Source organism: Manacus candei, unplaced genomic scaffold, assembly GCF_025592945.1.
Source record: "Manacus candei isolate 608988 ecotype Guabito, Panama unplaced genomic scaffold, ASM2559294v1 h1tg000050l, whole genome shotgun sequence".
NCBI classification, from domain to species: domain Eukaryota; kingdom Metazoa; phylum Chordata; class Aves; order Passeriformes; family Pipridae; genus Manacus; species Manacus candei.
Genome location: NW_026138098.1, coordinates 16,643,343 through 16,876,220, shown reverse-complemented (window position 1 = coordinate 16,876,220; position 232,878 = coordinate 16,643,343). Strand labels below are relative to the sequence as shown.

General features: G+C 40.2%; 4 protein-coding genes and 2 long non-coding RNA genes across 16 annotated transcripts; 1 reads left to right on the top strand and 5 right to left on the bottom strand.

Annotated features, from left to right (window-relative positions):
- Nucleotides 1-63,735: 63,735 nt before the first annotated feature.
- On the bottom strand, nt 63,736-68,078 carry LOC127476970 (cytochrome P450 26A1). Of its 3 annotated transcripts, none has more exons than XM_051800585.1 (7): nt 68,017-68,078; nt 66,197-66,421; nt 65,818-66,105; nt 65,548-65,697; nt 65,093-65,227; nt 64,729-64,881; nt 63,736-64,536 (listed from the first exon to the last, which is right to left on the bottom strand). In XM_051800585.1, the coding sequence occupies exons 2-7, from the start codon at nt 66,401-66,403 to the stop codon at nt 64,195-64,197; spliced, it is 1,275 nt and encodes a 424-aa protein (XP_051656545.1). In that variant the 5' UTR covers nt 66,404-66,421; nt 68,017-68,078; the 3' UTR covers nt 63,736-64,194. The 3 variants fall into 3 exon arrangements, with proteins under 3 accessions (XP_051656545.1, XP_051656543.1, XP_051656544.1); XM_051800583.1 differs by lacking the exon at nt 68,017-68,078 and adding an exon at nt 66,610-66,812; XM_051800584.1 differs by lacking the exon at nt 68,017-68,078 and adding an exon at nt 66,610-66,812 and having other exon boundaries at nt 65,093-65,224.
- Nucleotides 68,079-70,591: 2,513 nt separating this feature from the next.
- Nucleotides 70,592-77,463, bottom strand: LOC127476983 (cytochrome P450 26C1). The gene is made up of 6 exons (XM_051800604.1): nt 77,120-77,463; nt 76,819-77,043; nt 76,415-76,690; nt 74,636-74,791; nt 71,192-71,698; nt 70,592-70,940 (listed from the first exon to the last, which is right to left on the bottom strand). Exons 1-6 carry the CDS (start codon nt 77,309-77,311, stop codon nt 70,602-70,604), a joined length of 1,695 nt encoding a protein of 564 aa, XP_051656564.1. The 5' UTR covers nt 77,312-77,463; the 3' UTR covers nt 70,592-70,601.
- A 529-nt stretch (nt 77,464-77,992) lies between these two features.
- EXOC6 (exocyst complex component 6) lies at nt 77,993-165,246 on the bottom strand. Of its 9 annotated transcripts, none has more exons than XM_051800550.1 (24): nt 165,006-165,246; nt 144,746-144,917; nt 143,419-143,466; nt 143,215-143,305; nt 142,272-142,317; nt 135,503-135,707; nt 134,265-134,420; nt 133,529-133,597; nt 132,474-132,557; nt 132,334-132,380; nt 131,826-131,946; nt 129,888-129,959; nt 129,199-129,296; nt 127,984-128,089; nt 124,436-124,545; nt 123,327-123,438; nt 123,089-123,223; nt 119,143-119,322; nt 116,052-116,081; nt 110,261-110,402; nt 102,399-102,472; nt 79,995-80,107; nt 79,567-79,578; nt 77,993-79,097 (listed from the first exon to the last, which is right to left on the bottom strand). In XM_051800550.1, the coding sequence occupies exons 1-24, from the start codon at nt 165,125-165,127 to the stop codon at nt 78,965-78,967; spliced, it is 2,478 nt and encodes an 825-aa protein (XP_051656510.1). In that variant the 5' UTR covers nt 165,128-165,246; the 3' UTR covers nt 77,993-78,964. The 9 variants fall into 9 exon arrangements, with proteins under 9 accessions (XP_051656510.1, XP_051656512.1, XP_051656514.1 ...); XM_051800552.1 differs by having other exon boundaries at nt 124,436-124,542; XM_051800554.1 differs by lacking the exon at nt 165,006-165,246 and adding an exon at nt 162,758-162,966.
- On the top strand, nt 163,229-208,197 carry LOC127476986 (uncharacterized). Its single transcript, XR_007906800.1, has 3 exons — nt 163,229-163,373; nt 178,019-178,096; nt 207,779-208,197. It is a non-coding gene; the product is annotated as an uncharacterized LOC127476986 (long non-coding RNA).
- LOC127476988 (uncharacterized) lies at nt 198,705-201,690 on the bottom strand. Its single transcript, XR_007906802.1, has 3 exons — nt 201,474-201,690; nt 200,911-201,094; nt 198,705-198,769 (listed from the first exon to the last, which is right to left on the bottom strand). It is a non-coding gene; the product is annotated as an uncharacterized LOC127476988 (long non-coding RNA).
- A 5,761-nt stretch (nt 208,198-213,958) lies between the features above and the next one.
- HHEX (hematopoietically expressed homeobox) lies at nt 213,959-219,454 on the bottom strand. Its single transcript, XM_051800592.1, has 4 exons — nt 218,908-219,454; nt 217,112-217,290; nt 216,807-216,857; nt 213,959-215,195 (listed from the first exon to the last, which is right to left on the bottom strand). The coding sequence occupies exons 1-4, from the start codon at nt 219,284-219,286 to the stop codon at nt 214,962-214,964; spliced, it is 843 nt and encodes a 280-aa protein (XP_051656552.1). The 5' UTR covers nt 219,287-219,454; the 3' UTR covers nt 213,959-214,961.
- Between the last annotated feature and the right edge of the window lie 13,424 nt (nt 219,455-232,878).

Below are 232,878 nucleotides of genomic sequence, written 5' to 3'. Positions count from 1 at the left end.
GAAATAACCAGCAATTTGCATGAGCTAATGTTTGATCATCCACTATTAAAATCAGTCTCAATCAATGCCATAAATCTGACAAATGGTCAAAATCACAGCAATCTTATTTTCATGTAAGACAAGAAAGTGTGTTGCTTGTAAGGGTTGTAATTACAAAGCATTTAACTTCAAAGAGCATGGAGCAGAGATCCCTGTTCACAGAGCATTTGAAAGGTGGTAGGTACTGCCCTCCTGAGTTGAGTTCACCCTCTTCCAGATGCCTTTTTGTCCAAGCAAGCATAGGCTTGATCGTTTCACTACAATTAGGTAGTGCTATTAAAAACATAACTGAAAAGTCTGAGAAGCCATTCTGTCTGCCAGCCTGCTCCAGTAACAAACAAAAGACTACACGTGTTCACAAGGAAGAAAACATGATCATTCATATTTACATACAGTGCTAGTCAAATCTGTAATTCCTGGTGCAGCTGCTGTGCATGACTCCAACATGCAAGAGGTTTGGCCTAGTTGGAACAGTTAGCCCCATGTAGGCAACTGCTCTTGCTGTGCACTGACAAACTGGGATGTTCCCTTTGGCCAGGCCAGCACTGAACCACTCCAGTTACCAGCAACTGAGACAAATGGTCTGTAAGGCCACAGAAAAGAGGGCAGAATGTGGATGTGCCTGGTATCACTCTTCCTTATTACAGGAAATTACTTAACCCCAGGAATTCCTCCTCCTATGAATTTGTTTTGCTAGCCAGCTGTAACAGCCAGGGAAAGGCTAAAGCTAAACTTAAAGTGCTTTTAATGAAAAAAAAAACGGGTGACTAGCAGCAATATGTCAGAGTCCTCCTGCTTCTGCCATCACATAGGTTTGAACCCCAGTGCACTCTTTGGTGCATTCAGGTATCCAAGCAGCATGTGACTTCCTATCAGTTGCTTGCTGTAGTCACCCCAAACCCTGACTACAGTCACTGGGGTGACTGTCAATCAAGAAGAAAAATTTGCACCTATACCAGCTCCGTGTAAAGTGAAGAGCTAGTAAACTCAGCCATGCTTACGAGCTGTTCTTGCATTTCTTTGAACAACCACAAGATGACATCCCAAGTCTCATGTGTTCTCAAAGGCCTTGCAGTACTTCTGTTTTATTCCTATCCTAAACACATCTCACATAACAAGATGAACAACAAGATACATTTAATAATTAAGGGAAAAAAGTCCATGAAATCCATTACTTCTAACTGTATTAGAAAAACACAGCTGTAAGCACCTTTGGAACCCACCTATTGTATACAAAGAAAGCGACTCCAAGCCTGGTCCCTACTGACTTTAATGATGTTGTATCCACTCCCTGCCCCTATATGCCTAAGTATCTATGCAGTAACTTGAAAGCAGTACCAAAGAGTGAAATGGCATTATTTGGTGCTGAATCTTATCTCAATGCTACTCAGCTATAAAATACTACACAGCTTTGTACAGAGTACTTGCCATTGCTCAGAGCTCTGCGTGTCGCATATACAGACAGGCTGTACATGTACAGACAGGGACCTGAATTAGAAAGACAATTCTCTAACAGAAAACTATCAGGTTCTTAAAAAATTCATATGAAAAAACAAATGGAAATACGCATTATGTCTGTTGAATCTGACCATGCTCTGATCACAAAGCTATACTTGGAAAAATTTGTCTCCCTTGTAACCCTTACTGTGGCTAAGAGAATAAATCCATTCACAAGTGCAAGATGCAGAACACCACAGAGAAAAAAATAATTCCCTGAAGCCTGTAAAAAACTCTGCATGCATTATAAGTGCTTATGAAAGACTCCAAGGCCACTCTGTTCCTTTCCCAGACCTACAACACCAAGGACTTGCAGCAAAAAGCACTGGGGCATTTTGAACACAGCAGGAGGTACACCCTAAACAGAGCCGGTGTGACTGCCAGCCACCTCAGAGGGATCCTGGAGTGTCAGCACAGAAGAGAGAGGTGCTAGCTGAATTCCTTCAGGGGAGCTACCTAGAGATGGTCAGTGATAGACAATGAGCCTACAACATGTCTTACATGCATGCCTTACACCTCACAGCTCAGGGTTGCAGCAGGGTGCCAGCGTCCACCAGGGACCTGCAACCAAATCACTTCCCTTCCATTCCCTTCTGCAACAGCAACAGTGCTGCCACCAAAACAGCAGTGCAAGAAAGTGAGCCCAGCACAGTGCACCAGTAACAGCCTGGCACGCTCAGCCAGACAGCAGATTTTGGTTTAAACCTTTCAGGTAGAGAAGTGAACTGAACCTGCACTTCCAGTCTACTGTGTAATTCCTGTCATTGATAAGAAAATATGGTAAAACGAATGGAGACACAAGTACTGCACAACCTATCAACCAAGGCCTTTGGAGATATTGAAGCTTTTGGTCATGATGCAGATTCAGTGCCAAACTGCTCAGCTGTAAGAAGGCACACACACTTCCAGAAAGGAAAAGATGCAAAACTAGGAGTGACTGGAGAGTTTTTATAAAACTTAAGTGGTGTTAGACAGTAATGGAACAGTTACAGGTTTGCACCTAAGCACCTGAACTCCCAGCAGTACCCTCCAGCTGTGTGTCTGTTGGGTCTGTCACTGACAGCAGCTCAATATGAAACAGCAATTAGGAAAACGAGTAGAGCTTTCATCACACAGGAAACGGTGAATAAACCCAGAATATGTTACAGTGCTCCATCTTATTTTCAAACTTCTTATTTGATTTTGATGCAGGTCTCAAGGCACATTATAAATTAATAAAAATCATGAGGACAATAAAAGTAGTCAAGAGCAAGCAGGTAGGATGAGGCTTCCTGTACAAGAAAAGCTTGAGATATCAGCACTAGCCTGGAAAGTGATAGAGGAACAAGAAAATAACAGGTATCTATATAACAGGACAAATATAATAGGGAAAATAAAAATAAATAAAAATAAAATATAAAATTTAAGTAACAAAAAAGTACTTAGCCAGCAGTTCACATATGTACCAAGAATGAGGATGGACACTACAAAGAGGACAACTTAGCAGTTGAGACAAAGAATCCTTAAGATGCTCAAGAGTTTCTCTAAATGTAAAAGACACATATTAACACATCCTAAAACAGTGACAGCTCCAGTTAGCAACAAAGCGTTAGACATCACTGTCTTGGAGAAAAGCGTCAGGCTTCTACAGGAAACTTCCAGATTTCTTAACACCCCTGTTTTCAAGGAGAGAAATGTGCAGAAGTATTTTGTATATGGATCTGCTCTGCTTTCACTCCCGGATACATGAAGCCTCTGTTTTAACTGTCATAGTTAACAAATGTTTTGTTCAGATCACTCTCTGGCTGAGAACTGACGGCACAATTAATTAGCACCTTCTCTTCAGCCTGTGCCTTTACTTCTCCTGTGTAGAAAACACACATCGGCCTCCAAAGGTGACTCGCCTTCGGCACCTCTGGGACTCCAGTGTTGAGCTCCTGCTCAGGATCCCTGATGCTCCCTGGCCTCGTAAAGGAGACCGAGTTTAGTGGGCTTTTTTAAAAGCTAAAGAGTTCCAGTTTTGGAGTAGGAGGCAGTAAATTAATTTTTTAAAACCAATCCTGCCCACGTCAGAGCAGCCTAGCCCAAAATATACATGTTCTTCCACATAATCCACCTGCTCTCATACAAAAACCTGCATTTTATATTCACTATATACTTATAACTGTTACTGTTAGAACATTAAGAAAGTAAAAAAATAACACAATTCAGAGACAAGTATTTATGCAAGAAACACAGGAACCAGAACACCCAGTGAGATCTTTTTCTGGTGTTGCTGTACAGGGGCTCTGTTACCAGGGACCTATTCCAGTTTTGAGGTGTTTCTTGCCTTAAAATATCCTGAAAGAAAATGGGATGGTCCCACTGTGTTGTGAGCTTAAACATGCACACACACACACACACACACAGAATGTAGACAGGTAGAAGCAATCAGATCCAAGAAAGGATTTACTTTTACTTCAATTGCACGAGTATATTTGGGTGTGTTTTTAAATAGTAATGAGATGTCTCCACTCATCTTGCCCTGATCCATGCTGTGCCAACTTAAACCCTGCCAATGCATCTGAATAGTCAAACAAACGTCTGTCCCTCCCCAAACATCCACCATTCACATTAAATAAAACACATAACAATGGAGGGAAAATAGATCTGAAAAGAGCTTATTTCCAAATGTAAAGGTCTAACCTGAGGATAGCTATTTTCATGCAAATCTGAATTCTTCTTGCTCATATACATGAACCAAGAATTATCTGTTTAGTTAACATTCTAAGCCTTCCTTATGCGATTAGCAGGGAGGATCAAATTAAAGGAAAATGGAATGGAAATCCCCCAAAGCAGTGAAAGACAACCGTACCTCCCCTGCTCCAAACTAGCATAAGACTGAAAACAAACTTGTGCACTCAGGGCAATAAGGAGGGAAGAAAATGAGTTGAAACCACAAATCCAGTTTGCACAGCAAAAGCCACACCAGCATGCCATGCCATGAGAGAGTTTCTGTTGTTAGCATCAGTTTTGTGACTGATCTGCTCTTTGTCCCTTTTGGAGCACGTGGGAAAACATCTTCAGCTCATCCAGCCTCCAAATCAGTCTCACCTTTGCAAAGCTCAGGCAGTACAGATGCTGTTGCACCACCGAAACACCTTCCCACAGCAATTGTTCAGCACGTGGCCACCTGCTCCACAAAATTTCAGCTCTATTGTACATATCCACTGCAGCATGTCACTATTGGCTCAAAAGCTGAGTTTCCACTTTGGAAACTAGAAATACCAAATTTCACTTATGATTTTTTTTTTGTCTGAATGCAATGAAAATAATAATACAAGTACCTGTGAAATTTTTGTGTGAAAGCAATTAGAAAGGGGTAAAGAGAAAAATCCGTTGCCCATGTGTGAAAACACACACTTATTGGTCCTGCCATGAACAGCAGTTCCAACGAAAAGCTGCAGAAAGCTACCAGAATTGCTTGTGGTGGTAGCAGCAGCGACATCTAATCTGGGCAAAGGAACCTACAAGCTCAGTGTAATGTCGGAGCTGTGACAAGCTCTCAGTAATACAGGCAAGGCTATAACAGACTCTTATCCCTGTATCTGCAAAAAAATGAACAACATCTAACTGAAATGCTAAGCTCAATGAACTTATGTCATCTTTTTTATGCAGAATGGAGTGATTAAATTTTAGCCCACTTATCTGAATCAGAAATTATTTCTCTACTGATGGCTCCCATCAAATAAGCTCCTCCAAGCCTGTCACAGGGTAGAAGCTGTTTCTATTATTGCACAGAGACAAGACCAGGTGAATTAGGTAATTAGGTACTAGTTTAAGTCCTAGTCCATTATTATTATTATTAATATTATTATTATTACTACTACTACTACATTTTTCTTCATTGTTCATGAGTATATGAGTATGTCCTGGATTAATTTATTTTATATACAAAGTTATTTATATACATTTTTCTGTGGTATGTATATAAAAGATCTGACCCACACTAACACTCACAAGGATTAAACAAGATAATATAATTTTAATCAGAAAATCATCTAGACCTTACAAGAATGAGATGAAACCTAGTCAGAATATCATGAACTGGTCTACTCCAACACATCCTTTACTACTTCAGTCATAAGACAATAGTGAAAAACCATATGGATAGAACTGGCAGATGCAACGCTATAGCATAAACCCTGATATGAAAGCCAAGTGCTAACATGAAGGCAACAGCCAGAGTCCTCAGTGAACTATAGTTTTACTGGGTCAGCATTTTTCACATGAGCTATTTGTAAATGTCTTTTGCCTGTGTCTGCATTCAATAAGCAGGAGAATGAGTAACAGGGAAGAAATCAAAGAAAGAGGAGGCACAGATTAACAGTATATTCAATGTCATATGAGCCAGTGCCTTGTACTAATGTGGTTTCACAGAATTTTCATGGTTTGTGATGCCAGCAAGAAGAAATATAAGGAAAAACACTAATGATTTTTGTTGGTGGAGAAAAAAAAAGTTAAAAAAACCCTAACCACTGTAAAGCAGTGACCTGATGATAACAGTATTCAGTGAACATGGCTTCTGTGGACTGCTATCATGGAATCATAGAACAGTTTGGGGAAGAGACCTGTAAAGGTCATCTAGTCCAACCTCCTGCAAGGAGCAGGCATATCTTCAACTTGATTAGGTTGCTCAGAGACTTGTCCAGCCTGGCCTTGAATGTTTTCAGGGATGGGGCACCTACCACCTCTCTGGGCAACCTGTTCCGGGGCCTCAGCAAACTCAGGGTAAGAAATTTCTTCCTAATATCCAATCTAAATCTACACTCTTTCAGTTCAAAGCCATTACTCTTTGTACTATCACTACATGCCCTTGTCCCTCTCCAGCTTTCTTGCAGGCCCCCTTTACATATTGGAAGGTGCTATAAGGTCCAGAAGCCTTCTCCAGGCTGAGCAACTCCAACTCTCTCATCCTTTCCTCATAGGAGAGGTGTTCTGATCATTTTTGTGGCCCTCCTCTGGATTTACTCCAAAAGGTCCATAGAAGGACTCTTTCTCAAAAATCTTCTTTTCCAGAAATCTACATTACTTATCCATGACTGTTAATCAAGAAAGATCACAGCACACCAGGTTTCTCACCAGTGCAACACTACTTTGACAGAGTTACACCAAGAAATAAATGCACTATCTCCCTCTTTATGTACAATGCATTTCTTATTGCAAAGCAGACCTGTCCACAGAGATGTCAGTGTATCTTCTTAGTTACCACTTTTTATTTTGGTATTGGATAATTTGCTATTAGCAGTACGCATATCAAACAGTCCTATGCTTTCATTGTGTAAACCTTCTATGGAAAGCACTGTCACAGCAGGTAAGGAATTTCTTAAACATTAAGTTATTAGTAGATATTACCTTTACTACCTCACATTTCCCACATATAACAAGCAAGGTTACTTCAAACTGTATCTGCTTCAGTTCACTTACCTTCAGAAATTCTTCCTTCACATCTCTGCCCTCTGACATGAAGACTGGAAGGGTCACACTGGCAATAAAGGCAGCATAAGCTAAGTCCACATTCCTACGTAATATCTTTCAAAAGTTACAAACACATTAATTATGAACTTAAATTATTCAGAAAATTATTTAACACAACCGAAAGCCAGTGAAATTTTAGGAGACCTACTTTTACTTTGTCTTACCTCTTGAAAAATGTTTGCAGCAGAAGAACTAAACTATGTTCATTAGTTCTCCTAGCTAGACATCTGTTGAGTTTGGAAAGGGACTTTTTATCAACTCGGAATTCTGCCTGTGAGAAGGCCTGAAGGGACTCTCAGGATCCTTTGGTTTTTGTCCTGAACTTAAACACACAGGAAGACTGTCCCAATACCAAATTGATAATTGAATATTTTAGCTTTTTGTCTCCAGGGCTCCATCTAGGAATCCAGTCAGGTGTTCTCCTATCGCCCAGTTACCTCAAGATAAAAGCCTTGTTGTTTAAAATATAATCAGCATCCTTGTTTGAGCCCAGCCCGCATGCAGTAAAGAGGGTCTAATTTCTAATTAGCACCAAAAGCAGTTTTATACTTACAAGTACTTATGGCACATAATCAAGTACTCATCTCTGAAGACAGAACATTCAGATGGGATTCATCACCTCCTACCTCCCTTCACTAAAATTTGTCTGCAGCCTCGCCCCTGAGCATGTCACGCAGAGCCCATGTTGCTTCACTAAGCAAAGGCTCGTCTGCTAATTTTATTCCTGCAACACAAACATTATCTGTGATTTCTGTTCTGCAGTATCCACCCTGCACTCTCTGGATTTTAGAAAGCTAACAGTCATTCCATCTTGCCATGGAAGGAAAGCACTATTAGACTGTGCTAAGTGCTTTGCTAACAGATAACTGCAGGCTTGATCTTGCTATCAGTGGAAATGGGTAAGACCCTCCTAGACAGCATCAGTAAATGGTTTGATATGTGTATTTTAAAACAGTATTTCCAGACTATAAAAGCACTGTTTGTCAAATGAAATACATTACACTTTAAAATTCCATTATACCTATTTCAAGGGAAGGAAATTTCACTGCAGCAAACATACTTCTAAAATGTTTCTGAGGTAAAAATATCTCATCCCTGGTTCTCTCAGAAACTGCAAACAAGTAATTAGCCGTTCTGAACTCCAGAGTCTGTAGCCTGTAGTTAATGTGATCTTACTAATGCATTTATAAACATCAGGCTCCAAAGCCAACACAGAGATATTCCATCATAATTTAGATCTCTCATTAACTTCACCACCCTGACCAACATGCTGTCACTGGCAAAGTGTTTGACAGTTTACATTACCTGCAGACATGAGTTCATGTCAATTCAATTAAGAAAGATTAATTCCAGAACTGACAATGCATAAATATTTTTAAATTACACCTGGCCTTGTTGGCAGTACTTACTCCAAGACTGACTTTAGAAGAGAGAACATGTTTTTAGCCTCCTGGGCAGAAAGGAAAATTTGAAGGAAGGTGAAAGAAAGAATTTATTATGAATTCAGTATTCCATCATAGTGTCCAATCTATCTTTTGTAATTCCCCCTCCCCTGTTTCCCCCCCAATAGTTACACAAACTTATCTCTCACTGTCTGTTACCAAATGAAAGGAAACAGGAAAGATTCGATCCAAACAAGCACTGCCAGAAAATTGTCAGCGACATCTTTATGGTGATCATTTGCTGACTGGTTTAGGTCTAACATGTGTACATTATTGCTTTGGAAGGCATTCAGATACCATGGTGATAGACACTATATGAGAATGTAGATAGATAACATTTGACATTTATCTTCATGAACAAAGATCTGGGTAACTCCCCACTGATTGCACTTCTGATGAGTGAAGATAAATGTCACATCAGACTAAGCCATCTTGCATTCTAGTGAAACACTCTTACTCTTGGCTCTGATGTGTAAAAATATCTAGCTTCAGTGCATGTGAACAGGCTTAATTAGGTAAGCATCAAGCACACGGTGATAAAATGTTTTGCTCACTATTATCAAACAGCTCAGGGGCCAGGGTAGCTGGATTTATTAAATTCTGCTCTCTACTGCTATAGTCAAAGCCATGCCCATATAAATAAACCATTGTGTGTAGTCCGTCACAAGTATCACACCTCTCCTGCTTAAGGGACCAGAGCCTTCTCTTTGTACTAAACTATGCTGAACTCTGCAGATCCACCAGCTTCAGTGATATTAACATTGGCTGATGCTAAACAAGACAGACATCCTTAGTGCAATAGGAGTGGGAATCTTTCCTAAAACACAAACTGGGAGCACAGCAGGGAACGTTCAGACAGCAATGGGAAACACAGGGAGAAGTAATACACTCAGCTCATCCTAGGGACTATTTCTTCTGTTCTACTGAGCGAGTTTGGTATTAGGGTTAAATGGTACAGAAGTAGTCGTGAAATTCAGCATTCAAGATTTTGATGCTTTGACATGACTTTTCTAATTTTTCTGCGCCCACTGGTTGAAAAGCTGTATTGAGTGCCTTGCAAGGTACCTTAAAATTATCAAATTTGAGTACTTCTGTACTAGCCAACACAAGGCATCATAAAAACCAGACAAATACAGCAGGAAAAAACAAATCCAGAAAGTAATAATGTTTCCAAATCCCTTCTAGGGATTCCAAATCCCTTCTAGGGTACAGGTTTGAGCAGATATTACAAGACTGAACAAATTCAAGGGTTTAGCTTGGTTTCCTAAGAAACAAGGGTTTATTTTACTGTACTGTTCATCCATCCCTCTCTCATCAGTCCTTTTCTAATAAGGCTTGAAGGTGCTGTCCAGACTCCATCTCACACACACCAGGTTTCTAGATGACCAGCAGCATATACAAAAATTCAGGATGGATCCAACAAAAGGTTTAAGTGCTTTCATGTTGAACAGCAGTCAGACTTATTATTAGGTGCCTCTATTCCCTTTGAAGTGTACAGAGTGAAGTAGATGACACAAAATCAAAGCCAACATAGTCAGCACTTGGAGCAGGCCACACCTGACCAAAAGAGAAGCACTCAGGGCAGGTGTGTCTGAAACTCTCTACATTGCTTAGCTTTCTTCATAGACCTGAAGCCTCCTTTGTAGGTAGAGAATGACATCAAGAGTGATGTTTAATCCACTCAACATGGAATTTTAGCCCTCAAGGACTGCTGTTTGTTTTAACCAATGATTACCTTGTGTAAAGGTGGTGCTCGGGGGTTTTTTTGTTTGGGTTTTTTTGGTGTTGGTTGTTTGTTGTTGCATTTTGGTTTGGGGGTTTTTTAAAATATTTTGTTTTATTTTCAAATCCTGGATTGTATTTGTGAGAGCATTAATTATTCACCACTACTGTTATCATAAGGCAGAAACCCAGCATATTTCCAGATTATGTCATCATTTTACGGGGGAAGTCTAAGTTCTAGTTGAAATTTTGGTTTTTTTTAAAGGCTGATGATTTTTAGAATGTGTCAGGAGAAACAAAATGTTTCAGGCTCTAAACCTTTTTCAAATCACTTCAGCATTAAAAGTCCAAAGCGAAATACCAAAAACTAAACAAGTAAAAAAATCCCCAAGTATTTTCATATATTCAACATCACCCCCACCCCTTCAAAACCTAACATTATTTGGGGAGGCAAGGAGGGGGTGTCAAAGACTAGTCCATATAAGGGGCCTCTGTATAAATCAGAGATGCTTAAGGTGTCTGGAAAAAACATATATACTCACATGTTACAGTTCTCACTTATCCAATCAAGTTTTACTATGACATACTGTGTCTGACCTGGTCATTGCACACATCAAAGCTATTTCCACCAGACTCTGTTATCCTGTCTGACAAAGGCACCCACCTGTGTGTTTCCTTCTTCTGATGAACATAGACTTGGCCTTTTGAGCACTAAAATTCATTAATCTTAGCAAAGCAGAGAGAACTACAGCTGAATACAATTTCTTAGGAGGTCCTTCATTCAAGCAAGATTTAATTCATTTATTTTCTTAATTCCAGAAGTGCACTGAAGAAACCTGGACTTGCTGAAATTTACAAAAATAAATCTGAAAACAAAACCATCTATGACAATAGATAGTGCCAAGTCATTAGAAATACTTAGCTATATTAGGGGAGAAAAACAGAATTAAAAACACCATTGTGAACTTAGGAACTGCTACCATTCCATGGAAATAACATTTCTATGTGGAGAAGGAAAACACAGTCATAAACTGCACTGAAGCCGTAAAGGGCAATGCTTCAGCTGCATGGAAGTTATTAACCCAGGAGGCAAACTACAGGAAAACAGGTGACATTTGCTTTGAGAATTTTTAGTTTAGGCACCTATTAAATAATTTTGTATTCTTTCATCTAATCCCCTGATTTAACAGAACAATTACTTCCCAAACAGCACTCAATGAAGTTGAATTTCAAATCTCTCTGAATAATCAATTTGCAAACTAACTGTTGTGATTTTCTCCCATACCAGCATTGAAGATGTGTTTCAGAGTGAATAAAGTTTTGATGATACACTGATTAAAACTTTTGGCTTAATTTTTGTCTGGTGTTTGTTTTTTTTATTTAAACTAGATTTTATTTTTCTTACTATTTTTTAAAGCGAGCTTTTTTTAAAACCAACCACCTCCTGTGGGTAGGCAATAAGCTTGGGATCCAATGTACAAACTGTTGAGGCCATTTTCAGAGGAAGTCAGAATAAATTAAAAGAAATCCATATTAAAATAACAAATTTCACTTTTATTTGAGAAGACATTCTCTATTCTCACCCTTTCTTTCTGTCTAACAGCCATTTTCAGACAGCTGACTGGCTCAGCTATGCTATCTTTCCCTGGAATATTGCCTTAGCTGGAGGAGAGCCAATATCATCACTTGGTGTCTCAGAAAGTGATGGGGGCCTACACTTGAATTCTGTCAAGGATCAACAACAAGGCAAAACTTGCACCTTTATGTAGTTGAAAACCTGCTGTTCTGAGCTTTGGGCCAGAAGTCTTGACTCACACCAATTTTTTTCTGTTGCTGGTAAAATAGAACAGCTGATATATCTCTGCCTTAAAATCTTAGAAAGCTGGGGTTTTTTAAGGACTTCTGTGTTCCAAGCATGTAATTTCCACTCACTCTGCTCCCTCCACTGCATAGTCTGTTTTTTCATACAGAAAAAAATTGATTAAAATAAATGTTTAAAAAACCCCAAACCAAACTAAACCAAAAGGTGGTATGGATGAAGTAAGAAATCTATGTCAAAGCCTTTGGATTTAAGCCAGGTCACAGATCTTGAACTGAGAGCTGAAACGCAATTTTCCCAGCCTAGCCCTGTGGCTCATTTAGTAATTGTCATGTTCATTTCATTAATACTTCGATTATTTTCAGAATAGTGTGATTTTTATGAATTTGGGACTATGAAAAAAAGCTCCCTTTTTGACAGTCCATTCGGTGAGAAGTTTCTACCACGAGTAGAAATTGAAGAACACCACAATGACTATTAGTTTTAGACCCAAAAATCAGTACTTCTTGATATAGGATGCTATTTTTTAAAATTATATTCACTATACAGAAAAATTGCAGCTAAAATAACTTCTTTAGCTTCTCTATAATCACAGAAGAGCTAGAAGTCCACTGTACCATCCTTCTCAGGGACAACAGCATCCTCATATTGGCAGCAACTGGCCCTGTTTGGGGACAAACGTGTTCCCAACAGTAACACACTGTTACTCTTCCTGCAACAAAGTGAAAGATGTTCCAGGAATGCAATATCCTGGGGCTAGCAAGCATGGAGTAGACCAGGAGGAACAAGGACAGTGAAGTTTTCGTTCTTGCTTTAGGCATATCTTTCATGATCACAAAGGAGTTACCCAGTGGCTCAGGCATAGTAAGATCACTAGCAGACTAATCAGCATTTTTAGCAGGAGATAAGCACTAGAAAGAGATTCTCCAAAGGCCTGTGACAACCAATTTGAAACAGAATACAAACTAATTATGTTTTACAGCTGAAAGAAACACGTATACAAGTGTAAAAACAGAAGAAAGCTAGAAGGAAATGGAAAAACTCATAAAAGTTGCATGATTGCTCCAAAAAGAGTTACATAAGGGACAGCAAGGCATGTGCATGCAATAAAAGAAAATACCTAGTAGTTGCAGGAAGCAACCAGAAAATCAGGATAGCTACAGAGAGCAGAAGAATGGGCACAACAAAATAATTAAAAATAAGGCAAAATGTGCTCCCTTCAACTGTTTAACTTGTGAGATCTTTAGGCACAGTGCTACCTTCTTAGGTGTTTTTAACACCCACAACATAAACTTTCAGACACTACAGAAATAAATACTTCTCAAGAATCACAATGTAGTATATGGCAGACGGTGTGGTGTCGGAACAAAGAAGGCACTGAAAGGCTAATACACTTAAGGAGTTTTATATTTTGGTTTTGGTCATGGAGGAGTGGTTTTGTTCTGACTCTCTTTGAAAAGAATACAACCTACATTACTACAAGAGCAGCCTCTGCATCAGGCAACGGAAGACCTCCCTCTGAGGTGTTTAGACCCCTCTATGTTTTCCTGAGTTAATCCAATATGACCACAGGGAAATCCAAGTTCCCTAAAAAGGGGTCATGAATGATATCAAGCAGTATACTTCACTACTAGTTTTGAAAGCAGCTATTTAAATTCTATATAGGCTTTATCCTAATATTTTGGTTTGGTACAAATCTTTTTTTATTTTTTACTTTTAACAAATGACTGGTTTTGTATACCAGTTTTTAAAGCCTCAAAATATGAAGAAGCTCCTTAAATACTGTCTCTCCCATTTTAAACCGTTTCTCATCTGCATGAGCCATATCTAAACAGCATCTTCCAAATGAAGACTACCTTTGTAATCTTTTTAAGAAGTCCATTCTAGGCTATGTTAAGACAACCAGGTTTTGTTGTTTTTTTTTTAAAATGAGAAAAATATTTTGTTCCTTGTACTTTTCAGTTTTGAACAATTTGCTTTCTAAACTGCAGACATTTTGCATGTTTCTAAAACATGCCAGAGTCACATGTAAATAGGTGCATTAAAATATCACACTGATTAAATAATGCCAAAACACTCAGATTAAACAATGCCAAAAGACCTGGTCTAAAATTAAATAGGTAGGAAATTAAAACTTACATCTGACATTTCATCTTTAACTCAAACCACTGAAAGAAGACTTACATGAGAAATATTCTTTTATCTATGGAATTAATCTGAGACACTGCAGAGTGAGACAGAAGGTAGTAAACTGTCTACAAGTTGTACCATTGCACGGTCACCTAAATAGTTTACCATCACCCTGGACAGGCAAGTGAATGCACAGGACAATCCAGGATGCTGTAAGCAATGGAAATGGGTTCAGCAGGTGATGCTACACCCCCAAAGTGCTCCCTTTGGCTTTGGAGCATTCTGAACCCTACACTCAGCTACAACAGGCACAGCAATTTCCTGATCACTTAGGTCATTGAATGTTTCAAGGCATTTATAGGGGTAAATATACCAATTCCACAACTCTATTCATTCTTCTATTCTACTTACAGCTTCACAGAGCTCCATCCTTTATTCTCTTCTTGGACATGGCTTGGTTCTGTTTTAAGTGTAGATGAGGTGATTTTAAATGAATTTATAAATCTCTTCTAATTGAAATCCATTGTCCTAATCAATCTCCAGTAATTTCTCAGTCTGATGTAATTCGACGTTGTTGAATGATAGCTCCAAAATCTACCTAATTTCAACTGCTCTTAGAGGACCAAAAAAATAAATAAAAATTACAAGATGATTGACAGACCTGAGACCTGCTCTATCTAGAACAATCCAAGGGAGATTCTGAAATTAGCTAGAGCTCTCTGAAACACCATCAAGTCATCCTTGGATTCAGTGAATTAGAGGTTTGGAAAGCACTTATTCAGCGGACTGCTTTACCCTGCAGATAGCTGAGAGGAAGTGAAATTGTGCTGACATGCTTGTACACAGAATGTGAGGGATAGTAGATCATGAAAAACAACTTCCATGTGAAGGCATAAAACTGGTCTGTCTCAGGAGCACACCTGCACTGTAAATGTACTTGCAGAGTGTCACTTTGAAAAGAACACAGTTGGATCCAAATATCAGACATGATAATAGAGGATCCTGTGCTATGTTGGCATACTTATCTAATGACCACAATGCCCATTATTAATAGTTAAAAATATGACATCTAAAATATTATCACTCTTACAGAAAATACACAATGAGTAATTAGTAGCACTGTGACCAGACAGGAAACTAAAGCAGAAAGTCTGTTTTGAAGGTAGAGAAGTCAGAAGTTCAAAAGCAGAGAAGAACAAAGGCTTGTAAGAGTGAAGACCTATAATACAAGCAAGAAAAGAGGGCACAACTTAAGGAGTGAGAGGCCAGCAGCTAAATGAAAACAGGCTGAGTAAAGACCAACTGAAAACAGGATACATGAAACATGTGAAACAGATTCATCCCTGAGAGTCCAGACAGAGAGAAGAGCAGTCTTATTTTGCAAGAGACAGCTATGGTCTGTCTTAAGCATGACTCCATGTCATACAGTACAGTCAGAAGAGTCACAGCTAAGCAGCTGCCCAGTCTCTCGCCCTCCTTTCCTCTTTCTTCTCTACTTAGACTGAATTTGCACAAGTAGGGGAATAGCTCAAGAAGAGAAAGATTAAAAAAAAAAAAATTAAAATTATTCTGGTTTAGTGGGATTCTGACCTGTTTCACATAAGGCTCCTTGATCCTCTGACAAGCAAGCATGAGTAATCTCATAGAGGCACAGGGTGATGGGATCAAACCAAACAGTGGAATTAGTAGAACTGTGATTTGAAAGTTAGGTGGTCTTCTCCGGGCTTCTTCACAGGAAGGGCAGAGGATACACCTGGACAAAGATGGCATGGAATTCTGTGGGATAGGGAAGAAGACACTGCATGCAATGCATATGTTATGAACAAAGAAAATAATTCCCAGAAATGTAAAATTTTAGCTTTTTAATCACCTTCCCTCAAAATGACACTTCAACAGGAGTACTTTTTGCTTTCCTAACATTCAAAGATTAGACAGTTTAAGCAAACCTAACCTTTTAAAAACATCTCAAAATCTGTGGGTAAAGGAAATCACCAAATTTTATGGAGATCGAGAGTCAAACACTACAAGTGCTTCAATGGGTGAATATGGCATAAGGAAAGCTATTTATTAATGGAAGATAGTATTGCTTTATCTCAAAACAATATTACACATCTCCAAACCAGCAGATTTCTAAGAGTAGAACACAGTTTTGCTTTTCTTTTTCCCCCCAGCCGTTTCTAAGACACTTCCCTAATGCATTTTAAAAGCCCAGAGATACATTCCCATTCCTGAGTTTTTAACAACCCCACAAGAAATTTAGGTCAGAATGGAAAAAAATTTTATGAACATAGGTAAAATATGAGGAAAATTTCTGGTTTACTGAACAAGTGTCATTAACGTTGCTACTACTTGATGCATACTGTATTTCACTCTGACTCAGAAGTTTTTTGCTCCAAATCTCTGTAACTAAATGTATCATGGCAAACACACATACATTCATAATCTCCTGTTTGTACGTGATCATGAAATCTTAGGGACTCCACATAGCCCTCCAATAAATAGTAAAATATCTTATCTATAAATATTGTTATATGGGTCATGAATAATATTAGAAAGGATTACTGTGTCTCAGAATTGGACAACAACAAACAAGGGAGCTACAGAAGAGGAATAACAAACACAATAGACCAAAAGAGAGAAACATACATTCAAGGCACTATGTCACTGCCCTACTTCACTTATAAAAGAGTTGGCTAGTAATGAGCATTAATTTAGTTTACATTTTTTAATGGTATGACATTATTCTAGACATACATCTCCAGTCAAAACAGAGTAGTGGCACATTAGCTACTTTTGTTACATTTACATCCAATCTAATTCCGATATTAGCTAAAAAGCAAAACCATTTAAGAAAGATGTGAAACTCAAATAAGACACACACAAGGAAAATCTGTTTTAATCACATGATTTACCCAAAAAGAAGTGGAAAATCAACATAAACAGGTCTATTTTCATCTTGACTCTGTAAATGTTTAATGTGAAAAAATGTGGTAATTAACGTTTCTATACTCTTATGCTTAAAGAGTCATTACAATCAGCCTTTGTTTGCTACAGAGTTGGCAGCGCAGACCTGCTGCATTTGAGAAGGGAATGTTTTAGGGTCATTTAACATTATATCACTCTTGGTGATACAAGAGCTGCTATAATTCTGCCAAACAGTATAGAGGGTTTCCCAGTCAAGTTTCATCCTGATTTTGATTATTGTTTATCTCTAGTCCACGTCTGAATAGTTGTAGTAAAATAGAGGAAGTTTTACTCCTGAATTTGAGGTCAGCTTGTAATGAACCATGGTTTCAATCGCATGAACAGCTGCTTCTTTTATAAGCAAAAAGGGTTCACTTACAGTTCAGGGTAACACAGTAATAATTTAAGGAACAAGGAAGCTTCTATTCATTTCTTTATTTTTTATATGTTTTTGAAACATTTTGACATCTGAGTGCCTATAGTGGAGTTGTCTGAATAGAATGTAATATTGACACTATTCTGCTTTACAAAAAAATGAACAAAGTGAATTTTAAAACCAGAAATACAGTAGACCTATCAATCATCATATAAAAGCCTTTTTCATTGAGAACTTCATTTTTCATAGCAAGAAAAACTATCATTGAACTTCTAAAACTGTGTAAGTCACGTTAAAAGGGACATAGTAAATCAGGTATTCTCTCTGAAAACAGGACCAAAAATATTTGGAAATTACAAGAAACCAAAAGGGGAGAACATCCAAAAAACAAGACACTATTAAAGTCAGTGGGACATAAAATTTCTTACAATTAACCAAGAGCTCAACAGAAATAAGAAGAATTGATGGGGGGCTTTCCCCTATTTAATTAGCAAATGTTCTTCTGGATGAGCAGCAATAATTTTTATGAATTATAGAACTAACTAAATAGAAGAAGACTAACAATGAATTTTACATTTTTTTCTCTATTGCTCACCTCTCCAACTAAGAAAACACACTGTTTTCTTACAGACATGGCAGACATGGGATTAAGCCATTGTCCCAACTCACAGTTGTCCTGAAGAAAACGTTAGGAGTTCTTCTTCCTAACTTTTACAAAAGACTTAACTCTCTCTGCTCCTGCCACTGTCACTTCAGTTCAGCTTGGACTTCTCCAAGTATTCCATGCAATTCTGCTCAGTGGGCTTGTTCCTTATCTACAGCAATCAAAAAGGTGAAGGAAACCTGGTGCTTTTGCTTTACCTGACTCATCTCATTACTCAGCCATACACATCCATTTTTCTAGTGTTATTTTACTGATGCAGCCAGTGCCTTGATTTCCACTCTGTTCTACTCTCTCTTTAGCAAGTAGTCATCATCAAGTTAGGAATATGATTTCACAAATTACTAAAAGTTTACTAAAATTTAGTGGCGTTGGGGTTGGTTTCTTGCATTTTATCATGGTGATAGCAGGCAAATCCAAATCCAAGAGTTGTTTTACCTAGGAGACAAAGCTGTGCCAACTTTCAACTCCCCTGAAGCATGACTGTCACAAGGAATTCTAAAACCTGAACCCAATTCTAGATGGGCCAGTGTCTTGAATTTAGAGGAAAATGGTTTTTTACCATTTAGGAAATACTCAGCTCTTTACTCATGAAGAGAGAATCTCAGGAGGAAAGGAATGAGAACTTTAAATATACAAAAGGGTACCTGACTCTCACAGTGTGCCTTTAATCCTCTCTCACAGGTGAGTTGTTACTTGTTTGATAACTCAAACAGGGTCTTGGCTCCTTTCTGAAATGGATGAGGTAGGGATGAGTTAATTCAGCATTTGAAGTGACCTAATTTAGAAAACATGTTGTTATTTCACTTCAGCATACGCTGTTCTGCAAGTATTTCTATTCATGGCTATGTATCTCTAAGGCTTTGGAGCACTTGGAAACTTATATTTCTGAAACCTGCTGCTCTCCACGTCCTCCTTCCTCACTAACACTTGCTGTAATTCACCTTTTTACCAGATGAAAAAGTAACTGATTGGCCAGGGTACACTAACCTCAGATTCCTTGTTGGATTGGCCATTTCTAAAATGTCACAGCAGAATGGCAGGACACACTTCCTACCTTACATTCAATGCCACTACATCCCACAAAGAATAAACAGCATGATGAAAGCAATCTCTCCAGGTCTGTTATCTGAGCAACAATTCTTGCCAGTTCTTTGAGCACACACTTGTGGCCACTGGATTTATGCAAGTTCCATATCTGAAATATTATTTATTCCCTAATTTTCAGTGGAGAAAAAACCTTATGGAATCTTGATATTTCTAACTCACACCACTGCTTCTTTTCATGCCCAGTTAGATTTGTTTCCATTATTGTTTTCGTAGATTCTCATTTTCCTATTTTTGACACTTCCTAAAGTAAGGATGACTTCCTGAAGCAGAAGCATGACCAGCAAAACAATGCTGCTCATCATGCCCTTTCACCAGTTTGTCCTACGAATTACAATTTTTTTCCTTTCTCACTATACCAAACTAAGATTTCTTGGTAAGGTAGACACTCCACCCCACAGGTCTCTATACACCCTTTTATTTAAAACTTAGCTTTGGGATTCTTGTTTTGAACTTAAGCAATATTTTCTTGCATAGATTTGCCCTGCTCAAATTACAAGGGATACGAATAATAATTTATGTAAGAGAAGTTTTTAACCTATTAATTATTAATCTCTGTTGGTAGTTAAAGTAGAGATATCTTACTTTGTCATCCTTGAACACACAAAACCTAAACCTAAACCTAGGGTCATCCTCTAAAAAAGTAATTCATAAGCAATTATAAACCAAACAAGGAGGGAAGAAAGCAGTAGCTAATGTTATTATTGGAACAGTTCTACTTCACAGTGTGAAACAAAATAGCCTCCATTTTTAAGGTTTCTAAACAACATAAGAGAAAATTGTACCTCTGGCAAAGGCACTTTTGGTGCCAGACTCCTTAAGAGGCTTGGTAAGATTTAAGCACACATATTTCTTAAGCCCTTCAAAGTCTCCCTCAGAACTTGGTTGAAAAACCACTCTCCCAAATTTCCAGCAGTAATACAAACCTTTCTACTTCTGTTTTCCCATCAAGAAATAAATTCAAGACAAAAGGTGAAGCTAGTGGGTGTACAACACTCCAATCCTCTATGTTTCTGGAAAAAAATTACTCACATTTTATGTTTTACTGCTTCCTTATAAGCATGTTACCTGTATTTCAGGAGATCATTGCTTTTGGACAGCAAGACCACACCCTCTAAGATGTTCAGTTCACATATATCAGTCAACTTCTAATATTCTGAGAAGGAGAAATACAGGACACACATTTTAGATGAGATCTATCTGTTAAGTACATATAATATTTTAAATCATAGAACTATTAATTTCTCAAATATAAACAGCATACTTCAAGGAGGCAAAAGAAATCTTGTGATCAAAAGCACAGTTTAGTGACATGTTTTTATTTCCACCTTGAATTATTCTGCATTTTTGTGCTAGGTTAAATCTTCATGAGCTTGTAATGATTCCTACTAACACAGCTCATCTGACAAAGGAAAACACCTTTGCAAGTAGTTCCCTACTTAACAGAACTAATTTTAGAGTTATAAAAACCAGTGAATTTACCATTTTACTGGGTAACTTGTTTCACTGAGATATTTGTAATGGCAAGTCATTAGCTAAAACCATTACATTCACATTAGCATAAAACACAAAACAGTATTAAGACTCACCACTCATACTTCTTTCCTTCTTTTAGCTATGAAGCTTGCTACTGTCTTTAGTTCTTCTACTTTCATTACCATTTACTTTTCATATTAATAGTACTTGGGTTAGCATTCCTCTGAATGTCTGGTTTTGCTAAGGTAGCCCTGAGGTAGATATCTGTTATTTTGAGGATGCAATTTACAGTCAGGATAAGGAATAATGCAAGGGAACGAAGCAAATAAGCCCAAACAGAATGCAAGCTGATCAAAAAATGGAATACTGTTGCTGGGTTAATAATATAAAGCAAAGTGACAAATAACTAGAATAAAACACACAGGAAATTTGGGTTCCAAAACGGTGTGAAGGGACACGACTGTGAACTCTGCTGCTGGACTTCAGACAGCTTCACTGTATTCTGCTCTCAAAGAACAAAGCACATGATAAGGTATCAAGCGGAAGGTACACCTACCTGACACATCAGGGATTGTTTTCTTTAACTAATCATAGCATGTCAAACAATATTTAGACACAGAATACAATCACAAAAGAAAGACAGTAATGCTAAAATGTAAGGGTGAAAAGGAAACTTTAATAACGTTCTATGTGCATAAGAGTGTCAAACACTCACTTCCACATCATGCTAAATATGAATTCCACAGGATTTTTGAGAAATGCACAGCAAACATACACCCACATAAAAACATGAGAATGTTTTAATCACTTCCAAAGGTGTATACTTAAAAAAAAGAGGTCCTGAAGCCTCAAACTCATTGCAGTGAGAAAGTAACTACTGTTCACAGGTTTGCTTTACAACATCAGAAGTTTCAATCCTGGTTACAACTACCATTTGTGTTAAACCAAGGAAACAGCAGCTCACTGAATTTCCAAGTTTCAAGCCATAGAAGAGTTAACAGGAGTTACAGCAGCCTAGATTCTGGTACCTTCAGTCACACTGACTAGTACTAAAAAAACAACTTTAAAACAAACAAACAAACAAACAGGAAACAAAACTTCCAAGTATTACAGAAATTAGCTTTCTTACTGGACCAATGTGAATATGCAGACCACTCTTGGCCCAGTATAAACATTTTTTCAGTCAGATGATGTGTCATTTGTACACTTCCACTAAAGAGGAGTTTCCTTTATGCAGATAAGCCTGCAGCATGCACACGTATGTATGAGTGCATATTCACAATGGAATGTGTCTCAGCCATGGAAATGCCATCAAACTGTAGAGGTTTATGAACGACATCCAAAGGCCCTACAGAATGCCATCAATGATGAGCTATTTTATAAACTGGGAAATAACAACAAGACTTTAAAAAAACTGTAATCTGTAGCCACTAATGGAAAACAGACTGCTTCTTGAATTGTATACTTGATAGAACCCTTCTGAAACTTCCTCTTGAGAGATCCATTCTCCACAAACTATGCTCAAGGTATAGCAGCAATTGCCAGTATGCCATTATGCAGCTATTACAATAAAAAAAAAGGGAAAAAACCCACAGAGAAACAAAAACAAATTAAAAAAAAAAAAAAAAAAAAAAAAAAAAAAAAAAACCAGCCCACAGTGCTACACCAGAAGAACTGCTATTGCCCTCCCAATCTGCTTAATCCCATAAAACTGTAAACTATGTGCAAAAGATGACAGTTTAACTTCTGTGGATGCATTCAGATTATTCAGACCCATTTTTCTGCCAATGTATTTGAGTCAGTATTGTGTAAATTCAAGTATTGTCCCACCACTCTGATCTGTTTTTGAAATACAAAATTACTAAACCAGGACTCGGCTACAACTTTCTTTAGGGTTGTAAAGTTACATAAGGAGGAAGAGAGATACTTGATGTAACTTAATACTAGCTGAAATAAATGGCAAGCTGCTTTGTTTAAACAGGTCAAATCACATGGTCAGCATTCAAAGAAAATCGGAGTGAAGTTAATGGGGTTCCTCCCTAGACAATTGTAGCAAATTGGCCCCGTGATAATGAAAATAAATTAATTCTGTAATTTCAAAGATTTGAAGCAGATTAGGACAACCAGGATATGTTTTTATATTTCCATCCTAATATACATCTTGCTGCTTTATTTAGAGGATAACTGTTCAGGGCCCTTTCTCAAAGTTACTGCAAAACATTACAACATTCACGCCTGTTTCAGTCACTAGTCAAGCTACTTTATTTTACATTATTTACTGAATCACAATGATCATATCCTTCTTTTGACCTCAAACCTTGAAAAATAGCACAGACTGCTAAAATACTTACAGTAAAAGCATCCATCTAATCTTTCTACTCGAGCAAAACAGTATGCTCTATCAGGAATGAAAAACTGGTTTCACTGAGGCTCACTTGACATAGGAATGAACCCACTGAGTATGTAAGGTAAAGACAAAGGGTGTTAAAATAGGAGTGAAATGTTGCAAGGAGCGTTTCCCCTTAATGAATTACTGGGAGATTTGTAGCAGGCCAGCCAGGGTAAGTCTTTCAGCATGTGTATCCAGAAGTGTCATGGACTTGCTGCACTATATCGTTGCTGCCCTTTCCATGAACTGGGCAGTTTCCTTTCACCAGTTTATTTTCACTTCTATTCTGGCAGCTGTCTACAGCAGTAGGCATTTATCTTAAATAATTTGCTACTTGTTGAAGAATTCATGGAGGGTGGGGGGAGTGTGAAATAGCCATTCTTGTTGCGCCATGTCATAACTGATTAAAAAAAAAACCGAAGCAATAAAGATAAAACAGAATTCCCACAGATTTTCCCCCTCACTTCAGAGGAAATCTTATACATATAGGTACTTTCCCCCAAAAAAAACATTACTAGAACTTGCTAGTAATTTAATTTTCCAATTATTCAAAGTAGCAAAATTTATGGAAGCTGTGTGCTTTCACTTAAATCATCCAAAGGATTTTCCTTAAAAAAAAAAACAAAAACAAAAGCTCAGTGATGACTACACCAAAATTAAACTTAGTAATAAAAAAGTGAGATTAGGAATTTTCCTTTCTTTTCCACACTACTAACCTTTTTCAATAACAAGGCAGAGCCTGTGATGCAAACTACCTGTTCCTATGGTTAGCAACTATCCTCAAGAGCAGAGTTTCTGGAACAAAAAAATAGAGTGGAAATTCAAAAGGTAAGAGCAGCATTTAATGGGTATTTTTGCTCAAATGTACTTCACGTTACCTTAATTTCTGTGTCATGAGTAAAATTATTATTTGTCCAGTTAGTAGAGTACTGTGGAAGAAAGAAGAAACATCATTGTTGAGTGCTGTTGGTTATATAAAGAGCTGTTCTGAGCAGGAAAAAATATGATGATAAAGAGAAAAACAAACATTTCTGTTCTCCTTACTGGATACAATTATGGGAGGCTGGCAAAGGACATTGCCAAGGACACCTTACAAAGGATTTGGTAATTTTGTTTTAAATGAGTTTAAAAAGTTATGTGTGCACATGATTCTGTGAAGTCTGTTAGAGAGGAGCTATAATCAGAACCTCAACAGTAATGCCCTGCTTCATCTTAACATTTCAGAAAAAAATTAGTTTCAGCTATGCAAGTCAATCTCCTTGAAGCTGTCCAATACTGAACCAATGGCTTTGACTCCAGTCAAATTATATTCTTGTCTTGCATATATGAAACCCAAGGGAGCAACTGGTATTCCAAGCGCTGGTTGCTACCAATGATTTGATGAAAGACTGGTAGCTGTAAAACTTTAATGCTTTTCTAAGCTTTATACAATTTCTGTGAAGTCAGAAGTTCACTGCAGCAGGTGAAAAACCAGGCAAGTCTCCCTAGTCCTCATTTTCTCTCATTTGAATGCAACAGTTTACACTGCAAGTTTGCATACTGTAGCCCCACAATAAAGTAAGCAGAACTGTAATTTACTGTTTAGAGTAACTCATCTTTTCAGACTGAGCTAGCACTATAACTATTTTGCAGTTGCAGAGACAAAAAAAGAAATTAATTTACATAACACATTCATTATATTTATATTTCCATTTTACTATCCCAGAAAAGTTTCAAAAGCAGGAAGAAAAGCAGACAATACTGAAAATCAAAATATTTTTTCACAATAAAGTCTGAGTAATAACTAATTGACATTCTTCAAATGGAGATTAACAGTGTTGAACCAGATGTTCTCCATTTCACAAGTGTCTATGCCTCAAAAGTACCCAAGACAGATATCCTTTGGAAAATCCTACATCCAGAGCTCAAATTCAAGCTTAAACAAAACAAAATGAAGTGGAACCAACACCCTCTCCCCTCCCCTCAACCTCCACAGCATGTGACACTTCCTCACTCTGCATATATCAGTAGAAACTGATAAAATGAGTGTAAAAAGTTATGTGTGCACATGATTCTATGAAGTCTATTAAAGAGGAGTTATAATCAGAACCTCAACATTAATGCCCTGCTTCATCTCAATATTTTAAAAAAAAATTAACCTCAGCTATGCAAGTCAGTCTCCTTGAAGTTGTCCAATACCGAACCAACAGTTAAAATCAAAACCAGACAGATTTTCTTCAGTTCTGGTCTGTTAGGAGTCGGTTGAAATTTTCAGGCGAATATGAATTTCCATAAGGATTGAATTTCAAAGCACAGACATCTTATAAGAATTGCTAACCTTGAAATATTTCCCTTGGAATCTTACAGCATGTGGATGCCCTTTCATCTGTGCCCATTTTTATAAAGTAACCTTGAATTATACTAGAGCTAGACCTCTTTACTCAGTATTTTTAGGGAAGCATCAATGAAAGTGCCATTTACATTTCCCTGTCTAGAGGCTTACAAAACTATTCAAATTTTTAATTCAAATTTAAATTAAAACCTAGCAACTTGGTTAATTTACCTGTGTGGAGGAAGGATCTCAGACCTGCTACAGTGATGTTTACCTAGAAGAGATAATCTAAAAGCAAATGAATATCAGTACTGTGTTATAAATTGTGAAGATCATCAAAAACATTTGACATAGGAACAAGTCATCTCCAGAATCCGCTTAGTTGACCAAAGATATAGAATCGTTTTGTAATATAAAAGTCTTTTTTCAACTGCCTATAATTTTGCAACTCTCCAGCTCGTCAATCTGAACATTCACATTCCTCTTACCCGCGGTGGAACAGTCTTCTGGAGAACTGCAGTGCAACTCTACCACTGTTCCTGAAAGGAGAATAGCCTTGCCCTGTCAATACATTTGGATGATAATACCTGGCACTATAATGCTTAAGAACAAGGGCTTAAGACTTGGCTAGGGAGACCTTTATTTCACACTTGTATTAAATCAGCTTGGAGTCTAGAATGAAGAGCAGTGGACCAAGAAAGAAAAAGAAAAAAGGTTTTATCAGACCTCAGCAAAAGATTTCATGTCTGCAAACTAATTTCTTGTTCACTGAGTTAGATAACAAGCTGTAGGTACTTGTCAGTCCAAAACCTGTGGGATCAACTCTATGAAACAGCAACTTGTGGAAAAACATTGATGTTGTTCACAAGCAAGTGACTTTTGTATTCAGTTTTCTGAATAGCCTTGAAATCATAAGCAACATAATTTCCCTGATAAATAAGGTCTAAACACCTCAGACTGAAGTCACAAACTTAGCAGAAACTCTTGCACCAACTTCCCTGTACTTTTGTCACACTCTGTAAGATGGGGGAGTACCCCCTTCATCCTGTGGAGCTGCTCTGAAAATAAAGTGTCTTAACTAAGATCTCTGAAGCCTAACCATTCCAGAAGGTACCCTTGAGAAAACCCAGTATATATCACAAATAAAGAGGAGGGTTTGAACCTCACATTATAAACAGCATATGCTCAAATTAAATGGAAGAGGCACTCAACTGCAAGCACCTACAAAAAGAGTCAGTCTGTCCAGAATATTTGTTAAATCATGGCCACAGTTTGGCCAAACATTTCTAGATTTCTTCCACTTCGTGTTTTGCTTCCTGTGTTAGTTGCTAATAAAAAACATTTTGCCACTACTGAGAGGGGCAGAGAAAGAGACAAAGCCAAAACCCAAAAAAGTTGTTACATGGTTTATCTACTTAAAAAAACATGTTTTCATTGTAATCTGAACAAGGTTCAATAACTACATTCTGGGAATTAAAGATTCAAACTCAGTGTTCTTAATTTGTACTTTTCCATAGAGCCAAGCCTTTCAGAGATGCTGCATAGTCTAGTGATGGTCAGAGGAGAAGACTGGGAGCCTTTAGGATACTAGGTCCTAATCCAAATTCACAGCACTGACTCATAGTCGCTTGACCTTCTATGCCTTAAACAGTCCAGCTGGAAAATACAGAAAGAAAAGCAGCAACTCTGAATGAGAAACAGTTATTATGACTAAGATCAGCTTCTGGATAAATCCAACATCAAATAAAATGTGTTTTCCATATGGAAGCTGCTCTCCTAAAGTGGAATAAAATGTAAATGCCTGTCAATTACAATGATCTGAGAGGTAAGCGGTAGAAAAGCAGCTATGTGACAGACCAACAGGAAAGACTCAGCTAGGAATGAAGGACACTTTTTTTTGAGGTGCAGAGACATGGGAGATGGAAGGCAGTCAGGCATCTGGCAGCAGCAAAGGTGAAACCATGGTTTGAGGAGGTCAGAGACAACAATGTGTCTGAGTCAGAAAAGGTCACTTATTCAATATTCCAGCTGTAAGATGAAAGCATGCAAGTGGAGATTTTTCAGAGCAGAGATCACAGATGCAAGAACATCTAAAAGATGCACTGTTTGAAAGTGCCACTAGCAGATATGATGAATCCATCTTCTTAGGCCAAACAATTTCTCAGCTCCAGATTTTACCTCTTCCTCCTCTTCTCTTGTGCTTCTCTAGCAGTCATCCCCATTTCCCTGAGCTTCCACTCTGCCCAGGAATCCAGACTTCTCACTAAATTTCAAAAAGCCAATCCTAACTTTATAATACTGCACTGCTCTAAATATTGGACCTTCTGATCTTCTAGGATTCTGCTGAAACACTCACATTACAGAAATACCAGTACAAGGAGACAAGATATTCCCTAGAAACAGTGCAGACAGGTCTTAGATTTCAATGTTTTCCACTAGATCCAAATCCTGTCCATCCAAAAAAGATTATGGATCTCTTTCTGCTACTCTTGCCATAAAAACATTGTTATGGAAGCCTAAGGTAGAAAGTTCTATGAATTCTTTCCATATGGAAGATCAGTCTTTAAGGTCAGGTACTTCACCTATCCTGAACCACACATTAGCCCACCAGTGTTCAAGCAAGACTGCTCCAAGCATGTCTGTGTGAGAAGCTAGCCAGTTCCCAAACTAAAGGTAAAAAAAAAAAAAAGACATTACTTCTGTTCTTCTCCTGATCTGTGCTTTCTGTGCATTTTTGTGGCAGCCATTCCACCAAATTACCGTGTTTTTGAAAAAACGTATTTTCTACACTAACAGAACAGTTGAGGTAGCAGTGTCATTCCTTATTGGTATTTACCTGAGGTTCATGTGAAGATGAATGGAACAGACTGCTAGTAAAACAGATGAGTTTTAAGGAATGAATACCTTCTAGAAGCACACAGAATCCAAACTGCAAAAGAAGCAAGTACAGCATCGTTTAACCTTGGAATAAATACTGATCTCCAGCATGTCCACAAACCTTCAGATTCACCAGCTGAGACCTCATGATCTGAGAGAAAATAAAAACTGCAAAAAGGTCAGATGTCCTTGAAGTAAAACATAGGCTTAACAATCAGTCAGTGATGGTGGGGAATTGTGAACCGTGGGAAAGAGATAGTGTGAGAGGCAGTCACCTACAGATTGCACTTAAAGAAAGAAATTTATTTCTTTGGACTGACTTTACAAAGCCAAAACAAATTATGGAAGTGTTATATGAACAGGAATGTCTAGTTCAAGTAGGAAACATGCCATCAGGAAGTCCACTACTTCCACAGCTCCTGTTGAAATTCATAAAACTTGTTCAAAGCATTACAAAGCAAACACATGAAGAACTTGAGTTTAAAGAACTAGCCATATCAGAAACCTGTAGCAGTGGAAGCCCTGGCAATGCACCAGAATTGTCATTACAATGAATTAGTTAATCCTCTGGAGTTTTTACTGGAGTGGGATAACCTCCTTAGGCACAGGGCAAGCCAGGGGCAGTTCTGGCATACCAAGGTGGAGACACACAAATCAGCAAGGAGTGTCACTGTACAGTGTGGCCTTGGGCAGGTCCACAGGGTACAAAAATGCACCCTGGAAGCTTCCTACAATAGTACAACTTCCAAAATATTGTGGTGAAAACTACCAATAGCACAGTCTTTTATGGGCTGTGAAGTCGGTACTGACAGTTTCTCACTTTCATCTAGCCAGCAGAAAATTGAGGTTAAAAAAAGTGCTTTTAGCAGTTATAGTAAAAGCAATTTAGTAGTTAAAATAAAAGTAATTTGAAGAAGAATAAAGAAAGGGGAACAGCTAAGGGTAAGGAAAGGATAGCAGCTGAGCAACTGTCCAAAGTCTAAAAGAGGCAGTCCTGAAGGCTTAGGCAATCCATAGTCTGTCAGTCAGCAAACAACACAAAGAATTTGACTTGCTAACCACAACTTCACCAGGTACCTGATTTGATGAGGACAAAGATATGAAACATGGAATGATGTTAATTTATGGTTAGCCTGCTGTCAGTGACTCTTCTGCGAGAGGAAAATGGGAAGTAAGTTCAAAGTAAAGCTCTCTCTTGACAGTATCCTTAGCAGGATATCAAAGAAAACACTTGAAAATCCCAATGCAGACAAAAACCAAGACAAAATTCTTTTTGGAATTCTTACAACTAACATTCTCATTTATTCTCCTTCTGTTGTTTTCATAATCTATTTCTTTGCCATTCAGAAGTATTTTATTTATTTATCATTATTTATTTAAACACTGCTGTTATGGAAGTTAAAGACACAAACACTTCGGCAAGTCATAGAAGTAATATCTCGCTGCTCCTGTGGACCAATGACAAAACTGACACTATTGCAGCTCCTGTTTCTTTGCTCAAACTAGTGCAAGACTCAACCACACTGACTTAAGAGTTGGCACTGCAGTTTACCATTTTCCTGTTCCCTTCTGGGAAAACTCTTTACTACTAAATTATTTTCAGACCTCTGAGCAGTTGTAGCATCAGGTTCTTGCACCTTTGATGTGATTTCTGTTAACACAGTAAACACACTAGTGCAAAAGCTCTGTCTCTGTGTTCTCAGTGCCAGTCTCAGCTTTTTTGTTGTTGAAGTGACTTCACTTTCAACTCCATGTCAGCCCCCAGAAGACCAGTGAATCTAGCAACTAACCAAAGTAATGACACATTTCTGAAGTAAAAATGTAACACCAATATTTACTCTTAAGGGATACTATTTGAAAAAGAAGTTCAAAGACTGTATGGATAAGATCAGGAACCACTGAATTAGTAATGGTTCAACCACTTTGGGAAAAAATGTACAAATTTTCCACCATGTTCATCCAAAAATATTTTAAATGTTTTTATGTCAAGTCTAAACAGAATGTTTCTGAAATCACCCTAATGATTTTTCAATATTACTTGACTTGCAAGCAGAGTCAAAAGGCTAAAATACCACTGAAAATTCTCTTCCCCAAATACAAAAGAACCAGTAAGCGGTTAGTATCAGAAATCAACATTTTGTTTCAGGTTTTCAAGTCAACATTAGAAGTCTCGAGAAGCTTGAGAAAAACTGTCACTATTTCAGGTGCTTAAATCAACAAAACCCAGAATTTCAGCATTCTCGAAACAGGTAAAGTGCTTTCTTTCTGTCCTGACATATGTACATCGACATAAGCAACCTAAATAAAGTTATTGATACAATTATAGTAAATAACAAATGCAGTAAATTTTTCATATCTGTTAAGACAAGCAACAAATTATAATAAATTATTAGAAAAGCCTAGTAATTCAAGCTTTCACAAGGAATACAATACTTGTGCCCATCTTTCTCCCTTTTCTCCCATCCTAGAGTTACTTCCATTCACTAAATAGTCTGATCACTCCAATTAAGAGCAGTCTGAATGGGAAAACAGATTGCATTTATCAGCACTATTATTGTACTTCAGTCAAAACAATATGAGATGAATACAGTCTAATTTATGAATTACCACTGGATAAGTTTGACCTTTCCACATAACTTAAGTAATTAATCTCAGTGACTATTATTTTTTTGCTATTTGTACCTCCACAGAACTGAGATTACCTACAGGAAGAAACATCTAATGGAAGAGTGACTAAAATAGTCACTATTTTAACTAAAATACATTAAATGCAACGTATAGCAATTACCATACCATTAGGAGAACTGATGATAAAAACAGAAGACCTAGTCAGTTTTCACCTGTTAGAACCTGCCACAATGAATTAAATCCTAAACATCTATTTGTGCAAGAGGTATCAATAAGTAGGTAAATATTGCTCTCCTATTGTCTCGCAAACATTGAATAAGAGAGACAATACAATGAAAAGTACAGTATTGCATTAACATTATTAGTGTTGCAGCCTGGTTTCAGCAGAATATTTTTCAGTAATACTCATGTTCCCAAATAGAAGATGAAAATTATGTTCAAAATTACTGGCCATGTTCAGAATAGGAGAAAAACCACTGTTACACCAGCCTCAACAACCAGAAGCAATGAAGGACCACCTCATCATTAGTTAACTCTATCTTTAGTTAGAAGCTTACACAAGACTCTGGTCTAAACTGTACCTTGAAAAAATGAACCAACCAAATAACAACCACCCTGAAATTCTCTTCAGCTCACAGGTTATACAGCACTTTTGGAAGGTTGTCTGTATGTTGTACCTCTACACAGAGCTCTCAGAGAAGTGACAGAACGCTCATTTATTTTAAAGCCATCTCCATGCCCTCTCTGAAGACACAATGTATCCCAGTGTCTAAGGTCACTTGCTGACGACTTCATGGAAGGCTGCCCAGACGCAATGAAGTCTATGAGTTTCATCTCCAGTGACTCTCCTACCATCAACCCACCTCCAGAAACGCTGGAAAAGCTGGAAGGAGAGGTCTCAGAAGACAGCCTTCCTCACCTAGACCTAGAATTCTGAAAGCTTGTTGTACTGCTCTGTGATTTTTACCCAGCATAAATGGACTAAGGAAATACTCACATGCACATGTGTAAGTTAGGTCATAAGCAAACCTTCACAGTAGGTCAACAGCTCATGCTGAAAATCACTAATGCATTACATAAAACTTCCTGCCAGCACTAGTAAGAAGCTATTGCCACTGAAGTGAATGGCTTGTATACTGGAAATTCTACTTTTACTTCTCCAGCTTTTTCCCACAACAGGCTGGAAGCAGGAAAAAAACTGACGCTTGCTTCAGCAGAGCTAGTCTGTGGATTAAGTACCAACCAGCATCAGAACAGGTGCACTTGATTAAGATGCTGCAGCAGAACCGCCCAAGACAATCAACATTTGCAACTATCAGACACAACATGCAATGCACTCTTTCTTACAACTTGTATTTTTTCCATTTAGCAGACACAAGGCTACAGAAAGAGGAGGGAGATAGGGTAGTGATCCTAGTAACAATCACAACTTGCATCACAAGATCAGTCACAATCTCAACTACAAATATGAGCTTGGCAGCACAGGTTTTGAACTATTGCAGATGTCCACCAAATGTGACATTTCCTCGTTACTCTTCACAGAGAATATGATTGCTAATTTCTTCTCTATGTTTATATCTGTTCTTTGCTGAGTAATGCAAGAATACCAATGAATTATTTCCAACAATAATTTACTCCTTCTGCCAAGAGCATGTGCCTCATACAGAGACCAAATAAAGCAATTTTAACAAAAATCTGTAATTATTTTACATTTTCCTTAAATGAGAAGTTCATACAGTGTTGTAATCAAATGATAAGCCCCCAAAACAAGATCTGAGCTCTTACACAGCATCAAGAAAAGAGCAAAAATTCAAACTTTTTGTAATGTAAAAATCAGAAAATATATGTGATATTAAAAAATATATTTTAGATAATCATGTTGGGTTTGGGGGTTCTTTTGTGTATTTTTAACAGATGTAGCAATTCTGGAGAGCCTTGAACAGTCAGAGAAAACAGCCTTAAATTAATTGTTCCTTCTGATTCCAAATGTAAGTCTGAAAAAGAATTGTTGCTTCTTCCTGGTAAATTGAGTCTCCAGACCTACTATAAGAAAAGGAGAGTGTGCATAAGGAATTCCTTTTCATGGAAAAGAGGCTGAATTTATTACAGGCTCTTCAGTTTCTGGTAAGTTTCCATATATAAAAAATATTTTTGTACAAACTGGTTTTGCCACATATTTTTATTTTCTAATAAGCAGGTGAAAATTGCATTAACTGACTTTTCATTTCTACCAGCCTTATACTTCACATATGCTTGTAAAACCCTCTCAACTCAAGACTATATCATGAGATGACATAGATTAAAACTTTAAACAAATACATAAAGCCATGACCCATTTGTTTTGATATTCTGCAATGTTCCAGACGGGGAGAAAAGCCATCACTGAAACCATGAGACATACAAGACTTCACAATTTATTAAGAAGATTAGCTGGGTTTAGTTTGTGCAGTAATGATTAGTCACTGAATATGTGTTGGTTTGAAAGACTAAAAGGTCAGGGATCAAGGAATTATTTGGCTTAATTGTGTTTAGGGGTTTTTTGTCTTTTAAATAGTTAAAAGGTTTTTTTAAGTCAAGCAGAACTTTGCAAATGCAGAACCCCAAGTATATTCCACACAGAAAAACAAACACACCTTAAATATAGCATGTTTTTTCACTTTCGGATTATATTTGTAGAACTGCCTGCTGTGAAATGACAAAGTTCATGGTTCATCTGAACTTTTGAACTCAAGTGAGTATTTGACACAGCAAAACAATCTAAATGAACCTAACACAAAGTTTTCATAGTTTAAACCTAGCTTTCAGGCCTTTGTCTGGGGCAATTGGGTAGGAAAGTTCTTTATTGATGTTGTAAAAACTACCAGTTTAATAACAGGCAGAGAGAGTGGGGCGATCAGTGGAAAGAGCACCTTAGCATTTCTGAAATAGTGCTGGTTTGGTAGTTCATTGAACTTTACCTGACCCCATTACGAAGGCTTCCCCAGGACAAGTTGTAGCTGCATTTGTGACAAGACTGAAGCTTCCTATCTTATTTCAAATAGGCTCCAGGGCTGGGAGTTCACAGATAAAGTTAGTTTTTTAAAAAAAAAATACTCTGCACACATGAATTCACTTGGCTCCCTGCACTGTTCTTTCATTTTAATGTTCCAACTGGATTCTCTTTACTATGGAGAACTAGAAATTATTTTTTCCAAAAGGAAAAAGTTTGTCACCTGCATTCCTGATTTATACCAGAAAAAGTCCTTGAAAAAATGGGAAAACACAGTGCATTTAAGATTCCTATGCTGATGCTCCTCACAGAGCCTAAATCTTGGCCTGCCTGCGACTACTATGATCCCTTCTTAATGTTACTAAAAATTCTACAGCAGTCTCAATTCATGCTTTATCAATTATAGACCAACTTATCAATCAAACAACAAAACCTGAAAAATATTATGAGGCTTTTAAAGTTACTTTTAAGGCTGTACAATATTTCCTGTACTTTGAGTTCACAAGCAGTTTCATAACTCACTAGCATATATGAACGACAAAGATTTTCACATTAGAAATGCTGACTCCAAACTACAGTAGCAATCACTAACAATATTACACTCAAGGTCTCCTCTCTGATGCAGCTCACTAACAAATTTGTATGTTTTTATTCAGCTGAACTATGACAGGAAGGCAGATTCGAGAATTAGAAAATTTCTAAAGCAACTTGATGACAGTCATTATTATTAACGTTCTTTTCTAAGTCTTCCAACTCTACCATTTAACTCCAAAGCCTACTAATACAGCTCTATTTCTAACCCTTTCACTTCATTTGCTGCCAAGTTTTATGTCCAAGATATCTGCTCTTTTTTTTTCCTATTCACCAAAGAGGTGAGCTTTCTGTAGGAATGAGAAAAGGAAATACCTATCTCGCTGCCTTAAAAAAAAAAAAAAAAAAAAAAAAAGGAAAAAGAAAAAAAGAAAGAAAGAAAAGAGAAAAAGGTTTGTGGGGGGTCTGGGCTGGCTCTCCCGGAGCGGGCAGGCGCGGTAGGTCCCGCCGGGATGGCAGGGAAGGCACAGCCCCAGCCGCTCCCGGCTCCGGCGTGTACCACCCTCCGGGGGCTTCGCTCTCCAACCCTCCGGGCTCCCGCTCCGCTCCTGACCACGCAATTAGCAGGTTACACAGATGCACATGACCATAAGGAAGCGCTTTAGCTCCCACCCAAAGCCGACTGCGGACCCGCTGCCTTCCAAACAGCCAAACGAAGGGATGCCCTGCACCTGCAAGTCACAGCCCCGGTATCTTCTCAAGGCACTTGCAAAAGGCACTAAACACGCGTGGCTTTGGCAAGGGACGGCAACAGCCCCAGGCCCGCCAGGCACCGGCTGGGCAGCAGTGGGGGGAAGGCAGGGTGGAAACAAGCCCATCGGCGGGGACGGGACGGGACGGGACGGGACGGGACGGGACAGAAAGACCGCGGTGCCAAGCGGAGCCGCGACCCCGGGACCCACTCCAGCCGCCCCTCAGCCCGAGACAGGGAGGGCTCAGCAACATCAGCTGAAAAGGATTGTCCCACCTGCACCTTGTAACCAGGGTGATGGCTGAGGGGTTTGCGTTTTCTTTTTTTTTTTTTTTTTTTAATGTACTTATTTTCTTTTTCAGGACCCACCTGTGCTCTACAATGTCGTAAAATATGTGAAGTAGCTGACAGTGAGTCACTAGCTCACCATCTGAAGGGCAACACCGAGGTGAAATTCCATACAGTGACATGACCCAAAACAATAACATTTTGTACACTCCGATAATTGTATTGTTACCAGAAACCTGAAAAATAAATGCCTGAATCATTGCTTGATTAATTCTATATATTCTTCATGAAGCATCTAAATTCACACTCCAGATGCTCTATGAATTAACCTTCTGAACACTTCAAGGGATAAAGTTTAGTTTCTCCATTGTCCTTCCTGTTCTTGAAGACCCTAAATACTCCCTGTCAAAAATCACAAACCCTATCAAGCCCGGACCCAAGGTTCAGTACACACTCTGCAACTGTGCCACCACAAATTTACCCCACAGTTTCTGACCTGCTGCTGGTGGCTCTTCTAATGAGCCTTGCTGGGCATGGCTTTCCAGTCAGGTCTTTTGCCACACAGCAAGGAGAATTTCTTTTCGCCTCAAATATATAGGAGCGATTTTGCTGCTTCCTGCCACTCTCTGCAAAGACTGGGCTGGGATTTGTCTGAACTTGAGGAGTGGGTTGGCATCCATTTCGTGATCCAGGGAGAAAGTTACCTCTGGCATCTGGAATGATAACAACTAGGAAAGATTTTGTTGCCAGTCCTCCTGAGGCTGCAGTTACCTTCACAATGACAGGTGTGGATGACCAGTATGTGTTTAATACTGCAGATCCCCATGTCTTTCTTCTGGGAAGTTCAGAACAGTATGTCAAACCCATTCTCCGACCAAAACACCGAATCCTCTGGGAGACATAGGAAGTTGACCCTTGCTCTGTAGACCCTGTGTGTGCCCCTGCTCTCCCATTTCTTTCTAATTTGTTGTAGGACTTGTAATGGCAACCTATTACAGAAGCATCAATCAAATCAGCTCCTAAAATGGTTTGTCAGACTGCTGTGTACATTTATGCTTTTTTAAGAGAGTTGGAGGGAGAAAGTCAGAAACAAGCGGTGCCACTAAAATTGGCTGGGCCAGTTTTATTAATTCTGGAGTAAGCAGAAGCAAAGTAGCAAACGTGTGCAGAGTATGGTGTTTGGAATTATGCAAAAAATGCCACAAGCTTTTTAAAAGTCTGTGTTTAGATATGACACCTTTAATCGAACAATCAGCCCGCTTGATGCTGAAGAAAGGTTGAGTCTGCAAGGCAATTCAAGGTAGCCAGTGGATCACACAAAAGTTAAATCTTCTATTTCTGGGCTGTTGTATGTAGCTATTTCATAAGCTACAGGGTAGCATCAAGTAACTCTGGCCTCTGGAAACATAATTTTGTACAAGTGTTATTAGTTATTCTTCTCTTGGCATCTCCGCAGGTCCTAGCAATGCTACATAAATGCAGAGCAGAAAAAGTCCCTAAGTCCATGCCCCAAAGAGCCCTACTATTAAATAAAAGAGGACAAATTACAACAGAGCTTTACAACAGAACACCAGAACAACGCTCATCAGCTTGAGGAACAGGCATTTCAGGAACCCAGCAGTCTGTTGGTAATTTTTTGTAGGCATTGTATCTAAGGGCAGTGAAGATAAATAGGTTGCATTTCTTTGTGAGTTCTGAATGGAGTTTCTGCCAAATATATGGATGAAAGCACTCTGGTGCTCTTTTGAAAATGTAACAAGTGGAAAATAGACACTGGCATCATTAACAGGTTAAAAATAGTAGTCAACCTTTAGATGCTGAATGAGATGATCACAAAGCTATGAAAATCTTTAAAAGACAGATCACTTCTACTGATTTAGACTGTGGAGAGAATGATTGTGAGACAGAGGTGAGTGAAATAACAGCCTAGGAAAATTAATTTTTAGCCATTTTTCTGAGCAGGAATTCAAGGGGAAGAACTGAATTTGTGAAAACCAGACAAAAAGATGTGTTAGAAACTGAGATATGAGTGGGTGAGAGTTTCATAAAAAGGTTTTAGCTGTGTAGGCATCTGGAGGTCACAGATCGGGAAAAATGTATAAGATAAATATAGCACCATGGTCAACACTGGTACCAACTCAAGCACATGGTGTTGTGCAGACAAATGAGTGAGGGTTTATTACATGGGACTCAGCTGGTGCACATGGTCTGTAGACCAGTTCCTTGGACCAGACTCCAGCTGTGACCATCCTCCCTTTGGCAGCTAATTGCAATGATTTGTTCTTTTTGCATGTTGCCCTGGGAATTTGTTTTTTTCTCTATCAGTTTTGAACTGTTTCAGGCAGCAGTAGAAGTTAAAATTATACAGACTTGACACTCAAATAATTCAAGACTATAAACTCCAGGACAAAGACTATTATGTTTTATAACCATAATGATGTTTTTTTATGGCTAGGATTTGAAAGAATGTGTGTTAGGTCTGTACTCAGATTTGTCTGAAAAATAAAACTCTGAAAAACATTGTATGGAAGCCAATTATTTGGTTCCTCCCATTGATCTCATTGCACTCCTCTAATCACAAATTATATCTTTTATTCAGTTAGGTTTGATGTAACTGAATCAAGTTTAAATCAATTATTCTAAAGCATGGGAGTCGTACATTAAGAGAAATGTAAAGAAATGCACTAAAACCATCCACAGTTATCACTGTAACTACAAAGATGTATTTTTCATACATTTAAACCGAAGGACATTTTTATCTACTCTTTCTGGTATTTCCTGTGCTGCTTTTATATAATCAGTACCAGCTGTATTGTTAATACAACTCACAGCAATGTAGATTTCCAGCTCAAATAATTGACAGCTTTCTCCACTGACCTCATCCTCTATTGAGGCATCATCTCTAAAACACTTTCCACAGACATACTCTTACTGTTTGCATACTCTTAACTCCTTTGGTTACTGTACTGTCAGGTTACATTTGGATCTCTGTCCATCCACTCTTCTGTTCTGAAGTTTCTGGAAATAAACTCATGGTCATGTTACTAAAGTATTATGAAATGTTTTCTCGGTCATTCTAATGTCTGTTGTAAGACCACGATTTTTGCAGAGCATCCTTTTTATTTTGTTCATGCTTTTTTTGTCACTAACTGTGCTTCCTCTGTCAGTACCTAATACTGCTCCTTCATTACAACCTTAACAAAAACTCAGGGATCCTTACAGGTCACTAGGTTTCTGGTGAGATGCCCATTGACTTTAGCCAATTTGTGGTCTCCTCTAATGATTTTGTTCTGTTTCCACTCTCTTAATTCTCTCAGGACTATGGTTACTCACTTAAGGATATACTCTGCTGCCTAAGGCCTGCCCTCCAAATGAGATTTCAATGCAAAAGGTACCACTGCAGTCCCTTCAAACCCTCTAGTTGTGGGTGGTGTCAGCACTGCCCTCGCTGTGACCATACTGCCCTGACATGCTCTCAGATAAAACTGTTCAGAATAGATAAGGTACCACAAATAGTCCTTCTGCCTGATCATTCAGCAAAGATTTCCCACAAGATGATCTTGCATCTTTTATCTGTACTGGTACAACTGCCTCCCCTAACTTATTTCTGGCAATAGCTTTTCCTTAAGGCCTTTGGCTTATACATTTTTTCTATTTCACATTTCTCCATCTGATCATGTTTGTGTTCAAATCTGTGTGCAGTCTTTAGAGGTTGTGTGTCATTAAAACCAGCTAGTACCAAACTGTTAACTGCTGCCTCCTTTTGCAATGAGGCATGCTGTGCTGCCTCTGGATCTATTGCCCCAATAAACATCACATCTGTGACCTCAGCTCATTCTCTTCTATGGACCTCTATGTTTCTTTCTTGGGAAACACATTTTTTGCAGGGGGCTTTTCTTTTCCCTTTGAACACAGTTTATCATAGTCTACCACGTGCTGGCAGTTTTGCTTTTAAGTGGATGATTGGTGCTCCATTGCTTGCACCCCTTCCCATTTCTCTTCCCTCTTGAGTCAATGTGCAGTTTGTAGTCAACCAAACCTCATGCTTCCTTCTCTAAAGCAGCATCTCCTCTGATCAAATTAATTTAGGGGCTGCTGTTTAGTGTAAGGATCCACCTGGTCTTTCTATCAGGTATCATTCAAACCCCACTTCAATTGATGAAAACACCATATCTGACCTAAGTGAACTCTAGATTGGTCCTCTTAGTATTTAGCATTTAACTCGATCAAGTTAGATAATCCCTTGCAGAGTAGTTGATGACACAGAGTTTTCAATGTTTTTTTTTTTTTAGTGGAAAAAATAAGTTTATTTCAAGAGGTCTATTTCATAACACAGTCACAAAATCAAACTTTATCCTACGTCTCTCAAAAAGAAAAAAAAGAAAAATAAAAAGAAAAACAACAACAAAACCCCCAAATAAACAAAAAACCAACTAACCAAAAAACCCACCAAAAAACCAAAAAAAACCCACAAACAAACAAAAACCACCACCAACAACAACAAAAACAAACCAGAAAAACCTCCAAATCCTTCTGAATTGACCCGTGAAAGCTATACCATGCATAGGTATCATTGCTTTTCATGTAACAGAATGGCACTTTGGCACTTTGATCCATAGGTTCTAAGCTGTCTTGGTACAACTGAAGCAGGACTTTGTTGTGAAATTTGTGCCTGCAATACAGATTATGCAGTACGATTAACATCTTGCCTTACAACCTATGCAGTGTTGCTTCAAGATAGCAGGAGTGCATTATGGCATTATCTAGGGACTACTACTTTCACTTTTACAAACTTCCACTGAAGTAAGTTGGTTTACTCACTCGAGTAACACAGGCAGAATTCATTACCAAATTAATATTTTCAGCAGATCTGTATGTAGACTTCACAAAAGACTGACTATTATAACATTTTTACAGAAAACATCCATCAAAAACTTTACATATTTTGCTGCTGGATTTTCTGCTTAACTCTTAAAAGTTTCTGTTTAGTATTTTAACATTTTTAAACTAAAGTAAACAAAGGAAGAGGTGAAGGTGTTTCACAGACACAATCGCTTCAGGCAACTGTCAGATGTAAAACTCAGTGGAAAGCTTCAGCATGTCTCTAGTTTAACTCAGTTGAGGAATGCTGCAAAAACAGGTGTTGTCTGACACAAGCAATAATTATCTTTCACCTTGATGGATGTTAGTTTAATCTGTTTTTTACATGGTAGCTAGGTCTCAGCTGGGTTAATGCCAGAAAGCAGATGAGATGTTTTGCGTACTTTGTGTATGACAGTACCCCAGACAATTTTTACTCCCCTTTTTTATTTATTATACAGAACAGTTTTAATAGTCTCAGTGGTTTATCCATGAAATTTTAACTCTAGATTCATTTTATTTTACATTATAAATGTGTTTTAAATGACTTTATAATTAAACAGTTGGCTATTGAGTACTTTACTGGAAGAAAAGAGACTAATGAACAGAGTATGCTTCTAAAATATGGATAGTTACCTATGTAATATTCACAAAGCAAAATGGCTTAAAGTACAAGATTAGAGGAACAAACTTCAGAAAAACCAAAAAACAAATCCAACTTGTTGTCATTCCTTTGCATATATTTAAACTAGAAAATAAAACACTGGAAGTTCTATCTTTAATCTAAAATGCTTTGTTACTTTCTAGTATCTGGTGGTTGTGTTACATCTTTCATCATATTAAGCCATTCCAAACTAGACTACACCCTTCCTATGCCCTTGGGCAGACTTTCTAGCCCTGTGGGCATGAGAATAGTCTATAAATGATGTAACATTGAACTTGGCATAATGTCAGGGATTCTTTTTGTATAAAACAGTTTATTCAAGGTGCTGGACAATAAATACAGCACGTTAAACAAAAGGCATGCAGAGCCTCATGGTTTAGCAAAGTTTTCTACAAAGCTTAAATTTATAGATACGCGGTACACCACCTCTGATGTCAGATTCTTGCTTGTGCACACACATGATGTTGAATGTTGGAATGATTTCAAACTAGCACTCATATTAGTCACAGTTGGCTGGTGACTTCCATCAAAATGTATACAAGTACATTTCCACCAGATTATGTTGTCCAATCAAGTGTCCTCTGTTTCTAAGGAGCTCCTGACAGATAAATTTTCTGAACACCTTTGTGAATCACCTACCTCCAGGAACAAGAAGAGGTCAATATTCAGTGGCTGCCCTGCTTCTCTAATTTACAGTCCACCTCTTAAAAGCTCTTGTATGACACAAAACTTCAGCATGAAATTTCAGTATTTTTATGCACTGAAAATGGTAGGTTAATATTAACAGCAGTGGTGGCCTCTGAACACAGACCCTACTTCTCCCACTGTACAGAACAGCCAATGGTTTAAGTGCACTCTTTAGCATACATATGCTTCTCTCCATACTCTGCATGCCCTAAGATTCTCATTTATTTCATCTTAAGACAACTACCATTACTCTTATGTTATGGTATTAGGCTTAAACAATAGGAAAAAAAGTTCCAAATGACAGCACATAGCAGGATTAGAAGACATGGCTACCTGAAAACCTGTGTTGAAAGCAGACCGTGGTCTGCAGAGCTGACAGAGACACAGGGGAAAATTGTCTCAAAGTCATATATTCAAAAGAGGCTACTAAAAAGGATTTCTTACTGCCCATGAAAGCAAAGCACTTAAGGAACAAGGAAAACTCTCTATAAAGAGTTATCAGTAAATTCGAATGCTCTAGGGTGGTGGTAAATTTTGTAATTGTGCAGTTTGCCTCAGGGAAAACATAAGTCAGGTAACACAGATTAAAAGATGACAAAATGTAAAGAACATTACAAGAAAGACCTATGTAATAAGGCAGAAGTCTATCCATTCTTCACAGAACAGGAAATCAGAAAAATAACAAAACAACCTTCAAAGTTGAGGAATTTGATTTCATTTAGGTACCTTTATGCATAAAATGTGGAAGTATCATTGAGTTATTTAAAAATCCTACCCCATGTATGTTTTCATTCTTTACTATTAAAATGTGTGTAATATTACTCTCTGACATACTCATGCTTCTCCAGCAGGAAATTATTCTATTATGATGTTTTCATTTCTAGAGAGCAGCATAAAACAAAATAAATGAGAATTGCCTGCATTTTATATATTGGATATACAAACATAGTTTCACAGTTATACATCCATTTTTTCATCTTTCTGGTTCCCCATTTCAATATGACCCTCAAACCACAAACTTTGCACAGAGTACAGCGTTTGGCAGATGATTTTACACCTTATGGAAAAGAAACAAAACATAAAAAGAGATGACCATGTGTGCTTAGGTATTTAATAAAAATACTTATGGATATCTTTTAATTAAAAGTGAAAAGTAAGTCTTATAACAGGTGCCCAGGAATTTCTGTGAAAGACATTCATGTGAAAGATTGGCCAGCTTTCAATATGGAATCTGGTTCTATTTTGTCAATGTTTTTAAGATGGCATTATGATTTATTTAGCAGCAGCTGGAGATATCATTACTAACATGTGTGCCCCTCCCAGGGTAAGTGTCGGAAACGCTCAGCAGGCACCTCAGATACAACATTAATGTTTTTGAATGTTGCTACAATAGACAAAGTCCATACATGTAAAGGAAGAGAAGAAAAAATCCTGTGTCTGTGTAGACAGAAAATATGACAAAGCAGAACTCAAGCTTGTAAACGAATTTGTGCAACAGTCTATAAACATTTTTCATCCAAAACCCCATGAATTTCAGACTATATAGAACCCTATTTTGCTAAGGGGTTTTCCTTTAAAAGGTTGAGTTAGAAGCCACACATAAAGCACAGTAACCATACTAAAATTCCAGTAGTTAGGACACGAGGAGTTGAAAATCTGTGTTGAAGTATGTAGACAATCATAAACTGAACCATTCTGAGCCATATGTGAATCAGGGGTAACAACACTTTCCTCATTAAGAAAAATGTACAGAAAATGCATTGGGTCTGCAGTACTCAGATATTACATTCTTAGTGGCTCTATGCAGGACAGATCTATCTCAATATACATCTCAGATGGTGCTGTTCAGGAAGCTTCTTAGTTTGAGAGTGAAAATTGCAAAAGAATGGTTGAGCTCTGTATAGTCATGGCCCAGAAGCACAACCATGCCCACTGAATCAATACATCTCCAGGTAGAGATGGCAAAAGTGAAGGAGCTGCAAACCTCTCAAGAGCCTATAAAATATTTAGCTTTAAAAAGTTATCCAAACACTGAATGAAAGAGTGGGCACAGTCAGTGAACTTGGGGTAAAATCTTTTAAAAATAAGAAATAATTCAAGGGGACAAATACAAGGAAATGCGGCACCATTTCTTAAATGTTTTTAAATAAAAGTTAAAGATCCAAGGAAGAAAGAAACCCAAATACTGCTCAGAGATTGGCACCACTCAGGGAGCTCACAGAATTCATGGTGGAAATATACAATCATTAAAATTAATGAGAGCAATTAAAAAAGACCAACATGAGACAGATAATCTTTAATATATATATATATATATAAATATATATATATATATATAACCAAAGAACTAGAGCATATTGTCAAGTTGGTCCTTCCTTCACGCTGTTTAAAGGAATACACAATAAATCCTTTATTCAAAATCAGTAAAATCAGAATGGGGGGGAAAAAGGGCAGAGTAAACATTATTTCTAACATTATTGTAAATAACATGAGGACTGTAAAAATTAAACAATAACTCATATTTGTGAAAAGAAGCCAAAAGTTGAATTGCAAAAAGAAATTCTCTCTTTCCCTCCTCCTCAATAAGGCCAAAAAAATTGGAGACATGGAGACTGTCAGGAAATAAGGATGAGATGCACCTTCCCAGTGCAGGGGTGGTAGAAACAACGTAGCCAATCCTGATTGCTACTGCATGTTTGGATGCACGTGTCTTGGGAAAAGTTGACTACTATTCCTGATTGTATCTTAACATAACTTGACTGTGGAATAGCAGCTGCTGAGTGAGTAGGCTCAAAACTTTAAAGGCATCTACTGCTAAATTTTGAGAAATTCCAGAGGAGGAGTAGGCTTCCTCCAGGCACACTTAGACTGGCATGAATGCAATGCTTAAGAGTACTTCAGGCTTATATGGGATAATGAGGCTCTAAAGAAATTATATGAGACGGATCAACTCGAACTTTTCGGGGGCAGAAGAAAATGATCATGAGATGTTTTATTCGCTTTCTCTTGGACTTACTGATAAGCAGCAATTTTTCCCCTTTTCACCTGTGAATGAACTGTTTGTTGTCGGAAATGGATAAGAAGCAGCCTTTGCTGTGCTGCTGAGAAGATCACATTTGACACAACACTGCCTTCTTGTAGTCTTTGATAAGCACCATGTCACTAACATGGCTAAAATGAAGAGAGCATAGAACAATTAAAGTCGAACCATAATCTCCTTATATTTGACAAGCTTCAAAGTATATGGAATACTTTTTTTTTTCCTTATTTTCCCCTCCCAAAGCCATGTACTGAAATACATAAACAATTAATTGGAAGAAATTTCGACAGCAGGTAGATGTTATCTTCAGTTTTGTGAAGCAATTGGATCTACAAGCTTGGAATAATATCCGGTTTAGGAAGACACTCTCTCCCTTCCTGTGTAGTCAGCCTATGGTTCACATTTGAATTACATTTTTGATGTGATATAGCTGATGAGGGCTACAACTTTCTTTCGTTTCTCACAATTTAAAGAGATATTATTTTTTAGTTTCTGATTTTGACTACAAAATATCAACACACAATTAATGATATACTATTTTACTAAAGATGCTACCAAAAGAAGTATACTTGTTTTTTCCCATGTTTTGCCCATAGCCTCACTGTTGCTGGCAGCTCCACTAATTTTGAATCCCCTCCATTGAGCTTACCCCATTATGGAACAAGTTTATACAAGTTCACTTATTGTGTGATTGCCGAACATGGTATGTGTATATAAGAGTTTAAATTATTTTAAGTTTATACCTGTGATTTAATTTCATATATCTATCACAGATCCAGTTGCTTTACATTTTTGAATGACTTATAGGAAAAAATAGCTTGTAAGATTTGAAGTGATAAGAGGACAGTAGCTGAGACTGAACTTCCAGAAATCATTGTAAAACTGTTTCCCTAACAAATTTTGATATTAAATGCTTGCATTCCAAAAGAGGGTAATGACTGGGTTTGGATTATGATTTATGAGTCACATTCAGCTACATGTAACAGAAAAAGATCCATTTTCCTTTATCAAATGCCAAAGGAGAAAGCTGAGGCTTTGGTCACTCTGGAAATTGATTATGTAGTTAATCCATTGAAGAGTTATGGAAAAAGAGAATTATTCCTGCACCACGTACAGGTATTAAAGATTAGTAGTAAACAAGGTGCCACCTGAGTAAGTCAGGTGTTTAACAGTGCTAATACAGCACTGGCATAGTATATGATTTCTTCTCCCTTCTCTTTAGAGAAAACATCCAGATTAAACAAAACATCCCCAAAAGCCCTCAGCTGCATTTTTTAATTATTTGCATTCAGATTGACTATACTATTAAATGTACTGCCTTCTGGAGCAAGTGAAGCTGGGTAAGGCAGGCATAAAACCTAGTGATTGCTGTTTCATACGCTTGGTTTCAAATGCCTCTGAGGTTTAGAAGTAGGACATTTTAAAGAGAAACACTCATTCAACTCCATACTGAAGGCGTAAGACTAATATTTTGAAAACCTCTAATTCAAAGACCTGTTATCTTTGCTTGACCTTATTTCCTGTCATTGGCAAGAACTGAGTTGCTTCTATTCACTCTAATAGCCATATAGTATAACCCTTGCTGTGAACAACTGCTATTTATGCATCCCTTTGTAGAGTGCTCCAGTCTTGGGAAGTCATACCCTGCCTCAGAAGGGTCATTTACAAACAGCCTCTTGTTTGACCTAAGGGATACATCACATTGCCTTGCCCTGTACTTTTTACCTTGTGTACTGTACTTCCTTCCTCTCATGTTTAACACTGCACAGGTGGTTCTGTGGTTCAAAACCAGGTGTCTGAGTCTAAAGTCATCTGCCGAAATGTTTACCTTCTTATAATTTTTAGCTGGATTTCAGAAGTTATAAATATGCAGTTATTTTTCTTTGAGGAGGAAAAACCAATTTATCATGGCTTCTTTCCATTTTGTAAAGAAGAGATTTGAGATATTTTTGTCATCTGACCAAACCACCTATTTATTCCCTTTTCCAAAAAATTATCAGTGATAAGATATTGGCTAAAAGTATATAGGAACAAACAAGAAATAGGAGTCTGTATCTGAAGAATTATAAACTATTTTCCACTATTAAAAGAATGGCTAATATAGAAATTACAGAAGGTATTTTACAACAGAGTCCAAGCACGAAAACTTTTTGAAGCCTCTCTGCTTCCCATTTCTATTTTTTCAATAGTATGCAGACAGCTTTGTATAGGTAACTGTATCTGAGGTTGTCCATACCAGGAAAAGAGAAAACTCCTCTTTTTCCTTCTCAAATCCATTGTACCTCACAAAGACCAAGATCTCAAAAAAATGTAAAGTCATAAAATGGTACAGAATCGAAGGCATTAGTATAAACATGAAGGCATTAGTACATACATCATCTCTATGTAATTAGGAGAATATTAATATTTCTTGAAGCATGTTTTTTATTAGGACAGATCAACTATGCCAGGTCCCTATAACGAGGATATTTTGCAGAACTATAGTCACAAAATTTCTTTCATCAGCTCTGAAAGAATTTCATCATTTTGATTCTGAGTGAAGAAACCAACAGACAAAAAATGCAAGTCAGACAAGCACTTAAAAAGCATTATCCTGCTTCTGCATTCTATCCCCTCTCTTATGGGAAGAACTATTGCACTGATGTACCACAAAGTTGCATCTGTTAACAATACCATTATCCGTATTTGAAATGCATACATTTTGCATTTTTCCTGACAAGTTAAGGATTGTTTCATAAAAAACTGTACAGAACTAACATATGAAACTCAGCTCTACCAGTGAGAATTCATAGTAAATATATCAAACTGAATGAGACAATTCATGATGGTTTGTTTTGAAAAAATAAGATAATTTCTTGCCACAGAAAAAGCCTGTAGTGAGCACTCAGTGCTCTGCTGCTTAAGTGGTTTAAGTTAAGGTAGAGGAGGTAGGAATTGTGATTTGTGAGGTGGCTGATAATTTTGCTAGGGGGAGGTGCTGAAAGGAGTAATATTTGGTCAGAGGTGCTTAGATGGGAAATTACTACTGTAATTTCTCAGTGATCAGTTTTTTGACCATCTCATTTCATAAGACAACAAAGAGTCAGGGGGTTTGTAGTGTCCAAAAGAGAATGGCACTTAAGAGTGGGCCAGTAGTAAAAGTGGGATGAAAAGTATTATATAAAGTACATGTTTAACAACTAATAGCAAGAGTTTAAAATGGACTAAGATGAGACTAATAATTCTCCTTGGTTGGAAACAACTGAAGGAAAAGAAAAGATCAGGAGGTATTACCTGATCATGGAACGACTGAGTCGCCAACGTGATATGGCTGTGAAAAGCCAAAAGTGATCCTGGAATATATGAGGCAAGGCATTTCCAGTGGAAATAGGCAAATATTCATAACACTGGAGAAGGTGTTGGTCCAGCCTCATCTGGAATACTGTTCACATTAGCCCATATTTTAAATTCATCTTTGTTCAAAACTGAATGACTGAAGAGAAACTTGCTGCACTGACAGGACCCTGGAGAAGAGAATGAAAAGGCTCATGTGGTGCAATAGAACGAAGTCTGCTAGAATGGTCCTCTATACTCAAATTGGGAAAAATCTTAATTAATTTTACAATCAAATTAGTGCAAGAATAAATAGATATAACCTAGCTACAAGCAATTTTTTTTCTGGATTTTGAAGAAGGTTTTAACTATTAGAAAAGGGACACCGAAGAAGAATTTTCCAATAAGAATAGTGGAAGCAAGTAACATACCTGTTTTTAAGACCAAACTTGATACAGTTTGAGAATGGGTTTTGTCACTAGATAGTAATTACCTGCAACAGCAGTGTCAGGTGATCTTTTCTAGTCCAGTGCCATGATAACATATATTGCATATGATAAAAACTACCAGCTCTGATATAGAATTTACCACATTGTTGCCAAATTAAAGTTATCTGTAAAATAACACTTGCAAGGTATTGACATGTTAATATAGTTTCTCTCAAAATTTAAATTTAGAAACAAACTCTTTCTCCCACCTCTTCCTCCCACCACTTAACATCAGCAGATACTAAAGTTTGCAAGAACCACTTCACCAGCAGTAGTAATGGTAGGAATATATTATACATTACTTCCAAAAGAAAACGTACCATAGGATGTGGTTAAGTGTAGAAAGATCTTTTTACTGTCAGTGTGAATATTTTAGTTTCTAGTTTTTGTGGCACATAATGTTATTATGCTAAGAAGTTATTATTCTGTAGTGTATGACTTACTGCCCCATCCTGCTGTTTTAACTCAGATCTATCATGACTCCTTTTCAGACAAGGTGATTCTTTTACTTTAATTGTGCATTTGAGTAAGGAATGCAAAACTGAATCCCCGTTTACTACATTGAAATAACATGAATAAACCAAATAGGGTATGAGAACAAGGAATTTGTATTTTGCATTTATTCCATCCATATGACAGATGTTTTCCAGATTTAACCCTCATTTTCAGAATTCTCCTACTACTTGATAAATCACTTAGAAAGGTTCAGGTCTATGACTATCTTTTATTCAATTCCTCTTTCCAGACAGAGATAATAAAGTGGACAATATTCACATTCAGGCACAGAAAAGGTGATAGCCCACTAGGAAATCAGAGTATTTCTGCAGTAAGTCAACGTTGCGGTTTCTTGCCTCAGTCTTGTCAGTTTTAACTACTGCTGCCAGGACCACAGTGGGCAGATACATTCCCCAGTGCACTGGTCTCTACTGTCCTCATAGGAAATAACTGAACTAAATCATGGAGGTAAAAACTTGAGCCTTTGGAACTAGAGTCCCTGGGAGCTTCACTTTCATCCTTTGCAGTATTCTTCTCTCAAAAATCAAGTGCACTTTTCACTAGAGAGCTTGGGTGTTTGTTATGCAGTACTGAGATTGCAGGTTGCAATCTCAAAAGCAGTTGGAGTTGCCATCTCACCACCAGGGTAGCCAAATTGACATCAAATTCATCCTCAGCCTAATCAAGCTGTCTTTGAAAGATGTACAACTTTGTAAAAGGTATAGCAAAGCCCCTCACTTTCACACAAGCACTCCAACTCCTGTGATAGCATCCTGCTTCCTGGCCAGACTAGCAAATACTTGTAATCTTAGTCTGGCACAACTCCAGGTAAAGCTGAGCACTCTGCCATGCTGCTGGAGGCTCTGTGGTTAGGAATGCTTCCCCAGCAAGGGGGAGAAGCACGTCACCCAGCCAGGGTATGACTTAAGTTTTCTAGGTTTTGGATGCCAACCTCCATTAGCAGGCAATTAGATGAAAGGAAGACATCATTGCTATTTTCTCTCTTTCAGGTGACATCCTAAGCATATCTACTAAAAAAGTCATGCATCTAGGACCCTTGAGACTCATAGATTATTGAGTACAAAGACATGGTAGAAAATGCTCTTTTAGACTCATAGTCTGTGCTTCAGATTCACAGATGCTATGAAAAAATTTTAAATAGTAACAAGATAAATAAGGATAGTCTCTTTATAGGGTTGCTAGGGAAGTCCTGCAAGACATTTGGGCAAGATACAGCCTGGCTTTTCAAATTCAAGTGGAGTTTTGCTATCAACTCAAATGAGGTTGTCTTTAAAATTATGCCTTGCTTTTGTAACACTGTATGGTCCCTGTGTTAGACAATGCCATCTTGACATCATATCATTATCAATGAACTTGATTTGAGTATTCTAGCAATTTAGAATAAAATATGTAACAGAGGTAGTTTTGTTTTGTTGCTTTGAAAGAGTTAAGTAGCATTCAGCAAGGTAGGTAAAAATAACACAGCAGCCTACAAATACTGACAAGAGACCAGTTAGGATTCACTTCTGAATGTCCACCAAAAATTGTAGCCTCTCAGAAATCAACATTTTCTTCAATAGTCTTCTATTTTCTCACATATATCTTTTAGATAATTCAGCCAGTACCTGAATATATCAAAGTCTACAGTTCTTAACATTTCTGTTTTCCCAACTTTTTCATATAGACAGTTGGGTCGGGTCCCATGACTTTCTGTTGTAGCATCATAGATACTGTGAACACAGTAGTTGTTACTGCCTTCACCTGAATGTTACCTATTCCTGAAGGATTCAGAAATGAAACAACTGGTTTCTCGGTAGAACTAGGCAAGCTTTTGATCTCATTATTATCTTCAGATGCTGCTCCTGAAAGCCCTCTAGAAATTAATTTTCTTGCTTTTGAAGGGACATAGTTACCTCTTTAGCTTCAATTTGGTCTGCAAAGGCCTTCTGCATGATGTAGACACTGGGCAAGGACAGGCTAACACAAAGAAGCTGGTCAGGAGAAGGATGCAATACCATCTGTGTTCCTCAGTCTACAATGTGTTTAGATGAATGACCTTGGCTTCTTGTAGAAAATGTCAGCCCAGGGAATAGAAGATACACACTTTGCAGTACTGGAAAATAACCACCCTCTCCGTGATCAAAAATGTTCCTAAGAGTTTAACATTGTTAAGTTATCAGGATGCTGAGCGGATACCATAGTCATACAGAACATACCTAATATACCTAAAGTGTTCTAAATTAACCAACCTTTCCCATACCTGCAGGTGCAGGTAGAACACACCATTTGTGTAATAACAACATGAAATTCTTCTGTGGGGTGCTCAGTCACCCATAATTCTGAACATATCAGTCTACATCACAACTGGTCAAAACAAGACAGAATTTCCATCTCGAAAAAATACATGCCACAAATTACCCATAACATGCTCACTCTTTTCCTTACTGTGCATTTTGAATTGAAAACAATTAGCCAGATAACCTATTATTAATAATCTTGCCCAAATACCGTGTATACCACTGGTTGCACAGAAGCTGAGAAACCATTCAGCCTTTTGTCTAGAAAATCTGAACCGCTGATCACTTACTGCTACCATAACATGCTTCTGATCTGGAACTGCCAGCCAAAGTCAGACCCTGTGCCTTCACAGTCAGCAGGCAGAGCAAAACCTCCCTTGACAGGGTGTAAAGAAGGGATATATAATACCTTTTACACAGCTCCACTTATAACAGGCTTATAGTTTGTGTAAGCCTAGGCACATTCCCTTCAATGAATCCCATATATTACTCTTCCCACAATTTAATGGACAGCTGATACTGCTACCATAATTTTATATTCAAAAGGATATTATGTGTAAACACTTTTTTGTGTGTGTGTGAAGATGTATGTAAAAGACGAACAGAAACAAATGTTTCATCATCCCCAAAACAATTCAATGGCTCCATTTCTTTGCCTAGTGAGATGAAAAATTCCATGAATCCAAGATGGGTGCTAATGTCATTGCTCAATTCATTTTTGGAAGGTTCTCATAGTGATGAGCACAGCAAGGGAACCCTACCTAGAGCAAAACATGGTAATGTAGCACAGAAAATAAACAGAGCTCTGGACTCAAGCAGGTAACATTGACAGAGTTGTCGGTGCAGGTTTGCTGACAACAGCATTTTGGACACTGGCTTGGTCTGTATACACCAGCACAACAGGCAATCTCTTCTTCCTAGTGCCAGGACATTCTGATTACAACATTGAAAAGAGAAGGGTTAACGGTCAGAGACATTTGAACAATGTTTAAGACATGTTTTAGTCATATTACTGCAATTTACACCAGTGATAGTAATGCCCACCATCCTGTTACCTATCTTCATAGCCCTTACCCTTTCAAAGGAGAAAAAGTCTTTTGGCAAGGGCAGAGAGAGGTGAAGAGCCATACTGAAGGTGACAAATAAGGAATTGGCAGTCTCGGGAGGGGAACTCAAGCCCCAGCTGAGCAGTCTGGGAGTTACTTAGAATATGTGGAAACCTCTTTTTTTCTGCGGTAAAGAATGGTGAAAAGGGTGCACACATTTGTCAATAGATAGTGCTGCACTCCTGTCAAAGTGGTGCTATAATTGGCATCCAGCAGCCTCCGCAGAAGGCCACATGGTTAGAAGAAATTGCTAAATTATTTGACTTGTAAACTGGGTTTGAAATGCTAACTGCAGAGTATTTGTCTGAGTGATAAACTCTTTAAGGAGAAACCTTTGATCTCCAGTCAAGTAAAGACCTTTAAAAGTCCTGAAGTCTGGAGTAGTCAGCCCTAAAGACCTTTGTTTGCAGCCATCACTGGAAGAGGGGGAGGGGAAAAGCATTTTGCACAGTGATTGCCCAGAAGTTTGGCTTCGCTTGTAAAGCTGGAAGGTGAAAGGCCGTGCAGCTCCCTTCCCTTCCCCCCAGAAAAAAAAAAAAAAGGTTGTCCAGCTTTATGGTATAAGGTAGTCTTTAACTTTAAACCAATGAATTTGGCTTAACGAAGAAGGTTGTATTAATCTGAAAAAAAGGTTATACACAGTGAATTTTCTTGTTCATGAAAATACTCTTTCAAGATCAAATTTGAAATGGCCTGTGGTAGCCCTTAAATACAGCATGTTGCAAGACAGCACTGAAATGGGAAAGAGTTCAGTCTGAATGCAAGTTCTGGTAGAGACACTCCGTTTATCACCCAGTTCAGCCCAACAGGGCCAAAGCCTGCACGTGTTCTGCCCACCATTCTTCAGCATCACTCAGACTAAAAGCAGCAGGGTGTTGGACTGCCACTGCAGTTCCAGGACAGTTGAACCAGATGTGAACTCTCTCCTGCCACTGCACAGGCAACCTCTAGGGGAGGCAGGCAGTGTTACTAACCTTTCCTTCCTCACGAGTTATTCATGGATAATATACTTAATTGCCATCATTCCTTCTGATGGAAGCAAGTAGAGTTAAAAAAAGTCTGGTAAGAAATTGGTAAGGCCCAAGTGTCACTCCTCCTACTTCCTCCTGTGTCCTTTCACCACCACCACCCCCTGGACAAAAGTTCACAGCTCACTAGCAGTGTCTGTAAATGGGTAGATCTTTTACTGCTGGCTTTAGCTGCTGCTGAGCTCCCAAATGGGATGGTGTTGCTTGATGGAGTCATCTGTTTACTTAAAACAGGACTGGGATCAAAAGTTCATTTTCATAGACCATTAAAGGACAATGATATGTTAACCACATCAGCCACTGCTGAGTTGGGCTGGATGTGACTGGTAGGTGAATGACACCATATGCCAGCCACCCTGTTTCTTACAAGATTTATTCCAAATGCCTTCCCTACACCAATCAGGGAATATGGAAACAGCCATCTGCCAGACCAGTCTAGAAGGTGTATCTGTAGGCAATCTCTGACACATTATCTTCCCCTTAGAGGTCACTAGTGATTCATTACAGCATATTTACAGACATACCACCAACCACTTGGATTTGTTTCAATGAATCAGTAACACTCAATTTCTGACCAGAAAAATCTTACTCATCTTCCACTTTTTTCGGTCACAAGGAAAACTCTGAGAGACTTACTGCCTGTGGAGCATTAAATATTAAGGTCAGCACTTGTGATCCAAAGAGATGGTGAGGGAGAAAGAGAAAAAAATAATGGCAAAGGGTGAAAATTTAAGTAATTTCCAAGTCTTTAGACAGCAGAATTGAAAAAGTGAGCAACAATTCATGCTGCCTCCAACAGGCAGCCCTCTGAAAAGTGGAAAAAGTATGGCAGTGAATGATTTTTGGTATAAAAACCTGAGTTATTTAGGCTCTCCAAAGCCCTCTCCATACTCAAAGCCTCGGGTCTTTAATGACACCCGTCATGAGGCCTTTTCTCAGCTCGAGGATGTTTCTCCCTCTGTAGTACGGTGTGTTTCGACTACCTCATCAAATCCACTAGAAAACGCCAAGGAATGGTGTAGACCAATACCAGACCCTTCTTCAACTGGAGGAAAATTTGAAAAATGAGAACGGAGAAGTGGAAAACCCTTGTGCTCTGGGCAGCACCAGGGACTTCTGCTACAGTGTTTAGAACACACAAGTGTCTGGTGGCACCCATTAACTGCTTTCAGCATAACAATGGCTCTTTCTCATGTCTGCCCATCCTCCCTGTCCCAGTTAAATGAGCTGTTTCCCAGACAAATAAAGACTGGAAAGACTGCTTCACTAGGGGTAGGAGACTGGGAAAGGGAATTCAAATGGGAATGATGGAAGCCCCCGGCAGAGGTGGGGAGCCAGGGTCATCCTGGGCACTGCTAAGGGATATGAGGAGAAAGGTAGGAAAGCCTGGTACAGGGGAGAGAGGTGCAGGGAGCATGAGGGGACATGAACCACATATACACTCTGTCACAGGGATCTGCAGGAGGGAAGGGAAGCCACAGTGCAGCAGCAGATATTAGGGATCAAAGACATGCAGGAGGTCAAAGGAGGATGGGAAAGGAGGAAGCTGACAGGGAGGTGGTCCTGGTGCAGGCACCAGCTCAGCCTACAGGAGCTGCAAAGTACACAAGTGTTCAGTAAAACCAGCAGCAAAGGGCTAGGCTTCTGCTCTCATCACTTAGTTTTCTTAGCATACCTCTGAAGAAGTTGAGCAGGCGGGAGGACAACTACACCGACCTTGTCTCAAGCTGGTGGCCTGATGCACCTTTTCAGCTGGGGCTGCAAGGACAGAGTGTCTGATCAAGAAGCTGCTTCTGAAATTCTTCTTCCTCCAGCCTTCAAGAAAAGCAAGCAAACAAGGAGCAGGTGGGACACACATTGTGCTTTAAAGGTGATAACAGGTCAAGGTTCAAATCCACAGATGCAGCTGTGTTTCTTTACCTAATGTTGGTAATGTGAAGATAAAAAACATTTTTCATATTTCCATCTGACTTTATATAGCTAGATGTATAACTATATACATTTGCCCACATACAGCATGAACAAATATTTCTGTGTCTAACCCAACTGCAGACTTCATGCTGCCAGATAAAACAGTTTTAAGGAATTCAAGAATACAAGATTGGTTTATAACATCTCAATTGTAATTTTGCTGCTTCTGTTGAAAGCAACTGTTCCAAAACCCCAGCCAGCCACAGTGATACAGCAGAGCCCAGAAGAAGGGGTTTGAGAGCATGAAGTTCAGTATATAAAGAAAAAAATAGCAAGACACAGACTTAATTTTTTAAAAGACGTTGGGCCAAATCTTCCTCTACAGCAATGTTAATTATAAGAAGCAATTATCAAAATAATTCAAAGAAAACCACTTTGAGTCTGCAGCACTGTCCCAGTTCAGAGAGAGCAGAGAGCCTTGTGCAAGGCTGCGAAAGCATATTTGGGAACATTTTATTGTAGACCTCCTCAAACATAATTCTCTGCTGAAAGGATGAAGCCAATCAGCACTGAAATCAGAATGTTACTGACAAGTGCTGACTCAGCCTTGCCCAGATATCTCCTTCCCGATGTAGCCACTCCTTACCTCCCTATTACACGTTCTGATGCCTCTGTATACAGGACAAGCTTGCTGGTACATGCAGCTCTGCTCACCCTTTCCACAGGCTGAAGAAGCAAGGAAGTCAGCTGAGGGCATACTCCGAGGAGGAACGCTCGCAGGGGCGTTTGCAGCACAGTCTCCCCCTCTTCCAAGTGTACTTTCTTCAATATACCCCTTGTTAATGTTGTTGTGACTTTTTTTTCCCCCTCATGTAGTAATAGTGGTGCTGAATTTTGATGAGACAAAACCACATGTAGTCCATGACATTTATTTATTTATTTAGAAGCAAATGCAATATTTTGGTAAATATTTTGGAGTTACAAAGAGGAATGCTAGGTCAGCTGCTTCTCTCAATTCATAGTGAGTTCTTATATTTTTACGTGGTCAATTAAAGGAAATACTTGCCTTGAATCCACAACTGTATTTTTCCTTTTAGGTATTCCAGACACTTTTGATCTTACATTAAAGTTAGTGTTAGCTCTTTATATAATTCATACAGTAGCCACAGGCACCAAAAAAAAGTTAATTTCTTAACTGTAGCTTTCCTCTTTTTATGTTTGCAATTTCAATTAACTGTTCTAAATAACTGACAACATGGAATATAAAACATTCCTGCAACAATGTAGGTCTAACAGCAATTACGTTGATTTACTCTGGACCATGTTAAGTTCAGGGAGTAGGATAAAGAGACAAGAGTTTAAAACTTCTTTCACACTGATGTAATAAATTCAGTACATTGCTTTAAAGTTAGGGCAAAATAGCTGGTAACTGAAAGTCAAAAAAACCCCTTGTTTTGTTTTCCACTGTGATAGAAAACAATAGATTATGGGAAAGTTCTTCAGAAGGTGATCAGAGGAAAAGTTCACCAGCATCTATCATGGACTGTGTCTCTGTGGCCTGCTGGGATAGGAGGGAGGGACATAAAGGTGTCAGCAGTTGAACTGATACGGTAAATCACAGTAGGGCTAGTAAAGCGCAATGGCAGCCTAGTGTAAATGCCTTCAGACTTCTATTTCTTCTCCGAGGTTGTACTCGGGACACGTCCCCTCTTTGTGACCTTATCTCTGGGGCAGTGGGTTGTGCACTGGTCTCCTCTCTTTAGTTTACGAGGACTAATCCATTTGCAGGTTAATGAAAGGTGAAAAGGACAATCACCAAGAAGCCACCAAAATAAACAAGTAGTACCTTTGACTGCTTAAGAATTCTTGGTTTTCTGCAGTAGCATGCTCCTCCCATCTCCTTTCTCTCCTCCTAAATACTTTGATAATAAGTACATCTGCAAACCGTTGATTAAAAAAAAGTACTGACTATGCAAAGATGAGAACAATAAGACAATTCCATAAAAAGTGAATGATTCCACTTTGCAGGCATGTAACTCATCTCTGGAAAATGTACTTTTCTGTGCACATCCCTGTGGTTGAAATTTTCAACTTTTTTCTAGAAATGCTGACTGACAATTACTGCATTTCAGTGACCAACATGCTCTTAGTCCCAGTTAGAGGAAAGGTCCCCTCAGAAATGTCACAAATCTGAGATATTTCATTTATTTCATATAATGAACAAAAAGGTCATGACATGCCATTACTTCAAGCAAGATTAATGAACTTTTCTCTTTAACCACAAGATTTATAATGCACCTACTATCTTGCTGCAGTGCTGTAGGCAGCATCATTAACATCAATAATATATATGTAATATAATGATACCAAGAGCTAGAGAGTGTGGGACAAGAAGGATGACACCAGGGTGAAAATCACCTGTGTGTTAGGCAGCCAGGGCTGTAGTGTGGTGCTGGAGCGGTGGGGGTGTTTGTCTCTCTGCTGGTTCCCCTTTGTTCCCACCCTATCTCCTTCCATTCTTGTCAAAGTTAAGGACAATCCACAAAAGAGGAGGCTATTGCCAGGTCAGGGAGCAGTTTCCGATTACTTCGTGGTCCTGAGGCTTGCAAGGGAAGCTTTGAAGAGAAGCAGGGTGTTTGATGAGTAGGTGTATGACGAAGACTTTGAAGTAAGAGGGAAAAAACCCCACTGTATTCGTGAAGGCTGGCACTACTATAGCTAGCAGGGTAATATCCAGTCCCTTCCTTGCTTTCCCATAGGATACAACCAGGCAGTTAATTCAAAAGGGCTCAGATATAAAATGAAGGCTGTTGGGTAAAGCACACCATAGGCCCTTGCTTCTTTTAGTCAATTAAGGCAGCAAGTCAAGAAAACCAAGACCTACCATCATTCCACTGAAAATTCAGATTCGATCCTGAAAAAATGTTTGTTCTGCTGACATTTCACACAGAAAAGCAGTGTATTTCTGAGATACAGGTACATTAAATTAATGCTGATCAAATACATCCACAGTAGAAAAATATCCCCAAACTAAGTTGTTGCTCTTCCCTCAAAACAGTGATTCCTTGAGGAACCTCGTTCATTTAAAGCAGCATTAACAAAGATGACTTAACACAGGTAGGTGTGTGCCTGTGTGCAGCTCCTCCTTAAACTGAGCTGTACCTAGACCACTGCTCAGGACCCACATCTCCATATTGATGCCAATCTTATCAGCTTCCAACCACCTCAGAAAGTTACTGACCTGCCTCCTACTCGAAAGAGTGCTAATGGGACTGACTGCATTTTGGTTACTTTTATCTCTAGAGAGATCCTGTAAGGGGCCCTCATCTCTGGAATTTATTTCCCCCCTTTGCTTGAAAACAGCCTTCAACAATCTTTGACCTTCTGTGTAAGCTCTGAGGCCCAAATCCAAGGATTTGCTGTGGGAGAAGCATGAGAAAGGTTGGCATTTGTTGGTGTGGTAGGAAAGTGCGTTTTCTATAGCTGATTTAGTCCTGGGTTTATAATTTTCTCATGTTGTGGCATTTCTTTTGTAGAGTAGTGTAAACTTAACCTGTGGAGTCTTAGGCTTTCCTAAATGTTCATAAATTGGGGAAAAGAAATGCATCAAAATCTACCAGCATATGAATGATTGTGTATTTGTGAACAAAATGACCTGGCAAACAAGTACATCATAAGTCACATTTACTAAAATGATCCTTCCAGCCTTGCAAATCACTCAGGTTCTGCATGTGTCTCTGGGGCACTAACAGCATGCACAAGTGAAACTGCACTGTTGGAACTGCTGATAAAGAGACAAATATCACTTCAGTTGACTGAGAATACTTAATATGTTGCCCTGCCTGTGTTGCAACTGAGAGGCAAGCTGTAAATACCTATTAAAACAGCACTATTATGTCCTACTGTCAAAGTTCTCCTGTCTGTTACCTTTTAAATATTTAAATCTCAGATTCTTTAAAAGCTGTTTCCGCTGCTTTTACTCTTTGGATGTAAACAGATTTGTTAAATATTTTATTTTTAACCCACCCATGAAGATACATTAATTTACATAACTTAATGAAGGTTGCATTATTCATTGAACTTCTCATATAACATTTTTCGTAAGACATTATTAAACAAGTGAAGCAAGCCAGTCTAGTAATGAGTTTTCTCTAAACTTGCTGCCAGTTACATTTCCTTTCTCCTAATCTATCACTCTAATGGTTGCGACTAATAAACTTTTTGAATTTTCACTGCTAATCTGTATATGTTTTGCATTGCATGCTGGATGTATAAGTTGACAGAGAATTTACAATACAAACCACCTGGCAAACAAAACTATCTGGATTAACAAATGCTATTCAAACCCACCCCATTCTTTTTTGTTATAATAGAGAGGACAGCTACATGTAACATAATACCTTTAAGCCATAAATAAATTCACTAATTTGAGGCTGGAACATATGAGCAGTATGTCCCAAACACAAGATTTGTGTCTGCCTTCTACAATTTCTAAAACTTTGCCAAAAGTCAATAGATTGAAGTTTGGTTTATGCAGATGTTCAGCATGGCCTTGTAAAAGATCCTATAGTCTTGCATAGGATCCTGTTAGACTGTTCTAGGAAGGACAGTATGTAACAATTTTAAGGTAAAGAAATTCAGCAATGAGTTGCTTACATTTGGGCTACCTAATCTTTGGGACTATGTCAAAAGTAGTTGGATTTTCAGGGAGCCTAAGCAGTGCAGCTCCCTTTGAGACAGCAAATTTACAGAATTTATACCTCATAAAAATCAATTCCAATGCTTAAAAAACAGAGACATAGATCCAGGGTTCTAATTTTATGCATATTGGTTTTTAAAAGGCTGGGGCATACTCTTTTATCAGCACCCAGCCTGAAAACCTCTGCAGATGTGTAGAGTTAACAAAACACAGAAGTGTTCTGTTCTCAAAGATGACTAGATGCAGATTTGTAAAAAATTGTTAAAAACTTCCTATAGCACTTAGGAAAGTACCACTTGAAAGTCAAGGATGAAGTATTTTACATATTATTAAGTGTTTTTCTTGGTACCTCTCCAAAGGTTATTCTAAATCACTGAACAGAATAAAATGTGAGAACATATGATAGATTGAAATGGGGTAGAAAAAAGGAAAACTTCCCTCTCAGCCTCTCATCTTGCAAGGTCCAGGAAAAAACTCTTCTAATAAAGGCTAAAAAATAAAATAAAGTGTCAGAAAAATAAATTTTAAAAACCCTAGGCATATAAGATTTCAAATTATTTTTTCCCTTGAATAAATTCTTCTATGAACCAAAAATTAAAAAAAAAAAAAATCTTTCCCAGCTCAACTACTGAAAGCAGCACACAAGTAACATGTCCTCGTTTTAAGTGGACAAAACAAATAAATATGACCAAATTATTTTTAATAATTTCCAATGAATCTTCAGCTTTTTTTTCCCCTTACTCATATAACCCTTACCAAAATTCACTGTTACCTGTTCTGATATTATCTGGAAATACTGTCGTCTCTTTCAATAAGGTATTGATTTATCAAGTAACATTCCTCAGTGTCAATTTACACCCGTGTCATTCTTTAATGTCCTTTTTGTTCGAAAATAGATATAACTGTTTGTTGTTAAGAACCACACATTTAGCATAGAATAGATATCAGAAACTCTAATCACTAGAGATGCTGCTGGCTGGCAGCAGCTGTTATTCAGGTGGGTTTAGAAGTGTGGATTCTAGTAACTCATCTTACCCTAGGGAAGAAGCAGCATGCTACATAGAAATGATGACCTTTTACTCCAAGACCAAAGCATAGTACTTTCTAAACTGCGTGTGATTTTTCAAAGAGAGACCTAGTCAAATACTTTTCTTTTAAATGGCAGGTTAACCAAGAGAAGGAATATGATACACTCCAAAAAGGCTTGAGCTACAAGAAGGGAGAGAGTGCTCCTCACCAAATCTGTCCCTTTTGTTTGTATCACCTTGTGAGCCCTGGAGCATCAGTCACTAACAGTAACACCTCGTAACACCTGTGAAACGAAAGCGAGAGCGTGGCTGTAGGAGCTACCTGTCAGCAGCAGGGCAGGCTGAAGTGGCTGCTTCCTCTTCCTGCCTCCTCTGTGTTGGTGCAGCAGCCCAGCACAAACAATGCTCATGCGGGGAGCTGGAATGAGGAGCTGGTCTGCCTGAAAAACAGTTAGTTTTTTTGGTAGATAATTTTTCAACAAGATCAGTTCCTGGACCCAGCATATCAAGAGGGGTACGGGCTGGGAGTGCAGCAGCCCCTGAACAGTAGCCACAGTCTCGGCATGTGCCCACCCCAGCCTCTGCTGAGCAGGCAAAGCTACGCTGTCATACCACAGCTCACCTGAAACTGGTCTGCAGCCAGCATCTAAGCTGTCAAAATACAGCTGCAAGAGGAGATTAGCAGGGATTGTAAAACCTGCTCAAGAAGTTGGGCAAACATTTTAGCAATTAACCCACACAGAGCTCCATTTTACTGTAACTACACTACTACCATTTCTTGAGATAGCTGTTTAAAACTAGCTCCAGGATGCCTAAATTGCTCAGCAGTGACAGACCGTTTAACTACAGAATAAATTATTACAGGGGCAGTACCTAACATGGGCTATGTTGTCATGATTTACAGCAGCTTAGGATGTGCTCCCAGATGTCCAGACAAAATCAAATGAAGTATATGATTTTTTTCTTGTTTGAACATAAAAGCCACACAAACTTGACTCAAAACCAAAAATGAGATTTGCACATATGACCTTGGACTTACACCGTGAAAGTGTTTGTATTCTCCAGACAGCACTTAGATTCCTATTCATTATAAAAATAAAATATAAATTAAAATAGTAGGAAGACCATGTAAAAAGTTCCCACTTATAAAAGACTTCCATTAAAACCAAACATAACATTTAAAGAATATCAGCATCTATCTGGATTTGCAGAACGTTGTAATGTTATGGAAGAAAATGTTAGGAAAGGATACCAAGACAAGAGTCTTGCTGTTCTCCAGACTTCAGATCACCTCCAAATCAGGACCAAGGTTTGCAATTTTCTGCTACTATATATGTTACAAAAGTGTCTTAAACTGAGGTCATTCATCAAGTCCCTAAGAACATAATGGTACAAGAGGTTTGCATGGGAAAAATATTTAAGATTTTAAACATTGCCAAGAAGACAAAGGCATAATCTAAATAGAATATATTTTGTATTTTAAAACTACAAAAAAATGGATATGAAAAATTCTTGATAGTTAAACTCATATGTAGCTTGTATCTAAGGTCATAAGTTAGAGGCTTATGTATTTAAAATGGTAGCTGGAAACACATCAAATGGGTAATAGAAACACTCCTTAAAAAGAAATCCCAAATCTCATAGATGCTATTAAGCACCTGCAGCTATTTTGAGCAACTTAACTAAATACTTAATTTTGATCTTGGGAGAACGTAATGAAAAAGTGACTGTTTTCCAGAAGCAAACAGAAAATTAAATTAGTCTATGTGGTGCTATAAGTGTTCATGACACTGAATTACATTGGTTTACTTTGTAGATGTTTATAAAGCCAGCCTATGTTGTTTGACTTTTGAGGGAAGACTAATAGGTGTAGTAAGCGGGGGTGGGCACAAACCCCCTTATGGTTAAGCCAAAATAGGGGTCATGCCTAGGGCATTTTATCTGCCCTGCTTACACACCCCTGGGGAATTGCATCTCAACAGTTGATTCTCTGTTAATCAATTCACATTAGTGCCTGCCTTTTAGTTTTCACTTTGCTGAATTCCAGGAAAGAAGTTCTTAAATCAAATGCATGCTCTCTCTCTGACCTAGCCAGAGCTGTTGCATTTCAAGAAGAAATCAGCAGATTTTGTTTGCTCTACCAGCTGATAAGAGACACCTTCGTAAGTAAAGATTCATAGCCAGCAGACTCAACACAGAACAAGATCCAGTGGTCTGTTTGCACAGGTCAGCAGTAATATGGGAAGAGAGGACATTTATGGAATTTTTTTTCCTCAGCCTATTTTCTCTAGCTACAAAGGCTCATGTAATACATTATTCTTCTGCTTTCCTTTACTCTCTTATTTATTGTGACTCAAAATGACGTGCTTGATAAGGAGACCTGTAGCTCTTGTCATCACTCCTTTTCAATAAGCATGTGTTTTTGCATTGCTCTTGCACTTACAGGCTAAAACTTAGAATAATTCACAAGCGAGAACCACAGGTGAAGAGGGGAGGCAGGGAAGAGTTATGAGCACAGAAATAGCAAGTACGTCATTCACAAAAGCAGATCTGACTTTACATCCAAACTCTTGATCCCCATTCATTAAGCTACTCTCTAGCAGACACACAGATCTTCATACAGAGGATCATCAAAAATAAACTTTATTATCAAACTTAAAATTCACACATTAAACATAAGATCTAGACACAAATAATACTGAAAACATTCTCAAACAATAACCATTTCAGGTAACTTGCATGAGTAGTTAGTTACCATTTTTTTGAATGCTTTTAGAATATTTCTTATTACATATGCCATCCTGAAATGTCTTAAAATGCTTAGCTGGCCAGCTTTCAATGAGATTTTTAAATAGGGGAAAACTTATTTCTATAGAAATAACATTATCTAATTATGAATCAGAGACCCATAATTGTAGTGCTTGGGGAAAAAAAAAATATCATAGCCTTTCAAAATATTTAGAAGACATAAATAACTATTGTACATTTACAAGTTTAAATATTTAAAGGTCTTTGTTACTATAAAAAGTTACTATGTACATATTAGATGCTATATAGAAATCCAGTCAGAGGCAAATGTTGAGCTCTCAGATTTGGCCACTGAAACCTATGAATTTGGTAGGCAGATTGTCCACAGGGTACACTATGGGGCCCGTTTTCATTGTAGGAGGTCCATTCAGCAGCTGCCAGTCACAGCTCCGAGCCAACTCCACTGTAAATATTTTTAGAAGGACTTTTGCAAACTCTTTGCCCACGCAGCTCCTCAAGCCCCCACCAAAAGGAATGAAACTGAACCGAGAGGAATCCTCTGGAGATGGAGACATGAAGCGATCCGGGTTAAATTCTTCCTTGTTGGTAAAGAGATCTGCCACATCGTGGGTATCACAGATACTGTAAATAACATTCCAACCTTTAGGGATCTGGTAACCCTATGAAAAGAAGAGAAAGAAGTCGTGAAGCACCTTGCTGTGTTAATATATGTGAAGTGACAGCATAGGACACACAGGTTCACCCCACCTCCCCCTCCTGGCTTCCTGCAGGCCACTCTAAGGCAGACAGGCTATGTGAAAGCACTAGTACTTTGCAGCTGCTCTGAGGAGTTGTGCCCAAGCCTTGCTTACATTTAGCTCAAGGGTCTTGAGTGCAATTCGAAATCCTCCAGGAACAGGCGGGCTCAGCCTGAGGGTCTCTTTGATGACACAGCCCGTGTACTTCAGCTGCTCCAAGACCTCCATGTCCAGCTGCTTCTCTTGGTTGGAACTGCACAGTAACCCCTAGAAAGGAAGATGCTGCCATGACATTCACGGAGCGGGCGGCCAGGACTCCTGGACTGCAAAGGAGCTGCCCCCCTCAGTGAGTTGTATTATCCTGCCACCCCTAAGAGTAGGGTACCACCTGGGTTAAAGGGAGCCCTGTCTGGGACACCTGTCCTGGAGGTACGTCCCGCTGCCCCCTCCTTGAAATGGCTCTGGGGAAGATACACACCTTCACCTGCAATTCTTTCCTCACTTTCTGCAGGACTTCGTGGTGGAGCCCTAGGAAGGCAATCAGTGATGTGGCAGCACTAGCAGTGGTTTCATGGCCCCCAAACAGCAGCTCTGTGGCAGACTCCTTCAGCTCCTTACACAAAGGAAAGAAGAGGGATAAACCAGACACTAAACACAGTATCTCTACCAAGCCCATTCTTCCACTGCAATGCTGAGCATTTCTTCCCAGAATGGAGCAGACACCCAAGGGCCAGGATGGAGGTGATCAGAGGTGCTTATGCTCCCCATCCAACAGCCTGCTTGCAACCTCTGCACCCCAGTGCTCAACACAAGCTGGTTTATTTTATGGGGAAAGGGAGCACCTCCTGCTCCTTCCTTTTTATCCAAAAGATAAGTGTGATGCTGACAAGGGGGCTGGGGGAAAGGGATGGATCTGGCCCTGGGGAACCTTACCTGCATGTTTAGCTGCTCCCCATTGCCCTGTGTGTATTCCATCAGCAGCTGCAGCGCATCCTTATAGCCGCCCTCGGGCTCCTTACGGGCCATCTTGGCACGGATGTTCTCCTCGATCTTGGCGTGGATGATGTTGCGTGCCCGCAAGCCCTGACCAAGCAGCAGGGAGAGCAATGTGGAACTTGGGCTGTACTGCCATCCCTCCCACCCGTTCCCCACTGCCCCGGCTGCAGGGGTACCTCTCTCCTCCTGGCCCACCTCGAGCCTTACCCGGTAGAGCCCACTGAACGGCACATCGATGGGGAGGGAGAACAGATTGCGGATCATCTCCTCGAAGGCCTCCACAAGCTGCTGCTCGCCGTCGGGGCTGGCCTGGCGGGGCTGGAAGCCCAGCAGGATCCTCATGGCAATACGAAACATGAGGCGCTTCACCTCGGGGTACACCAGCAGGCAGGGCCCGGCGGCGCCCAGCCATCGCGCCAGGCAGGCGCTCACCTCCTCCTGGATGACGGGCACGTAGTGCTGCAGGGCGTCCCGGGAGAAGGCTCGCATGATCACCTGCCCGAGAGGACGAGGAGGAACGGGACAGAGGCTCAGCCGCCGCGTCCGGGGCGACCGCGCCCGCTCCCCGCCCGCTGTCGGGCCGTACCTTTTTGCGGTGCTTGTGCTGCCCGTTGTGGAGGTTGGAGAGGCAGCCCGAGCCCAGGATGGTGCGCACCGAGGCGGGCCACTGCACAGAGACGAGCCGGTGCTCGCCCAGCAGGATGTGCCGCACGTTCTCGGCGCCCATCACCCGCACCGTGGGCCGCCCGAAGAGGTGAGTCTTGTAGATGAACCCGTATTTCCTGCGCTTCATCTGTAGGAATTTCCGCCTCTGGACAGGGGAGGAGAGGGGAGAATGATAAAATAAATTTTAAAAGGGAGGAGAGGAAGAGGCAGGGAGAGCAGCTCTTTCCCACCTGGGCACGGGAGCTTGGCAAAGTTGTTGCTCATCTCCCTCCCCTGCAGCCAGAGCAGCAGCCGGGGAGCCTCTCCGCTCCCCGCGGCATCGCCTCGCCTTACCTGCAGCACCAGCTGCAGCGTCTCCCCGAAGAAGGGGAGCCCCATGGTGCCCGGGGGCAGTGGGAGCGGGCAGCTGGGGTCGCGGCTGCTCACGCAGTACAAGTCCCAGAGCTTGACGGCGGCTAGAAACAGTAGCAGGGGCAGCAGGAAGGTGCACAGGGCGCTGGCGACCAGGACAGAGAAGCCCATGACTGGGGAGCGAGTCCCGCCTGGCCCCCTGGGAGCTCCGAGTGCGCGGGTCGGGCTCGCCGCGGGCCGCCTTTTATACCCTTCCCAGGTTGCTGCCCACCCTACCTTGGTCCGATAAATTAGTTCACCCAAAGTTCATCTTTAATTGCGGATTGCGGCCTGGCTCCTCCCCCCGAAATCTTTAACTATTTGCTTTGCGTAGTGCATCCTGCCCGCCGCAGATCGCTGCCAGGGAAGGAAAGGTACCGCCGGGAGCGGCGGCAGAGCCTTCGGGCTCGCTGCCCCTGCACCGCGCTCGGCGAGTAGGCTGCGGGACGCCGCTGATAACTGGCGGCGGCCACCTCCTCCTCCTGCTCCTCGGATTTATCGCCGATGCTCGTCACAGACCAGCAGCTGCGCCGAGAAATGCCCCGCGCCAGCACCCGGCGGCTCGGCTGCCCGCAGACACCTACCCAAGGCGCGCTGCCCGGCCGGCGCCGGTGCGCTCTGCGAGCTGCGGAGCTCCTTCGCTCGCTCGCCGCTGTCGCCGGCCGGGAACGGCGAGGTAGCGGCCGGAGCCGGACGGAGGGGTCCCCGGTGCTAGGGCAGCTGGGCGGCACCCCGGGCAGAGCCGCAGCAGTGCCGCCGCATCGGCGGAGGAGCCTCCGCTGTCCCCTGGTTCACCTCGAAAGGCCCGGCTTGTATTTCTGCCGGCCGCGGAGGAAGGAGCCGCCGGCAACAGTCCGTCTCTCGATGCAGGTTCAAGCGCGGGTCACCGAGGGAAAGGGAGGTGAGGGCGGAAAGGAAACACCAAACCCGCCGTGCCCAGCTTCTCTCCCCGGGATCCACTGCTCACCCTCGCCTGAGGCTGCCTGGCATCCCGTCGGGGCTGACGCGGTCGGAAAGAGGCGCTCAGCACCGGCGGGCACTCCGCCTGCAGGCGCGCCGCAGAGGGGCTCGCTCCCGGTGCCCGCAGGCAGGCACCGGGGGCTGCGCTCCGGGCGGCAGCGGCGGCCCCGAGCGGGAGGAGCGCGGCGGTACCGGGGCGCCCGGCGGGGCTGGGCAGGCTGTGCTGGCTGGGGCCGGGGCGGCCGCCGTGTCCCGGCGCAGAAGCCGCTGGGGAAGGGGCGCCCGTCGCGGAGCGCGGCTGCGGGGCCGCGGAGCTCTCCGCCGGGCACGGCTGCTGCCAATACACTACCGCGCTCGCTTTTTTTTTTTTTTTTTTTTTACAGTTTTTACCCCTTCCCTCTCTGTTACTTTTGCTTTATTGCTCCCAGACAAGCCCAATAAACGCTGGAAGTTTTGTGTGTGTGTCTGTGTATGGGAGAGGGAGATGTCACTTTTAATTATTATTTTTCTAGCAATGAACGCATCACACGGGATCCTCCCTCCTCCTACGATGCCTTGCGGGAGCGAGGCTGCCCGCCTCCGCACCCTGTTACCCAAGAGGGACACCCCCGGAGGGTAGTCCCCCGGCCCCGGAGGCAGCAGCCCCTCGGGGTACGCCGCGGTCCCGGGCGGCTCCGCGGAGCCCGTCCGAGAGCGGCGGCCGCGCCCTGACCCGGCGCTCTCTCCTTGCCGGGCGCTGACCTGCTTGTGACCTACAACACGGACCGTGACATCTGCGTGAACCCGGCCGGCAAGCGCGCCAAGTTCACTGTCTATCAAAATAACGAGATACGGTGGCCTGAGCACCGATAATTGCCACAGGAAGGCTTTATTATCTCCCCAGCTGTGTATTCCCCAGCCACCGGCTTGAAAAGAATCAAATGGTAAAGAGTGAAAGGGATAATTAAAAACATCTTGGAAGGGGGTCAAGAAATTAACAGCCTAATATGAACAAACTTTGATTACAAGTAACAATTATTACACTTCATTTGTAAATGCTCGTGTTTATCTGCAAACAAAATCAGTTTCAAGTCTTTTTTTTTTTTTAACTAGATTCATGTTACATTTTTCAGCGGGTGGCTACAGGGCTCGTTAGCGCTCGGGGTAATTTTTAAGTGCGCTGCTGGAGAAGCCCCGACCCTTCTGCACCAGGCTCAGCCCTGCCCGCAGCCCTGCCTGCGGTGGGACCCCGAATCGCCCGCGGTCTCAGTCAGCCAGCAGCTCCTGCTAATTAAAGTTAGTCATTGCCACTTGCACCCACCATCTACTGATTTCACCTCTGATAAGCAAAAGATTCACCTTTCAGGACAAGGTCAGGAGGGGCAGAGGCTCTGGTTCGCTACAGGGCCGGCCTGCCAACAGCACTTAACTCAGTCCTGCAGTTCAACCTCCAGATTTGACCTGTTACATTTGGGAGCCACATTTCTGCCCCAGGTAGCGGAGTGGTCGCTGCACAGCCCTCAGACAGCCAACGGCGGCACGCACCCTGCTGCAGTGCCCCAGCACAGTCAAGGGGGATTGGCCAGGGTGAGGTCATTTGTAGCCTGGCACTGAAGCAGGATGATGACAGTTTCAGGAGACTGAAAAGCTCTCAGGGCCTTTCCAAAGGGACACTGTGCCACATTTTGGCCCTCACAGGTCAAGCTGGTGCTTCACACAGAGCACACCACACCACCAGACACAGGATGCTCTGGAGGAACAAGGCAGATTATTTTCCCCACTGCATCCACACAGGATGCATGACAGTGGGGAGCAAAGGGGAAGCTGAAAGAAGCTTATAAACTTATTGTTGTGGATCAAGGACCTGGCTCTAGTTCTGTTATCAGTACACAAGCAACAGGACTCACTTCATTTTACATGGGAGAGAAACACTCTGTGGAGGTACTCAAAAACCATCTAGAATGGTGCTCTCAGAACCCATGCTTAGCCCCAGCTTCCACCCTGTGGATGTACCATGGAGCTGCTGTCCTGGCACTTTTGCTGGCAGAGCTAGGCTGACAGAGCTGGTAAGGTCAGTCTGGCTGGCCAGCCACCACAGAGCCTGTGTCACCTTGCAAATGTCCCCTCTGCAATGTGAACAGCATCACCAGGAACAAGGGACTTTCTACCACAAATCAGACATACTCAGAAATGTCCATTTTCTAAATGTTTGCTCCCCAAAGCCCCCTCCCATGCTTCAGTTCGATCCTGCGGTTAGGATTGGACTTGTAGCTGGGGAGCACATCCTGTGGGGACAGCAGAGTGGGGCTTCATGGCAGACCCCAAGCAGCAGCACAGTGCTCAACACAACATACACAGCTACTACTACTGGGTGACTGAGAGATATCCTCTTTGTGCCAGCTCTAATGGGAAGTGCAGGAATGAGATTAAATATTTACAATAAAAACCACTTTACACCCTATTATTCTAGCTAACGCTGATGCCATGAATTGAGCAGCTCTGGCTTGTGTTTTCCTGCAGAGCCCCCCATCTTTCTTCTTTTTACATCTAAAAAGCTACAGTGTTCAGGATGTTCATCCTGCCTCTCCTATAACACAGGAGAGGCAGGAGACAACCCAGGGATAGAAATGCTCTGGGAGCCTTAGCTGTAGGCCTGAGTTTTGCTCCACATCCCTGGTAGCTGGAGACCTTTATGGAGTGGAGGCTGGCTGAGGCCCCATGACATATGCTCCCTGCCAGCAACTTCGGTGGATTTTGCCCCCAGGCTGTGGCTGAGGTTCACCCTAGCGCTCAGGAGTGTGACTCTGCAGGACTCTCCCTACCAGCCTGTACACTAGGAGGGGAAAAACAGACCTTTAGGTTTTGCTCTGCAGTGATCCAGTGCCATACCCAGCCTGAGGCAGAGGAGACCTGCCCCAGTAGCTGTGGAGGGGCATCAGCTCCAGGGCTGAGGGGAGCAGCGTACCCCTAGCTCAGGCCCCACAGCCATGGCCAGGCTACAAGGGGTGGAAGTAGAGCTGCAGCCCATCATCAACGGGGTGCACGATGGGCACGGTCTGCATGGCGGGGTAGCCAGGGGTGGCCAGCTCCCAGCGGGCTGTGCTGACCAGCTCAATGGCCAGCAGCTTGAGGATGGCCTGTGCCAGCTCCTTCCCGATGCAGCTCCGTGCCCCACCACCGAAGGGGATGTAGTGGAACCGGCCTGCAGCCTCCATCCGGGTGGCACCAAAGCGGTCTGGGTCGAAGCTGCTGGGGGGGCTCTGGTAGACAGCAGCTGTCTCATGTGTGTCACGGATGCTGTACATGACACTCCAGCCTTTGGGGATCTGGTAGCCCTGGGAGGGGAGAGAAAAGGGGAGGAGAGGAGTGTTACATACCCATGCTAGTAGAGGGTGAGCAGAGGGTGCCTGAGGACAGCCCCAACATACTGCCCACCTGCTCTGTAGCTCCTTTTCTCCCCAGCCGAGCTGGGACCCACAGAGGTTGCTGGGTGCCACCTCCCCCTGAGCTACACTGCCAAGCACCACCACTGTGCTGTGCTTGCATGAAGTGCAAGCAGTTCCCTAACAGACTGCAAGGCACTTACATCGAGCTCAAAAGTCTGCAGTGCCGTCCTGTAGCCTCCGGAGACTGGGGGCAGCACCCGCAGCACCTCCTTAATCACACAGTCCAGGTAGCGCAGGCGGCTCAGCTTCTCCAGGCTGATGTCCGAGGAGCAGTGACAGCTCTGCCCTGATGGTGCCTGGAGCTGGGAGCCAGGGCAGAAGTTGCTCCGGGAGACGGTGGGCTCCAGCAGGGTACCGGGCTGGAGGGAACCTTCCTCCACTGAGGCCGGGGGCTGGCTCTGATCCTTCTGAACATCTTTGGCCGTGGAGGGGAAACGTGGTTTCTCTCTGTCCCTGCTCTGCATAGTCAGGGTGTCCGGGCAGGGTCCTGCAGGGTGGCATTCACACTGCTGATACAGTTCATGGGACATCAGCTCCTGCCTTATTTTTTCAATCACTGAGGGGTGCTTCAGTAGCAGGAGGATCAGAGAAGTGCTGGCACTAGCCGTGGTGAAAAAAGCAGCAAATATGAGCTCAATTGCTGACTCCTGGGAGAGGAATGAAGGTGACAAATTTGAATGTCATTTTAAACTGATTGTGATTTAGACTGTTCTCACCTTTTTCAGATTTTGTCCCTGTGCAAAGGGCCCTGGCCCCCACTCTGTTTTCCACAAAGCTGCACCCATCCTGGGTTGGCAGGAAGCAAACCATTTATGAACTGGACATCCACTTGCCCAGTGAAACACAGCTGAGTACACATCACCACCAGTACAGCTCTTCTGAGCTTTCCTCCTAAGATTTACTAATTTTAAAGCAGCATTTTAACATGCATTATAGCACACTGAGTGAAGTCCATTTCAAGCATTATGCCTTTTCTCTTCATCTGCCAATTCCCCTTTGCACCCACCTTTTACTCTTCTGCCCAGGCAGTGGATATGAGTGTGTTTATGCACAAATCCTAGATGTGCTGGCAGCTAAAATGGGTTGCGTTTGATGCATCTCTGGTTATAATTGACCACTTGCTTATCTGGGAGGGGACTGAAGCCAAGAGTTGAGAGCAGAAAGACCTCTCTGCTACAGCAGGTCAGCCTGGGAAGTACTATAGCTTGCAGGGAGCACACACCAGGCAAAGGACTTGCTCACCTTTCAAGCTTTACAGCCTGAAGCACAGCAGTATTTCTGATAGCTCCGCAGCAGATGTATCCATTACAAGTTAGGAAGTTAACCAGCTCAGATAGATGGACCACAGAACAGTCTAATCTGTAATAGGTGCCTTGTTCCAGTTCACGGATCCCCACGCAGCCTCCCAGTCTTTGCAGGACTGTCTGCAGGGTCTATATTGGCACAGCACATACCAGGATGCTGTGGGCTGTTTGCAGCACCCTCTGATGAACTTTTGGAAATGGTTTTCCAAAAGTTAAGGGCTGCCCAGAGCTGGGTCATGGCATATCATGTCTCTGACAGCAAACATAATGCTCAAACCTACAACACCATCTGAAGGTGCCAGTAGGAGCACAGGACTGGGAGCACCAAGGCCAGAGGCCAGAGACAAAAGCGAAGGGAGGAATACCAGGAGCTACCACCCTGGGAAGACTGGGACCTGGCTGGCACTACAGAGCACTAATTGCTTCAGTCCAGGGGCAAAGCAGAGCAAAATCCCCCAAGGATACAGAGCAGTTTCCTTTCACATGACTGTATGTCTGGACTTTAAATTGTTCAGACACAACAATTGTTCTGGAGAGGTGAAGCCACAAACACAGAGAAGGACACCTGAAGCCTGAACGTACTTGGACCCAAGTCTGATAAGGTCAAGGATCATGTCACAAGGATGACTCTTTGCTACCATCCCCAGTGCCATATATTGGCTGGACTAGATGCTTTTGTCAAAGTGCAGCTCTCAAGGGCATCTTTCAGCTGAAATAAAACCTCTGGAATAACAGATCCCTGTCGACCCCTATCACACCTCCTGCAGGCATGAGTAGGGATTTTTACATTCACAAGGTAGCAGATCCAGATGAAAAGAAAGCTCTCAGTTCCACCACTCGCAATTAAACCCCAAGACATTTCAATAGCATGCAAGGAATTTAGGGCAAGCTCTGCAACTTGAAATAACAGCCCTTATGACTCTCTGCATCAACCTCTGACAGTGCTGCTGCAGAAGCTGTGACACTGAGCCGCTGACTTTCCCTTCCTGCTTCTACAAGGCCAACATAACCAGTGCCTGGAAGGCAGCACCTTCCCAAGTTTCACCAGTATTGTCCCTGTGCTACAGCCCAACTCCCTGTCCTGGAGGGCAGGACAGGCAGCATTACAGTTCCACCCATCCAGCCAGTGACAGCACTATTATGTAGGATGGGGTCTTTTTAATCTTTTCAGGGTTTTAAGTACTTTAAAACAGTACTTTTGGCAAAGCAATATTTTTTTAATGACCTTTACATTTCAAGGGTCCTGGTAAGTTCATGCCAGCAGCGTATTTAGGAAAACTTCTGGAAAGACTGTCCTTCCAAATAATTTGAACACAAAGCAAATTAGTAACTAGTGTGTGCCAGTGTTTGGAGGCTCTCTCAAAGACAGATAAATCCACGTCTCTGAGACAGCTTTGGACTTTTTATCCGATTACACCATTTAATGGAATGAAAGCTCTCCTACTGTTATATTAGAGTGAATATTGCCATAATCACAAGCATAGGCAGTTTGGTTTGCAAGTAATTTTGTTAAATACAGACAAAATAGAAATCTTCTAACCATAATGCTACAGGACAGCATATCTTATTGTGTGTATATATATATATATATATACTTTTAATATATTATATATTATAGTATATATTATATACTATGATTTCAATCAGCTGGCCCCAGATCACCGCCATGTAACTCCATATTGCATTTAATATCCCCTTATTGCATTTGTGGTCAGAGCCAGGGACATGATGAGAGATCATGAAATTATTCTTGTGTAATATTAATGTGAAAACTAACAGAGAGTAATTAATCTTAATCAATCACATTTTGAACATTTCAATTATTTTAAAAATTACATTATAATAAAACCATATATTAGAATAAATAATATAATAAATAATTATAATAAAATTACTTTATAAACATATTTTGATTCTAATTATATCTACTAGTTGCTCAAAGTTTTTCAAATATTTAGATTTAGAGATTACCTTTTTACAAAATATTTATAAAATATTAATCTTTGGACAGTTTTCCTTAAATACTTAAGTAAGCTGTGAAACTACCTTTAAACTACATTCAAATACTTTTGAACTGTATTCAGCTGCTGTACCCATGCAAAACTGCTTCAAAACTTGTTATATAAATGTAGTGTCATCTGTCATTCACTGATACCAAGTGACCTGGAACTATGAATGATGCAGTAGTAATGAAAATTTTTTCCCAAGATCTTTGGGAAAATACTCTTCACATTCAGTTAGTGGTTTAGGCTCAGTAAGGACTACTGGGTTCATCCTTACCTTTAGCTCCTGCATGGTGAATTCCTTGCCGTGCTCCTTGGCACTGTTCATTATGAAATCCAGAGCATCACTGTGATCTTCTGGGTTGTTTCTCTGCAGTTTTTCCTGTATAGCCTTCTCCATAAACTCATGTAGCATGTCCCGTGCTTTTATTCCCTGTGAGAGGCAGACACAGTTCAGGAGAACCTTAGGAATTGAACCCCTCTCCTGAGAGACTGAGGGAGCCCATGCGTAGCAATCCTTAAAACCAGGATCTATAACAGCAAGAACAGTTTAATCTGTTGCCCAGCCCCAGAGCCTTGCAAGAGGCAGCAGTCTGGGGGGAACTGCTGCACATTCTGTTGCTTTGCTGTTGTGAATCAAATACAGTAAGTCACAAGAAATTCTCTGAGAGGAAAAGACAGCAATAAACACGTGGTTGAGGCATCTGCGCTGAGCAAACCCACAGTTGTGTCAGGTCCAAAAGAAGCTTGTCCAAAGGGACAAGAAGAGGTAACTTAATAAAACTGAGTCCAGACAGCAAGGTACATCTGAGAAAAGATCAAATGAGTGGCTTAACCAGGGTATAGTGGAAAAAGACACATTAATCACAGCCAGCTCATTTTCAGTTGTGTAACATTCATGTAAGATCTCAACAAGTCAAGTGATCAGCAATCTCTTTGCAAAGTGGGATGGAGTCACAGAGTGTGGCTCTCTATCAAGATGCTTCCTGCAAAAGCCAGAAGGATGAGATTTGGAATGAAAAATGGCCACGACCAGATGTTGGGAAAAACATACAAAGGCTTAGATTTGAGGTGGGAAGGACTGGACAAAGTAAACAGGGCAGGGAGCAAGGGGAAAGACAAGGGGACCTAAATGCAAGTGGAACATATTGGTCTGGGGCCAGACAGCCTGTGGGAGACCTGAGAGAGGGCAGAGAGGGGTAGGATGTGAGGGGTGAAAGCCCACACTGTGCCAAACTGCAAAGGGAAACTGGACAGGGAAAACCAGAGCTTTGAACTGGTGAAGAGCAGCAGGGAGGCTGGGGGTGAACTGGGACTGGCTGGGTAAGGGGATCCAATGGGGCAGAGCTCACAGTGGAAATAAGAGATGAGGGAAGACCTGGCTAAAGTGGGCAGGAGACTTCAGCTGTTGTAAGTACGGAGAACCTAAAGTCAGAGGAGGGAGTAATGTGAGAGGAGGGGTGGTACACAGGACCAATACCTAGAACAGGAGTGTAGAGAGGCAGGCAAAGAGGAGCAGAGCAGCAGGGAGGAAACTGCAAGTTGAAAGAGGCAGAGGAGGCTGTCTGCCACGTTCCTCTCCCTGGGCTGTCTCTGTGCTGCTGGGCTACAAGGGACCAAGGATCATAAGAGGTCCCAAGTCCTTGGCCTGCCTAAGTTGCACAGGGGGTGCTAAACTGAGCTGTGTGCTCATGCCCACAGACCCCTCTGCCATGGGCTGACAGGAGTCCAGGTAGGATGAGATGGGACGGGCCCAGACATGATGAACCAACCAGAGGCAACGTATGGGATGAGGGAGAAGAGAAGCCCTGCACGGTACAATGAACTGGAGCCAGGACCCAAAGGTGCTGGAAGTCAACCAGGAGCAGGTGGGAAGTGCAGAGAAAGGGAAATGGTTGAATTAGGTAAGACACCAAGCCCTCAGACCTGGAATAGGGTGCTGCAGATGTCCTGGCCCACTGGAAGTGCCCCTGGGCAGGCCTGGGGACAGGAGGTCTCTGCTGCCAGGGCCCAGGCCCTTGTCCCCAGGCAGAGGGAACGGGACATGCGGCAGTACCTTGCGCAACCCACTGAAGGGTATGTTGAGGGGCAGGGAGAAGAGGTTCTCCACCAGCTGTTCAAAAGTTTTGGCCAGATCCTTGAACTGCTTTTCCTCCAGGCGGAGCCCCAGCAGAATCCGAGCTGCAATGCGGAAAGTTAAGGTTTTAGCGGAGGAATAAACCGCGATGGAGCCCGGCTCCATGCACCAGCCCCGCAGCTCCCAGCTCACAACCTTCTGGATCCGTGGAAGGTAGCTCTCCAGGGCAGCACGGCTGAAGACTCTGGCCAGGATCTAGGAGGAAAAGGGGGGAACACAAGCAGGTAGTTAAAGCAGGGGGAGCACACATGCTACTGAGGCCCAAGCCTGGGCGGAGGTGCCGCCTGGGCTGTGTGCCCTGTTGCGGTGGCCGAGAGACTCACCTTGCGGCGTTGGCGGTGCAGGTCACCGGTGGAGCTGAGCAGGGTGTGGGAGCCCAGGATGATATGGGTGCTCTGGGGCCACTGCGTGCTGACCAGCGTGTGCTCGCCCAGAAGGATCTTGCGGATGTTCTCAGCGCCTGTCACCCGCACCACCGGCCGGCCCAGGAGGTGGGTCTTGAAGACGTTTCCGTATCTCTCCCGCCGTGAGCTATGGAAGCGGGAGCCCTGGGGACGAGCTGCGGGTCAGCCTGTGGATTCCACCAGTCCCTTCCCACCCCGCCCTCGTCCACCGGCGCCTTACCTGGAGCAGCCAGTGCAGAGTCTCCCCAAAAAACGGCCAGCCCATGGAGCCCTTGGGCAGGGGCAGGGCGCTGGCCCGGTCCCGGCTGAGGCTCCAGCGCAGCGCCCACAGGTGCCGGCACAGGGTGACCAGCAGAGCCAGGGCCAGCAGCGCCAGCGCCGACGCCTCGGGCCAGGAGAGCCCGGCCAGCATCCTCCTCCGGCGGCGGGGACGGGCGGGCGGCTGCGGGGGTGGCTGTCAGACCGGCTACCGGCGGCGGGCGCTGCACGGCGGGCCCTGCCGGCTGCTGCCCGCCCGGCCCCGCTCGCCTCCTGCTGCCGGTTCGCCCCTCGGCCACATTTATATAGATATTGGCCACTTACGCCCGATCCACCTTCGGAGATGACGTATCCGCTGCATATTTAAGCGGCGCGGCCAAGTGCGGTGATTGGCGCGGGAGAGCCGGGCACAGCGGCCGAGGGGCGCGGGGCCGCGGCGGGGCAGCCCCCCCGGGGATGGGGGCCCGACGGCCCCCCTCCCACCCCTCTCCCAGCCCCTCGTGGCCCCCCAGCCGGCGGCGGGACGGCTGCCCCGGGAGCGGGAGCCCCCGGCGCCCCCTCGGGCCAGCCCTCCCCGCCACCCGGCGAAGGTAGCGAGTCCCGTCCCGGGCTCCCCCGACCGAGGAGCGCCCCAGTCCCGCCTCTCCCGGCTGCCCGGACTGCAGCGGCAGTCGGGGCGATCCTGCAGTGCCCCCGACCCGCACCTCGCCGTCGGGGCCGCCCCGACCCCCGACCGCCTTCCCCGGGGGTAAATCGTGAGTCAGGACCCGTACAGGTCCCGCGAAACCGGCTCTGAGGTGCGTGCTGGTGTGTGAAATGAAACAGGAACACGGGCGAGGTTTATCTTACTGTATTTAGACCGTCAATAACTTAAAAATACAGCAAAAATGTACATTATTTTTACACGTTCCATTTGGTTTGTATTTGTTAGACATTCTCTTAGTGTCTAAAATAGCCAGGAGGGGACAGTGCAAAGAGACCGGTGGTGGGACAAAATGCTAATCGCTGGGATGGGGCTGGCGGTAGAAAGCGCATACTGACAAACAGATGCGGCACGAAACCAACAGCGGCAAACCTATTCCTTACTGCAACCTGGGAAAAAGAACCCGGGATCTTACAAAATAGAATTAGTAACCCTGAGGAACAAAACCCAAACGAAACAAAATGTCACATTATAAAGAACTCAAATGGTTATTTACATTCACGACCTCAAGATTAAACCCTTTTGGAGAACAAAGCCTATAAGTCCTAACGCTAAATAGGTATCAAGTCTAGTTCTCAGGTAGTTTTCAAAGGTACTAAAAATCAGAAGACTTTTTCATACCTCCAGACTACAAAATCTGATATACAAAATTATGTCCAGTCACTTTAAGGCTAATATACATTTAACGCAGGAAAACAATAGGCAGCATCTGAAACGCAAGTATCTCAATGCTTAAAAACATTAAATTAGGATTCAACCAGAAAACAGCAAATAATTCCTATTTGGAGCAAAATTTTGGACACCATATCTGCAGATATTTAAATAACGTATTTACAGTTCAGCTGTTCCATGTACAATACGATTGCGCTGGTTTTTATTGTACAGTCTCATTTTTTACCATTTGTTTACAATATACAAAATAGTATTCGAACAATTAAAAATACGTACAAAGAATTGTTTGTTGAAGACTCCATGTACAATCCATCTACTGCATTTCTCCTTTACTCAGTCAAACAAATGTCCTAACTGGTATCACTTTGCTTAGTAGAAATAGTGGCTAAGAAACACCTCTTGGCATGATGAGATATTTTTGATTTAAGAGGCCTATGTGTGCTGGGACATACCATTCACTAAACTCCTAAGTTGCTTTACTACAGTCTCTATTAGCTTCTGCTTGTCACGATCATTCTTTCTGAATTGAGCAAAAATGTTGTTCTTTTTGCTGGAGTCTTTCATTCTAGAGAAATAAAACAGGAAATTACACAAACACATTAGAAACATAATTTCAAAAGGAAAAATCTGACTACTGAAACAGTTTTACTACTGATCCTCTTTTTATCTTTCTGCTAATAAGAACTGAAAGATCACAAAACCTGTTATCTGTGTGTTCTTAAACTCAACTTCTGCAATGCAGAACTGGTTTTAACAAATATTACTTCACAAATAACACATAACTATGAAGCAAACACCCATTCGGCAGGACCCTGGCCCTACCCAATGCCATAAGAAAGAAGCAAACCATGAAACCCGTTAATATCATCTGCCTCCATGGTAAATTTAGATGCAATGAACGGGCGAACTTTGCTCACCGTCAATAACGGGCATCGTTATCGCTGATTTCCCGGAGTAATGGATTTAAAAACGAAATTCGGGAAATTAAATAAGTTAAAGCAACAATATTTTGTAACAATATAGGCGATACGTACCCTCTGTGAACTCTTCAGAAGACATATTCATCACAGGCAGGAGAGGAGAGAAAACACTGTTAGAAGATGTCTTTAAACCGCAGTGTGTTCTGATGCGGCTTTTACCAGCAGGTTGGTACCGGGCTGGTGGCAACGCGCCCTCCTTACCCTGCCCTCCCAGTCCACCCTCCAGGCCGGCCGAAAGGCTCGCACCGCTTCACCACGGCAAACCCCACGCATTTCCCTTCCCTAGAGCGGCAATTCGGGCAGCCGCGGGCTGAGACCGCGGTACCGGCACCGCCCGCCACTCCGCGCCGCTCCCGGCACCGGGACACGGCCGTGCTGCCGCCGGGCTTCGGCCGCGCCGCTCCCGGCAGGGCGGGCGGCTCCAGCCCCGGCCCTGGAGCCGCCTCCATTCCCGTGCCGGCAGCTCCGACCCCTGCACTTACTTCTCCAGGAGCGTGAGGGCCGTGCTGGGGTTGACCCGCAGGTACTTGGAGGTGGCCTGCCCGTAGTCAGCCAGGTAGGTGGACCAGTCCCACACCATGAAGAGGTCCAGGAGCTGCGGGGGAAGAGGCGGGTGAGCGAGCGCGGGGCGGCTCTGCGGAGAGGAGGCCGGCCGCAGCCTCTCGCCGAGCCCAGCCGACACCCTCCCTTCACCTGCCCATTTCTTTCTTTTACATCCCTTGCCTCCCTCCCTGCGCAGGGAGGCGGCTGTGCAGGTTCGGCCCTAGGAAGGGATGCTAATGCCTTCACGCTTTGGTGTTTGGGAACTTGCTTTGGTGTTTGGGAGCCTGCTTTACCGTGGGGAGCAAGCTAGGGATGTTTGTGTCTGCTGCTCCTCACAGTAGTTAAAAGCAGAGGTTCAGGTAGTCTCAACTAAGTGAATTAAACACCTCCCGCTGCACTCTCCATTGTGACTGATCCCCGAAACTCAGCGCCAAGCCCTGGGCACACTTCTGGCCCAAACAAACCCAAACATTTCAGTGGAGGAACAAAAAGCCTCCAAATGCAGCCCTACGCCTGGCTGCAACTTCAAATCAGGCCTTTGACTCATGATCTCAGAGCTGCTGTTCAGCAAAACAGCCTGCTTTTACAATCAGACACAACGCGGAACCTCCAGCAGCCAGCACCCTCGCAGCCCTCCAAGACTAATTCCCCCTCCACCATCACGGGCGCAAGCCAGGCACCGCTGGGCACCCTGCCCAGGCTGCCAGGGGCCAGGACACAGGCAGCCCCGCTCGGGGAAGCCTTTCCCACGGCTACCTGCGGGCCAGCGGGCCCCACTGCCATTGACGTCAATGGCGGGGCGCCCCCAGCTTCCCCCTGCGTCTGGTGCCTGGCCTTGTCCTGCTGCTGAGGGCTAACAAGGGCTTGTTCTCAGGCTGCCCTGTGTTAGCCAAACCTACTGTTAAAGTTAGCGTGGGGAACCATTAGCAGCACTTCGCTCCAGCTTGTAGTGCCTGTGGCAGCATAACCTAGGGCCACTGCTTGCCTGAAGGCCTGCTGAATCCGTAATGCTGGAAAGGTGGTGCCGAACAGGATTTTCTGTAACAAAACCACTTAAAAATATGTAACAGACTACTGCAAGTCACAGAAAGAACCCTGTGCTCCTGCTAAGTCATACCAGAGCTGTTACAGCTGGGGCACAACAGTAGCAGCTCCTGCTCCTCGAGGCAGAGCTGCAGCAGGTGCCCACTCCTCTGACTCCTCAAGCTATGCTAAGAGGGGGACTGCACCTCCAAGAACCTTGCCTTACTCAAACTTCTCAGCCGGATGAAGTGCCAGAGGTGTCCACTAATGCTCATCCCCAAAATCATAACACCAATTTCATTATAAAATAAAAGCATAGAGTAGCAACATTTCCTGCCTTTATAATGAACCTCTGACACAATTACTGCTGTCATCCCAAAGACCTAAAGGGACCATTACAAACCTCCGCGACATCTAGATTTTACATTTAACTATCTCATATGGATGAAAAGTATTTAAGAAGCAAGGAAGCTATTTCATTCTCTGCTGACTTACATACCCATGATAGCTGACAAGATCAAATACAAACAGTTCTTTCCCACAAAGCCCTTTCTCAGAATGGACACCACCAATTCTCCTACCTAACTGAGAACATCGCTTTAGTCACTGAGCAAACAGACTTGGGAAGGCTTGTTAATTCAGGAATTAGTACCAGCTGGGAAACCCACAGCCTCAGTTGCTGCTGCATATTACTCATCCCTTCTTATTACCTGTGTTACACAATCAGTAGTGCCCAGTTCTCAAAGGCAGTATGAAATTTAAAAGCACAACCCAAAGAGTAGAAAGGTAGGAAGAGCAGACGCACAACGCAAGCAGGGAGGATAAAGGTGATAACCACAGGAACCCAAACTGTGTAATCTGGTGACTTCATGTTCCCTCTCTCTTACAGAGAAGTAAACAGAGAAGCAAACAATGTATTAATAAATTACTGCTAATTACAATGCTACTTGTCATGGGCTTCACGTGGGAGACGGTTCTTAAGAAAGGACATGCAGTTCCCGCAGTAGGTGTGTTTAGTAAATCAAAGGTGAAAGATTTAATTTCTTAACCCTATTGTAAGATTGAAATTGAGGATTCTGGGTAAATCCTAAACAACCCTGAAGCTCTGTATCCTGTTAGCAATCTGCAGCCCAAACCCATCAATGACTGACACAATTACAGTACTGACAAGTTCAAAGAAACTTCCCTGACAGTATCAAATGAGTGATTTCCATACTATGCTTTCAGTGCTTGACTCAACTGTCTGATTGTGCCATGGCTCTGGGACATCTCAGTGATAGTGACAGCTGTGCTGGAAGATTACACCTCATTTGTCACCTAGCCTAACACAGGTAGGCAAGTAGGGTTCTAAACAGACCATGGAGTTTTGCTTTTCAAGACATGAGGTAAAAAAATGTCCCAAGAGAACAAGAAGCATATTCTGTGCACTCCATGATAGTCCTGGCTCTGAAGAATGAACACCTCGAGAGACACTATCGGCGAGGGGGATGTACCCAAAGCTTGGTCAAAGAGCTGCACACAACCAGCCTCATGCTAAGAAATCTCCTAAGTTCAAGCAGCTGTCATGACATGTGGCAGGTAACTCAAAGGACCAGGGACATGCAATCAAATGACACGTGCCACTCAGTCATAGCTCCCTTCCCTCCTTCTGCACAATGTCCAGGGGCTGCAGTGTGACAACAACGCTCTGCCTCTGGAGTAAACGTGGCAGGAGCTGCAGACACTGCTGGAGACTGGACTGCTGCTGCGCACAATTATGCATTGTGCATTTTGTCCCCCTCACAGCTGCAGTTCTGCACTGTGCCATATTGCTGCATGTAATGGGCTTTGACAGCACATACTGTACACTGTGGGTGGGCAAGAGTCGCCTGGTGTGCAGCTCTTTGGATCTGTGTCCTGGCCATTCATATCACCTGCATCTGACCTGGCACTTGGACTCAGCGGATGTACAGTCAATGCAGGAACTTTGTGAGGGGAGCAGGTTGGTGAACAGCCAACTGCAGGAAGGACAGTCCAGCAGAAATGTCCCAGGACCATCACATGTGTAATGGGAAATAACTTCAATTCACTTATACAAAGCTTCAATTGAGCACAACCCCAAATTCACCTTCACACCTGCAGCCATGCAGCAGAGGAGTCAACCCTACAATCTGCTTCAATTTCTGTTCCTCTGCTACACAAATGTGTGCCTTCCTCAAATGAAGCACTTTAATTCCTCTTCCTCGTATAGAAGAAGTGGGACCATCTTGGCCAAAGGCATATGATGTATATGACCTACAGGAGAATTTACTGGTTCTGTGACAGTATTTTTACTGTGGCAACTAGAATCAACTTATTGAAGGTCAAGTTAAAGCAACATTTCCCAACTACTATTTTATCTACTAAAACTGTCACTATTACCAAGACAATAACTGAAAATGAGATGTGTTGTCTAGCAAGGAATGGCATGCACTGTCATAAGATAAATATGGGCAAAGAGTAGGTCCTGGCAATAAATATCTTCCAGCCTCAAAAATCAATCAAAGGCCACAGAGTGTAGCACATCAACTGGTGCTACTGGATGTGACTTCTTGAAATTACAATAGGGAAAATGTTTATTTTGCACATGCATCTTTCCAAAGTTAACACATATGGGAAGAACTTCAAACGAGACAGAAAGACAATCTCTCCTACTACTCTGAGAATCTGGAGGCAGTGCAGCCCATTTTAGCTGTTAGTCAGCCACTCAGCCCCACCTAAGGAGCCACCCAAGGGTGCTCAGTCAGAACCAGCTTATCATGCAGCTGAAACACTGTGAAGCACCAAATAAACTACATATATGTACTCCTACCCAAGAACAATGGTACTGCTGTACTCTCTTTATCCCACAAAACCCATGAAAAATAAGAATACGCTAAGACAGGCAATACTGTACCTGAGTATTTTATAATGAAGCAGAATATGCTTCCCTAGGAGTCACAAGCAATTATTCACTTCTGACTAGGAGTAATTTGCAGAGAAGTGTGTGTGTCTGAGTCATTACAAAACATAACAAAACAAAAAACCAACTACAACAACAACAAAAAGCTTTAACCTTTCAAGTATACCAGACAGAGCACCCAACAGACTGTCCGCTTACTTACATTTATAAAATAGGGTAGTCACTTCCCCTTATTTAGAGGATTTTGCCTCTTCTAAAGGTGTGATAGAAGGGGAACTTTAGCCAACATATTGGAACCATCAGGGCTGATGATCATAAAGCAGCATGTTTCTTTTACTGTACATGAAATTGTGTTGCCTTCTCAAACCAGCACATTATTAGTCACATACATACTTTTAACATTATAGGGAACTCACGCCTCTCATTGCTGTTCTGCACTTTTATTTCAAATTATGTCCTACAATGCTTTGGGTTTCTAACCTTTTATTCATGTCTAGGTACTTTCTAAATGCCTTTTATGACTAATATTAGGTCTCTCTGACAGAAATAAACACCATTTGGGGAAAAAAAGGTGTTTATATGTACTTACATAAAAGTTTATAGTAATTTCTTACATGATACAGATAACACTGCTATTTCTATTCAGAATATTTTTATTTTAAACAGAACAATTTTCTTGTAAAAGATACTAAACTATATTTTGGTTAAAAGAGGTCCTACTTTAAGACCTTGCTAGCTAACAGAATCGGTTAACACAAAACATTACAATATTGATGCTACAGGGGAAAATTTCTTAAGATTTTAGGGACAGAATTCTGATTTCAAATAGGGCACTTGCACCTATTCTTCATAGTTAGCACTCTCGTGTTTTCCCAGTGTCTAGGTGATATGGTCATGTTTGGATAGAAATTACTGTTCCTCATTGCTCCCTAAAGCTTTGTCTTGTATTACCTAAAGTTCAGAGCAGCTCAGCCATAGTCCTGTATTTAGGCCATCTTGTAATTACATGAGAATTCTGTGCACTGGGAACTGCTGAAATCAACCATCCGGCCCTTTCAATGCCGTTTGAGCCTCTTGTCACATCCTCAAATATCATACAGATGCCCTTTCCTTTTTACTTTTGGGCAACTGTCAGGAATAATCTTGGAAGAGAACGCAACTTTGGGAACTAGCTATGAACAGAGTCAACACAGCAAGAGACAGGAGGAGACATGAGCTTTGCAGATGGAAATGGGGGCAGTGTCCATTAGACAACAGCAACTGTGTTGGTTATACTACAAAAATCCTAATTGTAAATTATCAAGGTAGCTTAGTACAAGCTGGAATGGTGCCGTTATCTCTTCTGAAGTAGCATGAGTGTTAGCAAATAGCTTTGGTTGTACAACAGACACCAGTGATTCAGGAGCTGGAGATAAAAATGAGGAGTTGTACACTCAATATCCTACTTACCTTTCGTTAAAGTCAAATATTCCATCCAAAGAAAGTAATTTTTTTAACATACCACTGTCAGTTATGTCTTTCTGGCCCACTCTCCTTGCTCACAAGCAGAATATTTCTTATGTTGAAGTTTATTAACCCCTAATCACCCAGTTACTTCTGGACTTGATTGCATGTGTAATTACCTTTTGTCAGGTACAATTTGCCTGATAAACATGTCAGAACACTTGCTGCTTAGTCTGTTGAAACAGATAAATGCTGTCTTTCCACAGCCTTGGGACATAATTAACAGGGAAAAAAAAGGCAGTTATAAAAACACACAGAAGCTGATTCAGTGAGGCAGGAGTTCACAGCGTGCAGCCCGCCAAGGCCCATTGCCTGGCCTGCTACGCTTGCCTGAGCTCTTATTGAGTTCCAGCCTGCTGTGACAGGGCAACGGGGGCAGCCCTCAAAAACTGAGATTTAAAGTAGGTTTCCACGTGAACTTCAAAAAAGAGTGGGATGATGCCTGTTTGAAAAAAAAAAAACAACCCAACACAGTGAAGCAGCAGATAATGAAATTGTTAGAGTCCCTGTCATCATTATGTGTTATACGCTCAAGGAGACTCTCTGGGATGGGACCAGGAAGAGAAAAACCAAAAGAAGACAGAGAAAAAAAAATCATGAGAATAAGCAAAATGGTCAAGATTAAACAGAAATGCTTTGTGGCATCCTTGGGCTCAGTTGCTTCTGATTTCTGCCCTGTAGTGTTTGCAGGTTATGTACCCGTGCGCTACAGGGAGTGCGAAGAAAGAAATCCTTACCTGACCTCTGGATAACCCAAACAGGAGATTAGCCCATTTCCAAGCAAAGCAGGTTGTCACACTGTTAGGCCAATTGCTTCTATTGACACTTTGCATAAACATCTTACACAGGGTGATCAGAAAGGACTGTTATGCCATTAACGCTCTTTTTATTTTTTTATACCTAAGCCTTACAGAATAAAGGCCCTTCTGAGTAAGGGATAACAAAAGGGTCAAAAGGTCACAAACATTCTTTTAAGTAGGCAAAAATCGGGGAAGTTTAGATTCACTGAAAAGTGCAAATTGGAATTTTTTTTTTGCATCTTGGGACATTCCAGCACACTCAGTTTTTTCTAATTTCACTTCTACCAAATTCATTCATCTACTTAATTGTGCATTTTTACTTCTACTTTTAAATAACAAAAATGCTACAGTCTTCATTTTAGAAAATAGCAAGCTGTCCTCCTCAGCTAATCAGTAATCTAAACAGATTTAGACACTACCATTAAAATCCTCGTGAGGACCAGTGTGAAAACACATAGAACTTTTTCTTGGAAGTGGGATGACTAAACAGTCTCTCATGTACAGTTTTCACATATAATTTACACAGCGTGTGGTTTGCACTGTGTACAGCAAAATATTCTATATTTTCTTTTGTTTTGGTTTTGCTTTGATCAGAGATGGAAACAATCTCCCTTTAATAGTATAAAAGCCACCTGCTGGGCATCACAGACTACAGCTAATTGGTAAATTCTTTGAAATTTTGATATAATGGATTTTGACCTCTTTAATTAAAAAAACCCCAAAGCCTAGAATACGGTGAACTCTTCTGGGAAATGAACAGTGCCAAGCATATACAACTGCAAGCTACACCCAACCATTTCTTAGGAAAGAGTACAGAAATAACATTACAGTTTTCTCCTTGAGGATGCATGGCTTTCGACCTAGGAAAAAAACTCTGTGACTGTTGTTAGCTATGTATCATTTAAGTCACTAAGAAATAGCAAATACATTATTATTTCAATTATTACAATTTTTATTGGGTTTTGGAGCTAAAAGTACCAATCATGAAAGGGACTTTTTCATTTTAAACACAGTAAAATTGCAAGAGCCACTCACAAATGTCCCATTCCTTAACATTTCCTACTCCAAGGAGCTCACACTGTACCAATACACCACACCTTATATTCAGAAGGACAAATGGGTTTGATGACCGAAGAGGAAGCCTGTCAACCAGAATCATTGTTATTTCATAATTTCTGACATAATGTTAACCTTTCAGTGGAGCTATAATCTCATCAGTTTGTGAACTCTGAGGCAGCGCTGCCTTTCTTTTGTTAAAACACTTATTTATATTCTGCCCAGCATAATGAGGCCATGGTCCATGACTGGGACGCATAGGCACTGCAGCAACACAGCTACACAACAACAACAACACTTCTTTCATCTTTGCTTAGGTTTTGTGCACAAGTACACATGAATATACCTTACACAGGTATACAGCTATTTCCAAGAAATTAACAAAGACTCCTGCACAACCATATAGATAACACCACAATTATTCACCAAATGTCATGTCCCTGTTTATTAAAGCATGCACATCATGAAAGCACTTACTAAATTGGAACTAGAGCACCAAGGACCAGAATCAGAACTGGACAAAGACAAGTCTTGTTCACTCTAAACACTTCTTGGTTGCAAAGAACAACAGAAGTACTTAAAATATAGATATCTAGGTCCAGCTTGAAGGAAAAAAAAGAATTTGCTAATGGTAGAATAACACCATACCAACCAAACACAATTATCACTTAATCAGCAGGTGTTCGTTACTGCTGACAAATATCTTGTTAGCCTGGTTAGCAAGTCTGCCTGCCACTTGCCAAAATATTTTGTTTTATTTACACCTGGTGACTTATTTTGTGAATGCGGTGAATTTAAAATCCCCTCTCTAAATCACATAACTGGAATAATGCACACTGGGCTTGTATTTCAAAGTGTAAATTGATCTCTTGATCTGTGAATGTCTCCCTATAGTTTATGCTACCCTTTTTCTGGATTGGTACAACAAATGGATTTTCAAAGTGATGTTATGGGGACTTAGCTATGCAATTCCTATTAGTGTCAATGGGGGTCGCAGGCTAAATTCCTAGACAATGCTTTGAAAACTGAGCCCTGGATTTTCAAAGGAAGGATAGTTTGTGTTAGAAAGGCAGTGTCTTTCAGTTTTTAAGCCGCTGCATTAAAACGTGCCTTTTTTTTTTTTTAATCGCCATGCATTTAGAAATTGTGTCTAAATGTAGGACATTGAAATGTTCACAAGAATGAAACGATTTCATATTTAAATGCTACCATCTGTTTCAAATTTATAAGTGAAATCATATCTGTCAGTATCTTGAATGTTGGGATACAATCTTTAACACATTCATAAATGTACAATGTATAAACTCAGAGGTTATGACAGCTGAACCATTGGGAATTGTTGTTATGCTAAGAAAGTTGTTTGTATTCATGTATCTTTTATAAGCAAAAATTCTTGCAAAGGGCAGAATTTTTTCATAAAATCTGGATGTTGTAGTACACTCAGAGTTGCCTGGTCTTGTCATATTCATGAACAAGTCCAAATACATTTTTTATTCTTTGGCACTTCAAATGAATTTAGGCCTGCCTACAAAATAAAACACTTGCTGCTGAAGTCATGTGAACAAGCTTGTTGCTGTTACCATAACCAGAAAAACACCCACAATGTATAATTTTTATAAATCCCATTAAAATTTCAAGCAGCCCAAGATGTAACATCTGAAGGCACTGAAAAATAGTTACTGAGACAAATATAAATAGCCAGGCCCTATGAAATAAACAATATAGCAACAAGTAATACCTCTTCAAAGAAGATTTGTTTAATTACAGTGAAAATGTTTATTATGAAGTGTGTTGTTCTTCATCATTACAGAATAAGCTGGACTAGTAGCAAAAGAACCGTCTTTTGAGTCTAGAAACAGGGAAGAGTTTGAAAAGCAGGAGCCTGGCAGACAGTCAGGCTCCGGAGGGCATGGGCTCGGGCCAAATTGCTCCTGTCAAGCGTGTTAGTCCGTACACAAAGTCCCTTTAGACAAAGCGTAAAACTATGTCAATGGTAAAATTTGTGTGGATTAAAAATTGTGTATTATGCAATGGTCAGGTCATTCACCATTTTTTTTGGTTTTGAGCTTCCGACACAGAGGTGTACACACCCACAGAGCACGCAGAGGTGACAACTGCAGCCCCCCAAAACAGGCCATCTGTTCTGACCTGAACAAGACTTTGAAAACAGAATTTCAGATGTTACAATTAAGGAACATTTAATATAGCACAGTTAAAGTTAAGCTGTCATTTTCATTTGGCTTCCGGTGTTTTTTAAACATGTTTGCCAGAAGTACTTAAATATTGACATTTACTGAAACTAACTTCTACAGTTTAGTTTATTTAAATTTTAATATTCTATAATCACTTTCTTTGCAGTTGCACAAAACTTACAACAGGCTTGCTTTAAACTATTTGCTCATCTGTGAAATACTGCCATAAATAGCACGTGATGAGGCACAGTATCTGAAAATAAGTTTCTTGGGGATTAAAACTGTATCATTTGTCTTAATCCTTCCTGTAAAAATCCATTTGAGTTGATTCACTAAAAAAATGTATCCAAAATTTTCAAAATCTAAAGTTAAAATTGAATTTTAACCTTCTCTGGCTTAGAGAAGGTGTGACTAACTTAAAATAATCTAATTTGGTGTAACTAGAATAAAATTTAAATACAAAACACGTTCATTTCAACTTCCATACTGTGTTCTGGAATTGAACACTCTTGTCCATTTAATATTTAGCAGTATCCACATGAGCAACTCTAGATGCCTGCAGTCTTACAAGTACATATACCGCAAAAAATCATTATCTGACAAACGCTGTTTTTAACTAACTAATCCAAACTGCCCTTGTATACACGCACATCTAATCTATACAGTCAGGCTGCCGTGCCCTAGAACTAAACATCTGCAGTGCGCTCTCCAAGTATAATTACAACTCCACGTTTAAATTTCAGCCTGATTATTTCTAGGATTGAAGAAAGGAGTTTTCAATACACAGCCCTGGTGTGCAAATGCAAACTGATGCCTACGGGAAGACAAGTAAGCACGGCACAGCTCCATGGCATCAGCTTCGTGCTTCCAGAGGAGGCAAAGACCTCAGCTCTCAGTGTGAAGCTGCAGCTCACAGAACAGATCCAGGGCACTGGGAACTAGTGATTCGGCCAACAGGGTGTTTCCCTCTCCTAGCTTTCCAGTTATTTTTTCTCATATTCTGACACGGACAAAAACACCAGAGAAAATTACACCTACGAAATATACTGAAATTACATTGCTACAGAGATTGATTCAACCTAACATGAGGATATATATCAGGTCTATAACGTTTATGGGCACCTCTTGAATCTGCAGCATCTGGTCTCCACAGAGGTCCATGATCTCTGGTGTACACTATGAAACACATCATCTCCCCTGAGGTGACCTGGGGTTCTACAGCAGGTAAGGGGAAATAGTTTCTTTCAACACAGCAGAGTAATTATTTTTTAGTTTAAAACTTTTTTTGGTCTGGTTTGTTTTAAGATCTGTGCATTTCTCAAAAGCTGCACATCTAAAATAAAAAAGTTATAGCCGCAGTGCTCCAGATTCTTCTCTTAAGTGGCCATTAAAACACTCAGAATTTTATATACAAGTGTCTCTCTGAAAAGCCTCTGCAGGAAGCAGATACAAATACAGCAACTGTCCAATAAAGTACCTCAGCTGATCTTGGGTGCTGAATCAGAACATGTGGAAAGCCACCAAAATCCAAGACAAAACAGGCCACAAAACAGCATAATTTTGTTTGTGTCCAGAAACAAAAATTCAATGCAATCTGTAAGGCACTGGCACTTACAGATCTGGTCATCATAAGTTTACTGTAAACAGACAGTTATTCCTTCCAAAGTAGTGCACTCAGGGTATGGCTGCATAACCACCCTTCATAACAGATGAAGTTACATCCCTTAGGGAAAGCTATACTAGACCTGGGAACCACTGGACAAGGAATTCCACAATCAATAGCTTAGGAATGCAAATGAAGACAAGTTAAAAGCAAAGCCAAAATCACTAGAAAAGAAGTTTCATATTCTTTCCTGGACAACCTTCACTTTCTTCTTCAGCTTCAACAAGACATTTACTTCCACATTTATATCTATCAAATGACTCTAAAAACATTTTAGTAAATACTACAGCCCACATAACATCCTGGTCTTGTTTTTGTTAACGTGTTGTATAGACAACTTGGTTTAGCAGAGGCTTCTGAGCCCAGCAGGCAGCAGTAACAAGAAACCTGGATTTGCTTTTTTGTTGGCTTTTTGCAGAAGATCTTTCTCCTCCTGCTACTGTTTGCAAACATATTAGGAAAAACCTTTTCTGCTTAATGGTAATAGTCCAGTACAACCTCTTTTCTAAGAAACACATATTCAAGAAATTATTCTCCTTAGAAGTTGATCTTTTTCCTTTAGATTTTGCCTTTTCCCCTCACTTCTACAGACAATATTTTCTTAAAATGTTTTGTCTGAAAAATTATTTGTTACAATTGCTCTGAAAGACAGAGTAATTCCAAACTATGTTATACGTCATTTGTAATAATTACTCTTCATATTTTAGCTCCAACACATCCCAATATACATGCAACTTTTGTTGGGTAATGATGCCAAAATTCAGCCTCTAATGCCTCCTGCAACTCGAAAAACTCTTCCCTGATTTTAACTTGCCACTTTGAAATGTTATCCCTTTCTGATGAGTAATCCTGTGCTAGATTCTTTTGCTTCTTAAACGAACATTATTCTCACCCTTTATTGACTGACCACATCTATTATCACATGTAAGCAGTGTTAATCCTCTAGTAATTAACACCCTTATTAAAGTAATTTTAAAGCAAAGAAGTTTAAATCACATTATTGGTTTTATTTAATTAAGGTATGGGGACTTTTTCACACTGTCATTTGAGTTTTTAGCTTGTGCCTTTTCTACCAGTTATGCAGGTTTCCCCTGCACACATCACACCCCTACACACACACACACACACACACACACCACCACCAACTCACTCACCACCCAGTTACCTGTGTGTTTCTGTCTAGGAGTTATTCAACATCACTCTCTTTCATTGTGAACTTTTTAAACTATTCTGCATGTTAATAGATGCAAGATGTAGACACTACACTGAATATTTTACCATTCCCAAAAATATAATTTGGATGTGGATTTGAATGATAGTATCAAATCCATCCTTGCAGAGGACTCAATATCTTGTTAGTGCCTAAAATGAAAGAGCTATTTTTAATGTCCTTCTCATATAGCAAAAGCAAGGGTAAAGATTTTTATTTAAATTTCAGACTGGCAAAAAGAAAGAAGAATTTCAATGGACTGAGTTGTACCACTTACAAAGGCCACTTTTTCTTTTACTTCAAAAATAAGTCAGGCTTTAAAGTTGCATTTGTGTGTGTATCTACTGCATGTTCCTTTCTATGGGAAAATATCTGATGGCCTATGTTCTCTTCTCAGGTAAGCTACTCAACTGACATGTTTGACACAGGGTCAAAAGATGAAAACTGTCTTCTGGTTTAACTGCATCGTGTTACACTGTGCACTTTGGAAGAGTATGGGCTAATTGTGTGTCCTCCTGGAACGAATTCCTGGAGGCACACTACTGAAAGCGGGAAAGCTTGCGTTCTCCTGGGAACAAGGCAATCCGATGGTTTCATGGACATTAACTGTGTTCTGAAAGTCCTTTCTCTTCTTTGGGTAAAAACATCTCTTGAAATTTCTGTTGTTTAAAAGAGAAATCTTCCTAATGAGTCTCAGCATAAATCATGGAAAATGATAAACACAGAAAGAAAAGGATAACAACAAAGTACATGTATAGACACGAACCTACTTTTTCCCTTTTTTCCCCCTTCATCCCATACCTTTACGGTCTTTTCTTCCCATCAGCTACTGCTTTCACCTACCCATATTTTGATTTTTTCTTTTTTTTTCATTGCTGTTATCATTCACTTTTTTTTCCCCACCATCACACTTTCTATAATTGCAGGGTTTTAGTTGAACTGTTCCTTTGCTACCAGTGCTCTAGAGAAAATCCTTTGGAAAAGTTTTCTTTAAGTTCTGACACATATTTCACCTACATGTGAATCTTTCACTTCATTTGTTATTTCAATATTCTTTAAAATAGTGCAACTTGTAATATAATACAGCTGACACACCCACAAGAGCCATAAATGTTAACATATATGATAAGTTGTGCCTAAAAACATGCTGGTTCAGTCATATTGCTTATATAGTTCACTTCATTCAGAAATCAGTTATTACGAAACAGCATGAAATTCAATAATTTCTTTTGCCAACTATTAATATCCTTGTGCTAAATTCATCTCCCAAATTTCACTGACTGACTGGAGGCAGTCAGCTACACAAAGTAATACTTTTTAATTTGTATTTCTGCAGCTGAAGATCACTGTCACATTATGGTGCATCCTGTACAAACACTTTTGAACATATGATCTTTTTTTCTAAGACACTATGATCCAAATGAATAAACATTCATTAACTACATTTCACTAATTCAAGTCATTGCCATGCTATGGCAATGCAGTTCCTTCGTTGTGTTGTTACTGTCCTGAAGCAGAGAACAAGTCTTGTTTTCTTGATGTAAAGGATTCCTTTGATTTTACTGGGCTTTACATTTGCCCTACAGTGACTTCCAAATATGAGATGGACTAACTTTTTTTTAACAGAAGAAACTAGCAAAAGGAAAAAAACCCAGGATATTCTGTCCACCACCTATGACTGACAGATAATTTAGAGAAAGAATGGAACCTAGGTATGTTGATTGATGCAACTGAAAAAAATACTGAAGGCAAATCTGCCCAGTACATACTACATACCAGTGATACTACCAGTTTAGCTAAGGCTGGAGAATGTAAACAATTTTGGGGCAGAAATTACTGAATATGCTAATGCAGCTACCAGTCCCATGGCTCTTTGATGGGAGACTAGGACTTACAGATGTCAAGAGAATATAAACAACACGTAACTTGAATGAAACCAATAATTTTCTTCTCTTGTTTGTTCAATTAGCCATGTTCATTCATTACTCATAGGAACCACATACCGCTCACAGGACTCAGAGGAACTCCTGTAGAGATGGGGAGGGCTCCAAAACTGAACTCCATCCACCAGCTCAAGGCTACAGAAGGGCCCAGACACAATGGTACAGATCCTGCAGCAACCAGCTGTCAGCAGCGAGACAACAGCTTGATATAATGTATTCACAAACTTCAGGGAAGTCGTGCACCTAAATCTTCCTTCCTTGCATGTACATAATTTCTTACATGACAAAGAAAAAGGCAAGGGTTGGAGAGGAGCACAACTGATAGTAGAAGAAAACTAGAGAGAAACTTAATTTTTCTGAATAACTTCCACTGAATGGGATGTATATCAGTGACTCAAAGGAGCGGTACATAGGAATTTACAAATATAATAGGCACACAGATCAACTTAGATTTGTTAATCAAGAAGTTATCTAAAAGGGAAGCTTCTCAAACTTTTCTACCAACAAGTCCTTCTTCAAAAGAATAAAATCTCCTCCAGATAAAGTTTATTTAGTGCCTTCTCTCATAATGTCCTCGGCAATGAGTGCTTCATAAAGTGTTCCAGACACATAGCATGCCAGTTATTGAAGAAATTTAGTATCTTGCCCAAGAAAACTGAAGCATTGGGGTAGTGGCATTATGTACAGGGTGTACTTGGAATTTCAATTCAACTACCAAGGTGGGATACAATTTACTGCCATTTAGGTCACAGTTTTACAGGAATTTCCTCTGTAACTACAGGATGAGCTTTCTTGAACAGAAAAGCTTTCCAGAGATATGAAGTTTTCATCATAACAACAGCTCTGTAGGTTTTGAGTTAATTGATTAACTATTTCTAAACCGTGTCTTGCAAAAGTACTGATGACCAAGAGGAAGAGCTGAAAGTTGATTAAACGTGACAGTTGGTAGTATTCAGATAGGGACTCAGATATATCCACCTAAATAGTCTTGACAGCAGCTTTTGCCTACTTTCTTTTTCTTTTCTTTTTTTCTTTTTTCTCAATTTCTGCTTTGATCAACCTCTCAATGAAGCTTTTAGTGATTTCTATGATGAAGTATTTAGAAGATGAAACTGCCCTGCACAGCTCTAAGTCAAGTGTTTCACCTGTACATGACAAATGAGATCAACAATTGCCATTTCCTGTCTCAGTTCCAAAAGTTATAAATTCGCCTAACAACAACAAAAAATCCCCTCTTGTTCAACTAAGGCTTATGTTCTTATTCAAAGGCTGTTATCTGCATGTTTCTAAGTCAAGATGAGCCAGTACTTCACAAGTTCTGTAATTTTCTAAATACACAGTACAGATTTCTTGTGAGCTCATTTAATTCTTGCATGTATATAGTTTGGTAAGTGGAGAACTAAGAGAATTGTATCTCTTAAATGAACTAGTTTAAAAAAAAAATAAGAAAATTATTTTCTTATCTAATTTCCATAGTTTAGGTAACAGCATTCTTTACTGCCAATTAAGAGATAACATTCAGTTTAAGCATTATACCCTTACACCTCATAGCCTTTTGTGCACAATCTACTATAGTTTCCTTTGGAGAAACTGGTAAGGTTTTTGCCTTAGTGAATCTTGTAGCTAAATTGCCATATGTACATCATTTTAGTTAAGTGAGATATTGATAGATCTACTGAAGTAACAGCATTTGTATACTGAGTTTTCCAAATCTGTTTTCAAGGTGTGCCCCATCATTGTCAGTATGCCAGGACCTAGAGCAAAAAGCTTGTCGATGATCAGCGTGTTATTTGAACTTCTCTGCTGAAAAAGGGGCATTCAGATGAACTGGATACAATTTCTTTTGCATTGAATTTGATGACTGATTTAATGTCCCAAGGAACACACGTACACCTAATATCTGGCATGTGTGCTTTTAGTTTCTGGCAGTAACAGGGTAGGAATACTTACTGCCAGGAAATGACTGGCTTGCCACCCTGCTTTGATTCTGCAAATCCTTATCAAGATAGTGTATCCAAAGCCATGCTTGTTTTCGACCACCCGCTGTTAATTTCTGTGCATTTGTTTCCAAAGCTTCCTAATTCTTACCAGCTGGCAGGTATAAATCCCATCTCAGTAATGAGCTGGCTTGCTTCTGTGTACAGAGCACTGATTGAGATCTTCCTCGCAAGTATCTACACACACAGCTTGTGACCTGATCCTACTGTGATTTAACTACAGGCTTCTGAGAATCTAGCTGAAAAGGAGAAATCAAAAGTAAGAGATTCCATTGGGGAATTTAAGTGCTTACAAACAAGTAGCCACATTTGTGTGAAGAATTCCCATTTACTAGTAAGAATATAGTACTCTGAAAAAACATTGTGTTGCCACTGCAAGCCAGATAACACACATTTTGCTTGCAGTCATACTCAAATAACTGTGTCACTTTGAACACAGGGATCCATATGCATGCTGTCATTGTATGATGTAAATACATGAGATACTGAACCTTGAAATGTCCCTGTTCTGCTCACAGTGTGCCTCAAGCCCTCCTGCCTTAGTGCCAAGTCAATTTACATAGAAGGGAAAGGCCAGCAAAGAGACTTGCCTTCCTCCCTGGAAAAGTGAGGATCTGTGTTCTGAAATCCAGGGAGATGCAACTCCTGTTTTGTTGCTGTCTGAAATCTGAGCTCCTTTCTTTAGCTAAATAAGCAGCATTGCACTGAAAACTGGAGAAGCACAAATCCCATTACATAGCACCCTGAGGCTGGGCTTCATGTTACAGATGTAACCTGCTCCTCTGCTTGTTCAGAGAACCTGGGGAGTGCATAACGGGGGGAAAGGGATCAGTAAGCATTGTGAAAGAGCCTCTGTGAAGATGAAAGTCTCAGCAACCATTTCCCTCAGGAAGCAAAAGATGAAATGTTCTGTACTACTTGCTAATTAAAAATTCAAACTGTTGCCTTATGAAAGAAAGGCTTACTTTTATCTTCAAACTCTGAAGTTTTTAAGACTTACTCCTAAACATACTGTTGGGAATTTCTTTCTCTTGGAAAATCCTGATGTTTTTTCAGTTCAAGCCTCCTTTTTGGAATAGAGGCCAGGGGTGGGTGTACCACATTAATTTCAAAGCCTTGGCACTCTGTGGGCTGGCAGCTTGTGAAGGGAGCCATAGCACACCTTTAGAGCCCTCAACCTCCAAGAGTCATGGTGGACAGGTTTGGCAACAGGCTGCAACTTATCCTCTAAGGTCTACTGAAGGGCTCAAGAGCATTCTCCACAGGGAACACAGATGGCAAGAGCCTCGGCAGGCTGCACGCTGGGGGAATCTGAGACAAGCCCGAGCTGAAACACAGTTACTACCACAGGAAATTAATTCAAATTAAACACTGCAAACAAAACAGTGGGGAAGACTGAGCTGTCAGCCTGCCTTCAGCAGCAGAAAATCCTGTGGCTGGGATTAAAGCCCAATGATCTGTTATACAGTTTCTACCTACGAGTTACTTCTGAGTTTATCAGAGGGACAATATTATCTCTCAGTAATGAATAGGAAACAAAGAAGAAAGAGGAGGGCTATATTAAGTAGTAGCAAGAATTTTCCCTTTCAAATAAATTTACATTTGCATTTGTTACACATAACACTAGAGTTCTGAAGGTTGGCAATACTTCTCACCAGAAAACACATTACAAAATAAATGGACAAGCACCCCAAGAAACTAAACAATGCTTTGGAATGAGAAGAAAATGTATGATCCTTTTAAATATCAGGTATCAATTTTCAGATGGAATACATATTGTGTACTACTGATAACTTGAGCTCATAGAAGTGCTTATCCACATGCTTAATAACACACGTCATAAACAGAAGTCTGACAAAAATGTATCTTCTAATGTTTCCATGGGACATTATTCTGTATATTAATTGCATTGATTGCATTATGACTTTGTGTCTACCCCTAACATTGAGAAAATGCAAACAGAAATTGCTGAAAATCACCAAGATTTTTCCCCCATGAGTATGCAGAACTTATGGACCTTGTCATTCACAGCCCTTGGCCTCCCAGTCTAAGGGACACCACTATCAGTCTGTAAACTCTGTGTTGCCATGTGGAGGGAGATACTGCTACTGTGGTTGCTTAACTCAGGGGTTACTAACAGCATATGATTATTTTCACTTGAGACTGCTGCCCCTGTTGCAGGACCAACACTGACAGCAACTGGAGGCTATTAACATGTACTTCAGTGCCAAAAGAATACAGAGGAGACACAGTTCTCCTCACCCCAGCAAAATAAGGAAATTCCACACTCATCAAGCTAGCATAGTACTTATTTCAGATAAACAGAAGAGGAAGAAGTCTGTAAGCAATGCTCATGGTGGAGAGAAACACCTGGAAAAACTTGTGAAGTCAAAGTGAAAAAAAGTGAAGCTACATTTGCAGGTTAGGTTATATCTCTGAAGGAAATTATTTGATTTCAAGAACAGGTATTTGTTACCACCCAGTTGGTTAAGAATCAGGACATTCAGCTTAGGACAGCAACTGTTGACCTCTCAGCCTACCACAAGGTTATCGTTCTTGTCCACTACACACTACACTAGCTCTCCAAAGAATAATACACAAATTGTAATATTCAGGCCTTTTCCTCACAGTATTTAAGTGTACAGGACATCCAAGAAACTACCTCACATTCCAGAACTGTAACCCTAGTCTTTAGGCACTAAAGAACAGATCATAACCAGGAAAAAACTAATTCATGTCAGAGGCTGAGCTTCCTCAGAGACTAATTCAAGCAGAACAAACTAAAACCTGTTTATTTTTGAAGGTTAATTCCAATTAACCTAGGATCTGAATTGGTAGTGGAATCCCCAAAGTTCCTTCCACCTCACTTTGGGACGCTGCACTATTTACCCAGGCTCCCTTTAAAGGCAGTAGCAAGAAACGGTCTTCAGAGAGCAATGCAGGTTGCAGGAGAGCTTGGTCACCTTCACAGCAGCACATGCCACTTTGATAATCACCCTGTTGAGATGGCCTGTGCCTTAGTGGCTTTAAATGGGATCAAAGTGTGCACATAGGTGTGATCTCAGGTCATACGCTGAGACAAGTGGTATAAGGCATGATGCAGTTACTGCAGCTGTACAGAACCATGAATCTTTCCCAATTTTCTACCTGCTAAACTAGATGGAGCTGCAAGTTTTTATATGATCATGGCCATGTGATTCACTATGTGTGATTTAGCCAACCACACCAAGTCACCTCTGTAAGATGCTGAGATACTGTGGTTATGGAAATAGCACAGAAATCTTTATTGACTAAGGTTTTTTCAGATTATAAAGATCTTTAAGGAGCATGTTAAGTATGACAAGAGCATAAAAGCAGAAAAGAATAAGGAGAAAGAGGTGGCTCATTGTTAAGTGCTTGCCCTTTCTTGATTCCTGGCCTCTTAAGAGCTTCCTGTTACTACCTACTGTTCTCTTCTTAGACACAACTGTTTCTCAGGCCAGCTGTTTGTGTTTGCTTCTCTATGTCTGTGGAGGGAAGAAGGAAGCAGGAAAGTGGGCTTGCTGGGGACAACATGCTGTCTATACATTGTCTTTAGGGAAAGACAGAGGATCAGGAACTGTTAGGTTGAAAATACCTATGTCAATTCTTTTCAAAGCTGCCCCTCCCTCTATGGTAATCATCCAAGTGTAGCTCTTCCCTCTGTCTTCCAAGCTGGCTCCTTGTAAGTGACTTCACTTCTTTAGTAAAACATGCTATAATATTCTACTGCCCAATCCTCATTAATCTTACACATTGCACTAGTACAACAGAGAGAGAGTAAGCTGTTGTTGAGATAACTGGCTTCCATTAGCAACCATGTGATTGGCAGGACGATAAAGTCTTTTCCCTTGCAGGTCAGTTGCTTTTTAAGAAGAGGGCAATCCTGCTGATCCATCTTTTAGCTACAGTCTCTCACTGAGTCCCAAATCTCCTGCCTTTTAGCTTTGATACGGTTCAAGCTTTCCCCCTTGTATCAGCCCCTACCTGTCATCAGCTCCTCTGTACCAAACAGCGAATATCAGGAGTTTGACCTCAGGGCACAGTCCGGGTGGGCAGGTAAAACCTGACCACTGGACCTACTTCCTTATCTTTCATATCCTGCAATTCATGAAGAAGTATCAAATTCAAACTAAAAAACAGAAGCATGACCTTTTATAAGAACTTTCTGAAAAAGGCTCTGTTGCCTTTCTAAGTATTCTTGAAAAGAACTGTCATCCACCCTATTAAGATAGAAATGGATCACAAAAAAGGAAAAGAGGAAAAGTATTGAAAATCCTTACTAAATGATAAAAGTTTTTAACGTGTGCCTACAATACCTTTTGGTGATACACACAAAAATATAGTAAAAAACAAACCAAAACAAATATACTAGAAGTATTCTACATATACAAGCTTCAATTGCAACCCAATAAAGAGACCTTTCCTGTTTAAATGTATCTGAAATCAGACTCATGACATACAGACCATCCTCTATAACATGTTTGAGAGAACTGTAAGTTGCTAACATAAACTGAGAGTTGTCATAAGCAACGTAATACCTACTTACGTGACATACTCAACAGTTAGTGTTTAAAACATAAAACCCCATTTATTTCCTGTAGCAAGTATGTACACACCTGGCCCTCCTTCATAGCTGGAAATCATGATTTCCCCTGAAACAAATGCAGACTCTGCAAGGATTTATACCACTTAGGTGGATGACAGAAATCGTGCCAAAATCTCTCAGCATTCTTTCCCTTCAACTAAAATGATCTAAGTACAAATTTGAAGATGTTTAATCATTTTTAACATTGACAGTAAAAAGACAATAAAAAAGAATCCGAAAGAGGAAGGCCGCTAGTCAAGGCAAAACTTGTGGTATTTGAAGTCTGGCAGAGTGCATCTTTATATGCTGAATTCTGGAACAAGAATCACATGAACACAAGTATCACATGAACAAATCCCTCCTCAGGATTTGTAGTCCCCACTTATCCCTGTTCATTGATATATTACTGTGAGAATTTAACAGACAACTCTACCTTTTAATTTTTTCATTCAAGAAGACAGTTTAATGAAGTCCTTTCTAACTATTAGGAGAAACTGAAATACTTTTGCCTCAGGAATTTTCCCTTCTGAAATGTCTTTTAATAATCTTGCTGTTAAAAATCTACTAAACTATTAAAAACAAAAATATTCTTACTACATAGATAATTTGGTATGGAATTCTTTCTACTTTCTCTTCTTTTCTGGTGACTTTGACAGGCTCATAATGGTGCTGAAAAATATCACCAACATCCGCAGAAAGCAGTTAATGATTAATTTAATTATTTAGATAACACTTATACTTACAATTTTGTGAAATAATAAATCCTTTGTAAAAGCTAACTTCAAGCATGAAAAGGTTTTGAAAATCAATTGCTATGGGTGGATACAGTGTCCAAATTTACAAAGCTTTTTGTAGATTTTTTAGTAGATTTCGGTCTGGAAAAACCCTCCTTTTGGCAAGATCTGTGGAAAAGCACTTCCAATATTACGGCATTTAGAAATAAATTTGATATAGAATAAAGATCAGCCAGCTGGAATAAAGCTGCTTTCGAACAGTTTGAAAGAATTCTGTGTAACAAATTCAGGAAAGGAAATGTTAAATAATACCATGCCCGATTCTGCTATCCAGGGAGTAGTTGTACAGACAGAAGCAAATGCTCAGAATGGAACCAGGCCAGCGCACACCAGGATAACATGTACACTCTTGCAAAAAGGCATCATGAGATCTTTACAAAATTTTCAGGACCAAAATTCAATCTAATATTCATGTAACAGTACCACCAGTAGCACAGTGCCCCCTAACCACACATTGGAGAAACAGTTTTATGCTAAATTACAGGGAATAGTGCCACTAATAACACTTCAAATAACTGCTTTTCACAACTAATTACATGGGAATGCAAAAACATGAAAGGTTCTTGAATTTAATAACTTCAGCATTGGTCAGAAGGGGAAATTAGTAGGATAAAAAACACCAAACTAGTGTCTTACTTGTCTGAGGTCGATGAAAGCTAACTGCAGGGTGTCTCCCTGGAATCCTGGCACAGGCTCAGAACTAGCAAACACTGGAAAAAAAAGGTTAAAATATTACGGATGTAGATTTATTTTTTTTTTAAATGTAACAGAAAATCAAGCTCTATTCAATATAAATGCTAGCTATCATTAAAATGAAACTAGTTTCACTGGATTAGTTTAAACTAATAACTCATAGTGATAAAACTAAACAAACTGACAAACAACTTTTCCATAATTTTTACAGTAATCCAAAAGAATAATACCTTTAGGAGTATTGTTAGGAATTTTACTTAAAATTCTAACCCAGTAGCAATGCTAGAACCACAGAAACCAACATATTTTTTGGCCTGAGGTGCACGATTACTGAAGAATTTTGAAATAATACCAATTCCATGGTTGTCAACATATTTTCAAACATCTGCTTTTGTTACAGCATTCATGCTATAAAAACTTCACCTCTAGCCAAACAGCAATAAAGGAAAAACACTAAGGTGGGAGTTAGTTTAATGTGTAGACAACTGGTAGAAAGCTCTACGTGCCACAGTCAGAACAGAGCTGAAATGCCTGTTCACGCCTTTTAGCCTGTTTGTCAGTAATGAACTTTGCTCATTTTGAACCCCAAAAAAGGCTGCCAAAATCAGAAGGCAAAACTATATTCAAAATACATAAAATGGTAACACAGTAATGAAAGAAAGCTATTGTTTAAATCAGAAAATGATCAATAAATGCCAAACTTAAAAATAAATACACTTTTTGTTGTTATTATCCCAGTCACAAGTTAATAACAAACAGCCACTGCCCCACATCACCACTCAGGTAAGATATCTTATTTCAAAAGAACTTAAAAGTATTTTTCTTATGCCCTTCAGTCAGAGCTCTTAACAAAACAAAGTAGGTACTACTGCAAGAGTTTTAGAGAAGTATCATCTGAGGCAGTGAAAGGTAACATTTTTTTTCAACTCTGAGAAACTGGTCATTCAGTGGTAAAGGAAACAGAACATATGCATCCAAAAAATTTTCAGATACAGAGCTAAGCTCTACTATGCCACATGGACTCTTACTAACATGTAGTACAATGAAATCCTTAACATATTTTTTTAAATGGTTAGTTAGAAAATTTGGATTAATTAAAAGTAAAATCCAGTAAAACATTGGTGTCTGAGCTAACACAATGGTAAAATAATGGCCTCGACCATTTACTTCTGACTGTATGGATTTAACATAAAGCAGACTAATGAATTCAGACAGACTATTCACAAGTCCAAAAAAGATTATATGGAATACAATTGTAAATACAGACTCTTACTTAAATGGTACAAGAAATTAATAAGACCATCTCAGAATAATTAAGAATAGTTTAGTAACAGATGAATATAGTATCAGAGTAACAGCTTTACCAGCAGAGGTAGAATTTATTACGTGTATTACAGTAGTGCAAAAATTTTTTTATGAGAGCCACGTAATAGGAGAATGAATTGAACTGTAATACTTCTTCGTCAAGTAAAGAAATAAAAAATAGCAATCATACGCCCTAGAGAGATCGCTGTAATGTCTCAGACAAGTACTAATAGCAGTTGTCAAATGCTCACTGATTACTGTATTCAAGTCTGAATTCTAAATTGTCTAGTTTTCCTACTTTATAAGTAACACCAACTTTCTAGGGGAGTTTTCAGGGAATTTTAATCGACCACAAAGACACTTTCAAAATAAAAATTAAGAAAAATAAAAAACAGTAGAAAAAGCTTATCCTACACTCAGCATTTTATAGAGATAGTTTTCTAATAATAAACTCTTTAAAAGCAGCAAGGAGAAAGCAGCCTGTACAACCACCAAACCAGAGAACAACAAAAGATGTCCATGCCTAGGCAAGCACCCTTCTGAACAGCCTTGGCTAAAGGCTTGCAGGTCCACATGGCTGCCTTCTGCAGGTACTTCATGGCCACTGGGACCACCCTTTGTTCAGGGACAGCCAGGCTGGCCTCTGTGGGCAGCCAAACACAGCGTTTGAAATGGGAACACCACACTACAGCAGGGAAATCCAAGCAAAGCTCCATAGCAAAGAGCTAAAAAGAGATACATGAGTTGTAAGCCATGGCAGCACACTAATAAGGAAGATAAGCCTGATGGTCAGAAGGGGTCTTTTCTAGACCTCTTAAATCAGAAAGGAGAAGCCTTACTACTCTTGAAAGGTAAGGCCCATCTGTACCTGACTCTGTATAACTTTCTGTTCACAGACAGTACACTGAGACCAGCTTCCTCCACTACAGTCGGAGCTCCTCCAGCCACTCCACAATGGTAGCACTGGGAAAAGGAAGGTCAATGGCAAAGAAAGGGCCACAGAACTGAAAAGTAAATATGACTGAAAAGTGTGACCTGCGGAAAATCGTTTCAGTTAGCTATTGGCACTACACAGTTCAGGAGGCACCTTCCTACAGTGGGATATTCTTACATGCCACAGGGCAAATATTTGCATCTTTTCTGCTGTTCATCTGGCTAAGGTAGTTTGGAATTTAACCTAATGCATTAAATAATGCAGAATGATTTAGTTTCTATACATAGTACCTACTATCATCACAGTTATAGAACAAGAAGCACACAATGTACCAAACTTAATTATTGTATAAGTTTTGTTCTCTTTACCTAGAATTTTATATAGTGAATGCATTTACAACATCAGGGACACTCATTATAGCACAAGCATTTATTCTCACATTTGGATCACTTTGACAGGTGACTACAGTAGAATTTGTTTCATTATTACAATTTCATGAGTTCAAAGGGCAAAAAGATAATCTACTTATGGTAACGGTCAGACAGTTCCCCCTCCGCCCTCAGCTCAGGGCTTTTAAGTTTGCTAACAATTTTACAAAGCTAATTAAATATTTTCTACTGCACAGCATTTTAGGAAGATATTATAAGAACAGGATTAACATTCTTAATGTCTTTGTCCTAAGGGTCCTTTTCCAGATAGTAATGAAACATTGTCATATATACATCTTTTAAAATCTTCACCCCCTACAATCATTCTAGGTTTAAAGAGGATTTGGAAGGGTAGGGGGTTGCTTGGTTGTTTGTTTTACTGTGCATAAAAGCATTCAGGAATTTTATCATAAAGGAGAATGAAATACAAAGATCACCACTGAACGGTTATTTTTAGGGAGAAACAATTGGCTGCTTGGCAGTTTGAATCACAAACTTAAATATCTGGGAAAGATCAGCTGAAAATACACATTACATCAATCTGATATTCACAAGATTTTTGTTAATATCTTCTCTCCTTTCATTTTGCTGATACTGTGTAGACTTTTCCTGTATACACAGAACAAGATCTTTGGCACAATGTGTGTCCTCAATATGTAGAATCTCAACATACTTCGTATAACCAGCAGTTTAGGAATATAAAGAAGGTAGGATCTAATGAAAAAAATATGTAGTAACACAAAAACAGGTTGGGAGGTAACACATACACTATAATGTCAAATGTAAATATTGTAAAGATTATTTCAGTCCATTTTCTTTTGAAGATTTTGCTTTGATCTTTTAATTATATTTTGTGTACAGGATATATGTGATTTTTATATATATGTGTGTGTGTGTGTGTGTTAATGGAGATCTTAAGAAAAAGGCCGTGTCTGCGAAATGGAATTTAAGATTTCTTTCCCTGTAAATTGTACTGAATTTCCACAAAAATCTAGATATATTACCGGGTCTCTTCATTTAGTCTCTCAAACCCCCAACTTTTAGACATCATCTGGTTGTGCCCTTCTGCTGGTCTGGGAATTCTGTAACTTATTCCTGACAAACAGCTTTGCCACTCAATGGCAGAAATTAAAAACTAGAGTCCAGACTTCGAATCAAAAGCTAAATTAGAACAGTTTTACTTCAGTCTCATAGCACTGATTCACAGGCAGGACAGTAAAGGTACAAATGTATTTTTAAAGGAAGAGTGGAGAATCAGGTGACAATCTCAGCAGCCAGCAGCCACTTTGCAGCCCTGTTGGATGCTCCAGCTGTTCAAACACGCCTGGAGGGGAGCCTTGTTGAGGGAGCTGCCAGCTGGCCAGGCAGCAGCCCCCAGCCCTGGCCCCAGCACCAGCAAGATCGGCTGCTTCCCCTCACTCCGTGCTGCCATATGTGACTGGCAGATGAAGGATGGTCTCAAGTGAGTTAAGTTAACCTGGCTTCCCAGAGGGAAGAGGTGGCAGGTAAAGTGAGGGGCCTCCAGAGGAGAATATAGTGCCTTTTCATGGAAAAACAGGATTTGGGTTCCCCAGCTTCCGGCATGCCCACCTGGAGATTACCTTTGTGTACATTCCACAGAGAGCACTTTGGTCAAGATACCACTTTCTCTTGGAAACTGCAGCTCTCCACATATTGGGTGAAAAAGGAGGGACTGTCAGGAAGCCCTATGTAGGGCTGGTAAGGAAGATACACAGCATCCTGCTTTGCACTAATTCTTCACTAACCCATGCTCATTTATAGGCAGGACCCAAAACTTTTCATCCTTGCACAGAATCATATTTAGGTGAAGACAGACACCCACTCAAACATATTTCATTCTGCCAATTCATCCTGCCTCACAATTCAGCAGTGTTAAAATGCATAAATTATAAAAACTACATTTAGCTCTTCCAAAAATTAGAATTTCTGACAAGTTCTAATTCCTTAATAAAAAGCTGATGTAAGGTATGTAGATCTGGATGGTGTCTCCGAAAAGCTATTCTTTTATTATACACACCTTTCTTCTTGTAAAGTGGGATACAGCAGCCCACATTTGACTTTCATCTTCAAGAAATAGCAAATAGCCTCCCCTTCCCAATCCATTTTCCTCCTGAAAATGGAGAACTGAAATGCGATGTCCAAGCAAAAGACTATACTTTGGATATTATTCAGTGGAACCTGTATGTTCTGTTTTCTGAACACTGTTCCAAGAATCCTAATCACCCTAGTGGAAGATAACCACTGATAAAGAGTGGTGTAAAATATGGAGGTAAAACACTGCTCCAGGCTATAAAATATGTAGAGAGAGTGGAGAAATACTTCAATTAGAACAGGACAAACTAAAATCAAACTGAAAGCTTTTGGAATGTTTGCAAGGAAACCAAAAAACTTGTTAGAAGAAGAGCAAGAAGATGATCACATTTTTTTTAAAAATGAATCATTAAAGAAGACCAGCTGATGCTATTACTATTGTTAAGCAAAAATACCAGATGCTTCCAGATTTTCTGCTCTGCTCTTTAAAGTTAGGTACTATAGGTACTACACTGCACAGAAATTTAGTGCAGAATAATGAAATCACAGTTCACCACCAGATCACTTCCTTCCCTTCCACCTTCACTTCTTGGAAGTCCACTTATCATTCTACCTATTCACTGCGAAGACTAAGAACTTCAGCACTTACTGACCTTAACAGATTGCTGCTCATTAGCAGATCGTTGGGTTGTTGGTTGGACTGTTGATTGTTTTTTAATGGAAAAGAAAAAAACCTGACAGGTAATCACATTTTTCTGCTTTTATTTAGGTCTCTCCAGTTCATACAAGTAAGAATAAAATTACAACGTTAAAGATCAGAAAAAATATCTAGAATACTGCCAAGAATTTTTAAAAATGTATCTTCAGATATTCATAACTTTCTACATCTCACCTAACTTCACAGTTAAAAATGCATGAGTATACTCTACTGTGTCTAGAAGTAAAATGTCAAACTCATGTATACAATACAGTAGAAAACTACCCAACAGTTGTGCATTATATGCACACTCTAAGCACTAATTGAAATGTCACTGTCGTATCCATTAATCCCAAAGCATCAAAGAATAAAGCTGGGGGAGGGTGACGAACAAGAACATAAATCACAGGCATCACAGCGAGGCCTGGAATGTGCTTGTGATGGACCTTATGAATGAAACCACATCAGCAAAGCTGTCTGAGCAAAATCTTGTGTCAATCCTTTATTCCACAGATTGCAAAATGTCGTCTGTTGCAACATACTATCCTGACAATAATTACATAATTACATTTAAACTATTCAAAGGGTTTCTGTGCAAAACCAATTTTTTTTTTTCTAACATCCTTGAAAAGCTTTGCACAAAGGAAGAAATAAAGCTTATTCTATTTGCATTTGTACAGCACATGCTAAAAGTTGCACAGTGGTGGAAAGAAAGTGTTTCAATCTTCAGGTTACTAGCTTTCTGAAAACGTCTTATTTTGGCCCAAGCTTTGTCATGTCCTGCCCATGCCATATGCTCCCAGAGTGAAATAGTGAAATGATTAATCTATACAGAGTACTGAAGTACTGCATTGTTCACAGTTGATATTTTAAATATTAGAAACTGAATAATTTGGTAATGGGTAAGTTTTCTTCACGTTACACTAGCAGATGACTGTTCAGTGGGTACCCTAATTCAGCTTGTCTAGATGAATGATTATGATGTCAGTATTACGAATACTATGTAATTTCTGTTTTTACAACTGGGATCTTTTTTACATCTAGAAAACTACACAAATGAACAAACACATACCCCTATCCACATACCTGACAAGAAGACTATTAAATTTGCAACATCAAGTGTACTAAAAGCAAAAGAAGTCAAACCATGATATGTTTGGCCAACTTGTACAATCACGAGACAAATTTTAATGTCACAATCACAAATAATTTTTCAGTCTGACTCAGATAATCCCATCAGTTCATTCCATGCACTGAAAGGCCTCAGGGCTGGATAGTGAAGGACTGTCAGAAAGATGCCTGCTCTACCCGTTACAGAGTTTAGCTGGAATGTAACAAAGGCAGGAGAAGGAAAGACAAGCGTATGGTTAAAATGTCAAAAATGCCCCTTAACTCTGTCCCTGGACTCCCACAAGAATCCTTTGTGATGCTAATCAAATTGCTTGAAATCAAATTTCCAGTCTCCCATAGGTGGCTTCTAATTGAGTAGTCATCAATTTTTTTCACATATCCAAACTAAAAACCTCAGGATACAACTTATAGAACTGCCCCATTATATAGCTGTCACCAAAATCACCGAGACCCATGCTTCAAATACATAATAGAAAAGATACTTTGGAAAAAAACAGAGTAGAAGAATCTGAAAATATGCATTGAAAAAATCACTAGTCAGTCTTTCCACTGTATCTCAGTCATCAACTATAAAACAATTAAAACTATATTCACAGAATTAACTCCCTTCATACAGATTAAGAGCTCGCCCTCAACTATGAGCTCTATGCAAAACATGAGGTAATTAATCCTGCCTTCAGTGCTGGATTGAACTTGAACCAGTTTATAAAATAACTCTGATGCCATATTTTAAATGGTGAGAATAAAACAACATCTGATGTACACTAAATGAGTACTAGTATTCTGCATGGTGAGTAAGGCAGTAGCAGCTTTAGGAGTAAGGAGACCCTTACAGTACATCTAAAATTTGTACCATAATAGATGAACTCAAGAACAAAAATTAAAATTCCACAGACATTTGACCTTTTTTTTTTTCTTAACAATTTCAACATAATATTTATATTGAAGTTTTGGGCAATTCTGTACTAAACTATTGTCTTTACTGGATACAGTGATTATGATCCCATTAGGAATAAAAACAATGTATGTTTCAATCACACACTTGAGTTAAAAAAAAAACTTTTAAAAAAAATTCCCAGAAATTTATAAATATTTATTATAAATATATAAATACTTATAAATATTTTTACAAGAAGATATACTGTCATATTAATCATTTCATAAAAGACAAAGTTTTAGTACATTATGGAAAAAGATAACTTACATTATCTAACTTTTTTCAGTGTTAAGACAGATGTAGGTTGGAATATATACTTACATTCACACTGGATCACATCTAAATTAAACTGCTGAATTGCTCCCATGCTTATTTGTTTTAATTCACTGTCCAGTAGCATCTGCATTAGGGACATTGAAAGATGCTGGCAGGCTGACATGCAAGCTGTCTGGGCCACTTTTCCCTAGTAGAAAAAGCAATAGGTTTTAAGATAGAAACAAATGATATGTCACTGAAGAACTACTTGTCTGATTTGATTTCAATATACACTCAAAGTCTTAATGATACAGGACTTGGATTAGGAAAGAGATCACACTTCCTGTTATTTCTCTGACATGTTAGCTTTGTTTCTATTAGATCAAATGGATAACTAGATTAAATATATGTCAAAGCAATTATTGATATTTCTTCCATAAATCCAACAGTTTTCATGAATACAAGGACTTTTCCAAAACATTATAAGTTGCTGAAGCATATGAAGATATGAATAGCTTTGTGGTTTTATTCAAATATTTTAAACCCAAACAGAATGAAAGCAAGAATGTTATGAAAATCAACATGCTGCATATTTTTAACAACAGTAAATAAAAACCTCCCAAACTTTATATAAACAAAAATGATTGCTATGAGTTGGGGCATTTCTTATAATAGCTTGTGCTAATTATTGTTACTTTAATTGCTTGAATTCCATCTCAAAGCTTGTAGCTAAATTATCTAAAATATTCATGTTTATCCATCATCTTTTCAGCGCTTAATAAATCAGTACTGTCAATAATCAACTACTTACAAAATGAAATGTAGCCCTCTGCTGTACAATATAGAAATAATTTCCCTATCACAGTCTCACTAGTAACATTGCTCTTTATCATCTATATGTAATTGAGACAAATTTTCCAACATGAGACCAAAAAACAAAACACAAAGTCAGACATTAACTTCATAATCAATTATTAAAAATTTAGTACAGAAAAATTGAAAGATAATGAAATTCCACCTTAAAGCTAAGAAAACCACTTAAGACCAGATACTGAACCAGATGGTACCATTCTATTCATAGCACTGCCATCTTTTAAAGCAGAGTGATCTTGGCTTTCAAATGCAACTACATGAATCTCTGTAGTTTAATGTACTTAAACCTCGCTTTTCAATTGATGTCTATGTTACAATGACTATTGAAACAAAGGTAACAACACGCACAAAATAAATCACAATTATGTAATACAGCTACTGGAGCACACACCACTATTTTTTACTTCTATCCATCAGTGAAGTGATGACACCTGTTTCTCTAAACCAATGGCTCCCCAGCTGTTTTCTGCAAAGTCAGGTTAAGCAATTCACTGTTGAATCCCAGAAACACACACAAGCAATGAAAGACTATAATAGACAGCAGTTCACTGTCCCAAAAAGTTTGGAAAGTTCTGCTCCAGCTTCTGAAGAGCCAGATCTTATCCTTAATAACTCAACTAGCTCACATAATTGACTTTTCATGTACAGAAAATTTTCATAACAGAAAGCAGATTTGGCCCCAAATATTTTGTACTTTAAAAATCCATTATTTGTTAAAAGGTAATTAACAAATTGTGTAGCGAACACAATGGAAAGCCTTCAACTCTCCTCATGTTCACACTGAAACATTAAATGGCTGTTGCTAATACCTCCTTAGCAGTAGGACACCTTGAACTGTTAGGAGCTTTATATCTAAAATGAGATGTCAGTTTCTTAATTGAAAATCTCAGAAAAGCACATAACATTTTTGAGCAAAATAGATGAACTGGCAACAAGGAATGTAAGAAACAATGCAAGAACAGCATGCTTAAAAGTCTCCCAAATCCAATGGTAATTACACCAGGAGACACGTAGCTCTATTCCCCAAGCAGAACAATACCAATAGGAATTGCGGGGGGGAGGTGGAGAAGAAAAAAAATAGGGGAAAAAGGAAGGAAAAAAGGAGGTGAGAACGGGGATCAATGGGCCACAGTTCATGTAATTACAGTGTAGTAGATTTGAAATACTTAATGGAAATGTCATTTTGATTTAATGGAACAACTAGTGCATCTCTGTTTAATGTACTGCTCCATCAAATCAGCTCCATGTCCTATTTATGCTGCCACTATAATGTAATAAAAGTTCAACCAGATTAATAGGTTGTCACGAAAAATTTTAACATTCGGTTTATTTCATATGCAAACAATCTGTACTCCTCTGTTATCTTCAATAAAAGACAGAATTTTATATTTCTAACAAGCATGTGTAGTTAATTGTTACAATCTGGCAAATATCAATAGTACTGGAGCACAAGGTAATGGTTACAATACAGAAATGACATGGTTAAAGCCACTTGGACTTTAAATAAGTATTAATACATGTACATTTAATGTTTATTTTAACATTTCATAAAATGGAAACATCCTAACATATAAACTATTTCCAACTATGTAACTTGAACTACAGGCTTATTGTTCAAATGACATATCAAAAAATAACAGAAGTTTACTATACACAGTTAATACTTAATAAAATCACTCAATATTCTCAAATTTAGAGAAAAAATGAAGCTACACATACCTCTCAGAATGCTGAATTTTAACTGAAATAAATGTGAACTATACTGTTATCCTCTTCAAAATTCAGTGCTTCCCAATTCAAAATACGTTGGATGTATGATACTCAGAAAAGATGAAATTAAAATTTGTGTTTGAAAAATGAGATCTAGTTAAAAATCCGAATTTCCACCATCTACCAATTAATCAGTTCCTCACCATGTTTTCATACAGCATTTTGAAGAGGAAACATAAGGATTCATGAACATAGCAATAACATTTATTTTCCAGAATTAAATCCCAGTTAGTTTTAAAACATTATTGATGTTTTTATTTACCAGTTTGTTGTTTGGGTTTTTTTTAATTACTATTATTAATTTTTAAGGGGGGCGAGGGTGGCCGTGGTTATCTAGCAATTAAATACCTATATTCAACAGCATACAGAGATTCAGCAGGCTTCTCACATTCTCCCCAGTTGCCTCCCATTTGGAGACACTACTATTGTCTCTGCTGTGCCTATGCTAATTGCTGCTGTCTACAAAACCTATTCTTCCACTCAACCAATGTAAAGTTTAGGAAACAAGGACCCTATTCTATAAGCAAAAACACCTGCTAACAGTGTTAAAGGAAACTGTTTTTTTCACCGAGCCTTCACATTTTGCTGAAATACAAGTTTGTAAAAAGAGAAAACCCTTAGACAAACTTCTTATATTTCAAAGGAGCTTGTAAAGAGAATTTGCTGACATATTAAATCCTTTTTTATAGGACCCAAAAGCTTTTCTCCGAAGAACAATTGTAGTAAAGAGACATTTGGCTCCTAGGAATTCCCAAAGGGTCAGCCATATGCATCCTTCCACGGCACCTTCGTGGTGCTGCTTTCTAAAACCCATGCTAGCTGTCTCAAAAGCAGCTTTCATCATTCACTATGGTGTCAGTCAATATGATTTATGGACTGCATTTCAACAAAGTCAAAGCATATAGAATGAGAAATATGACTACAATCTGCTAATTTGTTTTGTATTGAGCCACTTAGGAGTCAAAGACCTGATGTCAGGCTGAGACCAGCAACACAATTAACCAGCCAGTGACAGATTCATCCATCCTCCCTGCCAGGCTGTGCCAATCAAAGACAGCATGAAGCAGCATTTGGAGAAATCAGTAAGAAAACTCATTCTCTAAGTAGCCTGTGAAGGCTGTTGATTGACAGTTTTTGAATATGGTTGCAGAAAACCACCACCCCTCCGCCCCCACTGCAAGCTGTGAAATTAGACTTTTGCTGCCAATCACAGAAACAATAAAATAACACAAACTGCCATCCTCAGCATAAAAAGAAAATAACAAAACTTATCTGTTAGAAATCTAAGATGTTAAGCTGAAGAATTAATTTAATAATATGAAATGAAAACGTCATTCTTTCTGGAAATGCAAAGAAATTAAACATACAGGTTTTATCAGTCAGAGCTAAATCCAATTTTTGAACTATTGATAAAATACAAGTATTCTAAAAGCACTAGTGGAATTTTTAAGAATCAATTTTACCTACAGCCTCTGCCCCAAATGCTACTGAAACAATGAAAAATACCTAATTGAAAGTAATTTGTAACTGTTGTTTTTCAATGGCCACTCTTTTCCAAAGAGTTGTCCAGTACTAACTTTGTATTTGCATTATATTTGTATTGACAAGGGACATACCTAGAATAAAATTTCGGCTAATTCTAAACTTAGATTAAAAGCATTTATATACAGACCCATTATAATTTCAAATTACCTGATCTGAAATTAGAAGGTAACATTTTTCCTTAACAGTTCAAAATTAAACTTAAAAAAAGGCAGGTCCTTAATAAAAATTTGATAATCCAATTTCTTTCAGGAGATGAATGGCTGCATAATGGAATTTTAATTTGCTTTTTGATTCAGAGCATCTAATGGTATTATAAACTGCAACATGAACTTAAAATAGGATGTAAATATAATCTCAAAAGACTCAATTCTTATGAATTTAGAAAACAGAACCATTAAAAACTGCATAACTCTCAAACTATAACCTTCCAAATTCCACGCAGCTTCTGTGCTCTGCTTTGCTGAAATTCTGCTAGTCCTTAGTCATGGCAAAACCAGCAGACTGAGACCTATGCAACATTAACAGGAAGTATTTCTACACAAAATATTCAATATTCATAGTGCTCATGACACCTATTACCTCAACAGTTCAACATGACACTGAGTATTCAAATGATAGAAATGTTCATAGGAATGAACCACCAACATCATCTAGTCCAACCTTCTACTTGGAGCAGGACTATTGCCAACACTGCTTCAGGTCCATTGTCCTTTTTCCTCGCTAAGGCTTCAAAATCACCAAGGACGGGAATTCAACAATGTCTCTGTAAACTCCTTCAATACCACACCACTCTCTTCATGCAAACTCTTGCTCTAATATTGAAGCTTCACCTCCTGAGCTTTTATCTGTGACCATAGCCACGTGTGAATTTGTCAGTCCTACCAAGAAGAGTTTGGCTCCATCAGTTTTGTTTTTGTTCTTCAAGAGGTTGTAGGCTGCCACTAGATCTGTCTGCAGTCTTCTATTTAACAGGCTAAATACTTGACCTCCAGAACTCCACTTGTAACTCCTGTGCTCTAGGATCCTAACAACTTGGGACCCCACTGCTAGATCCATTCTCCACATTTTGATAATTTAGTAATATTAACTTCATCACTTTCATTATCATGGCAATGCTTATGCCAAATCAAATTAAACTCCTTATATAAAAAAATGACATGAAAATAATCAGGGGATGGAAGAATTCTTAAATGCAATGCATCAACTTCTTTAAAAAATTTTAAAAAAGCAAATAAAGAACACCAGCACACACATTCCTTTGACCCCAGGCAGAGGTAGCAGAGAAACGATGGAACTTTTGCTGATTCTTTATTCAGCTCTATCACTCTACCCTTATTCTGTATGCATGTCTCATGGCTGTATTTTGATACCTGACCCCTCTTTCAAAAGGTCTAATAGTCTCCTCTAAATTACCTCATTTGGGATGCAAGACACATCCCATCAACCTTCTGCAAGGTTTTTAGGACTCCTGCTGTCTGTCCCAGTGTATGAAAGCCCAATGTTAGCCATTAACTCGATCCCTGCATGCAACCACACAAGGTACACAGCAAGTCATCAGCAAAACAGAAAGGGTCTTTTTATTAAATGATTAAAAATTGAAGCAATAAGCCTGCAGGCAGTTCATAGTTTTTCTGTTCACATGCTTTTTCTTCATCTTGCATCTACTTACCGACATAGCTGCATGGTCATTGTTGTTATTCTGAGAAGGAAACCAGTAAGGCAATCAAAACAAAAAAATTAAGATGTACTGTCAACTTCAAAAAAAAAAAAAAAAGAATAAAAAATTGGTAGCAATAACAGGTAAGAAAAATCTAACAAAAAGAACAATTATAGCTACAGAATTCCTTAAATTATTTTTTTAAACCTGTGAATTTACACAGTATTTTGTTGAGGCATAACAAAGAGATTATAATTTAAATACTACTAATCTGGCAATAATACCTTTTTCTGTAATAAGGAACTGTATGCCAAAATATCAAAGTAGCAAACTTCAAATGACAAAGTGTCTGTTGAAATGCCCTTCCAGAAAGTTTTCATTACAAGAAAGAACATATTCCAAAACTCTTACATTACAAAATATATGCCACGTTTACCACCTTGGCTTACAGAGGTTATCTGTATGCCATTAACATACTTTGTTCAAGCAAGACTTAGAATGGTCGAGGATAGTAAAAATCTAAATGTAACATGACTCATTAATAAATTTTAACATAAATCTAGTGGCAATATAACTCTAGGGTGGAATAAAGTTATTTTCTTTTCCAATATTGCTTCCTAATTACAGTAAACAAACACAGAGGAGAAAACTAAGATGAAAAACTTAAGAGAAGGGGGGGGAGAAAAAAGCTTTGGGGACACAAGACATTTCCCATGATTCAACAGAGATATTAGACTCCAACTAAGTTGTGCCACTTTGTGTGCAGGTTCAGTAGAGTTGAGATCATGGTCTATCTGATTTAAAGCTCTAACATTCCAATAAAAGTAATACAAATTGCATAAAACAGATACACAACATAAGATGTATTATTGAAAAGTTATGCCTACATTGGTACAGAAATACTTCAGTACAGCCCCACATGGAAGCACAGAAGGAGACACATCCCTGTGCATTTACACAGCTTACACACACAGCTAAAATAAAACGACATTCTACGGACAGGAGCCAAATGAATCACAGCAAAAAAAATTGTTAAAGAACATATTTTAACAGTTCTACAAGAAGAGTAGCATTTGAAACAATACCAAAGAGAAAGACCCTTGAGTATGACTACAGAGAACTAGTGTGGCCAACCAGCCACATTGTCCCCAGCCCTGGCACAATGCCCTCTAACACCATCAGGTATGCTAAGGTAGAATAGAAGAGATTCCTCTACTTGTCCCACTCTTTTCCTTACTAGAATTATGGCCAGTGGCTAGGACTTTTGTTCTTTGATTTCTAATTACATAAAAGTTCTGACAAACTATTTGGAGCAGAGGAATGTTTCTGCCAGCCATACAAAAATTATTATGGAAATGACACAGTGACATTATTGGAGTAATCCATTGATGAAAATTAATTCTAAAATTGTTCCAAATCTTAATTATGGCATAGGAGAATCTAGTTTAGTTTAGCACTCCAAAGCACTTACTATTTTAATGAGCTATGGAACCTAGGTCTGGGCTAATCTTTGAAAATGCTTTTACTATAAATTTTCTCTTAATGAAAGTAACTTACTAGTACAAGTCTAATCAGAATTACCATAATGCAACTGTGTACACATTTTCATATAAACTCCAGAGCTCACACACAACATCCATAAGACTGTATGTTTCTACAACTGGCCAAGGTAGGATAGGAAACGAGATGCAAGATAAGTAAAAAATTATAAGAAACCTCTTGCCAGAGCAGATTAGTTGTCCATATAGTTCTACATCCTGCCTGGTACCCGATCAGAGTTTGAAATTAGAGAATAGCCTCTTCACAGGAACTACCTTTCTCCAAAGGCTGACTTGTGCCCCCAGGCACATATTTCTACTCTTTCCACAATTTTTAAGTCCTAATGCCACAGCTGCTTCTTTCCATCCCTCTTAACACATTACATTCATGGCAGGTATCTGTACATCCTGCTCTACAAACCTCACATCCCTTAACTACGATATGCATATAACCACTGAGGAGCAGTGCCTTCCGTTCACGCTGCTTTGTGTACTGAGTTATTATGAAATTAACTGTCTAACAAACTTATTCTGTATCAAAAAATGCTCCACTGATTTGGCACAGAAGCACAGGCCTCACACAACACAGTCAACACCACATGATACATTTTGGGTGGGTTATGTCTTTGAGTCAGTTAAAAGAACAGGAGATTGAAGAATCACAGCCTCTTCACATATAATCTGGAAGACCAGATAAGCCCACTATGCCAGCAACTTCAAAACCTTGCTGGGCACATAAAGAAATTATTATTCAGATTATTTCCAGTCTGAAGCCTCAAAACATTCTGTGCCTCAAGGACTTATTCTTTACAAGCATTGCATGTGGGCAAAGCACTCAGACATCAGTGTGACTGTAGCAACCAAGGACAAGCTGATGAAAAGCAGATGTAGCTTGAATGACTTACTGAAGCCACTCCCAACCTATAAAACTATAAAGTATTACAATGATAAACCAAACTGGAAGCAGTCTTTTTTGTCTTAAAGCAAGGGGAAATCAGACAACAGAATGTAACAATTCATGCATAAGACAAGTTAACAGTACCCTTTTTGTTGGGACAAAATAACACAGGATGTATTTGAATATGAACAAGGATTTATTTCAAGGAAGCTCAGTTCACTAGAATCAAATGACTTCTTATGATCAAAACTATTTAGCTAAAAACCTTGGAGAACACAAGACCTCCATAATCTGATGCACAAATGCAGGATTAGCACCAATTCTGCATTGTTTGAATCAGTGCACGTACACACAAAACCAAGATGCTTAACTAAAAAGTCCATCTGATGCCCTACAAAACTGTATGAGTTCTTACATTATTTATAAATTAGTTGTTGGTAACAATATTACTGAAGTATTTGTAAGTATTTTCTTCGTATTCCCATGGGTAACCATCACCAATATACTGAAACACATATGACAATATTCCTGTGCTGAAAAAAAATTAAAAATACATCTTGCAAGCATATGCATAATTCAAAAACCATATCTATCCTCAAAACCTTCATGTATTAAAATAAAATGATGTTGAAATAGTTTGAAATTAAATTTAATTTTGAACACTTACAGGTAAATGAGTAAAAACTTGAAACGTGCTTCTTAAAAAGTTAATTAGGTCCATTAAGTATCCACTGGCTCTTCCATCTGATTCAGACATTGTCCAATCATAATCAGCAATCTGAATAAATTCATCTATTTTTTGGTTAAGTTTTGTATATATTTCTCCTTCTGCAGCATGTCTTGCATCCTGAAAAAAAAACCGTGTGCAACTGTCAGAATTCTAAAATATTATTAAATGCAGATAAAACTATATCCATCAACAAAACTCAAGTCTTGTGTTTTTCTTAGATTAAAAAATATTTTATTTAAATCAGCATTTTAACTTTGTCTTACAGTAAGTCTGGGGCTGTGGTTTTTAAAATACTCGCATAATGCATACCGTGAGTGTTTATAAAATAACATGCCTACAAAAGAATCTAAGTTCTCAGACAAATGAAGTTAATTTGAATTTGGAAACAAAGCAAGTTCTTTACTCTCTTCACAACAACCACCTTTTATTCAGCCTTACAAACCCTGACACAAAGTTTATTTGCCTTATTTTATAAAGAAAATAATAAAAGAACCTAATAATTTTATCTTTTATGGACAGAGGCCCAGCAATCATGACTTTTATGTAATAATGCCTTAAAGCTGCACATCTGAAAAATAGTCATAATTTTTCATACTCCTTTAAAAATCCTGATCATCATACACCATGATTTAGAACTTCCTCCTACCCCTACTTTTTGTTCTGCCACACAATGGATTCTACTTTTTGGAACAGTGAAGTTTACTGCAAACTGAGTTCACACTGCTAATGATCTGCTTCATTTGTGTAGGGGACACCTTCAGAGATCCAATGGGATCTATGTGCAGATGCTTGGTACATTTGTGTTGCTGGAAAAGTGTGCTTTTGCCAGCCTGGAGTTTAAAGTTTCTCAATGTCTTTCTAATTTGGGCACAGCATGAAACTTTCTTCACCAATACGGAGCAATAATTCAAGTAAGACATTTGATTTAAAGCAAACAGATCAGTTGCTTGAGATTTTTAAAGAGTTAAAATAGGCTGGATATACTGAAGCAACAAAAAAGCAGATGAAACTCCCATCACTACTTTCTTCTAGGAAAAAGCAGTCCAAAAAAACATGGCTCTTCAGAAAAGTGTAAATATGAAAGGCAAAAAGAAAAAATAAAAACATTTACATTTATCTGAGCTTACAGGTGCTTTTACATTGAATGTGCCAAATTTAGTCTTCAGTCAGGCCCCAGGCTATGAGGCACTTCAGAAGCAAGCAAGAAAGCATGTGGCCCTGCCATGAATAAATACAAAAGTATGATTCCCTAAAAATTGCATTTTTACTGCCAAAACAACTTGTAGAAGCCTCCACTGAACGGCTCTCCCAATCCAACACACAAGAATCTGGCAACCTGTTAACATGTCAAATGAATATGTTGACATCCACAATTTTGTAGATGGCCATGATTAAGAAAGCTTTAACTAATCTATATTTAAAGTTTCTAATTAACAATGAGACCTCAGTTTCAACAATCTATAATGATGGGGCTTGCAAATACATCTGCTTCAGCTTAGTAAAATTCCTTCAATTTTTTGTTTGTTTGGGTTTGGTTTTTTTTGTTTAACAACTAAGTCATTCGTGGAGTGATTGTATAACCCTTAACAGTTAAAATGATTTACTGGTGATGGGAAGACTAGTCCTTCTGTTTTTAAAAAAATGTAGTGTAGATGCACTTAAAAGTTCATCTCATGGAATGTAAATGTGATAAATGCTGCTAATAAAAGGAGATTTTTGACCACTCAGAAAGAATGGAGGTGACACAATTTGCCACCAGGACATGAATTTAATAACAGTAGAACATACCAAACTCTCTGAGAGCCCAGGTGAGAAACTGTGAGCAGTTTTTCATTACAATAGAGAGGAAAAAAAAAAGAGGGATTAACAAGAAAAGAATTCCCTACTTTAATTGGAGAACACTGCACTAACAAGTTTTCCAGCAAAGTAGACAGGAGAGAAACCATACAAAATAAAAAATCTTGGTTGTCAGCATTCATCCCATATTCTTCTGAAGTGCATAGATACTAAGCACAGATACAGAATTCAGTTAATCCCTCCAATACATATTGGATTTCTGTGGCCAGGTTTTGGCAGTGGGGGGGCTACAGAGGTGGTTCCTGTGAGAAGCTGCCAGAAGCTTCCCCCATGTCCAGCAGAGCCGATGCCGGCTGGTTCCAGGACGGACCCGCCACTGGCCAAAGCCAGGAATGACAGGAATGACAGTAACATCTCTGTGATAACATGCTTAAGAAGGAAAAAAAAAGTTATTGGGCAGATGAAAATTGCAGACAGAGAAGAGCAGAGTGAGAGCATGTGAAAATCTCTGCAGACACCAAGGTCAGTGCAGAAGGAGGAGCAGGAGGTGCTCCAGGTGCCAGAGCAAAGGCCCTGCAGCCCATGGTGCAGACCATGGTGGAGCAGCTGTGCCCCTGCAGCCCATGGAGGACCAGTGGGGTGCAGAGACCCACCCCAGCCTGTGGAGAAGACACACTGGAGCAGGTGGATGCACAAAGAGGCTGTGAGCCCATGGGAGGCCCATGCTGGAGCAGGGACCTGCAGCCTGTGGGGAGAGGAGCCCACACTGGAGCAGGTGTTCCCTGGTAGGACTTGTGGTCCTGTGGGGGACCCAAGCTGGAGCAGCCTGTGTCTGAAGGATTGCACCCCATGGAAAAATGACCCGCACTGCAGCAGTTTGTGAAGAACTGTTGCCTGTGGGATGGACTCATGCTGGAGAAGTTTGTGAAGGACTATCTCCCATGGGAGGGACCCCACAGGAAACAGGGAAAGGACTCCTCTCCCTGAGCAGAGGCAGAAACAAGAACTGACCATAACCCCCATTCCCTATCTCCCTGCAATGCTGAGGGGGGAGGAGGCAGACCTTGGAAGGAGGGAGGGATGGAGGGAGGTGTTTTTAAGATTTATTTTACTTCTCATTCTCCTGTTCTGATTCTGTTAGTAATAAATGTTATCAATATCCCCACTTTGAGTCTGTGATCCCCACATCATGAGAGTGATCAGGAAGTGATCTCTCCTGGTCCTTAACTCATGAAGCTTTTGTTATATATATATGCAAGAACAACTTCATCTACTAATGAGATGAGGAGCCATATATAGAAAGAAAACTAAATAATTTTTTATTTTAGGATTATTTTGTCCTCAGGTTACAAATGTTGACATGCTAAATGATGAAATGGTAATTGTCTATGCTGAATATACATCACTTAAGATTTAATTTTTTGAGATATAAGTTTAAGCACTTCCATCCTTTCTGAAAAGCATCACAGAAAACACAGCTCATGCAGATAAGCAGTTGCAGTATATTAGAAACAGGGAAATTTCCAGTGATCGTTTAACAACTATTATTGTGTCTATACAGGACATGTAAATAAAACATAAATTGTAAAATTAGAATAACTTGTGCTTTGTAGCACATTCTTAATACTCCTTTTATATTAATAATTATACCATTTGAAAATACACCACAAAATATTTCCACTGTAGAATAAAATCAAAGAGATACAAACATTGTAGAGTAAGCTAGCTGTTTGCTTGATTCCATTGAGGAAAAGGGAGATGTTACATAAATTGGAGCTTAATCTATCAAAAGCTTCTTGTGAAGTTAAGCTTAGATTTTAATTTCATAACTTAATAAAAAATTCATTTGAAAGACAGTACTGAGGCTTCTCACATACTGACATATTCCAGGTCATACCAATAACATAAAAACAGTGTTTATCTGTTCAGTGTTAGAACTGAATGCTTAAGAGTTCAGAATTATTTTAAGACAAAAATGAGAATGCACACTTTGCCCTCACACCCTTTTGTTTTAAAATGCTTCATTTATAGTGATTTTGATATAACTTTTCAGATCCAGTCATATAATGGATGCCATGTACTATACCTTAAACGTAGAAAGTCCATAAAGTCTTGCAGTGTGAACAGTCAGCTGTGAAATATTTGTAATGTTAGATATAAAATCCTCAAGGTATTTACAGGCTTGTTCCAAGTGTGTTGTGTTTATGATGATTTGAACAAGCTACAAGAGACAAAAAATTCTTGTAAAAATCCTTTTTGTATCATTCATTGTCATTTGATTTTGTAAATGGTAAGAGTCTTAGAATATGTATTTTAAAACTTACCTCTGTTAAACCTATATGAGGTTTTTTAATTAGATTCTGTAAACAACTACTTAGGGTTCTTGTAAGCAGCAAATTTGTAGATTTTCTGAGCATATCATCTATTTCTGTTGAGCTGAAAAAAAAAGGTTTATTTTTATAACTATGCTGTGCATGGCAATATTTTGACAGCAATACTTAATAATTTTAATTTTTTCCCTGCAAAGGGAACTTTTCATGTTAAGAATTCCCTATGTGCATTTAAATTCTGGTTGCTCCAAGTCTTCTGTGATCTAACAGACAGAACACCTCTTTTACTTACCAAATATCCATTAACTGAATTTCAACACTGAAGCAAAATCTGTTATTTTTAGATTTTGGACATGTTTATTGACACAGCAGCTCGTAAAGAGTAATTTGTGGGTTTTAATGAGTTACTAAGGAGGTCAACATGTGCTCATTAGTACGTGTAAATTATAAACAGTATCAATTAAGAATGTGTGAAAGGGAGTAATTTACATCTTTAACAGTGCAGAAGTGGGTGACGGCCACGAATACCTTCCAGATTTCAGATCTATTAATTCTATTTTATGTAATTAAAACTAAGCTTTTGAAAGCCAGAAGAGGAAAGGAAATGGGTCAGAAAAAGTTGGGATAGAAGAGGGAAAGAGATGCAAACACCACATTTTGTTTCAGGAAAAATCATTGCTAAGGAAGCTCAAATCACTGAGAAGGGAAAGACTCGTAAGTAATCAGGGACACTAAACAATTGTTTCTGAAATGGTCAGTATCAAAGTATACTTTTCAATCTTTACATGCTATGTTAAATAAATAAATTCCCTAGATTATTCAAACCAGTCAATACTGTTTAAAAAACCCCAGCAGTCCTTTAGACTGCTTACCATACCCAGCTACTTTCACCCATACACATATTGTAAGGCATATATATACATGAAATATAAACTATACCATTGGGAATCATAGAAAAATACAAACAATTATATATGCAAATTATGAAACAAGCACAGGAAGCAAGTACACAAGAACATGTATTTTCATTCTAGTATATATGTTTGGGTCACCTGAAAGTTACAGGTTACCTTACAGTCACATTCCTGATACTTCCAGCTCACCTGCGGTGAAGTGACTCCGAAAACTTAAGGCTTGCGTAAATAAATTCCTTGACCTGCATATAAATCTGAGGCACTGACTGAGACATTGGAAGCTTCTTTGGAAAGGACTGCTGTGAAAATAAAAGATCACACTATCTTACACCTGAAACTGATTGCAAGAGAGCTTGGTACCAAACCCAACAATTAGAAAGCCACTTAACACTATCAACATTTTAATCTACCTTAACATTTTGTGCGTTTCATCAAATACAAACACTGGTATGCATTGAGCTAACTTCTAGATCTGTTTGAATGGTTTATAAGCAAAATAGAACTTTATCACTTCTTTAAATTATAATGAAGTTTGGAGACTATTTAATTTAAGATTCCCCTGTAGAAAGCAATTTACAGAAATACATTAAAAAATAGGTCTTAAACTTTTTAATCTGAATGAACAAGATAGAAGTCAATGGGATAAGAGGTTCAAAAATGAAAACATTCCTCTTCGAAATAAAGCAGTGCAAAAACAAGTTTGAGAAGTTCAATACTTCCAGGATTTTCCAAGTATCTTGGGAATGCTTAGACACTTTTTTTGATGGTTCACAAAACCAAAGCAGTTTGAATTATTTTCAGGAATCTGGATTAACATGCAGGAAATACCATATTCTGTAATAATAAAATCATGCCTCCTACTTCAATTTTAAAGCTGATATTGTATTTGGGAGAACAAAAATAAACACATTCAATTAAATCTACACATACCAAATAGGTAATTCTGCATTGAATACAGAATTTTTGAAATCTGCAAAAAAAATTTACTTTTCTGTTTACTCTATTTACTCACTCTGACTAGTGCATGAGAAAAATAATCAACTGGTATCATCCCTGAAGAATTCAATTTCTCTTAAAAAAAAGCATCAATCAACAACAGCTCAACTTCTTTATTAAAAAAAAACCAAGGTAAAACAGATTACCCTGACATTCTCCTAACCATACTCTTAGATAAGATTAGGCAGTTTGACAAATATGTGATGTAAGCCAGGCTTTTGCGCCAACAAATAACAGTAGCAAACATTTTTTTAACAATAAAATTTACTTCAAATATGTGTTTATCTGATTTAAGAAATTACTTTTTACAAATAAAACAAATGCTACTACATACAACTATTCCAGCTCATCACAATATTCTGTCAGCAGGACTTGAGTTTCCATCTTCCTATATTCAAAGATTTGCAGTTCTTTATCCTCTACAGTATCTGACCAATACAGGAGGACACACCACTTTCTATTTGATCATTAGAGCAGGAAGCAAGGGAAAAAACCCAACAGAGCTACAACCAATTGTTTCACTTCTGAATACAGAACAAGGAATAAAATTAAATTATATAATCAAACCATGATAGTTTGCCATAATCAATCGAAACAGTAGAGTACAGACAAGACTATTTTGTTCAGTCAGATTGGATTTATGTTAAATAAATGTTAAATATCTATACTATCTATTTATGCTATGTTAAATATCTAATAGATTGTGGTCATAATTCTGCCTAATGTGCTGTAAGCACCTCTTATAAACTTACCTGTAAAATGTGAGGATGCTTCATCCTAACCTACAGTTAAAAATGAGACACAAGCTCACGTTTGTCTCTTTTTATAATAAATTGAGAGAAACAGACATTTTCAAAGGTGAAATTTCCTTTAATCTGTAAAAGGCACCAGAGATGCATCAAGTGGACTTAGCCCTCTGGGGTGTCTATTTCTATCAACTACATAGGCTCCTTCAGTGACTAGCCTGAACTTATACATCTTTACTTTATTATTTTCAACACCGAAATGTAGATTAAATTAACCCTCACAACAGGATCTCCCAGTGTCTTACAGTCTGAAGTAACGACAGAGAGGTATCAAGTGGATGCAATTATAAACAGTAATCAAGAGAAGTGATGTTGGAGCATTTATAAAGTTTCCCCTCCATGTGGATCCCCTGCTACCTAATAACACACAAGGTAACACTGTAGTCTTTCAACAAGGATACTTAACGAATCTTTCTCCTCTCTTCTTCTGTCTAGTCAACAAAACTTGGTTACCAACTCAAATTATCACAGAGACTTCTGCCCCTTCACTACATGTGATTGAAGTAAACTAAATTGATTCAAAAATTGCTAGGACACACAAAAAACCCCACCAGTCTTATTTCTAATTACATACAGGTTTCAAAGCTCTTTTCAGAGATATATTAAAAAAAGTTTTCCCTCCTTTAAAGATGAATTAACAGTAACAGAGAGATGTGAAGTGACTACTAGCACCAGGCAGCTGGTTAATGATAGAGTTGAGAACAGAATCCAACCTGATTCCCAGTTTTACTCTCAAGCTCATCAGCCCAAAAACTAAGAATCAGTGAGATTCTGCCTGTAAAATATCTCCATAAGTGCTGCTCACAATGAAATAGAAACAACTCTCTGTATCATGAACCAGACTGAAAATTGTTGAGTACAGAGAATACATTTCCCTTTTGGTGAAAAAAAAAAAAAAAAAAGCCAAAGCTTTGTATTAATCATACATATATGTAACTAGAAGATAAAATTATTTAGTACAAATTAAAAATTTCCTCAATTATTAGCAAAATATGTTATTCTGTTTATTTTATTTGAGTATCATAATGGCTAAGTAAATGAATTTGATGGAGGAAAGCATCCAGGAAGCCCTCTGGAGTCTCATTCAAAAATCAGCATAAAAACCTACTTTAGTTTTTCATCTTCACTGTATTAATGACAGGCAGCTGTATTAATGACACTGTATTAATGACAGGCAGCTGTTACATTTGCCTGGCAAATCCCTGCTGAACCACAAACTCAGAATAGCTTTTTACTTTAGCAGGTATCTGTAGCAATGGATTGTGTACAAAACAGCTTTCCCCTACAACAGTTACTCCCACCATCAGGTTGTTCTTAGATTTAGTTCTTCTCTACAGACTCCATCATGAGCCTCTTAGTTCTTTATTAGTATTACCAAAACCATACTTGAATAGCAAAACATATTAATCACCTTTCTGTGAAAAGAGTTTGTAGTGAAAGAACGGCTGAGGCTACAAAAGGACATCCTACTGGAATGCTACTACAGCAGAATTATTTACAGTCTCTTCACGTTTATTTTGCCCCCCCACAAAAAATAATTAAACTTAAAAGTGAAATACAAAAGTCGCTGTCTCTGATCCCTGTTCTACACGTATTTTTGCAACACTACAGCACATACTGAGTTACTAAACCCAATGAGTTGCAAAGACGGATTGTATTATCATTACATAAAGACTTTATCAATTAAACCATATTATTAATTTGTTTACAAAACAATGGGTTTCATTATTCACTCAAACATCAGAGCAAATGACTAAAGCTTTCATTTTCATATTTATTTATGACTAGATAATTATGCACAAAGAAGGTGATTTAGTCTCTTAATCTACCTAGCTTTTCAAAGTTTAATTGCTTTTTAATTATAAAAATCATTACTGTCCCAAGTGTCCTTAATTGGATTTCCACAAACTTGAATAACATAAAACTTTTCCTTACCTTATCAAGTTCTGGATCTTGAAAAGGAAATTTGCTTATGACTATTTTGTATTCCTCTTCATTTGCTACAGGAATAGGGCTGTAGTTGTCTGCTTCAAAAATATCCCTGATGAATTAGCAAAGTGAAAAAAAAAATGGACACGTAACTTATAGTATTTTCTGATGTTAAAACACGTAAATGAATATAAATTTTACTACCACATTTATGTGTGTATCTTCAAGAAGTTTTAAGAATTTTAGCACATCCCAAATATTACTTTGAAAGTACCTCACATATGCTAACTCTTTATCATGTGTCTAATCACAGAGAAAAAAATACCTAGAAGTGTTTTAATATGTGCATAATACATCAAAGGAACCTCAGATCAACTAGTCCACTCCAGAGTAAACCATAACATAGTTATTAATCATGGTAACCCACAGCTTCCTACACTAAAGCCGATATTCCGAGTGTCTCACCTGGGCACCAGAGCTACATTGAGCCAGCAGAGATGATTCAGAACTCAACCAGGCCTATGGCACAGCACACTTTGAGTGCCCTCTGGACCTCCCTACTAGTCAAATGACTATATTAGAAGAGTGGGGAGCTCAAGAACCTTAAGTGGTCAATTTAACGTTAAGGTTTTCTGTAATACAATGTAACATACTTTATGGTAAACAATTTGTGCACATTTAGACATCACGCCCTATCTACAAATACGCTTTGGAGTACAGTCTCAGACCAACGTATTCCTGGGTTTAAAATTTACTCAATCAAAGGATTCCAAGGAATAGGTGGAAATTAATGTGCATTAAAAAAACATGAAGACATACTGGCAATATCAGTAGTTTGTCAGGGAGATATGCATATCAGCTAACTGTAAACATTAAGACTAGATAAATTAGGAACCTAAAGCCCTATTGCAATAGATTAGAATTATTAGGTTCCTAATGAAGAGAAACAGATGCCTCTCTCCTGCGTGTTTCTCCAGTAATGTCCCTTTGGAGACCCTCCTTCTCTCCATTAACTACAGAAGCAGTATTTGATGTCTCTTTCCCTAAACATTAGTCACATGTGATGAATATCTCCAAACTGAATATATATCCAAACCGAAATTCATACACAACACTTGAGTTAATAAATTCTTCCAGAATTATAACTGTATCATAAAAACTTGAAGCTAGACAAAAACAATAGATGCAATACAAAAGACACAATTATTTTGATATACTAACCTGAACAATCCAGACCACTTTTTAAGAAGCGTTTCATTGTACTGGTCTCTTATCTCGAATAAAAGATCAAATAGTCGGTTCACAGGAAAACCATAGCCCTAAAGTATAAAAATTAAGGGGGGATAGTTCAAGAACTAATACATTCAACTCCTATCATAGCACTGCAGGACTCTGAGATGGGACTTATTATTCAATCTTGTCACTTCTATGAAATAAATTGTAGTACTTCAAGCACACCACTGTAAGTTTATATATTAAATTTTTACCAAATAATTTATCCTATGCATTTGGAAATTTGCCCCATTTGTCTTTGTTAAACACTGCAAGAATACTTGCCAATGATGTTCACCTGGTCTCTCATCTAAAGAATTAACGATAACTGGAATGCTATCCTTGTTTAAGATGAGACGTAAAGTATTTGTAAAAGACAAAAATGTACACAAAATTACAAAACACTAATTTTGCACAGATATGAATAACTGATGCTAGCTGGATAGCCCAGAATGCATACATTCAGTTTATAATACTGAAAAGGAGGAACTGAGGCAAGAAATACATATTTTTAAACACTACTGTGTAATTTTGGGTTTGATTTGCATATATGATTCATGAAAACACAAACATTGCACTTACATAAAGTTAAAATCTGACTATAGGAATTTCAGTTAAAATAGTAATACAGTACGTACCTGCAAAGTATCAGCAAATACTACAATGAGATTCTTCAATTCCAGAACAAGATCAGGATCAGCGCAATATGACTGAAAGTGAGAAATTCTGGTTTTGTTAAAAGGATTTCAAATATGAGACATATATTTTCAAAGAATAGTAGTACAGGTTAAACTCTCCAGCCTTAGTAAAAAAACTAGACTCACTTGTCCTTACTTAGTCCAGCTACATAAAAGTATTTGTTCAATTTTCCTATGAGTTATCAGTAGTATAAAAGTTCAGAAAAAGTAAACTAAATCATGAGATTCAATATCAGTATGGTGTACTGAGACTGAAAATCAGCAAATTACATTTATTTCAGTGGAACATAAGCACACTTTGCTAAATCATTATCAGAGAGGTTCCACAGGACACTCTTTTGACCACCAAGCCCAGGTCTACCTAATGCTAACTGTGTCACCTCAGTTTCCCAGCTGTATGGGTAACACTCTATAAAATACTTCCTGAACAAGGTCAAAGTTAAATTTGATGGAAAAAAGGTCAAGACGTAAGTTATTTACTAAATAACTGTAATCTGATTTTCAGAGGTGCAGAGTCACACAACGAAGGCTTTCACCTCAGCCTCACTATTTGCAATACTGGACAAAGTAAAAAAATATTCCCATTAAAATAGTTTGAAGCAGCATGAGAATATAGTTTTGGTTAAAGATTACATACACCTGTTTCACCTTTCTTGAAATTTTGCTCCTAGCATACTTTCTTAAAGTAAGGGTTTGGTTTATTTATCTAAATATTAGTCTACAGTAGGACAATGTTAGATTTTGATAGAATTGGGTTTGATGGGAGTCATGCATTTTGAGAAGAAATAGTGATGAAGTACATGACAAGACTTTGAAGAGTTCTTTAGAGATGACATTACTTTTAACCCTTAAATTATCATACATATAAATCCACACACAGACAACTAACTAGCAAAGTATTCATCTTTAAAAAAATGCTGGATAAATATATCTCAATTTATTGTAATCCACTTAAAAGAATTTAAAAATATGAGAACATCTCATGTACCACTGATCAGTAAAGGTCCTATGATAACTATAGTTGCAACCTGAACTTTTTCCCCATTTTTCCTCAGTATAATTGAAATATCAAATATTCCTTGAGCTAAAGATGAATTGCAATAAAAATAAAAATAACATTGCATAAAGGAGCTAACATTAAAAAGGGAAAAATAAAATTCTTTTCTTCTTTCTGATAGTAAAAGTTATACCAATAGTAAACTTTGAAGCAATTTACTATCTGTCAGTCTGAGTGAACAATGTGTTTTCCAGTGTTTTTTCACAGAGGAGTAAGAAATAGCTTGCAGTATCACTGCAGCTAAGGTAGAAATAAAACTTTAGGAGATGCACTTCGAAAGTACTGAAATACTGAGCTAACATAGAATTTTTCTAATACCTTTTCTTCAACATAAACATAACACTACTATAGCATTGAAGAGAGAGCTCCAAGGGGTTTGCTGGTGGAGTTTATTTTGGAAACATTGCATTTGGAATGATAATTAGGAACTATTTCCTGGTGGTGCTTTCAGTGCTGAACTATTCAATCTGATCTAATGAAGAGGTCAGTTGAGACTAATGAGGAAGGATTGCAATAATAACAGCAGATTAACTCTGCATATTCTAAACTGCTGGACTAAGAGAAGGTTTGGAAGACCCAGTGAGTTGTAAATCAGTGGAGGATTATGCAAATAGCCCATGGCTGCGGATCACAGCCTGATACTGTGGGGAAAAACAAAAGCTTGGCAGGCTCCCTCCCAAATCTGAGCAATTTTTAATCACAAGAAAAATAAAACATGAGATAGGTGTAATTTTTCACTTTGTTGCTATCCCAGCCTTAAATACACAGAGCTCTGAAGTAAGAGGATTTAAACTGCAATACTGATAAGACTTCTCACTTACTGAATGTGTTCTAAGAACAGCAACGATCTTGGAAAGGGCCATGTTCCAGAGTTCATCAGTATATGTTCTAGTTACCAATCCTTGGGTTACATGTAAAATGTGGTCTTCTACTACAAAGAAACTAAAACAAAACAATGCTTATATTATTCAGTTGTTTTCTAATATTAGAGCAAATTCTACTCTTCACACACAAGCATAGTCAAACCCTTCCCCACTGGAGCAGTGACACATGGGTAGGTTTGGTGTTCAATTTTGCCCAGAATGAAGTCAAAATGTGAAACAGTTTGTTTCGTGCCATCTGGAATCCAGGATTCTGAAGTGTCCTTGTAGGGCACAGGGCTGGTAGGATATGGATGCTCTTCTCTACTCAGATTCAGCAACAATCACCCACATGATTTGTGCAGTAACTGAATCTTGCAGAAGGAAGTCTTCAGACAATGAGAGAACACAGAGTGAATAAAGCATCAACAGATTAAAACTGAAATAAATTTTTATTTATAAAACTTACCCTACAATTTGGCTGAAGTATCTTCTATAGCCTTCTACTGTTTCATGCTTTCAGTGAAAAAGGAAACAAGTTTAGAAATAGAAATACCACTAAGCATTAGCTACAACTTAAGTCAATGCAAAAAAAAAAAAATTGATTACCATGCTTGACTGTGGCTGCAGAACTAATCGTGCTTGTTTCCTTCTTTGTTTTCTGTAGTAATTTTCAAATATTTCTCCATCACCCTAAAAAAAAGAATAAAAAGTAGTTAAAACAAGAACATTGTTTCAGTATGAAAAAGGCACTTTTTAATTTCAGGGTAGAATTCTCTTAAACTCAGCACATATTTTGCATTTATTCCATATATAAACCTCCAGCTGTCAGCAGCAAAGTTTTGCATGAATGAAATATGCAGAAATTACCTTTTCCTATAAAGTAGTCAACAGCCTGTACTGTAAGTAGAAATTTTGCTCGTGCCTACATTTTGTCAAGTAATATGAATTTTAAACAGTATGTCTGTTTTTCAACTACAGCTTTCAGAGTATACTAATATTTATAGATAAGGTATATTAGCTATTACTCTATAACTGAAACTCATCGTCTCCTAAAATATTTCTCTAGGTTATTCAAGAAAGTAATTGAGACATAGGAAAGATGAGAAAATAACAAATAATTTGGTAGCATGTTTCCCAAAAAAAGTTTTCGTCTTTGTCAGTTTGTGAACTGAATCTCTTTTACAGAAATTAAAATAGGCTATTGTGTCTCTGTCATCAAATCCTACTTAATCTGCCTGAACACACTGTCAGAATCCTCAGATTTTGTTTCCTATTTTTCTCTACTGTTCTGATTTCCACAAGATTAAGAATGAATATTGCTATGTTTTGTAATATTGATCCAAACATTTGGGTAACACGGAACACTTGCAGGAACTGCAGAAGTGCCAATACTAGTATTGAGGTAAACATGCATATTTTACATATATACTTAAAAACACTTAGGTAATCAACATCTTACTGTGTCCTTTATTATGCATATAAAACATGGAGTCATGCCTGTGTATCCCTACTCTACCCATCTCAGCTGGTTCGTCCAGGAGTACTAATCCTAGAAGTAATATGCTTGCATGTTTGGGAACTATTAAGAGTGTGAAAAATGTGAAAATGAATATTCAACTACAAAAATTTAAATATCCTTTTGAGGTGACCTTAATACATACCAAAACTGAGTAGATGTGCAAACACCTATAGACTGGAGAAAAGTCTACAAGATCTTGGGCTGTCAAAACCTGAAGAAGGAAAGGAAAAAGAGGAGTATATAAAACATAAAAAACACATAATTTGCAAAATGTGATATACTGCCAACAGAACTTGCCTATGTAAGAAGGACTCAGAAATGGATGGTTTCTATCACAAAACAATAAATCAATTGCTTGAATCTCTCTTCCCCTTGTACTACAAGTACTATATTTTATTTATGTCACACCACCAGACTCCTTTCTCTGTTTCAAAGCATCAGATTTAAAGGTCTAAATACTCACTGTTTCATTCAGTTTAGGAATAGCAAGTATTTGACAGATGAAAAAGTTCTAACTGAAGCTCACGTCCTCAACACCAAAAGGTTGGCTTTAGCAATAGCAGAATATTCCAGTGGGCCACATACCATTTACAGTGGGCAGGTAATGCATAATATCAATTGCAACTGAATTCCAGAACAATTGCAAGCTCTGTCAATCTGAATGTCCTCAAACATGATGCTAAAGCTAGCATTAATATGAATAATATTTTGGCCCTATTTTTTCACCCTAAAATGCTGCTCTGGACTGGTGTCCCTTGAAGGTGTTCTGCGATTCTTCATAACTAACAATTACCATGTACAGACAGGGTACTGCAAGTTTTGTTAAATAAACCTAAAAAAATCACTTTAAACAAGATGTACTGATTTAGAACAGTTACCTCTTCTTCATGTTCATCATCATCTTCAAATGTTCGCTTCAATGTCATTTCATTCTTGGATTCTGAAATTCTGCTTCTACCTAAATGCATATTCCGACCATAGTTTACATTATTCTGCTTCTGAAGAGTGGTACTAAAGGTCTTCTGTTGCTGTGCCTGTTTTAAGAGTAGAATCAATAAGGAGGGATATAATTCAAATTTCACCATTGATGAGCATACGCTAGGACATGAAAAACAGGTGGTGCCATTGAATACACACCAGTATAACTTCAAGATGAATGCCCTCAGCCTACACCAATGATTTTGCCTTTAATCAATCTGGGATGATAAATGAGTTCAATAGTGAATTCTGCAGTTTTTCCTTAACCTCCAGAATATAATTTTAAAGGCAGAAAAAATAAAATAAGCAATCTTTAATTTTCCTGATCATAAATTGCAAACAGAGAATCAACATTTAAATGAAGTACAGTTATCACAGAGTTTCCAACTATTTGTTTTCTGTCTTCAGTTAAGTCTAAGTGAGCAGTCGGATGCAGAAGACAAAGGCTCTATATTGTCCTCACTATTAAAAGAAATGCAACGAAGTAACACGGCACAATCTTGCAATTAAGTTTCACTTATAATAATCAATGCAGCATTCTACAAGAACCCTAGATGACAAAATGGCAGCCCAACCTGAATTCTCTCCAACAAGAAGCGAAATGAAAACTTTATTTGCTCTGAATAATTTTAGAAGTATTAACTGATTTAAAGCTTGCCCAGTACCAGTGCTTTAAAGAGGTAGATTATTTTGTGATGGAATATGCAAGGCCTCCAGCTGTCTCAGTCTCCCCCTGGCTTTACTTCAGTCTTCTGTATTAGTAGTATTTTAGAGAGAACTAGGTAGTATCTCAGCACTTCTTTTAGTCTAATTCATCTTTGTCATCTGGCCAGATAGGCTGCTCTTTGTTTTGGTGCAGTAGCTGCTGAGCTACAGATTGTCCAGGAGTTGACTACTCAAAGTATCTCACAATTTTTTGAAACTTGAGATATACAGCATTTCTCCTTCCTTTCCCAGGGAGGAAACTACTTCTTGTCTAGGACACAGACAGAACCTACACAAGATGTTAGCAAGCTCTCCATCTTTACTTAGAGGTCTATGTGATAACTATAACCCTTGGGCAAATCTTTTGGGATAATTCAACACTGAAATTTTCACTAAACAACAGGACTGAAATCATCCTGTTATGTCAGCTTACCTGCTTCATGGCAGTCTCCCCAATTCTGTCAGAATGCTTTCGAATACTTTCTAAGAAATCTTTTAGATCTGACATGGATATTTCTTTTATTTCTTCACGCAGTTTTGGAAGATTTTCTATCATTATCTGGCAAAACCGATATTGGCTAACTCTAGGAAGATATAGATTTTCAAGCTGTTCCATTGTTTTTAAAGCAGAATAGTATCTATAAAGAAATTAAAATAAAATTATGTAGCTTATAAAAACTTCATAAAATAATTTATCAAATATAGGATATCAATATCACACATGCAATCAATATGCATCTAATGAAATTACTCTGTTATTAGAAAAAGTAAGAATCAAAACACCATCCATATAATGCTTTAGTTTGGAAAAAGACAGTGAACTGCCAGAGTGACTCAGTCAAGTAAAAATTTTAAGTAGGCTCCTCTGGTATTAGCTGTTCTGATCAATAGAGTCTCAACACCACATGGAGCATCCTGCAGAATGGAGACACTAAAGTCACAACCTTTATCTACCCTTCTAGATTGAATTGGTTAGGGTTTTTTATTAATTTGATTTTTTTTCTGAAACACAAATTGCCAATCACCCAACATTGCAGTATGTGCACCAAACAATGAGAAAAATCTTGGAAAAGCATGCCTGTATGTATCTGCCATCTTTAGGTATATGCGAACACGAACACATCTACACCCACCCTCCTTCCACCATTCTTAGTCGGAAAACACATGTATACATGAGTAAACAGTTTCAAACTGAAATACAATTCAAACTTCTGGCTTCCTTCAGACAAGCAATAACAAATTACTAATACTAGAGTCACGACTTCTTGTTCAATTCTGAAATTAACACAATGTTTTGAATTTTCTCAATCAAGACATTTCTAAGCTAACGACTCAGCATAGCTGGAGGATGGGGAAAATCTTTCTTTTATTCCAGAACAGAACAGCTTTCAGAAGACTGCAAATAAAGAGATTTCAAGTGTAAATTAGGAGCTTTAGTTTATTATATACTTGGTTTATATAAAATATACATAAGGTGACGGGAATGTTGCACATAAGAAAAGGTCTGGGGGGTTTACGTGTGCGGTTTTTGTTTTGTTTTAAATAGCAAATGACCGAGTGTGCCACATGGTGAGACTTCTGGGGAATAAAACCATAATAGTGTCAAAATCGTATAAAAGGTTTTTATTTAAATTATACGGATCAGCTTATCAGAACACTGTTAGTTCATCTGGAAGGTTTTTGACTGCTGTCTCTAAGATCAGAATTAACATAATCCATTTTAAATCCATTCTAGAGTCCCTTACTAATTATACATATATGGAGCTCAGAACCTTGCTCTTTTAACATCTGTTCTGATAAAGCACTGAAGTCTTATTAATTTGAAGGTCATCTGCAGGTCAGGTTCTAAATTAAAAAGTTTTGCATATCATTTCATAGAATTATGTATTTGGATATTTTGATTTTAAAACATTCCACAGATTTAATTAAATACTGAAGATTTTGCAACAATATTATTAGTTCCTACCCCATATTATCAATCATATAAGGTGAAGATTGACCATTTGACTACAAATGAGTCAAAGTATCTTCAAAGTTATTTTTTTCATATAAATAGGGTATTCTTCCATCTATTCTTTTGAGTTAATCTTGTAAGAATATGCTCCCCAATGCAAAATATATAATGTAAGCTTTGAAACTGAAGACACAAGTTTGAAACACCAGTAGAAGTCATATGATAAGACTGTGCAGAACTTATCCATCTCATCATCAGAACCAGAAAACTGTAGGATGGACTTTACTAGTATCTCCAAACTATAAAAATGGAGCCTTCTAAAACTAGCAAGAAGGAGGTCTGGAAAGTCAAAACAAACATACAAAAATAAATCAAATACCCACAACAAACAAACACCGTCCCCCAAGGATCAATATTAGTGTTTCACATCATGTTATTCTTTACAAAATGTCCCAGGCACAGAGTAGTCAGGTCTGTATAGAATTTGAAACATCAACACACAAAAAAGCCAAAATTAAAATAAAATTACCATTACATTAGTGTACACAAAGTATTCATTTATGTTTCAAATAACAGAGAGAACTTTTAAGATTTTTATCAGTAGAGTGTCTTTGGAGGCAGTTAAGAGAAATAGCATAACTTACTAAAAAAGCCTCATCAAGTTAAACTACAGTGGCCAAGAAGTTACATAGAACAAGAGCAAGATCAATTCAAAGACTAAATTTTACTGAGAATAATTTATTTGTACACAAGTCTATTGAGTAAAGAAAAGTGCAGTTATATCACAAAATTTCCTACTAAAAAAACAAGAGAGACAAAATTCTCATTTTATTTTAATTAAGGAAACAAACTTAGTTTGAAAAAAACCCAGTAGTGTTCTCCAACTTTTGTGCTTCTCTTAGAGGTAAATACTGCATATTCCTGCTTACTACATTTCCACTGAGTAAATATAAAAAAATTTTCTACCAAACACATTTGGTAGAAGAGAGTTCCTTGGAATTTTTCAATAATACTACAGAAAAGTCACATTCACAGAGATCCTGAAGATGATATATTGAAATTGCAACTGAAATCATTTTACCACAGGAACAAGTATTTATTTTGTTTCTACATCTAGCTGCCTTGACAACTCTAAACCTCATTTTTAAACTTCCCCAGCATACCAATTTTATCAATTTCCCCAAAAGGACCATGAACTGAGATCAAGGTACTACTAACTCTGAAACTTCTGTAAAGTGAATCAAAAGCTCAATATTTCTGCAAATCAGATATGAGTTGTTGTGTGGAAAAGAAAAAACAAAACAATATCTGTAGAATACCTTTTTAGTCAATAATCATGTGGTAGGAAATTTTTTTAAAAACAGAAATTATCGAACTAATAAGGGTTGAAACTGGTGACAAAGAAAGCAGTTGACAGTTCAGTAGCAAATATATATTTTGATGAGGTTTTTTGCCAGATCCATGGTACCTCTGGGAAGTATTGATTTGCAGCTGGTAAAAGCCAGTGCTTCATTTTGACACGGTTCCAACACAATGCAGAAAAAAACCCAAACAAATTACCATGGTTTTATCTGTTCTGATATCTTTCCATACACACGTGGGTAGAACCAAATCATATGAAATATTAACTTCTCATATTTGCATCCTTTATGTCTTAAGGTTTATTTGGACGCTTGGAGGGTTCACAGAGAAAGGCTGCATAACTGTCTCAGTGAGATTCAGTAACCTAAATAACTAATCAACTTTGTCTTTCCCACAGTTTGGAAGAAAGCTTACAGTAAGGTCAAAAAACCAAATCCAAGTCTTTCAGGGCAAAGAGCTCACTCAGAAAATTATACTCATTCTTTAGTCCATCTCACAGTAGATTCGAGAAGATTAAGCAACTACCTTAGCAGAATGACTTATTTAATTATTTTTGTTGCATGATGGGTTTGGGCTTTTTGTAATACTGTGGAAAAAGACTTGCAAAAACACCAGTTCTAACAATTGCCACACTTCGACCACAATCACTTGAAACAGCTGGGAACTTTCTCCCAAGACACATACCAAAATCCAAATGCTAAGGCCATGGTAACAGAGCTGTATGAAATGTGGAATGATCTTACCTGTGACTTAAAATTAAAGATCAAGGTAGCTCAGTCTCAGTGCATAGCCCCCACTAGGCGGTTTGGAGAGCAGTGAAGAAACCACACCTCTCCTTTGTGCTTCCTCAGTTAAGACTTTAAACCCTCCATGACTCTTTCCAGTCAACTGTGTCTGTTTAGAGCAGATTCTGCAGTCACTTCCTCTCACAACTACAGTTCTTGTCAACTTGTGTTATCCATGGCTCAGGAGACAGATAAATAGGATACAGAGCCTTTCACCTCTAGGTCATCAGTTCAAACATAACCCATGTTGGTAAGGACCAAAAGTTGCTACCAATAGATGGTTTTTTGGACTCCTCTGTAAACCTCCATTCCTTCAGCACAAACCAGTATGTATTCCAGACCCAAAATCCTACATTGTCTTAAAAGAGGTCTGCCATGGAGAAAAGGAGATGAAATTCTAATCTTTATCCTATAACAACTATTCCCCAAACATATCTAATACCCATACTTTTGCCTTCTCTTACTTTAAACATTAGAATTGTAAGTTTTATTCATGGCGTAAGACTGTAAGACAATGGAATAATGAAAACATACTCTAAAAGGCTGCAAGCAGAGAAAGTCAAGATGTCTTTTTATAAAAAAGACCAACAAAAGCTTTGCTGCATTAACAAACCTCAGTGAAGGTTTATGACAAAAATTATCTTTCCCTAAAACAAACATTCCTCGTTGCTTTGTTATGACAGGGATTGTGAATGCTCCTCTCTCTGACTCTTCTAGGAAAGTTTCACAGCAAAACTTAGGAAGCTCAGTTTTGAAATTCCTTGTATGTACACACATTGGCTATCAGGTCTTTGCACTGACACTATGAATGTCCTTGATGTTGCTCAATCTCTTAGTAGTGATAAAGGCCAGGATACACGCACACTTCAGATTTGTTGCCTGTTGAGCCACAAAGAAATTACCATTTGAATTACCTGCAAGTTCCATGGGATAGCCACCTGTAGGCTGTATTATAGGGAATTGTAAGTCACAGGCAAAGTAGTAAGTGTAGCACAGCTAATGAAAGAGTTATCTGAGTCAGAGCAGTAGCCTGCAGCAGAGTCTAAGCCTTCTGCACTCCACGTGATTTCAAGGTATGGTACATCAAAGCTATGGAATCTCCCCTCTCCCTTAGATCTTTTTATGGTATGACAATGACATGTCCAAACCCCTCAATTCGAGTCCTTTGACTTTTAAGACTTCCTGTCTGGTGACTCCTTCCACAGGAAAATTATCAGATCTGAGTATTTTGAAAAATAGAAATTTAGTTCTAGACTTAAAGAGTACCGATGGTTTCTCAGGACGCACACCAACCATCAGTGGACTCTACAAAACCACTAGCAACTATGAAGTCAAAATGCCAAAAAAGTCATCTGCAATTTTATCTCGCCTAAGTGACCTTTACATGATGACATTAGGAACTATTACTTCCCTTGGAATTCTAAAACCAGGATGCTGTTTGCCTTGCCTGACAGAGCACAGGAAGGGCAGAATGCAGGCCTTGATCCCAGTGCTTCCATTATTTTCAGCACACTAAATGTAGCACACTCCACAGAAGACCTTGCAAAGGGAAGCAGTGCAATTCAGACACTGTTCAGTCTGTTCTCTGACTGGAGTAGCAAGGGCACTGGACTGTTCATGTCTTTCTGCTGGGTTGCTCCAAGAACACTGCAACAACATGCTGCCAGCTACTCTAAGCAGATGCCAAACCAGTGTCCTGTTCAGAGGAAACAGTGTATGGTAGTCAAGCTGATGAGACATACCACACTGCTTCACATACAACAAGTTTTAATTGTTTTAAGAGTCAGCATAGTGTCGTAGCTATTAGGTTGTTCTTAAACCTCTTGTATTTCTACAGAAGACCTCCCAGACAGCAAACATGCACAGGTATCATGCAGCACATATATCACTGTCAAAGATGCATCAGATTTGCTGCAATGTTGATTGATCTGATGTGTACAGTTGATCTGAAGCATTTAGGACATGTCTGCACACAGGCTTTAGAGCTGATTTGCAGGAGGTATAGGCTACTCAGAAACAGAAATCCAGACAAACAGTTCAAAAGCAAATCTAGATTACAAAGCAGCCCTGCAGACAACTGACTATGCATAGCTAGTTCCAAGTGGAAACAGACTGGTCCAGACAGACTTGTTAGCAGGAGTTCAGTGCAGTGGTGCCAAGCACAGAGACACTGACAACAATCCTGAACGCAGAAAGGGAAGGCACAGAGCAATCAGTGCGACTGAGGCACGATGAAGAGCAGGCAGGGATGGTATAGAATCAGACAACAATGCCAGAGAAATCATGAAGAAGAAAACAGCAGCAGTGGTATTCCTGGGGTGGGTGTGTGAGGTGCAGCAGCCCCAGTGGGACTGGATGACAGCTAAAGCAGGGGGCAGGGGTAGCCAAGCTGCCATGGAGAAAGAATGGGGGATACTGGGGCTACAGCAGCAGTGAGTGGTGAAACGTGGAGACACAATAGGGAGGAACAGCTGGTCATATACCAGTTATAAACTATTATTCTAGAATTTAATTTTTAATTATGGTTTTAATTTTTTTTAACAATTCATCATGAAGGAAAAAACTCCAAACCAAAATACACTTCCTTCACTTCATTCTCATTGTCCCATTTACACAAAAGATGAGCACAGAGATACCAGATAGGTCTAAAGAAAGGTATATGGAGTGAAATGTCCTTTCTTCCTGGATTATGAGTTTACTTAAATATATCATGATAAATTAATCAGATATTAATGTACTCTGAAAGCTCTTTAGTCCCAAAGGATCTTACTTTTCTTGATTCTTAAACTGCTTTGAGTAATAAAAACCAGTAAACTTTACTTCACATTTTATAATCATAATTTCATTACATGTCATACCTATTTAAGTAAACATTACTTTTCATGGCAATCACTAAGGTCCTAGAAGTTCTTTATATTTAATATAGTATTTGTTCCCTTGCAGTGACATTCTTGAAACACAGACAAGGTATTATGAAAAGAAGACTACACATATCAAGCTACAGGACTTGGAATACTTACTTGTCTACATTAGTGTTTGCTATTCTATCAGCTTACTGACAAATGCTATATTATTTTTCTCATAGAAATAAGGTCACTCACCTTTTTACATTCATCTGTTCTTTTAATTTGCTGTACATTTCCAGCACTGCATAAAAACAAGTAGATTAACTTATGAAGCTTACCATGGCTTTACTTAATAAAAGAGGAAAACATATATTGTAAAGGACAAAATTAGAAATAGAAAAGAATATGCTAAATTTAGCTTATTTAATTCCTACTGTAACATAAATGTGATAAAACTAGCAAAAAATATGCTAGAATGCATCTAACAAAGAAAAAAACCCTGAACTATTAACAGCTTTTAAAGTAAAAAGAATTAAGATTGAACAAAAGAGTCAACACTATATATATCAAGCACAGTCATTCACTTACTACATACCATAACCTTATCTGCATTACCAGTCCGTGACCTGTCTCCATAAAAAGGCAACAGTACCACCTACTGTACTCATAACACGTCAACATCAAGACTTCACAAAGGAAAAGTCTCAAATCTGCTTTACACCAATAGCATGAACAGGACAAAACCTTTATAGAGCTGTGTGCAATCCCACAATATCACCTTCTGAAACTTTTAGAGTCCTTGTCTTTATTTAAAAAAAAACCTGTAGTGACACAGAACTAAAAGCACAATGTTGAAGGTGCACCATTAGTATTTTCCCCAGTATTCAAACAGTAAAAGCCACCCTCTTAAGCAACAAATTCATTGTTCATCATATTAAAAATATTAGTTCATTTAACACTGTATGTGGCTACATTGTTTGCAGTATTTAAATCTGTCTGTCTTCTCACAGCATCATAACTGCTCTATGTCAAATATTGTAAGAGACAGAACCTACACACAGACATCTTTTAAGAACCTATTAATTTTTTCATTAAACTGGATGTTACAGGACTACAACTTAAAAAAATAAAATTCTTTTCCATTTGGCTATGGTGACTTCATTTAATTTGCCATCATATTTAGCTATTGGTCACTCACCTGGAAGACACAACTGTAGTTTTTCCACAACTGTTGTAATATTCTGCTGTTGAACTCTACATCGGATGATTTCCTCTGTTTGGGATATCACCTTAAAGGGATTTTTTTTTTAAAATAGAAAGAAAATCACACTTAAACTATGCAAACAAATTTATTTCGCTACAAATATTCATAATGGCCATATAGGAAGCACCATTTTCTCACCTCTTTCCCAGCATCCTGAAGCCTTCGGTTGGTATCAGTAACTTGGACCTTAAAAATAATTTCACCTTTGTTAGACAAATATGCATATATTGCCCTGATGTGACTGCTCACCCTTGTAATCAGATCATGCTTCCTGAGAAACTTAGAACAAAGAAATGCAAATTCAAATTAACTCTACAGCTTGAACTTGAACTTTTGATCGCAAAGGGCTTTTGTTAACTTCAATTACTTATGACAGTTCTTTCTAACAGATTCTGTGGCAAACTTCTCAAATTTACTTGGGATTTTTGAACTTTCCTTGTTTCTGTAGGTCTGTCAAACAATTCAAATCATTGACCCAATTGACCACTGGTCCCTTTTTGATAACCTCAATGAGCTCTATGGGCCATTCATTGTCTGTAAGAAATGGTGATTGCATTTTATGGTAATTAAACATTCATACTTTGCTGAATGCAAACACTGGGTGGTTGATTAACATCAAACGTGGAAATCTCCAAACCACAGCAACATTTTAATGCTGCAGGTGCAGGCAAAGCTCAACCTCAGATTTTCCCACATAGTAAGTGACTCATTAGGTCATCATAATAAGGAAGCACATTCTAGTTTATTAAAAATCTCATTAATTTCTGAACAAAGATGCTCAATGACCTCATTGATGCTGTATTTGGTCTCTTGTTATCTGAATATCCTTTATATAATGCTCTTCTAATCATAACCTCTGATGAACTACGCTCATTCTGTCTGGTGTGCATATTTTGCTCTCAAAAGTGTAAAGAGAGCTAAAAGGGACATAATTCACTATTCTGCATTCTGATCTGGGAGTAAATCTTGGTTCTCATATCTAATGAAAACTACCAACATCACCAACTCTCTTGCTCATTACAAAGTAAAGAACATTTTTTTTTAATGCATAATTGCAGGATTTTTATTTTTCTAATAAAGATTTTAATTTTTTCTGAGGTCAGATACAGAAATGCACGAATAGAAAAAGACCTATTTAAGAAATACTGCAGCTATTGTTTATTATTCTTTACCTTCTGAGAAAGCCTTTAAAGATGGTAAAATAATTTTGGTAGCATTTTGTGAAAACATACACTAAAAAAATCAGAATTAGATCTAAATAAGTATTCAGTTTTGTAAATGTAAATTACTGTATCAGGCAACACAGCTCGAATCACAAATCCTAGTCAATCCGCTTTTAAAAAATTGCTGCTAACATCAGAGTGTAAGTGATAATCACTAATTTATTCTCCAGTAGAAGAGTCCAGTTCCTTCTTTGAAATTCAAAGATAATGATAAATGAAACTGTGAAAAACTAGTTCCTTACCTTTAATTTTTCTGCATCAGCCCTAACTTTAAGAAGTTCTGTAATAGCATCCACAAAGCCCTGATGGTGAAAATTGCACATCTTTTCTATCTCCCTGTCATGGTTACGTATGCAGGCATCAAGTTTTTCCATAAACTTCTGATGTGCATTTGGTTGGTCATCATATACAGACCTATTAAATACAAATAAGAAAATCAAAGTTTACTTTTCCCCCAGTTGAAGACAGTATGCAAGGATCTTTATTGAAATCTCTCTCTCTCAAAAAGAAAATAAAAGCAAGCAAACTTGATGTTAGAGTGGCATCATTTGGTGGATCCACTCCACGAAAATCAGCATTAAAAGAAAGAGATGGCACAAAACCAAGAACTGAACCCAGCTCTTATGGCATTAATCCAGGTGCTTAACCAGTTACATCATGGTTGACCTGAGCCTCACTGGTCTGTTATTTATGCCCTAATGCTCAAATATGGGTACAAAAGAATCAGTTTCTCCGACCCCCTCAAATAGCATGGATCGCTTTTCCATCAAATTCCACTCTTTGCTAAATATAAAGAAGTGCAAACATACAAATTTGCTTTTCTGGTATTCCTAACACCAGAGTTATCCAAGTAAATCAGGGTCGGATGCTTCCAGCCAGAATGACCGGAGCACGGTGCGGCAGGAGCCGGACTCCTGGCAGAAGGCAATCCCCAGGGCTCCCTGTCTCTGCCTGCCCACATCCAGCAGCTCCCAGAGCAAATCTGTAACACACACACGCCTAGGGCTGCTGCCTCAATGGGATCTTACAGTCAGAAAGGGCTAGAACCAGGTCTTTTGGCTTATTTTACTAATTGTTTGAATAGTACATTTAAAAACTTCAAGCACAAAACATGACTCCTGGAGAAATTACTGGTGTAGCTCGTTGAGCAGTGTCAGAAATAGAAATCTGTGTGGAAGAACACTCAAGCATGGGAGTGAGCAAAGGAGGCAGAGGGGAAATTAAACCTTTAGACTTCGGACGAGGAAGCAAGAAAAGAGGTATTATAAAATTGTGTTGGAATCCAAAGGTATGAGGTCTCCCGACAAATGCACGGCACAGACAGTTCCAAAAATCGATGAATAATTTGATATAGCAATACCAGCAAAGACATATAATTTTTGAAGTAGCTTTTCAGAGAGAATGGGAGCAGCAATACAAGAATGATACAGTCATACATATACAAACATGTTTCTACCTACAAACGAAGACTGTTAAAATATAAAGGTGATCAAAAGTCTATAAATTGTTTTTTTTTCTTCCATATTTTCCTTTTATAATTTCAAAGTTTTCTCCAGAAATTTATAAGAAGCTTTTTTAAAAAAAATAAAATTAAAAAATCTTAAGATGGGGGGAAAAAAGGCTGGAGTTCCAATGGTCTCAATGTCGTCTGTAGAAGTACAGTCTTAAGTTCAAGATCCAGGCAACAATGAAACAAAGCCTCTAAAACTCTTGAGTAGCAAGAAAGTACTTCCCTCCCACTCTTCTTGGAGAAGTATGATTTCCTGTACTCTTCAAGATCCTCTTTTCTAACCAGACATCTGGGCTCTGCCAAGATCTGGGGTCATCACCAACAAACACATTCAACAAACCTATACCTGAAAAGAACTTGACCTTTCAATGAAGAAGAGGGTGTAGAAGAGATTGAAAAGACTTGTAACTAGATTCTTGCCACTTTTTGAGTTTCTTCTTACCTTGTACGAAATACTCAAGCTACTGAATTTAGAGCCATGAGAAAGGCAATATGCTGTCATACATGTCAAAGGAAGAAAGCTGATTCCTTACAGTCTGCCTGTTATTGCTATTTTCCCTGGGAAAATCTATGCAATAAAATATTCCTAGAATATTTTATTCCTTTTGCTTATGATAGGAAAATAAGGCTATGGTACTGAAGGCAGTTTTTTTCCTCCAAAGGGCACCAGGAGAAAAATAGGATTGTTGACCCATGAAGTGGTTTACCCCTCACCATTTCCACCACCACAGTTTGAAATGACAGCTGGAAGAGGCAAATGTGTGCCCATCAGTCCCTCCTCCTGAGGTTCCTATCAGACTGCCTGAAAGGGACCCCTCTCAAGGCTGCCCAGGATGACTGAGGTGTAAAGGGCCATGGTGGATGGTCACGAGTGACCCATATCTGCCAGTGGGAAATATCTGCACCCAGAACCTGGTGCTGGCTGGAGGAGAAGCAGCATCCTGGCATGGGAGGAAAGAAAGGTGCAAGACGCAGTCGGCATTGAGTGAGCTCTCATCAAGCAACCCAATGTTCTGCATCTGAAGGCACAGGGGGTCACATGGAGACCATATCACTGTTACCTGTAAAGAAATGGGGAAGGAATGAGAAAAAGGCTCAACAACTGATGTTGTAGTGCTCCAAACTACACAGTACACGCTGGTTACATGACTGCTGCTCTGTCTCCATAAGAAAAGGGTCAGAGATGTTGGAACCTACAGGGTGGACATAGGAGGACACCCACCTGTCTCCAGAGTTCCTGGAGAAGAAAAAAAGATTAGGAGGACCAGATAGTGCCTTCAGAGATATCAGGCACGCATCTCTGAATGGACTGGACTTACCATCTATGCTGCACTGTATGCTAAAGCAAAAAAAAAAAGTTCAATTCATTACCGCTTCCTTTAGCCTTTTTTTTTTAAGAGTGGAAGGAGTCTCCAAGTTCAGGTCTCCTTTCAGAGTTCTCAAAGGAAAGTGAGAAAGGAGCATCATTATCACAAAGATAGGAGACTTCCACCTATCACCATGTGCTCAAACTGGGAGTTGTGCAATACACACATAAATGAAAACAGCAGTAAAACACAGTAAAGCAAATATGCCCAAAACAGAATGAGACCTAAAAAAGATGGTGCAAGAGAAACTCTACGCTTGATTTGGTCTGACCAAGCTTTCTTTGGTGGTTGTAGTGTACTGTCTTTTTGGACCTAGTTACTGCCTGATGATTTGGGGGTATCCAGTAGCTGCCTTGTCAACTTTTTAATCCATTTCAGATCTGCCAATACAGTCAGACATGCTGTTGAAATACTGACAGAAGAAAATCATTTGAGATCAGAAGATTTCTCCTTAAAGTGTTATCAAACAACTCCAGAGAGCATAGTCAGAAATTCTGGAAGCACATAAAATGCAGCAGAGGCAACACAGTATTCACTGTTGTAAAAATTAGTGTTTATTATGTTTTCCTCAATATATTAAAGCTACTTATTATTAAGTTTAATGATCATAAAGTACTTATTTTTAATCTCAGGGGTATTATCACAATATTTAATTCAAAATCATACAGGGAATAACTGTTCAAAACTGGAGGGAAAAATCAATACTGCATACATCCCAACGCCTTAACCACAAGATTACCCTACCTTCTTAAAATAATAGTTACTATTTCATGTTCTACATTGTACTCTTTTCTGCAAAGATATTAATATAACTATGGTCTGTGATCTAAACCACTATTTCGACAGAGCTCCCTAAGATGCACTAGTAGTATAAATTCCATATTCATTACATAAGTAGACAGCTCCATCTTGTGGGAACAACAAATTAATCCTCTTCAGCATGTGAGTGAAAAAACTCCTGAGACAAACTGCTCACTTTTACAGAAATAAATCATTAGTGTATTTAAAAGAAATTCACACTTTGTATCACAACTTCCTGTGAAAAAGTGAGAGAAGAGATGGTGAGAAGATGAATTAAACAAGTTTACTAACTTCCTTAAGATGCTGTACTCTCAGGACACTACACACCCGCAATTTAGGGGCTTCAGAACCAAGTCTGGCCTAAAGCACTGGCCTTTTTAGAAATGTAAGTGTACTCTAGAGAGCCATGCCATCTCTAGCCATGGACAGAAACCGGGTTTTTTCTCAAATCTGCAAAATCTGATTTACCCATTATGGAACATCACACGTTGTATGGTATAGTTTATTTCTCATACTGAAGTTTACTTTCCATACATACATTTCAAAGATTACCTACGCTTACCTAAACCAAGTAATTTGAATAATTATCTGAAAGTGTATATTTCACCAGATAATGGCACTGCAAGCAATCCTGACCGCAATTCTGCACTTTTCAGAGTTAGACCATCACCATATTGCAGTATCTTGCAGAGAGACATGGAATCCTGAAAGTATCCTAGAGATTATTCTTTTAAATTACAAGACAAAATTAACAGAATTTAAAACACACACACAGAGAATTCTCTCAGAAAGAGAGTGAGGATGTAGTAACCATTCCAGCTCCATTTCTTCAGGAGATGACTATTAATGCTAATCTGTCTACCCTAAAAATCTCTCACTGTAAATTGCTTCATATACATCAGTGGGAAATGTCACAAAAAGGGGCAAACGTGCCCAGGATACCAAAAGGATTTTTACATGTGTAATATATAGTTCTTTCAACTTCTGTTTATACGCTTCTGAATGAAGAATCCCAAGGATCCTCCCTTCAGCTTTATGGACCCCTGAAGTGGTTGCTAACGGTCTGAAATACAGCACAAATCTCAACTGTGCCAAACTGAAAGACACGATCAGTTTGTATTACAATTACTTTCAACATCTGAAAGTAATGTTCCTACACAGCTATAGGAACCTATAGACCACTAGTTGTTGATTTATACCATGAATCCCTGACAAGAAGGTTTTTTCTCAGTATGAGTCTTCAAATTGGGGGGGAAAAAAAAAATAATAAAAAAAAAATCACTAATCTCAGAGACAGAAGTTTGTATTTGATTTTGGCACCAAAAAAACCCAAAACAACACAACATATCACCTTAATTTTCAATGTGAAATGAGAGAACAGTAACTTGAGTGACTACTTAGACATCAGTACTGCAAATCAGTGATATGACAGGTACTATTTTCTTTCCTAATCGACTGGACAAGCAGGGAACCCACGAAGAGCACAAGCAGAGCTGAACAATTTTTCTGGTAACGTGTCGCAGGTCATCTGTCTGTATTTCCCTGAACTCTGTATATAAACAGAGGAACTTTTTTCTCTGACTCATCCCAACAACTGGGCAATACAACTCATATTAATGCCAGGCTAGGTAAATAGAAAGTGCAGGAAGTACTTTTAAGAGAAAAAAAATTAATAAGGAATAGTCAGAGACTACCCTAAGGAGAAAGATGTCTCAGTCACTGGATCAATTTTATTTTTACCTTGATCATTTTTACCAGTAGGCTGAAGGGAGAAAAACAAGCATAAACAGATTTGAATTCAGGTCCGAAAAAAAAAAACAAAAAAGGAGAATTTTCAGATATGCAACCATTTTCCAATTGAAGAAAATAAGTTTACTTTATATCATAAAAACTTCCCTAAAATTTTTACTTTCAAAACTGAAACACATTATGAAAAATACGTATTTAATAGGTCTTATTGACGCCTTCTTGTGTTTACATGCAAAACTACATTGAGGCACCAGAGGGCACCATTCTATGCACAAAAGCACCAGCTGCTAAGAAAACAAAAAGGGTCATCTCCAGAGAACTAAAATTTAGCCAAGGATCGTAAAATTTAACATGCCAAAAATTCTACCTGATCCTTCAAAAAATAATATTCCTTTTAAAAATCAATTATCCTGAAATCATCTGATTTATTCCATAATGACAACTCCACACATAGGCATTATCACTCTAAGTCACTATCACAGATGTCTTCACAAATTATTACAGTCCCACTTCAAAAGGATATTTCTGCAAAAACATCACATAAATATTTCTGTGCATGCAATCAGGATATATGTCCTTAAATGCCTGAGTGCAAATGGGATTGAAAGAGGATGAACATTTCACTAAGGAGAAGGGAAATAAAAAGTTACATGCAAAAAAAAATCATATAAGCCCAGGAATTTATTTAATATATTGACTATGCACTACTAGAAAGGCATACATACAGACTAATAAGTGTAAAAGGAGAGAAGTCTAAAAATATTTTTTGAAACTTCAGCAAATACCCCAAATTTGCTTTTTTCCTCTTCATCCCCAATTTGCACATCTTTGTTATCTTCTCACTAGAAAATAACAATAACCATAAACCTAAATACAACTTCTCCCGTAATCTATTTGGTTTAGTATGGAAAAATAGATTACAAGAATAATCAGAATCAGAACTAAGTAATTTTGTTTCGTATCTATGGCAATAGCTGTAACATTTCAATCAGAAGCAGAAAATAATATGAATTCCTGATTGGTGATAAGTAACTCTGTCAATTAAAAATCATTACTAAAATAGTCTGTTAGACAAAGAAAAAATAATATTTAACAAATCCCATTTTGTTGTTTTTTTTTTTTTAAATCTATTATTTCTTGAAGGTTTTGGGGTTTGTTTAGAGTGTGTTTTGTTGTTTTAAATGAGTAATGGTTCAATTTTTAATTGCAAATCCATATTCAGAAAAAACAACTCTGAGTTTATGGAGCATTACTATAAATTTTTGAGTGAATAATTTTCTTTCTAGTAATCACTTATGGTAATAGGTTCAGCAGCAAAGACACTTAGAACATCTCTTTTAAAAATAGCCAAAAAATCCAGAAAATAGAGGAAAAAATACCAATCTTTTTACAGGATGAAGAAGCTCCTCATTAATGACTTGCCACCTTTCACCACTTTCACACCTCCCTAACCCATCCTGTTCTGTCCCATTTCTAGGATGAATTGCAGGTTCCCCACCCCTGCCCACATTGCCACAAAGTCTTTCATTTCCTGATTACACAAGACATATGAAGCAATTAAAAACTGTATACACACATTCCTCTCGGGATACTGATAACCACTCAGTAAGTGCCAATCAGTTACAACTCCATGAATGCTGTAACAATGATAGGAATTACACACATCTGTACAACAGTTGTAAAAGTTTGACATGGAATGTAAGTCTGACCGTGCAGCTTTTAACCTGCTACAGACACAAGACAAAAAGATTCATCTGTAGAGCTTCAGATTAAAAAAATAACTGATCACTTTGATCAATTAAAGGAAGGCACAAAAAAAAAAAAAAGAAACTCAACCATACACTTTTTATTCAGTTTTTCAAAGTAATACTTAAAACAAAACACACACAAATAAATCAACTCTCAAATGAAGAACGTGTGCTTATGGAAAATAATTGTTTTAGAATTCATATTGTGCTACCAATGCCAATTTTGTCCTGATGCTAGAGATGCTCTCAACTAGCTCCCATACACAGATTGCAAGAGGTGGCCCACTAGATGTTTGTCCTCTCTCTCTATTTCTCCCTTCACTAAGAAAAAACCCACAAAAAACAAAACCACCACAAATAAAGAGATAGAATAAATAAAATTATAAAACAAACTACTGATTATCAGTTCATGTTTTGCTGCAGAGGATGTTCATTAACAGTCATCAGTATTTGCATTTCCATGATGAGTGCAGTGAGATCAGAGCAAGCACAAAACACTGACGATGCAAATTAAGATTCTGCCCCTTAAACAGACCTGTCACTATGACTATAACCATGGCATCCCTAACCACGATACTGTGTCACACACTCCATTTAAGCTGCAATTTCACAGGAAACACTGCAAAGACTTCCTTTGTCCTACAATATACAAGGATATTTTCTGTTTACACAAACTGCAAACTTTGTAGGGATTTTCCATGGAGTAATTTCATATAGGCTGCTGCATGCACCCTTAAATGCTTTATAAAATAATGTCCAGGTGTTTCCTGTAATTCAACTGCAGTTATGGTAATAAGCACATTTCTTAAAACCTAAGCAGCCTTTCAATGCCAAGCGCTACCTAGGGTCCAGTTCTGCCATCCTTATTCAGAATTACATCTCACCACTCTATTTAGAAGATCCTATTACATGCCAAAACAATGCAGAAGTCAAGCTAAAAGATTTTATTAATCTTAGTTTAGCTGTTATGCTTTGCTTGCCTGGTTTTCCTGGATGTGCAATTTCTGTGAATTGTTCTCACTAATAGTATCCTGTTTCTATGAGCAGGAAAGGGCCGAGCACAGTTTGTTAGTTAACATTACTTCCTATAAGCAGGGTTCTTGTTCTGTAGTAGCAGCACTACAGCAGTCATTGTTCATGCTGGATAAGCAATGGATCACGCTGATGGCTGTTAATGGCCATCCTCTGCAGCGAAACATGAACTGATAATCAGTACGCCCAGATTTGCAATAGACTTCCTCCTTCCTGTTTTTACACTGCTGACCAAGGAGATGCCTCTTCCTGCTAAGCCTTTGTGCGACTTACTGATGTATGAAGCAAGAAACTGAAAAACAAGTGCTGCACTAACTTTTTTTTCTCATTTTGTGTTGTAATAGTAGATTAAAAGACAGCAAAGGAAACAGCCCCTTCGCTCACTTTGGTACTGGCTATCGCCACATAATGAAATGCCAAGTTTGGCCATCTGTTCCATAGACCTAAATGGATCCAAGTGGATGTAGTTGGAATCTATTTTATTTCATAGAAAATCAAATAAGAAATTGAAGTCCATAGAGTAATATTCTTATTTTCCCTTAATATTTCCATAGACTGTTCTGTTACATTTTAGTAGCAACGGATTAATCTGTAAACCAAATAGTGAGCTTCTAAGTTCTTTTTGAAAATTTGATCAGATTTCTATTATACATGTTTCAGAAATAATTAGCCATCTCTTACAACCTCTAGCTAATCTGTCATCTTTATCTAGAGCACTTGAGACATAAATACAAGATAAATACATACCAATTGACAAAATAAATTTCATGTCAACAACTTCATATGCCTCTTCATGAGACATGTGAAATAGAACAGAACACTTAATGTCAGAAATATTAGTTAGTTATTTCAACAAACTTTGAATACCCACACTACACAGATGTGAATATATTATTTCAGAAATTCAAGAAGTTCCAGATTGAATAAAATATACAGTAATTAAAAAGTTTCAAAATTAATTGGATTAAGAATGTATTCTATTTAATACTGATCAAACCAAAGAATTCTTTGATAACACATATTCCTCTGCAAACATAACCAAAGCATGTATTTTACAATAATTTTATATTATTAATTTTTGTTAACTCTATGAGCTCCCATAGCCTATACATAGAAAATCATCATATATTTTTTACTCATGCAAAATAGCAGCCTGTACTGTATATACTTTGCACATCTACCAGGATCACTGAAGAAAACAAAAGATGACTTCTAAAAAAAGTCTGCTTTCTATTCAGAAGCCGAACTGAAACTACCTCACAGAGTTTCTCTCTGTTAGGAAGCAATTAAGACTGTTGAAGCCACTGACTTACTCCAGTCCTCTGCCTGCTCAATAAACAGACTAAGAAAACCTGTTCATTTCTTAGGGAAAGGTGACACTTGAGCATGCCACAGAAACTCCACATTTCAAGAGGAGGTAGCACACATTGGCTAACTGCTTACAGTTTCCTAAGTTTATGAAACAAAATAGAACAAATATACAGTATAAAACAGTATTTACTATGTTACTTTTATGTTGAAATTAAAATCCAGAAGAAAACATTGCCTCAGTGAATAAAAGGGGGTAAAGAGCCTTCAAAGTCACTCTATGCATCAGGTAGTGCACAAACTGTGAAAGTGCCAGTGAGAGCTCCTACCAAAAGAAACATCTAAATGCCTGTAATAGAAAGGAGAGCATATTAAAATTGAAGTATGTGATACTTGAAAGTTGAAACACTTCTTTTTGAAGTTGAAATCTCTCAAAAGTATCCCCTAGGTACACATAAAACAGTATATGCATTATTCATTTTGTATTACTCTGATTCACAGGAGGATTGCAAGCTACACTCACTGAAATATTGCAAGCAAATTACTTTCCCTAAGACACAGGGAAAATCCCACCCACTGTATTAGAATCAAACACCTTTCTCATGTTATATTAAAAAAAAAAAATCACCAGCATCTTTTTTAGGTCTTCTCTGTCAAATCCCATGTCTTTCCATCAAGGCTGATGCACTCTAAAATCTGCTTCCTTCCTTCTTAGTACCTCTGTCAGTGATTAAGTTCCCTACTAGTTTGCTATTACTGGCAAAGGTTGAGGTACTGGAAGGGCTTCAGCCAGGCTCCAGGAGATCATTAACTCCTTCATGCACAGCACACAGTTTGTCAGGTGTACAAATAATTCCATAGTAGACAAGTACCAAATGAGGAAGAGATGCATTGCTGAACATACTTTAAGCTGAACATCAATTTGAGAATTCTGTCATTGTTATATCAAGGTCTATGGTGACAGGGATTACTTGTGGGCATTTCAACCACCACCAGAAAATAGCCAGAATGGCTGGCAACAGTTAGATTTTATAACTAGCCATAGCAAGTCCTTCAGTAAGATAAAATCTCATGTGATTACTTGATGCTGATGCAGAGCTATGTTAAGGTTTTTGAACAAGTTATTACTTAATAATTTATTACAACCCATAGAAATAGTTTCCTATTTGCAAATCCATTCCAGGCACTATCCTAGAAGCATTATTTAAGAAATATTAATCCTCACAGATTTGTATTAACTCATTTTAGTAGTATAATATATAAAACGCAACATGACAAAACTTGCTTAACTGAGTCACTGTAATTTCAGCCTTGTATGTGCAAATGCTCTTAACACTTAGTCAAAATCAGACTCATATTTAATTGAGTTATGCTAAGGCTCCCTCAGGCAGCCATTGGTATTGAGGAAATTGCAAAGTCTTGGAGCAATGGTTCAGCAACACACAAAAAAAGCTGGAATACAGGCTCTGCTGCTGGCTTTCCAAAAAAATCTCCAAGAAAATAAGTACCCATGTGACTGGCATTTGTGAAGGACGTAAAATTATGCACTTCCTATGCACATGGCAGGTTCAAAATCTGGGTCACCAGACACTAAATAAAATCAGCTTGAGGAAGAAATCAATGAAGAGATGACAGGAATAAGAACTGACTTTCCTGAATTTAACTGAGATAAGAGCTTATGCACAAGCATAAGCTGTTCCTATGATGAGAAGGCTAAATTTAGATGAAACACCTATTAAGTACACTATTCTGGATCTCTCAGCAGATGATACCTCTATTTTAAAAGCTTTAATGTATTTTGAAACTTGTTTCCTAAACACTGGGACAATTTCAACTCTTTGGTAATGCCTGTGAAATTGGAGGGAGCTATTTCAGAACCATTTACACAGGTTACTAGCTAGGTTAAAACTTCACTTGGCATTTGCCCATTTGGAAATCACAGCAAGAACTGACTCAGAAGCTGATGCATGAACACTTAAAAGATCAAGATAACTTGATTTGCAGACACATATTTCATGATGAACTGAATCAGCACTGAACCTAAAGATTTTTTCACAACAAAAAAATGCAGTGCAGATATGATTACCCACAAACAGTTTCGGGCTTAATAAAAAGTTCAGAAGTAATATGTTGAAACTTGTAGCAATGCAAGTGAATCCTCACCTTCTAAAATACTTTTGCTGCCAATGACAAATCTGACTGAACTATCGGGCTAGTCTGTGGAAAAATCAGAGCTGCAGTTCTGCTCTCAATGCCAGATTAATCAGTCTACAGCACACACACTTCTTATGCCCTTTTGACTCTATATAATAGACTAGTGATAAAAAACAATGCTCCTTCATAGTAATATACATCAAATAGACAATTGCTTTATCTGACTGTTGCCTTTGAACCTAAACATTTGGAATACCATCAAATCCTGCACCAAGTAACAAAATCTGCAACTGACACTACAAGCAAGCCTCTGGTTTTTCAGGATACACTTTTCACAGCAAGCAGGCCATTCTCCTCACTCCCTAACAACCCAGTTACAAAACAGGAGTTCACTATTACAATAAACTGGTATATAAATATATGTGCTGGTTTGGGCTGGGATAAAGTTAATTTTTTTCACAGTAGCTAGTATGGGGTTGTGTTTTGGGTTTGTGCTATATTATCAATATAATAATATCACACAGAGATAATACAGAGATGTTATTGCTGAGCACGTTTTGTGCTGCCACGTTCATGAGGAGGCTGGAGGTACGTGGGAGGTTGAGAGGAGACGTGGCCAAGACAGGTGACCCCAACTGACCAAAGGGATATTTCAGACCATATGAGATCATGCTCAGTACATAAAGTGGGGGGAAGAAGGAGGAAAGGGAGGAGTTTGGAGCCATGGTGTTTGTGTTCCCAAGTCACCATGTGTGATGGGACCCTGCTCTCCTGGAAATGGCTGAACACCTGCCTGTCCATGGGAAGCAGAGAATCAATTCCACATTTTGCTTGTGTGTGCAGCCTTTGCGTTCCTTGTTAAACTGTCTTTATCTCAACCCATTAGTTTTCCAGCTTTTACCATTCTGATTCTCTCCCCCATCCTGCAGGTGGGGGAGTCAACAAGCAGCTCTGTGGTGCTTGGCTGCTGGTGGGGGTTAAACCACAACAATATACATAAAAGTACACTGTGACCTGATGCAAAAAAGACCACAGCTATCACACAAGGAATTTCCAGCTTTTTGGGCTACTTTGTAACTTCAGTTTGAAAGGGAACTAGGAATGAAGCACATTAACTTGAAAACTGAGCAGGACTCGAAGACAGACCATTAATAAAGATATAGACTACTTATTTTCAAACCAATAGCTTACAATTCTGTAAGAAACTATTATACCGTTTGAAATTGAAATACGTGATCAAACCATTTAAATTCTGATTTAAAGCACTGGCTGATGATCTCAGAGTCCTCTTATGTTTGCTCTGTATGCTGGCTCATACTCCAAAACCAAAAAAATGAAAACACAGAAAAATGCCTTTAGACAATCCTACCTGACAAGCAAGACCACAGGGCAAAAATGAAGGCAACCACAATTTGTCATTGGATAACCACATCACAAATCCCAACAGCCCACAGGTACTCAGAAAATGTATTTCCCTGTCTGCAACTGTGTTAATGCTGTACTATCTTCCCACATTTTGAGAAGTCATTCATACTGCCTATGTTACTGCTTACTAACTGCTGTGCTAAGGATTCAGAACCACATAGCTGAAGCGTGCCTGCTAGTAACAGTAATGTACACTTTCAGTAAAACAAGTTACACTGAGGTTTCAGAGCATTTAGGTGCTTTGCGCACTTGTCTTTGGACAGGCCCCCTCAATGGATACAAAATATCTCCAAAATACAAATTATGGACCCCAGCTTGACAGCAGAGTAAAAGCAGCAGAATTAGACTCTCACTCCACATTTCTACCTCTGAATTTAATTAGAGACTTTGATTAGGAAAGGACAAAATAATCTTGCTTATTCTTCTAATGATGTCTTACTGAAATGTGCCTTTCACCTTCAGCTTTTCTGCAACACAAGGATAGAAGTTCAGGATGAACAGTTATCAGTTAGTTGTAACACTTCACCCATACTCATTCATGAGTCTCATAACAAATATACATCCAACATCCAAACTGTTTAACTTAAATGAGAAAAAAGCAGCACCATGCAAAAGTGATTATGCTTTGCAGGCGGGTGGCTCGCTGCTGCTTTTACCAGTGCAATGCAGTCCTAGATCAGTGGAAGGTCACTGCAGCAAACTGCAGCATCAGCCAGAAATGCCTCAACCAAACGGCTCTTGGGGGCATGATTCCCGCAGCCAGAGACAATAAGCCAGTGAGATGCCTTCAGAGGAGGCCCTCTAGTAACTCTGCAAAGTAGTTTCACGGCCAGCACAACTTAGAGCAACCTACAAGATGCTCTAACACCTACCAGGCAACAACTTGGTGATGACAGATTTCAGGAACAGAGAAGCTGCTCAAAAGCATTTTTATGCTGACTTTTTAGGAGTGTTTCCAAGCTGCAATTGTGGGTTAAAGCCACAGAGCACATCCCACTTACAGACACATCAACAGACATAGCACCTCCTTATCAACTTCACCTTAGCTACAAAATTGCCATCATCGAGTCCCACATAATTTTTATATTTAATTGTACTTTTGTATTACTGTTCAGTCATCGGACTGTGGGCAGGGAGGTCGTCCTCTGACAGGAGGATCACAGAACAGTGCAGACTCAGCGATGCAAAGCTCACGAGATGAAGTGTTCAGAGAAAGTCTGCGATATGCTTACACAACACATTGCCAAGCTAGAGTTTAAGAGTTAATTAATTTACTTTTTAAAAAGGCTTTGAAATACATTACCACAAACTCAAAGAGACTCGTAACTATAGTATATTAGGACACCAGCAGAACAACTTCTTCTACTCTGTTGAGCTACACTTTGACCTATTTCAATCAACCAAAAACTAACCATCATATAAGGTCAATTATTTTCTTCCGAACAGAATCTCTCTTTTTAGCTTCCCCAGCATATCCAACTGACTATTCAAGAAGTCCGAAGACAATCTTAAAAACTGACTCTTGAAATTCTGTTAGTATTTATCTATACAGAGTTCAGTGAGGGCCTGAAAGTTTTTTTGTTATTAACTTTTTAATTTATCTTTTTTTGAGAGAGAGAATATAGGAATTGCCTTTCTTTCTTTTTGTCTTTTTCCACTTCCTTTAAAAAGATCAAAAATGTGCTGATAATTCTCCCTGGGTTTGCAAAGCCCAAAAGTATGTGACGTGAATTACAAGATATTAACATGTTATATAAAAAGGTGAGAGTGATGAGCCTTTAACAGGTGTTGTCACTAATCTCATTTTGTTAGCCATTAAAGCTAAAAAGATGTTGATAAAAGTTTCACAGTCTGATGAAAAAAAAATTAATCCTGGCTTGCTATATGCAGTCTGCCTGTTTAATGAATGGCATGCTATAGAGTTGTTTAAGTTTCATTTATAATGATTCAGCATGTGTTACTGAATTTAGAGATGCAAGTAAAATACCAGCAATTTTAAATCAATAATTAATCCAGTTAAAATCTAAAAAGAAAATTAATGTAATCAAATCCAATCTCTTCCATTTCATATTTCTTGAGATGTGGAGTAATCTTTAGGAGCTAACTTACTCTCCTAAATAGTAAATAATCCGAATTGTATCAGCTGTACCTTGATTCCTCCTATAAAGGACTGCATTTCACATTCTTCTATATGGGTAGATCTCAACACTAGAAAACCACCTGCAAGATCAGTCTGTATGTTATTTCTTACCTGTACATTATACACAAACCCATTATATATCAATAAATGCTGCTATTTTTTATATCATGAGAACAAGTGCTGTCATTTTTGTAGCAGGGTAGGAAACAGCACCCTGGCAGGGACAGCTATGCCAAACTAGCAAACAGAACCCTGCAGAAAAACAAGAGCAGAAATGTGTTTCCATGGAATCTACATACAGCCCACAAAAAATATTACACTTCTTTTATGAAGCATGGATGCACTAGGAAGACATTAAGATCTTGATATGAACAATTAAGGATAAGTCATACCTTGTATATCCCTACACCTCATGCTACTTATCCAAACCGCTCATCTTGGGCCCCTTCTTTTGTTCTGCTATTTAAGTAGGTACGTTGGTACTTTCTTTCATGTGACAATGCTATAAATATTCTCCCAGCATTACAGACCACAGATTACGAAAACATTCCATTTCACATAATGAAATGAATGTAATTTCAGTCATTACATGAGACAACTGGCTTCAATGGCTTCTCTGACTGGAAATCAATGGATCACTTTATGTTGTAGCCTTACACAACTGAATATAATTACTCAATTCATTTCTTTGATTCATATTGTCTAGCAAGTAAAACTTAGATCTCACACAGAAAATAACACTCCATTTTACGTTCACGCTTCTGTTCACTGAAACAGATCTTGAAATTAGTTGCGGGATTTTAGACTTCTCAGTTTTGCCCAGCAATTCACAAATTGTAACAGACATAGCTGAGCAAATATAGCTACAGTTTTGATTTTAAACACTACTATTCTTATGAAGTAGCAGGATATTACTGTGATGTTGACACTTCTTTCAAAACACTCTGCCAGGTGTAACCATTCTTTAGCCTCATTTTTTTAATTTGAAATTGAACACTAGAACATACAATCTTTTCCAAAAAAGATTGGGGTCCCTTAAAGTCAGCAATGCAAAATTCCCCTACTGGAAAGCTAGTGAGATAACAAGATAGACAAGACAGATGGGACACAAATAGAAGAAAGGACAGGAACATGCAAAGAAATTAAGAAATTAAATGTCCATATTTATAAAAACTTTGGCACATTTTAAATGCTTAATATGGATAAGAGATTTATATAGTCCCTTCCCCATCCACACTTGTGGGTCCCAAACATGCCTTCTTCTACTGTGTAGCCTGATTCTCTGTATGTCCTTTACACAACATACTGTGATTAAGCTCTATCCTGAAGAAGGTAGCAAAACTGCAATTATATTTAATATTTTGTTGCTAAGTTTTTTGTTTTGGTGTGTTTTTTTCCAGACATCAGCCTCAGCCTGCCTGGGCATGTTAACTGAAACATGGCTAAACTGCCTCCAGGGACAACTCAATCTAGTTTCTCTCAGCCTGAGCTCTCAGAGTCTCACAAGTGAAGCTCCTTGTGATGCTCAGTTTCAGCATCTCCACTCTGTACTCCCAATACTTGCTGTGTTTAAGGAACACGAGGGGAGATTAGAGTGCAGTTTGCTCCAAGCTGACCTCCAAGACCAGACTGACCTGACAAGCAGTCCCTGTGTGATGTCTGGACCACCCTACTATCTGGGGTCTTGGAGGACTGATTAGCCCCAGCCTTGCACAAATGCCCAGACTGCCACCTTCCACACTGCTCTGGAGGGCCCACTGTAGACACACGCAGCCAACCTCAATATCATTTGCTGTGAAGTGCAAAATGATCCATTTCGTATGCAACATAAATTTCTCTTCCATCAGTTCTCAGCACAGGGTTCCTCATTTCTGTACCCTGCATTCACCCTTTTCCAGCCCTGTCCACACTCTCCAGCAGGCACCATTCCTGCTCCAGGAAAAGCAAGCAGCACCACGCTCACCACTGTGCAGCATGCTGCCACACAAACTGCCTTTTCCAGTTCTCTGCAAACAGGCACTCTGTATCTTCTCAGAGGGAAGAATTCACAGTTCTCTCTCCCCTGTTTGGTAGCATCCATGCTTTTTCACTTCTTTCTGACATCTCTAATCCGGAAATCATCAACACAGCTCCAGGATGAAGATTCCCTTTCCCAGTGTGTCTCCTCCATTACTCATTTCACTCTCCCCAGGCCCTGCGCTTCTCTCCCCATCTCCCTCTCACGTTCCCCTCTTAACAGGAAAGGTTATGCAAAACCTTTTTTTCAACATGCAGACTATGGTATTTGGTAGTATGTGGAACTGGAGGGAGAAGAAAAAAACCAAACCACTGAAGTCATGGCACATCAGAAACGCTCTAAACACTGTCACATCTCCAGGAGGAAGCTGACCAGGGCAGGATGTTTCAGACCGCATCATTAAAAGCTGCACAGAGGAGCACTGCAATACCCACCCACGACACGGTTTCGGTCCCGTTCCCAGCACCGAGCCGGGGGTACCGGCACACCCCAGGGAGATGCCTCGTGTCCAAGCGCGGGGCAGGAAAGGCCGGCCCCGGGTTACAGCGGGCGCCCCGAGCCTGGCCGAGCCTGGCCACCGCGTCCCGAGGCCGCGCTCCTCGCCCCGCTGCTTCCCCAACACACAATGCCCGGGAGCGGCCAGCCCAGGGCCGGGGCACGGCCGCCGCATACGCTCGGCTCCCCTCCCCTGTCAGCGCCGCGGCCCGGGGTGACAGCCCCGCTCCCTGCCCGCGCCGCACCGGCCCCGTCCCTCCGCCCCGCCGGGCCCGGGGCAGGGGGCCGCGGTCGAGCTCCCGCGGGGCGGCCCCGGGGGCTGCCCGTCCCCTCCGCGCCCGGAGCGGCCGCTCCCGCCGGCGGCACTGCGGGCGGCCCCGCGCCGTCCCTGGGGAGCAGCTGTCAGAGAGCGCGGCCGGGCCGGGCCGCGGCTCCCCGGGCCGGCGGGCGGGCAGGGCGGGGGAGCTTCGCCTGGCGGCGGCGGCGCCACGGCCCCCGCGCCCCGCACCTCAGGGTGGGTCCCACGCAGGCCGTGTCGGTGCTCTCGATCTCCTGCAGGATCCGATCATGCTCGGGGAGACTCTCCGCCATCTTGGATGGGAGGGACCCGGCGGCCGCGCCGCGGCGGGAGGTGCCGGGGAGGGACCTGGGGAGGGAGGAGCGGCCGCGGAGCCGGGAGTTGGGAGTCGCCGGGGAAGGTTCCCCGGCGGTGAGGGGGCGAGGGCAGCGGTGAGGAGAGAGGGGAAGGGGCTGGAAAGGACGAGCGGGTCGCACCACGCCCGCGCGGTTCGTCCCAGCTCGCCGGTGCCCCGCCGCCCCTGTCAGGGGAAGGGCTGCGCCGGGATCATCCCGGGAGCCCGGCAAAGCCCCTCCGTCCCCCCGGGCATCTCCAAGCGTTGGTGTCCGGCAGAGACCGCGGGCAGCTGCGTCTGCCCGGCGCCACCCGCTCCGACCCGCTCAGCGCCCTGTGACAGACGAGGGACACCCAAAATCCGGCCCCTGTCCCGGCTGCGCTCCGGACGGGCCGCCCGCCCACCCCGGGACACCGCGCTGCAGGGACGCCTTGGAGGCTTATAGGGTCAAACCCGACCCTTTCCTCTGGGATAGTTCTGGTTTGTTTCATGGTATGGTCTTGTTTTATTGTTATTATTATTTGTTTGGTTTGTTTTGATTTAAGCGCTCCTGCGCACGCGGGCCGTGCCTGCCCCTGTCCCTGTCCCTGTCCCTGCAGGAGGCGGCTGCCAGGGCCGGCGGCACTGACCCCTGAGACGGAGGCTCTGCGGGGGTTTCTGCATTCGGCTTATGTCACAGACTTGATTCCTTCCATTCTTTAGGTGATAGAAATTTGGGGATCGGGGTAAAAATAGAACAAAACAAAACAACAACAAAAGAAGTGCACCTTTTGGCGCGTTGGCTTGCTACCTTTCACTAGAAATTGACATATTGTTTCCTAGTGCTTCATTTTTTGAGGAGGATCAGCAATCTTCTATTTAAATTATATGCTTTGTGGTCTGTGGCCAAAGATGAACTAGTCCTTGGGTTTTGCATGCTCAGGAGACAGGATACACCTGCTTTCTGGGCAAAGTTATCTGCACACAAGTGGGAAGCCCATGCAAAAAAATAGGCCAGATGTGTAAAACTTCAGGGTGATGTGTAGCTACTTTTTCCAGTGAGGAACTAACAGCAATTCACAACTGTGAATGCATCAAGGTCTACAATAGCATTTGGCACCCTTCCAGTTACTGTAATCAAAGTACTCGTCATCTCTCCTGCCCTGGTGCAACTACACCTGTACACAAGTTAGTAAATGGCTGCATGTCTTGTCTGTGCTTGTGGCTTTATCATATTCAGTGTTGATTCAGATGAATTTATTGATGACACCTACTAAATCAAAAGGGACTATTCCAAATGTAGACAAGTGCCTACAAAGCGCATGATGCAAAAAGGAATAAGAAAAATCCTACAAGCTACCACCACAGCAGTAATTCCTTCAAGAAGTCATTCAAATGCAGTAATAATCTTCCCACGTTCCTTTTTTTCCCATCACCAAAGTACTGAATGATAGATTGACACATTTTTTTCAGGGTAAATTAAATTTTCTTTTTTTAGCCTGATAGTTACTGCAACCTGATGCCTACAGTGCCAGGCAGGCTATTTTTAAAACTCTTCTACAGATACTGACATTATCCTTAGACATATAACATCATAATCTTTTGTGTATTACTCTTTTAGGGACAAATATGCAGAGGAAATTTTTTCAGTTACACTTTTACCATTAAACAGTTTCCATAAGCTGCAAATGAAAAAAAAAATCTTCAGATATTTAGGAATATCCATGGTAAAACCTTAAGTAGTTGTGTCTTTAGTGATTAAAATAAGTTGCATTTCTTAAAAATGTAAGAATAAGAAGCACTTCATTATTTAAAAATTTAGCTGTTAATGTCAAATTAAAAACACTGCTACACTAAATTTCCCCTTGTTTTCATTTTTAAGAGTAATTTCTTTCTGCACAGCAAATCTGCAGCCAGTCATCAGGAACAGATCGCTTTGTCCTGGTGAAAAGAAAGAGCTGAGTAGCTGACCTAGGTTTGTATTTTTTCATTTAGGGCCAATCACATTGAAATTAAACTCAACTGTCCTGTAGGCATCAGGGTCAGAAAAACCAAGTTTCTAATCTACTGGACTGACTAAAAGAACAGCTATAGAATGGAACATATCCATCATAAAGAGTATAATATTATCAAAAAGAAGCATACCTTACTGTGGTTCCAAGAGGCAGCTCAAAGGACTGGATCTCAGCAAGGGCATTTTCATATATCTGATCTTTGTTTTCTTCAGGACACAATTCTGACAGATTTGACATGCTTTTCCTTGCCATAGATTAGCATAAACTAGTCTAACTTTAGGAGAGGACTTTTATTCTGATTATTATAGTTGACTAAGTGACTCTGTAGTCAGCAAAACCAGGCATGAAAAAAGAGATCCTGCACTAACCTCGTGACTCCTGAGGACTTTGTGTCCAAGAATGGTGCACAGCTGCTGTTTTCCTGTCTGCTGCTAACATTTGCCTCATAGGCAGTACCCAGGCCTCACACTATCTTTGTTCTGTGAGCATCCAGTTTTTTTATCTTAACCAGAAATTTTCTGCCAAAATAATATTTTTACATTTTTGAAATAGCTCATCATTAACAAATAATAAGCCTGAAATTTGGTAATTTTGAAAACACAATTTTAAAGTGGCTTCAGACACTAGGCATCAGTGCTTAATTTCTCTGTTAGGTTTTATGAGATTAAAAGTAATTTTAAAAAAAATATTGTGTTTTTCCTTTTGCTTGTGTAAAAAGCCTGCTTGCACAAGGAATTAGCTGGATTTATGAAACAAGGTTATGAACCTTGTAAAGCAGATAAGAAAAGCAGAGAAACTTCTATGTTTTCCTATTTTTCCTTTGCAGTATTATTAAACAATATTTATAATAAAAAAATTGCAAAAAATGTTCTGTGATAACTGTGGTTTTTCTGAGTGTGCAATAAAAAAAATTGTTACTATTGCCTGCATGGAAAAAAAATGGATAAGCAAATACTGAGAGCAGTGCTGTCAAGTCATTGTCATTATGATGATGGCAAAGAAAATACACAACTGCTATGAATTACTTTAAAATTTCAGGCAGTTACTTCAAACACGAGAGTGAAGTTCTAGATCTTTCAATTTAAGCCTTATTAGAAGACTTATTCAATACTATTTGGATAACCAAACTTTATATATTTGGCTATTTTAAATATTTCAAGGATTTTAATCAAAATTTGTTTCCTATTTCAGTACTGCTCCTGAAAAAAATGACAAGAGTCTTGGTCATGGTGCAGTCAACTATTAAATGCAGGAAAACAGAGATTACTCATTTCTGATATATTGTGATATATTGTTTATTCACCTCTCTGTGTCCAGTGGGAACACTGGGGAGATGAGTTTATGTCACTAGCAGCGGGAAAGGACTCTAAAGGCTATAATGAGTTAAGGCTACATGCACATCTCCAATGTGTTCCATTGAGCAAGCTGTTTTAATGGCCTGTTTATTTTTAACCTAAAGTAAGCAATTGCTCTGCTAGCATTAATAACCAATTCATTTCCTGCTTTCACATTCTAAACAGAGTTGTGAGTAATTTTTACATTTTTCACAAGAAATTGGAGCCTGTGATTGAGCCATCCAGCCACTGGATGTCACACAAATGCAGATGAAAGGATATTGTAACTGCTCATTCTTATCTTAACGGTTACCAGGCTTGGTATTAATTTAACAATTATCAGGTGACACTGTGAAAGTAAAGTGCAAAAATTATTACAGTCAGCTTAAGCTTGTTCACGTTGTAGAAGACAGTACATCTACTGCCACTGTGGCAGGCAGGCCAGGTAAATCAGAGATGCCTTGGACATCTGCACCCAGCCATCAGACACCATGGCTTGCAATAAAAATAGAATGACCATTTATACAAAGAGCTTTTATGACTTTAAATTAGTTCAATACTTACAGGGGTTTTGGGTACAACTACTTAATTCTTTCACCAAAATTTAAATAGAAACTTGCTTTAGGAAATCAGCCAACCAAAATAAACAGGACTCTGAATCCCTTGTGCAAGTGTTCTTGTTGGTATCACAGCTGCCAGGAAATAAATATGTTTAGTAAGAAAGCAAAACAATGTAAAAAGAAGCAAACAAATACAAAGGTGAATGACCAAGACACAGGCAGGTGTTATACTCTCTTCGTTTGTGGCAGTGGGTGTTGAAGTACCTTGATTCTTTGCACAGGATTAGACCAAAGAGCACCAGGCCCAGCTGCTTGGCTCTCCAGAGTGGTTTACACCCACACTGAACCTGTCTGAGATCATGACATGTAGAAAAGAATCTACCACATAGTGGTGGATCTGTGTCTGACCTCAGATCCGTGGGCAGGAGCACATTAACACCTGCCAAAAGCCCTTTCTGCTGCAGATGACCCTGCTTCCTCCCTGTGCTGTCTGGTCAACCTGTGCTCTCCTTCTCCACTTCTGTCTTCTGCTCTTTCCGTTGTCCAAGGAAATAAAGGTTTTTTGCAAAAAGACAAAAGGACAAATTCAGTACAGTAATATGACGTCAGCTTCTGGCAGAACAGTATCTTTACTTCACAACTATACATAACATAGAGGCTGCAACTAAATAGATTGTCAGCAAAGACAATGCTAAATATTTAATTATATATCTTTTTTTTTTTTAATGTATGGTACTCCCTATGCAGAAAAGGAGTGTAGTAGTTATAATTTTTGAGGTATCACACTTGTATGAGTTGAGATTTAACCGGATCAAGAAGCCTGAGAAAGTATTAATATGCTAGATGTCCCTGGTAGAAAAAGGGAAGGTATTTTCTGTGCTGGTTAAGTTCCCGCTATTTCTGTGAAGGAAATATTTAATTGTCTGGTCAGGCAGAAACTTCAGGCCCTGTAAGCTGTAAAGACAGCTGCTGCCATCTCTCCAACCATCCTGAGATTTCCCTTCAAAAAAATAAGCCAAAGCACCTATTTCTTGCTGAAGGTGTAAAAGTGGTTCACAGCTCTGTGTAGAATAAGAGGGGAAATTGAGGCAAATAACAAGATTGTGAAGCAGGAAGCAGAGGCTTATCTAGAGCAAAACCACTTTCACCACGTCCTTTTTCCCTTTCATCCCATAATACTTACTCTTCCCCAACCCTAATGGGATACCAGAGGGCCAAGAACCGCTGGTTTAAATCTTGCCTGCCCGCGCTAATACTTTAAAAACACATTTTACCCACATGATCATTACATAAAATGTAGCATGTGCTGTAGTATAGAATCCCTACTGGGTATGCAATTCCAGTGTAGATTTTTTTTTTTAATTGCCAATACAAGATTAGAAGCATCAAGTTTTTTTTAATTTTCTTTCCCAGTTGGATTGGAATCCATTTTGAATGATTCATGGAAAAGAGGGAAGGGGGAAAATGTCCACCCTCAAATGGAATTACTATAGATAATTTTCTCATGCAATGCCATCCATAACAAATGACTTCATTGGCCATTGCTCGGATATCTCCTCTTTACATCCCTCCACAAAGACAACAATGGCATTAGTCATTTCTCTGGCATCTCCTGCTCTGGTACTGCCTCCTTTCCTGGGCTCATCCCCAAACTGGACCCTTGAAAACCAACTGATTCTCCTTAGAAACTGTACTGGCTGCTCCCATTTCCCTTGTGCCTGCTTTTCTGGTGGCCAGACCTATTTCTGCTTGCCTCTCAGATGAAGCATGGTGGCAACAACCCTGTCAAATGGTTCCTGGGGAAAACAGACAGATAAGGAGAAGATGTAGCCATATTTTTCCTTGGTGCAGATGTGCTTTAAGAAATTTTATTTAATCTATAACCTGAATAGCTACCTGGGCTTCTTGATGAATACTGCCATTGGAGATTTACCAGGAGGAGGAAGGGAGCTCTAACTTGTTTCTCACTCATTTTTCTACCCACCCTCCCACCCCCTGAAGAACTCTAGTCAACAACATGCACTTCCCTGTACCTCAGCATCAACAGTACAGCTGCACCTAGCTCAGCCTGGCCTGTTTGATCAGGACAAAATTATTTTTTTTCAAATGTACCATTGAAAGTTTGCATTGAAAAGCTTAGGCCTATATAGCTCAAGGTTATGCCATCAGGAATTAGGCACCTTTGGCCAAGCAAGTACAACAAGAGCAGCTACATGGGAACAGATGATTAAGTGCGACCTATGCAGTAATAACCTGTGTGCAATATAGGCTGGGAGGACTGGAGGACTTAGGCAGTATCAGTTTCAGCTGGCAGAAACATATTGAAGACAGCAATCTTTGCTCTGTAAAAAAGAGAATTCTAGCACCTTGCTAGACCTCTTCATTCATTATACACAAAAAATTTATTCTCAAGATTTTTCATTTTTTGAGATAAAACCATGCAATTGTGTATGAAATAGGAGTGTAAGAATAATTTAAATAAAAGGTACACTGGTTACCTACCTTCTTGTGCTTTGATCTTTGTTATATACTGCTTTTTCAGAATAAATGCACCATGAACACATTAATAACTTTGATATTAACTTTTAGAAACTGTAATAAAACCCTTACCAGATTAGGTAGAAGGCCCCTGTGTATGATTCACAGCCATTTGTTGCAAATCAATACATTTTTTAATTGTCCCAAATGCACTTCAGTATGGTAAGGGTTTGCAGGAGAAACTGTGCTTTGTTATTGCATATAACATTTTTATTTCTATTTTAAAACGTTTATTTCTAGGTATTACATACACACCATAAACCAAGGGAAAGATGCTAGGAGTTGTTTTAGTGCTCAAAGCACTACCATAACTAAAAATCTGAGTTTCCTTGAACTGAATTGCACCTGTCTCTCTCCAAAAGCTACTATGATATCTCCTTAGCATGCATCTGATAAAATGTATTCTTTTAAGGTTACTGACTTGCCTGATCATTCCATACTGACAGTGCATTAGATAGCAGCAGTGAAATTACCTTGGTTTTCTTTCAGAGCATTTAAGTGAATTATGCTTCCTGAATTGTAATCAAAATGCATAAATACATTGGTTTTTGTTTTAATTATACTGGATTTAAGAATTGGACAGTGTATATAACAATCTCCACCAAAATATTGAGGAAACAAAGTTCTATTGCACATTTACACCTGTTTTTTTATAGTAAATTGCTCAAAACAATATGCATCTCTCCCATTAGGAAGGCAATGTATCACTAACTACTTTTGAAATTTCACTGACATCTTACAAGTGTCTAAAAATATCTGAAGAGATTGACAGCTGGTGCTGATGTTATCCATGTCTAAGTCAATAAAGGAATCAAGACTGCTGGCTGGACAGCAGCACTTCTCTCTGACAGCAGTGGGAACAAGAGGAAAGTCACTCTCATCATACATGTTTATATAATGCTTGGTGCCATTGAGGAACAAGTACCATTGTAACATACAAACCATGAAATAACACTCAGTCCCATCTCTGAGCACATGCAAAAAGTAATTAATAGATCAGACTAAATAAATACCTCTATTTTTTAACACAGCATTCGAATTTCCTATTTGAAGGAGACACTTTAATAACACTGGATAATAGCCTACAAATTAGCGTCTTTATCATTCTCCAGAACAAAACAGTGATGCATAAAAAAAGTTTTCTTTCTGCTTACTAGTGCTTTTAAGGAACAGGCATCGATTAAAACCTTGAGTCAAGGATGTGCCTTGGGAGCCTGAGAGCTTTGCTTCCTTGTAGGCAGTGAGGAGCTATGTTACAGATGCTGTCCTGGAAGACATTGCTTCTCTGGAACAGGAGGGCTTTTTTTTCTCCCCCCTTTAAGAGCACCCAGTCTTAGATAGCCACAGCGTTTAAAGTCATTATGTAACCCAGGAGAACTTTCTAGAGAAAAACAGCCCCTATTCTAGTTTGGAGTATAAGCAAGTCAGAAAATAAAATTACTTTTGAGGGTAGGACAAGTGTATGGACCTCTGACTGGTGATGGCCAAGTGATCCCAGCTTGACAAGTTGCTGCAGTGAGTGACATACACTGTGCCCAGTCTGAGTCTGTCCTCATTGCAAACTGAAACCCTTTAATAGAAACCACCACAAACAACCCACTCAGAAGTCTGATCATTTTTGTCATGGCCTATATTCTTTAAAAGCTTTAGGGGAAAAAAAAAATCCCTTGTCTGAATATAAGCTTGAATCACTTCAGCTAACAATTAATTAAACTAAATATCTCCATAGGTGTTTTCAGTCTCTCAGGCTCTTACTTCAGTTTAGTTAGAACTCCACCTACTTGACTTAAGTGAAATAACTCTGCCTTTATAAAGGAATACTATATCAGCTTTTTGCACCAGTTTTGTGCAGGTGAGGCTTATGCTTCTGCTACATTCTCCACTCGTGGTTCACTGAAGTATGCGGGGGGGACAGTTAATGTTAGCTTACCACTCTGTGATGGCTGGTATTTTAATTGTCCTGCTAGTCAGACCTAGCCAGAGGAAATCTTCAGAATTAATTTTGCTGAAGAGCCCGTGCCTAACTATCTAGTTGTCTTAACAACAGTAAGAAAATTTAGAGGAAGTACCTTGACTGCCTCCTGCTTAGATAAACTGAGTTTTATTACTGTCAAAGAAAAAAAAAAATAAAAAAACCCCAACATTGCCAAATAGTACTATACTTCAAAAGAAAATCTCTTTTCCAGTAAATGAAAGCCGGAATTATTATTTACAGGATCACACCACACTAGCTGCTTTTTTGTAATATTTCCTAGCTATATTCAATTAACACTGCACGTTAGACCTTGTAAATCAACACTAATAGCTCTGAAAGGAACTTCTTGTTTTTTGAGAACATTCCAGTCCACAAACACTTTTTCCAGTGAAAACTGAACAATTACAATAAGACTCTGTTTTGGTAAGAAAATAGGAAATGATGCTAAACAAAAGGGAATGTTTATTTAGAAATTCCAAGGCCATTAATTTATATTAAGAAACTGTTTGTGCTCAGAGACTATAATCAAAAGGTGATGTGAAACATTGATCACAAAAGGACTTCATAGATAAGGAGCAAGTGCAGTGCTGGGTGATTGTATTATATATTAACAACTTCCATGAGCAGCTTTTGCTGATTCATTTGGCAGGAAGTGAGCTGCCAAGAGAGATTTCTAGGGGAGGAACAATCAACAATATTTTCATATAAAATAACCTCCAGTTACTGTATTGTTCTCACAACATTTGATAATGAATGTTTTCCTGTTCAAGAAAAAAAAAGTATAAATCACAAAAAACAAAGGCAGATCTGGTTTAGTGTTACAGTGCTATAAATACACACACAGTCCAGCAAAGTAAGGGAAGGGTCTGATCAATTAAAAAATTTGAAAGCTGGTAAGTACTTCTTGTGAAATTGCTGCACAGTTGGGAATTAAAGGTATGGTAAATGCTACTCTTTTTGGAGGAAAAAAGTTGCGCCTTTATCTGCCCTCTTGGTGGGAAGCTCACTGGCTGTGGCAGAGCTGGGATTTCCTCCAGCAAGCAGCACTTGATTTCCATTCAGGAGACCAAGGCCTCCACAGACACCGATACTGAGCCACACTGGGAAGCTGTGACAAGGGACAGGAGAGCTCAATGCTTTAAAAATTGGAACTGAATCACTATAGGCAGGCCCAACACAACAAACCCACCCCACAGGACATGGATGTCACCAAGCCAGCCCCAAGCCTGCCAGAACACTCCCAGGGCTCCCCTACAAGCAAGTCAGGTACAAGAGCAGCACAGCCAGCGGGTCCCTGCTGCTCCACCAGGACAAGGGGAGTTTGGAGGGGCTGTGTTGTAAACATATTGCATTGTAATTAGTCCACAGAGGGGGAACATGGTAAGTCTATGAGTCCTGGGCCACCTGGCCTGTGCCAAGGATGCTTTGCCCACAATGCCAGCAGGCATCATTCAGCTTTCTTAGACTCTTTCATGGCTACCACTGTTACAAATAGAGAAAAAAATTACTAATGCCTATAACTGATCTCAGTTATAGCTTGGTCTGTGATGGGACTGCCCAAACACAATGCATTTGGGAGCACGTGGTGCAGGACAGAGGATGGGAGAGAGCATGTACCAAGGAGCCCGTGAGAGTAAAAGATGTTGCAATTATTTTAGAGACACTTGTTGTAGGTTCTGCTCTAACTGGATACTGGTTAGATGTTATTCAGGACCAGTTGTGTAGTTCTTCAACACAGACTTTCCTATTATAAAGTTTTCTACAGTACTTGTCCACAGTAAACAGAGGCAGATTTAGGAAGCAACCTGTTAGAATGACTAGCGAAGGTTTTAAAGAAATTAAGAAGGAAAAAACCAGAAGCCAAATAAGTCAGCAGTTGTGGATTTTCATTCATCATAGACCTGGCACACTCTGGTTCTTCATATTCTCTGATTCAGGAAATAGTAATTAGGCAACTATGGAAAGGAAAGGCAACTACTGCAAAGGAAAAGTGCTGTGTATATCAACTGTCACGGAATTCCACTAATTTTACCACAAATGACCACCAGAAAAAGTACTGATTATCAAAATCCTGTTAGTCAAACATATAGAAAATATTCTAAATTAAGCATTTTGATTTTTTTTTTTTAATTATAATATCTTGAAATGTTAGGATCAGTCAGCAAAATCAATTAGCATAACTGGAGCCTGAAATCAGGATAGAGTTTATACAGTTAATGTAAATTCAGACTTTGGAAAATGTTTTAAAATATCAGACACTGATGGCAAATAAATACTCACACTCTCACCTCTCATCCTGACAACACAGATATCACATCTCTCCATATCAATCCATTATAAGATTTAGGCTGTCCTGATAATGTAGCTCATCTGAGGGACAATTCAACAGCAAGCACTGCAGGAAAGACAAGCTTACATAATTAATCGTGGCAAAACAGATAGTGGGAACCTCAGAAATTCCTGACTTAAGAATCATTGTTAATAACATAAAATATTTGAAATCATTTACACACTGTAACTTACCAAGACAATAAGGATACTATAAAAAAAAATACAAAACTGTTGAACAACAAATTGCATTCAACAATGTAAAAAGATTTTGGCAATTGAAACGTATTATTTAAAGTCCAAATTATTATTTAAATTGTATCCCCCTTTGCATACAGCAATCTACCGGAGACACCAAGAGGCATCAAAAAGATCTCAGGAAATATTATCTATTTGGTGGAATTAATTAATAACAAATACAGAGATTAAACACAGCTTATCTCCAATTACTAATGAAGACAGTAAAAATATGTGGATCATGTTAAGAATAAAACAAAAGCATTTTTCACATCAGGCTTTACACTAGCCAGCAAGAGGGATGCACTGAAAAGGTTAGAATGGATTAATTCCTCTGTTCATTAGACAGAGAGGTACGTTTATAAGACAAACCAATAAAAAGCACATGCAAGATGCATCTGTGGAAAACCACGTAATAGTGAACCTTCAGCAGTACTGAAGGATGCAGGTTTGCACTGCACGTAGAGATTCTGAAGATGTTAAAAAGCAAACAATTAGAAGAATTGCTAATGATAACTTAAAGGACATTTTTCTCTTCTCTTACTTTATTACTAGTAGAAGAAACAGTCCTGCAGTCTGATAGTCCTCTTATTTATTTAAACAATTGACAAGCTGAAATAAATGATTTAATATATTTATATGCTCATATATACAGAAGTTGTATGTTAGCTGTTACCTGCCACCCTTTTCCCCTGTAAGCTTTACATTTACAGTTCCCTTTGCCTCTTAAGGGCAATGTATCATTTTCAAAGGTTATGATCCCACCAGTGTAAATTTTGTCACTTGAAATGTACCATACAACATTGTCCCCCATGTCTGCTTCCAAAGGGGAAAATTTGCTTGATAGAGACAAAAAGTAATTAAGATTTCAGGTTTGAGGGGGGGGTTTAATGCTTTGGCTACAGACTTTCAAAAGGCACAAAGGTGTTTTCCTTGCTCAAGACAAGCAACTAACAGACTTGGAGCCCACCACAGACCACTGGCCAGACACAATGGGAAGGAAAACCAGCCTTAGCTCTGAATTTTCCTGTGTGTTTAAATCAGACACTTAGTGATTTTTTTTATGTAGGGTTTGAGTTTGAATAGTACTTTAAGCTCTAAACTGTCTCCTTAATGTTTAGAGGGGATTAAGTTCAGAGTTCACTGTGCTGTCTGTCATTTTAAAAAGATTAGATAGTTCAGTTCGGCTCCTACTGGGTATGTAAAAGTCTCTGTATTTATTGACTGTCTGGAGTCATTATCAAAGCTTCTAAAACCAATCGACACCTTGTAAACAAAAGTCCCATTATTTTAGTGATCCTGATAAGATTTACATGATATCCACATTTTTTTTAATGCTTGATTGAACTGTTAGAGGTATTCATACTATAATAGGTTATGTGTGATAAATGATTACAAATTCAATTAAGAAATTAAGCTTTACATTGGTTTGGAAAACATGAATTGATGTAACTCATCCTAATCTGTGTCAGATATAATTTGTAGTTTTGGGTTTGGATCAGGAAAATTCTGAAAGGTTTCAAATATTCTTCCAGGAAAAAAAGATCCTTTCAGAGGGAGGAAATTTTAAACTTGGGGAACTTTCTGGTGACTATTAGTAAACTGAGAAGCAGTATCATATAGAGGAGTCTGATGTATTAAAATAGTAGTAGGAAAGCTGTATACCACTAGAACACTACTACATAATTGTTAAATTGTATGAATTATTTATTTTTCAAACAACCAAACAAAAATCAAGGTGAATTAGGGGCCCAAATTTCAAAGAATCATTCTCAAGAAATGACTGAAGGGTTTTGGTTGGTTTATAAAGTGGCAAATTACAGAGCTGTCAATTTAACAATCACATTATAAATATCACTGACATAAGCCATCCCATTTCTGATGCCCCAGGACTTGCATTTGTAAGTCAGATGCTATAAACACAGAAATGCATTGCAGTGTATTTATGAAAGAGAATGATGTATTTCACTATAATTTTTTAGAAGATGGGTTATAAAATCATAAAATAAAACTGACAGACTAAGCAAGTTTGACTGGATTTGAAAACTTCAGCATAATTTTTACAACCCTGCTGTCACGGCAATGTTTTTTTCATCATGATCATGAAAGGAGGTAAGTTGAGGTACTGTAGGAGAGGAAAGAGCTTTTCTTAGGCCTGATGATATAGTTGGTCAAAAAAAAAAGTTTCTGAATACCCAACTTATGCTGAGCATATCATGTAAGGCTCTGACATAAACTGGTTTTACAGAAAGCCTACTCCTGATGAACTTCAGCTCACATTGTGCAACAAGTCATTTTGGTGATCCTTCTGCTGAACTTTTGTTTGCCGACATTTGATAAATACTTGCTACTGCAGATGTTAATGAAATGGTGTTAATAAATCAAATCAGTTTGTTAAAACCTGGTATGTTGACAGTGCCAAGGTATCCTGTAATCTATGACAAAAGGATCAATAGAAGCTCATGAAAACATTACCACTGTGGAACAATATTGATTTTTGTCTTAAAAATACTTACTTAGCTCCTGGACCAAATCATTAAAATCAATGGAAAGTCCTCCACTGACTTCACTGGGCTTTGGGTCAGGTATTTAGACTGACAATTTTTGATTCAGGTACTGTTTTTAAATTTGCAGGTGTAGAGCAGAATAGGGTCCTGATCCTTAATGACAAGTTCCAGGCATGTATGTGATGCAATAACAAGAAGTAGCTCTGGGAACAGTTTCATTGCATGGTTTTTCAGGAAATACAAATTTAGAAGGTTTGCATGATAGGCAAAAATTTAATCTCCCTCCATTATTACTGCTTCAGTTAGCGTAACTTGATTTTTCTAACTTAAATCATCCCCTTTTTCGTCATGTTTAAACACAATGTTTAAGTAATGCCCCTTCCCATTAGAATAATTTCTCAAAGAATTTATAGCCTTCAAGGTAAAGGTCTGTGAAATGGGATTACAAGCATAACAACCATACAATAGCATCATTAAGGGTACTTCAGTTGCATTTACTTTCCAATGCTTGAATTTATTGCTCTACTGTAAAGTCTCTCTTCAGAAAAAAAATATGTTTAGTTCCATTTATAGAGCTGACTTTGCCTAGAGAGAGCCTGAGAGAGATTAGAAGTAAAATTATTTGAGATAGAATCAAAGAATTCCATCTTTTTAATTAGTCTGTTAAAGGCAGGAGCACCTAAAACAAATATTTAACTCTGTTGTTGAACACTACTGCCAAAGTCATGAAGAGGAAATTTATAGGGAGCTCTAAAGTCACTCAACAATTATTTCCTTGGGTTATGACTTCTCAAATTGCTGTTTATTGCCAATAGCACTACATTTCAACATAAATAGGATTCATGGGATTAGTGCACTGTCCTGGTAAAGATGTTTAATCTTCACTTTAAATGAAATATGGTAATTGAACCCCTTTCTTGTTGTGTAAGAAGTGCCTTTAAACAAGGTTGGCTATTTTTATACACACTAATGAATCTCTAGGTAAAATGCCTTTTTGGTCAGAAGCCAGGCTTGCCTAGTTACCTGATGTTCTCAGTAAATACAAAGCATGAGGTGAAGAGGTAGAAGAGGAAGGGAAATGTTCTATTAAGAAGGAAGAATTAACCAATACTGCTTAAAATACTTTATCAGCAATGAGAGAGAAAAAGAAAACCCTCAGGTACTAAATAGATAGTTCAAATTCCAGACACTTTAGTGTTTACAAAAAAAGCCTTACGAGTGTTTCGTTTTTATTTTTGTTTGGTTTGGTTTTTTTTTAATAAGTTTGATAAACTCACCCCCTCTTTTGGTTGATTGGGTTTTTTTGGTGGCAGGACTGAAGCACAGCATACTTTAGCAGAGAGCTGGAGACAGGATTACCTCCCAGTTTTAGGATGAGCACTTTCAAGTAGAGTTAAAGAATGCTCGCAATTCACAATGGGATTTGCTTTGTCAGAGATGAAACAATTCCAAAAAGTCCAGAAAAATAAGGGACCCCATCTTGTTACTTCATTACTTCTAGGGGTTGCAAGATAGCAAGCATTTAAGATCACTTTAAACAGTTGAATACATCACTGAGCTGCTTATTGTTGGAGTCTTTTAAAGTCCCATGCCAAAGGCAGTCAATACCTTTGAGAGAGTCTCAGAAGCACTTTTTACTGAGTCTTTCAATTCTCCTTCCTCAGCTACAGGGGTCATTGCAGCTCCGTTTGAAGGATGAACACACCATACCTAGGCACCCCCAGCACAAACTTTTCACCGAGGTAGGTATACATTTAGAGGGGGTGGGAGGGAGGGACACATGGTGCTATTTTAACATTTGCTGATTTCAGCTAGTGAATTATGGAACCCTATTTTTGCATCTTTGGCTTCCCTCACTGTCAGGGTACAGCTGACTTGTAAGGCTTCAGAGGCTGCACATACTCTAGGAAATTAATCAGGGTTTAATCACCTTTTCTGTGGCTCTGTGGCAAATGGCACAACACAGCTCCAATCCACACATACAGACAATCTCCTGCTGTAATGTATGGCCTTGTTCTTTCTGACCACTGGGACCAAGCAGTGGCTTCTACCATGCCCTGAGAAATGTGCAGGCACTGCAGGGAGGAAGGCTGGCTGTTCCAGGTGACAACTGTCAATAAAACAAAACAGACATTACAGCCCTGTTCCCTGCCCCGGTGCTCACTCCACAGGGATACAGGGTCTGACCATGAGCTCAGACCCACCTGTACCTAGGACAGTGGTGTGACCACTGTCCCCTACAAGAGTCAGAAAGTCAGAAATCCACCAACAAGCACTGTTTCCCAAAGGGTGAACTAGAAAGGATTTGCTGAGGATGCACCCTTGCAACTCATTGCCCTAAATATCCCAACAAGTAAGAATTTTTCCAGGGTCCCAGAAAAAATTAACCAGGTTCTCCTCCCTCAAAAACATTGCTGAGTCAAACCATGCAAAAAAAAGAAAATATTTGCCCAACAATATTTAAAATCCCCCTACCCAGCAGTGGGAGATGCCTGTGAAACAGGAAAGGGAAGAATCAGCAGAAGCACAACCCGCTCCTTGCTTGGTGGAAAAGCCAAACCTCCAAGGTGGCCACCACATATCACTGCAGCCTGGGCAGGGCGTGCCTTGGAGCTGGATTTGGGAATTGTGTGGTTTTCCTAGGCTGAAGGACTTGGCAATAGAGGAAGTGCTCTCCCTGCTAGGTCTCTTCCTAGAAGTTCTCATTTTGTACATTAGGACAAGTTCTTGTTTTCCATACTGAAAAAATGAATTTTTGGTCACTTCTGATTTCTATCACGAGGAGCAATGACACAGTGATTTCTGATTTTGTGTGACTGCCAGGAAGCTGCTAAATGACTTCGCACATCTGATGTTCCCAAAAGTTAACCTGCAAATTTATTAGGACACCAGATGCAAGGAATCATATTCATCATCTGTTCCTTTTTTCAGAAAATGATCTCCTCTGCTTTCCCCTTATTTTACCTTATAGATTTTGAGACAGTGGAATTCAAATTTATAGGTCTATTCTGGTTAATTCTGGTTAATGCTAATTCTTAAATTTTTTAGGACGGCAACACAGAAGCACTTTGTCAAATTCAGAAGGGCCTGGTTAAAAAAACAGAAACATATTTCTCCTCTTTGCTCCCTGTATGCTCCCTTGTTACAATCCCAACTATATTAGACTGTAGCTGTGATCCTCTCTGCCAAAACAATGTAGTGACATTTCTGAAAATTGGTGAATGATTGTTAAAATTCATCCAGGTCATTTTGAAAAATATAGAAATACTTTCAGGATAAAACATTCATATTGCAAGTAATATAACTGGCATCAAATACCATTCTTCACCTATTTTAACTGCCTTTTTTGTATAACATTCTTAAAAAAAATTTAGAAATAGTTCTACCTGGTTTTATGATGTCCGAATCAGTGATGTTCTAGCAAAAATTAATTCAACAGTGAAGTCTTGCCAACAGATTCCATATTTTTCAGGATTCATCAAATCATTCTTTCTGCACATGGAGCTGTTATCCTTCTTGCTTCCCTATAAACCACAATGTATGGAATAACAAATCACAAACATAAAAAATGCATGATTTCAAATGTATTAAAGCACCTGTCATTAAAGTGAAGATGTTCAACTCTCTTCAGATTAGAAGGCAGTGGCATTTAGTAAACAGGCTATGTACATAGAGCTAACATCTTTTAGACAAGATCAGCACTATTGTCCTATGCTAAAGTCCCTTACAGGTATTACATGAGCATATTTTAACTAGATTGTTTTGATGTCGTAGTTGAGCACAATTGTGCAAGGAGACACTGCTGGTATGTCATAGCTGGAGAGAAAAAAGAAAAGTTCTGCACTGAACATAATGAAGTATAGCAAAAGGGACCTGGGGGTCCTGGTCAAGAGCAAATTGAATCCAAGTCAGCAGTGCCCTGGCAGCCAGGAAGGCCAAGTGTGTCCTGGGGGGCATCAGGCAAAACATCACCAGCTGGTTGAGGGAGGGGATTGTCCCGCTCTGCTCTGCACTGGGGCGGCCTCACCTTGAATGTTGTGTGCAGTTTTGGGCACCACAATGTAAGAAAGATATTAAGCCATTAGAGAGTGTCCAAAGGAAGGCAGCAAAGATGGTGAAGGGCCCTGAGGGGAAGCCATATGAGGAGTGGCTGAGGGCACTTGGTCTGTTCAGGAGAAGAGGAGACTGAGGGGAGACCTCATTGCAGTTACAACTTCCTTGTGAGGGGAAGAGGAGGGGCAGACATTGATGTCTTCTCTGTGGTGATCAGTGATAGGACCAGAGGGAGTGACATGAAGCTGAGTCAGAGGAAGCTTATGTTGGATATTAGGAAATGGTTCTTCATCCAGAGTATGGTTGGGCACTGGAACACCCAGGGAAGTGGTCACAGCACCAATCCTGCCAGAGTTCAAGAGGTGTTTGGACAATGCTCTCAGGCACATGGTGTGATTCTTGGGGTTGTGCAGGGCCATGAGCTGGACTTCAATGATCCTTGTGGGTCCCTTGCAATTCCGGATATTCTATGATTCTATGACAACTCTGGCTGGTATACTTGTATTTGCCTTTTCCTAATGGCATAGTACAGCAGACCTGGTGAGACATTCTTCATTGCACTTGCTGGTTAATTTAAGAGTCAGTCACTGACTGATTTGTGCCAAGAATTCGGAGTTGAGTATTGTGAATTGTCTCTCTGGCATTTATGCAGTTAAACAAGGCCTATACCCACACACACAGCCACCAGTTGTTAAAGTGCTAGACACTCCCAATTTCTAGAGGTCTGGACAGGTTGTAAAAAAAAGGGAGTGTTTAGCAGAGTCCTGGCTTTTATAGACTCAAGAGCATCCTACTCACAAACTGGAAGTAGAGAGATCTACACAAACAGGACAACCCTCAAAAACCAAACCAACCTCTCATCCCAATTCCTCAAAACAGCTTTACAAAAAGATTTTGCAACAGTGATTTGTATGAAGAACATTTGTATGTTACCCACAAAAACTCTTGTCTAACACAAACCCCCACATTTTCATAAATTAGATTGTACGTAACCATAGAGACATAGGTCTTCTATACACAGTTCACCAAATGTGAATTTACTCAGATAAGGACTACTGTCAAGCTCTCTAAAACTGTGGAACTAACTTTGAGCTCCTTGATTTTGGTTTATATTCAATATTGAATCCAATCTTAGGACCTCATCCACTATTTCATTAATTCACCACAACTGTTCAGAGACTGTGCCTATGTAACACATCCAATCATAACCCAAAGCAGTTTGCATACATTTTCAAAGATCTTATATCAAATATATACAGTGTCACAGCAGCACAGTAACCAATAACCATACCTACCTTTGGCAAACATTCATCTAAGAATGATAAATATGCCAAGCACTGAAAGCTACATCATCTTACTCCAACTACTGAGCTTTTCTTAGTGCTTCTGAAGCAATTAGCAACAATTCTAGTTTCCAGGGTTTGCATCTATAACAAAACCACTTAATTTTGGATGTCCAATTAGCTTCAAGTTCAAATCTTTCATTCATCCTTAGAGCATACTGCAATGAAAATGCCTTTGAGCTCAACTTCAGCCTTTTTATCTAAACTCACACTGCATAAAGATGTTCTTTCTGATTGTAGATAGTTTTTCAAAGACCACTTAATATAAAAGCAGACAATACTATGAAAATTTAAAAATAGAATAGTATAGTATTTGTATCATGGTAATATATTTATGCAGGTACATAGCTATGATTCAAAGAACAGCTTACTCATTGTCTAATGGTGAAGACAAATGACAATCAGTGAGTACAGCAGTTACTTAATAAAGAGCTTAGTCATTTGCTTGATAATAAATTGTAAAAGCCTAGGTTCCTGTTAAGCACAATGGAGAAGTCAATACATAAACCATTACTTAGCAATGTTATAATAAACTTCAAAACTTGTCTTTTTTAAACTGGCATCTGACAGCTGCTGAGGCAGCTGTGATGAATTTTTTTTCTGGGAATCTAATTACTTGCAAAGCTTTCTTTTGCAATGTGGTTTGCTGAGTAGCTTGCTGCAAATAGTTTTGTTCATATGCATTTCTAATTAAGGGCACGTATGCCAAATTTAGGATTAAATGTTTCAATTTTTGTAGTTATTTAATCCCTTCAAAAATTTGACTCATGAAATCTTGCAGCATATTCAAAGTGCTAAGTCATGAAAAGAGAATGTGTTAATAATTTGTTATTCACACCTACTAGCTATAATGATATGATAAACTACATAATTGCCTCCCAATAGCTTTTGACTGAAGAAGGACCATGGAACTTGATGTGGTTTTAATGTAATAGCTGAGGATTTTTGTAGTGCTGAAAAGTCCTTGTCAACATCTGGCTCTGTGCTACACTTACTCTATTCATTTTTGTAAATAAAGGTTCCAGAGAGCAAAAGTACTTCATTAAAACTGGCAAGTGAATTGATTCACCACTCCCCAGACTAACAAGCATAATCTTCAGATCATTAACTAGAGTCAAGATTAATTAGACCTGTAGCTATCCTTCAGACAGTCATCTACGTCCCACCTTTCAAGTGCACCATTCTCTTGTGCACCTGGGAATACAGCTCTGTACGTGCAGAAGAGTCAGAATGGGTCATCAGAAACTGAGTATGAGATGATAAGGTGATCTGCAGAGTCAGGACCTCTGAGCTTAGGGTCATATCCTTCCTTCCCTGCTTCAATTCGGAGCCAGACATACAGCATATACAGGCACTACCCAGTAACTCACACTGCTAGATAAACTAGTAATATGCTTATTGCTCTAGATTTGCTAACCTTTAAGTCTAAAAGAAAAAAAAAAAACACAACATTTTCTGAATGTCTTAGTGAAAATAGTACATCTTCAGTGAGTCCCTGTAAGAGCCTCACTGAAGATGGGCTGTCTAGCACATCCCATTCCAGGTTAGCTGGCCAGGAGTGACACTGCCACAACACAAACACACAGCTGCTTAAGACTGGGATAATATACATCTCCAGAAACAAACACAACAGCTTGTTCTCCAGCAGGTCAAAACAAGATAAAAATAATGATTTGGGAAACAAAACCAAATTCTTTGTTTAATTAAATGTGGCAGCATTTTGTTGTTGTTCTTAAAGAGCCTCTCTGTGCTCACAAACGGCTCCGATCACCTCACCATCAGAGCACTGCAGAACCAAGAATTAACTACTGGGAATCACAGAATATTCTGAGTTGGAAGGGACCCACAAGGATCATTGAGTCCAACTCTTTAGTAAATGGCTCATATGGGGATCAAACCTGCAACCTTGGCGTTATTAGTATCATGCTCTAACCAACTCACCGCTCCTTCGAGGTGAGGAGATACCAGCTGTTTCACAGATGGGAGCCTGCAGCATAGATTGATTTTACCAAGTAACTTACCCAATGTTAAACTGTAAATGAGAGGCAAAGCAGAAAATTGAACCCAGATTTCCCAAGTCTCAGCCCAAGATCCTACTCACAAGAAGACTCACACTTTTTAAAAGTGGGTACCTCTGGTTTATTTCTGGCACTTCCAGGTTCTGATGAGGCTGGAAATATTCCAGTAAAAGAAGGAAGTGGGCATGAGTGTGAAAAAAATGAAACAAATAAAAGTGTAACAAAATTTTTTTTGCAACTTCAAACTTGGTTTAAGCTAAGGACAAATCTTAGAAGGTTTTTTTCCAAAGCAAATTAATCTCTAAATTAAAGTCCATGACTTCTGATCTGAATTTCCTTTTCAAAACAGGTTCATAGTTGTATCTAAAAACATGAAAGATAATAAAGCAATTTAGGAAGTCAGGCCTTCAAGGTTCATCCTAAAGTTACTTCTGAGCATAGTCTTATGGAGCCCAAAATGTTGGATCTGCTGCCCGAGACACAAATTTCCTGACCTCTCCACAAACTGGATCAAGGAATGAGAATGGCAGATAATAAATTGGTTTTCTTGATGGAAGTGTTTTTCTTCTTGTTTGTCTCTCTCCTAACTGTCTGACTGTTGGGTCAGACAACCATTGCTCCTGGTGCAAGAAAACTGTGGCACAAAGATTGAAAGGGACAGTGCTTTTAGCAACATGTAGCTGCCACCAAACCCCATTAAATGAGGAAAATTTGGTCACAGATTAAGGTAACAATTTCTTTTGGACTGAGATGAAGAAGGGCTTGTCTCCTTTGCTCTTACTTGCCTAAAGTATTTTTCCAGAGTGGTACCACCATGACTGTGCAAATGTTGTGGTATTCTGACCAGCTACAACTTCTGTGGGATAGAGAAATCTGTCTTTCACAGAGTCATTGACTCAAAACAGACACAAATTGCGGGTGTGGATCCACCATTAGACTATCTTGTAGGATAAGTTCAGACCTGATCAGGCACAAAAGTCATGATCACATACCTCTTGGCTAATCAGTTATGTTTAAACTTTTTAAAACATCAAAACAAAAAAACTTTGACATTTACAGAAAGACTGTGTGCTGTGCTTTATGTCATGGAGCCCTACATTTCTAGTAAGGTACAAGGTTCCCTGAACCCAAATTTATTATCTATTGGAACCACGGTCAAAAATTTGCACACACTGCCCATCTGCATACTCCACTGTAATTGCTTCAGTTTCCAGAAGGCAACAAATTGCTAAAATGGGTGTTTTTTTTAGTTTAACACCAGGATCCCAACAAGATGAAAACAGCTTGTGGTAAATGTAATAGCTAGGAGCCTGAACAATAGCCATTAGGACAACAGCCTAAATCCTGTGGTGCCTCTGGAAAATGTGTGAACGGTCTTGCTAGCGTAGTGATAAGAAGTTTAAATTAACATGCATTGGCATCTCTGGGAGTCCTACAGTAGCCCCAAGATAAGAAATCATTAAGCTGGTGCTTCTTCCTCATGGTTGACCTTGGTTGGATTTAAGCAGAGATTTAAAGTGGACATCACTTTACATGCTTCTCCAAGCAGAGATGCGTGGTTCTGAATTAGGACCAAAAAAACCCCAAATCAGATCACACCACCTCTCCACTCAAAAAAAAAAAAAAAGACAACCCTTATGACGAAATAAATAAATAATAAAAAGTAGTTCTATTTAAAGACATCACCTTAATTGGAAAGATTAATCTAGTAATTAGGTGATTAGACTTTTCATGCCCACCCAAGTCAATAAGTCCGCAAGCCATAGACCATCCAGAGATGTGGACCCACTGTACATCCTCAGTGACATGTAAGGTACCATCACCTACCTAAACATTTAAGACTTCATAAATAAATTTAAAAAAATATATAAAGGGCACTTCAATTGTAGAGGGCAGTTTTAGGGCAGTGTGAGGTTCCACAAAGCAGAAGTACACAAAACTTCCAGTTTTCACTGTGCAAATGTGTGCATGTGAAAAACGATATGGCTGATTAGTAGCTGCAAACCTTTTTCCACAGCACTGAATTATCCGTATTGACTAACAAAGGAGAATTCACCCCCCCAAGTGAAAGTGGACATATTCCTCATGAGGCAACAGCATGCATTTGCTTCCTTGCAAAGTACTGTTATTTTCGAAGTAAAACTTCTGGAGCAGCAGGACAGTTTTTGGGGTGGGTTCCTGACTTTCACTTTTGCTATATAATCAAACTGAAAGAAAAGAGGAGGAAAGTTCAACTTCTTTAAAAAAAAATTCTTGGTTTTTTGCACTTTCCTGTTTTCTGGCCAACAGTGAGAGTTCATTCCTCACAAAGGGCCGACAGTGCTCAAAGTTACAGCACACAGCACCATGTCCTACATTTTTCAAAAATTTCCTTAACTCTACTGAGTGCTAGGCCCCACACCACCCCTTCTGTGGAAAAAGCACTGGGAGGCAGCAACAGAAGGCAGGAAGACAAAATAAAGTGTACCTCAGGGTTTCCTTGGTGTAGCAAGGCAGAGAGGAAAACAGTGGAATTAGAAAACTGTATTATTTCCCAGCTTGCACTCGAGGATTAACAAGAGTCTGCCAAGGTGCCAGAAGCTCGAGTCATCCCTACAAGTTTGGGCTTTGGGGCCCCTTCCTTCAGTGGCGTGGTTCTGCTCAGGTCACATTGCTAACTGGCTCCCCTAGCAGTTGCTTGATGGGATTTGGAGTAATCTCTTGATCATGTTCCTCAACTCATACAGCAGTTAAAATAATGGAAAAAAGAAGGAAAAAATACTTTAACCAGTTTCTGTGTCCCTCTTCTAATTATAATTTTTTTCTTCACAAGTAAAAAAAGAGACATGAAGAAAGGAGAGACTTTTACTTTGTCTTTTACTGCTGAGCAATTTAAATTTTTTCCCCCCATGTACAGTACTAGCAGATTTTACTAATCAGAGAGCATGTCACATCATGGATCTGAGAGTGGATATCATCTTAACTTCATAGTCTCAGCTTTTGCATCTATCACATGGTTAAAACACGTACCAGAAGTGTGTGGGAAGGAGCAGAAATGGACCTGAAGCTGCAGCTTCCCAGACTGGCAAGTGGGTATCAGGCTCTGCAACGCCCAGACACTTATCAGTTAACATGAAGCCAACTTGTGTTGAGCAAAAGGGCCAATACAGTTAAGAAAGATACTGCAAGGGGCGTGAGAGAGGGTGGTATTAAAAACCAAAGTCAATGCAGAGGAGCTGTTGCTTAGAGTAGAAGTATTGCTACACAGTTTGAATAGACTTCCTGTGGCTGCCCTCCGAGACAACATCTGGCAATGCAGCCTGGTGTACCAGAGAGGGAACTCCTCTGGTAAGGCTATAGAAAATAGAAACATAACCACAAAGGTGGGAGAGCAGGTTCATAACCTGTGCCCAGCCTCCTATAGTAACTGTTGGTATTTGTTGTAGTCTTGTTAAGCTTATTTGACACGTAGTTGCCTAGACAATCATCTACCATTTCAGATCTGCAGGAACAATAGCCAGCTGAAAACATATGGATTCAAAATTTTAGAGTGCCTTTTTGTAACAATAGCAGGCACTGCAACAGTATACACCAAGGGAATCCCATCTGGGCCTGGGTTTTTTGAGTTTTTTTGATCGTAGAAGTAATATTTTTGGGTTTGTCGTAGTTTATATAGTAAAAACAGGCAAATTGTGTCACTTTTTAAAAAGTGATAAATTTAAAAACAAGAAGTGAAACAGTGGAGATACCTGAAACTACAACAATTCTGCTAGCTTTGCTACACTACCAACAGAAATAGTCCTGTCCTGTTTAGATAGACTTTGTTTTGCTACATGACTACATATGCAGTGAAGTGATATCAAGTCCTGAGGGTCCACTCCTTTGATGAGTTAAGCACACAAAGGCCCACATTTTGATGCAATCTGATATCATATATTTAAGTCCTAGACAAACTGCAACTGTGAGGAAGTGATAAACAGAACTTCCTGCACAAAGCTGCCTGAGATAACACTTTCCATGGACTGGAAAAAAAGAGACATGATTGCTACAGAACTAAAAGGGAACTGTTCTGCTCTTAATAAATAACCCTTTCTTTTTCACGTGGCTATTGCAAAAGCCAAAGCACAAGTGACTAAGATTTGTTAAGTTGCAAAGTGGTTCTACTCACACATTTCTGAAATGATTCTTTTGAGGAACTACACTTAATTCTTAGCTCCAGATCCATGTTCTCCCAAAGGCTCCTGCACTGCAGCTGGAGCCCTGCAACTCAGAAACCACTCAGCTAGTATTTTTACTTACATTTTAAAGAAAGTTTTAGAGAAAGCTAAATTAAAAAGTTTAGTCAAATGGAGAAATAAGAAGGGATTGTTTAAAGAATAAGGCTAGATTGTCTTCAGTGAGGGAAAAATCCTGTAGGAAACATGATTATTTCCTTCTCATGGAATTTTCTCTTGATTTTGCATCAGTATCACCTCAAACTCCAAGAAATTTAATATATCTATAATTACTTTGTGTTCGATTTGTGATTGTTTGAACTACCAAGTTTTCCTCACACTGAAAGTCGTGGGAGAAATGAGCTTCCAATGTGAGTACTTAATGCACCCCAGAAGTTGTCTGGGCATTTTTTTACTAGAATTTAGAAAATGTTTGAAATATGGAGGTATTTCTTCGTAAACAAAATGACTAAAGCACAAAATAAAAATCCATGGAAGTTAAAGGTCTAAAGCACATGCAATTTCTAATACAAATTATCAAGAATTCATAATAAATTGTTCACCACTTGCTAAGGGGTGGGAGTGAAACCACACTTGTAAAATACACTTACCCATCATCAAAAGCATAGACAAATCACTGAAGCTGCAGACATCTACTTTCACCTCATATGGTGATGTCCTAGAACCAGCCTTGATGTTGAGTCCTCCATCTGAGACACCAGAAGGCTCCAGACTCAGGACATTACAACCTGTTCTGTATAGAAAAAGGGTCTTTGTTAACATTCACCAGTTCTGTGCATTTCTTTTTGCACTTTATGTTTCTACTATTTTTTTGAGAAGCTCAGACTGTGTTAAAAGTCATGAGAGAAGCCATTGCAGTATATTAAAAATCAATCAAATGCTACCCATTGTTGAAAGTTTATAAAAAGCTTCTGCTCCTATTGCAAGTTTGTGAAGGAATAAGGGAAGCACAATGATTGATTAAATTAATGTGACAGCTCTGCAGTGATATTCTCAAATATTTGCCCTGTACAGTGTTTCTTGACACATAAAGAGCCGTAATATCATCATTTCTTCTGGTCCCTTTTGCATCCCACACATTGCTGACGGGACCAAAACCTTACCAGGGTCCACGCAGCGAGCTGACATCAGAGCAGTGTTGAAGCTGCCAGCAGCACAGCTGTGCTGAGCCCAGGCAAACTAAGGCAGAGCCACGCAGGGCTTTCAGTCTGTGAAATACCAATTTATTAAAAACAAACCACCTTTTCAGCAGCCTTTTTATTTGGCCCATTTCAGGACGCTGGGTTAGAGCAGAGCCACACCAACGGAGCACCAGCCCCAGCAGCAATCCGTGTGCCAGGCAGGAAGGAGGAGAATCAGATTTGAGTCTGAAGAAATGGTAAATGGAAGCACAGTTCAGTGATTGCTGATAACTATGCTGTCACAGTAAGTGGCTGCAGAAAATACCAGGCCTAACCATTATTTTTCTGATAGCCTCTTAGCCACACACTTAGGCAAAGAAACAAATGCTATGGATTACTACAGGCTTCTTATGATTTACAAGATAGTAACTGCCATGGTGGCACCAGCAGGTAAAAAGTTTTAAAATAAATGGTAAAATACACAAGTTTTCATCAATTTTGGCCTATTTCCATTGTTTTTACAATATATGACAAATATGGAAATATTTGTAGTCTAATTCAAAACTGATTGAGTCTTACACACTTGTTAATTTTATTCTGAGCTCTTGTACACTCCCTCCCCTGGAGAGATTCGTCTTGCAGATAAATTGATCTAAGCAGTTAGATAGCGATTTGTATTTTTCAGGTGCAAGCTGTTTTTGAATAAAAAAAAAATTAAATCACTTTTCTTCATGAGCTCAAGGGCTGCTTGCTCACTTGGGAATTACAGTAAAAATTATTAAACAAACATTTTTATCATTGTCAAAACAAGTTTCATTTTCATTATACTAAGTTATCTTGAAACCAATATTTAGTATAACACTTCAGTGACTAGCTTATTGTTACTTAGATAGCCCAGTGATAGGCACCTCAGGAAAAACAAAAATAGGCAGTAGACCAAATTACAAGTAGCAAACATTCTCAGTCTCCTCCTCCTTTACTATGAATACAACTGCAAATCTCCACATGGTGGTAATCTCATAATGGGCTTGAGTTCTTTATTTTGGCTATGAATTAATTATTGATTTTTCTACTGCAAAAACAAGCCTGCCAAGCAGACACTTGTGACTACAGAAAGAGTGCTCATCTGATGTGAATCAGTGGAGGAGAAATATTGTGCGTCAGCAACTGATCCTTAAAACAAATAAAATGTCACTTAAATATTGTAAAAACAGAAAACAAAAACCCATTTGATTTTTTAGTGTTGCAAATGGGATACTGTGCCAGCTTTGCTCTGCATAAAAAGTCTCAAAAAGCTCTCCTGGGAATGTTTATATTGTGTTTCTATCCAGGCTTCATATTTGCTTTGAAATGTGACAACAGTTTGACTGTTTTCATGTTAAAAGCTTCCTGCCTTTGTCATGAAAGGAGCTTTTCATCAATATCTATAGACAACAGTCATAACAGGAATTCAGGAACACTGCTGCAAACTTTATGAGCGCTTACCTGGAAGTGCTTGCACCCCAGTGCCATCCCTACATCCCCCCTCAGTCCATGTCTGCAGCAAGTGTCAGTACCCTAAACCCCAAACCCTACAGAGGGAAAGCAGAGGGCAGCTGGGCCCAAATCCAGCACCTGCTGCCTGAATGAGAGGAGGCAAGAGCTGGGCAGGAGGTGCCAGCTGAGTCTGAAAGTGGAAGGACAAAGAGAGATGTGGAGAAGAAGAGAACATGGAGAGGGAATCTGGGTGCAATAACAGCAGGAGAAGAGGTCTGCTAAGATGCTCTTGGAAATGCCTGTTTCACACCCCAGCTGGTTTTGGTCAGCACTTGTAATTATGAAGATTCTTCTCTCAAATATAATCTGACAGAGGATTTCAGAATGGACTATAAGATCTATCCTGCTAACCTTAACTGCACATTTCAGAGCCCCTGTGGATGCAGGAGAAATGCTGATAATATAAAGCTAGCTGTGCTATCAGTTACAGAGTTATGTATGCATTTAAAGCTTTTTGGAAAAATATTATTCGTTTTCTGTTCTAGTATGATAGAATAAGAACTCTGACAAGTGTGCTTAGATCCTATTGTAGTGTGAAAAGCAACCAGTACAAAACATTTTAAAGAGGTTTTTATGTACCTAAATACAAAAACACTTGTATACATATACAGAAAAATATTGAACATGAAAAACTCATACACGTATTCACATATCAGTTTGTGGTTTGATCTTTTTATATTGGACACTAAAGAGCAGCTTACTGTTTCCACCACCCCCAAGTCAAGTAAACTACTCACATCCCAGTATCTTAGAATATATTGACTTCCACTTACAGAAAATTCTACCCAAAAGATAAGTCTATGCACAAGACTGAAATAATAACAACTGATCAGGCAGAAGTCACAGTGTCTTTGCCTAGAAGAATTAGTTACCTCAAAACTTAACTGCAATGAAATTGGAAAGTATGATTCGCCTTTCAGGTTGTTTTAGTTGAGTAACAAATAGACTGAACTTCCTTTTTTTCAAAGTGTAGTCAAAGTGATTATGCAAAGTGTACAATACTAAACAGCTAATTAAACAGCGACCCCGAATCTTTACAGCTGAATAAGCTGCTAAAAAAAAAAAAGGCCTGAAAACCTGTGCCTTGTGCACAAGTTTAAAAAAAAATTGAGCTACTCTAGCAAATCATCTCCCCACACATTTTTTTTCTGTGCAAAAAACTACCATCTACAGGATTCAGTGTATTTTTCTGTCAGAGCACTTTCTGTCTGAGGCTCCCAGGGGAGACATTCTATTTCCTAATCAAGAAGGTAAACCATCAAGAAAGTAAAAGAATAACGCAAAGTACTGTGATAAAACCCAGATCTCCAGTATCTTCGTTCAGGACTAAAACCTAATTACGTCACACTGAAGAAACAAGAGAATCTTGAACTTTTCCTAAGGTAGTTTTTAGATGACCTTTGAGTTGTGTGTACCTTCTTCCCATCAGATATGTGCAGAAAATGGAACAAAATATTATAGAAGTAAATTTTAATAAGACTCACGTACTTTGGGAAACATGGCAGGATCTCCTTATAACTGCAAAGTAAAAGACAATTTTTGAACTTTTTCCTTGAAGTAGGCTAGATATCTGGGACCACGTAATTCCGGTGGGTTTAGGGAACTATTCAGCACAGTGGAAAAGCATACTCCAAAACTGATGCATTTGTCTACGCTTCCTAAGCTTCCCGACTTTGACAATGTTACCACTGACTTACTGAGGTAAAGCTAAGAGCAGTGGCAGGGTTTGTTTCTAATGCCTGCTTGAAAAGTTCTGGGGTTCTCTGGACACTGATCAGTTAAGTGCAATTTCTTTAAACTTCAGTGAAAAGCTACCAACTGTCTTCCTCTAGTATTTTTTCCTCTTTTTTTGAAACTTGAAGAGAACCTGAAGTAAATTAATTCTTGGTTAAGCACCACATTAGTCTGTCACAGAAGGTTAGGCCCTCAACAGCAGTAATTGAATGCCTTTAGCTGTTCATTATGCACACTAATGGACACTCTTAACTATGAGAAAACAACCATCACTACCCAGGACCTGTTTTAGCAGGAACAGCATCTGTAGCAGTTTTTTTAAATCAGACCTGGGACTGTTTCTTTCCAGCTCCCATTATTGTAGGCAGTTGTGTTCAGAGCTCTATGCTGAAGAAAAGCTAGTGAACATCACACAAACAGGCACCTAAAGGGTACACAATTCTTGGAACAAAAAACCCTTTACCACTCTCTATTACTTCACGAGGGAATGCTTATTAACCTTTTGTCTGGATTAGGACACTTAGTTATTAAACCCATTTTATCAATTTCATTTTCAGAAACCTCTTAGCACTTGTTTAAACCTCTTCTCTGCATTTACATATGTTTAATGATGCACTACTTTATGATGCAGGTCACCCATTGCTTTTGGGATATATACACTTTTAAACAAACAAAAGTAATTCAGAAAAATACTTCAATAATAAAAAAGACAATTTAATGCTTTTCCCATCTTTTATGATAGAAATACCACTTTGTACAATGGGCACTATTGCTAGACTTTTATTTTAACAGCCAGGAATGCTGACTCAAGTACTTAGCTTATTATCCTGTTATCTGGGAGTGGGGTCCTCAACAGTATAGAAAACTATGTGAGACATTCTTGATACCCTACTTAATTTACTTTACTATGTCTCCAAGGTGTTAAGTGAAGTCTGTCACTGTCCCAGAAAAGTTACTTAAGCCTGTGGCTTTCACAAACTTATATAGCTCATCTATCTTCCAATTCACCTGGGGATTACAGAAGACCTCAGCTGAGTCCTAGCTTTTAACGAGCTTACCCAGAGCACAGGACAGAGATACCAAACTTGCTTCTCCTCTGGAAGGCCATGGCTCAAGCAGGGCTACAAAGACAACGGTGTCAGAGTTAGACCTGCTTCCCTTCTACTTCTAGTCAGACAGCCAGGAAAAAGCTGACTGTATGATTTCTATAAATCATAATTTCCTAAATGTGGTGGGTCGCTGAATTTCAGCTAACCCACAACATCAATTTTTTTACGTGTGCTGAAGATTAAGATGCATGGTTAACAAACATTATGAGGTTATGTGCCTCAAAAGACTTGCTGAGGTTACCTACCATTGCCTGGAGAAGCTTTGCTGAAACTTCGGTTTTCCAGCAAATTTGCGCTAACCTAAATGCACGCCGTGACTGAAAGAGGCAGCCCTGTCCCTGCTCAGATGAGTTTTCTTAGTGTGGCTCTTCTGAGCATGAGCAGTCACGAAACTATTTAGCCAGTGAGATCAGGGAACTTCTGCTGAAAATTAACCTGAAAAAATACAAATAAAGTGGTTAGTTTTCACTAGTGTGAATTTTCACAAAGTGTGTGGGAACAATGACTGAGGAGAGAAGGGCCAGAAAAACTATTTTGGCTGCAAGTTCTTAATGCAATGGTGGTACCATCAGGAGGGGATTGAGAGCTACTGCTGGACTAGCAGGAGGTCTTTGCAATGACTTAAAACTGAGTTGTTTTGAAATAGTATGTTTGCCATATGTTTCTATGCTGCCTCCTGCTGAGGATGCTAAAGAGCTCAGCAAGGCTCACAAACAGCTCCTTGGTAGGTATTATCACTCCTATTTTACAGGATTGAGGACGTGGACAAAGCTTGGATGATTTGCCTGAAGCAAAAAGCAAGTTAGTGGAAGAGAGAGAGAAAAACAAAGCCACTGATTCTGGATTCGCACCCCTATGTTAATTAATAAATCAATTGTGACCAACATGCAGAACATTAAGAAATGCCCCCTGAGCATTTACTAGCAAGTTAGGCAAATGAGCAGCTGCGTAGCCACAGCAGTGCTTGGTCGGCTGCACAGGCAGAGAACAGCAGAGCACACAGAACTAGCACCCGTGGGGCACTGCACCCTGCAAGCCTGGTGAGAATAAACAAGGGCAGGCAACCCAGGAAAGGCACAAGATGGGATTTTGACATAGATGCAAACAGAGCAGATTTTAACATCAGGTTAACATCTTGAGGGTGAAGGGTGTTGGCTGGTTTCTACACTGTGCTGTCCATGGTGGGGCTCTGCATCCTGCACAGGATCTTGCTGGTTGCAAGATGCAGGAGGCAGCCACTGTTTTGTCATCCCTGGCAAGTCAAAATAAAAGGTGCAAACTCTAGCAAGCTCCAAATAAGCCAGATTTCATTTATCCAGACTTTGGGCAATGTCTACTGCTCATTTTTGGAAAAAAAATATCCTGTACAAGAAAGACTTGGGCAGAACTGAAGCATTCAAACTTAAAAGTGTGTAATCCAGCTTCTTCCCCTAACACTTGGGGCAGATTTAATTTTCCCAGCATTGACCCTTTGCTGCATGTATGAGCAGGCAGGCCTTCCCCAATGCGGCCACTCTTGCCTGCTTCACTTTATCTTAATTATCTGGTCTCACTAGTTGTTTAGCTGATGCTATGCAAGAGCTTCCTTTTTTATTTTACTCTCCATAAACATTTTTAACCACTAATAGAAATGCTGTTTTATTGACCCAGAAAGTTGCCTCATAAGAATCAGGTGTTTCAGTGAGGATGACGTTGCAGAGGACAGGAACACTGCAAATCTGTGGGCTCTGGTGACACAGGGCTCATTCACAGGGGCTCACAGCAGACACACATCTCTGCAGTTGTTCTTGTTCTGCCTTGGCAGAAGCCCCGGAGTGGGAGCAGTGACAAGGATGGGACAGAAGTCCCTCGGAGGAGAAGGGTAACCTGTGGCCTGGCAGACAACAATTCAGTTCTTCATCACTTCCCAGATTCCAGGAGAACACCAGTCTGGAGATCTTAATCAAGGAAGCATCTGGATGTCCAATTTTAGTGCTAGACAGCCTTTCCCAACCAGCTACCATGCCAAGTGCTTGCTCTCAGTTCCTATACCAGGACACGCATGACACTGACCTGTGACATTTAGACAAAATAAGGTCATAAAAGGGAGCTGAGAAATGTTTGAAACCATTCACTGGGCATGGATTTCCACTGTGACATATGTTAGGAAGGCTTTTCCCAGACAGGAACAGGAGCTGGAAATAAAGGCTCCAACCTCTCATCAGTGCCACAAGATTTACCAGCTTCTCTCTCTTTAAGCTTCCCGCTTCATATACCCCAGGGACAGGCATTAGCAAACATCATGAGAGGAGTCACAATAACAAATAATCTGTGTTAATCATGGAACTTTATAAAGTAAAATATAAAATAAACACTGTAAGAGCAATAATTTCCTATGTGATTTTATCCTCTGAACTTTCCAGAGTTGGTTGAACTGGCCTGTTTACAGATATTTGCTACAGCTTGATTTCAGATGAATTAGTGCAAATTCAGAATAAACAACCTAGAAATAGTGGAGGAGCTTTGTGCTTCCACTACCACGACCAAGAGCAGGACATAACTTACTGAAGGACATCCTGAGGCCAGACTTGGGAAATGCTTAGAACATACAACATAACCAAACTCTTTCAGGCAGGAATGCCTCCTCCAACCATAAACAATATATTAAAGGCAACTTCCTAAAACATTTCCTGGAAAGAAATTTATGTCATAGTTACAGGCATTTCCCCAACATTTTCATCTTTGTTCCTTCAATCTTTGATAGTGTGGGAAGGAAATCAGACAGCTTGTGGATATTGCTGCTACCCTTCAATCCTACTGATAATAGTTGTGGAAACATACACATAAGAATAACTTCCTGAATGAAACAATATTTAGCACATATAGACACCTTTGTTCTTGTTGTCTGGAGAATATATAGTTATACACAATTATAGTGTAGACTTTTATATGACCATTAGGATGTGTGAATGCTCTCTTTGAAAAAAGAAAAGAGCCGAATCAGGTGGGTTTTTTCCAGGCAGGACAAACAGATATGTGCTAACTCCATTTTTCTTAAGCCAGTTGTATCATAACAGGAAGTATTACTCATTTTAACTTTTTGTACAATAATTCAGCATCAAATTTATGAAGAACAGTAGACAGAACTTTCCCCTCTTACTTCATTACCTTGAACAGGAGAAGAAGCCAATGTGTCACCAGCTGAAACACATTCAGTCACAGGACTGAGGACATAGGGCTTTGATATTCCTGCCCTCAAAATTACAGAGAATCTACGATTTTGTTTGACTCAGGCATAAAAAGAACAGAAACTCATGAGAAATATATCTGTCATGGCAAGATGATAAAAAATACAAAGCAGCTGAATTTCCCCAAGTGTTTAGACTTTATAATTTTGTAAGACAGTACTAACTTGGGAACATAAAAATGGCCATATTGGGTCAGACCAAAAGTCCACATAAGCAAGTATCCTCCAGCAATTACCAACCGTGTTGGATAATTAAGAAAGAACAAGAAAAAACAATGGGGGGGGGGGGGAGGGAAAGGAACCAAAACAGAGCAAAGTGAAAAAAATCTCTTACAACTGTGTACACTTACCTACTTACTTCATCAGAGAAGCTAAAGGACAAGAAGGACCTAATCACTGCTCCTCATAGAAAGGAGGCTGCTCCTCCAGGCTACTCCTCCAGAAGGAAGGCAAGGGATCAAACTGGGCCAGAGGAAGTAAATTAAGAACAAAGAGACAACAGGTGTTCCTTATTTTTATTTGTGGTAGGTGAGTACTAGGGTTGTCATTTCCTGAAGCAGAATTCAGATAATGATTTATAAGGAATAGCTTTTCCCTCCTCTGAGGTGGAACATGAAGAGATTATAATATGCTTCTATTTCACCTGTACTGAATAATTAGCAATTTTATTTTCTAGGCTACATGACTTTGACTTTGCACATGTTACTGCAAAGTGCTGTCATCATGCCTCTCTAATTTCAAATCAATACAGAATTAGCAGTTCTGACATTACATAATGGGTTAAACCCCATATAATTTTCCCCTTCCAAGCCAGTATTTGAGCCCATTGTCCAACACATCTGAACAAGATTATTTGAGTCTGACATTGGATGGAAATAAAGAATGCTTATCGCTTTTCCCAAATTTTAGTTTAGATACATCAGTATTCAAAATAAGGTGGGTTGTTTTTTTTTTTTACTTTAGTAGAACATTTCTTTGATTCATATATTGATTTTATTCACTTTATTTCTCCTCTGGCTGGCAAGGATAGGAGAAGACCTTGGTTTCTTACATCAGGCACAACTAATTTCAAGTACAAAGATCCTAATTCCCATCACTCTGCACACCTTGCATAGTTATTCACCTAATCCTATGTCTGATTAGTAGCATCTGATATTTAAAAAAATTGAATACAGCAGAAATTAGACCTGCATATTTCAATCTACAGTGTTTTAAGGTACGTTATGTCATATTAGAGAACCATATTAGAGTTTCTCTTGTAACAAAACCAATGTGTTTTATTTAATTTATTTCAGCCTAAGATGCTGTAGCGGGTTGACCCTGGCCAGACACCAGGTACCCACTAAAGCCTCTCTCTTGCTCCCCTCTGCAACCTGACAGTAGAGACAAAAAAAAACCAACAAAGGATTCATGAATTGAGATAACAGCTAGGAGAGGTCACTTACTGATCACAGACTCAAATAAATTAAATTTATTACTGATTTACAGGATCAGAATAAAAGAGTGAGAAGTAAAATAATCTTAAAAACACCTTCCCCCCACCCCTCCTTCCTTCCAAGTTCTACCTCTTCTCCTCCAGCAGTGCAAGGGGACGGGGAATGGGGGTTACAGTCAGTTGTTTTTTCTGGCACTGCTCAGAGAGAGAAGTCCTTCCCCTTCTCCCATGGGGTCCCTCCCACAGGAGACAGTCCTTAATGGACCTCTCCAGTGTGAGTCCATCCCTCAAGAAACAGTTCTTCCCAAACTGCTGTCCCGTGGGTCACTCCTCCATGGGATGCAGTCCTTCATGAATGAGCTGTACTGGCGTGGGTCCCTCACAGGGGCCACAAGTCCTACCAGAGAACAGCTGCTCCAGCATGGGCTGCAGTTTCCCAGCAGGACCCTGCTCCATCATGGGCCTCCCATGGGGTCACAGTCTCCTTCAGGCATCCACCTGCTCCAGCATGGGCTCCTCCATGGGCTGCAGGGGGGTCTCTGCACCCCAATGGTGCTCCATGGGCTGCAGGGGCACTACAGATGGCAAGGACATAATCATATCTGTTTCTTCATTCTTCCAGCTGCCTGGAAAAACAGTAAGCATTTACAAGATCAAAGCATGTGGAGAACAGTTTCTCTTGGTGTTTAATTAAAGAAGCAAAGTAAAAAATAACTTTTCTGCATTAAACACATTGGCTTAAAGTTTGAACAAACCTGAGTGCTTTTTAAATTGAAATCTGTAAAACAGCCTAATGACTGATCCTTTACTCTTTCTAATATGCCTGAGATTATAACCTTAATCTATGTTTATAATTTAATTCTAAACCTTACTCTAAGAATGTCTCTTCTTTTGGTTTCCTGACTGGAAGACTGAGCTGTGTTATAACAGGGATAAGACATCCCTGACAGTCAAATCTTCAGGAGCAGGCCAGGATGGCTTCGTCCACCACATAGGCAGGGAAGGATTTTTTTCTGAAATTCAGTGGATGCAGAAAGGCCAACATCAAATACTTTCGAAAATCTCATCCTAGTCAGGGTATTTAATTTTCTGGTTTGCCCTCTAAGGTGAGTTCATAGAGATTTAGGTTTTGGTACTGCACTTGTTCCATCTAAGCAGCAGTTACGTAATAACACCAGCCAGCCACCACGCTGGTCCATCAGCTAATAAATATGCAACCAGTAGTAGGAGTTGTGTGGGAAATGTAAGGGGACAAGAAGTCAAAAAAGAAGCTGTGTAAGTTTAGTGCAGTTTCTTTTACCCCTCCAGTGATATATACATATATATATAAGGATACCAAGATGTTTGAGAGAACAAAAGACTAAATTTGATGACTTAGTAGAACTCTTTCTGCCTTTGGTTTGTGCTTTTTTTGGGACGTCTCTACCCACGTCGTTGTCCCATTAAAGCTGTGGCCAGGGCAACCCTGAGAACTATTTATGTGAACACGAGCATCTTCAGCATATTAGAGGACTTCAAAGCACAACATTCACCATTTCCATTAGCAGTGTTAAAACTGTGAGTTCCCCTGTCCCAGAAAAGTCAGAAAATTGAGAAAAGTATGTTTGTTTTACACATCACATAGGTTCTTATTTGCATTCTGATTCTTTTGGTCCTGTAGCTGCACATTTTCTAATTTCTCTTTGACAATGTTACAGGGTCTTTGGACTTTTTGGTTGGTTGGTTGGTTTTTTAATGAAAGATCAGATTATCACACAACGGCAAAAGCTGAGGCTGAAAAAACTTGGTGTAATAGGCAATGCACTGCAAAGAGTTGGCGACACCTCTGCTGTGCGACCCTGGGCCAGTCTGTGCCTTTTTGCTCCCTTTCCACTGAGTAAATAGATGCCAGACGGGCAACTCTCTGTGTACCAATCTCACACATGAAAGCTGCTGAGACAGTGAGATCACAGAGACCTTTGCTTTGGTGTCATCATCCTGGAAAGACAGAAGTACTGAATCAAAGGCATCAGGTCTTTCATGTGAATAAAGTGCTGATCTCACAAGCTCTGAGGCCTCTGCTGACTGGCACTGCTGAGCACAGAAGAGCTGCCTTTGCACCAGGTCAGCAAACAAAAGGTGCTGTTCCAGTGGACCCAGAGGCTGATGCCACCTCTGCAGGTTCCCATGAGAATTTTAATCTCTACACTAGCACAAGTGCTGACTTCAACCCACCACCAAAAGGTAGTTTTGCCTTGATAATGACAGAGAAACATGAGCTGTTTTAAAGAATTTGTAGCTGCAATTGCTGGGCCTGAGCACAGGAGCAAGGCAGCTACCTAGACTTGTCAGACACATACCACATGAGTTGGCGTCGGTAGGAGGGAAGATCTTTTTACTGCTTTTAGCTAAACAGATAACTCCATTTCCTAGCTGGAGGAGGAGTGCAGGATTGCTCCCAGCCCCCAGAGCATCTCTGCCCCTCCTTCAAGGCCCTGCAGGGAGGATAGACTGTGAAACCCCCCCCAGTGTTGCCACAGCATCCAGCCAGGGCAGAGCCTTTGTGCCCCTGGGGACAGCGTGGCGGGCGGAAGGGTGGGCCCAGGGAAGGAAGGAGTGGGTGGACTGCAAGTATGCACAAATATGCATGACTCTCCTCCCACCTTCTAGTGGGTCTTACTGGGGAAATTGTTTTAATACCCCATCTTCTGCTCTTCCCAAAGCAGAGACAGAAACTAAAGCCCTGTTTGCTGAAATTGCCACTGGTCACAGGGAAGGATTATCTTACCCTTGGGCTGGTGGTGGCTGAACATTATCAGCTAGGACAGAACTATCCAGGAACAGAGATAAGAGGCACCTGAATTTCTTGAAACAGGTTGTGTCCTCAGGTTTTGACATCTCCACAGAGTGTAAGATTTCAGTGCTGGAACTACTTTTCCTTACGTTTCGGTAGGGGAAAAATTAATTTATGCCTGTAAATTGAAAAGCATTGCTTTAAACATCCTGAGCAGCTGGCTTTCCACATACTTTCCCTACCAAAAGCCAGTCACCAAAGGTAAATGCTCCCTTAATTCATGCATATGCTGACAAGGGCTTCAATGGTATCAACAGGAAAAAAAAAGGAAAGCAAATGGGCAGGATGAGTTGTGCTCTTTACAAGTCAGTGACTTAATTGCCCTTGCACTTCTGGAGACAGGGCAAAGTTCAGGTTTGACCTGAAATTCTGCAATTCATTTTGTTTAGATAATTGTAAAAATGTGCCAGTCTTCCTAAACAGACACATAATTCATATTTCTAATGATGTTACTACACTGAAGACAGAGGCTGTTTTGCAACTAATTCACTAATTACCCAGGAGAGCTTCAGCCAGTCCTGCAGGAAGCCATTCCCTGCCAGTGCGGGTGAGGGACCAAGCACTGCACGTTTGAGTAGCCCTTCCTGCTGGTGTTGCATGTGTCTTTCCATTACTACTTTTCTGACTTTGATAAAACCAGTAAAGCTCTCATTCTGTAAGCAGACTCTGATGAAATAGAAGGTTCTGTGGGAGAAACAGGACTCCCCGTCTCGTTTTTAATTCCTCAGGCTGTCACAGCTGTCCCAGCAGCGTTGTGGCTCAGTCAGCAGAACAGTGACACAGGATCTATGTCTGAAACCAAAAAGAAAGACAGAGGTGGATTAGAAATTAATGGTAAATAATTCTGTTGCATTTATAACAAGACATGACATAATTTGGACTTTACAAGAAAAGTGTAGCATAGCATTTGTATAACTTGAGGACTTGTCCTGTTCTGGAGGAATGGTTGGAACCATTTCATACCTGGGCTTCCACCATCTCAGGCAACGTAGGTGGCTTTAACCACCTCAAGCACATCTCTAGTTGGGCCTGTGAGTATATCAGCTCTTCCCAGTGGAAATGGCAAATAATACAATAGAAGTCAGCAGGAATAATGACATTCCCAATGCTGATCTTTTGAGCACAGGGTACTTGATGCTGGCATATCCACGTTCTATGTAAGAGCTGGGGTGCAGGGTAACATGTTGTCCACTCTGACAACCCCAAGTGGGTAAAAGCACATGCCTGGAGAGAGTTTTAGAGCTAGAGTATCCTCTAGAATCATCTTATCTGGTCAACAGAGACAGTATAATTTGGTCCATTTCAGTTTTGACCTTTATTGTGGAAAAAATTTTTCCTTTCTACCTGTGCACAAAAGGAAATCTTTGAAAATGCCCAAGCAAAGAAAAAAAAATGTCCCTATGAAGTAGAAACTCAGAATTAGGGAAGAAATAGAAGTCCAGTGGTAGTTTTAGCTCCAGTTTCAGCTACCTTGGCAAAAAGAATGTGGTATTTAGATAATTTTTGGCCACTCAGTCAATTTAAGCTATTTTTGTACTATCAAAACCCAATTTATAGTCTTAAATTTATCTACTGTAATACAGCCAAATTAACTTTAAAGATCAATCTGTTATAAAATGATCAAAACCAAAGGTTTTAAGGAAAAGCTGACCCCTCTCCATAGCAGCACAAATGCTACAAGAGGCAGCTGTAATGGCATAAATGGACAGTTTATCAGCTTTCTGCCAGGGGCTGACAAAATCATGCCAAATGAGGCATTAAAGCCCTAGTTTTGAAAACTGTGATAAATACCAGCTAATCTGCTGACATAATATATTGTGAGTCAAATATTTAGTTTTGCATTAAATCTAAATCCAACATTAGAGCATTTCCTCTTGATTAAAAAGGATAAAATGTAGATGTTATTTTATGCTCCAGTTCCCACATCTAATTAATGCTCAACATTCAGAGCTCTTTCTGACATTACAAATGTGTAAACATGTCAAGGAAAGGGGGGAGGCACAAGGGAAACAAGTGCAATATCTATATGCTTAATTCATATTTCTCCATTTGCAGTGGCTAATATGTTATTGCAGAGGCTATTTGCAGACACTTGCCCTGCCAGTGAGCAGCTAACTTCCCTGATTGCTTGTATAAACAATCTTCCAGATCAGGAGACAGAAGTTGTAAGAGAGTACATAGCTAATTTAATTTTAGTATCATTAGGAATTAAAAGCAGGGCATTAATAGATTCACAGTAAATGTTGGCTGGGCAATATAAGCATTGGATGATATAACTATTAAAAGCCTTAATATTTGTGAATGATCATACAAAAAGGTTTTTCAGAAAATTTATTATCTTGGGAATAAGATGTACCTAATTGGACAAGAAATTACTGCTGAGATAAAGTAAAACATTTCAGTGTTTTTGTATCATATATTACTGATCTAAGTGGGCAAGAGGAAATTCTTCTTTTAAAGGTATACATATTTAAAAGCTAGTTAATGAGCCACTCATATCTAGAAATAGAATGAGACAAATTCTCATGAATCACTGAAATATCTTCATGCATTATACATTATATTCCCAGCACTATGCTTTAGCTGATTCTTGGAATTCAGAAGTTTGAGAAATGTGTTTTATTGTCAAATACTATGTGGACTCTTGTAGTTTCAAAATGCACTGCACTGTAATTGCTTCTTTTCTAGAGAACATGTTTTAGGAAACTTAAATGCAATCCAGTGCTGTATAAGATGGTATGAGCTCAACTCAACCAAAAAAGGAGTGGAAGACACAAAACAAGTAATCCCCTGCCACTTTCATTTCAGGAAATGTGTTGATTTATTTGTTAGGAAAAAGATCTCCCTAGGCTGACAAACCTAGCTGAGTCTGACACATAAATCAACATTAATTGCAATCTTCAGGATTTGGTATAGCTCACGCTACCAGAAAAATAGTTCTTCATGCTCTGAAGAACATGAAAAATCACTGAAAACCAACACAGAAGAAAAAAATCCAAATAAACACAAACAAAACTCCACAACAAACAACCAACAAAAATCCAAACTAAGGAGACCTTAACAAGATGGACTTCAGAATTAAACACTTATTATATTCAAGAAAATTACACCCTGATTCTTCTCCTATTCTGTTTTGAAAAGGATTCTATGAAATGGATCATCATGTATCAGCATCCAATCTTCAGGGTGCAGGTTACAAGATCTGGCATCTAAGAAGCTGCATGAACTTGAATGCCAGTCAGACACCTCAAAATTGTTTACCAACAGCAGCAAGGTCTGGCCCACAGAAGTGATATGCTTATATAACTCACTCTTTTGGTGGATCGTTACTTTTATTCAGTTTCCTCATTTTCTTATCTCAAACCCACAAATATCGTAAGCAGAACAATAGTTCAGAACAGTTCTGCAAATATTTGGCCCTGGGCACTTTCCTGAGCCGGCTATTCCCAGAGCTTCTCTCTGCAGGACCTCCTGTCATACAGGGCTCTGCTCAGGGAAAAGCCTCCCAGGCTCTCATTTCCAGCAGGATGGCTCTCCTGGCCTACTGACCAAGTAGGAAGTCAACCCACTGTTGATAGCAGCTATCACCAAGAAATGCCTTCGAATCAGTGTTTAAAATGGTTTCATTGTTCCTGTAAACAAATCATAGCTGAATTTGCTATCATTCCAGAAACTGCAATGGTAAACCAAGTTACGTAGGCTTTACCCCTTCCAAAATTGGCTTCGTGCTATTTAAACCTGAGAAATGTTTAATGGCTGCAGCACCATTTTGGACTGACCACAAAATTTTGGATTGATCACAATAACACTGGCACAACAAACTTGTCTGCCTTGACAGTATGAGAGAGTCGTGGAGTCGCTCTACTCAGCTCCTACTCGCTCTGCCCAATTCCACAGTCAATTCAGGAGAGTGCAGAGCCAAAATATCCCCCTCCCCACACCCTTAAATTACAATAGCCAAAAAACCAGAAAACAAACCCAAACCCCAGATCCTGAGTAGTTTTGCAGTCTGAAAGACCTAATCAATGTTATCTTATTGTTTTTTTCATGCCACTGTTCGTGTTACAACATAAAATGTCTTCTGACACTTACTATAACATTAAGAAAGAATCCCTGTGAATGCCCTCAAGTTTGGGTTGATCTATTTATATCAATGCCTTGTGCAGAATCCAGCTGCCAATTTACATAACATCAAAATGCAACACCAGCAGTTCCATTTGCTTTTCACTTTGCGCTTCAATTCAGGTACCTAAAAACCTAAGTAACAAGCTGCCAGGTAATTTGGGAGCCACTGATGTATTGGGACTTCAAGTAATAATAGATAACTACTGGAAGATAGTAATTATATTTCCTGAGAAGTTTGAATGCATGTGCTGTAAGGTTGGGGAACTGGCACATTTCTTTATCAGTGCTATGTGCTTTTGTCCCTTCTTCATATTTTGACAGTGGTTTTTGACTCCAAAGAGATTGTAAGTGGCACATGGATTGGCACAAAATCAGAAACAGACATCAGTGGGAATGACCCCAAAAACTGGGAAGACCTGGTGTTACTGAATTTCTTCTAAATTATTTCTCAGCTACTAATATCTATAATTAACTCTTTGTGAAGGGAAAAAAACCAGTTCTTCCTTCATCTCTCATTGTGGAACTTGTTCACAACCTCTTGTCGTATCTTCACACTGAGAGAAAAACATGACTAGCTCCTTTCTGAGTGTTCATCAAGTTTTAGTGACTAAAGTCACACTGCTTGCACGTTGCAAGAGTGAAGAAATTCACCCCAGACTTCTTCTTCTGCATAAAAACCAGCTGTCTTTCTATGAACTGATCTAAAAACCAAACAAGGTACATAGGGAACCAGAGCCCTTGCCACATAGGTTTTGGAAAGGGCTTCTTATATTACTGAATAAACGCTGATCGATCATCTACCTTTTCTGGGACAGTCATCCTGCAAAATGAAACTGTGTTAACCTGAAAGAATGTGTTCCTGTGATGTTTGGAAATACACAAAATGCCACTGATTACTATCAGTGCTTATGTCAGTACTGCACACACTATGGCATATAGGATCTGGGAGGTGCCATGCAAAGCCCTTAATCAGCAATTTCCAAAGTAACAAGGCAAGGTACAGGACAAGTTGTCCTTGCTGCTCTGGAGCCTTCAGAGCATCATTACCTTGTGCAGCTATGTTGGTGTCTTCAGCATCTTCACAGCATGGAGCTTCTACCTCCACAGGGATGTCAAATGCTGTCTTAGTTTACATTTATCCTTAAAACAACCTCTGTTCTGTGCCAGGCACTGAGTAACTTCTTGCATTTATATTTGAAACATCTCTAATGTCTAAAAGTTGTGATTTTCTGCTTCCATTTTCCGCTCTGTTGATAAGGTTTGAATATAATACTCAGAAAGCTTAAGGTTCATTTAAGCAAACATAAAAACACATTTCACATCCATCTTTACCTTTGCATACCTGGTGCATGATAGTCATTCAAGATCTCTCACATGGAGAAAGCTTATTCGGATGCTAAAAATATCATATGTTTACACTTGTAAATCACCATTAGCAAATGATTTTCCTAATGCTTTAGACAATATAGTAGCAAAGTGCAGCTGCTTCAGCCAGAATGGTATTTTAGCGATTTTTAAGAACTTAATGAGATCAGGTAATTGACTAGTGAAGCTAAAAATTTTACTCTCAATTAAACAATCAACAGCTCAGTACATCAACATATTCATCTTCGCCCCTCCACCTCTCTATTATTAAATCAATATGTGGGTAGCAGTTGTCTAAGAAACCACTTCCTCTGTGCTACTAAACCAGTGTTCAGAACCCATTTTAAAGCATTTATTCAATCTGTCTGGTGTAATTTGCAAATAATGGAAAGTATGTAGTAATGCAGATTCCGTAAGCAACTAAGGAAAATAAGGCCTTAATACATTTGTTATTTAATGGCATTATTTATCCTACATTTGTTCTGGTGCAACCAACAAATAACTTAATACTCTATACACATTTTAAAGTATCATTGTGTGTGCTGCAGTTGGCATTGCTAGATGCTAGATCCTTATATATATAGGAAATAAGATTGTATAGGTCGTGTTAACAAATCATGTGATTGATAGTTCAGGAGACAGTAATGAGGCAGAAGTATCATCTTTGAAAAAAACCCCACAAAATAACAGAAAATAATTTTGTCAAGAAAACTCTTCCAAGGGCTATACTACGACACGGCAATTTCATTTCTGAATAGTTGACAATGAATCAATATAAACCGATCACCACAACCATGAGTGTAAGATATTTATTACCTGAAGCACAGGGAACTTTTGCTGTCTGAAAAAAAATTTTGAAGCCGGCTTGTTGCATCCCATTGCCCACTACATTCAGAGGTGTTTTGGTGTTGTGTCACCCACAGGCATCTATACTAAAATTCTCTTTTCTAGAAAAAAACCATTTGTTTCTATCTGCAGACAGCATATATTTTGTTACAGAAAAAATATCAGGCAATGGTTAAAAAGGGAGGAAAAACTGTAGTATGTTAATAGGTAAATCAGTGACTTTACAGTGTATTTTTTTTTAATTAAGGCATAAATATATTCTAATACGTGCTGATATTCACCACCTGCACTTTCTGTGCATATACCCTGACTGCCCAGACACTCCCAAAGGTTGGGGGGTAGGGGTAGCTGGTGGAGCAAACCAGCACCAAGCATGAACAATATTCATTATGAGAGTAGCATTGGCAGAAAATGGGTGTCTTTTATTCAGCTATTGCAGTGTCAGCATTCTCTTCTTGTATCACAGTATGGGAAACTCTGAACAACATGAACACTACCTGCATGCAGTGCTGACTGAGATCTTCAAGACCAATTAGTGAACTGATGGGGTTCAATCCTCCCCAAAGAGTAACGATAAAGAGGGGAAGTGCTGTACATCACCTGCCTGCTCACTGAGGTAAGATCAGGTAGCAGAGCCTGCCAAGGCCTGCCATCTCTGCTGCTGCCAATATCACTGCAATTCTACTGAATCAAATTAGGATGCTTCACTTAGGGTAAAATGCTGATAAAATTGCAGGGGGTATTGCAACAAGGGACAACATTGTACCAAACACGTTACTGGTAATTGAGTCAATGCTGTCTGTGTGAGTCTCCAGGGCCAAGGCTAGAAAAATGGGCTTAGCTCTGCAGGGCAGACCTCATCCATCTCCTACGGGTTGTACTGGGCACTACGTTATCCCAAAATCTTACTTGGGTGGAAAACTTCAATCTGGTCCCTGCCAAACAGCCAGAGCCATTTCTGCCCTTTACCCAAAACAACCATTTGCCAAATCTGTCTCTGTCATTTGACAAACTTCAGAAAAAATTCCTGGTTTGCTCCTGCATCAGGATGCCATGGAGCTGCAGAGCCACTGTCCCATCCTGCTCTTTTTGCCTCTGAGACCCTGAAGCCTCGTCTACTCCAGCACAGCTCCCTTGGCTGTTCTCACCCCGAGTTATACAGCTCTGTGTTTGTTTTCAGCGAACAGAGCAACTCATTCGCAGTTCCTGCCCACATCTAACTGGCACTGACATGCTCGGAGCCAAATTTAATCTGGTGTCTTATTAGCCATAGAGCCCAGAAACAACCAAATAAACTCCCTCAATGAGCAAAACTTTCTCTGATGTGCTGGCAGTGATTCAACACCCACCAGCCAAAATGAACCAAATTAGTGCAGACCTTTTCTTCAAAGGGTTACCATCTCTAAACTGCTTACAGTAACTTGGGCTATTTTCATTCAAGGTAGGTTTTGAAAGAGCTCCCTGGAAGAACCAAAGGTAACAACTGGGAGGACAAGTCCCTGGAAAGTAATCTCAGCCACTAGTCCATCCTTTTTCAGAAGTGGGTTCTTCTGTACCCTGGGACTACCACAGGTCTGAGCTACTCTCTGATCGACTCTGTGTGCTAGATTGGGGTTTTGGCTGGCTAGGAGTGTTCCTTATTACTTAGAGAAGGAAGTGGAAGAACTGATGTGTATAAAACAAAGTTACTTCTTCCCCTTTTAACCTGTGACTTTTATCCTGATAGCTGTAGTAAGTCATTGAGAAACAATTGCAGGGTAGCAGACAGTCCTGACTCATTTTAAAAAGGCTGTACCCTCATATGGGTATATCCCAGGACAAGGACTCTCTTTCAGTACATCTAGACTAGGAAAAAAGTTGGGCTTTTAAAGATACTAGCTAATGTGGCTTGACTAACATGTTTTGAAACCTTGCATAAATAGGATAAGTCAAATGCTAAAAGGTGTTTAAAAGTGTTTGCTAAGTCATTCTAAAAATATAACTTTTATACCTGTCTAGACAATGACAGAATACTTCTTAAAATGGCACGCCATGCTCACGGGAAGTCCCACTGCCAAAGAGAACAGCATAGGAAAGGATCAATAAGAAGTTTCTTCACACACATCTTCAAAGCAATGGCACAGACTGACATGCAGGAAAACCATGAAGGCCTTGTCTAGACAACAAGAGAAAAAGATCCCTTTTTTTCAGTAGATTTAGTTCAGTCAGGCACGCTTTTTTCAAAAGCAAGACCTACTAAAAGTCTACTGAGATAATCTGATAAATTTTAGCGGGTCATAGTCTGGGCTCCTGGCTGACTACAACTCAGCCTGCTAAAATCATGTTAAAAGTGTTGAGGTCTATGTGTCTGTCAGATGGGATTTTTAGTCCTTAAATAAGCTTGATTGAATTAGGTCTCCTGGAAATGGCCCCTTCCCTGAGGCTGATGAGATGGCAGCTCATTTTCCATGCCCATTCAATCGTTTATCCCAAATCATTTGCCTGAACCGTACCAACAAATGCAAAGTTCAATTTGTCTTTAGTATTAGTCTTTCTAGCTGACTGTGAGCACCAATTCACTCCTACAGGCCACCAGAGCAATTAGTTTTGACTTTGATTTCATTTTCACTGAAATGTACCCAGACAAAACCCTCGATCTAATCTGTTCCTTTAAACAGCTACTTGAAAATGTCTAGCCCACATGCATGCACACATACCCATTGCAACAATTGTCTTCTACAAAGTCATCACATACATTGTTAGTCATTAATACATATCCTTACACCGGTTTGCTTCTACCAAGCTGACTGGAGAGTGAACAAACTGGAGTATCTGTTTCCCAGAATTGTACTAGCATTTTTGACATCTTAAACAATACCTTCAGGAAAGGAAAAAGAATTAATAAAAAACCTGAAAAAGTCACTACCACAACTGTAGAACAAGCACAAGCCCAGTCACTGTGACTGTTAATTGTCAGGCCCTTTTTTTCTACATGAAAAAAATCACAACACAACAACAACAAACTAAACAGAAGCAAAAAAACTATAACCAGAAAACCCAAATCCAAACAAAACTTTTAGTTCTATTTATTATTAAGGCTTAATGACATAGATGGGTTATCTAGTAGGAAAAAAATCTACATCTCAATTAGTCCCATTAGAGATTATGTCTTTATGACATGGGTGGGTATCTAACATTCAGGGGAAAATTCACAAGTCACCAACTCAATTGAAAGACTCCACCAAATAATAATTTGCTGGTATAACTCCAAGTGACCAAAGTAACACAGTCTGGATGTGCTCGAGACTCCCCGGGTTTAGTAGTCACTTGTCAATAGCTCTCAAACAATGGAGTTGTGAAATGGAGACACTTAAGTTAACATGATGAGGCTTTTTCACAATTGTGTCAAGTTTTTTTTGGCCTTGGGATGCACCACCTGAAATATTTTAGAAGTACACATTGATTTCCTGTTGTGAATAAATAGGAAGAAAGCAAACCTCCTATGCTCAGGAGGCCTGCAGTCAATAAAGTCCATGATTCAGAATAAGACAGAGACTCCACAGTCAGCAAAATTTTTTTCGTAAGCAGTTGTTGTCACCCACAGACCTGGACACAATCTTTCTGTCCTTTCTGAGCCCAAACCACCACCAAACATTAATAGGAAGTTGATCTGAATCAGATCAGCATGCTCTGACATGCTGTTCATGCTTTCAGGCTTTCAGCTCTTTCTGTCTTGAAACTTTCTCATGTGCTAAGTCTTTAAAAACTAACCTGTTATTTATATATGTAGTTAAAACACAATAATACCCATGTAGAGATTTTTTGTGTGTCTGATTTTTTTTTTGTCCTCTGAGAAAACATCTAACAGCAGATTTCCTCGAGGCCTAACGCCATTTCACGTTGTCCACTAAACTGAGCGGCAAATCTTTCATTTATCCGACATGACCAGAGGAAGGTCCTTTTCAGCGAAAGCAAACAATTAGGAGCCCTGAGTTATTATTTCCTATTATTGTGCAATAAAAGAGGATGTTTCAATGGGAAGGATTAAAGCGACCCGCAACGCAAATATCGTGCATCCAATTTCCTCCTGCCCCCTCCCCCGCACCCCGCGGCAGCACCGGAGGGGAGCGCAGACACGCAGCCCCACGCGTGTCCCCACGCGTGACTCGTCCTGCCCCCGCGCGTGGGCATTCTGCGAGGACAGAGGTGGCTCCGGCCGCTTCCACGGGTAACCCTGACCGCCTCCTTGAGGACGAGCCCCACCCGGCCGGGCATCCCGCGGGGCCGCCGGCTGTGCCCGCTGCGGGCCGGGGTCCGCGCTGCGCAAGGAGTCAAAGTACACAGCGGCTGGGTCGATAGCCTACTAGGCTAGAAACAGTTCTGCATATCAAAGGCCGATGAACTTAATGACTAAAAATATAAGTACCTGACCCGGAGGATTAATCACACACTGTCAAGCTGAAATTGGTGCAATTCTTCCAATCATTAACGTTTTGCTTACAAAAATGTGCTTTTGTGTTTGTTTTTCTGCTAAATGATAACCATTTTCAAGTTGAATCGGCTGATAAAAAACGTCGAAAACAAGACGGGAGTTGTGCTGGAAAGGTCATACGTGCCAGTTCGGCATGGAATAGCCAACGGGCAAACAAACAGGACAGAGCAGGGTGGCACGGAAGGGGCTCGAAGGTTTTCCGAACGGTGTAAAGTGCTCTGGCTGTTTTTCTCATGCCGAGGAGCAGAGACTGCCCGCGGAGAGCTGCTCGTCCGCCTCGCCGTGGGCATCTCCGTATCGGTCTCTCCCGCTGTGGAAACGGGCTGGGGGAATTAGGGACAGCTACTTGGCTGGTTAGTTCTGATCGGCAGCTCAGCGGGCCCCGCCGATGTGTTTTGCCTCCCTGAGCCCCCCTCCCCGGGTGGGCGGGTGAGCAAGGACATATCGACAGCGCAGCCCGGGTTACAGCGCTGTTTGTCACCTGTCGCGACACTCTGGAAATCCACATCCCTGGTCAGGCAGCTGCAGACGGCGCATCTGCGCTCCTCACCTGCAGGGAGCTGCCAAACCCCCGCCACCGCGGGGAAAGCGCCTGGTTTGTCAGGCGCGGCTTCCCTGGACGCCGCTACCCCGCCGGGGCCGCGACCCCGCGCAGTGCCTCGGGCAGAGCACTCGTCCCGGCCATCGCATCGGGCGAGCCCTGGACAGCGACTGGCCCGCGCCGGCATTGCCACGCGTGGAAATGGGGTGTGCCGGAGTTCACCCCACGGCCCACTCTCTGTCCTACGCGTGTCCCCATCCCCATACGAAAGCACAACCGTAACACGAAGCCACCTTGAAGAGGCAACGCCAGCTTCGTTGTCCCTGGTTTCGCTCGGGACAGATAGAGAAGAGAAGGAAAAACGGACGGGGAGGGCCGGGACGCACCTTCTCGAGCGCTCCCTGCCCTGCTTCTGGCCCTCCCACCTCCGTCACCCTCTCTGCCGCAGCTCCCGGGACTCACGGCGGGCTGTTCCCGTCTGCCTCGGGACCCGGGTTTACAGCCGCGACGGAAACCCTGAGCGAGGGAAAAGCCGAAGGATGGAGAAGCGATCCCCTCCTCGGCGGAGCCCCGCTGTGAGCTGTCTGCTCCCGACGGCGATTTCCCCGCGTGGCGCGCACCGCGCTGGCGCTCGATCCCGGCGGAGAAGTGCCCCAGAGGAGCCCTGGGGGCTCCCTTTGACACGGGTGGTGTTAAACCAGGGGCCGGTGCCCAGGCCCCAGGGCCGCCGAGCGAACGGCGGGCACTCGGCCCTGGCGCAGCCCCGGCGGGAGCAGCTCGGGGGGCGGCCGGAGCCTGCTCCCTGTGCCCAGTGTGCACGGAACCCCCCGATCACTTCGTCTTTTAGGGCCCCGTTCATGATCGCGGATTTAGAATAAGCCAAAGCTAAGGCCACTCATTCAGAAAACTCAGCTGATGTTTCTAGGAGTATTAACCCGCTTAGACACAACATCCTGGCTGCTCTAAGGGGTATCCCCTTCATCAGTCACAATAGTCACTTGCTGCTCTCTAAAAACCTTCCTTGGCACTAAAAGCCTCTGTGGCACTTGGCCGGGTCTAGGTCCCTGTTCCCCGGGTGCTCGTTGCGGCGCCTGGGGGAAGGAATACCCGCGCGGGAGCACACCCGGGATACCCGCTCCTGGGAGCATTTCCCGTACCCCAGGTTCCGTGCTCCTTCCCCGGGCCGGCATGATTTCGGAGAAAGGCCGATGAATAACCACTGTTGACTCAGGTGGGTCAGCGGCTGCCCCGGCTGGGGTCGATGCCCAGCTCCAAGCAGGCACCGCCGACCCTGCTCCTCCTCCAGCCCCAGGATCGGGGCGACTCGTGGGTAAACACCTAAGCTTCCAGCCTGGGCTCGCCGGCCAGGTTTTCCTCCTCCCGCCGCAGAGCCCGTTCCCGTGCGGGCACGGGTAGAGGCAAAACCAAAACGCGGAGTGGCAGGCTGAAAAACAGCAAAAAAAAACATAGCAGCGAGCCCAAATGAAATCCCCGCAACCGAGGGCACCCAGAAGGCTGTGAGGTGGCCGGCCACCAGCACTGCACTGAGGGAAAAGCCCAATTACAACACAATTGCTGGCAGAGAGGTGGTTTGGGTTTTCTCCTACCAGTAACTGAATGGCCAGTGTGGCAGGTGGTGCAGAGTTTAGGTTTATTTCACAGACATGACCATCAAAAATTAAATATCAGGTTTTGCCTTTTTTTTAACAATGAACAAATATGTACAAAATATGAACAACGTGAGGTACAAAACCGTAAGACTTTTAAAGAAAACAAGTATGTACAGAAGCAGATATGTATATGATAGGCATTATCTTCCCACTTAACCCCCACACCTGATGCCAGTTTCTCTCCTGCAGCAGGGCCCCATCACTCCCTGCACTTTCTTCTCAAATACGAAATCCATAAAAAACTAGTGCTAGAGATTTTAAAGGAGAAAAAGATGTTTGTTTGGGTGGGGCTTTTTTCTGCAATTGGAACCATTCAGTCTGTGAGGCAAAGTTCTCAAAAATCTGAGAAGGCACATTTCATCTCACACGAGAGGAAAAATTAATCTGTCCAAAGACTCTACTTGACAAATGGAGGCATGTCTCAGTAGAGAGCACCACGGCATATAAAAGGGTGTGAGCATAAGGCACTTCTTGGGATGGCCAAATCCCTCCCTATTTCACAGAACATGTTTCTCTGCTTGCGAAGGGCGTTTAAATTAATCTATTTAAATGACATTTGTTTACACATACAAAGGGCTTAGTCCTGCAATCCATACTCACTTCCACACTAGTTAGAGAGTTTTGCCTGATCACCACCAGCAGCTGATTCAGACACACCCCGACCCCCGCCACCTTAAGGACAGGGTGCAGGATTATATTCCAGTTAGAACATTGATTATTGTACAAATATATCTTACAAATAATTAAATACAAACCATGTTCCTTTAACCAAACTAGAGATCTTCCAAAACTGGATTGTTTGAGGAAAATACATCTTTCTTTCTCTGCTTATTATAAAACGAGTCTATTTGGTGATGCTTTTCTTTCAGTTTAACGGTGAAAGTTTTCTCCTGTAGCATAATATTCTTTCAAACCAGCCCCTGGTAAAGTGCAAGCCAAGTTAGGGTCCACTCTCTGCATGGGGCTGTTAATGGGTAGGATTGTAATAGCCTTTATCTCCTTCAATGTCCACTTCTTGATCAGAGTCATCAGAGACATCTGACTCCAGGTCCTCCTGGGAGGCCGGCGAGGGGGTGTACTGCGAGCCATCCAGAGAGACCTCCTTACCCTTCTGCTCAGGAGTCTGGCAGCTCTCCGGCCTTTGGTCACCGTGACTGTCAGCACCTTCCACTTCTTCTTTTTTGGTGGCCTGGGGATTCTCCTGCAATGAAAGAAGCCTGCTTGATACAGAAATACGAGGCCCAGAGACAGGAGGCCTGGGAATTCCAGCTGTGCTGTGTGGGAAAACCACCCTGGGTTTCTTGCAGGAAAAGGCAGGTGTCCCGCTACCTCCCTGGGCCTCCTGCCTATAAACCTGCCTGAGTGGGACAGGGCCGGGCAAGGACTCTGATCGCAGTCCCTCACAGCCACAGGGCCTGCTGCCGTGAATAGGCTCCTTGGCGATGGTTATCGCAGCCACTTCAAAAGAGTCAGGAGCTGCTGGAGCCCAGGAACCTCTGAACTTTTGTCTTTAGCAAAGCAAATGTTTATTATGAGTCTACAAACACCGACACACAGCTTCCTCCTGCCCTGATCTTTCTTTAATTATACCCAACAGCAACAGGAGGGAGGTTGAAGCCATCAGTGGCCCAAAAGCAAACGGGAAAAAATTACTAATTAAGCTAAAACTCAACATTAAAACACTCACCACTAAAACCAAACCTAACCAAAACCTAGTCTCTGAAGGTAAGAGTAGCCCTGTGTCGGCAGCTGTCTAGAGAGCCGAGTCCCCTAAGGGGGCATGAAACGATACTCTTAAGAGAAAGCAGGCAGAGACACGTACCCATGATATAACCGTGCAGGCTGGGAGAAATGGATGTGACTGAATGAAAAGGAGGAAATGACTTAAAATGGCTGAGATCCCAAGTGAGCTCTCCGGACACTGCGGCATGAGTTGGGCCCCACCGGGGACCCAGCCTGCCTCTTGCCAGAGTAATGTGACTTTATTAAAAAATCAACTGAAGATCAGGTTAACTCAGATGAAGGTCACAGAACAAATTCATCTAGACTGTGGTACTATGATTATTTTTCTTTTCTTATTACTTTTATATTAAAGGCTGATTTGCCAGTAAAACTCAGCCATCCATGTCACACTTACTGAAGCCAGACTCAGGCCACAGTGTTGGGATTTTTCAAAAATATTTGAGCCAAGGGACCTTGATTTTGCCAAGCCAGGCAGGACTGGGCCCTATGGGCCGTAGGAAAAAAAATAATTATCTGCTTGAGCACAATATATAAGGGAAGGGAAAATGCTTTAATCTCTCAGCCTCACACAGTGTAACTATTTGTGAACGAAAAGTAAAAGCTACTCAATTTTCCATGCGGCTCCTCAAAACAAACAAGGTGTTTGTACCTCCCTCTCCCAACGTTTGCAAAATAAATCGACTTGTGTTTATTAAGAGAGGGCGATTTAAAACACCAGTAAATACTGTTCTCAAAAAACCCTAAGTAATTTACTGACAATTACTTATCTTCCCCACATTAATTGGCTAAACAACATATGGGTTTACAAAACAATTAGCGTGGAGTTTTAATAGGTGGTGTGTGAAAGACGGGCATAATTGATATAGGAACTACATTAGGAGCTTTTAACGTTAGTGCTGCCTGAACGAGTCCTCATGGATTCCAGCATGACTATTTGTCTTTTTAATCAAGGTGAAGAGGTTAAACAGCTTTTCAGATGACTTCTGCATACAACCTGGAATAGGCGAGCACGGCATAAGATAAGACAATTAAAATACTTATTTCTATAGAAACAGAAACATCCACGTACCTGCTTTAAGCGCCTCCATTTGGCTCTGCGATTTTGAAACCACGTTTTGACCTGAGCAACGACAACGAGAGGAGGCACGGGGTAGTCTTGGAGCGAGCAAGTGCCGGGAGCCCTACCCGAGCCACGAGCAGAAAGCAAGAGCCTGCCACCTCCCTCCTCCCTGCCGCCCCCGAGCTGGCCGGGGCCCCGGGAGCGGAGCGCCGACGGCAACTGCACGGCGGGGACCGGAACGGGGTCGGTGCCGCCAGCCCCAGTGGCTGCCCGGGGATGGGGTGCGGTTCCCCAGGGCACGGGCATGGCCTCACCTGCCTCTCGCTGAGCTGCAGCATCTTGGCCAAGCGCTTCCTCTCCGGCGGGGACAGGTATTTCTGCGTCTCGAACTTCTTCTCCAGCTCGATGGTCTGGTCGTTGGAGAAGCGGACCTGCCCCCCTTTCCTCTTGTGCAGCGGCCGCTGGATGAAGGGGCTCCATAGCAGCGGCTTCCCTACAAAGAGAGGCACAACCCCGAGGGTCACTGGCTGGCCGCGGACACGCGTGACCACGGAGTTCAAGCTGCTGCCCGAGCCCAGACGTGGAGGCGCGTCGGGTCCAGGGCTCGCTAATTTCCCTCGCCTGATTTTACTTCCCCGAATTCCTACTCTGGTCTTTCCCCTCTCTGATTTTTCCCCTCCGCCGAGCAGTGAGACCAGTTAAAGTCTACGGGCTTTGGCAACATTTCCGTCAATGTGTTTCCTGTTGGTCTATCTCGCAAAGAAAAGAGAAAAAAAAAAAAGAAAAAAAAAAAAAGAAAAAAAAAAGACCTTTGCTTCCTTCTGCTCTTTTACTGCGATGCCCCAAAGAAACCGTCTGCCTTTCTCTAAGTCAGTGCCCAGATCCCCGCGGAGAGGGGACTTCGCGGGGATGGGCGGGGGGGATGCGCCAACACGACGGCAGTGGGCTTCTGGGAAGAAGTGCCCCCAATTCCCCCACCCCTGGCTGGGGGCTTGCTCGCCAGAGGCCGCAGGGTGCCAGCCAGGCTCAGCCTCGGGCCCGGGGTAGTGGTGAGGGGCGAGCCGGTGCAGGCGGCGACACGCCGGAGATCCAGCCCCGCTGTGGAGCGGCCGCCGCGTCCCGGGGCAGGAGGCTCTGGCTAGTGCCACTGAGTCACACTGTTTGTCTTTCTGTCTTGCTGCCTGCACCCTTTGAAATTCACTGCATTGTTTTTCGAGATTTTGCTTGCGTCAGGCTTTAGTAATTCTGGTGCAAAACAGACTCAAAAAATAGGAAGCAACTGGTTATTTTAGCTGTCATAAAGTCACATCCCACACAGAGGAAATGAACAATATCAGAAAAACGGATCCCGGCTATCAGAAGTCGAGTGTTTCCTGAATTTGTCTGTATTGAGGATGTCGATAAAGTAATCAGCAATGTGCACGACTCCCGAGGAAGAGCCTGCTTCAGGCGGCCAGGAAAACACTTAACAGCTTCTGAAACCAGATTTACTCCTATCGAGAGCTCAAGGTTTCCTGTATGAACGGAAAGGGTCAGTCTCTTTCACTGCACAAATGTGGTGAGTCAGGTCCAGTTTTGCAATCACTAAGAACAAGTGCTGCAGCCCTGGCGCGGGGCTCGGCTCCCGCAGCGGGGACGCTTCCCCCGGCCACGGGCGAGAAGGGGCGGCCGGGGCCCCGACCCGGCTCGGCCCAGCCCGCGGAGGAACCGCGGGGGCCCCAGTGAGCGGAGCCGGCCTCCCGGCTGTTTTTCAAGTCATCCGCAGGAAAAGGGTGAGATCTGCCATGCGATCTCCCAGTACAATTAAAACTCCCCACTAAAACCACACGCGACATTACTAAGGATACTCTCAGAGTCACTTGGTTGAAGGAAAACAAATCTGAGTCACCGCGGCCGCGCACTGTGGTCTCGCTGCCAGGCTCGGAGCGCGGCACGTCTTTAATTTACTGTAAATCTGACGGGGGCCGGAGGGAGCCGGAGGAGCGCAGAGAAGCAGTGGGGCGGGCGGGGAAGGGGGCAGCTTTCACGCACTTCTCATTCACCCCAAGCCCCGACGGCGGGAGCGGGGCGGCGGCACGCAGGGAGGGCGGAGGGGAGGCACATGGCTTACCCAGAGGGTCCTGCCGGATCAGGGCGTGCGCGTAGTCGCCGACGGCGCGGGGAAAGGAGTAGAGGGGCCCGGCGTAGGCGCCGGTGCCGTAGGTGGCGGCGAGGTGGTGGGAGAAGGCCGGGTGGACGGGGGTCGGCTCGTAGACAGGGGTCCGGTACGGGGACACCAGGCTGGTGAAGGAGGAATTGGGCGACGGCAGAGTCGGCGGCGGCGGGGCGGGCAGGGAGTGGGGGGCCGGGGCGGCGGCGGGGCCGCGGCCCAGGATGTCCTCGATGTAGAAGGGCGTGGGGTGCGCGGGCTGGAGCAGCGGCGTGGGCGCGTACAGCGGGACGCCGACGCCCAGGGCCGCCGGCGCCGCGCCCGGCGGCTGGTACTGCATGGCGCGGTCACCGCCCGCGCACCCCCGCGCCCCCGGCCGCCCCTGCGGAAAGCCGACAGCGGCTCTGGGTGCTGGCACCGCCGCCGCGGGTTTCTCTGGGCTCGGGTTACCCTTCGATAGGTTTCTATTGGCGCGGGGCGGAGCCCGCGTGGTCTCTGTCCCCTTCCTGCCACGGCGCCGTCTGGCCAATGAGCCCGGCCAGGGAAGGGGGAAACCACCCCCCGCCGGCAAACACTCCCCCCGCCTCCCCTAGCGAACTCCCTGCGGCGCCAATCAACCACCGCCGCAGCCCGGGGGAGCCGGGGCGAGCCCCGACGGCACAGGGGGCGCGGCGCTGCCCGCACCGCCTCCCGTTCCTCGGCCCGCGCAGGGCACAGCGTTACCCAGTTTTCGGGCTTCGCCATGGGAGATTGCTTGACCCCGGCAGCGTGGCCCGGACCCAGACGGAGGGAGGAGGCGGAGAAGGGGATGGGCACCCCCCACCCGGCTCGCACCTCTCCTTTGCGAAGGTCCCCGAGGGCGCTCCGCCTGACTGCGTGGACCGGGAAAGCGGGGGCGGCGGGAGCGTGTGGGCGGCGGGGCTGGACCGGCTCCTGCCCCGTCCCCTAGGACAGGGCCGAGACCGAGAATCAGGAAGTCGCGCCGCGCTGCTCCGCGCCCCGGCCGGCAAACTGGGAGGCGGTGGGGGCGGCCGCCCCCGGACGGGGATGGAGACCCGCTCCCCGACAGCCCGGGGAGGGGAAGGCGGCGCGGTGGCCCGAGCAGCGCCACCTGGGCACCATCGATTTAATGTTTAAAATCCCACCGTGTGATTCCTCCTGCCCCCCCGGCGCCCCCAGGGAGGGACGTGCGCTCCGTCCGGGCGCCGCGAGCTCCCGCTCCGGGGCCGCCCCTCACCCAACAGCGCAGCGCCGGCCGGACTTGGGCGGAGGGGCGGTGGGAGAGGTGCGGGAGGGGCAGCGACTCCCGCTCTACCTGCGCCCCGTCAACCACCCGGGGACTCGCCCCTACGGCAGTGGGCGGCACCGCCTTCTCCCCCTCCGTGGGAGCGGAGGCGGCAGGTGCACCCTGTGTGTCCGCGGACCCCGCCGGGCCGCCCGTCCCCTGTCTCCCTCACACGCCCCCGGGCTGACAGCGAGCACGGAAAGCTGTTAGGGAATAGCAGGTGCTGGTTTAACTTTCTTTCCTAAGAAGAAAAAAAGGTCTCCGGTTCAAACCCACGAAGATCTTAATAACTAGGAGGCTCAGAGCAAGACGAAAGGGTGTTGGTGAAATGGAAATATATATATATTTAATAATATACGGAGGTTGAGTTTTATTTTTCTTTACATTGTTAGCAAATGCCAAAACTCACCTTTAAAGCGTGGTCTTGTGTCTTGTAAATATCAGGTACACGTAAAGCGAGCTGACAGTTTTGATTATTTTTTCTCTCTGTGCTCAGTCTCCCAGGCATTGCTCTTTCCAAGGGGTTTAGTTAATGTTTTCATCTGGAAGTGTTGGATTTGCAGCTTGATTTACTTAATAAATGTACAGTAAACCGCTGACCCGTTGCCCTCTGTAATAACGACGTGCATGATACGAAGCAGCAGAATGGAGGGCCTCCACAATATTTTACAAGCTGTCGATTCAAAATCTTGAGAACAAGTTTATGCAAAAAGAAAAAAAAGTTCTTCTGTATTATTGGAAAACAAATAAATAGAGGAAGAGATTATTCTTTTCTGACTTTTATACAAGCAATAGGCCTTGTTAAAAGGAAGTTTTAATGGCACAGTTATTACATTCCACTACCACTGCATAATCCCTAACAAGAAAAATGAAGCACTTAATTTTGCAGTTCTAGAGCACCGCCCCTTTCAAATTCAATTGTTAGACCTCAGCCTTCCTCCTTCCACGGGTTGGAGACTATTAAATCCGCATTCATGAAATGTCACATTTATTGAACTACATAATTTTTTAATATCACTAGTGCAGGTTTTATAGTTGATTTTATTGTTTTTACGGCCATTCGGGGCTCTAAAACCCGGATTTTTTCAATGTTGTCCTTATAATTTTTTTCACACAGTCAGAACTAATAAAATAGAACAGTTGTGACTTTTTAATGCAAGGGGTCTCGGAGTTTCAATATTTTCACTCTGCTGGATACTAAAACCAATAAAAATACATGAGATTTTAATTATTTTCTGGATTAAATAAAACCTTTTCCCTTTCGCTTGGAACATACATTTTGTTTGTAGTTTCTGTCGTGAGGGAGATAATGCAGCTTCGGCAAAATACATTCTTACCAATATTGTTGTGGTGAATGAGGTTTTGACCGGATTTTACAGTCTAATGGTCATTTAAAGTAAGGTGCTGTAGATCAGGGCAACCAAGACAGTGCTTTAATATTTCTATTATTTCTTCTCCGGGTTCTCTCTGGAAAGCTCTCCAATTTGTTTGAAAAACCTCGGGAGAGAGAGAAAATACACTCCTTTCCCGAATTAAAAAAAAAAAAAAAAAAAAAAAAATAAAAAATTCTTTGACATTAATTTTCTCGGTATGCACTTGAAATACCCCAAGTTTTCCTGCTAATCTGGGGATTTCTGAAGGGCGGCGGGGCGGGATGTGTGCATCCCCGCACTGGCACAGACTCAACCCGAAGGAATCGGCTGGAGAACTCATTATTTTGTGCAATAACTTCGGGGCCCTGTCTTCCCCTTCACTTTCCGTGAAATCCCCCGCCTTCGAGGAGTTCTGAGCTTAAGGAAAAAATAATAATAAAAATCAGGGCCCCCACTTGCTCCAGGCGGCCCGGCTGCCAGCCCCGACGGCAGTGCCGGGGGAAACGCCGGGCTCCCCGCGGGGCGGACGGACAGAGCAGCTCGGGCCGGGGGAAACCAGTGCGAATGTGCTGCTTCGTGCGACCCCCAAGCCGGGGCTGGCGGGGACAGGGTCGGACGGGCTCCCTGGGGGGAGGCAGCGGGGGCCTGGCTGCCACCGGCCGCTGCTTGGCCGCCCCATGAGTGATGCTGCCACGGCGGTGCCCCCGGGCTGTGCCATAAGCTTGGCCCAGCCACGTTCGTCGGCTGCTTTGAGCCTAATTCCTCCCGCTCCCAGCCCTTGTCCTGCGTGGAGTCCGGCGCAGTTTTCCACGAGGTTCTCCACAGGTGCCTCGAGGGGCGATGGGGAGCTTACCGGAGGCAGCGGGCGCGGCACTGACTCCGATGTGGCTCTGGAGCCTCCCCCCGGCCGGGGCTGCGGGGCCGGGGCTGCGGGGCCGGGGCTGCGGGGCCGCGTCGGGGTCCGGTCCCGCTCCGCGGCCCGGCTGCGGGTGGTCGGGTCTCCACCTCCCCCAGCCCCGGGGCGGGGGCGCAGCGCACTTTAATTTAGCGTTTATGTGTCACCGTGTTCGTGACCGGGTTTTACGGGGCGGCGGTAACGCGAAACACCTGGACGGCGGCACCGCGGGCGCGCACGGCGCGGGGGGCGCAGGCGGCTGGGGGCAGAGGGCGCTGGGCTGCGCTGGCTTGTCCTCAGGCCCGTGCGTTAAAGTAAAATAATAATAATAATAAAAAGAAATAAAAACCACAACCCCCCAGTGTCGGAAAATGAGCAAATGAGTGCTTCCAAAACCAGTGACAAGTGCCAAGTGATATTTCCACCGCACCCCTCGTTACCTGCGACAGACACCCTGATAAACAGAAGATTCCTGATTCCTGGGATGGTTATTTCAGGCAATACATAGACCAATCCATGATTTATAAGTGAAGCACAGAACACTTTTCTTTTCTGCCATCACTACATGTACCTGCCTCGTTTCTGCTCTTTAAACTGAGTCTCACCCATAACGGCACCCTCTGTGACACTGCAGACTTCAGAAGAGTTACAACAGAGATGGATCATTCCTAGCCGCAAAAACTGTGTTTGGCAGTACAGAATTAGTGAGCAATCCAGCAAAGTCCATCTTCTAACAGCTGGAGTGAGCTACCAGCAGCGTCATTCCCTAATGCTACAGGGCACTTTCCGAGAGGATCCAGCCTGCAGCCATTCCATCCCTTCCCATTATTGAAAATATTTCAAGACTCTTCCAAGAGAGGTGAGGCCACAGACTTGAACACCTTCCAAGGAGGAAATAGGAGGGAGTTTACCTCTCTGAATTTCCTAGTGCCGTGGAAGCCAGACTGCTGCAGACAGAGGCTCTGCACGTTGCCGGGTGATGTCAGTTGGTGCTGCCTTCTTCCAGATAACTCATCTGTTAGATATTTGCTTCTTCCATCTTCCTCCTCCTCACCATCATGATTTGATTTAATAAATGAGTTACAACCGTAATAAATATTAAGGCAAGTCAGTCGTAAAGGCATTCATTAGATGTAGCAGAACAAGACAAATCTTGGTCTAAAAAGGGGTGGACAACATGTGAACTATTATTCTCAACAGAGCTACATCTCTACAGTTTTGCCAAATTTAAATCATACAGGTGAAAAAAAATTATATCCTAAGGGAATATGCATCATGCTGAGTATGTTTGAGGTTTCAGGAAAACTGGTTCAGCTGTTTCCAAGCATTGGGTTAGAGGAAAGCAAATTTTTTTTTGCTGGCCTTTAGACATCGTTGCTTTGCACTGAAAACCTGCAGTGCCCCACCACAAAGAAAACTTCAGGAGATGAATGCAACCAGCAAAAAGTCAGCTAAGGTTGCCTCTTCAGTTCTTCCTTTGGTCTTTTACTTGGGGTTGTGGCTTACAGTCAGGCAAAATAAAGATCCCAAACCTCTACAGAGAGTCACAGACACCTCATGAATGTTTAAGCCACCCATAGGCTTGGTTTACCTTTCTGATGATTTGAAGAGTTCTTCTTTCCTGACACTGAACATGTGTGTGTGTAAGACGTGCTGCCACCAGCAAGTGCTTTTCCTATATGCTGTCACCAGCTCTGAGGGGAAAAAAAAAGCTACAGAAAAGTAATGGTGCTTTTGAGTCTTGTCAAGGAATTCCAAGCCAACACATGACAGACCCTCAGGGGAACGTATTGTTAAGGTGCTTCCATTTCCTGCAGCCCCCAATATCATTAATATCTCTTCTGGGATACCTTGACTTGCAAAGCGGGATATGCAGCATTTATGGCTCTGTGGTAAAAGGAAAGAACACATGGCCCTGTACTATAAACACAGTGTAATACCACTTTCTTTCTGGACTGGGCTGTCTCAGTGATTATAGTGATACCAGTATCTCTAAACCAGTTTAATTCAGCTGAAGTGTGACATAATTCACCGGAGTTTTCTTCTGAGTTGTGAAGAGGCATCCTGTTAAACTACATAGACTGTAATGTTTTATGGAATGCACTTTTCTAGTCCTTCCTTGGTCTAAAGACTTTCTTAGCTGACCATTATGAGAATGTGGTGAACAATGCTATGAAAAACAAACCAATATATTGTTCCTTACAGGCTCATATTTCCTATATATCTGCCACCAAAGTGAGCTATTTTGAATCCTTCCTGTAAGTGTGACTGAAAGCTGCTTGGTTAATTATATTTATTTGGGGTGATGGTAACTGTAACATGTTAAAACTTCTCTATATTCTTATGTGTTGGCTACACACATAAAGATTACACCCAAAACCATATATAATTCCCAGGGGCTGAGTTGTCTCTCACATCTTGCACAATCATTTACGTAAGTGCAAGCTGAATATAAAATGCTGCTAACACAGACTGCTGGCTACTGTACACCCACTCTGTGTTGATATAAATGACTATAACAAGATACCAGACAATGGAGAATCTGCCTAAACTGCAGTGATGACAAAACATCCTCTTTTTTTTTTTTTTTACAGAGTAATCAGAATACAAAATATTGTGTATTTCAAAGAGGACTCACGCAGCAAGATTTTTCATGGTAACAGTTCCAATGGGTCCAAAGTACACACAGCTAAATTTGATGTCAGTAGGAATTAGGTATGAATAGGGAGTGTTACTTAGTTATTTTTGTTAATGTTTTCCAGAGCTTACACATTCACTCTACATTTTTTAGCAAACTTTATCATTTTGGCATCATAAAATCAATGCCTAGATAGGTTTGTTTTATCCGGAGCAGATACCCATGCAGTTGCTGTTAATAGCCAAATATAGAAGCTTACAATAACCATCTAGCTAACTATTAATGGTTGTTTAACAGTGGGGTTAGAAGGATGGATCTGAAATCTGTCTTCATCTGAAAAATAGATTGCTAGACTCTCAGGTGCAGAAACTCTTCAAAGGCTTAATTTTCATGGGTAGAAGCCAAAATACTTGGGTAGAATTGGCTCTAGAAGGCTAGAGGAGGAATTGCCTTAGAGACAAATTCAGAACTTGTGTAATGGGTTTGGAGTCCATTGAAGTTGATGATTTCCATAGGCAAATCATGTATTTTTCATAACAGAATGACAGAATATGCCTTGATGGTTGCACGTGAAAATATCTCATAAAGTACTATTAAATGGCAGAAATGGAAGGAATAATAGCTTTTCTCTATGGCAGATATCTCCCCTTCTCTCTCTTGCCCCTGAGCTGAGGTCTCCCAATAGTGGAAACTGCGTAACCCAGAATCAACTGATAAAAGAGCAGCATTAGACACAGACAGTACCCAGCCTCGAGTCTCTGAGTCCAGGGGAGCTCATTGTTTCAATTATTCTCTGTTAGTTTATGCCAGAGGTGTTGGGAGAGTTACTGCTGGGTCTGACGACACTGTGGAGTTTCTTTACTGTGGCAAAATCTGTGTCCCAGAGCACTAGTGGCACTTTCAGCTGCACAGAGATTATTTGTCACATGCTGCTGAGGACTTCTGCTTTGTGACAGGGACTCGACACTGTTGGTTCTCTAAAATGATGTGAGCTCGAGCTGGCTCAGAGGAAGGTATAGGTGAGCATCCTGCATTAATCTTTGCTGTGTCTGGTTTCATTCACCCTCTCCAGCAATAATCACCTGTCAGGCAAGTCACTGTTCAAGTCCTTTCAGAGTCTGGAAAACAGGGGAATGCTTTTGCAAAGCTGCAGGCTTTCTCATGCTCCATGAGATTATTCCATAGGCTTTTGGAGTTTTTTATTTTTCTTCCCTGGAGTCTGGTCAGGAAATTTGTCTTGCTTGAGCTATTGTGTACACAGCAAAGCTATATGCTTTGCTTCTCTGTATCAGCAGTGCTGGTTGTAGAAACCTGTGGAAATGCTTGTGCAGCTGAGAGTACAGTTCTCCTGATGGGTATGAAGTCAGGCCAATAGCAAACACAATTACTCCTGAATAGAAACTGGGACAATATATGCTGGGATGGCAATAACTACAACACAACTTGGACTCATTATACTACTTCTGGTAAAAGCAAAACAACAACAAAAAAATCCTCTCTTGACATGAAAATAAATATGCCAATACAAAATCTGTATATATCTAAAATCTGTATTCAAAACATTGCAGTTCTTTCCTAAGACTTTAAGGACTGGGTTTGACTAACCTTCAGAACAGCTGTTCTTTCTCAGTCCTTCCTTAGTTTGACCATAAACTTACGCCATCCTAGTAATGGGGTCTGAAATTGTAGGTGTAGACATAGAAGTTTTAGTGTTGCAGAATCTAAACCATAGCCCAGATGTCTCCTTGAAGTCAAACCATGACATCAGAGCCCAACCTGATACAGATGCTAATCCAAATCTTGACCTCTGACCTTACTTTGTTTATTTTAAAATGCATACTTCAAAACATTACCTCAAAATTAATATAAAAAGATGTAAATAGGTGCCTGAATAGTATCCTCAGCCAACGGACAGGTGATACACAGCTGCTGAGAAGAGGCAGCTGGACTTCAACCCAGAGCTTAGTGCTGCATCCTCATCGATGGACAGCTTGTAGCTGTGCAGCTCAGCTGCTGAATTAGAACAGTAATTCAGAGGCAGATCTACAGTCCACACTCCTGCACCTACATCTGCTGGAGCAGACACATGCAGGAAATGCCTGAAGAGGGATCCTGCCCCACCTGGGGCTCCTCTTCCCCAGCACTGTCAGTGAATCCCCACCATTCCAAAGCATGTCGGCTTCCAGGGACTCCAAGGCAGCAACAGGCAATGCAGTTTGTGGGGGTCATTCATACAAAGTTAGGCAAATGAGTCACATGCCAGTCCACATGGTTCTTCACGTGTCGAGGTACAGCCAAAGATATAATCAGCATGGGAACAAAAATGGGCTTTTTAAAATCTGTTCAGACTCACTGGATGCATAGAATATTTGGAAAGAAGATGCAGAAAGCAGACTGCTAACCAGGACAGGCTTCAGAGATACTGTAGATAGTGGGAGAGACCCATCAATTACAGAATCAGAATCTACCAAAATTATTCCTTGTATAATATTACCAACATGTACTAGAAATTCACTGGAGAAATACCTTCCTATTAGAAGAATGGATTCTATGCTGCCCTCTGTGTAGTTGTGTGTAATCTGTCTTTGTGAAATACATACATTTCCAGTAGTTTTCTTGAAAAGGTAATACAAATTAACATTTTAGGATTAATTAACATTATATGATCAATTAAAACTGAAGGTAGAGATAACTCACATTTAACCTTTGAAGAATATCTGACAATCTGAGAGGAACTGTGAACCCTTCTTGACTTTTGCCATTACATGACCTTCTAGGAGGTTTGTTCTTGAAGAAAGGAGGTCTTTTACAGTCTCAGATGAACTGAAAATCTGACCATAAGTAAAGGCAGGTTTAATTGGACTGTGATTACAGAATGTAGTCAGAGCACTCTACTTTTGAAGATAAATAAACAATTTAATTTTAAGTTGTGCCTAAACTGAGCTGTCACTGCATCACTTAATTTCTGCGGCTTCCTAAACTGCTTTTCTATTGTTTTTGCCTCTTTCACATTATGTTACATTTCCCTCAGGACTGAATCTATTGGTAGACATGACATTGCTCTTTATGTAGCCTCCATAGCACCCATTTGACACCTGTAAAATATTAAACTGTAAGAATGTGTGTAAAAGTCAGTCAGCCAGGATAAGTGTGTTCTATAGATAAATGGGTTTGTTTGGGAGAGAGCACCACAGCCTGCCTAAGCCTCTGTCTGTATCACTTAAGTGTAAATTCCTAAAGAGTCAGGATGCTGTAGATAACCATAAAATCACAGAAAACAGCAGCAGGAAGTCCTGTTGGCCAGGTCTGCCACACAATGCACGCTCCTCAAACTCTGCTGCAGTTGAAACTGTTGCAATCCAATGCACTTTCATTTTTTGCCTGTTGCATTTTCTTCATATTTGGTTCACATACGGGCTTTGAACATGTCGGTTTCACTGCGGCTTTCATGACATGAATAGCAGTTCCTTAGAAATAGAGACTGTGAATAAAGCTCAGACAGGATCAGCCTTTGCATATCTGCCTACACCTCAGCTTAGACTCCAGATAACACCTAAATCAAGGTCCTGCCAGCTTTGCCACAGACAGTAGTGTGAATGGGACTTGAACAGTTCTTCTGAATACAAGCAACAGAACTGTTGCTTATATGTCTTCTGACACATAAGCAACAACTTCAATGGCACCAACTGTGCCTGCTTCCTTTGCCATGAGTAGGTGGCTCAGGTGCCTCTTCGTAGTGAGGGCGATGGCACTGATGACTTTGTGCCCACATTTCTCTCTACTGGGTGAGAGCATCATAACCTGTGTGCTCCTGGCAAGCATTAAGTGCTGAGACATGGGGCAAAGCTGGGAGTGACTAAGTACTATTGTTACATTTTCTTTCTGTTAAGCCTGTCATTACTTACGCTACTCTCTTGTCGCACATTAACCTAGTTCCTCTCATTCCTGAAGGCTTACACTTAAAACATTAGTTGACAGTTGTTATGTCACTTTACTCTCTAAGCCTTGGTTAGCAAACTCTATGCTGTCAGCTCTTTGTACTTTTTCTCATCAGGTAGTTCTTCCAAGCATATACCTACAGTTGACTCTTCTTCTCTGAATTTCCTCCACTTGGTTTCCTGGTAATGAGGTGCGGAGAACTGCACTCACCTTTTCCAGATGCTACCACACGTCAGTTCCAAGAAGAGAGACTCACTTGCTCTTTCCCTGTGGTGTGTCTCCATAAGAACCCCAGATCATATTGACATTTTTAACTGTCACATCACCTGGAAAATTCAAATGCAAATTCAGAGGCCCTCCTTGCTCAGCACAGCAGTCTGCACACATTTTCCGCCCTAAGTGAAAAGGAAGACCTTGGACCTGGTCTTTCTAACAAACATTGCCATTTCTGTAGGGAGCTCAGATTGTTTTCTAACTCCTCACACTAATCAGGTAAATTGGCTTATTTATGACAGGGAGAAGAGCGATAGGAAGTACTAACTAACCTTGTACTGGTGGTCAGAGTAAAGCAAAAACAAAGCCAATTTCCAGTTCTCTGTGCTGAGGCTGATTTTCCATTGTCATTCCACATTATCTTCCCATTTAAGGCTGCCCATGCAATTCTGTCGTGCATCCTGTAATTCTGTTCTAGTAGGTTTAAAACAAACAAAAGGAAGTACTTTTTCACACAGTGTATAATTAAATTGTGGAACTTGTTGCCATGGGAAGCGCTGGATGCCAAAAGTACAAAGGGTCTCAGAAAAAGAGAAGATAAATTAATGGACGATAGGTACACTGATGAGTATTAAACACAGTAGCTTACTCCACAGCATTTGGCTCAGGAAGCCCTTACACTGCTGTTTGATGAAGGCAGGAAAGGATTTCTCCACTGGTGACTGTTTCTCACACAGTTCCCCTCAGTAGCCTCTTCTGGTCACTGACAGGAAGAAGACATTGGAGTTAATGGCCTGTCTTAGTAAAGCAGCTCTAATGCTCCTTTCCTAACGAGATGCACAGATGTCAACAGATGCCTATAAGTTTAAAAAATGTAATCTTAAGCCAAAAATTGGCTCCAACACTTTTGAATTCCTCTTTGGACACTTTTATCAGATCTAATCCAGCTGATATTATAACATGATGTTTACAGCAAAGTGTAAGTGTAAGACTGAAACGGGATATTTTACGGCTTCAGCATGGCTAGGTTTATTGGCCCAGCCAAAAGTTTGATTTTGCAGATATTACAGGTTGGATCAACTTTATTGGGGACTAATGTCAAGAGGAAACCTGTTATCTGTGCTGTGAAAGTTGTATCTGCTCCTGGAGCTCTCTCCCCTCACTGAACAAATGCTCCCACTGGCCAGCATGGTGCCATCTCTTCTTGTTGACTTTGCTCTGTAATTGCTGGTTTATCAGTCTCTCCTCAGACTTCTCAATTTGTCCTGACTGACAAGCAAAATGAGCAGAGCCATACAGGCACACAGAGAAAGGAGAGAATGGCAGCTGGTGAGGAAGGAAAGGAGGGCAGGCTGGTGAGACAGGGAGTGAGCCCTGGCCCTGTGGCTGCCACTCTTGTCTGGGCAGAGAGCCTCTCCCCACAGGCTGCACCAGTTGCTCCAGTCCATGAGGGAGGGAAAACTGGCCCATAAATCTGATAGCATCATGAGTTGCTTTCATTTCTTGTTCTGTGTGTTTGGCTGCAAAATGTGTCATCTGATTTCATCTGTATGGCTTTGTCATTGAGGTTTCTTTCTTTCATCATTTAGATTGACAATATCTCACTTCAGTCATAGCTTTGCTTCCAAACTTCTCTTGCATTAGCTTAAACTGTGTGTAATTGCCTTAGTTACTGCAGAAAAATTCACTCAGGCATGGTAATGAACAGACTGAAGTGATTTATTTCTATTGTTGAGAAAGCTGTATAAGTTTATCTACATTATATTGTTAAAATGCATGCAGTTAAAAGCAAGAAAACAGTCAGTTGCTGAGGCCTGCCTCATTTGAAAAGTAATGACAATGCAAGAGGGTCAAATTCAGAGGCTTCATTTTCTCTTTGTCACCAGAAGCCCCAAAGCACAGAACATTTTCTTGGATTTTGAAGAATGTTTAAGATACTTTGTTTGCAGGAAGGAGAAGGTCAGACTGCACAATCTAACCATCACGCGGTACTTTAACTTAAGCATCTCAATGTTATTAACTCAAATTTCCTAACCTTTGCTATAGTTCATCATCTTTTATGACAGTAGACTCTATGAAAGGAAAGCTTACATTCAAGCAAAGTGTTAGGAGCAGCACTCGTTTTCTTTTTTTGTCTGGTTGCTACTGGGGTGGAGAGCACGAACTCCCAGCGAGGGATGCAGCAGTGACTGCAGTGGCTCTGTGCTGCCAGATGGGAAGGAGAAGGCTGTGGTTCAGCAGCTCTGGACTGGAAACTGGGGCCCTGGACACCTACCTTTGACACAGTGTGCTGCTACTGGAGTTCATGTCACCACATCCATGCCTCTTTGTGTCTGTTTACCTGCTCCCTGACTGGTCTTCTAGACTAAGTTCTTCTACAGGTATGATCTGCTTAGTGCCCTGTTCAGTGTACACTGATGGGGGGACTCTTGGAATGTTCCATAATTTAAGCATTAATTATAATGCAAAAGCAGTGATCGAAATGTTCAAGCCAGGGTCTTGAGCTATTAAAGGCCACTTTATTAACCCTGTTTCACTAACAAGTTAAGATGCACCCAAGAAAATCTATGATCAAGCTTTTTTTCTGTCAATCAGTTATTAAAATACCAAACCTCAGTTTTTCCAGCACCAATTATTCTTGTGTCTACAGACTGGGGTGCACTGTTCATGAAGCAGAATATTCCCTAGAAATAATATGTTAAAATAAACAGCCAACCTAAGACCAAAAGCAAAGAGCTAGTTCTGGACAACAGATAAGATACTCAGGGAATAACTAACATAGATAATCAGCAAATCATTCAAATTAATTAATTTGGCTCTGGCTGGCATCCCCATTTCTGCCTGAAAGCTTCAGTGAAATCCAAATAAGTGGCAGTTATCTTAATGTCTCTTCCTGTTATCTGATTTTAATGACAGCAGAGGAGAGAGGGGAAATCATGTCTTTGAACAGGATCGTGGCCTTTCATTTAAGGTAAATACTACATCAAAATGGAAACTGCCTGAAGAATGATTCTGCCTTGGCTTAGTCCTAAGCATATTAAGTACTGTATTAAAACTAGACAATATCAGGTTCTTGCAATAGCTTCATCAGCTTCACCACAAATGCACATACAGAGAATCAGAAAGTGCTATTTATGACAACCTGAAGGTGGCTAACAGGACAGTGTGAGGTGGCTGTGAAGAGTCAAAATTCAGCCAAGGCATCTGTATTTTATGTTTCAATAAATGTCTTTAACATCAAAAAAAAAAATCACAATAGGAAAATTTAAAGGGAGTGATCCTTATCCCAGATTCAGCTATGTGCTTGTAGCATCCAAGTTAAAATCACCACGTCCTTGGGTTCCCATGTGGTGGATAGAGAGAAACACACAGGGCACCTGCAACAAATCATCCTGTGAGGTTCCCGTCTCTCTCCCTCACACTGGAGAGAGCAGGATACGACAAGGTTCTGATTTAGGTACCTCCATGTCGGTGCCTGAACAAACTCAGGAAGGCTGAATTCGGGCCATGCATTGCTTTGGGAGGAAAACGGGACCGAGAGGTGGCTTGACCACAAGATGACGATGTCCACAAAGCTTCACCTGGACTT

Excerpts from the sequence above, each read along its gene's own strand:
- LOC127476970 (XM_051800583.1), bottom strand. The coding sequence starts at position 66,798 with ATGGGCTTCTCTGTCCTGGTCGCCAGCGCCCTGTGCACCTTCCTGCTG. Across the intron at positions 66,106-66,196 it reads AGCACAAGCACCGCAAAAAG|GTGATCATGCGAGCCTTCTC; the intron begins GTACGGCCCGAC and ends CCTCTCGGGCAG. Across the intron at positions 64,882-65,092 it reads GGAAAGAATTGCAGGTGAAG|GGGTTACTGTGCAGTTCCAA; the intron begins GTGTGTATCTTC and ends CTTCCTTTCTAG.
- LOC127476983 (XM_051800604.1), bottom strand. The coding sequence starts at position 77,311 with ATGCTGGCCGGGCTCTCCTGGCCCGAGGCGTCGGCGCTGGCGCTGCTG. Across the intron at positions 74,792-76,414 it reads CCTTCAGTGGGTTGCGCAAG|GGAATAAAAGCACGGGACAT; the intron begins GTACTGCCGCAT and ends TGCCTCTCACAG. Across the intron at positions 71,699-74,635 it reads TCACCATGCAGGAGCTAAAG|GAGTCAGCAATTGAGCTCAT; the intron begins GTAAGGATGAAC and ends TTCCTCTCCCAG.
- EXOC6 (XM_051800550.1), bottom strand. The coding sequence starts at position 165,127 with ATGGCAAGGAAAAGCATGTCAAATCTGTCAGAATTGTGTCCTGAAGAA. Across the intron at positions 143,467-144,745 it reads CTGATGCAGAAAAATTAAAG|GTCCAAGTTACTGATACCAA; the intron begins GTAAGGAACTAG and ends ATTATTTTTAAG. Across the intron at positions 128,090-129,198 it reads AAGTGGTCTGGATTGTTCAG|GGATATTTTTGAAGCAGACA; the intron begins GTTAGTATATCA and ends CTAATTCATCAG.
- HHEX (XM_051800592.1), bottom strand. The coding sequence starts at position 219,286 with ATGCAGTACCAGCCGCCGGGCGCGGCGCCGGCGGCCCTGGGCGTCGGC. Across the intron at positions 216,858-217,111 it reads TGCAGCTCAGCGAGAGGCAG|GTCAAAACGTGGTTTCAAAA; the intron begins GTGAGGCCATGC and ends GTCGTTGCTCAG. Across the intron at positions 215,196-216,806 it reads AATGGAGGCGCTTAAAGCAG|GAGAATCCCCAGGCCACCAA; the intron begins GTACGTGGATGT and ends CTTTCATTGCAG.